Genomic DNA, 288,358 nt, shown 5'->3' with positions numbered 1-288,358 from the left:
TCTGGATGCTGCTCAATTCTCAGTTCTGGAGAGTCATTCCCTAACGATTCCAGGTTAAGAGATTGGGGTTGATGGAATAGCTGCTGTCCATACCACTAGATCTGCTGCCTGATGCATTTGCTGTGTTGCTTTGAGCTGCTGCCAACCAATGCCATCTAACTGCTATTTACCTCTCCCACAACATGGCCACAACATGGCCCTCCCATAGGAAACTTATTCCTTAAGACAAGGGTCTTTCCATTCCAAGTCTTCCCTTTCCCAGCTTCCCTTAGTCCCAGCTATGAAATGAGTTCAGAGTCCTTCACCAGGAATTGGTGGTTGCACACGTACAAAGATAGAGCGGGCCACCTGAGGTCTTCATGCTGATCTCTCTCTCTCTGTCTCTGTCTCTCTCTCTCTCTGTCTCTCTCTCTGTCTCTCTCTTTGTCTCTCTGTCTCTGTCTCTGTCTCTCTCTCCCTCCCTCCCTCCCTCCCTCCCTCTCTTTCTGAACACCAGGAGACTACTCTTTTAATAGCTCATACAGGCCCTGGCCGCAAGCACAGGTCAGAGCGGGAGCTTGGGTACTCACTTCTCAGGCTGCTTTATCTGCATGTGACTTTTTGGTAGAGTAGAGATATCCAGTTGCAGAGCCATGCTAATCTGAATGGCACTTTTATGCAAATTAGCAAAAGGTATCACCTCTGGGTGGGTGCAGCCTAAACTAGGCACATGGCTTGGAGAACAAAGAGAGAATCTTGACCCCACTTGCTCCCTTGACTAGATGCCCACATACAAGGAGCAGTTAGCACCGATTTAGGCAATGGCCCTGCCTGGATACACGGAAAACTAAATAGCAAGAGTGTGAGAATCCAAATATTGGGTGTAGGAAAAAGCAGGCTCCTGGGCACTGTTCCCATGCCATCTATCCAAGATCCTAGGAAAAAGCACCACTCTGGGGTTTCTGCTTCTGATCTTCCCTTCTTGAATCTCAAGTCCAGAAGAAGTTACCTTTCCTGATCTTCAATGCCCATTTTCCCAGGGAACCTCTTGATACCCTACATGTTCTCCCCCTCTGAGGGAGAGCTGAAACCCTGCCCACTGTGGCTGGCTATGTCCCCCAGGCCTTAAGGGAATAATGCACAAATCACAAGCAACTCTGCTTTTCAGAAATAGCCACTTGGAGGAAAATGGGGAGCTGTTCCTTAGAGGACTGTGAGAGGTGGACAGGGGCTCTCTATGCAGAGAAGACGCCCAGGACAGTCCCTTGTGGTACAGCAGCCCATGGGGGGCAGGTACGACATGGGTAAAACCAAAAGATAGTAGCAAGGAGTTAGTGGTGGGAGCCAAGGCAGCCCCGGGTTGCAAGGCACCTGAGGAGACAGGATGAGCACTTACAACTTTATCTTGTGGACAATCCAGAGCCATCCAAGATTTTTCTTTTTTGAGCAAGAGGAGCTAAGTTAGATCTTGGCACCAGGAAGATAACTCCAGCGGCTGTGCAGGATGGTGCAGAGGAGGGATGGCCAAACTGGAGCATGGAATGGCTGTGCTCAGTGGCTCAGAGCTAGTGGGCAATTAAGAGCAGCCAATTTGAGCGAGGATTCTTAAGAACCCCTTTTCTTCACTAAACTGAATATAATTCACGCAATCATTTCACAGACTTTCCCAGACCGTCTGTGAGTTCATGTGCGAGGAGGAAGGAGGGCAAGAGAACCAGCATGAGCTCCCCCCACCCCGCCTTCTCTCCACCCCTCAATCAGGATGTGTTTTGATAAGTGGGGGCTTGGGGACAGCATCAGGGTGACTAACTGCGCCTCCCCCGCCAATTAAAAATTTGAAAAAGCTGCTATGGAAGGAGCGAATATTAGTTTCCTGATTTATAAAGCCAAATGGATTAAGCTCATTCATTGCCTGAGGAAACAAAAAGGAAATCTTCAATACCTCTGTGCACATTGAGAACAGGAACAATACTGGTCTTTAGAAAGCAGAAACCTAATTTGGGGGAATCAATTACCTTCTGTGTCCCTGCCTCTATGGGCTCTCTCACTAGCTCTCTCAATAGAGATTTCCTGGGAGGTAAAATGTGGAGAAGTTGGTCAACCATAAGCACACCCACTGCACGGCCTCGAGAGACAGGAGGCTGGGAACTAGGCACTGGGTGGGTGGAAATGTAGGGTGGGCCTGGGTGTCAAGCATACGTGGAAATAGGGCGCTGGGAGCCTTGAAATCAAAGTGGAGAGTAGGGGCGCAGGGTTGGTACCAGGAGGGGTAGTGAGAGGGTAAAGAAGCAGGGCGGGAATCTAGGCTTGGCACCTGGCTGAGCTGGTGGGTACAGGGGAAGCAGAACCCAGTGCATGTGGGCACAGGTGATGGGGAGGGTGCATATTGTGGCCCATCCTGGCTCCAGCATCAACTGTCTCCTGACTCCCTGGTTTCTCTAAATCTGAGTGTGCACACAGAGGGCAAAGGCTGGGCAATAAAGACAAAATACAGGGGCTGGAGCTCCTGCTCTGATAGCCAGTGAGCCACATTCACACACCGCACAGATGCACTCTCCCCACCTCACACAGGTTCCTGCGCTGGGTGGGGTCCGCCCTGTCCACAGTCCCAGCCCCAGGGGACACCTCCGCGGCGGATGCACTCACACAGCGCCTCACAGCCACATGCAGGGAGTCCCACACTCAAAGCGGCAGGGGGCAGGGTCACAGGCCCCATCGCACACCTGGCGCCCTCTCCTCTCAAGCTCTCGGGTTAAACTCGCACAGTGGCCGGCCACCCCACGCAGCTCTCGCCATGGCACGCAGCCTCTGTCTCCCCCGCCCCTCACACGCACACACACACACTGGCACACACGCACACACAGAGTCCCTCACACGCACACACACACACTGGCACGCTGTCACACACGCACATACAGAGTCCCTCACACGCACACACTCTGGCTGTGCCTTTGTGTTTTGTCAGAATTAATGAGAAAAGTTCCCGTGCCCTGCGGGTAATTAGTGTCCTTGGAGTTAAATAAGCTAATGGCGGGCACCTCTGGCCCAAGCAATTATGTTTGTGTATTGAATAATTGATTCAAAGGGGGGGAAGGGCCGCTAATCAGATCTGAGCATAATGAATTGATTTAATTAACAGGGGAATCTGAGGGGCCCTGGGAAAGGCAGGCTGCACTCTGCGAGGCGAGCGCGGCCGGCTGGAAGCGGGAACCCGCGCGCTGCTGCTGCTCGGATCGGTTCCGGCTCCTGCCCGGCCTGGCCCGGCCCGGCCCTGCAGCGGCTCCGGGTGCCAGCCCACCTCCGCGACCCGCCCCGCCCCCGCCGCGTCCCGTTCGCCCCTCCCGCTGCCCGGTCCGCGGGGCGCTGCTCGGGGAGCCGGTCCGTCCGCCCGGGGCGCGGAGCCCTCGCTGGGCCGGAGGGAGCAGCGCCGGCGGGTGGCGCGGGAGTCGGAGCCGCGCGCCCCTCTGCGTCCTGGGCCGGCGCCCGGCCGGAGCGCCGGGGCACCATGGTGTTGGAGCAGGAGCACGGTAGGTGCCGGCTGCGCTGTGCGGATGTCTGGGACTCGTGGGCCAGGACGGCGGCGCGGGCTCAGGTGAGGCTCCTGCCCCGGCCGCTTCGGGCTGTTGGTGGCTGGCTCCCTGCAAGCCTCCAGGCTGCATGTGTGTGCGCGCGGGCTTGTGTGTATCGGGGACGCCTCGGGGTTCCTCCCGGATCAGGAAGTCTCTGCGGCCACTTGGAGGTCAGCAGCCACCTACACTTGGGCCAAGAACTTTCTCACTGGCTCTGTGGCGTCGCGGGCAACTGGAGCGCCTCTGAGACCCGAGCCCGTGGGCTTCCCTGGCGGTGCGGGTCTTTGCACCCGTCTAGGTGGCTGCCTGTCCCCCTTCTGCACCTTAATGCGGCAGGGACACCCCCCACCCCACCCCACCCCGCTGTCCCATGCAGATGCCCAGAGAACATGGGAGTAAGGATGCAGAACAGTCAGCGTGACTTTATGGCCGCAGGATGAATGATACTGCCCCGGCTCCTGCCGGGCTGGGACAGACACAAGCCTTGAGTTCACTCAGCCAGGGATGGGGAGCTGGTAGGTTGTATAGGGCAGGTAGGTGGCAGATTTACCTGGACGCCAAGTTCCCGTGCTCGAAGTTCTTCAGTTGCCAGGTTCCTGGTGATCATTTTGCATTAGTAATCTTGTATTCCTATTCTTTACCGCAAACACAGTAAACTTTGGTCCTCAAACTTTAAATCCACTCCAGATCCAACTAATACCTGTCCTGCTCTGTCTGCCTGAAGACCATTCCCAGGGGCTTTGACAGGCTTTAGTGTCTGGAGAGTGAAGTGATGGGACTGGGGGCTCAGAAATTTGGGGTTGGGAGGCAGTGGTTGGTCTTCAGGAAAAGAGTCTGGCTGGCCTTCCTTTCTAGTGTTCCTAATCCCTTGTCCCCCCTACCACCTCCCCTATGGTGATCAATGTCTTGAGTTCAGCCCTGAAAGTCCTGCTTGCATAGGAAGCATCTCAGTCTACAGGCAAGCTCAAGGCTTTCTTAGGCTGATGTGTGGAGGTGGATTGGCCTTCTTCAAAGGGTACAGTAGACTGGTTTTCTGGGTTGCAGATTTGGCATGGACTTCTAAAAGTCCTAACAATTTATGACTGTAGTTTCTCAGAAGGCCTGTCTGGGCTTTCTAAAACCTAAAAGAGGGAAAGTTTGTAACTGTGTACTTCACCACTCTGGTTGGTTGCAAATTCCTGTGCACCAGTTGCTTTTGTGTAGTAGGGGATGCGGCAGAGCAGAACATTTGAACTTGGCCAGCAGGCATTCTATCCTGGCTGCACTGCAAAGATGGTAGGTTCATTCTTTCCTGTGAATTGTGGTGGCCACACAGAAGAGGCTCTTGTCATCCTGAATACCTCTCTAAGTGTGGCCTCTGACTCGAGCCTACAACTCCATCTTGTAGACAGCTGCACCGTTTTAAGAGCAGGACCCTCAGGCTGAGGCATATCTGGCCACAGTGAAAAGTTCTGGAATACCTAGCTGCCCAGACCCTCAGGCACTGAGCCCTGCACCCCCAACCCCAACACCAGTGCAGGAATCCTGCTTAGGACTCTCCTGCCAGGCAGAAGGACATACTGCTGAGACCTGCCCAGAAATTTGTAAAGCATTCAGTAGCACCTCCTTTCTCCTCAAAATAACCTTGAGGGCTGATCAACTGGCTCCCCTCTGCTGTCCCCAGAGGCATTCCAAGGACATTTTGGAGCACTCTTGGCATGTAAAAGTGAGAGTACATGCTCATCACCTGTGGAATGTGTTGAGTAAAAACTGCCTTTTCAGCCCCAGGGTGTCTGGGGATTCCATCCTATTGTTGTGATGTGTCCCTGAGCCTGGACTGAGATGAACATGGGGGTAACAGTTACCTCTGAGCTAAGGAAGAGGCCCCCACTAAGTGAGGCTGAGGCTCATGTCTTCCTCCGTCAACTCTGCAGCTCCTTCTTAGCTGGCAGCTCAGGCCACCCGAGCCTTGGGCCACTCTCTGACCCTTCTCCATATCATCTTAGGAGCACCACATGGTCAGTTGGGGGCAGAGAAAGCCAGTTGTGGGCATGAAAGACCTTATACATAGCACTACTTTGCTGACATGCCTACTTCCTTCTGCATCCAGGCTGCTCAGCACCCCAGGTGTGGGGCACAGGGCTCCTGACTCCCCCAAAGGATATCAAACATGTGGCTGCTGACTGGGTACCTTGGGGGCTATGATGTTGGCATAGAGAGGCTCAGGTGCAACATACAAGAGAGTGCGCAAATGGCCCCAGCCAGCTGAGTCCTAGTTTCTGGGTCAGGCCTAGCTCCTGAAAATGAGAAGCAGCCTCTGAAGGTCATGGGTAAGGCTGCAGCCCTTATAGCAAATGCCTCCAAGTAGAACAGAGATTTCCATAGCAAGAAGCTGGTGTGGTCCTGTTCTACACCACCAGGCCCCCAGCACAGGCCAGGGTCAGGGGCTGGCACCAAATATGTTGGTAGCAGCAGTGTTAAAGCCTCACTTAGAGCTGGAGGGCACAGCTTTGGCTGCAGTGGCAGGGGAGAGATCAAGCTAGCAGTCCTGAGGGATACCGAGTCTGAGAAAAATGATATATTTAACATCAAATATACTCAAGGACTATTAGGATTAAGTATTCAAGATGAAGGGGAAAGCGAAACCCTCTGAGCTGTGGATGAAGCATCTCATTAGAAGCAGCTACTCTTCTGTTTCCTCAAAGCCTGACTTTCTTGCCTGGGAGGGAAGGAGATTGACTGCAGCCGTCCATTCTCCATCCCTGTCCAACCTGGGCCTCCCCCGAGTGTCAGAAGCAAGACCTAGCCTCTAAGTCTTCTTTATAACAGATAATCCTCCCCCATTTTCCAGAGAACCACAGTTTACAGAGCAAACTCACATGCATTATCTTATCTGATAATGAGACAGCAATCTTATAGAGAGGAAGAGTAGGATGGCCACTTGACACTTAACTGAGGTCAGAGAAAGTGACCTGCTCACCACCCTGGTCCATCTGCCATTATTAATTGGCAAACATGAGGTAGAATCCTGTCTGGTGACCCTTTGCCTCTCCATGCTCTTGTTTCCTTCTTGTCTGAGTCCGGTTCTCAGAAGTGACTGCCAGGACCAAGTTGCAGCATGTCTTTCTGGAACCCTCCATGAGCTGGAGAACAATTATTATTTCCAACCTTGAGCTCTGTACTGTCTGACTGGGGGCTCTTGGACTTTAAAGGTAGGTGGTTTTCCAGGAGTAGGTAGCCTGGGCACCAGCACCAGGGCTCTAGGGAGAAGCAGGGTCCAGGAGAAGAGATGGACAGTGCTGTCCTTCCTGACTTATGAGTTACAGTGCAAGAAGTCTCAACTTAGTAACAGCCGCAGGAATCTTGATTTTGTTCGCTGCTGTGTTCCTAGTGCCTGACAATGGTGCTTGGCACATAATACATGCTCAATAAATATTTGTGGAAGGAGAAAAGCTTTCAAGGCTGTGCTGCACTTGCTCAGAGAGAAGCTGAGGCAAGCTCCCTCTTTCCATGAATCAGAATGCTCTTGGGGATTTGCTGAGGTCAGAGGTGGTGCTGTAGGAATTCCAGGGGGAGGTTTTGTGCCCTGCAGAGGGTTAACTTTGCCAACAATCTGAAAAATACCCAGAAACCCTGGACAGGCCTTGCAGGAGGGAGGGAAGCGATCAAAGAAATATCGCCCTTATGCAGAAGCAGAAATCAAGGCCGAGGGGCTGGGAGTAACTGTCCCGGGTCATTCGCCATACTAATCACAGACCAGGGCCCTAGGACCCCAGCGGAGCCAGGTGCCGAACTGCGGCAGAAAGACCTCCAGGTGGCGCTGCGGAGCTGGGCAGCCGCGCGTCTCCACTCCCCATTAACCCGGGAGGGAGGGGGACCTCGGGAAATGTGTGCATTTATTCAGTAGCAGGAGTGCAAACCTCATACACTGAGGGAGAAAGGCAGCGGGAGGCGGCCGCCGAGATTCCCCCATCTCTTTGAATATAATTTTAGATTGAGATTCAGATTAAATCCGAGGGGAAAACACTTTATGAGGCTGAAAGCTGTGTCGTTGCCAGAGTCAGGGTTATGAGCTATCAAATGCAATTACATTAAGACAGATTATACTGGGCAAATTGAGCCATTTAGAAGGTGAGAATCAAAGAAACGGCTCTGATCCTCTCTTCCCTCTTGTCTCTCCCTCTCTCTCTCTCCCTCTCTCTCTCTAAATTGCAGTTCGTAGTTCCTTGCAATTCTGAGGCACAAAAGTAGGTGAGACTGCTTTTGTATCTGCGAAGTGCTTCACTCCTGAATGTAATTCTAGCTGAGTGCAATCTAGGTTAAGAGCCGGACAAGCGGGTAATTAGAGCCCGCTCGCTGCCTGCCCGAGGACCGACCGCCCCGCCAAGCGCGCCCCGAGTCGGCGCCCTTCTCCCGGCCGAGCCGAGCTGCGGCTGGACACGGAGCGCCCGAGATGATGGTGCTGGACAAGGAGGACGGTAGGTGGTGGCCGGGGTCCCGACGCCCCCACCCCTCGCCCCCCGGCCGCGGCGAGCAGGGAACACACTCGGGACGCTGGGCACACACGCCGGGCTCTGCGGGGGGTTACCGAGCTGCAGCGTGCAGCGGGACGGGTGGGATGAGCAGCTCCGGGCTCCAGCTGCGAGCCGGGCGCGGGCCGTGTGCTGCGCCGCGGGGCCGCGAGGAGGCTCGGCTGCCGGGATCTCCGCGCCGCGGGCGTTCGCGTGGAGCGTTGGGTCTGGCGGCTGCTTCTCTCCGTGCAGCCATCACCCTGAGCCGGCTGCGTAACCCAGAGGCGCCAAGCGCCAGACAAATCAGCGGCTTCGGGGAGAATTGGGCTCCAGAGCTTGGTGGGAGCGCGGGAGCACAGCGCAAAGCTGGGTGCCCCGTGCGCGACAGGGGCCCTGGGGACAGGGGAGAGGAGCTGCACATGAGCGTGACTCAAAAGACGCCTCCTGGGTTGGCCTACTATCTCTGGCTCCCTGAGCTCCTAGCTGAGAGTTTGGCCCAGAGAAAGAAAGTGTCCCACTGCCTGCCATCAGCGAGGTGGCAAGGACCTTCCTTGGCCAGGAGCCTTAGTGCACTCACAGAAGACCGTAAGGCCCAGAGGTCAGGACACAAGCCGTGACATCTGGAGGTCACTGGCAGGTGGCCCCACAAATCCTGGAGCCTACCTGGCTGGGAGAGCTTTGCAGACGTGTCACAAGTGTCCTAGACAGTTAGGAAGCCCAATCCCTTTTGGAATCAAATGTGTTTTGTGACCTAAGATAGTTCCCTTGTGACCAGAGAATGACCATTCCCTCGCAGTGGCCACGAATGTCCTTTAGGTAAGGTTTCCATTTTGTGGGTGCTATAAGAAAGCTGGACGTGATTGTTGATGCCCATGCTGAAAGGGTGGGTTCTCTGAGAGTCCATAGGTATCCCCCACTGTGACTGTCTCCTGCTGCCCATCAGCACAGTTCCTGACATGGTTGCTTGTGAAGATTTGAAGTTAAGTGACTTGATCAAGGTCACATAGGATGCTCTGCTGCTGCTGCTGGTACTGATGCCCCCGCCTACCTTTACCTTCTGAGGCATCAGCAGGAGGGGGTCTTTAAAGTGTAGGAGCCCCTTGGGGCTGGTAAGTTCTCCACATGCACGCAGGAAGAGAGGAAAGGGGACTGAATGCTTCTATGCTGGCTTTTCAGTGAACTTCTATTCATGGACCTTGCCCTGGAGCCCATGTGGCTATCAGAGGACTGGGCTGTTGCAGTTTTATATAGAATGAAAAGAGAAGACAGAGAGGGAGGAGAAACTTAATTTAGCTCCTTTTATCACTACCCTCATGTTACCAAGGGTCAGTCATGGCCATCTCTAGACTTCTTTTTCCCTCTTAGTAAAAAGGAAGGGCTTGTAGAAGCCAGTGCAAAGGGTCACCCTGTGGGGAACATGTGGAAATCAAGGTGCATCTTTTAAGTGCTGTTATTCGGTGTGCTTGGCTCCCTAGGCCTAAACCAGAAATCCCAAAGACCCAAGCTCTGTATGTGGGAGTCCTCAGGTCAAGGAGATGGCCTCATGCTAACAAGATGGCACCTCACCTCCAGCTGGGGTCTGGAGATGGATCTCTGTCCAGGTCCCCTGGACTCCCTCGGGCTCTGTGATAATGCTAAGCTGTTCAAATGAGCCCTGAGTGGGAATGGGTCTCTGAGCCTCCAATCTGCAGTGCACCTGAGTCATCTGGGTGTTATGTTCCTCCTGGTCCCTGCCACAGTTGTGGAAGAGAGCTCAGGATGCCCCTGGGCCCCCAACCTGAGCAGTCTAAATATGCTGCCTGCTACCACTGACACTACTAGGCTCCGGGGCCCGTAATAGTGTCACAAAGGCAGGTGCCTGGGGTTCTGAGCAGCCAGGAATTCTTGTCCTGACCAGCCTAGCGCTAACCTCCAAAAGCATCCTTTCTACACAGAAATCCAAGCTCCACTCTGTTAAGAGTTTGGCTTTCCCCAGTTCCAGAACCAGGAAGATGGCTGGTTCTTCAATGGAAGAGGAGAAAAAAAGCTCACCTGCTCCTCCACACTCACTGCTTCACTTCTTCCTGTACACTTATGCTCTTGAGCTGGGGGGCAGCATTAGGCCCCTGGGTCCTAGGAGTGTGCTCTCCAGAGGCTGCACACAGCACCCTTTGTCTGGCTGCAGCAGGGACTTGGGGCTCCTATTAGCCACCCCCAATGTCTTTTCTCCATCTGACAGCATCTTGTCGGGAAAGGCTAGGGCTCCTTTGGTTGAAGTCAGGCCTGCCAGCTGCCGAGGACCAAAGCTCTCGCTCTGCTGGGCTGCAGGGCTTTCATGTTGCACTTCTGAAAGATAATAAAATATCAATCGTTTTGCCGTAGCAACGGGTTTAAGAGACTTTCTGAAGTATTGAATCGTCAGAAAAAATTTTTTTTTTGCTTTTAAGCACAGTGCATTATTAATAAAGTAATCCATTAGGTCGAGCAGTGAAGGGTCACCACAGAGACAGAAAGATCTGTTTTGCAAACGGTTAAACTTCAGGTTTTAAGATTAATTGCTTTCATTTGGACGCTTGCTCTTGGCCTAGCTATCTCCACTTTACTGGAACTCAGGGTCCAGGCTTTCTAAATGCTGCTGGGTTTGTCTGTCAGTGAAAGGGAGCCAAGCTCTAACTTTCCCGGAGACACAGACCTTCTTCTCCTGGCACCTGAAACTTAGGCTGGCACCAGACTGTGGGCATTGGGAGAGACTTCCAGTCCCAGGGGAGCAAAGGGAGCAACTGCCCTGAATCTTAAGAATCAATGAGGCATGGTGTTGGTAAAGAATCCCTCGAGGAGGAACAGATAGAACAGTGTGGGAACTTGGGCCCCAAGCACCTGGGCAGGAGAGGACATGATACTGGCACGTTCCTGGTATGTGGTGGAGAAAGGCTAGGTTGGATATAACCTGCCTCTGGAAATGCCCAGCAGGACAGCTGCAATGGCCACAGGAAGCAGCCAGTAGATTGTAGAGCTAAACACCAGACATGATTCCTAGAGCATTTATAATAAGTAAAACATGCTTAAGGAGAATGGAGCTGGGCAAAGAAGGACCAGACAGCGGTCTTCAATTGTTAATGACCACTAGGAACACAGCCCCCACAGCTGACTTGATTCATCTGAGAGGCTGGCACTTGGCTAGCGCAGGTACTGAGCAGCTCCAACCCCTCCTAGGATATTTTATTATGCACTATATCACAGCAAGTCCTGGGGGCCTTGCCTGGCAGCGTAGCCCAGTCTTCTATGACTCTGGAACAGCAGGCCTCGATGCTGGGCCATGCCAGACCCTCCAGCCCATTGCCAGGAAGGCACAGCCTACCAGCAGGGTGGGAATCAGACCTAACACTCACCTGGTGCCTAGAAAGGGGTCGTCTCCATCTGCACCTCCCATGACCCACCTCCTCTTTGCTGGGAATGAGGCATCACAAATCTTGAACAGCAGGTACAGCTGGTTCCCCTTCCTGCCCAAACTCAAGCAGGCAGAGTCTGCAAAGATGGGTCTCCCCACCCCCTCCCAGAGTGCTGGGTAAAGAGGCAGGTGTTTCTCTCAGTTCCCTGCTCTTCCATTCATTTGCCCACACAGAGCACTGAGGGAGGAGGGGGACAGGGAAACAACATAAATTGGTCTGTCGTCCAGAATCCATGTCTCACTAATGTACCCAGATTAACTCAACTGTAAATTGTCTCCTTGGATGGTGGTGTCTTGCTAAAAGTTTCCCATATGATTCATGATTTGGATTGCTTTTAACAGCTATTGGCTAAGCAAGCCGGTGACTGTACAAGGTGATGCAATTGGCATTAGCGAGGGGAGGCACGGGAGCGTGTAATGCAGTCAATACTGCATTAACTACTGATGCCCAATTACAGGGAGCAGGAGAGAGCCTTTCAGGAGCATTAGGACTGGAGGAAGCTGAGATCACTGGCCGCTGCTCGCCTAAAAGCTTCACCCTTTGCATGCCAGGGCCCAGCGCTGGTGTGGCCTCTCACTTGGCCTCTGTGGCTGTGGGGCCTGCCTTTTGCTCTTGCTGTCTCTTTCTGGATGTGCCCCACAAAGATGCTTTTAGCCCAAGGAAATGTGTGTTTTGCTGGAACTGAGACCAACCTCTCATTTCTCCTGAGAATAGATTCCCTACCTACCCCCTGTGCAGAGCAGGTTAAAGTCCCACCCTCTTCCATGTAAGGAGCCTTTAAGAAGGCCCCATTTGTGAATGGTACCTCGACGAAGGCTATTCTGGGTCTCTCACCCACGGGACAGATGGTTGATTGCCAGTGAACATTGGCAGCTGAACCCTGTGGTCATGGATGAAGGAGACATGAGCTTTGGGCACAGCCTGGCTGGGCTGCCAGCTCCACACTGTCCAAGCTGGGAAATGGCTGTGGCTGGACAGGCTGGGCTGTCTTTGAGTAGGAGATAGAGATAGTGGTGGTGTAGCTCAGGGAAGCTGGGGTAGTAAACTGAGCTATAATGGGGTCCTGAGCAGACGCAGGCCCAGAGATTTAGGGGCTCTTTCTAGAGTTGAGCCCTATACAGGACAGAGGTGTCTCATGTGACAGGAAGGTCAAGTATGTTGTCTGAATTCATCTCCAGGACTGATGCCCTTCCAGAAAGCCCTGAATAGGGCCATTAAGAAGATTGGAGGGAGTACAAGAGGAGAAAAGGACATGGTGGGTGCTGCAGAGTACCAGGTATCATAAGATACCTGCTGCCACCAGTGTCATCATGCTTAGCTGTATAGTGTGCTTTGTCCACTGTAGCTTTGTGTTCCATGCTCACTCAGTGTGGTAATCACTTTGTCTTTATACCTTTGCCTCTACACTTCTTATCTTTACAGTGACCTCATCTAACTAGATTGCTATCAGCATTAGATGAGACACTGTCCATGTGCGCACTTGATCAGCCAGAAGCCTTGTGTATGAAGCAGCATTGCTCCCTGAACAGTTTCAGTATGATCTGACATAGTCCTGGACCCAGGCTAGTGCCTTCCTGTTCACTGAAGAGCCCTGGACCCTCATCCTCCTTTCCTTCATCCATGTAGCCCCTGGTCACTGTTGTCTGGGAGGCAGGCTGGCCTCGCTTCTCCACACTTCCCAGATCCCCAAGGTCAGGTAGCATCAAGGGAAAAAGCCTCCATGATATTCTTTGCAAGTCCCTCAACTTATAGGGGACAAAGGAAGGTAGGACAGTTGTCCAGAGTTATGTGGACTTAAATTCCAGAACTTCAGCATCTTTTAGGGTTCTGTGCCCACTGCTCTGCCTGACTCCAACACATTTGAGGGGGTCATGGGAGGAAACAGCTGGACTGCCACTGTGCAATTGGCTCTCCCAGTCATGGCCCAACTGGCCCACTAGCAAACCAGGGGGTGTAGTTCTGTTCCAGATGTAGTCTTCCTGGAAGTGCTGATGGGTACTAAGTTATCCTAGAACTCTTGGGCCACAGAAACCCCAGAGGTGCATATGCTTGTGTGACCTATGTGGAGTTGAAAAACATCGAGTCATGCAAGGTATCCTCCCACCCCCAGGCTCAGCTCCTCATGGTACTGCTAGTGAATTTTCCTGGCAGGTCCATACTCAGGATGAGACCACACATGGAGTCAACATGTACTGTCTTGCAAGAGCTGATTTCATGCATCTCTTCTCAACTCTTGAGTTCAGTGACATCACATTAATAGGTTGAAATCAGCCGTGGTGGATTGCATTCTTCTGGGGCTCTGGACCTATCCCTTTCGTTCTGCTACCACCATCCTTCCATCCCACCTACCATCTGTCTCCTGGTGCTCATTACAATCAGGCTGAGCCAGCCTCTGTCACCCTGGCAATTTGCCTGGGACTGACTGCCACCTCTACTATCACACTAAGCTATGCATGTCTAATATGTCCACATAATTTGTGTTGCATGCAGACCTGGCATTTGCCTCTCTACCTTTCCTCCTGTTGCCTCTCTCCCATGGCATGCCCTTTCCCCTCTATTTGGCTAGGCTAAGAGATACACCCATCTAGCAACAAGCTTGTCTGTGATTGGCTGCTATGTACCTATTTTGTATTCTATGGTAAAGATTCACAATGACTGATACAACCAGGGGCAGATTAAAAGCAGGTGATGTTAGAGCAGTGAGCGGGCTGGACCAGGTTGCAGGGCCAGATGCCTAGTGTGAACGCACAAGTCTAGGCATTAGGTCTTACCTCCCGCTCCTTCCTCTAAAGATCAACTGTGCCCTGCTGTTTATAGTTGCAGTAAGCTAGCGTGGTTCAGAAGACCCGAGTTCTCGTCCCAGATGAGTGCTGTGTGATTTCAGGTAACTTATTGTGCCTCTGTTTTTCTCACTGCTACAATGGGAGCAACATCTAACTGGCACCTACTGTGCATATATGCACTTGGTATCCTAGGAAGCCTCTTGCCTGTTTGTATTGACTTTGTTCTCTACACAATCACAGTCACTCTTTGGGTTCAGCCTCTTGGTCTGTAGCAGCTCTCATTCTACTGAACACTATGCAATGAAGCATTGTGCTATGCATATGTGTAAGTTATTGTTGCATCACCAGCCATCCCAAAACTCAGGGGCTCCAATCTATGTGTTTATTTAGCTCAGAAAATCTATGGGTCAGTGCTTTAAGCTGGGTTTAGCTGAGCAGTTTTTCTCAGAGCAAGCAGGTGGGCTCAATTGCACCTGGAGGATGGAGGATGGCTATTCAGTTGGACACTGGGGTGACAGCACTGTGTGTCCCTTATCATCTAGCAGCCTTATCTGGCTTGTTCCCATGGGAGAGAAGGGTCTAGAGAGAGTAGACGCACACTGCTTGAGGTCAAGGGTGGCATGGGCATGTTGTCACTCTGCTGCAGCCCATCAGCTAGCATGAATCACAAGCCCAGCCCATGATCAAGGGATGGAGTGACACATTCTACTCTTGAAGGAAAGAGATGAAAAGTCATTTCACAAGAGGTATGTATGATACTGGCAGGAGTGGAGATTGGGGCCATTTTTGTAATCAGTCCACCATGTATCTTGTCTGTGTGATCTCATTTAGCACCCAAAGCAACCTTAGGAAGAAGCTATTATTATTATCCTCATTTCTCAGATGAGAAAACTGTAGTGCAAAGAGCTTCAGTATTGGTCTCAGGCCCCACAGCTGGCCAGCGCCAGAACTGGGCAGTGGACCCAGGTGATGACTGCAGAGTAGTGTGCTCCTTCTCTGTGCTCTGCTGGCTCCCTTTTCTACCGATTAGACTTGGGACTGGAGAGGACACTGGGTGGGTGGGTGGGAGGAATCTTTAAAAGCACAGCTTGGGGTAGAAAGGAGCTTGCTGTGTGGGCAGTTTGTTGGTGGAGTTTTCCTCAAAGCTCTGTCCCATTCCTCCCAGATCTGTGAAGAGGGACCGTAATGACCACCCTCCTGTGCCTCTTGCAGCTTTTTCTCTCTGCCCCGCAAAGCCGTTGGACAGACTGGAAGGGGGTGAAGCTTGGTGGTTGGCAGAGCCAGCTTAAACCGGGCATATATGCAGATTCGGCGGGGTGAGGATCGATTCATTGGTTGCCTCTCACCTCAAAACAGGGTGGTAAGTGGGCTGGTGAGAGAGAGGCCTGTATACATTCATAAACCAGCTGATTGAAAAGCAATATTTCAGATAAATACAAGCCAGCGATCTATCAGTGGTTGTAATAAAACCCAGGCTTCAGGCTGTGATTTTATTTTGAAATAATAAGAATTGCTTGATTCTTTTTACTTGAGTTACCATGGTAATTCCGGCGTGGAGCAGTGTTATATTGATTTAGAAAGTGGACAGTAATATTTCTTTTGTGTTATTCTGTTTCTAGGCCTTGATTTCTAATTTCCACTTGGAGATTACTTTTATAAATTTCTTAAGTCCTTCCACTTTTTTCCCTCTCACAGTATAATTTTCCTCTCATACGCGGCTATGTTCTGAGCTTATTGGTTTGCTCTTATTTTAAATTAAACTTGCTGGTTTCAAATATTGAAATGACATCTTTGTCTGTGTCTGTACTTTGGTTTAGCAAAATATTACAGTCTGACGCTTTCTGCTTAATAATTTAAGGGAGGCATTCTGTCGGCCCTCACTGGGTGCTGATAACTTATGACTCAACCAACACAGGCCTTAAACTCCTGACATTTTAATATTGTGTGGTGGGAGCAGCCGCCCCTCTGCTTGGAGTCTCAGTGGAGAGAAATCCATGTGGTACCCCAGAAGGGGGTTTTAATAATGCAACTTTGCTGGTTGGCACCATGACTTCATAGAGATGGGGAGGGAGACTCACTTTTCCCAGACAAGTGGGAGCAGCGCTAGCCTGGGTGCCTGTGGCCCACAGCTGCTGCTCTGCTCCATCTCACCTTCCCTTTCCTCTGGGGCATTCAGAACCCCTAACCTTGGAGAGAGATTGCGACTTTTGAGAATGTTTGGGTGGGGCTGCCTGTGAGTGCCATAAGAATGTTTGAACTTGTTTTTCCCATTTGTAAAACCAGCGGGGCTCACATGGGCCTTGAGTCAGATAGACTGAGTTCAAATCCTGCCTTCGCTGCTTAGCAACTCTAGTGAGTAACCAGCAATAGTAATTCTGACCAGTGGTATGGTGAGAATGATGGCGGTTATCCTTGCCGAGATACTGACAGGCAGCACTTGGACAGGGTAGTGCAATTCCACTTTCTTCTTTGGGATTTTGATGAGAACAGGAAGGAAGTGATGTCACTGCTTGGACATCACTGCTGTTCCAGCCTGGGGATCCAGGGTAGAGGATGGTTCCTTGGAAAGGACCCAAGGCTGAAGCCGCAGAGGAAGAGGGTGTGTTTTACCTACTTTGTTAGCTACAAGCAGGGGCCTAGGAAGGGTGGGCTGGGAACAGGTTCCCCTTCCTTGCTTCTCTCTTCCAGCTCTCTGTAACAAGACCTGCACTTGGGAAAGCAGCTTGCAGCAGCCGGGCTGTGGGGCAGGGAGCTGCCAGCAGGGCCCCCACCATGGCCTGAGGACAGGTTCCTCAGTCCTGAGTGCGCAGGCCAGTGTACCCTACGTGTGTGGGCCAGTGTGCTGGTGTATTAGTTACTACTGGGTAACAGATTACTTCAGCACTTACCACAGTACACGTTATTCTGTCACTGCGGGGGAACAGGAACTGGGGACAGCTCTGCTGGGTCCTCTGAGTTTCTCATAGAGTGTAATTCAGGTGTCTGCCTGGGCTGCAGTTCTGTTTCTGGATTCATCTGGAGAAGGAGTGGCTTTTGAGCTCCCTCAGTTGGCTGCTATCAGGACTCAGTTTCTCATGGGCTGCTAGACTGGGGCCTCAATTCCTTGCAGGCTGCCCTGGCTTCCCTGTGGCATGGATTTCTCCAACATGGCAGCTTATTTCCTTAAAGCCATCAAGAGAGTGTCTGCTCATGAGAAGGAAGTCACAGTCTTAAAACCTAATCACAGCTGAGACACTTTTGCTCTATTTTCTTCCTTGGGAGCAGGTTGATAGGTCCAGCCCACCCTAGAGGAAATGAGTTGGCTAATGTAAAGGGCACGAATACCAGGAGCAGGAGATTTTTGGGATCTGCTTAGAAACTGACCAGCCATGAGAGGTCACCCAGGCTCTGGGTTACCAGTAGATTAGCTGCCCCTAAGGGTACTAAGTTACCAGCTCTGTTCAATTCCCAAGAGGATTGCTTCTTAAGGCCACAGATGTCACCAAGCCACAATTTTTAGAGGAATATGTTTTTCCCAGAGAAGGTAAAACACTTGCTTAGAATGGCCCCAGCAGGTTGGCATGTGACAGAGTTCAGCAGGATGAGGTCTGTGCCTGCCATAAGCCTTGAGAGTTGGAGGTAAAGACAATCCCAGGTCCTCATAACACTAATGGTGAGAGAGGATGACACTCTGTGTGTGTGTGTGTGTGTGTGTGTGTGTGTGTGTGTGTGTGTCTTTGATTCTTTTAGTAATAGATGGTAAATATGCCATGGCCAGTGACTATCCAGTGGGACCCATTTGCCCAGGGACCCCCTGTACTCTGCAGTGACCAGATTCTTGCAGGAAGTGGAGTCGGTTTGTCTTTGAGTCAGCCTTCCTGAGACTGTTAACTGAGGGTCTCCATTCCCCCAGGGTGTTGCTAGGCGAGGTGGGGACTGCTAATAGGTGAGGTCGCCTGAGCAGAGGCAGCTTCATAGGTCCTTGGAAGGGAACAGAGCTCCTGTGGATTGGAGATCCCTGGTAAGCTGTCCAGAGAACACAGGGCTGGGAGCCCGAGCTGCTGCATCCACATGCTGGCTCTGCCACCAGCTCCAAGTGTGTCCTTGGGCAGATTCCTTCCCTTCTCTATCTTGGTTTCTCCATTTATATTGCCGGAGTGGCTGGTGGCTTTGATACATGGTGCTGCTGCAGTGGAAAGGGCACCCATGGAAGATTCTTCTGCTGTCTTTGCTCTCCTGGGATCAGGAGACTCAGAGTTTCCAAGTGAGAGTGTTTTGCCCCTGGCCCTTCACTTGGTCTTGCCACATTTAAAACCAGGGGAAGTCCCTTTGTCCCTAACATTACTTGGTAGAGTCTGAACTAGGAGGCAGAGGGGTCCCCCAGAGTAGTCCCTAAGTTTTATGCTTAAGGGTGAAGTCATTGACCCAGGCTAAGAGCACAATAGTCATTTTTCTCCTTTTATGGCCAAGGAAACTGAGGCCCTCAATGGGGTATGATTCCTGCTCAGCTCAGTGTCTGTCTTTTAAAGATATTTTCTGAGTTGAAAAGTCTGGGGCCCAGCAGAGGCTGCTTGCAACTAACCTGGTGCCCTAGAGCTGTACCCTACCCCCCTGCATACCAATTGGATGCTGTCTCTTCCAGGCAGCTGTGTTCCCCCAGCCAGAAGCCATTTCTCATGTGTGAGTCCTCTTGTTGGTAGGGGTGGGGCCCTGGGAGGCAGTGGGCAGTGGGAAGGGCTCCCTGGGGCACCCATTTCCAACCTGGCACCTCACCCAAGTGCAGAGTACAGTGTTTTCGCCTGCCTTTTCCCCCCGAGGATGTTTTTACACTATGCTTTGATCCTCAGAGTGCTTTATCAGATCAGTGCAAAAATGTGCCTTATACATAGAATAGAATCTCATTAGTGCAATCAAGAATGCAAAAAAAAAATCCAGAAAAATTAAAATTGGTTGACATAATTAACACAAAGTAAAACTGGCAACAGCTAAGACTGCACCTGGTAAAATATGTTATTGACTAGAAATTGACAGCAGAATCAAATCTTTCTGACAAAATTTTGATCCACAGAAGTTGGCTCCAGAAACATCTTCTGGTAAAAATAATTACCACCAAAGAGATCTCAAAAGTGGCACAAGCTCTAATGTGTCAGATCTGATCTGAGCCAAAAACTAATCCTGAATCAAACAGTCACTTAAAAATTTAAAAGTAATTGATCCCAATAAAAATAATCCCAGTAAAATAAAAAGGGAGTACAGGAAGATATGACTAATTCTATGGAATAGAAAATTGATCTTAATAATGAAGCTTATTGCAACTATTTTCTTTTTTTCTTTTTCTTTTTTTTTTTGTCTTTTTTCCTTTTTATTGGTACCAGGGATCGAACTCATGACTGCCTGCTTACAAGGCAGGCGCTTATGCCGCTGAGCTAAATCCCCAGCCCCTACAACTATTTTCTTAATGCAGAATCTTCACATTGCTACAATTGTTAAAATAGACCCTAATAAAAGATGCTTAGCAAATATTTGTTGAATGATGAACAGTGATTGAGTTCACAGGTAAAGGATGTTAGAGTGGGCAGAGAGGGTCGAAAGGATTCCTTTGTTCTGGAGAGCATAGGTGACATTGCTGGGGTAGTCGGGGGCTTGGCAGCCACATAGCACAGAGCTGTGTGGGTCCTGGATAGCCAGGGGAGTTTGTGCTGAGATCGGAGGGAAGTCTATGAAAGTCCTTAGACAGAATCAAGACTCATGGTCAGAGCCACGTGTTATTGAGATCATTTGGGCAACTCTTTGGAGAATAATTTGGGACAGATAGAACCAGAAGCAGAGAAAGTGTGTGGTATCTGGGGGCCTTCCTCTTCAGCCTTGTAAGTGCCTACTCCTCATCATCTCCAGCTCAGACTGCTCCAGCTTCTTCCTGCATCCCATCAGTTGCCTTCCGAACTGGCAGTTTGGGCCTAAAGAGGAAAGGGTGGGGGAGGGGTCAGGGCTGGTCAGAGGGAGCCAGTTGAAGCCTTCCCCAAAGGAAGAGAACCCCAGGAGCAATGGCCTAGACCCTGGAAGATTTGGAATCCTTAGAATTCATTTAAAAATCCCATAAGGCCATGACTAATGACTACAGAAGTGGTTTGCTTTACAACTAGGAAGTTAAGAGACATGAGACTAATTTTGTTATCAAGGTGCATAAGCGTGGGTCTGTTAGACCCACATTTATCCTTTAGTCTATTTTAGACTATTGATGAATTATTTTAATTCCATGAGTGTTATTATATTAAACAATAAGTTGACAGGAAAGAAATCATAAAGATAAAGTACTGAATTTTTGATATTTATTGAGCATTTATAAAAAGCATCAACATTTTTAAAATTGTTTTTTTTTGGTGTACTGAGTCTAAAAAATGAACACAAATAAATTTTTATATTAACTACAATGAAACTACTAATAGCACTTTTAAAAAATGTTTAATTCAATTATCACACCTAATTCAGCCTGTACACATGACAACAGCATGTGGTAGCACACACAGGTCACTTACACTGACAGCACATGTGTTTTGCTTTCCTGGCCTTTTTGTAGGATGTGTTTGACATCTCAGTGGTCTTGCTGTTTGTCAGGTGGTCCTTATTGTATTGCACAGTGTGTAGTTAACAGGAACATAAAATATCAATAAAATATAGTATTAAATTCTTAATACATATTGTGCATGTAGAATAAGCATCAACATTTTCACATCAGTTGTGCACCTGCTTTCAAAACCTGAAGGATAACATCAGAAATAAATTCTTATATGAACTGCAATGAAAATACCAATAGAAATCTTCCACAAAAATAAGCTTTGCTTCAACTGTCACATCCAAGGCAGTCTTTACACATGACCGCTGCATGTTCCAAACACACATTTCACTTAACTGACAGCACATGTGCTTACTTTCCTATGTGGCAGTCTTGTCACCTCTCTTCTTGTTTTGTCAGGCACTTCCCACTACATTGTATGACATGCACTTAGCAGGAAAATAAGATATCAATAAAACATCAAATATCGCTTACATTGGTAGCACATATGTTTTGTTTTCCTGTACTTTCTTGTAGAGCGCGGTTGACATCTTTTTGTTTCTCCGTTGTTGTAGGAGGTCTTTGTGACGCTGGGCCTGCCTGTTTACCTGTCAGTTCACCAGTGTGCTCCACAATTTTTTTGCATAGTTTCCCAGGCAGAAACATTTTGTTTTTCCTCTGCCATAAATGATCTCTTATGAGCTTCTGTCCCAATCCTCTAAGAAAATTTCTCCATGGTATTTTGCACCTATTATTTTCTTTGTAAACTGACAAACTATTTATGACACATGTGTTTAGGATTGAGTAAAACATAAGCATTGGCCAATGCTTTGTGTTTCAAATGGCATCATAGTTGCTACATAACTCATCAACAACATCCGGTCCACCTTTGGTTTTGTTGTAGAAAGTTTTCATCTCAGGCTTCCACTTTGTCAAGATATCTCTATCAGTATTTTCGTCATGTTGAAATGTGGATGTCTGCAGTTTGTTTTTCTTTGCCATATAGGAGGACAATGTTACATCTTTCTGAAATCCAAAGATTGTACTATATGATTCTCTGTTTTGAAATTGCTACATTTCACTTGGAATTTCTGCTTTGTTTCTGCACGGCCAACTTGTGCTCTGTTAACAAATGTAACATCAGTTAGAAACTGGTAAACCAGTGGTCACATGTCACACTCCCGTTAGTTTGGGATATGGGAGCAACAAGTCTGTTCACAGTATCATTCATTTTATTACTAGAGAAATAAGGACCTGATGGCTGAATTACAGGATAAATGTCTAAATTGAAAGCATAATAAGTCTTTGCATCTACAAGGGCATAAATTTTTATGCCATATTTTGACCCATCACTTTTCTATAAGTCTTTTACATTCCTGTGGTCAGCATGAGAAATTACTGCTAAGTACAGCAGACCTATGAATGCTTTTATTTCAGCTAGTGAGGTGTCATAACAAATACATTTTTTAATATGGCTACTGGTACATACAGAACGTTTTACTTGCATTTCATCTTTTGTGTATTTCATAGCATCTTGTAGTATTTTGTTTGTTACAATTTCCAACCTTGAATGACAGTGCCAGAATTCTGTCCAGTAGGTTTCACCCCTGCCAAGGCCTTCACTATATTTTTGGAAACAGTTCTAACATTGGGTCCTTTCATTTGGTTGTGTGGCCATTTTGCATTTCATGTTAGTCAACTATGTACTAACACTGCTGTTTCTTGACCATCCAGGAGGTCTGCATTCCCTGTGTCTGTATCAGTCAGTTCTTGCTCCACTTCACTGTCACATGAACTTTGGCTCACATAGCCAATGTCAAAGGCATCATCACCATTATTGTCCACCATATCACACTTCTGTTATGAAAGCATGTGTTTACCATTATGGATCGTCCTCTGATGATTCACTTTTGACCTCCTCCAAAACTTTGAAGATCTGGTTTTTCATGTGTCATGGTACTGAATTGGACCATTTCAACCAGAAAACTCAAAAGAAAATATATTTTAATAAATCTTGGAGTGGCGTGGGTCTATTGGACCCTCTGTGATGCTCCGGTAAACGTATGCAAAACCAGTTAGCCACAGCTTTTTCCCACTCTTGGGCTTATGCATGCACCTTGCCATTCATAATCCCAGGTGGGTAAACACAAATTGCTTCCTGTATCCCTCAAGGAAAGGCACTCGGATGCACAGCTGTCTCCTATTATGTGAAAGTACAAACTTACAGTAGCAAAGGAAGAAATGGGTCTGCTGAGCCCAGGCTTACATGTAAAACGTGAGCGTACTGGTTCTAGTCCTACACTGCTGTCTCCTGTGAGATCGCAGACAAGTGTTATTCTACTATCCTCTGCTGTGTGACTCTGGGAAAACCACTTAACTGCTCTGGGTCTCAGATTCCTCCCACATAAATTAAGCTCAGAACCTCCACCTTATCCCCTAGTCAGGAAAATGAGAGACTGTCATTGTTTTCCTGCTGGTGGTGCTATACTCACCTGAGGGACTGTTGATAAGTGTGTGATTGCATAAAGTGAGCCCCTGTGACATCAGCCCCTGAAACTCATTACCCTTCAGAAGTTTGGTCCCTGGAAATTTGGAAGAGGAATATGGAGAAGCTAGGGTGTAGTGGCCCTAAAGGACAGCTTCCTATGACCATGCCATTGTGAGTCCACGGAAACCCACGGAACCAGCTTCCTGCCTAAAAAATGGGCATATGATGCTGCCAACCATTGCTGTTTTCAACCTACCTCTGGCCATTGCCCTGGTACTGGGCAGGTGGATGTACCCTGCCATGGTATGCTGCTGCTCTCCCTACTAGCTAGGCTCTTTCATGTTTTTTAGCCACCATGTTAGACTAGCCATAAAAGGGTACCATCCCTAGCTTGGGCACGATGCTGCTTCCCTCCAAAGGCATCCTGGTCACCTTCCTTTATGTCCTCATGCTCCAGTTATGAACTTGCACATCATGCCCCAGGCCACCCTCACAGTTGCTGAGAAAGGGCATCATTCCTCCCCTGGCCTCCATTCTGTCCATCCTTTTGTATGCTTGTGCGCCCAATATAGGCCAGGCTGCAGGTCCTGAAAGAACCTCTCTCCCAGGAAGGGCCCTCTGTAGATAGGGCAAAATCTCTGAACGATGCAGAGAGTTCAGCAGAGAGCTGGGAAGACAAATCATGGGTATGGTAGTGAGAGCAGAAGTGGGTCCTGTAGGGTCTGAGTTTCCTGGGGCGCAGGGCTGGAAGGATGGCCGGAGTCAGGCTTCGAGGCGTGGAGAGGAGCCCGAGGAAGGAGGAAGTGGGTACTGTGGAGCTCTTTCCTCCCTACAGGGCAGCCCGCAAGCGCTAGGCTTCTGTTCTCAAGGGAATATTTAATCATTGCTTGTTTTGTTACATAACAGCTTTATGGAGATATAATTTGCATACCACAAAATTAACTTTTTAAAAACGTAAAATCTAGTGGCTTTTAATACATTCACTGAGTTGTACAATCACCATCATTTTCTAATTTGAGAACAGTTCCATCACTTCAGAAAGAAACCCTGTACCCATTAGCAGTCACTTCCAATCCTCCCTCCCTGGAAACCACTAATCTACTTTCTGTCTCTATGGATTTGTCTATTCTGGGCATTTCATATAAATGGACTCACACAATATGTGATTTCTGTATCTTACATCTTTCCTAGCATAATGTTTTTAAAGTTCATCCATATTGTAGCATATGTCACTACTTCATTCCTTTTTATGATCAAATAATATTCTGTTGCATGTGTGTACTACATTTTATGTATCTGTTTGTTGATGGGTGTTTTGGTTATTTCTAGTTTTTTGTTGTTGTGAATGATGCTGCCAGATATTCATAGGTAAGTTTTTGTGTAAACCTGTGTTTTCCTTTCTCTTAGATATATACTTAGGAGTAGAATTGCTAGATCATGTGAAAACTCTTAGTTTAGGGGTATTTGGTTTTAAAGTCAAATTGACAATGCCAAGGAGAGAACTATCCTTGGCTGTCTGAGATTCTGGAAGGGAAATAGTTCATATCCTAGTCTTTGCAAGGTTCTCAAAGTTCCGTGGAACCTTGTGTAGGTTTGTTCCCCTGCTGTCTGCAGTTTTCCAGTCTGTGAAATGGGGTTGGTACTGCTTACCTCAGGGACTTCTTAAAAGTAACTACTTCTGTATTATGTTAAGGATCACAGAGTACTCAGCTCATGTTAGCTGCTTTCAGTCTTTGCTCCTGTGGGTTGTATGTTCTTGCTCTAGTTATCCTGAAGAGGAAGTTGAGGCTCAGAGAGGGTAAAGGACTTGACCAAGTTTACTTTGTTGATCAGTGTCAGAGCCTGAACTTGAATGAAGACATATAAGAATCCAAGACCCAAGCTAGCCCCTGCCTCAGATATGTCTGAGGGCAAGACAAAGCCTTGCCTAAGCCGCCACTATGTTCTCCCTACATCCCGGGCATGGAAATTCAGGGACCAGGCTTGGCTACATGAGAGCCCCAAGGACAAATGTGGTATGGAGGCAGAATCAAGGTCTCCACAAAAGTCTGCTTTTTTTTTTTTTTTTTTAAAGCTGTGGGTCTTTAAATAAGTTGCTTTACCTCTCTGAGTCTCAGTTTTCCCATCCATAAGACTGAAGCAGTAATTACATCACACAGCCCTGGAAAAGGTCTTTGGTGACATGTTGACAGGAAGTCCAGGCAGAGAGAAAGCTGTAGATGGGAGGTTACAGAACTTGCAAGGAGGGGTGAGAGGGCACGGGTACTGCAGACCATCATGGTTCGGTTTCTGCTGCTCAGAGCAGGCTTCTTAGGAGGACTCGCTCTCCAATGGCAGGAAGAGGAGCAGAAGATAAAGGTTCTAGGCCTTCCGAGTGTTTTCTAGCCTGAGGCTGCCCAAACCAGGAGTGGCTGGCAGGTCTCCAGCGATCTCTGTCCAGAGGAGAGTTGTGGACAGCCCCTGCTGATACCCAGAATCCTCACCCCTATCCGCCTGCAGCTGCCGAGAGGGGAGCTTGCATGACTGCCTCTGTTAGCCCGAGTGGCAATAAAACACTTTAAATTTATTGTGACATTTGGATTTAATTAAAAAGTACACACTTAGGGAAGTAGAACATAATGGGGAGAGAGGCAGGGTGGCTTTTCCCCTCCTTTCTTCCCCAAACTAATTAGCGTTGTATTTTAAATTGTTTATGTGCCACTAATCATCGTAATAAATCATTTATACTGAAAAAGACACACTCGGCTGTGCCTGCCGTGCGGGTTCCGCTCGCCGGGCTCTATCGTGAACAAATTGATCTGGAAGTGAATTTATTAACCACTGGGGAAGAAATCATTAGTGCTTTCTCTAAACATTCCCCAGGTACGCTTTATTGCCGCAGTTTATGCTGTAACTAAAAGGAGCATTACCAGGCCCATGTTGTAATTTCCTTGCAAAGTCTGCAGCCTGCACCAAAGGAAGGGAGAGGGCAGGACTAGGAATCTCAGCCTCCTCTCCTGTGGGCCTGGCATCCCAGCCTCATTTCCCCATCCAACTCTTTGCTGAAGGGGCTTCCTGCAAAGCCTCTGCAGGACCAGGGTCTTGGTGCTCCGTGCTGATGTCTCTTCTGCAGAATGCTTCACAGGTACTTGTAGTTCTATCTCAGTAGTTGGCCTAAAATTGGGTCCATGGCCTAAGGTTGACGTGTAGAGAACTGGAGGAAGGGGTTGCTGAGGGGTTACTGGGGTCAGAGAAGCTTGTACTAGATAGTTTCCCTACTCAGAGACTGATAAGACACCAGCTATGAGTTTATTGTTGGCTGAGAAGAACAGAATTGCTTCACAGGGACCCAGGCAGGAGCAGGGGTGCCCCACCTGGGCGACCTGGAGCATTCTCTGTTGGCCGAAGCCTCCAAAGCCTTGTCCTGCAGGCCTTCTCTAGAGGTTGGCTAGATTTGTCTGTTCTTCTCAGGTCCCCTGTTAGGCCAATTGCATGGTGCATCCCTGTGATCTCAAAGGGTAGGGCCCAGACCAGTACTGAGTACCCCAGACATTGCCTTAAAGGTGACAGACAGCACCACACAGTGGATAACACGGCCTGCAGCCACCCCTGCAGCCAGGCTGCCTCGCTGACCCACAGAGAGGCTTCAGGCCCTTCTCACTTCCCAGGGCTGCATTGCCAGGATGCTCACAGCAGGATGCCCCCCAGCTTTCAGAGGGGAAAATTCACTTTCCAGGGAGGATCCTTTCCCTAGGAGTCGATGGTTATGTAGGGAACCAATTTCTAACTGTCTAACTCCAAAGACCCCATGCTAAACAGCTCCAGCCACTGGTATCCTAGCCACATGGGTTTCACCTTCAGCTCCCCTCTAGGTCTGCAAAAGAGGCTGTAGAAGTTCCCAGGGCTCAGCAGAAAGCCCCAGAGCTGTGCTGTTCCAGAAGGAGCCCAAGAAGCTGCTTTCCCTGCTGTCCTGGGTGCAGAGTACAGAGTCTCCCCCACCTCCCCTCCCCTCACCCAGCTCGATGGCTAGCTGATGGGCTCTGGGTACTTTGAGAAGGAAGCAGTACCCGGCAACTGGACAGGCTGAGCCTGCTTGGAGGGTCCCCTCTTTGTGCCTAGAGAACACATTTAAAAGTTTGAATTCAAAATTGATTTTGAAGGGCTCTAATCTCCGATCCCCTGGTGCTCACGGTGTGTCTGCAGCTCCTGCCAGACTCTCGTTTTCTGGTTCATCGCGTTGGTGCTCACGTCCCTGATGCTGTGAAATTGAGACTGTCTGAGAGTCTGTATCCTCCTCCTCTTCTGTGGAGATTGCAGCCCCCTTGGGAGCCCTGTTTCATTAGATGGGTGATGTGGACCTTGCAGATGCCCACGGAGCAGCAGAGTTGCTCTCTGGGGGAACACAGCTTCCAGACGCTTCCCTGCTGGTACCCACAGCTGTGCAGAGCTAGGAAGCATTCTGTTAAGGGATCTGGGTGGTGGCTCCAAAGGCCCGGGATGGGATGGGGGCTGGGAGTTTCAGACAGTGAAAGGCTTGGGCCCTGAGTTTTTCAGTAGCAAACTCCACGGGTTGTTTCCTTCCACGGGTTGGTCCTCAGAGGCTCTGACTAGCTGGGAGGGAAGAGCACTCATATTCATAAGCCCCCAGGACCATGTGGCAGGAGTGGGAAGGCTAGCTACGCCCGAGCACATTGAGGCCCAGGCCAGAGCTGCAAAGGAAAAGACCGCGCTGCTGGTTTTACACTCTGCTCTGCCTGCCACTCCTGGAGGAGGGATGGAGTATTTATGTGTAAAGGATACGTGGAATATTTATATGTGAAGGATTTTCTCATGGGTCTGCAGGCACCAAAGAACAGGATTTTGCTGTTCCTTTATTGAAGGGGTAAAGGAAGGGTTTGTATTTGTAGGAACACTGCAACTTCTGGAGTTGGGTCCCTGGTGTATTCCTCTTAAAAATCTCAGCTATGGCAGATAGGACTTGGGCACTGCTGCAGTGGCATCTGTATTTTTTTGGTCAGAACTGCATAGCCACAGGTGTCTTGGGTTGTGTGGCACAGGAGCAGTGCCAAGCCTGATGAAGGCCCCATCTCTAGGGAGTCTGCCTGTGTCAATCAGCCCACGCTGGGTGGCAGACGCTTGCCAATAATATCTGGAAGGGATCCACTTGTTCTCTTCATTAAGTAAACTGATGTCTAAAATGTGACTACTGTGGGGCTCAACATCGAGGACACAATGGGAGACAAGACAAAGAGGGGCCCGAGAACAGGGAATTCTGATAGGAGAGAAACCAGTCATTTTCCCAGTAAACTCACTAAAGAAAAGCAAAATGATTACAAATCATGATTAAAAACTCAGAAGGAAATGACTGGGACAGAGATCAGGTCATTTAGAAAGTCAGAAAGTGATGAACTCTCTGATGAGGTGACAAGATACCAACTACTGAAGAAGCAGGAAGGTGTTTACATGTGTAAAGGCCCCAAGGTAGGAAGGATATCTGGAGTGTGGCTGGAGCTCAGTGTGGGAAAGGGAGACAGGAACGAGAGCACATGAGGGTACCATATGCAACATGAAGGGTAGGGGGGTGCTATATTTAGCCCACTGGAAGCTATGGAAGGCTTCCAAGTTGAGTAGTAATTTGCTCTGATTTGTTTAGAAAGATCCTATCCCAGTGACTTTTCTCTTGTTCCTGAGACAAAACACCCACCATCCAAAATTAAGGAAGGAAAGGTTTATTTAGCTCACAGTTTGTGGAGGTTTAAGTCCATAATCAGCTGGCTGCAAGACAGGGTGGCATAGCACCCAGGCAACACTTCAAGATGCCAGAAGACAGCAAAGCAACCAGAGCAAAAAGAGGGAAGAGCAAGCCTCTTTTCCTCCCTTATATTGTAAACAGGCCACCCCCACTCCAGGGCGGGTGCAGCACTCACAAAATCTTGTTCACCCTCTTGCACAGGCTGCAGATGTGCAAAGTAAGGATCCTGGCTCCTTGCTAAGTCTCTTTGTTAAATTCCTAAACTTCTCAAACTGACACAATGTACCACCCATAGCAGACCCTTCCCACTGCTGAGTGAAGAATGATTGTGGTCACCAGACACCAGGATGCTGATGGAAACTATGCCAATATTGTGGTGAAATATGGCAGGGGTTCTGGACGTGGAAAGAAGCAGGTGGGATAGGGAGTAGGAGGGGTGAGGATAACATCCAGTGTCCACAGGAGCATCTGGGTGGACAATAGTGCAGATACCACAGGGAAAAGTCACATGTAAGGACACACAGGCCAGGCTCCAGGAGTCTGCTTTTGAATCTGTCAATTTTGAGATGTAGCTGAGATTATAGGCATTCACAGAGAATTGGAAGAGGATGTCTGCTCCATTCATGGGAAGGCCGAACAGGCTGCAGTAACTACAGTTAACAGAAGCGTCTTTCAAGCAGTGAACTCCAGAGAGGCTGCGCAGCTGTTGAGGCCCAAGTGTCTAAGGTCCTCAGAAAGCTTTTGGAGGCCACTAAAGGAGATCCCACATGAACCTGGCCCAGTGTCCCCGCCTGTCATCAGGCCTACCTGCAAATTCTCAATGGAGTCCTTGCTAGGCTCTGAATGTTTATAGTCTGTGTCCTTTCATAATCTATATGTTATAGCCCAACCTTCACAGTGATAGTATTAGAAAATGGGACTCTTGGGAAATAATGAGGTCACAAAAGTGGGGTCTTGTGAGTGGAATTAGCCACCTTATAAATGGGATCCCAGAAGGCTCCTTCATCCCATTTGCCATGCAAGGTTATGCCCACAAGGCAGCTTCTGTGAACCAAGAAGCAGGCTGCCACCAGAGGTGGAATCTGCCAGGACCCTGATCTTGGAATTCCTGGCCTCTGGGCTATGGGAAATAAGTTTCTCTTGCTTATGAACTACCTTGGTTATAGTGTTCTGTAACAGAAGCCTGAATAGACCTAGAGAGTCCCCTGACACTATTGTCCCCCTTGGGTTGTAACAGGGCTCTGATTGCTCAGCCCTTCATCTCTGGGCATTCCAAGGCCACGGCAGGTGCAGGCATTAGGCACAGCATCCCCAAGGACAGGTTTGCCTCCATCAAGACTTGCTGCAGGAATTCCTCCTGCCTCCTACTCCTGCATAGGAAATGGTCCCTCTGGGAGCTCTGATCTGCTCAGCCTGAGCGAGTGCTGGCCTTGATGTTTCCCCCTGCAAGGGGGGTCTCAGTGCTGCTTCCTTTGTAGTAGGATCCAAATCAGATCCCAGTGAAAGTCTGCTTTCCCTGTCTCTTAGGAAAAAGATGATGGGATGCTATTTCTGGCCACAGGACAGAGCAAGAAGGGCGTTGGTGCTTTCTGAGGACCAACAGCAGTGTGGTCTGTGACTGGTTTGGCCATTCCCAGGCTCGCCCATCATGGCAAGTTGCATGATTTCCATGCCCTCAGGATCATCATGAAGGTGAATTAAGGAGTGAAACACTCTTGACCCATAGTAACACTCACAAGAGGGAGTGTGGTTTATTATCGTTCAGCTGAATGAGACAACAGTGGCTGCAGATGCCAGGGATGTAACTGCGAAATCCTTTCCTTAGACTGTCGCCATGGTGGGCCACAGAAACCAAGAAATCCTGGCATTTCAGAGGTCAGCATCTCTGGACTCACTTGCAGTATCTTACTCCCCGCCAGGACCCTCAGTTCCTCCATCCTTCATCCACACACAAGCCACTAACTGTTGATTGAGATCCACACCCTGCTATTGTGGCCCTGAACCTGGGGACACCAGCTCTCTTCCACCCACCCTGTGACTGCTTGGCCTTTCCCTAACACATGTGCCATCTCAGGGCTTCTTTGTCCATCTTAAGGCTGCAATGCAAACATCTGGACCCTGCTCCTGCTTGGCTTCCTGCCCTCTTCCTGAGCCTGTGCCCTCTTTGTACTTCGTTTCTGGCCAGTATCCCTTGCTTGCCCCACCCAGAAGCCCTTCCAAGATTCCATGGCAGACTCAGCTTGGGAGGAACTAACAGGTGCCAGGACACAGCTGATGGCCCCAGGTCATAAAAACAGCACTTGTTAAGGGCAGCCCTTCCTTCCAGTTCTAGCCCTAGCTGTTCTCCTGGCATCTTTGGGCATCCAGACTGCACAGGAGAACCAAGACCCCTGGCAGGAGGCCCTGGGCTGGCCATGGATATTAATGAGAACCATGAGGTCCAAGGGATGAAGTGTTCCAGTCTTTGTCTTACAGTCTTTGAACCTGTGACATTGATAAGGGCCTTAGCATTCCTGGGCCTGTTTTCTGGTCTATGAAATGGGAACAATCATTTAGTGATGCAGAGGATTCCCTAAACCCAGCACTGGCAGAGACTGCTGAGCAAATGGTGAGTTTTATGAGGAGATGCCAGAGTTCTGATTGAGGAGTCTCCATCTTAGTGTTTTATTCTTGAGATATAACATATGCAGTAAAATGCACATACCTTGAATATTCCAGTCAGTTAAATTTTGCACAGGTGTGTACTCATTTGTCTTAGTTACTTTTTACTCATTGCTGAGAAAAAATACCTGATGCAAAAAGTTAGGGAAGGAAAGGTTTATTTCTTACAGTTTTTGGAGGTTTCAGTCTATACTTAGTTGGCACTAAGGCAGGGTTGCATGGCGGGGCTGCCTTTCATGGCTGCAGCAAACAGCGAAGTGTGAACCTGCAAGAGAGAGACACACACATCATCTTTCCAGTGTTACATGGTGTGCTGGCTCCACCCCTAGACAGGTGTAGCACTCGTACTGCCAATCTGAGCACTTGACAATGAACCAATCACAAACACTAGATTTGGTCTAGTCCATAACTGCTTGAGGGTTGGGGACCACTGACATAAACTATAACATCATTTAAATATTAGGTCGTGGTATCAGATGTGTCCTGGATCTGCAGGCTCCCTCTTGCCTCTTCTTTTGTTAGTAGATCTATCTTTCCTCCTAGTGAGCTTAATTCTTATATCAGTTCAGCCTTGCCTGTTGGGAACTAATATAACTAGAATTATATATGTATAGTGTGTACCATTTGTGTGTCATGTCTTTTGTGCTGTCTGATTCATCTAGGTATAGGTTAGTAATCCACTCCTTTTCGTTGCTGCATGCTACTTCATTGTATAAATATACCATAATCTATCTGTTTTATTCTTAATAGGTTTTTATATTACTTTTTAGAATTGCTATGAAGAAAAGTTCTATGAACATTCTTGTGCATCTGTTTTAGAGGATATAAGTTCTCTTTTCTGGTAGGCATATATTTAGGAATAGAACCATTGGGCATAATATAATATCTATATAAGTTTTTATTGGCTGAATATTTTAAGCTATTATGTCAAACACTCTAATATGTATTTTTTGTCTGTTACCTAGATTAATCATCAGATAATCTTTTAAAAGTAGTCACTTCATTTAGTGGGGGAGTAAACTGAGGCAGCGGGGGGGGGAGTGATGGAGCCAGAATGCAAGCTGAGCCATGTGTTTGCAATACCCTGTCCCTCCTCTCAGATGAGCTTGAGGGGCAGAGCCCATGTCAAGGGCACCAGTCCTTCCTGAGAAAATTCCCCGTGAATGGGCGCACAGAGAGGGCGGTAATGAGCGTGTGCTAAGTATTTGTGGGTGTGCATTTCACTGGTTGTTCTTGTTGGCTTTTGATTCCAAATGAGTAGGAAATGCTGTTAGCTCAGGGCTCACCCACCACGTGGCAAGGCCCTGGGATAGGAGTCCAGTGAGACGAAAAATTGTGGAGATAAAACTGGTGTGAAATGGAGGCCTTCGCACAAGACTGGATGTGTCTGAAATGAAGTTACTCCTGAGAAAACGAGATTTAAAGAGATTCTACAGAATTAGATTACACTTTCAAATTTCCTTATTAAAGGGGATTGATGCCTAGGAGGGGTCACTGGCAGGCTCTGCTGGGATCCCACTCTGCCGTGGTCATGGGTCTGGATGGGCTGGGGCTGCGAAGGAGCCTGCAGATACCAGGGATCCAAACCCACCAGGTCCGCTGACAGCCCCAGCAGCTCAGTGGGTGTGAGGACCATGGGACCAAGCACTGGGCAGTCCAGTGCTTCACGGGACTCCACACAAGTGAACCTAAGATGCTTATGGTTTTCCATTTCCAGTCCTCCTGTTTGCAGGCTTTGTTCAAATCAAAGTTTGGTTTTGGGCTAGATCTACTTTTTAGAGCTGTAATCTTTGAACAAACAGTAAACATACTTGTGATATATGTGTGCGCGTCTGTGCCTGGATATATACAGTGGTACCTTGACCTCGGTACATGGATGCTTTTGTTTCTGAAAAGTTTGGTTTGCAAACAAAAGTATTTAGCAAAGTTTTGTTTTTGTCTGCAAGCTCTACATTGAGTGGCAAACACAACCATGGTCATCTTTTCCAAAATCATGGAAAAAATTAATTTCATGGACCGAAGTATCACTGTATTTATGTGAGAACACAAAACCCACACATGCATATGTATGTACTTTCATGGAACTTACTGAACTGTTTGCCGCTGCTGAGCTGAGCACACTGGGATAAAGCTGTTGTGGGGAGAGGAAAACTGACACGGTCCCTCCTATGTCTCTTGTATGCCCATGTGCTTGTGTGTACATGGATATCTGTGTCCTTTTCATGTGTATTCTGCAGCTCTGTGGCTGCATAGCTTCCAGCATCTCCTGATGTCTATAAAGTCTCATACTTGGCTTTCTTTGCACATCAGCATTGAGCCTTGCTCTACAGTAGATGAGTCAAGTGCTTAGACCTAGAAGACAGACCGCCAGGGTTCCAGTCCCAGCTCTGTCTCCTAGTAACTGTGACATAAGTTAGTTCCCTTTCTTGTGTATCAGTTTTCTTGTTATTAAAATGGGAATAATAATGGGATCTATCACACAAGGCGGTTATGAGCAAAGCCCTTCAAAGCTGAGCACGGGAAGGTACTCACTGATAACTTCCAGGTTTCAATTAATGTGCTACAGTTCTATAAGTGAACATACTTGCTTTTAGCAAGTATTTATACACCAAAAATAAGTTAGTGGTGTAGCAACCTTATGTCTGAAACCAAAGGTTCATATTTAGGGAATTTGAGTGAAAGGTACATAGGAATTCTTACTATTCTTGCAACTCTGCTGGAAGTTTGAAATTACGCTCTTATAAAAAGTTAAACAGATAGGGATGGCACCTGGGGTGAGCGTTCATTGTCCTGCACCCTGGTGCCAGACTCTGTGGCATGGCCTCTGGTTAATAGCTCTTTACGGTGCCACAATCGGGGTGGAGAGAGACTGGGTGGCCCCCATTTCTCAGATGCAAGTGAGAAGGGGAAGGGGTCTGCTGTAGTCTCCCAGCTGCCCAAGGTCTGAGCTCTTAGCCTCTTAGCCCTAGGAAAGGAGAAACCTGCTCCACTAGTGTGCGGGAAAGGATGGCGTTCCAGGGTTCTGCTGGGAGCATGTCCAGTGGAGCCAAGCAGGATACACTGTCATATGGGAAAGTCCCTAGATGGCTGGTGTCATCACCAATACTGGCCATGGTTGTCACTAGCAAAAGAAATGCAACGTATGGCCTGGAATGACCTGGAGCTGGGTGAAGTGAAAGACTGGCCTTTGGAGGAGCTTATTATGTAGGAGTGGGGTAGGGTGCCCCTAAGCAAATCAGGCCACTGTCCAAACTAGGGGCACCACTGGAAGAGTCTTCACCCTTTGGTGGAATAGCTCACCACTTACTGGGCCCCCTGGAAGAGTCCTCATGCTGGACTGAGGGGCAGCCTGGGCTGGGCTGGCTGGACAGGAGTTGCCAAGGCCTCCGGTCTGGCATGGCGGTCAGCTCTGGAGGTCCTGGCTGGAGGGGGAGCATAGGAGGGACAGGGTGACCTCTGGCAGTCCCTTCCTATCACCAGGACTGTCTGGCTTTGCCCCAGATTATAGAAGTGAGGGTCAGTGTCTGGCAGCTGATGAGTCAGACCAGGAGGCCTCTCTCTGCAGCCTGGCTGCCTCCTTCTGGAGCCTGGCCACTCCCCTGCCCCAGTGGAAGTACAGATTGGAGTTTGGCTTGTCTCCCTTAAACATCCCTACCCTACGCCCTGAGATTTTGGGGGATACACAGGCTAAGTGAACTGGTTATCTTGCTGGGCCCAGAGGGTGCACCTGAGTGCGTGGCTAGGTGCATGTGTCTGTGCAAATATCCTCCATTGTAAAATACCGGTGTTTTCATGGGTGAGTGGTAATTACTGGGTAATGCTTTAAAACCTTTTCTGAAGGAGTGCAAAGCTGTTTTTTTTTTCCTGAAGTCAGGAGTACATTAAAAGGATTACCATGTAGATTTGATTTTTAGATAACACTAAAATGGATCCCAAATGGACTTCAGCAAAGGGATGCTATCTCCTTAATGGAAAGTGCATGGCCCGAGGCTGAGCTCCCAGAGCCAGGGAGGGGAGTGGAGGGAGGAGGGTCTGCAGGGGGCAGGCTAGGAAGGCAGGGCAGGGACAGAGAGCCTGGATCCTCTGGGGATCAGTTGCCTCCATTTGGGGAGCAGGAGACTGTGGATACCCCTTAAAGCCCCTTTACCTCCCCAGAGTTGTTTGTGAGCCTCCTGGCCTGGCCCAATGCAGCAGACACTTTGTCCTGTTCCCTAAGGAAGGAAGATGCCCCTGTCCTGTTTGACCCTCAAAACTTATCAACCAGTCAGAAACAAGTTATTATTTTGATTTTCCTTGCTAGGTAAGTAAAGAAACAGGCCTAGGAAGACCAGTGCATTCACTGTGGACCACCTGGTTTAGAAGTGGCTGATTCAGAGACCAGTTTGAGTGCAGACCATGGGCACATTCTGGGGTAGGCTTGTCCCAGGATTTCTAGGTAGAGAAATCTCAAGGGTCCCTATTGCTTTGGCCATAGTGTTCTGTGTCTCAAGGGACATAGGACACTGGCAAAAGCTTTGCAAGAGCTTTATGGAGCCCTGTTCAGCACCCACAGAAGGGGTGGCCAGGACCTGTAAAAAGCCCATGTGTTGCAGGGCCCACTCTGGGCACATTCAGGGAGGAGGAATCAGGAATTCCTTGTGGGGTCCTGTAGGTGCCAGGTCTTGCTGGGAAGGGGTTGCCAGCCAGCTGCGCAGGCTCTGCAGCCAGGTGTGCCGGTGCTTGTGATTACATGAGTATAGATCCCAGGCAGGGCTTTGGGACCACAGGGAGGGAGCCAGGCCTGTTGCCAGCCCAGGGGAATTCTGGGGACACCATCTGTGGAGGGGCTGTGCCATTGCTATTTGTACACAGAGGTGTACTAGCTATGAGATCCGCCTCCACAGGCCCTGGGAGCAGTAGTCCAGCTCTGAGGGGCCCCGGCCTCCCCCAAATCCAGCTGTTGTAAACTCTTTCCTGTTTTTGTACACCTTGTACCTCCCTGTAGGCTAGGTCTTGGAAAATGCTTTACAGGCCATGAAGCTCTCGAGGGTCCTGCTCCAGGGGCTCCTTAAGAGTTCTGTGACCCAGCTGGGTCCTGCCAGAGGACACCCAGGCAGGCCTCAGGACAGCCCCTCCTGAGCCCCATCACTCTCTCAGACCAATTAACCTTTAGAGCTGCATTAAGGAAATTAGGCAGCAAACTTCCCAGCTAACGGACCCTGCGGGTACTGGACGTAAGAGGGAGACAGCTGACCCTCGTGCACTACAGCCTTCCATGCCACCTTCTGCCTGCCCTGCCAGGCCCTCCTCGGGCCTGGCTGCAGGCCTGGCTCCCTCCCTGCAGAGTGCACTGTCAAACTGGCCCAGGAGCCATCCCTTCTCCAACAGTCGTCTGAGGAGCAATTTTGTCTCAGAAAGAGCAAAAAAGAGGGGAAGAAGTCCTGGGGCCAATTTGGTTGGTAGCTTACTATAGCCCCAGGCCATCTGGGGCCTCAGTTTCCCCATTTGTGGAACAAGAGGATTTGACTACCAGAATTGAGGGACCTCTGGCCTGGCTTCTGTGGATTCTGAGACTGAGGCCTCGGGGTGGCTGTTTTACCCCTAAGCCTTAGGAAAGGCCACATCTGAAGATGGAAGGGGGAACAGGAAAAGTGGCTCAGGACCTCAGCCTCTGGGTGGGGAGCAGATAGGGCAGAGAGAGACTGGGAATGGGAGGGATAAAGGGGATGGGAGGTGAACTCTGCCCCTAGAGAGAGTTGTGGTCCTTTGGAGAGAACGGGGCCAGTAGGAAAGACACTAGGTCTCTTGGAAAGCTGGGGAGGTAGAGAGAGGTGGGCTCCATTGCCTGCTCTGTCCAGCTCTGCTTTGGGGAAGACACTACCCCAACCCCACTCACTACTTTCATGGGGGATTGGTTCTTCCACATGCCTGGTGAAGTCACAGCTGGGCACTGAGCCAAATCTTTAGCCTTTTAATTTATATTTAGGGAAAGGATCTTGCACTAAGTTGGCCAGGCTGGGATTGAACTTGCCACCTGCCTGCCTTAGTCTCCCAGAATGTGAGGAGTACAGATTTGCACTACTATGCCCACTCTTGCTTATTTCTTATATGTTGTATACGAGTGGGAGGAGCCGTGGCTCAGAGCTTTTTATCCTAGAAGGACAAACAGCTCCAGAAAACCTGAACCTCCTTTCCTGGGCAGGTAGAAGTTAGGCCCTGGCTGAAGCTTTCCTGAAAGGATCCTCTAACAGTCTGGCCTAGCTGCCCCTCTTTGTGTTCCAGGAGTGCCAGAGCTTCCCAATCCCTCCTCGGAGCCCCCTACTTTCTTCCTGACATGGTCATAGTTTGGCACATGTAGACTGAGAGACTTGGCCTGCCTGATTCAAAACAGTCACACACACATTGACCAATACACAGGAAGACTTGAGTTGGCCAGAAAGTTCTGGAAATTCTAGCAGACCTGGTCTTAGACCCACTGCTGAACACTCGCGCCATGACAGCTGTGTGCAGTGGGCTTTTGGTCTCCCTGTATCAGAACACACAAGAACCACTCAGCATGGCTGGGCCTGGGCTGTGTGTGTGCCCTAGAGCAGAGCAGAGCAGACTTGGGCAACCTGATGCTCCCTGCAGCCTCTGGAGTGATCTTTGCATGGCCAGGGAACAAGGTCTGCCATGCTGCCCAAAGGGTAGACTCTCAGGCCTGAAGAGGAAATTATTGTGATACAAAGCAGGAGGTGAGGACTCCTGGGAGCCCTAAGCATAGGACAGGCAGCAGAGATAGGTGAAGAACTCCTATTCACAGAAGACGGATACATCCAGAGGTCCAGAGCCCTAGTCTGGTCCTGTGTCCATCTGTCTGTCTGGCTACTTGCAGGTGTGCCGATGCTCTCCGTCCAACCCAAAGGGAAGCAGAAGGGCTGTGCAGGCTGTAACCGCAAGATCAAGGACCGCTACCTGCTAAAGGCCCTGGACAAGTACTGGCATGAGGACTGCCTCAAGTGTGCCTGCTGTGATTGCCGCCTGGGCGAGGTGGGCTCCACCCTCTACACCAAGGCCAACCTCATCCTCTGCCGGCGCGACTACCTGAGGTGGGTCCCCAGCCTCCCCAGCCCTGTCTGCTCCGAGAGCACCCCCACTTCCAGGCCCAGAGGCCTCTGGTCAGCTCTAGGCCTTACACCCCATGAGGCCACGCACTCTTCACTGTCCTGTTCCTGTTCCAAATGATGAAGGGCAGGGCCGGATTCCTTGGACTCAGGGTCCAGCGTGGCTCAGGTGGGCATTTCTGGATGAAATAATGTTTGCAAGGGCATCACCAGCCTGGCTCCAACCTGTGCCAGGTGTTTCTGAGCCACTTCTTCCTGGAATCTGGGAGGGGACCCCTCAGAGAGACTTTGAGGAGCAGGTGAGAAAACTCAGAGATATCTGGGCCCTTCTTCCCTGATAGTCTCCTGCCCACCTCTCTCTCACTGTTCAGTCCCTCTTTTTCTGAGTGATGCTTGGGGTTAGCTACCCTATTTGCCTTTGGAGCCTGACTGTGTAGCCACAGCCTTCGATAAAGACCTGTATTTGAATCACCTCGGAGCCTTTGACTTCTAACCTGCTTCCGCCTCAGTTTACTCTCCCTGTGAAGTGGTAAAGAGGATATTGCTTCCCTGCCTCATATTCTTCCACCCTCTCCCAGAACCTGGATCCCATCTCCTGGGGCTGCCTCCCCCAATTAACCCTCCCTTAGGCCATTTATGACATCAGCAAGGCTGGAAGGAGGCTGCAAAGCAGGGGCCTTGGCTGAGACCCAGCGCCTGCATTTGGCTCTGTCGCAAGCTGCTGGATGGTGGCCGCCTTGTGGGGAGGAAGGCCCATCATATTAATTAACAGGTCAGGACAAGGGCTTGTGCGGCTCCCTCTGCTCAAATCAGGGCAAGTTGGAAAGGGCGGGGTTACCAGTGGAAACTCCCTTACTTCCTGAAGAGCCTGAGATTTACCTGCCGGCACTTTTTCTTTTAATTCCTGCCTTTTCGAAAACTTTTAAGAAGTGATGCCATAAAACAGGAGCTATGAATTAGAGCTCCTGGCCAGGGCTGGAGGGGAGAAGCTGGAGCTAGGAGGGAGGCTTCAAAGGGTGCTCCTGAGGATTTCACCCCTTGAGGGCCTGTAATGTGCCTCCAGGTCTGGAAGTGTAGGGCATCCCCAGAGCAGCTAAATCTACTAGACCAGGGAGAGGCGGCAGCCCATCTGATGGTCCTCAGGACCACAGAGTGGAATAGGACTGTTAGAAGAGCACAAGCACCAATAACATTCCGGGCCCTCACAATTACTAGGGTCTGAAGGTTTTTTTCCTGCATTCTGGCAGAGGTGAGGATTGATCCTGGGGGTCAGGAAGGGCATTAGACTAGGTTAGGGGTGCAGCATCCTTGATCTTCTCAGCCTAGAGAGTGGTTATCTGGAGCTTCCCCTCTGCAGCAATGGCTTATTGGGCTTTGGGCAGGAAAGGCCCCCATTGGCAGGCAGAGGCTGGGGCCCAGCTTTTGTCTGCCTTTATCCCAGCAGCTCAGGCTGATGAATAATGGAGTCAGGCTCCTCTGCAGGCGCCCAAGCTTGAGGTGAATGATCAGGGATTAGAAGGGCCTCCCACTCACCGCTTGGTCCCTTGCCTCTCTTGTGGCTTGCCCCACCAGTGTGCAGAAAAGAAGCAAGGAGGAACAGGGTCAGCTCAGACCACTGGAGTACCCAGCCAAGGGCTGGCCTGCATGGGGAGGGTCTGGACTCCCTGACCTCAAGCCCTGCAGCCAGCAGCTGAGCGGAGAGGTACTTGCCTCAAAGAGACCATTGTGCCAGATGTCCTTGGGTCTTTCTCTGGGCATCAGTTCTGTTTGAGAAACGTCTTTGGACAAGATCATCTGGTCCAGTATCCCCATTTTACAGAAGGAGAAATGGAAGTGCAGAGAAAGAAAAAGGACTTAAGTGATACAGCATATTCATGGCAGAAAAATGCTTTCCTGAAACTAATTTTAAAGATAGGGAGGCTGCACCATGCAGTGGTATAGAGCACACACCCACCATTGGAGGAGCCAGGCCCAAGTCGATTACCTCTCCATGACTCATTCCTCTTATCTGGAAAATGAGAGATAATACAACTATCCACTCCAGGATTGTTGTTGAGGTCAAATGAGGTCATCTTTGCAAGTTCTAGACTAGTGCCTGACAGATGAGGAAACCCTCCTTTTTCCCCTTGAGGTGTTTGCCAAATGAACCATGATTAAGAGTTTACCATAGTTTCATAACTACTGCCATGAGAGGTATATTTGGGCCTCTGTTTGATAGCTGAGATAAACGAGGCTCAGAATAACTCAGTGATATGCCTGAGGACACACAGCCCATGACGTGTACACTACCTCTAAATCTTAGGCTTGTATGAAAGTCTGAAGCTTTTGATCAAGGCCTAGCCTAGTGTTCTGCCGTAGGCCTCAGGTGGTTGTGGGACCCCAGTGGTAACCTGGGAGGGGTTTTGGGGTGGGTAGTGTCGGCCAACACCTGACCTGCTATACAGCCTCCCTGGCCTGGGCAGAGCACCAATTTTCCTGAAGCCTGATCTCTTGGAAGGCTCTAGATGTTGCCTCTACTTCCTTTGCCCTTGCCCAGGCCTACCTGCTATGCCCACAGGGCTGGGGAATGGGGAACAGGCAAGGCCATCAGTGGAGACAGCTGCCCCACGCCCCAGTTCTCTTGAGTCCTCTGCTCCCTTCCTTCTCAGGCTCTTTGGCACCACAGGAAACTGTGCTGCCTGCAGCAAGCTGATCCCAGCCTTTGAGATGGTGATGAGGGCCCGGGACAATGTGTATCACCTCGACTGCTTCGCCTGCCAGCTCTGCAACCAGAGGTGAGTGCTGGACCTATGGCCAGCCTGACATACTCCCCAAACCCGAGCCTGAGCCCAGAAGAGCTAGGAATGCTGTAATGGCATGCACGCAAGTGTGGTTTCTATGTGTGTTCGTGGCTGTGTGCCTGTTGTGAGCATGCCTGTGCATTTGTGCTACTGTGTGCCTACATCTTGTAGTCAATTGTACACACCCCAATACTGGATGTACACATATGTTTGGGACATTTCTGTTGAATGTAATGATGGGGTATACATGAGTTTCCTGTGTATGGGTGGTATGAGTATACATGTGCCTTTATGTGTGTTTTTAAATGTTCTGGAACAGGTATGTACAGGTATGTACATGGATTTAATATTCACCATGTACATGTCTTTAATTGTCCATGTGCAAGTATGCATATACTGTGTGTACATGATGAGGTGAGTATGCCTATGAACACGTTTAAAACTTGTACAAGAAGGTAAGATATGCATGCCTTTTGTCCTGTGTATAACTGCATGCATGTGCAAGTGTGTACAACCTAGTGAGCAAGGGTTCTCAGATATACAAGGCGAAATCCTTTCAGGGAATAGCCACTCACTTCTGACCCCATTCCTGTGAATCTGGTTCTGACCCAGCCTCTTTTGTGATCTTTTGGACCCTCCTCATGGCCCCAGCTCCATGAAAGTTTACGTGACCTAAGAAACCAGACTCTTTCACCTCTGGCTAGGGCCTAACACCATAAAGAAAGCCTTCTTCTAGGAAGCCTCTGGCGCGGTAGAAACTCATACAAGTGTTCCCAGAGGTGCTGCCGGTCTGTGCTGGTCTGGTTGGGAACTTTGACCAGATCACAGAGAGCATGGTGAAGTTACAGAGCCACCTGGTGGCAAAACTGGGATCTGCTGGCACTGGGCCAGAGACCCTGGGGGCCCAGAAGGCCTCACCCTGGGGACATTAAAAGACTGGAATCCCCCAATACTTGTGGAGGGCTAGGGAGCCAAAGCACAGTCTTCTTTTGGTATCAGAAGAAATAGTGGATCAGGTCACTGCCCTGGAAGAATGTCCTAAGTAATGCACAGTTTCTCATGCCCTTTGCTAAACCACCTTCTTAAACTGCAGAAGGGATCAGAGGGATGGAAAAATTAACCATTTATTCCTCCTTCCTTTTCCATCTCCCTCTCTGCATTTCTTTTGTCTGTTTGTTTCTCTAGGACTCTCCTCAGCCCTTCTCCCCCTCTACCACAGATCTGAGGGTGGGAGGCTGTGGGCCAGCGACCCTGGGCTGCAGGGCCCTGCCAAGGGTGACTGACGAGGCCTGTTGTGGGACTCTGGCGATCCCTCTGGGAAGTTCAAGGAGCAAATTCACCAGCACACCCTTTCTTACATGCCACACCACTGAGCCAGGCTGGATCCTGCTCCCCACCAGGACTCCTCTTGCAGCTTCTCTTTCTTGCTTGGCTTTTCTAGATTTTGTGTGGGAGACAAATTCTTCCTGAAGAACAACATGATCTTGTGTCAGATGGACTATGAGGAGGGGCAGCTCAACGGCACCTTTGAATCCCAGGTTCAGTAACACCCGGCGCCCGGCCTCCAGGCCCATCCATCCTTCTGCCCGCCTGCCCACCCTCCTAGCAGGCCAGCCAGACCCTCTGCCGCCACCGGCTAGCCAGCTGGCTGTCCTGCCGAATCCGAACTTCTCCATCTTGGATGGGAGGACGGCCTTTCCTCTACTGCTGCCACCCCTCTGTGTGTGACCCCTCCTGGGGCCGGGCTGGGCCTGTACAGTCTGTCTTCTGTATATAAATGGGAACATTTATTTTATGAGAAATGTAATGCGATTTTATTACTGGCGTGGATTAAACTTATGAATGTTTCCGGGGATATTTCTCTGTGTGTTCGCATGACTGACATGGACCTGGGGGGGGGTCCCCTCTCCTCTGGCCCTTAGAGATGGGGCACAGAGCAGGAGTGATTCCTCAGCATGCACTGTCGCTGAGCAGGAGAGCATCAGGTTGGCATCAGGGAGAAGCTGGAAGGAAGGAAACAACTCAGTCCCCCATCCCCAGCTGCAATGGGGGTGTCTAACCTGAGAAAGCATGCACCTGGCCTTGAGCAGGCCCCTCAAAAGAGGATCAAGGAGAAGCCCTGTGTGTCTTTGATTCACCTCCTCCACCCAGTTCTGATCTATACCACAAAATAGGACCCCAAATCCTAAACCCCCTATCGTGGAAGTGTACTCCTGAGATGCCTCTGACTTTTAGGGTGACAGTGTGTGTATTCTTGGGCCAGATCTGGGATCCAGCCTTCTGTTCTTCTAGGTGAGTAAAAACAAATCTGTTTCCCTTCAGCTTAGTCCATAGAATCTAGAGACAGTCAGTCAGTCAATTGGCAAGCCTGAATCTATCTATATGGCAGGGCTGACCCAGAGAAAATCAGACACAAGACTTATCCTTGAGGAACTTCCTGTGAGCCTGGAGGCTAGAATCCAGCAAAGGAGAAAGCCAGAAAAATAAACCTTAGATCAGGACAGGATGCTGTGGGAACACCTGGCACAGGCCAGTTCCCCCCAGAAGACACAGGCCACTTGCAGTGATTATGGAGAGGTGGAGACAGACAAGCCAGTGGACACATGGTCAGACAGACACAGGTATGGGCAGGCAGAAGAGAGATAGGCCAGCAGGCATTCAGCCCAGACCTGAAAACAGCCAGACCAGCAGCAGACAGGCAGATGCAATGGCACTTTCCACCTATCTGCCGCAGGGATTCTGCCACAGTGCCAAGCACAGAGCCTGGAATTGAGACAGTAGTGAACCACTGAGCAGTAATAAAAAGAAGGACCCCAAGCTTGGACAGAGGAAAGGCTGGATAGACAGCCTCTGGCCATCAGGTCTCTCCTTCCTCTCACCCAGGGCCCATGTTCACCCTATCCACAGCCCAAAGCCCAGGTTGATGGAGCTGCATGACTGCCTCAAACTCTCTGTGTTCCTGGGCAAGGAACTGGCTGGGTTGGCCCATCACATCACCACGCCCCAGCCCAGGTCCTCCACTGTGAGGAGGGGGATAGCAGGGCTCTGAGCAGTGATGGAGGAGGCTACCTCTCCAAGCTGGGGTTTTGTGGTCAGTGGTCCAGTCCATGAGAAGGAATGGCAAAGGCATAGGATCTTAGGGTAAGAGTCTCAACTTTGGGGGGCAACTACTTTGTGTAGAGAAGCTGCATCCATGTATATGGAAGAGCAGAGAGGTAGCCAGACAGCCAGTTTGACTCAAGTGGGTGTTTCTGTGTGATGTGGGTTTTATATAGCTGTGGAACTGGGGAGTTTGCCCTGCATAATGATGTGAAGATTTGAATGAATTCAAGTGCATAGAGAGAAGCATGTGGAGCGGGAGTCTGTAATGAGGAAATTTTGTTGCTTGGAAAAAGCAAATCATTTTCCTAGATTATAGCAGAGCTCCCAGCATCAGATCTTCCCTGGGTCCTCAGTTGTAGGATGGCTGTGCCTATGCTAAGGGTCCCAACTCCTAACTTCAGAGTTTGCTGCAGATTAAGTTGTAACAAAGTTAATTACATGGTTATGAAGAGATAACAGAGCCACTCCAATGCAGTTTCTGGGCAATTACGATTGTTTCCAACAGAGTTACCATATTGCAGCCATGAAATAACATGTCATTTTGCAGTAATTATGTAATTAACTTGTCTCACCACTCTAGGTTGCACAACAATTAATTCACTCACAATGAGATAGACTCAAAATCAGGCGAACAGGGTTTGAAAGCTCCCCGGAGCAGAGATGGTCTTCTAGAAAGACCCCAGATCCAACTCTGCCCACTCTAGACTTCACTCCCCTGGAAGCTTCCCCGGATCAACATGGCATGAAACGCACCAAGATCAGATCACGGATCCAGTTATTGCTGCCTCACCACCTTTATCCAAGAAATGGGGGTGATCTGCTTCCCAGGTCAGCCATGAGGCTTAGATCTATACTGTCCACCCTATATATCATGAGGTCCTGAAGAGGAAATCCCTTGCCAGAAGGTCCTATATCAATCCACACTTTGAAGAAGAGGCCGCATAGGTTTTGCTTCAACATATGTGAAGCCTTAGGATGGTGGGATCGGGGAAGACAGCAGAGAGCAGGGCAATCAAGGCATGGCTGGAGTGACTCCTGGGGCTTGGGGATAGTGCACCAGGAAAGGACTCACATCCTCAATGGTGACATGGTATAAACCTGACCCTCCTCCTTAGCCATAGCTAGAAGAAACTTGGTTGAGTGCTGGACATTCATTGCCTCAGCCTGGTTTTTCCTGGGACTACAGTCCACCATAGATGACTGGTTACTCAGCTGCACACAAATCTCCTCTTCCCACAACTAGCCCACGTGGCCCCATCTTCTAGCCTGTCTTCTTTGATGACAAGGCAACAAAGATACCAGCACAGACTTTCTAGGCCCTGTCAAATATGATACCTGCTTGCGTGCCCTGTCCTTGGTCGGAAGCTGGATCACATAGTCTTAATTCCAGTTTGATTCCAGCCTTAATGCTGCAGTGAGGCCAATCAAGAAACATCACAGGGTCCTGTCTCCTTCTGGTCCTGGTCCTGGTCCCGGTCCCGGCCCCAGAAACCTTGCCTCACATCCCAAGACATGCTGCAGCTACAGACAGAATGCACATGGCATTCCTGCCTGGGGGATCTCATTTCTACAAAGAGAAGGTTGCTCTCTCTGTTATTGCACTCAGAGACCATTCGAGCTAAGTGTGACACAGTGATTCCTCGTACCACCTGTCTGTGAGGGTGGGCTCAAGTAAGAAGCTCTACTTTGCAACTATTTGTCACCGTTGGAGAAAATGCCAGTAAGAGAATGCCATTAGTCTGTTGGTCGATATTCAGCTATTTGCTGCCTCTAAAACTATAATTACCTGAAAATGAATGAGTAAAGATGAGCTGATATGGAGATGGGTTGGTTCATAAAAATACTTGATCAAGCTTGCTTTATCAAGAGAAAATAATCAGATCAAGCATCTGTGTGTGTGTGTGTGTGTGTGTGTGTGCGCGCGCGTGCACGCGCGCATGTGTGTAACCTAAGCAAACCTCATCTCTATACTTGGGGAAAGACTTTTATATTGCTAAGAGTATCCCAGATCTTTTCAGACTCATGGTACCTTCAAAGTAGATTACTCTTGAGTTCCTGCCTTTTGGTGTCACTTTTCTCACCCAATAGCAACCATCCTACCCGTGGGTTTGCTCTCAACTTAGCAGTATCTCTGTGCTCTGGCCACCTTGTTGATCTCCCCCAAATCCCAACATCTCCAACATTGACAAACTCTTCCATCCTTGCTGAGCCCAGTGCATGAATATTAAGTTTTAAGTCAAACTTTTCGCTTTGTAAAACCTCCTTTTGCCACTTATATTCCTCTCTTGGAACATGGGGCATATTTTGAAGACTCCCGGTCCTGGATTTGACCCTCCAGAGCCTCAGGGGAGACCCAGGAAGAGGAAGACAGCTGCTCCTTTAGGGGTTGCTAGACAGAGGAAGGGCTGGACAATGCCCTGGACATGTTCAAGGAGAAGAGAATGCTGCAACTTGGGGGAGATTTAAAGCCTCTTTCCAATGGGGTAGAGGTGAGAGGACCGGCTTATATTTAAATAGTTTGGACTCTTCCAAGTAGTTTTTATTCTGGCACCCACCTTTTCCTTCATGAGAGCCGATGGAAACTCTCAATGCTTCTGGGCTTCCCCCAAACACCAGTTTCTCTCTAGACCACAGGCTGAACACCTGCCCAAAGTCCCCAGTGGCTGCTGCCCAGGCTGATTATCAGCTTTCATATAATCCTAGGTCAAATACTCATGTCCCCAGACTTCCACTAACCCTGGGCTTTGCAGGACATGTGATCTTCACATAGACAGTCCAGCATTTTAGGGGTTCAAGTGCCCTTTGGATGCCTGTGGCACTTGAGTTGGGGTTAGCGTTTCCGCAGTTCCCAAGGTTTCTCTGAGATACAACCAGATTACCGAGATAAGCTAGTCCATAAGATCTAGCCTGTTGCTTATAGACTCTTACTTGCTGGGACTACTCTGTGAGCAGAGTTGGGGGCCCTGTTAAGGGACGGAGATTATCTATAGTTTTTGCAATTTTGTCTCCCAGAGCCTGGGGATCTGGGTTCCTCAGGCAGTCCTGGGCCACATCCCTTGTTCTAGTCTATCTCCCTGGTGTACTAGAGGAATAATGAGAATCTCCCCGTAGTAGGTCAAAGGCTTCTTAGATTTCCCCAGGCTTCCTGCCCATCATCCAGTGCAGATACAGGCTTGGGGTCAGGGATCAAAGCCAAAACACAGAAATGGAAAGAGGAGCAGAGAGAGAGATGAGAGAGGAAAGGAGATGGGGACAGAAACAGGGAGACAGAGGCAGGGAGGGAAGAGGGAGGGAGGGAGGAGAGAGAGAGAGAGAGAGAGAGAGAGAGAGAGAGAGAGAGAGAGAGAGAGAGAGAGAATACGAGAGTTGAGGAAGGATTGAAGGGTGACATGGAGCCAAGGGTGAGGATGGACATGGGAGAAAGGGCAGTGTGACGTGGTTAGGTGTGTGTGCCTAGGAGCCAGATTATGTGGGTTCAGATCACAGCTGTCCCACTGGTGGCTGTGTAGTCTCTCTCAGAGGACCCCTGTCTTTAAAGAGGGAGGGTGTCAACGTTGTCTACTTCATGGCTGCCCTGAGCATTAGAAGATGATCATGTGGATGGTACCCACAGTCACAGCTGGCTCATGAGCCCAGACACTTTGCTGCTCGGATGGCTCATGTTACAGAAGTGCTCCAGGGATCCAGGTCTGATGCCTGGACCCACTATGAGGGCAGCTCCTGGAGGAAGCCTGGCTCAGCGGTGGTGTCTGACCTCCCTAGCATAGCTCTTCTGGCACCTGAGTATACTCTGGAGAGGGCACTGCAACCCAGACCAGTGAGCAAAATCCAACCCAAGCCTAAAAACGTGGGCTTTCATAAATAAAAGCATTACTGGACTGCTTAAGCCTCTCTGCATCTCTGCTTCTATTTTACAGTTGAAGACACTGAGGCTCAGAGAGTTGTTATGGTAGGCCATAGAATCTGAATTTGAACTTAGGCCCATCTGACTTCAAATTCCACATGTGACTTCCATCGGTAGCTGTAGGTCAGTGGATCTGAGCTGGCTTGTGTGGTGGGTTCTGGGTGCTGTGCAGGAGAAGCAGTGTAAAAGTTTCTGCCCTAGTATAAATCACTGAATATTATGGCGGTGGTCTAACATGGCAGAAGGCCAAAGCAAAGGCAACACTTTCCCGATGACCACTTCCTCCTCTTTCCCCCTCAGCCCTGATTACAACTTCCTCTTTCCTTTCCCCTGTGGGAATAAAATGCCAATTTTATTGTTCCTCAGGCATCATCAATGCCCACCTCCAACTCCACCTCTGGCCAGAAATCATAAAACCTCCCGCCATGTTTGCCTCTGGTCAGATAGGAAGCCCAGCCCCACAAGTTGTGCTCGTCTCTCCACATCTTCTATAAAGACTTCCTTTTTCTTTCTTTTTGCCTCTCTATTGCACTGGAAAACCCTAAAACTCTGGACAAAGGCAGCTTGTCCAGTCTGTGGGCTAGAAGGTTATCAGTGATGGAGAAACTCATGGTCCACTAGCTGTTCAGTCCAGAAGCCAGTCCATAAAGCAATCAGCACACAGGAAGCTGGTGCCTGCTACATGCCAGGAGTGGGGCTGGGTACTGAGGATTAGAAACACACGTGAGTAATGCACATAGGGGCCCTTCCATTTATAGTCTAGTGAGGGAGGCAGACAATAAGCAAACAGATAGTAACAAGCTAAAGTGGAAGAGAGCCACTGAGAGAAATTCCATGAAGGTAGGGTGAGTAGGGATGGTCTTTGCTTGTCCACCATTACAGTCTGTCTTATCCAATGGCCTTGCTTTGGGGAAATTGAGACCCAGAGAGAATGTTGTGGCCAGAGCTGCACTGGAGTCAGCTAGGCTGGGACCTATTTCCTCAGCCCTCATCCTGGCCTAGGACTCTGCGTCCTGAATGAACCCTATGTCTTGCATTCCAGCTGAGGACACTGCTTGACCACACAGTGGGTAGAAGAGAAGGAAATGTCACTTGGCCCTCATAGCTATGCTGAGCTTCTCTCCTTTGTTTTCCAGGTTAATAAGAAATATTATTGCTTAAAATGCTAAGAAATTGGATTTAAGTTTTTGGCTCCTGTCACCAATCTTCCAGTCCCATAATGCCACCAACTGGGACACATTGGCCAGATCTATGGCTTCTGGGGATTCTGGTGTGATTATCCTGAACACTTGGAATTACTGCCCTGAATAGAAGATGCATCCAGAAAGCAGGTTACTCTGCAGACTGCATCGCTAGTTTTCCAGGGAAAAAAAAAAAAAAAAACCTAATTTGCTATAAAAGCAGGAATTTGCAAAGCCCAGAAGGCCCAGAGGACACTGGGAGATGGCAAAACCAGCCTGTTTTTCCTTTGAGCCTTTGCTCCATTCAACCTGGCTGGTTTGTTCTGATGGGGGAGGAGCATTTAACTGAAGCTCAGGCTCTGGGCTTCTGTGGCTCCTGGAGTCTGGAGTGACCAGAGACTGCTGAGTTTCTACCTGTGCCTCACAGGCGGAGTGAGGTGTGTGGGCTCCTGTCTGCTGTCGGTGACTTGCCCCATTAGGCGCCCCCTGGAGGAAGTGTGTGTTGCTGTCTCCTGTGCTCGCACATTCCTGGGCTTTTTGCTTGAAAGGTTGAGTTTCTAAAAGCCAGTTAAGGTGACAGAAAGACCTTATGCCTGGTCTGGGAACATGAGGCCACTTTTTCCCACAGTGTAGTGAAGCTGACTTTGCACAAACAGCTGGAGTGACCTTTAGTTCCATGGGACTCAGGAGAACTTAGATCCCTTCCCCAAGTCCTCATGAGCCGGCTGCCCCTCACCTGGGACACAACTGGCCTGAGGTCATCCTTCCCCTCTCCTGCATCTGCCTGCTCATTTAAGGCCTATTTGGAAGTTAATCCCAGGGTTCATTAAGTGACCCTCTCCTCCTGCCCCTCGGCTTTCATTAGAGACAAGAGAGCTAATTATCAGCCCCATCCGAGGCCCTACTATAGGTCATTTAGAGCTGATGCAGCCCTTGAAATGATTTAAAAGTCCCATTTTCCTGAATGAAATGGGCTACCCTTCCCTCGTCATTAAGACTAATTGCTAAACACTTCCCATCCATATAGAGCCCTGCTCTTGCCCTCTACCCAGCCCCATACCAGCAGGGAATCCCCTACACAATCTTCTTGGGTAGCAACAAAGGCTCTTACCCCTGTGGGCAAACATCCCAGTAAGACCAGGAAAGTTGAGCATGGAGAAATTGGATGGGATGAGCTCAAGTTGGAAGGTTGAATGGAGAGGTGTTGAAGTGGAGAGAAAGATCTGAATAATGGGCAGATACCTGTGCCCCTGGGACCTTCGTGCTTCAGACTTCCTACTCAAATCCAAGACCTGAACATGCTGTATACAGTGGAACATGGTGAAGGGCTACAGGGCTCCACGGAACTCTCCGTGGTTCTGTAGTTTCCTGGACAGCGCCCTATGACTCCAGAACAGATGCACAAAGTGGAAGAGTTGTTGGAAAGCACCCCCAGGCGTTATGGTGTGCCCCTACTCTGGAAAACAGGAGCTCACTACCCCAAAGGCACTTCAACTTTACAAAGGGAGGCCCTACCCAGGTGCTTCTGCCTCTGCAAAATGATGCTGACACTATCTCTTATTGTGACACTTGTCTTTTTTCCTTCTGTCCCCTGCAGAAGCGGAAAAACCTAGAATTAGAAAAGTGGAAAATGTACATCAAAATGTGCATTATTAATTTCAGCCTGATTATCACCACTTGCCTCATTGCTGAGACAGTACCTGGCTCTCTCAAGTAAAGGAGGGGAGCTTTATTTTGGCTTGTGTTTCAGACATTTCAGTCCTTGCATGATCTGCAGCATGTTGGAAAGGCCTGGGTGGAGGAAAGCTACTCACGTTGTGGTGGTCAGAATTCAGAGAGTGAAAGAAGAACTGGGAAGGGAAATGCACACAGTGACCCACCTCTCCTGACCAGGCCCCACCTCCTGACATCACAGTTAGCTCTAGGGCCCCAGAATTCAATCACCTTCCAAAAAACTCTTCTACTGAGTGCATGAGACTCTTGGGAGATATTTAGGTATAAACCACAATAAACCTAGATATATGCTTGTTTCATAACTTTTTTTTTTTTTTTTTACTTAGAGCCTCTTAAACTCCGGACTCCACTGGCTCTGTTTCACTTCAATATTTTTTGGCACCTGTGTTACATAATTTGTAAGGTACCTCCCCTTCCTACATTCTGGAAGCCCATCAGTCCCCTCCAAGAGACCTGCGGTATGAGCTGACCCTAAATATTTTTTCCCAGCTTTGGAAGCAGGATATACATGGCAATATTTACTTTGGTTTGATAACATTGTCACCAAGTTACTTAGTAAACTCCTGCTAGCTGAGCTCTGTTGAAGGATATATCAGGGGAGAGGTAACATGATTTGTTTCTTTTTGGAAACCTCAAGGCGTTCCCAAATTTCTGGGTCATGCAAGGATCAGACATTACCTTCCACTATTAGTTTTGTCTCTTATTAAACTCAATACCAACAGCACTTTGAAGACTGAGGTACTGTATTCTTACTCTTATTCCTCATCTCTAATAATTCTATGCATCTGATTTTGCTTTCTGATATTTGGAAGTGTTTGGGTAAGGAAAAAACTGCATGTGGAGAGGGGAGTACCAACTCCACATGAATGCACATTTTGAATTCCTGATCTAACGTGGGGAGATCCAGGTCCCCATTATTCCTGTTCTCCATTTCAACTCTAAACACATTCTACTTCCCAGTGTTGCCTCTTCTGTCTCAGGAAGTCAAGAGTAAAAACTTTTCTTGGTACCTGAAAGGATTTTATTTATATCTCTGGCTAGCCTTTCTGCAAGAAGCAGCTTAGTACTTGCCTCTTGTCAGGTATCTTAAGCCACATAGGTTATCCTCTCTTTAGAATTCACACAACGCAATTCCCATGTGTTTGCTGTCACTGTGTATTGCTTACATTATTGGTCTAAAGAGTATGTCTTTTACCCCAAAAGACAGGGGAGATGACTTCTATTATCTGCTGTGCACAGCTTACCTACATTATGGTGCATTTTATTTCCTCATCTGTAACATGGAAAAGTAGCCCTGAGAGTGGTCAAGTGATCAAGATAGAAAAAAGTGAGGCTTATTTTATATACCCACTATCTATCCATCCATCCCTCCATACCTCCTCCCATCCATCTTTCTACCCAGTGTCTAATGTGTCAAGAGAGATGCAAAAGATTTGCCTTCAAGAAATATCACAGAATGAGGGGAATCAGGAGCCAGACTGTTAAAAAATCATAATTCAGTGTGCTCTGTATCATGTCAGAGCTATGAAAAAAGACTCCAGAAAGGAGAGAAGATGACTGATAGCCCAGGAAAATAAAAAGTTTGAGGAAGGGGTACTTGCAGTATCAAATGTAGGAAGATGAACACATCATCAGGCACCGGGTAAAGGAACCAAGGTGGGACCGAGCAGGGGTTCCAGAGCTCAGTGCTCCTGGAACACAGAGCAAAGGGGCCTTGGAGGAGGGCAGCAAAGCTGCTGGTAGGAGCTCTCACGCCGGCTATGGGAGAGAGGCCTTTATCCTCCAGGCCACAGGGAAATGTCAAAGCTTTGTATGTGGAACAAGGACACGATCAGAGCTACATACTTTGAGAGATTGCTCTGGGGTGACATGAAGGGTGAATCAGAGGGAACAGATGTTCGGGCTGGGGACGAGGCAGGCATTGGGGGTGGGGACATGTGCAGCTTCTATTGCCCAAGTGAGAAGTGAGTTTTTCACGATTGTTCATTGTGAGCCCCTGCTGGAATTTTCGTTTTAAATACATGGAAAAGCATATGAGAGAACACTTGGGGATACAGAGGTCAAATGCTCTCATCCAACTGGAAGTTTCTAGGCCTGCTTTCTCTTTTTGGAAAGTTCAGCCTCTCACATCTCCTCCCAGAGCCTTTAATTCACTTGTTCTTAGGGCATCTTCAATCACAGAGAATAGAATGGCTAAAGGAAAGGTGTTTGCATTGGGCAAATAATTTATTATCAGATGAAATGAACTATAGTCATCTGCTCAGTACCTTCGCCTACCAGAGAGTGTGAGACTCATTGAGAAATAAATTGAGAATGATGCCAGGATCTTAAAAGCGGTTCAGATTGGGGCATTTTCTGTGAATGGAGAATCAAACTGCAGTAAAAACTGATAAGACCTCTCCTCCCCAAAGGAGGAAGAGGCCCAAAACTCAGAAAGTACAAGTTCGTTCTACCCCTATGAGGACAAACAATAATCAAAAGTAACAGGGCAAAACAAAAGCTCCCAACTGACAGCAGGCCCACAGCCCAGTAATGAGACCTGCCAACCAGCCAAAAGAAGACACATCTACCCGGCCCCCTTCCCTCCACCGAGCCCTCTTATGACCCATGAAAGATGCTTTTCTGCCCCACCAGCACCTTGCCCTGGTCCATTAGGTAAAGTGTCACTTCTGCTTCCTTTGGTTAAAATCCCTCATGTGGACCTCACAGTGTATGTGGTGTGGGGTTTGGCAGCTCTATCAAAAACAAGATCAGAAACAAATCAACTATTTAGTATAAAAGCTCCAGGTAATAATCACTGGAGAGAAATAAAAATCAGAGGAAAAAACCGGAGGAATATGTATTCTTCTGGTGAGAATGAGCTTTGTGGCAGAGATAAGTTTCTAGAGGGTAAATTCAAGAGGATCAAGGCATCTATGGCTAAGAGGTTTACTTATAGTCAAATCATGAATGTCTTCCTTTCACTCACAAGAACAAGAGATCATCTCTCAAGACATCCTTCCATGAAAATTTGGGTCTCTTTAAACCTTCAACGCACATATTATCAATCTAAGAAGGAAAGGATGTACCTAGAACTTTCTATTTGTCTGGGGTAAAAAGGTACACAAATTGTCCTCATCAGTCCATTCTGTGACTGGGGAAGAAGTCTTTTGTATTCCCATATGTATGAATAAGGAAACAGCTAATTCTGAATTCACTGGTAGACATCTAAGGACCACAAAGGAAACTAGTGTTAGAATCAAAATGACACCAAAGAAAACAAAATGGAGGGATAGAAAAATCTGTCTCTGATGGCATAATTAGAATACTGGTACCACATACTTGGGGCCTGCCCTACCTCAAAATGATTTTATTATTTAGGTCCCTTCAAGTCAAGGGGTTCCTATTACCTGATACCAAAGAATCTTTACTAATATACCCCATAAAAACTCGAGAGGTGAAGACTTATACTCCTTGTTGTGGTACAACTTTCTGACTGAAAAAGAAATCTCATGTCCTGGTCCTTCCAACTGCTTAGATTGACTCAGGATGCTTGGTTGTAGGATTCTGTAGATCTTCCCATCTACTGGAGTTGAGCATGGTGACACTGAGAGATAGGGACAGGGCTCTTGCCCTGCCTTTAGACATCACTGCTCAGAAAGAATTTCAGACCATGGACAGCTCCCCAAACCTAAGAGTCCCGATTTTCCTGAGAAGAGAATAGTATTAGCCAATCATGTTTTCAAAGTCATCTGAGATCCAGAGAGGAGAGTCTTGGGTTTCAGGTGAAGAGTGGTTGCTCTGTCTACACTGAGTACCTCATTCATCTCCAGGGACATTAGCGTTTTTACCCACCTTACCCTGTTGCTTGAGGAGAGGAGCTATGCAGGTAGTAGCTATGCAGGTAAGTCATGAGCATAGTGCCCCAAGAGACCAACTGGCAGGCAAAAGCAGGAAGCCTCCTCTCTCTGGGGTTGAGATATCAGCCCCAAAAGGCTCTCAAAAGCAGGCCCTGAAAGTCACATGTGTAGTTCAGCCTGCCCTAGCTCAGAGGCACGGTCTGGATGAAACTTCAGGAAGAAGCCATCACATCTGGTCATCCTCTACCTTGGACGTTTGAGAGGGACTCAGATGGCTCATGCTAGCCACCTTAATATATCCAGCCATGCCCACTGTAAACACCTTTCCTTGGAAATGTTCTCTGTCTTTTCCCTGAGACATTTTCCTGACTTCTTCATCTCTCTCTTCTTTTAAACCTGTCTCCTTTGACCCTTTCTCCCTTCTCCTTTCATCTCTTCCTGCTTCCCAGGCCCTTTATAGTTAAGAGATTTTCCTCAGTGAAGCTAAGTCTCTCGGATTAGATAGAAATCCTGGCTCAAGGCCTTTGCAGGTTCTAGCCTGAGTGGCCCATGAATGAACACAAGTCTTCTGAGATTTGACTGCTTGCAGGTTGTCTTACTTACAGGAGAGATGAGAACCTATCTCTGTGGCCAGGGGGCTCCTCCAAGTTTCCACCTGCCTGCCTGTACCCCAAAACTACCAAGGAGTGTGATCTGCCACATAGACAAGATGCTTTTCAAGTTTCATGTTTTATCTTCAAACTTCACATGCTTTTTATTAGAGTATAACACAAGCAAGTGCTCTCATCAAAATACAGCTAGATAGATTTATAAAATGAGCATTCTGTGTCACCAGCACCCAGACAAAGAAAAAGAATATTGCCAGCATTCAGATTTATTGGTTGACTTTTCGTCAGTGTGACAAATCCCAGAGAAAATCAATTTAAATTTAATTAGGGAAAGAAAGATTTATTTTGGCTCACGGTTTCAGAGGTTTCATTCCATGTGAAGCTGGCTCCAAGGGGCAAATACAGTGGAAGGGTATGGTAGGGGAAATCTGCTCACCTCTTGGCAGCCAGGAAGCACAGAGTGGAAAAGAACCAGAGAGGAAAGGACTAATACATCTCCAAGCTCACACACCATACAACTCCCTTCATCTAGACCCCACTTCTCCATTGCTTTTCAATAATGCCACCAAACATCAGCAAGAGATTAATCCACTGATGAAATCAGAATCTTCATGACTCTGTCATTTCAAAAGCCAATTAACAACCAAGAAGTCAATACAACAAGCATTGAGAGGGGGCATGCTATGTAACAACTATTACACCAGATTTCCTCATTCTCTTTCTAGGCCACTGAGGGCAAAGATTTTAGAGCTTTCAGAGCTTTCAATGATACAAATAGCCTCAAGTGACATCTGCACCATTGGTTTGCCACCACTGTTGTAGGTACTATGCCCCAAAAGAAACATCTTTCTTGCCAGTCCACTAATATGCTTTTCAAAATACAGGTTTTAAATTTGTTTTACTTGAACTATTGTTTGGAGAAGGCCAAGTAGCACTGACCAGCCAGCACAGCACACTGAGTTCTCAGGCAGTGGAGTGCAGGTCTTCTCTTTGCTTAATATTTCTAAAAACTTCACTAAGTGAGGCTGAGCATTATTATAATTACCACTTTTCCATTAAGGAATGGACTTTCAGAGAGATGTGACACATCCAAAGTCCCTGAACCTGTGAGCTATGAATCACTGATTTGAGAGTACCACCATGATTTCTGAAGTGGTAGCATTCCCAGGGGAATGCTGGGCAATGTGAGTTGTCTCAGCTGGTGAATGCATTCCTGATGAGAGCTTTAAGAACATCTAATTAGGGAAAAGTGGGGATGTGAAGTCTAAGTAATACTGAGTCCTGGAACTTAGTCAAGGGAATATTTAATACACAAGCTGCTTTAGTGACTCCAGGCAGCTGGACTGGGGAGATCAGGGCGTCATGGCTGTCCTCTCCAGAGAAGCAGGACCTCTGCACTAAGTAAGACCATTTGCTTCCCATATCCATGATCGAATAATCAAGGGGCCCTTCACTAGAGGCAGAGAATAGGCCACGATCTGGTCCCCTTAGAGTGGCAGAGAGACTTTGGGCAGGTCTTTCTCTGTCTCTGAGTCCTTACCTCTCTGTGAAATATGAAACTGGAGGAGATATCTCCAAAGGATCCTTACCGTGGATGATGGCCGTTCAAGAGGCCTGCAAGAGGTGCTCTGCCTGTGTTGGAGGGCCACAACTGTTTCACACTAATAGAAGAGCAGACTGTAGTCGCTTAGCTAGAAGCCTCCTTCCTTTACTAACGCCAGATGAGGATCCTAGTGTCAGCCCCATGGGGTCAGAGAAGGCATCTCTGACAGGTTCTGGAGATGCAGGAAAGCTATACCTTTAGTACCTTGGGAGGGATCAAACCAATTTTCTTTCTAAAGTACAGAGAACTGGAAAAGATAATCTTTCTTCACCCCCCAAAACAAAATCTAACCCATGGAGGGCAGGAATGTTGTGGAAAGGTGCAGTAGAAGGGTTGCTAAGACACTGATTGGCAACTCAGGCTGCATTAAATTGACAAGGTGACAGGGTGACTGCTGACCAAACCACCTTGAAGCTTTGGGCTTCATTGAGGAGGAAGATGATGACAGAAAAGATGTCAGGTGAGGCACTGCTACAGTAGCTGAGTGTATCCTTGGGACTGTGGTTCTCCACACTGTGGAGCTGAGTTCTCAAACGTTAGGGCTCTGGCATGTAGCAAAGTTGAGTTTAGTGTCTGGTGGGGGCCATCACTTTCCTCCGCGGCCTTGCATCTGTCACTTCATTTGCCAGTTCCTCAGAATCCTCTCTGCCACACAGGAACAGTAGAAAGACTAAATGAGACGATACACGAAAGGTATCTAGTACAGTGTGCGGTGCATAGTAGCTCCTTAGTTAATATAGGTTCTTTGGTGATGGTGATGGTGATGATTAGCTGAATGGCATTAGGGGGTGAGGGAGGCTACATGGTAGTTAGAGGGAGGAACATGAAGAGGATATATAGATGATTCTTCTCCATATTTAAACTGCCTCAGGGGTAGTGAGCTCCCCATTGCTAGAGGTGTTCAAACACAGATAGAATGACCTATTCCCAAACTCTAACAGCCACTATCATTTTTTAGTACCCCTTCCACAATCTTTCTTAGTTGACAGAAAATGATCTGTATTTACTGTGCACAGTATGATGTTTTCAGCTACATACACATTGTGGAAGGGCTAATGAACTTTTTCATTAGTTTCACACAGTTTGCAGTTGGAAGGGATGTCCATGATAGATTGTCAGTCTGTCTGCTGAGTTTCATTCCAGTTCAGAGGAAAGGAAAGGGGTAGATTCGGCGCTCCTAGCTAGTTCCTGCAGAGAACAACTCAAGAACTGTGTCCTGACTCATCTCCCTGCTCAGAAAACCTCTCAGAATGCTCTTTCTGAGCAAAGACAGTAGGGTAGGGACAGGAAGGGGCAGGAAGAGGTGGCTTAATAAAAAATCCCAATAAAGTTCTGTAGCCCCTGGTGGCCAGGAGCAGGTCCTGAGCACAAGCTTTCCTTGGACCCGCCCACAAGGGGGCCCTAACTAATATTCCTGGAGTCTCTGCCTGCTCCTGGCTTCATTATCCATGTGGAAGGGGCAAGAAAGGTCCAATGGGGCTCCCCGAGCTGTCTGACAATATTGCCAATTCGCCCCTGTCAGCCCCGCCCCAGCACAGATACCCGCCTATTCCAGACCCTCGGCAGAGAAGTGGGCTTGATTCAATCAGCCATTTGCCTGTGGGACCACCTGGGTCAACTTATTATGGCAGATGCCAGCTTCAGGGAGTCAGGCAATACTGGTGTGGAATTTAGAGCAAAGACTTATTAAAGAGAAGCAGAAAGGTGCTGGGTTTGGGATTCTTTCCCTGCAGAGCAGCCAGGCACAAGGTGGGCTCCAGCAGGGACAGGTGGGGTAAATTGGTACAGAGCAGTGGGGAGTGCTCCCTGCTGTCGCAGCTCCTCCTCTGCCAATTCAGAGCTGGCCTCCCTTCTCAGAGAGCTCTGGTGGGACAAGCTCAGGCCTTGTTCCCTGAACCCGCCCCTAATAGAAAGCACAATGCTTGAAGGAGTTAAGGCTGAAAAAAGCTAAGTCTGGCCAATTTGAAGACAGCCAGACAAAGGACTGGTGTGGGACCGCCTGGAGTGCCTCGGTCCTCAGCTGCCTACAAAAGGCAGGAAAAAGGAGTGCGGACTTTGCAGTTGAGCTTAAAAAACAAACCTGTGAAACAGAGACAGTCTACCCTGCTCCCCCTCCTCCAGCATTAGCAGGAGGGGCTGAAAACATTTGTTCAGAGAGAGGGTGGGGGGAGAAAACTCTAAGTGCTTCTGCTTCCTTTTTTTTGCCAAATCATGCAGAAGATGCTGGCAGCTGCAAAGATTCAATTATGCACAATGCGAAAAATCATTTACAAAAATAATGGCACTCCAAAAAAATGGCCTCTCCAGAAATGGCGTGGAACAATAAATCCGTTAATTAGCTAATTAATATTCAATTGGGGTCAGTGGGCTTAATAGAACCTTTCTTGGAGACCCAAGAAATTCTAAACTGCCGCAAGGCGCCTGCCCACTGCCATTATCTCGGGTGAGCAGGCCCTTATCGTGCTGCCAGCTGTCCCAGAACAATGCGGGTCCTTATCAGCTAGGGCAGCAGCCCTGGCCGCTCACTCTGGCTGCCTCCGCCCAGAGGAGCACACAGCCTCTTGGTAATTGATATACGGTGCAGCTTTGTTTGAGTCTGTTTGCTCTGCTGGTATTTAAGGCAGAGCGGCCCCCTGATTGATTGCCATTGGCCAAGTTTCTGCTGTCAATGACAACCTGTCAATGAGGAACCAGCCAATAGCAACAGCAACATTCTTCATGCCCCAGCCATCTGGGTCAGGCCAGAGGTCCCACATGTGGCCATACTTGCCATCAGTTTGGGTCTGGTTTTGTCATACTCCTAGAACAAGAGCCTAAGTCCTCATAGACTGAGGCATTTGGGTGAGCAGCCAGCTTCCCTTGCCTGGCATTGCTCTCTCAATTCAGTCTTTTTCTCAAGAAAATGAGAAATTGGACCACACCTATACTACTCGTTCTAGTCAGCTTTCCCTTGCCTAGGTATAGTATCCAAACCCCACAGTATAAATGGGAAAGGTTTAACTTGGCTCACTATCTCCAGGGGGTTTAGTCCGTGGCTGGCTGCCTCCAAAACGGAAATGGTGTGGCAGCAGGACATAGCAGAGGAAAGCTGTTCAGCCTGTGGTAGCCGGGAAGCAGAGAAGAAAGGAGGAACCAGGGGTACGAACCTAGCCTTTCGTGTTGGACCCTCAGTAATCTGCCTCTTTAAACCTCTTTGAACACATGAGACTTCGGGGAACATTTTAGGTCTAAACCATAACACTACTCTAAATGTAAGTCATGAACTTGCAGTGTCTGGGAGGCTCGTAGAAGAAATACCTCAGAATCTGAGCCTATGGGCACAGACCCAGAAGTCTGTGTTGTATCTAGCTCTTTGGAAGACCCCCACGTTGAAGTCTGAGAAACAATTGACATTGACAAGCTCAGTGTTCCCATCTCTGGCTGTGTCTTAGAATCATTTGTTGGGAGGGTGGTAAGGATTAATTAGACATTTCTGGGCCCTGCAGTAGTATAGAGTCATTTTTCCTGAACCACAGAGTGTTTGTCTTGAACACAGATGAGCACAAGTCTCTTTGGGAATGCTAAGATGGCCCACAAAGAGGTAGAGAAGCAGACTGCCATAGTTATGCTTGTGGAGCATCTAGTGTGGAACAAGGCTGCATATGACCAACAACGTAGGCAAGTTCTGGCTAGACAGGGCTCCACTCCCAGAAATTCACTGGGAGACACAATGCATCTTTCATAGAAATAATATTCTGCATTGGAAAGCGGAATCTCAAGCTGCTCCTCAGATACTGTGATACCAAAATTACAGTTGAGTCTCAGCAACTCTCCTTTGCAGGAAGGTTCATGAATCAGGAGAGGAGAAGGAAATAGAGAAAGTCAGAGAAGAAGGTAAAGGGGACTTACCTATTCTCTTTTCAGGGCTCAAAGCACAAAGTCAGCCATCAGCTGCTTTCCCAGTGGGCAGCTGTCCTATGTTCCTGGTATGCCCCATCTTCTCCCTTAACCTTGCTGTCCTGTTCTTGCACATTCCTAGGCCTTCCATCTCTGCGAGGTCTCAGAATCCAACAGCTCTGCCTTCTCCCTGCCTGTCCCCAGCCTAGACCCACATGCCCAGAGCCTCAGGCTCTAGGGGACCAGCTTGGACCTGTCTCAGCAGTGAATGAACAAGCACAATCGCAGAGGGAGAAGGGCTGAATGAGGGATCCGGACTTTGAGACAGCCTACAACAAGGCGGGTAGCCCACTGTGATTGCACATCACCTTCTCTCAGCTGCTTCTTGGGAGATCAAGAAGAAACGAAGAGGCCATGAGGCAATGGGGAAACACCATGTATAACTCAGTTCAGATTCAGTGCCCCTGATCCAAAACTGTGGGGTGGTCATGGGGCCATTCTCTTTCTAGAGCCAAGGCAGATCCAAGGAGGTCTTCAAATCAATGGGTGACGAGACCTAGATATGGGGGTGGGGGAACCTGGGGCTTGCGGGGGAAAGCTGGTCTAAGAAAAGGACAACTCTAAGCTTAGAAAGATGAGATGTCTTTTGCATGTGACACAGAGGGTTCTTGATCTCCAAAATGATTAGAATAAAATTATCAGTCCTGCCATCTACCACACGGAACAAGAAGGTGGGTCCAGTCCTTATTCCAGTAGGAGGGTCCAGAGTTGCTGAATTTCTTTCCCATCTCCTGGTCCCAACCCAAAGCTGGCTGGCCAATCTCATCAGCTCCTTTGTCTTTGGTGTGATCAGCAGGGTTGCTCCTCCTAGGTCATTTCCCTCTAAGAACAGAGCCCTTCAGTGCCTCAGCTCCTGCATGGAAGAACTAACAGGCACTTCTAGAGCTGCCCCTCCCACTGCAGGAGAAGCTTGACTACAGGCTCTGACTGGTGTGCCTGTCAGTAACCAGCAATCAGTGTGGGGAGGAGCACAGCTGATGCTCAGGGTCCAACCAAATGAACTTTTCACCTGTGCCCTGCCTGGGATTCTTGGTGTGTCATAAAGCTCTTAAAGAATGTTAAAGGGATGAATCCATCAGTCATCACTCAGCTAGGTTCAATGGTTGCCATTTAATGTGTTAAATTCTAGTGAGAAATATAACCTTCTGTTAAGTAAGCAAAGAATTGACTTGAGAAGGCATAGGTTAGCTCAAGGCCTAATCTGACCTATCAAGTAAGAAATTAGCTTTGAAGCTGTCTAAGCACCAAAACATTTCCTCCTCCCCTAATGTGCTATGTAAGTGACTTTAGCCCTCATAGGACATCTGGATTCCTCACCAAGAAAGCCTTCTCCTTTGGACAACTTTGGTTTGCCCTGTTTCACGGAATCTCGGAACTAGAAACCAAAAATTTCTTGGCCCTGGACTAGAGCTTTGACCCCAATTCCTTTGGGGGAAAATTGTGATCTCAGGTGATGGTTACTGCCCTGGACAAGCTGGTACAAGGGCAAGAGATAGCAGTCTTCTTTGCCTGGGTCAGATCTTCTCTGATTACATTTCAGGATGCTCCCACAGAGCTGTTGCTGAGACAGTGAGAGGCAGTGACAGAACATGACTATGGAGAGAGGCACCAGAGACAGACTTAAGAGAAAGACAGAGACCTCAAGAGGACTGGCTGGCTTGTGAGTGGGAGGGAGAGGTCCAATCATTGGATTACCTGGGACTGTTCTTTGGCTGCCATACAGACTTCCTATGCCAATGAGAACAGTTGCCAGGATGGGAGTGGTGGTAGGCTGGGTGGGACCCTGTAGGCTTTACTGAGTCCCTACCCTGCCCTTGAGTTTCTGACTTTTTCTTGCACACAAAATAGGCTCTTCCTTGAGCTTGGAGAGGACTGAGCTTACTCCCAATTCTTTTTTTACTCATCTTCAAGACACCAGACTATTGGAGCCTTCAGACTACACCAATATCCACCAGTTTTATGGATGAAGAAACAGAGGCGCAGGGTGCAATATTTGCCCAAATTCATACTGTACACTTGGAGTCAGGAGATGGGCCACAATAATCCAGGAACAGCTGCTCCTCTTTGACCTTTAGCTCTGGGGCTACTGCTCCCCCCACCCACTTCCCTCACTCAGCTGTCTCTGTTGCAAGGCACCCAGGTCCTAGCACAAGGGAAAATAAAGTTTCTGTTAACCTGAAAACAAGCCATAGGAGCAGAAGCCCCGAGTGCGCCTGCGGAGTTTGGAGCTCCTTCAACTTCAGGACTAATTGCAGAGAGGCAGTGGGCGGGCTCTTGGCAAGCGATTAGCTGTCCCACTGCATGAATAATTTGCATAGAAAATGCTTTATTTTGGCAATCTATTAAAGGGCCCACAGTGCTGTGGCTTATCTCAGTCTCACAGCAAGGGGAAGGCTTGGCTATCTCGTTAAGTTCTGTTGATGCATAACAATTTGAAATGGGCACAAGCTAGTATGACATTTAAAGATGCCTTCACTTAATTATATTACACAAACATGGGGTTGTTTATCCTTGGGAATAAAGTCTTTTTGAAGTCAAAGTTGGCATGTGCATAAAGGAGGGCATTTTAACTGATTTTTCAAGAGGGGGCTCCTCACTTCAAACTTGGGGGGTTGCATTTCCTTAGGGCCTTGTAACACAGAGGCTTCTATGGCTGAGATGCAGACTTTGAGATTGCTTCTTTAGCTCTTCTTTGGGGGTGGCCTACAGTTTGGCACTTAATACAGTATTGTGAATAAAAAAGCTTATTAGAGCAAGGAAAGAGACTGCTGTGTGACCTTGGTTGAGCCCTTCCCATTCTCTGAGCTCCACTGCCTTGTGTGCAACATGTGGGGTGGGGATTTCCCGTGCTAAGGCAATGTCTGGCATACCACAGAGTATTTTTGCCACTCGTCAATTGATTCCATAAATAAAAATACAGCCTCTGTGATAAGAATGGAAGGGAAATCAGGGACTGTTATGCTCTTTTTAAGGACTGGGCACAGGATGGAAGGGAGATGAGGAAAAATAACAAAGAGCTTACAACTATAGCAGGCGTTGGTACAGTTTTGTTCTGTCAACTCCAAAGAGTTGAAAACTTAAAAACCACAGTGCAGGTAGTCTTGCCTCACTTCCCTAAAAACTAAGAATTAGGTCTTGTTTGAAAGAACTGCAAAGAGATGCCTAGAGAAAAACCCCTGGATCCTTGAGAAGCCTGCCGTGTTCACAAGGTGCTCATGGAAAAACCAACTGATTGCTATGCTTACTAATGCTTCACCTCTGGGCTCAGGAGCAGAGGCCAGGGCTGCCGCAGGAGGAGCACTGGACCCCGGATGCAACAGACTGACTTCTGCCATGTGGAGCCTTCCATGTTTGCAGTGAGAGTGCTGTCTGCCTTGGTCATTCCACAGATGACAGCCCTAGTGAAAAGGAGGGCTTTTGCCCAGGGTCCTGGCTTCCAGACCCTGTGTTTTTCTGAATTCAAGCATTCTGGAAACTTATTCTCATCCTATTTCAGCCTATCTTCCCCGTAGGCCTGAAGACTACACTGTCCCCAACTCAGAGGCTGTTGTTAATATGTTCCTGCTTCTGCCTCTTCCTGACGTGTAAATATATACGCATGTATGCATGTTGCAGGGTATGTAATTAATAGATACATTATGTTATTAAGAACAGTGGTAACTTGCATTCATTATGATTTCTTATAAAGAAAACTTTCCATTAAAATAATTGGAAAAAATGAGTTGGTTTTAATAGTTAACTTTGTATTTGAATGATGGAAGAGCACTCTAGATACATCTTAAGAAATGCCAACTCTTAGATACAATTCAGCAACTTCATGGATGATCTCTACCTGTTGTCAGTCACCAACATCAATCTCCCCCAGTCTTGAGTAAAATTAATCCACTGGGTATTCCAATATATTAAAACCTTCATGTTGGTACTAGAAAGAGTTCATATCCAAATGTAGCACTAGATTGTCAAGGTGAGAACTATTAGGCTTGCATCATCTAAATAATAGAAGGCAAAGGTACTACCCACTGAATAGTTTGTTCTGTAGCAAGCACTGTGTATTTTAAAGACTTTGCAACCTTATGTTTAAGCCTTATGAGAGTGATTTTTTGTGGTTCAAAATGCTGAATGGTGGCAATTTCATATGGTTTAACCTAATGGTTTAACATTTACCATTGTTAATGCCATTTGCATGTCAAAAATTAGGAAAAGGAGGCACAGGGAAATTAAATATTTTACCCAAATTACAGAGTGAGTACAGCCAGGTGACATTATTTGAAGATTAAGAGCTCTGACTCCCTAGGCATTCATCCCTGATATTTTACCTTTTACCAAGATGTTCTGTAAGTGTATATGTTTCAGTGAATATGGCTAAGCTTGGTACATGTTATGTGTTCGGTTAATATTCATCAAATAAATTGGTGAGTAAAGAATAAATACAAGGATGATGGTAGCTCCAGTTTCAGAATAATATACAGGATAATGTTAGGCCATAGAACACTTGACCTATGATTCTTTAACTTCTCCTTGTGATCTGATCCATTATACCAGAGTCATTCCCAGAGCCACAAATGGGGCACATATATTTGGAGGAGGGGAGTATCATGGGGATAAATCCAGGAGTTACATTGCTGTCAAGGCAGTAGCCCCGGATGGGGAGTTATTTAGAGGAGCAGAGGAGGAGAGAGTGAGCAAAACCATTGTGCCTTGAGTTATGATTGTTAGGCTGAGAGAGGTAAAGTCTTCTGGGTCTGACTTTGTACACAGAACCCATTCAGTCTAGCTGAAAACAGATTAAAATATCCATTAACATCAGAGAGTTTTCATGGCACATCTATTACTTCTTGAACACTTGGAGTCTTTGTTCTCTGAAGTCTGTCCTCTGACTTCAGTAAAATCTGCCCTCTCATATCCACACACAGCTTCTAGTCCCTGTACCTTGTCTTCTATCAGTGGCCAGGGGACTGAGGTTAGGGACCTCCAGCTATATGTGTGTGTGTGTGTGTGTGTGTGTGTGTGTGTGTGTGTGTGACAGTGAGCACACCAGAAGGCATCAAGTGACCCCAACTATGTTATGAATAAATGAGTTAGACTTTAATTATGTATTTTTCATTTTTCGGTCAAACATAACTAAAAAATTAGAAGTGTGTAAAATGGCACATATTTATACAACAATTACAGCTGCCCTATTGAATTCCAGTAGCAAGATGATGCCTTATAAGGTGTACTTAGACCACTGGGGCTGTGCCAGTAACTACGGGACTTGTGGGACCCTGGCCACTTTCTCTGTATTTTCTTTCTTTTTTTCCTCCTGGCTCATGATATAAGTAGCTTTGCTCAGCCACATGTTCTTGTCATTGCCACACTGCACTCCTGCCAGAGGCCCAAATGAATAGGGTCACTTGATCGTGGGCAGGAACCTCCAAGATTGCAAGCTTAATAAGCCCTTTCTAAATTAATTACCTTGGGTATTTCATTATAGTGTTAGAAAACAGATGAACACAATTATCCCCAGGGGACCTGAAGCCCCAGAGGTAGGTGACCTTCCCAAGCCCTCTCAATAAGTCAGTGATGAAGGGACCAGGGCACTAGTGTTTAATTCCCAGTTTAGAACCCCTCCTATGAAAGCACACCATCTTCTGGGATGGAGTGCAGGGAGGAAAGAACTCTGGCTGTGCCATAATTGACCTTGTGTGGTGGCAAATGGCTAGCACTCATCTGGCCACCAAGATCTGCTCAGAGAGTCCAGACTTCATGACACCAGGACCAAAGCAACCTTATCTAGGTGGAAGAAAGCAATGAATAAATGAAGTTATTTTCCACATAATTCCATTGTGTCCAGAATTATTTATTATTCATTTAACAAATATTGAGTGGGGTCCACCTGTGTGCTAACAACTGTTTTGCTGAACTTCTGGACTTGGAAGACCTTCTGTCACAATCTCCAGCTTGACCTTGTGCCTTTCTCTCACTCTCACCACGGGTTTCACAACTCAGAAAGAGAAGGGAGAACCTTGGTACCATGGACAGCTCCGTGTGGGCGTAGAGGGCATAGGCAAGACCAAGAAAAAAGACCCTTCCCACCTCAGGTCTTCTCAGGCATATCTTCATTTCCTTTAGGAGAACCCAGGAAAACCTTATCTCAGTGTATCCATAAAGGAAATGGCTGGTCTCTGTTTCCCACGCACTTAAGTCAATGTATTAGCTCTTTGACATATGGCACTTCAGGGCCACACAAGACTACATGGATAGTCCAGGGAGGCTTAAAGAAATCACCTGGACCTACTCCTCCTTGTTCCTCATCTGTTTTTCCTGTAACATCAACTCTTGTCCCACAATCTGATCTCTGATCCTTCCATTCTCCTTTTGGACTTTGAGTTATTTTGGGTGTTTCTAATACCAGAACAGTAACTTACCCCAAAGTGGGATCCGATTCAGCTTTCCTTGTCTTGCTTTGGACAAGTTCTCCCACAATGCACGCAGACCTCCACATCAGCCATTCGGCTATGCATCCCTGCAGGCTAAACCTAAATACAAATGATGTGGGTGTAATTTTGAAGTGGCTTACCTAGGAGAAGAAGGAAAAGCTGGAGTTTGATGACTATTTAAAGTCAAAGCTAGCAGTCAGGAGAGGCTGCAATTTGTTATTGATAGAGAAAGCAATCAAAGGAGTTTCCCTATGAAGGTTTCTATTTCTTAGAGTTTTAAAAAAATAATGAGTGAAGTGGCAGGTAGTACAGGAGGTTAAAGAAGAACAAATCCTGAAATAGTTTCTCTGGAAAGCAGAAGACAGATGCAGGGACTGGCAGAGAGATGAGCAGGGGGTGTTGGGGGGCCTGGCAGAAAAGATATCATAATTAATACTATTATGGTTTGTGTATTTGGGGAATAGTCCCTAGCAACACTCATCTCCCAGTGTATAGAACAGGCAAGATGGATGCTTGGATTGATCTAAGATTAAGAACTTACTAATAATGGCAGTGGGAAAACAGAAGTCAATAGAGTAGGGTGTGTTGACAAGACAGTAGTAAATATAATAGATCAGTGGAAGGATAACGAGGAACTAGTGCCAGGAGAAGATTGAAAGACTTCCGGAAAAAGGAGGACTTGAGTTACAGCCAAGCACAATTAGGCTAAGAACAGTAGAAGCCGGCAAGGAAATATGAATGCTGAAATAAACATAAGGCTTTGATCACAGGAAATTCTAAGGTCTCATAGGTGAAGCAGTTTGGATAAGGACAAGGTCAAGTTAGTGCCTATAGGCAAATGTTGCTAAGTAGTACAAGGACAAGACGTAAGAGTCATATGGGGAGCAAGGACGTTGAGAAATTGGGGAGTCAGGTTATTGATTAACCCCTCCCTAGAGACACCAGAGCCTCGTGATCCTCTCCCCATGCCGACTAAAATTGTGTTCTAGATTTCAGGGAGGAATTGGAACTATACAAGCTCATGTTTGTGAGAGCAAAGACTTAGTGAATAAGATGCCCTGTGCTCCCTCTCCTCACCCAGTTGTGCCTACTTCTAAGAATATCAGATCTGAATAAAAAATTGCAAGAATCAATTCTATGTGTTTCTGCTCTCCAAAGTTCTCTTGAATTATTCATAGGTCCTCCATCTAGTTACCTCCTTCTTGGCTGCAATGGGACATCATGGCCACGTTGGTGGTGTGTGATAGATTGTAGAAATGACTGAAAGTTATTTTTTATTTTTCCTTTGACAATGTGACTTGGAATATATTCCATCAAAAGTCCCCACCCCCACTTTTTTGAGATATTCTTGTTATGCAACCCAGGCAGGCCTCAAACGGATGATCCTTCTGCCTCAATCTCTCTAGTGCTGGAATTACAGGCATGTGCCACCATGCCCAACAAAGAGTTTTTTCTTGTTTTTTTGAATCTGAGGTGGATATTGTGACTCAGCCAAGATAATATAGCAAAAGAGATATTGTGCAAATTCTAAGCCTACACCAAAAGAGATCTTACATGTTTCTTATTTACTTTGAACCTTGACAATCTGTGTATGCAAGTCCAGACTAGCTTGCTAATTAATGACAGATATATAGCCTAGATGCTTCTGCACCCCCAACTGACATCCTGCCAACTTCTAGTGTCAGAACGATGAGCCAGTGAGTGATCCTAGCCTGAATTATCCTGCTTCCAGCTGAAATTCATTGAAGAAGCTTATCCTAGATCAATCAAACCAGACTCAAATTAGCATGGCCACCTAGTCAGCCCATGCATTCATGAGAAATAATACATGGTTTTTATGTTAAGCCACAAATTTGGGGGAAAGTTGGTTTGTTATGCACCAAACCTAGCAGATACAAGGTGGAATGGAGGAGAGGTAAAAGATGCACTGTTCTAAATAATAAAATGATGTGTTAATCGATAGCTGCTGTATCACAGGGCTACTCCTCTTCAGCAAAAGTCACCCCTTTTTCCCTTTCTCTGGGTTGATGCAGCCTCACACAAAGCCACATAATTTGTCAAGGGGCTAAGGATAGGACATACATATGGCTTGCCCCTCTGTCAGATTCCTTTGTGTGGACCCAAATTGTCCAAATATAAGCAGCCTCCTTGTAAGCCATCAGAGAGTCTGATACTGTCCTTCTTAGGTAGCAAGTGTTATGCTGTACTATTTGCTAACACAGATAATTGGACAAAAACATGGAGATGAGCAGGAGATGGCAAATCACAATTTTGCCTTTGGAAATCTGGGTTATAAAACATGAAAAACATAAATTGTAGTGGAACTAGAAGATTTTTAAAAAAAGATATATCTAGAAAGGTTTTACAGTAGAGAATGGAGTCACGATTCCTGAAGGGCCAGGGAGGGTTATGGCAACTGAGAAGTCAAGAGTAAAAAGGAGCTAGAACCACAGAAAGCATATGGAGTGCAGTGAAAGAACATTGATAAGCGGTAGAGAAAAACCAAACAAGCAGGGCATGGCTCAGCTCAGTTAATGACTTGGCACTGCTGCAACAAGTGTGAGCACCTGCTGTTCGGCCCTGTGGTCACTATGGATTTGGAAGTAGCTTTCACACAGGCTCTTGGGATCCGGCCCCACTGCAGTCCTGTCCATGAGTTTCTGAAAGTTGATTTCATGCTTATGCCACTCCCTTACTTGGGTTTATCTTAACAGTGCTCTTGCCTTAAAGTAGCCTCTGAGGAAATAGCTTGTCCACCAAGACTCTAGGCCTCACAGATACAGAGGCAGACAAACACCATCACTGCCCTTCTCTACGTTCCCAATCTCCTTTGCAAGTCTTGTGAGGACAAGCCTAGGAGAAATAGCTGCCAGGTTCATCAGGATGTGGGGCTGCAGGACAAAGGGAAATGTGCCTTCAGGAAGCAGCTATAGTACCAACATCGTGACAGCATGCTCATCCCTGATCCTGCCTGTAATGCCTCTCTCCCTCCTACCAACCCTGGAAAACACTCTTCCAACATCCAGTGGATCCTCAAATTTGGGAAGCCACTATCACCTGTGAAGGTTTCTCTCCCACATTAAGAATGATTCTTTATGCTCTCAGTTAAGCTGTTTTTTAGGACCCTGTCATCCCAGAGCAGGAAGACCCTGTAGAGGTCAGCCTATTCCATTTGTAAATGGAAATCAGAGACTCAGAAAGGAAAGTTCTCCAAGCCATAATGGCTGGCCAAAGATAAGAGCAGGAAATGTGAGAATTGGGACCCTTATCTTCTGCCCCTTTCTTACTTAAAAATGTCTCAAACAAGTTAAGAGGGTCTATTAGGAGATTGTAGTCAGTAAACTATCTCATTGATTGATTGATTGACTTATTCATTTGTTTTTTTATTAGTATATATTTGCCAACACACTGATCACCTTCATCACGGGAAATTAGTATCTGTACATAATATGTCAATTCTTTTTTCCCTTTCTCCTCCCTCCCTTCAACTCTTCTTTCTCTTCCCACATGCAAAAGCTTTATCTCCATATTTTCCTTCCATTCTCTTTGCTCTTGGTGTACCTTTTGAGTTTCTCACACAAAAGAAACACTGTGATATTTAAACTTATGCTTCTGATTTATTTCACTTAAAATTATGTTCTCTAGGTGTATCTGTTTACCTAAAAGTGACTCAAGTTTATTCTTTATGGCAGAGTAGCATTCCATTGTGTGTAAATACTACATTTTCTTTATTAATTCAATTTTTGTTGGGCATATGGGCTGTTTCCAAGTTTTAGCTATTGTAAATTTTGCTAATATCAGCATGGGTATGTATATATCACTGTGGCATGATGCTTTTAACTCTTTCAGGAGTATACCTATGAGCGAAATGGCTGAGTCAAAAGGAGCTTGTAGTTTTAACTTTCTGAGGAATCTCCATACCTATTTCCACAGTGGTCGTACAAGTTTGCACTCTCACTGTTACAGTTTATGTCTAAATGTTCCCCCAAAGCCTTATGCAGCCATGGGAGGAGGGCTTTCCAGAGGTGGCTGAATCCAGAGTGTGCGATGCTGGGATTAAGGGTGTGTGATCAGTTCACTGATTGGTTTGGCATCACCCTGATCCCAACAGCCTGAGTCAAATATAAAACAGGCAGAAAGATTATATTAAATTTAGTTGCGTTTGCTGTCTTCCACCGCCATGAATGGTTGCCCTTCTGCCATGTACCACCTGCCTTGGAGCCAGCCAGTTATGGACTGAATCTCTGCAAACTGTGCACTAAATAAATCTTTTGGTTTTGGGTATTTTGTCTTAGCAATGATAAAAGCAGCTAAGACACTCACAAACAATGCAGAAGGATTCATTTTCCCCACAGCTTTGCCAGCATTTGTTATTGGTTGATTTCTTGGTGATAACCATTCTTTGTGGAGTAAGATGGTAGTTCAGTGTTGTTTTAATTTGCATTTCTTAAATGATAAGTAATGGTGAACATTTTTTCATATATTTATTTGATATTTGTACTTCTTCATTAGAGAAGTATCTGTTCATTTTAGATGTCCATTTTTTGATTGGATCTCTAAATCTGGGAATACATTCATTATTTTTTGAACCCTCTAGATGTATATCAAGCCCTGCACTTTACAAACTTTTACTCAACCAGCATTTCTTTAAATAACGTAATCCTTGACATTCTCTCTGGACTAACCTACCCAGGCCCAGCGCTGGGAGATGAGAGCTAATGACAGACCCAAAAGCCAGATACCACCAGATGCCAATGTGCTCAGAAGTTGTCTCAGTTACGTTCCTCATTGTTGAGTCAAAATACCTAACACCCAAAGTTAAGGGAGGAAAGATTTAGTTAGCTCACAGTTTGTACAGATTTTAATCCATAGCCTGCTGACTTCAAGGAAGTCAGCGGGACACTGCAGAGGAGAAACAGTTTGTGGCAAACCAGGAAGCACCAAGTAAAAAAAAAAAATCAAGTGACAAATGATGAACTTTTCTCTCTGCCTTACATCTTATCCAGGGTACCCAGTCTTAGGAGGGTAGCACTCATATCCTTAACCCTAGCATGGCCAATTCCAGTGTCACACACTTTCCAGCCATCTCTGAAAAGCCCCACATGAGAGTTCATGAGGCTTTAGGGGGACAGCTAGACACACGCCTTAACAGAGGCCCCTGGGTAATGAGCAATGTGAGACACCTGCCATGATCAGCCTCCTTTCTTTAGATTGCCCATATCAGCCAATCTAATAAGAAGAGTGGAGACTTTTATCTACTGGGGCTCATCCAATGCTTCCTCAACTTTCTGTGCTAAATATTATTAAAATTCTCGTGTTTTAAAAGGGGAAACTGGAGCTCATGAAAGAAATCATTTGCCCCATTACATAGGCAGTAACTAGCAGAGTGATAACTCGAAGTCATGTCTAACTTGACTGTCTTGGCTCTTTCTAGGACACTACTGAGGGACAAAAGATATTTGGAAGTTCTAGAGGAGTGGTTTATAGTAACCATGCAGAAGACAATGAGATGCTAAAGTATTTCTTTTTGAGTCAAGCTAACTGTGGTTTTAGTGGTCCACATGGTATTTCTCTCCAGATTCAGTATGTCTGAATCCCAGACTGGGAAAGGGACCAGGATAAGGTGAAAGGTCTACCTGTGGGAGCTCATGATTCAGGCTAGGTGGGGGCAACTTAGGGCTTAGGGGTGAGATAGTCCAGAAGAGCTGAGCTGTCTGATACTTTGGACCCTGTTTGTATATAGGTAATTTCACCTTGGGTTGGGAAGCAGCTCCTTGAGGCTGAACTTAGAGGATGGTGTGCATAGGCTCAGGTCCCACACAAGCCATCTCTGGTGTAGGACCCAGAACACAGAATGGAATGGACTACGGAGAGCTACCCAGAAGAAGCTCTAAACTAAGAGCTGAGGAAAATGTTACAGCCGCTTAGCTGACTAAACAGGAATGGGCTTCCTTGGTATAGAAGTGAGCTGAAGGCTGCAGCCAATTCTAATAACCCTTAAGACTCATGTGGAGCCTAAGCACTGGGCAAGCCAGAGTGGACTGAACACCTGAAAAGACGGAAGAAACTTGCCACTATTGGCCTCCATCTCTGTATTAGCTCCATTTATCAATTCATGGGAATGATGGGTGATCCTTTAGCAAGATAAATGACCCCTTATCTGATCTCCAAATGTTTGACAAGAAGGACAGTGGTTCTCTTGTTCTCTAATCTGCAAAATCCTTACAGGCAATCACAGGCACTGTCTTCCTGGATCCCATACACACACTGCCATCTGCTGGGAGGCTGAAGGAGCTATCTAGAGCTACACTAGGTATGAGTCCAAACTAGAATTCATATCCCTAATTCGTAGGAAAGCTCCTCTGTCCTGCTAGTCCCAGCCAGAAGGTACCAGGTCTCTCTTCCTATCTGCCTGCTTCCTCTGACTGTCCCACGTCTGCCTAGGTATAAATCCCCTCTCTTATTGGGTTCCTCTCTCCCAACTCTCCACCTTAGGTAGTTACTCCTGAGGGCAGATTGGATCCTAAGCCAAGAGGTGCAGCCACAGAGCAGGGGCTCACTATGGGATTGCTCAGAGCTGCAGCAGGAGGACTTTGGGGCACATGGGCCCTGGGGGCAGGAAGTGATGCCTGTACCCTTTGTCACATATGGATCAGGGGAAAAGGGTATGGGGCCCACCCTGTTGGAGGCCTGGAGAGAAGGTACGTGGATCTGCTGCCGACAGTCTGCCCAAGGACTGCAGACCCAGAGAAATAGGTCCATTCTAGAGCTTCCTGGAAGCCAGGAGGGAAAAAAGCAATGTGTACCTGCTTGTACCCTCTAGGAATAAGTCAGGGTAGCCAGAGCTACCTCACAGAGGATAAGATAGGGACAGGTTCTTTGAGATCCTCCATTAGAACCTCCCATTTTATGGATGACAAAAATGAGGCCAGAAATACTGGGCATCACACTTATTAGGGTGACTATGAATGCCCATTCCTGAAGGGTTGGGGGACATGAAGGTGAATTCCTTTACTTGCAGATGAGGAAACCTGGAAACTAACAGGAAGAGCCAGGCTGATCTGCCTGGGATGGCAACACTAGTGAGTTTTGTGCTGTGCACCACACTGGACAAGCATGACAAGAATTCCCTGCTGCAGAGCTGCGGAGGCTCTGGGATTGGGGAGCAGTGGGTATGCATGGAGGCGGCCCATCTTCTGGTGAGAAGGAATGCAGAGCAGCAGTCACCAGCTGCCCCATGGTGCTGGGATCTTCCCACCATTTCCCTTGCTGCTCAGAGCAGGGCTGAGGTGGGAGGCTTATTTATTTCCTTGCTTTTATTTACTCATCTTTTATTCATTACCAGCCTGTCAGTGTATATTGTTTACATTATAAATCATATGTATTCCCACACTTCCTCTTAAAGAAAAAACCCAAGAATACAGATTGTTCTGACGCTGTAAAAACGATAGTGGCAGCAGTGGCACTAAGTCTTTCATCTTCCTGTGGGTCTCCAGTGCACTGCAGAAAGCCCTGATTCTGCCAAACTGAAGGCTGAGACCACCTAGATCCCCAGCACCCATTCAATATGGTGTGTACATCTGAACTTCAATAGACACAAGAAGGAAGAGGAATGAGAGAGAGAGAGCAAGGCTCTGCAGGGAAACCCAAAGATGACCTTTCACCCACATTCTCTTCCTGACCAGTGCAGCTTCGGCTGGGCTGGAACACCAGCTGCCTAAAGTCATCTGAGCTGCATCCAAGCTAGTCTGTAGGAAAGGCTCAAAGGAGCAAGGAACCAGAAAGACAGACTGCAGCTGCTGAGACCATAGAACACTGGTGGTGAAACTTTTAGAGCATTCAATGAAATAAACAGCTCACTGTGCCATATATGTCATAAGTTCACCACTACTGCCATAAAAGAAGAATAGATTTGTGAAGGATAGCTGGACCCAAGAATTGATAACCTGGTGGGGCATAGTACTTGAACAGAAGTCATCCAGGAACAAATGCAGAAGACTCTGGATGGAACTGCCTGGCAGTCACCACTTGTATTGTATAGACTGCCTTCAGTGGAGTTCAAAGTTCTGGAATTCAGATCAGGATTTCAGCAGCTGCGGTAAGCAGATACAACCTATAACTGTGAGAATGAGCCAAGAGTTACACATATCTCTAAGGGAAGGAAAACCCAAAACATGAGAGGGAGAGAGAGAGGAGCGAGAGAGGAGAGAGAGAGAGAGAGGGAGAGAGAGAGAGGAGGGAGAGAGAGGGAGGGAGGGAGAGAGAGAGAGAGAGAGAGAGAGAGAGTAAGTAATTAGCACCACAGGCATATTTCAAGATCATGGTGGCCAACCACAATAAAGTTACCTCTTGTTCATGTTCTGTCGCTGTCCCAGTCGGTAGGGATGCAGGCTGGTGGAAGATCATCTACCTGGTATCTGTATCATCTAGAACACAAGGGCTACAAGACTATGGAAAGAAAGAAGAGATAGGAAACACATTATCTCTAAACTGTCTCAATACAGACCAAAGCATTCAACTCTTTCGCTCACAGTACACTGGCTAGACCCAGTCACATGGTTGAAACCAGGCTTCAAGGGATGCAGTGATACACAGGAGGACAGTGCATTTGCATCCAGTGAGCCTGGCCCAGCTGCACAGTAGGCATCAGACAAGAAGCAATTAAAGTAACTGATTTGCAAGAAACTCAGGGAAATATCCAAATTATCTTTAAACAAGTAGTGAGAAGAAATAATAAAAACAAATAAATTCACTAAGAACACTATTAATTGCCCAATTAATGGAAAGGCTAAAACAGTTAATATGAGGGAAAAAATTGGAAAGAAAAAAGTGCTCAGTTATCTTTCTTTTGCATAGTTGCATCGGTTTCATTAGAGAAACAAGCCTCCAAAGACTACTGAAAGTATAACAAATACAAAATAATTACCATTTCAAAAAATATTGAAAGCAAGGCTATCAAGGAGGCTTTCTACTACTTACTAGTTTGGCACCAATTTGTTTCTGCTTTTTTGTTTTGGTCAGATAGTATTGAGAAATTCAGTGAAAATGGCAAATATTTTAAGTTCATCTTGCACATCTCAAGATAATCTTCAATTAACCTTTTTCACAAGCTTCAAAGAGAATAGTAGAAAACTAGTTTTTCCTCAATAAAGCGTTGGTAGAATTATCTAACTGCCTGCATTTCATGTCATAAAGTGCCATAAATAAGGAACACAAAACTTATAATCACTTTTTATGAGTGCATTTATATAAAATCCAAATATATTCATAGGAAAATCGCCTTTATTCCAAAGCTTTATTTTTAAAGAGTCAACTTGACAACTTAGATAACAAATCAGAGTACATTCAAATTTAATATACCCTGCACTGAAACATGTTTTAGTCCCAAGACATATTTGAAAATATTGAGGGTACTGGGTATGGTGGCTCCTGTAATCCCAACACTCGTGAGGCTGAGGCAGGAGGATCACCATGAGTTTTGAGGCCAGCCTGGGGTGCATAAGCAAGTTCAGCCTGCACTACACAGCAAGACCTTGTCTGAAAAACAAAAATAAACAAAAAAAACCCTGAAGGAACCCTGCAGGGCCATAGTTTCTACAAAACACCATTAAGGAACCACTCAGTCACTTACAGCTTGATAAATTCCATCAGCGCCAAATATGAGAATGTGAGTGATCAGTCATTTGGTGTGAACCTGTTTCTATTTCATTGGCCCAATAGTGGTTTTCATTGCTATGTAGTATACATGCAAACTTATTTCCTTTCAGTGAGCTTTTTCAAACTGCTGTATCTGTAGAATCTAGATTATCATCTGTATTCATCCATTTATTGAATATTCATTGAAGCCTACTATGTGCCAGGCACCATTCTGGGCATGAAGGAGGTAAATATGAACAAAAGAAACAAAAGTCCCTAGCCTCATACAGCTTATATTCTAAACAGGCACCAGTGAAATAAGCTTCCAAAGCTCCAATAAGCTTTGGATGGTGTAGATAAGTGCAGTAGAAGAGGAGACCGGGGCATAGCAATGAGGCTGGGGCTGTTGGGCATGGTCTGGCAGTGGCTGAGACTTGCTAACCACAGATGCACAGTAGCAGCTTCCAAGCCTGGCACCTGATACCAATCTTCTCACATGAGATCAACCCGAGTCCTTTACCTAATACCAGTCTTTTAACACAAGATCAAGCAGGTTTCTGATGGGATGGTCTGGATCTAATGTCAGAAAAAAATATATAAAAGATGGCAGCCATTGGCTTTGCTGCCATTGTCCTTTTGTTCTTGTCCAGCTTGTGTGCAGGACCCATCTTCTCTTTTTCCCTCAGAATGTTTCCCCTTGACCACTTTTTTGCTTCTTTTTCTTCTTCTCTTTTGCTCTAAAATAAATGTTCAACTTTCACATTCAGCAATTGTTCCAACTAATTCACTAATTGTTCCAACTAATCCTTTGTGTGGGACAGTAAGATCCTGAAAAGCACTGCTGGTCACTACAATGACAGAAACAAGAGGATAAATCAGGGGAGGAGATTGGGTGCTGTATTTTTCATCAGTCGGTCAGGGAAGACTCTCTGAAAAAGGTGATATTTGAGTGAAGACTTGCAGAAGGGGAAAGCTGGAGTCATATTGGTATTTAGGGTCTGAGCATTCCAGGCAGAAAGCAAGGAGGTCAGCATAGCTGGACACAGAGACTGTAAGAGATGAGCCGAGAGAGGAAATGTTTAAGAACTTCAACCACTTGGGGACACCTAACCACATCAAAGCAGTATCTCGTCCCTGTCCCTGTCCCTGTCCCTTTCCATTTAAGGATATCTAATTTCTAGTGTGCTGGGGTCAGCCTCGTCTCAGTGCATTTTTAACTGGACACACTACAGCCTGCTCCTTCGCTGATGCCTGCTGCACCTTAGCCCCTCGCTGACCATTTTTAGTCACCTTAGCAGCCAGGCTTGGTATTATCACTCATTCAGTGCCACTGCCACTGCCGTAGCCTCATAAGAGGGGAATCAGGGAGCAGTTCCCTCCCTTATTCTTAAGGACCATGATACGACAGCGTAGATTTTTCTAAAGGCTTGCAGAAAACAAAAGGGGAAAACAGTGCAGGAGGAAAACTTGGCTGTCATCCTGCTGAAACCATAGCTCAGTAGCCATCTCCCTGCACGAGGAGCTCTTTCCCCACTAGAAGGCCCAGATCCACCATAAATCACAGGCCTTAAGTGTTGCCCCTTTCCAGTCCCCAAGCTATCAAACTTCTGTCTCTGAGTCATCAGAGGGGGAACTCTAAATTTTATTTTATTTTATTTTTATTTTTTTAATTTTATCTAAATTTTATTTTTAAAATTTATTTAATTAATGAATTAGTGGTAATGGGGATTGAACCCAGGTCCTTTGCATTCAACTACCCCACCCCCATGTTTTTCTAAAAGGTATTTTTTTGTTGTTTTTATTTTGAACAAAGCCTTGCTAAGTTACTAAACTGCCTACATTAGGGCAAGATTGTGCTCTTCCTACCTTCCAGGGTGCTGGGATTATAGGCATGTGCCACCTTACCCAACCAGTCCTAAATTTTACAATGTGAAAACCTCTCGTTAAAGAAAAATGCTACTTTTATTTATTCCGAAAATCCCTTTCATCCTCATTGTCTCGGCCCCCATTCAATCTAAATGTGCCAGTGGGCCTGGCCTGTGCATAACCAGAAGCTTTACAGAAACATTTCTCCTCTGCCAAGACAAGTCTTCCACCAACCCTAGAGCACAGCATCTGCTGGCAACTTTTCTCAAAATGTCAACACTGGTGCTTGATGCCATGAAAAACTATGATGTATTATGGAAAGCACAAACCAGGGCTTCCTTCTTCACTGTACACTGGGCTCCCTGGACTGGGAACTGCTGACCAAGCAGCAAGTGTGCATTCAGCCAAGCAGGGCCTCTTTAACATGCTTTAATTTCTTTTCAAATTGGAAGGATCAATGAATTTTAAATCAAATATGCCTAAGTATATTATTGACGTTCATCTTTATACTCACTGTTTAGTATTCTCATGGCTAGGGCAAAATACCTGACAACTGAGAGGTTTAATTTAGCTCCCAGTTTCAGGGGTTTTCATCTCTGATCAGCTGGCTTCAAGGCAGAAGCATCATGGCAGAAGAGCCTGGCAGAGCAGAGCTGCTCACTTCATGGTGGTTGGGAAGCATAGTACAAAGGAAAAGCAGAGACAAAGGAATCAGAAACCAAACATAGTCCCCAAGGTCACATCCCATGGTCCACTTTCTCCAAATTGCCCCTGCCTCTTACTAGCCTTGTAAGCTATAAGTTCATTAATGAGTGAGCCCACCAATGAAATTAGGGCCCTTACAATCCAATCACCTCTCCAACAGTCTCTTAACCAAGTCAAGTTGACAGTCAAGATTATCTGGTTAATGGCAAGTAAAATACATCAGACATACAACTTTAAATATTGCATTGTTTCTCTTATATAAGAAACTCAAATTATGAATTAAGAGCAAAACAAAAGATAACTTCCAATAGGAAGTAGGTAAATAGTGCTTTCTCAAATAAGAAGGGAATCCAAAGATGAGGGGAAGAGGAAAAGGATGAAAAAAGGGATCAAAATGTGTTATGTACATGTATGCATTATGTATTGCAAATATGTACTAATACATTAAACAGAAAAAAATTAACTAGTACATTAATGAAGGCATAAAATATAATTTAATTTTTTATGGAAGATGAAGCCCATGAAGGCAAAAGTGCCTAAAGACAAGGACAGCCCTAGTGAGGTCCTAAAGTTAGCCAGAGCCTGCCACGACTCAAACAAAACTGGGTCATTCATGCTGAGTAATTTGTCTGTAGATCTTTGTGACAAAGTTAGAGTAAAGCTAACATGACATGCAGTGTAGAATTTCCCATTTTAATGATGAATAAGATCATAGAGTTATGGTAATTACATAAATATCTCTAAGTGGGGGAGTAGGTGGACATTCACCAAATCAAGTTATGAAAAAGACAAAAAGGAGGGCTGGAGATTTAGTTCAGTGGCATAAGTGCCTGCCTGGCAAGCTCAAGGTCGTGAGCTCGATCCCAAGTACAAAAAGAAAGAAAGAAAGAAAGAAAGAAAGAAAGAAAGAAAGAAGGTGTTAGGTAGAATTATACTGATTTGTTCTGTGGCTGTTTTCTAGGCTCTAGGTCTTTGATTCACAAATCCTTCTGGAAGTAAATCAGTCATTTAATAATAATAATAATATTCACTTAATAATAGTACTAATTTTTCGGTGGAGGTAGACAGTGCACAAAATACTTTGGATGGAAACTCAGTTCTCAAGAATCATGATGCTTTTGGGTGCAAGAGATAAACATCTAACTCAAGCAAGATAACAATTACCAAAAATCAAAAGGGAAGAATATATTAGTTCACGTGACTAGGAAGGACTCAGAGCACCTTAGAGAAGCAGGATGAGCAGGAGCGAAGAGTGTACTGGGGGTGGAATCAGAACTCAACACCACTACACTCACTCTCCATTCAGTTCACGAACACTGGTATCACCCTCTCCATCCTTAGACAAGCCTACTCCATCTGGTGGAGAAAACAGTTGTCTGGAAATCCCAATTTTGCATTGGCAGGTAGAGCAGAGTCATGCAGTCTCTCTCCAAAGTAGACTTAGACAAGAGGTCGAGTGGCCCTGCTTTGTGTGGAAGGTAAGGCCAAACAGTGAGAAAAGTCAGCTGAGGAAATGGAGGAAGCAAAACAGAAACAAAACAAAACTGTGTGAAGCAGTGCACTATTGGAGGGGCCACTGAATCTCAGTCTTGCTGGTATGCCTGGGAAAGGATGTGTGGATCAGCCCTCAGAATTGTTCCCTGAAGAATGAGTTTCTGAGAATATATCTGCTAACTCCCCGCCTATATTGTTTGAGAGTTGGTGTGGATAATAACTTGACTCACTTCCCAAGCCAGAGACATGCTATATGTTAATGATTCCCACTGTGTTCAGAAACTGTGTGCAGGTAACTTCATGGAATTGGGGGACTGCAAAATATGGGTGGAGCGTCTATACCATACACTATGGCTACATCTGATCCCAGAGCTATAGTTCCCAAAGCAGCATGGAGCTGGGGCTGCTTCCTAGAAAGAGGGGCAGCTTCATCTATTAGAGTAGAGAAAGTTCACCTAGTCCTTCCTTCTACTCTTCCTAGTAACTAAAATCTATCTCCATCTCTTCAGAATTATAAGGAAAACAAAGACTGGCCATATTTGCCCAGTAACAAGGGTACCGGCAGACACAAACCTTGGTTCTCCAGTTATCACTAACTTGATCCCCCTGCAGAAAGAAAATAGTCATTATCAAAAAACCAATTGTCATTATGCCTCTTTAGAAAAATTTTCATTAAAGATAAAGCAAATTTTAATTAGATTAAGTATCCAATTACTGTAATTACATTTTTAAAAAATTCACATCATGAAGATGACCCCTTTTAAAAGGGTTACAGGAATAATTAGTGTATTCATATTAACCAAAATGTACTGGATAATATTTATACCCAGAAGACAAAGTACATTACACACATTTCACCTTTTGGGAAAGCTTGCAAATGTTTTGGCAGTGGCATGAATATTTATAGGCAAGAGTGTGCTTTAGCAAGATTATGTGAGGAAGCATTTAAATGCTCACCAATTTTTACCCAGGGGTAAAGTATATAGAAAATGTAGTGCAGAGATTATGGATATGCAAAGTGTGACTGAAGCAGGGAATTTCTATCAGTTTGCTCAATTAATTGGTGCCAAAGACTGTTTCTCCTTCTTCAAGGCAGAAAGATTCAACCTATCAAACTGTGATCTCCCGGCTCTGAATTCTCCAGAGACAGAGATCTGCAAGGAGAGCAGTAAAGTTTTCTCACCTTGCCCATTCACCGGCAGGAAGCCTTGATCTTCACACTCCTAACTTTTTGTTCATGCATCCCCTATGTATGAAGAGGTTTAGGAAGAAGAATCTGGGTTTCTAGAGGCCTCCTCCTGCAAAAGTTTTTATCCAAAACTACTTTCTCTTTGCTAGTTCCCAGTTTCTTCCTTCAGACCTGTTTCTGAGCTGTAACTACTGCTACTGCTTCCGCCTCACACATGATTACCTTCCAGGGTCTATCACTTTTACAGCTTCAGTGGGAGGAAGGCTGCATCATTTCCCTTTCACAGATGAGGATGCTGTGGCTCTGGAGCTTGCAGTGCCTCCCACGTCACACAATGGGCTTTCTAAGGAAACTCTACTGCCACCAACCCCCGAACTGCATGACTCTGCTCTACCTGCCAAGAAGCTGTACTGTGGCTGCCGCAAGGCCAGCGGCATCCCACTTCTGCTGCTACTGACACCCATCCAAATGGGCACGCAGTCACTTCCCCCTCCACATTCAGGTGTGATTATGCCTGATTGGGGACGGTTACGTGTCTGCATTCCACTGACCAGAGAAGCCAGAAAATATGCTTTGTTGGATCCTATGTTAATAATGTGTGATTCTCAATGTGAATAACATCAAGAAAGGGTATTTAAATGATTTTGAACATCCACATTTAAATGATTTTTCAGGGCATTTAAATGACTTTGAACATCCACATTTAAATGATTTTGAACATTCATTGCATCCCCCTATCCCAGACCAAAATTCTACCCATCTTTTAAAGTGCAGGTCGAACACATCTTCTTTAGTACCATTATTTCCTGTATTCCTTCCTTTTCCTCTTCATTCTAGACTTTGGAAAAACAGGGCTTGCTATCCTGTCCTTCATGTTCTGGGTTCTTGGTCCCATTTGCCTGATAAGCACTCCCAATCTCATGCCTGTATTAAGGTCTGTGACTCTATACAATACTGCTGTCACTATTCCTTATAGAATCTGCTTTAAAATTGACTTTAGAGCTAGCATCAAGATTCCTTGAATCTCCTTTGAGATGGAAAAGCCCCAGTCACAGGAGAAATTAAATTTTTGGAAATTGCCACAGTCTCTGTAGTTGGGGTTTTCCAGAGAAACAGAACCAACTGGATGTGGATGTGTAAACACTCACCTATCTACATCTATCTATCTATCTATCTATCTATCTATCTATCTATCTATCTATAATTAGATGCTGGCAAGTCTAAACTCTGCAGCAGGCTAAAAGCATAGAAAAAATTGATGATGTAGTAGTACAAATCAAAAGTTAAGAATTTCTTTCTGCTCAGGAAAATTAGTATTTTACTCTATTCAGGCCCTCAACTGATTGGACAAGGGCCACTCCTATTATGAAGTTTAATCTGCTTTACTAAAATTTTAGATTTAAATGTTAACTCATTTGGAAATAATATCACAGAAACATTCAGAATAATATATGATTGTATATCTGGGCACCACAGCCTGGATAACTTGACCCATAAAAGTGACCATCATGATCACTTACGGGCCAAATTTAGTAGATAATGTAGCATCACGTATGGTAGGCAAAATCAGTTATTTTTTTAAAAAAATGAGGTCCTTTGGACCCCTCAAGGAAACGCTATTGATTCCTAGAGATGTTGATTCCTGTTGCTTAAAGCAGTTACAGAACTAGCATATGTTTGTGAAATGAGAACCTTGTGCTTTAATTGTGAATCAGTTTTGTGCTCAATATGCCAAGGAAGAAGATGCTATCCTATCCTCATGGAATGGAATCTAGGTGAAAATCTCCAACAAACTCATGAGAAGCAGTATGCACAGCAATCCGTCAAAGAAAGAGTCAGTATATATTGGAGTTTGGGAGCCTGTTTGTGAGGGTGTTGGCCAGAACTATGTATAAGAAGGGATGTACAGAGATAAGGGACTTTTGGAGTTGTGGCAAAGGTTTCTTCATCACAAGCCTAAAGGCAACAGAGACAAGCAACTGAAACGTGAGTCAAAGTAAAACTTTTCTCTTTATAAATTTATTGTCTCAGACATTTTGTCACAGTGACACAAAGGTCTCCGCTGTTCCCCCACTTCTGTCTTCAATCTCTCATGATGTACCTGTCTTCCAGGGAGACTTTACACAACTGTCAATTTAATCCAGATTTAGTCCATAATTATTTATAATTAAATACTCTAGAATTATATTCTCCTCAACCCCCTTCTCAGCCTACAAGAATTCAACAAGTGCCCTGATGTTAAGGAAGTTTTGACATTAGGATTGATTCATGGGCACATCTTCCAGTTCACAAAGATAAATGTTCTAAGGCATTTCCTTGCAGGCTGTCAGACAAGGCTACAAGCAAGAGACACATTTATTAAACTCAGAAAATAAAAGGGCTAGGTGCTGTGTTGAAGACTGTCTCTCCATTATTGCCCCCCAAAAATGGCAGACATGCAGGAAAAATGTAAGGCGGTCGAGAGAATCCTGGTTTAAAAATTGGAGGAACAGATTTCAATTGTGGTACAGCCACTAATGATCAGGGTGATCCACAGCAAGTCCCTCTTCCTTTGTAATTAACTCAGTTTTTTGTTTGGTCTAGTAACAAGAGAGCTGAGATAATGCTCTTTAGGGTCCTCTAACATCCCCGCTTCTCAGTCTTGTAGAATGGGGGGCTTCCAGTCTAAGGGATGCTTAGGGGGATGCCAGCTCCTTCCCTGAATGTACTGGCTGGAAAATGCTGTTGGTCTTCAGGGGAAGCAAGAGTAATCCCTGTTGTCTTTATGCTCCAAAGAGAGGCCTTTTGCCAAGCTGGAGTGATTTCTGAATAACTTTTGCCCATTTCCAAACCTGTACCATACTAAAAGAAATCCTTTTCCGCTGCACTCTTTCTCAAACAATGGCCTGAAAACATTCTTTTCCAACAAGACTGAAACAGTCAGAAAAAAAACTTCCTTGATTTACCATCTCTACACTATTTCTTAAATATGGACCTAAACTCACTCCTGTTTCCTTTCTTCTAAACTGACCCTGGATTTTTAATGTCTTGCCCTCATGTCTGCTCCGGATCTGGGCTTCACTTTGACACCAGCCTCTCTTGGTCATATATTTTCCATCCTTTTTTTTTTTTTTTGATGCTTTCCTTCTTAGGGTATAAACATATTTGTCTCTTCCTTTAGGGAAAAAACAATATTCCCTCAACCCTTAGACTCCCTCCAGTTGTCACTATATCTTTAATCATTTCTTCTTTCATGCAAAATTTACACAAAGTGGCTTGTGCTTGCTCTCTCTACTTCCTTGTTATTTGCTCATTGTTCAGCCTATAGCTGTCACAATTCTGATCTCGGTTTTCTAGCACTTTATTTGAAAAACTAAGCCCTTACTTGGAGGATTAAATCTGAGTTTTTAGAGAGGTTATGAATTACTGTACACTCCTGGATCCAGGACAACATGAGTCACCAAAGGGAGCAGCCAAGCCCAGCACCCAGGCTGTCCAAGAGCCCTGTCCACTAAGGATGTCCCCGTCTCTCCCAGCCTCACACTCCACCTGGCTGCAACAATGAATAAGGTCCTAGCTAAACATTCCATGTTTTCATCTTTTTTCTAGGCCACCTCCAGGAATAATACGATCATTAGCCCTTCTTACCTAGCCCATCATCTGAAGTTCATCTATTTTAGGGCATCTATTTTCACAAGGTCAAGCCTCTCTACTGCAGCACATATTTTATTCTGACTTCATCTTTTACTCTTCTCTGACTTCTCAAACTTTCCACTATACTTTGCCTTCTGGAGTCAATGTATGTCACCAGAAATCTTACATCATCTACTTCTTAGAAGTTTTTTCTTAATTATTATTCTAACAAACACGAGGCTATTCCCTCAGGCTCTGTTTCCTTTGCAGTTTTCCCTAAGTAAAAGTTATTTTTTCCTCCCATGATTCAAGACCTGGAGTGGAATAGTTGCACAGTTTATTCATCTTTTGATGCTTCCAAATTGCTTCCTTGCTCACCTCACCGAAAAGTAAAAATCAAACTCCAAAAAACCCAAAAACAAACCAAAACCCCCTCACCACTCTTTAGAAGATTGTCACTAACTGTTCATTTTATCTGTACCGCCTTACAACATCCCTGTAACTCTTCATTCATTCAAGATCACTGTCTTTACTTTCATTAGGTCCCTGTCCTCACATGTGGGAACTTCAACATAATATTGGAACCTAGACTACCACTGTGGTCTTCTACCACTTTACATAAGCACTTTTACTAATGTCATCTTCTCCCACACTTCATGTATGAGTTGATGACTTCCACATCTTTTTCTAGCCCCAATCTCTCTTGTGAACTTCAGATGCATATATATAGCTGGATATTTCTATATGGATGTTTCATGAAACTTCATTCTCTAAAACTGAATACACCATCTTCTCATCTATACTGCTATATAGAATTAAAGTCCACTCTGTCACCCAGGCCAACAATTTGGAAGTCATACCTGATTCCTTTGCACTTATGAGAGGTCATCTCCCATCAATCATCTCCTCCCTAACCTGCACTTGTTTTCCATGAGTCTACAGTTTCTTTGATTCATCCTCTCCAGAGAATAAAACTGACAAAGAGAGCAAGCTCTAGAGTAAGCATGGGTTCAAATAATGGTTTCCAATTACTTTGCAATTGATGGCAAATTTCTTAGGCTTTTTGAACCTTACTTTTCTCTTCCATAAAATGGGAATGTAATACTGCTTCATGAAGTTGTTGGGAAAATCAGTTGAAGCATGATACATAAAATGCCTGGATCAGAGTAAGTACTCCGAAACTTAGTGATGCTGATGATATCAATGATAATCATGCCCAATAATGGCAATAGGGATAACTTGGGAAAGAGATTTGAAGGACCTCACCTGCTTCTTAACTTGACTTTCAGCTAGTCCTTCGTTATTCAACCCCACTCTACATCCCTGAGTTTAAAGGAAACTAATATCTCCAATTCCTAAGACTTCATAGGTTCTTAGGCATGCATAAGTTTGCTTCTTATAGGCTTTCTTTTTGTAGTCACCCAACTTTTTATGCTCTACACTTGTATTGTTCAATATGGCAGTCAACAAACTACAAATGGCTACTGAGTCATTGACTGACTTGGTGCAACAGATTTTGCAGTGATATTTGGATGTATTGTTTGACATAAAGATATTATTTAAATCAACTTCATGTGATTATTTTTACTTCTAAAAATATAGCTACGAAATATTACAAATGTGGTTGGTATTGTGCTCAATTGGACGATGTTGCTATGCATCTTAATACAAATCTGACATTTTTCATCTGCCGTTACGTTTCCTACTTTCCGCTTTAGTCTTGTAGTCTACACATTTTATTTCTTTATTTTCAGCTTTGGGGGGGGGAATAAAGCTAAGCGCCTTCGGTGAGTGGTGGTGGACAGCGGGAACCAAGGTGGGTAACTGACAGGTGTTTGGGCGGCAGGATGCACAGCACTCGGTGGGAGAGGGAGCGAGCCAGAGGAGGAGTCTGTAAGGGGAGCGCGAGTCACGACCCGGGTCGCCCCTCGGAGCAGATCTTCGCTCAGCCGCGCAGGTAGCGGCCGGGATTGCAGCGCGCCTTGTCCCTCGCGCGACCCCGTCCTCGCAACCTGGTTCGTGGGGTCGCGAGCGAGCGAGCGCCTGCGCCGCGGTTCCGGTTCCGGGTCCGGGAGCTCTGGGGTTGGGCCCGGCACCTGCGGCGAGGCGCCGTGCTGAGCAGCCATGGCGTACTCCACCGTGCAGCGGGTGGCCCTGGCCTCGGGGCTCGTCCTGGCTGTGTCGCTGCTGCTCCCGAAAGCCTTCCTGTCCCGCGGGAAGCAGCCGCCGCCGCCGCCGGCGCCCGAAGGTGAGGAGGCCGGGACCGGGGCTCGGGGCTGCCGCGGGGTCGGGCCTTCGCCAGGCCGCTGGACGGGGCGGGCGAGGCGGTGTCTGCGCGGGTCCCGGCGGCGGAGCGGCCACCCAGCGCAGCCGTGCGTGTCCCTCCGCCGGGCTCCCGCAGGATTTGCTAGGGACGCGCTCACGCGTGGGCTGTCTCGCAGCCCGCTTGCTAGCCGCTGCTTCCAACTTTCCCTCAAAACACTCAGTCTCGTTCCTATCCGTTCATCTGAGTCAAAACTTTTTAGAGTTTCTGGCTTTTTTTTTTTTTTTTTTTGTCCTGTTTTGTATGAAATAAACTCAACTGGAATTGGTATTATCTTAACTCGCTATGCAGTTTGAGCTCGTCGTTGGGCACTCACTGCTTCAGGGTGTGTGTGTGTGTGTGTGTGTGTGTGCGCGCGCGCGCGCGCGCGCGCTTATGCATGAGCACCTTTCAAAATGTTACTTGAAGACTTTAGTAACCTAAGTTTCAGTTCTTGAGGTAAAGATGAACAAAACACTACATTCCCCCTGCTTATATTTATCTGTGAATCTTTTGCAATTGACGTAATTGTGGTATTTAAAAGTCCATCCTTTCCACTGCATTCAGGGTTGCTTGTTAACAGAATTATGGTCAAAGTATGGCTACTGAAGGCAGGGAAAAGGGACAATTCTCTATAGGCCACAAAGTTCTACCGGTCACTTTTTACTGTAAATTATGCCCATAACATCTTTGAGACATGATTTTAGTCTCCAAACTGTTCAACCTGTTGATTCCTGGACAGCTCCATTTGAACTGCAGTTGTTTTTTCTCTTGTGTATATTAGCTGTAGTTGGAGCCTCCTAGGTTATAAATATTGTAAATGCAAACTATCAAGCTCTAGTGGTAGTGGGCAGATTGGAATTGATAAAACTTATTCCTGTAGGACTGTTTGGAGGAGATTTCTTCAGTAGAATTTGATTAACTTTATGCTTGTAAGATGGAAAGAGACTTCTAAAATATCTTTTCATATTTGATTTATTTCCTTTTTTCTGTCTGTCTCTTATTGCACAATCCAAAATATTTTTGCTCACTATCTAATAACATTATTTGCCTTGAAGAAGAGTAAATTCACGATGATCCTGAGCAGTGAAGATTCCCCTAAAAGTTTTTTTTTTTGTTTTTAACTGATTTGAAGTCTCATTATGATGAATTATCATGAAGTAGTACTATTGAATAGGAATGGGAGAGAATCTTGTGAAAGTTGTAGAGGGTACAGAGTGGAAATTAGACATGGCTCCTCTTGAGAACCCAAGTGCTAGTACTGTAGTAAGTGTTCTCAACTTAGGATAGTGGCACTTTTCTCTGTTCTTGGAGTGCTCTTCCCTTAGCCGCCTTCTCTTTCAAGTTTCTGCTCACATTTAACCTCCTTACTTTCCCTGCAACCACAACTAAAATAACTTTTCCCTATTGTTCTGGTTCTCTCATGGTTTATTTTCTTTGTTACTAAGTGTGTGTGTGTGGGGGGGGGTAATAAATGGAGTAAACTTTTCTTAGCTATTTACTTCTGTGTGTGCATGTGTGTGTGTCTCCACTTTCCAGAATGAAAGCTTCACAAGAGCAGAGACTTTGTCTTCCCTGTTTTACTGCTAGTATCTGGCATATAGCGGGCAGTCAACAAATACGCATAAATGAACAGATTTGAGATTATGAAGCTACTAGTATTGTCAGTTTTCTTTTACTATTACAAGTCCTGAAATGGTATACATTAGGCAAGGAACTAATTTGAATAGTTTAGTCCAATAACCGAAGTTTGCTAATTGAAATTCTTACCTTAGCACACTGACATTTTTAAAAGCCATGAATCCTAACCATTTTGTGGTGATGTAAACTCTGATAAAAGTTGTAAATTTTCTCTCGAGAAAAATTCCATACCATGTATACATATAACTCAAAATCTGAATATCAATTTAGAGAAATTACAAGATTCAGAAATCCCTGCTTTAAAGAAAGTAACAGCTCCATTGAAAATTATTATTATTATTATTATTTGTGGTACTGGAGATTGAACTGACAACCTTGTGCTTGCCAGGCAGGCGCTTATGCTGCTGAGCTAAATCCCCAATCGCATTGAAAATCCTTAAAATTTATGTTATTACACTTCCATTTTGCCTACTGGGGTATGTTAAGCATAGTCCCCTTTCCACATGACAACTTTTCAGATAGTCTTAACAAGTAATTATGTTGTATGCTGTCATGTTTGTAGTATACACAGTGTATAGACTGTGCATCCCAAGAAAAATGAACCAAATGGCTGCCTTAAGGATCCCACAGTATAGTAGAAGAAAATAGACATGTCACAGATAAGTGCAAAGGATTGTCAGTTGTAGGTATTTAGGTCTATATGGGAACAGTGGAGTCACATACATGTAGTGGTCAGTTTTATCAGTACACCAAAGCCCTCATAAAGGAGGAGGAATGTCTGTTTTGTTTCATAATAGTTTTCTTGGAATCTAATTCTCAAACTATACAGTTTGCCTGTTTAAAGTGTGTAAGTCAGTGGTTTGCAGCCATCATCACAATCAGTTTTGGAATGTTTAAAGGATAAAGATACTCTACCTTTTAGTCAGTATCTTCCCAACTTCTCAGTTCCCAGCCTTAGAAAGCCACAAAGCTACCTTCTGTCTTCGTAAATTTGCCTTGATCTTTTGTGATTGGTTTCTTTAACCATAGTGAGTCCTGTGCTCATCCATGCTGTAGCATATATCAGGACTTCATTCTTTTTATGGCCAAATAACTGCTATTAATGTTTGTTTACATATTTTTTTTCATTTTTATCGGTACCAGGGATTGAACTCACAACTGCCTGCTTGCAAGGCAGGCGCTTATGCCACTGAGCTAAATCCGCAGCCCCTTGTTTACATATTTATGTGGGTTTATATTGTCATCCTTCTTGGCTGTGTTCATTTGGAAAATGTGAGCATTTCAGGGTGACTGAGACTAAGAGGAAGGTTTCTAGATTATATGATTATTATGTGCTTAGCTTTTAGGGAACTGCTGTTTATTTTCCAGAGCAATTTTCCCATTTTACATTCCCACAAAGAGTATATGAAGTTTTGTTTCTCAACATCTTGCCAACTGTAGGAACCCAGATTGACCTGTCTACAACTGTCTTGAATTATAACTACTATGATTGTCCCTGAGTCACCACGATACCCTCTCCTTCATAGTTTCCAGACATACTATAAATAAACAAAATCATTAGAGTGGTGTCTGAAACGCTCTAAACACCTGACACCATCAGTATCAGGAATATGCCTAGTGTGTTTGATACTATCTTGAGATAAACCAAATACATTCCAGCTTGGTTGAAGTCACTTTTACCCAGATCATGGGGACTTACTGGTCTTGTTACTGCCCTTGACAACACTTCTGTCTATAAGTTCCAAATAAATAGTTACCTGTTTAGTTTTGGCTCTGTCTGCCTCTTCTTCCATCTCATGGAAACTTGCAGCTGGTTTTCTTATACTCTGACCAGGTTTTTCTCCCAAAACTTATGTTATTGGTCTTTTTTTTGTGATAACCATCCTAATGAGTATGAAGTTGTGTGCCATTATCACTTTATTTGTATTTCCCTGATGACCGATAACATAAAGCATCTTTGTGTGTACTAGATACAATCAAAATATATGGTGAATGTTTGAATTAGAAAAGCTTAAGACATATTGCCATTGAGACCCTCAAAATACCCACCCTTGCTTTGACTGTTTATTGTTTTATGAATTCTTTGTGTCTATGTATTCTAGATACTAGTCTATTGTTTTTGATATACAGTAATTGAAGTTTTTCTCTTCAGTGGCTTGTCTTTGAAGAAGAAACTTTAAAATTTTGATGAATTTTCATGTGTCCATCTTTTTCTTTTGTTGCTGCTGCTTTGAATGTTGTATGTAAGACAAATACATCATCGTATCCAAGATCATGAAGAGTTATGGCTGTGTTTTTAAGTTTCATAGTTTATGCTCCTGCATTTAAGTTTTTGAGCCTTTTTATGTTCAGATGCACTGTTAAGTCTTATGCAGTCATGGATGCAGCTGGGTCTGGTGTTCATGATTGGTTCATTGTCTGGCATTGGAATTGGTGTTGTGAGTACTGCACCTGCCCAGGGGTGGCACTAGCATGCAGTGTAAAGGTGGGAAGGAGATGTGCTCTGCCCTCTTTTGCTCTGTTTGCTCTTGCTAGTTGTAGTGGCTATGAATGGCTGCCCCTCAGCCATGCCATCCTGCCTTGGAGCCAGCTGAGTAAGGACTAAAACCTCCAAAACTGTAAAAAATAAACCTTCCCTTGCTTCATTTTGGGTGTCAGATATTTTATCTCAACAAGAGAAATGTACCTAAGACAAGTCTTTTAATTTTTGTATATGATGTGAAGTAAGGGTTTATGATGAATGTACTCATACAATTGTCCTAGTACCATTTATTTTTTTTTTGAATAGGCTCTTCTTGAAAAGGCTCTTCTTCTTTTTTAATATTCTATTTACTTTAGTTTTTATTATTTTTAATTCAATACTTTAAAAATACACCATTGCAAACATCATTCCAAAATTGTTTCCTGCATATATTGAATTTTTTAAAGAAAAAAATAACAAAATTTCAAAACATGGTAGATGGTGAAAATAGTTAATACATGGCATATTGTTAACTTTAAATTAGCTACTCAGAGTACAAGACATCTGCATTTAATTGTCCAAACAATATTAACACAAACCTTTCTTTTCATTGAAGTAAGAAAAATTAGTGATATAACTACCATATATATATATATATATATATATATATATATAAAATTTATTTCAGTTTCTCATACTAGGGTGACAATGTGATTTTTATACATGCAAGCCTAATTTATTTCACTTACGAGTATAGTCTAGTTGCATCTGTTTACCTATAAACACCTTGTTTATCCTTCTTTATGACTGAGTAATGATCCATTGTATAAAAAATCACATCTTTTTTTATCCATTCTTCAGTTGATGGGCATTTAGGTTGTTCCCAGGATCTAGCTATTACAAATTGTGCTGCTACAAACATGGGTATGCATATATTGCTGTGGTATGATGTTTTTAATACTTTTGGGAAAATACTCAGAAGAGGAATAGCTGGGTCAAATGGAACCTCCAATAATTTTTTTTTTACCTCCAATCATTTTTTGAGAAACTCCCACTGATTTCCAGAGTGCACTAGTCTATACTCCCACCAACATTGGCAAAAGGTTCCTTTTCCCCCACAGCCTCTCCAGCATTTGTTATTGGTTGATTTCTTGATAATAGCCATTCTTTCTGGGGTGAGGTGGAATCTCAGTGTTGTTTTATTTGCATCTCTCAAATGATCAGTGTTGTTGAACATTTTTTCATATGTTTATTTGCTGTTGGAATTTATCTAAGAAGTATGTATTCATCGCAGATGCTCACTTTTAGATTTGATGTTTACATTTTGGCAGCCTGATTTTTTTTTTTTTTAGTTCTTTATGTGTTCTTGATAGCAGTCCTTTGAGGATGAGCTGGCAAAATGTTTTTACCCACATTGTGGGTTGTCTTACCATTCTGTTGGTGGTTTCTCTTGCTGTGCTAAATCATTTTAGTAAGATGAGATCCTCGTTGTCGATTCTTTGTGATATTTCCTGCATAATCAGGGTTTTATTCATGAAGTCTTTACCTAGACCAATGTCTTCAAGTGTTTACCTATTCTGTCTTCCAGCAGATTCAGTGTTTCTGTTTTAAAATTTAAATCTTTGATACATTCCAAATTTAGTTTAGTACACAGCGAAAGATGTGGGTCCAGTTTTAATCTTTGGTATGTGCAGAGCCAGTTTTTCCAGCACCATTTATTAAGGAGGCTATCTTTCTTTCAGTGAATGTATTTGGCACTTTATCAAAGATAAAATAGCTAAATTTGTCTTGAGTTGTTTCTGCACCTTCTAATTTGTTCCATTGATCTTCAGATCTGTTTTTTGTTTGTTTGTTTGTTTGTTTGTTTGTTTTTGACAGTACCATCCTGTTTTTATCACAGTAGCTTTATAGTACAGTAGTATAATTTCAAGTCAGGGATTGTGATGCCACCTGTCTTGCTTTTGTTGCCCAGAATTGCCTTTGTTATTCTAGATCTCTTCTGGCTCTAGATGAATTTTAGGATTGTTTTCTCTAATTCTGTGAGATATTCTATTGGAATTTTGATTGGAATTGCACTAAATCTGTACATCAGTTTGGAAATATGGCCACTTTCACTGTCTTGGTTTTTCCTACCGAAGAGCATGGGATATCTTCCATTTTCTAATATCCTCATCAATCTCCTTTTTCAGAATACTGTAGTTTTCAGTGTGGAGGTCTTTTACATCTTTCATTAGATTGATTCCTAGGTGTTTCTTTTTTTGGATGCTATTGTGAAAGGTGTTATTTCCATGATTTCTCTTTTAGTGAAGTTTGTTATTCATGTATAGGACTATTGATTTTTGAGTGTTTACTATATAATCAGCTGTTACTGAATTTGCTTATTAAATCTAGCAGGTTTTTAGTAGAGTTTTTGGTATCTTCTATGTAGAGTAACATGTCATCTGCAAATAACAATAATTTAACTTCTTTTCATATCTTTTTATTCATTTTATTTCTTTCTGTTATCTAATTGTTCTTGCTAAAGGTTCTAGGATTGTGTTGAATAAGAGTGGAGACAGTGGACATCCTTGCCTTGTTCCTGATTTTTAGAGAGAAACTTTTCTGTTTTTGTCCACTTAGTATGCTGTTAGTTGTTGGTTTGTCATAGATGGCTTTTATCAAATTCAGATGAAGACCAATATTCCAATTTTCTGTTGGATTTTTATCATTTTTATCAGTCATGGTGCTGGACTTTGTCAAAAGCTTTTTTTGGGGGGGGAGTCTTTTAAGATGATTGTACAATTTGTGTCCTTGCCTCTGTTAATATGTATTACATTTATTGATTTGCATATGCTGAATCATCCCTGGGATGAATCCCATTTGGTCGTGATGTATAATCTTTTTTTTTTTCATTTTAAAGAGAATAAAACCAAACAAAATGAAACAATGAAACCAATCAAAACAAAACAATGAGAGTGATACAGGACTTCAAAACAAGATAATAGGAAATCAACAGTGACTACCATAATGCCTCTTGTTATCTTCAAAATAGCTGCCCATACCATCAGACATAATAAAATCAAACAAAACAGACAGAATAAAACCAATCAAAACAAAACAATGAAAGCAATAGAGAACTTCAAAGCAAGATAATAGGAAATCAGCAATGGCTACCATAGTATATCTTGTTATCTTCAAAATAGCTGCCTGTTATGATTTGTATCTGGGTGACCTGCCAAAGCCTTATGTAGTTGTGGAGGTGGCTGAATCTAGCTAGCGTTTGTGATTGCTTTGTTGTTTAGCACTGGGATTGGCAGTGTGAGTGGTGCACCAGCCCAGGGGCTGGTGCTGGCATACAGTATAAGGGAGGGAAAGAGATGTGCTTTCCTTTTGCTCTTATCTTTTGTGGCTGCCATGAATGGTTTGCCCTTCTGCCACACTGCCCTGCCTTGGAGCTAGTGGAGTGTGGACTAAAACCTCCACAAACTGTGAGCTAAATAAACCTTTCCATCCTTCATTTTGAGTGTCAGGTATTTTGTCCCAGCAGTGAGAGAAAAATAATTAAGACACTGTCCATACCATCAGACATAATAGAATCTAAAAAAACAAAAACAGAATGGAACCACCAAACAAAACAATGAAAATGATACAGGACTTTAAAACAAGATAATAGGAAATTAACAGTGGCTACCACCTTCCCTTTTTAGATGTTTCCTCCTCTTTTACTTTCACAATATCTAATAAACATTTTGGATCCCACTACTTCAGTTTTTTTTATACAAGGTAGACAACATGATATTCACCCGTGAGTCCGAACCATTTCACCCATGAGCATGATCTCAAGTTGTGTCCATTTACCTATAAGAGCCTTGAGGTTATCTTTCTTTATAGCTGAGTAGCATTTTGTTGGCAGCCACAAGAGAACTCTACATTTCCAGGGAGAAGAGTTGCAACAGAATAAAAAATAAAGATAGAAGCAGAATTCAGGAGTCAGTTGGAGGCTTTCTTCTGGATAGAGGGAAGAGCCGGATCATAAACCTCAGTGTGTTTATTTATACATTTGTATCACACTCCTTTGCTTAACTAGAATGCTTATGCCCTGTGTTTGGGGGTTGGGACACCTGTTCACCGGCCAGCACTCCATGCCCTCAGGGTGCCCCTTGGGGGCACTCCTGTTCAGGCACTTGTGCTTTTGGCTCCACATGTGTGAATGATCAGTAGCTCAGTAACTGTTAATTAGGGGCTTCCTGGTAAAGAATGAGACTGGGATTTTTCCCAAGCAGCTTCTCCTTTATTCACCAAAGAGAACGTTAATCGGTAATTCTCCAAGCCCAAAAGGTCCCCTTAGTTGTCTTAGCAAATTTCAGAATACCCATTTTGATATTATTATTTTTTTGTCTTTTTCGTTTTTATCGGTACTAGGGATTGAACTCACGACTGCCTGCTTGCAAGACAGGCGCTTATGCCGCTGAGCTAAATCCCCAGCCCCAATTTTGATATTATTTTGACCAGCTTGTAATGCATACTTTAAAATCTACAACCCAAATTAAATTATGAAAAAAATGTTCCAAAAATATAAAAGAGAAGGAAAAAAATTATTGAGCTCAGAGTTAAAAAAAAAACAACTGTTTCCAGATGTGACAGACAAACACACAACTTTATAAGTTGATAGACAAACAGATACACAAGAAATCTGACAGTCAAAATGTCTTATGAAATTAAAGTGCACTCAAATATATTTTTAACTGAGTTAAATTGTAAATTCACTTATAATTTTAGGAATTTATAACTATGAATAGACTTCAGATTTTGTTGTAAGTCAATTAGCAGAGATCTCTTAAGCTTTTACCTCTAGTTAATATCTATTTTTGTACATTTTTCTTAAGAATATCACTATCTTTCTGCCATGTCTCTCTCTTTCACGTTGCTCTTAGTTCAGTTGTATCAGTACACTTTATCACCTTACTCAGACCTTGATTCCTATTTTTGTAATCTCCTGGGTATCCTGGGTGAGTTCTTCTAATTCAGGCCCAGCCCCAGCCTTGTCTGTCCATTGTGGCATGGTCTCTAAACCATCACTGTCATCAGCTTTTGAACGATGAAGTCAATTTCTTTTCCAGATCTGGGTTCATGATACAACCAGACAGCATGCTCTGGCACCCAGATGCGCTGTTAAGCATGTTTTGGGAAAACACAAGCATACCCTCCTCCCCAAGTGAGCAGTGGACTAGGTCCCTTCCATTGTTCAGTATGAAGATCTTTCTTTTAGAAGGGAAAACAAAAGGTATGAGGGAAGCAGATTTAATTAATTTATCCGAAAGATAATGGCAATCATGGTAACACCAGGGAAGTTCGCTACTGCAGTTTTCCAAGAGGATGAGAAATGCCATAACTACTATTGTTGAACCCAGTATATATCAGAGGACCCAAAACTCTTGGATTTCCTTTCCTTATTTGTAAATTTCCTAATTTTTTGTTAGAGAAAGAATGACTAATTGAGTGATATAAGAGTTTAGTGTGACCCAAGCAGTGCTTTGAATAGAGTGAATCATAACCTTAATTTCTCTGGTATAGCCAGCATCAGTGACACCAGGCATCACCTGGAGACTTTTTAAAATGAACCTGCTTCAGGTTATCATGAGACCCACTGATGCAGGAGGCAATGATCCTTAGATTCCTGTAGGAATAGCTTGAGGTCCCATTTCAGGACTTAGTACAAATCTGGACAAGGGACGAAGGTCCCAGCCTTTTGTCACTCTCCAGAGGTCAGAAGTGTACTTGGCTTTGGAGGATTAAGGTTGGGGAGGAATTAGGGGAAGCGCTTTCATTGTTTGGCAGGACTGGAGTGAGCCCCGCTGGAAGCTTCACAAAATCGGTCCACATTAGTTTTAGATTTGCACTTGTTTGCCCAATGATACCCTCATCTATATCTTCACACATGCTAGGTTTTGTTAGAGGAACTGGTAATGGTTGCGCTGTCTTCACAGGTGCAGTAAAGCAGTTTTGGGCAAAATGCCCTCAGCCTCCACAACTGAAACAAATAACCTTGTTTGTAGGCTGTGGGTGAATAATCCAAGTAATAGCTGCTGCTAAGGCAGCCCCTTGCCCATATGAGGGGCCAGTGTCGGCACAAATTTGAATCATCTCAGCTACTATGATCTGTTTTTATGAGTCCTTCAAGCTTCTTGACATCACTTATTTGTATTCTCAACTTCTAACTGCTGAACCATCAACTTTTGGCCTCTGTGTCATTTATAATTTTCCCACTAGCCTGAACACACATGTTGCAAAATCCTGAAAAGGTCTATCAGGTCCCTGATGAATGGAAGTAAGATCAAGGGATGTCTTACCCTTTGAGGGGAGTTCCTACCAAGCCTTTGTGGCAGCTGTTTTATTCTGCTCTTAGACTTGCAATTAAAAATTAGGTTGATTTGTGGCAGTAAAGGCACTCTCTCATATCAACATATCCTTTGCAGTGACTTCCTTTAGCACTTAACTATAAGGAAGAGAGACAAAATGGCTGTTCTTAGTGTGAAAATAAATTTTCACTCTGTAGTGCAGCTAAACTTCTCCAAGTTGAAAAGGTGGAAATCTCAGCTTGTGGACTGCTAAATTTATGGGCATTATAAATAGAATTTACTACAAGACATTCCTCCGTGTGGATGGCTCTTTCCAGGCTTCTACCACTCCTTCCCCATCTAACTGAACAAAATCACAGACTACACTCTATTGCGGGGAAGACTGTTCCACCATCTCCCTATCATTTAGAGCCTGGCTTTAAAGTAATGCTCGGAGCCGACTGCTTTGTGGTTGACTGATCAGAAAAACATTTTCTAAAATAAATTCACAAAAATAAATACAGAAATCAAAAATACAACAAACATTTCTATAAACAGTTACATACATCATTTCTATGAGCATGCTCTTTGAGAACTGTTTGCCCCATGTTTAATGGTAGGGTTTTTTTGTTGTTGTTGTTTTGGATTTTTGATACTGGGGATTGAACTCATAACCTTGCACTTGCCAGGCAGGTGCTTATGCTGCTAAGCTAAATTCTCAACCCCATGTTTAAAACTTGCTCAATTCAATACAATTTCTTTCTCTCTAAGCTCTAATCTAGTGAGCATGCTTCTCTCTCTCTCTGGCCCTAGTGAACCTACTTTTCTCTCTCTGGCCCCAGTGGACCTGTTTCTTTCTCTGGCTGGCCCCTCTCTCTCTCCAAGTGTAGCACCTGATTAACTCACTATCGGTGCAGTTTCTCTCTTTTTGCACACTCTTGGAAAGTGTCCCCTTGCTTGCTACTTCTTACCCTCATCCGTGTTTGGATGCCATATGTTAGTTGGAAGAATGGTGAGAGTATAAAAAAAATATAGATAGAAACAGAAAGCTGGGGTCAAGTGGAGCCCAACCTCCGAATGGGGAGGAAGAGAGTGATCAACCACTGCAATGTAATTTGTCATACCCCAACGCTTTGCTTAACTAGCTTGCTTAAGCCCTGTGTTCTGGGAACTGAAACACCTGTTCACCTCTAGCACTCTAGCCCTCAAGGGCGTTTTTCAGATGCTCTGTGCCTTGGGACACTACTGTTCCAGCACTTGTGCTTTTGGCTCCTACCTGTGTGAACAGTCAGCTTTGGGAGCTCAGCTGCTCCCAACAGCTTTCCAGTGTATAAAAATATAAAAATGTATCTTTCTTATCTATTCTGCAGTTAAAGGGCAGGCTACCCCTTATTTTTTCTGTGTCCTTGTTGCACGGAGCATTGTCTTCTCCAGCCTTCAGTCCATGAATTTCCTTTCGAGTCAAATGTGTTTCTTGTATACAGCATATTGATGGGTCCTGTCTCCTGACTCACTCTGCCTGTGTTTCTTTTTATTGGTGAATTGAGGCCATCTACTCTAATGGTTATGACTGACATGCACTGGCTCATCTGTGGCACACCAGCTTCCATCTACTGGCACCTCGACTTTTCCCCTCCATTCAAGTTACCTACCCTGTTTGGTGACCCCTCCTCTGCTGCTGTTCCTGAAACAGTGGTCATCTTTCTTACTAGAATGTCTTTTAGCACTCTTTGTAGGGTTGGTTTGGTGGTTATGAATTCCTTCAGTTGTTCTTTGTCATGGAAGTATCTTATTTCTCCATTAATTTTGAAATATAGTTTTTCAAGATACATAAATCTGGGTTGGAAAATGTTTTCTTTGAGGCCTTGATACACTTCACTGTAAGCTCTTCTTGAATGGATGGTTTGTATTGAGAAGTCTGCTGTGATTCTGATAGTTTTCCTTTTATAGGTGATGTGTTTCGTTTCTCTAACAGCCTTTAGTATTCTGTTCTTGTGTTGAATTTCTGGGATCTTGGCTTGAAATTCCCTTTGTCTGCAAATAGTGTAGCTAACCCTGCTTTTTTCTGGGTTTCTGACTCATGGAGTATTGTTTTCCATCCTTTGACTTTTAGTTTATGAATTCTTTTTTGAATTAAATGTGTTTCTTGTTTGAAGCATATTATTGGGTCTTGCTTGTTGATCCATTCTGCTAGTCTGTGTTTTTTGATTGGTGAGTTGAGACCATTAACATTGAAACTTATAATTGATTTTTATACACTTATACTTATCCTTGTCATGTTATTTTCCCTCTCCCTCTTTTTTTTTCTTCTCCCTCTGTTTATTTTCCTTGCCTGGTGGGTTTCTTCTTTTGGGGTTCATGGAATTGTAGTCCTCATTATCTTTCTCTGTAATGTCCTTTAAAACATTCTGGAGTACTCATTTGGTAATTATAAATTTCCTCAGATGTTCTTTGTCAGGAAAGTATCTTATTTCTCCATCAGTTTTGACAGGTAGTTTTGTGAGATACATCAGTCTGGGTTGAAGGTTTTTTTCCTTTAGAACTTGAAATACTTCACTCAGAGCTCTCCTTTACTTGAGAGTTTGTGCTGAGAAGTTAGCTGTCTCGTAGGCTTTTCTTTGTAGGTGATTTGCTTTTTTTCTGTATCAGCTCTTAAAATCCTATTCCTGGAATCTTGACTCTGATATGCCTGGCTGTAGATGATGATGATGATGGTGATGGTGGTGGTGATGATTGGTCATGGAAAATTGGAGCTCTGTAGGCCTCACTTATCTGTATGTGAAATTATTTTTCTCTTCCAGGGAAGATTTCTGCAATGACATGTGTGGACAACTTTTTAGTATCACTTGTCTTACTGCCTTTTTTGTTGGTTCCAATCAATCTTAATTTATTTTTTGTCTCATCTAGCAGCTGCTGGATTGATTTCTCATGGTCCTTTGCTATCTTTGAGAAATCTTGCTTTTCATGGTTGCTAATTACAAGCCTGTCTTGTAGTTTTGAGATCCTATCCTCACATTGGCTTAATCTGCTGCAAATACTTTCACTGGACCTTTTTTCCCCTGGATATCTGCTTGAATCTGCTTTATGGATTCCATTTCTTTCCTATGCTGAAATTACGTGTCTGTCTTTCTTTCTTTCTTTCTGTCTGCATTTGCTCTAGCATCACTAAGTATGGTCTTTATTTTGGGTACCATCTCTGTAGTTATCTGAGATATTATTTCTGATTTCATTTTTTCCAAATCCTCATTAAATTACTTTACTGTTAAAATATACAGAAAGGCCTAGTGGTAGGCTTTGGGATTATCTCACCTCGTTGTCCCCTGAATTTGCCTTTGATAAACTGGATGTTTGGGGTTGCATTTTGTTTAAATGTCTTCTCCTTTTCTTTCTTTTATTTATAATTTAATTCCTGGGGTAATGCTTGTGAATTGCCTATGATTGGTTGCTTTATTGCTAGTGTTTAAGACCCTTAGGTGATAACTACTTCCCTGAGGTGTCTTCCAGGTATAGCTAGTTTTTGGGTTTTGAGTCTGTTACCAGATCCTACCTCTTCAATTTGCTGGAGATGAGAAGTTGCTGCCTGTTTGGTCCAGACTTTGGTTCTCTGGCACTGTACCAGTATTTTCTATGATCCTTAGTCAATCTCAGTCTTGGAATACCAAGAAGAATAGCTGTTTAGAACAATTTTGTCACTTTTGGGTAAGGTGGTGCCATCATCAATAAAAGTAACATTAGTCACAGCCTAGAGTATAATGAGCTGGTTTAACCACTAGTTTTGCCACCTTTAACCGTCTGAACTAGATTTCTGGTTATATAAAACAGACCAGAAAATTATATGCAGCATATAAGTCCTTAATATATCAGTTTCACCCTCAGAAGTTAAAATTTAAAAGGGGTTAGAGAAAAATAAGTAGAAGAGGAAAAGATCAGAAGTAAGGCTGGAGGACAAAGAGCAATCATGCTAAGTTTGGGAAACTGGTGCAGAAGACTGAAGGGAAGAGAGAAAAAGAAGAACAGAACAGAATAACCACCACAAAGAAGCTAGAAACCAGGGTCATACTCATATAAAAGTAAGATCAAACAATAAGGAGAAAAGAACAAAGACAAAACCACGACCACAGCAACAAAAAACAGATGAGAGAAAGAGAAACAAAGTCCACTTGCAGGTTTGTCTCTGCTGTCCCTGTGAGACACCATGTGGAGAGAGAGTCCCGATCTGTGCGATCTATCCCAGTAAGCCAGCAGGAGCTTTTTGGTGAGAGAGTGGCTAATCTCAGAGAGTGTACACCTTCTAGCCAAGACCAGACTCGTCCAGCCTGCAGCTATCAGCGCACCTTCCTTGTGCTTCAACCCAGCTGGGAGCTGCTAGATGGAGCTGGCAGCAGCTCTGAGTACTGAGCTCAATCCGTCCATCACCAAGATGGCTACCAGCCCGTTGCTGTCTCACACCAGACTGAGCCCTCAGCACTCACTGCCAGCTGGTGCAGTCCTTCATGGTCACTGTTCCCTCCACTGGCGTGTCTCTCCACTGAGGCTTCTGGGGTTGCCGCTGCTGCCACATGTCTACAGGCATGAACTGCTCCTCTTGTGCAGTGAGTCCCATCTCAGGGAGAAAGTGTCACTGGCTACCTCCTCCTTCACTCAAGTTTCTGTCTTCACTCTCTATGTGGACTCCCTACTTTCCTCCTCTTTGTCTTCCTCACATTGTTATATTCCTTGTCTGGACAGCAACACTCAGAGAGACTCTTTCTCTCTGCTGCTTACTGCTTTGCCATCTGAGATCTAACTCTAAGGCTATTTTTTTCTATTTACTGGTTTTAGAACCTTTGTCAAAAGTTAGTTGGCTGTGTGACATTTTATATCTAGATTCTCAATTCTATTCCATTAATCTATATAGTTATTGTGTCATTTTGTTCCTATTGTAAATTCAGTTGTTAGATTTTATTTTTAAATTATTCTTTGCTAACTGACAGAAGCATTAAGTAGTAATTATATATTAATAACTATAATTGTATGTCGGTATTTTATTCTACCATCTTGCTGAACTTACTAGCTTTTTAATCATGATCCTGTTGTCAGCAAATAGAGACAGTTTTGTTTGTTTCTTTACGATCCATATGCCTTTACTTTTTCTTATTTACCTGTTATGGCTAGATCCTCCAGTGCAGTGTTGAATCAATGTGGTAAGAGAAAGTATCTTGGCTTGTGTGTGATGTTAAGAGACAAGCTTTCATTCTAGTAAGCTTAATGTTACAGGAAGTGCTAGCTGATCTTTATGTAACTGTTTTTTTGTTTTGTTTTTGTCTTTTTCCTTTTTATTGGTACCAGGGATCGAACTCACGACTGCCTGCTGCTTGCAAGGCAAGCGCTTATGCCGCTGAGCTAAACCTCCAGCCCCAGTGTAGTTGTTTTTATTAGGTGTGTTTTTAGTTTGAATGGGACACAGTATTTTGCTGAATGCTTTTTTCTTTGTGTTAAGATGATCATATGTCTTTATCTTTTGTTGATACTGCATATTACATTCTATTGATAGTGACATATGAGTTTCCAATACAATATTTTTAACCAATTTAATTGATTGGGTTATAGATGTTAAGCCAATTTAGCAATCTTTGGCTAAATCAAGGCGATAATTCTAAAGTGAGTGTGTGTGCCTGTGTGTGCTTTAACCATCTAAATGAAGAAGGAAGACCTTTCAGGTAGAGGAAACACAAGAGGAAGCAAACAAAGCAAGGCCTTGAAATAGCTATAGGATTTGAGAGCAGAGACCCGAGAAACTGACCGAGGCCAAATTGTTAAATTTTTGGATTTTATCCTAAAGGCCGAGGAGGCCACTGTATGTAAATAGGAGAGATTCAATTCAGTCTTAGAAAGGGCATCTTGGCAGTAGTGTGGTGGCTTCTTGTGTATTTCTTCAGGGAAAAGCTGATTGTAACAGTCCAGGTGTGACATCATGAGCATCTCTTTCTCGATTCTCTCGGCCTCATCAGTTTAGACTCATTCAATTCAAGAAAATTCAGTTTGAATTGTCTTAAGACAGAAATGGGTTTTCTGGTCTTGCATAAATGAAAAGATTGTGTCAAAATTGGCTTCCAGTGTGTTTTGATCCAGAGATTCACAGTCTCAGGGCTTCGGCTTCACTTTCTGTCTTTTTCACTTCTGGGTTCCTTCTCAAGTTGGCACTATTCTCTGGCTGCTTTCTCAGGGTAGCAGCAATGTTTACAACAGTTCAAAATGTTAGCTCCCCACGTTCTGTTGTTCACCCAAAGAGGATCTCTTTCATTTAAGCCCTCCTCCTTTCTCATCCCTACTCCACTCTCACCATGTCCCTTTGTTTTAATGGCTTGAATTAAGTTACTCATGGTTCTGTGGGATAGAAAAGGTGTGCCTGTAACTCACTGTGGAGTTGTGAGTCGTTCCCATGGGAGAAAATGAGTTTTGGAGCATGGAGTGTTATCAGTATTGGCTTGGAGAGAATAATTTATAACAAAAATAAAAAGTGAGGGAGGCAAAAGCATTGTGACTTATTTTCAGCCTTAGGTGCATCCATAGGTGGTGATGTCTTTTAGTAAAATAGGAAAGAAGGAAAAGTGGATTAAAGAAGAAAGACCATGAATGAGTTCAGAAATATGAAGACTAGTATTAGGTGCCTGTCTTATAAACATTTCCAGGTCCTTCATCTAGTGCTTATATACATAGTTGCAAGTATCAACTAAAGGCTAAAAAGTTGTGCTTTTATTGGAAGGGGCTTTTAGAACTGCACATAACAGCAAATATAAGACAGCAGGGGCTAGGGATACAGCTCAGCAGCAAAGCACCCAAGCACCTGCCTGGCAAGCACAAAGTTGTGAATCTGATGTCCAGTACAAAAAAATAAAAAAAAAAAAAAAAGGAAGAAAGAAAAGAAAAGAAAAAAAAAAAAGACAGCTCATGAAGTAACCATCTATTGTTCCTCCCCATGCTCCTTTTAAAAAAATCTGCATTTAATGCTTCCTAAGGAATGTTTTAGATTTTTAGTATTTTATTTGCTCATTTTACAGTAGTATATTAGAATTCTAAGTGTTGCGTTTTTAATAGAAACTGCTGTCCTGAGGCACCTCGGCCTGTGCCCAGCCGTGCCTAGCCATCGGCGTGCAGAGGAGGAGCTGGGTGGAGCCGGAGTGCCTGCAGAAGCCCCTTCCTTTGTCTGGAGGAGTGAATATTTCTGCAAGCAGGGAGGGATCCCAGGTTCCTGAGGCACCTCGGCCTGTGGTGAGTGGCCAGCACAGTCTGCCCAAATCTCAGACTGTTCCGGACCCCCCAGGCTTCTGGGTGCAGTGAAGTGGAGCAGTGGGTTAGACGCCACTACTGCCGCCTCCCCATCCCGGCTACACCTGGAGGTCTGTGGAGCTCACCGGGTGGGCGGGCCTACACTACCCCCCCCCCCCCAGCCCAGCCGCGCCTAGCCATCTGCCTGCAGAGGAGGAGCTGGGCGGATCCGGAGTGCCCGCAGAAGGCCCTTCCTTTGTCTGGAGGACTGTGGATATCTCTGCAAGCAGGGAGGGATCACAGGCTCCTGAGGCACTGCGGCCTGTGGTGAGTACCCTAACCCGGCTGCGATTCAAGAGCTGTGGATCTACCAAGGGGCAGGTGGGCGCACAGTGTCCCTGAGGCCCAGCTTGTCTGGAACCACAGAGTTCTGAACAAGCAGAGGAGGGCCATTGGTTCTGCAGGCCCAATGGCCTGGGGTAGAGTGGTGCCAGAGTCTCAGTAGCTGCAAACATAGAAGGGGATTTTCAACAGATCCTGAGGAGGCTTTCAAATAACACTTGAAACACAGAAATATAGGAAAATGACAAAACGAAAGACCAAATTACAACCTCAAACCTCCAGCCCATCTCAGGAAACCCTAGGAGGAATGTATTTAGAAGAAAATATATCCCATCCTCCTCATATATCAGACACAATAGCTACTGAAGTTGACAAGCAACTCCAGGAAGCTTTAAAGAAATTCAAACTCGAAATAATATCCCAGATAAAAGAAGAAATGATAAAAGAAATGAAAGAGATTCTAAATATATCTAAAGAAAACACAGATAAAAAATTGGAGGAACTAAACAAAAAGATAGAATCCCTAGATGAGCAATATAAGAAACAAACAGAATACATAATGCAGATGCACAGAGATATACAGGAAATAAAAAACTCCACTGAAAGTTGTAAAAACCACCTTAATGAAAGTGAAGATAGAATTTCAGACCTTGAAGACAGGATTGCAGCTAGTGAACAGGAAAGGAAAGATCTTTTAAAAATAACAAGGAATCAGGAAACAACAATTCAACAACTGCAAGATGATGCAAAGAAGACTAACATAAGAATGATAGGGATTAATGAAAAAGAAGGAGACAACATAAAGGATATCAAGAGGATATTTAGAGAAGCAATAGCTGAAAACTTCCCAAGCATGAGATCAGAAACTGACATCAGGATCAGTGAAGCATATAGAACTCCAAATAGTCATAACCAAAATAAAACTACACCCAGACATATAATAATCACCATCCCAGAAATCCAACACAAGAATAGATTATTAAAAGCTGTCAGAGAGAAAAGACAGATCACTTATAAAGGAAAACCTATCAGAATCACAGCAGACTTCTCATCACAAACAATAAAGTCAAGAAGAGCATGGAGTGAAGTATTCCAGATCCTAAAGCAAAATGATTTCCAACCTAGACTGATATATCCTGCAAAACTATCATTTAAAATAGATGGTGAAATACGATACTTCCATGACAAAGAACAGCTGAAGAACTTCATGAACACCAAACCAACCCTGCAAAAAATATTGAAAGACAGTTTAGATACACAAAGAAAAAACCACTAAGCAAAGCAAATAATTAAACAGAACAGAAAGATAAAGATGCAACAGCAGAGAGATAAGATTCCTACAATTAACCAACATTTAACAGTAATAACCATTAATGTAAATGGTCTCAATGCACCAACCAAAAGAAACAGACTAGCAGAATGGATCAAGAAACAAAATCCAACCATATGCTGTTTACAGGAAACCCATCTAACCCAGAAGGATACTCACAGACTGAAAGTCAAAGGATGGAAAACAATTCTTCATGCAGCAGGAATCCAAAAAAAGGCAGGAGTAGCCATTCTGTTTGCAGACAACGTGAACTTTAAACCAACAATGACCATAAAGGATAAAGAAGGTCACTACATATTCGTAAGGGGAAAACTCCAAGAGGAAGAGATAACTATCTTAAATATATACACACCAAACTCCAGAGCGCCCAGTTATATAAAACAATTATTAACAGAAATGAAAACTCAAATTATCAGTAACACAATTGTAACAGGAGACCTTAATACACCATTGACACCAAGGGACAGATCGACCAAACAGAAAATGAGTAAAGAAATAACAGAACTGAATCATACTTGTGAACAAATGGGTTTGATAGACATATACAGAATGTTCCACCCAACAACATCAGAATACACATTCTTCTCAGCAGTACATGGATCATTTTCTAAAATAGACCATATATTAGCTCACAGAACATATTTAAACAAGTGCAAAAGAGCTGAAATCATCCCTTGCATGTTATCGGATCACAGCGCTCTGAAATTAGAAATTAACAATAAAAGATACTGCAAAAATCCCACAAACACATGGAAACTGAATAACACACTCTTGAGTAATCAGTGGGTCACAGAAGAAATTAAAGAAGAAATCAAACAATACCTAAAAGAAAATGAAAATGCAGATACAACTTACCGGAATCTGTGGGATGCAATGAAAGCCGTCCTGAGAGGAAAATTTATTGCACTGAGTTCCCACATCAGGAAAACAGAACGAATACAAATAAATAACTTGATGCTACACCTCAAACAGCTAGAAAAAGAAGAGCAAGTCAAGCCCAAAGCCAAAAGAAGAGTAGAAATTATAAAAATCAGAGCAGAAATCAATGCAATAGAGACTAAGAAAACAATCCAAAGGATCAACAAATCAAAGAGTTCGTTCTTTGAAAGAATAAATAAAATCGATAAGCCCCTAGCCAACCTTATTAAAAAAAGGGAAGAAAAAGCTCAAATTCATGCAATAAGAAATGAAAAAGGAGAAGTCACTACAGACCCAATAGAAATACAGAAGATCATCAACACCTATTTCGAAAACCTCTACTCTCAAAAGTTTGATAACACAGAAGAAATAGACAGATTCTTAGAAGCATATGAAGTGCCAAAGCTAGATCAAGAGGATGTAAAATTGTTGAATAACCCAATCTCGGTTACTGAAATTGAAAATGTAATTAAGTCCTTACCCACCAAGAAGAGCCCAGGCCCTGATGGATTCACTGCAGAATTCTACAAGAAATGCAAAGAAGACCTAATGCCGACACTCCTCAAACTATTCAATGAAATTGAAAGGGAAGCAATCCTTCCTAAGTCATTCTTGGAAGCAAATATCACTCTAGTACCAAAACCTGAGAAAGACCCAACTAAAAAAGAGAACTATAGACCAATCTCCCTAATGAACACAGATGCAAAAATCCTCAATAAAATATTGGCAAATAGGATCCAGCAAATCATCAAGAAGATTATGCACCATGACCAAGTGGGATTCATCCCAGGAATGCAAGGATGGTTCAACATACGCAAATCAATAAATGTAATCCACCATATCAATAAAGCCAAAAATAAGAATCACATGATCATTTCTATTGATGCAGAAAAAGCCTTCGATATGGTCCAACATTTATTCATGATAAAAACTCTACAGAAAATTGGAATAGATGGTCTTTACCTCAATATAATAAAGGCCATTTATGACAAACCAACAGCCAGCATCATACTAAATGGCCAAAAATTGAAAGCCTTTACTTTAAAATCAGGCACAAGACAAGGATGTCCTTTATCACCACTCCTATTTAATATAGTACTGGAAGTACTAGCCAGAGCAATTAGGCAAGAGAGAGAAATAAAAGGGGTAAAGATAGGAAAAGAAGAAGTTAAGTTGTCATTATTTGCAGATGACATGATACTCTACATAGAAGACCCCCTAAGCTCCATTGAAAGACTCTTAGATACAATAAATAAATTCAGTAATGTGGCTGGATACAAAATCAATACTCAGAAATCAATAGCATTCCTATACACAAACAACAAAATCACAGAGAGGGAAATAAGGGAAACTGGACTATTCACATTAGCAAGCAAAAAAATGAAATATTTAGGAATTACTCTTACGAAAGAAGTGAAAGACTTATACAGTGAAAACTATAATACACTGAAAAAGGAAATTGAAGATGATCTCAGAAAATGGAAAGACATCCCTTGCTCATGGATAGGAAGAACAAACATTGTGAAGATGGCCATTCTCCCAAAACTCTTATACAGATTCAATGCAATCCCAATAGAAATACCATCAACATACCTTATAGATCTAGAGAAATCACTCCTAAATTTCATCTGGAACCAGAAGAGACCTAGAATCGCAAAAGCAATTCTAAGCAGCAAAGACAAAGCAGGAGGCATCACAATCCCTGACTTGAAATTATACTACAAAGCAACAGTAGTAAAATCAACATGGTATTGGAATCAAAACAGAGCTGAAGATCAATGGAACAGATTAGAAGATACAACCACAACTGCAAACACACTCAACCACCTTATCTTTGATAAAGGAGCCAAGCAGGTTCACTGGAAGAACGACAGTCTCTTTAATAAATGGTGCTGGAAAAACTGGCTCTCCATTTGCCGAAAACTAAAGCTAGACCCATGTCTATCACCATGTACTAAATTAAAATCTAAATGGGTCAAAGATCTGAATATTAAAACAGAAACGCTAAATCTATTGGAAGACAAATTGGGTAGAAACCTTGGAGACATAGGAGTAGGTAGAGAATTCATGAACAGGATTCAAACCGCACGGGAAATACTTCCCAGAATCAATAACTGGGACCACTTCTTATTAAAAAGTTTCTGCATGTCAAAAGAAATCTCCAGCATAGTGAAAAGAAAACCCACAAACTGGGAAAAGATTTTAGTGAACTCTCTCTCAGACAAGGGACTCTTGTCTGAAACATATAAAGAATTAAAAAAACTCAGACCTCCAAAATTCAAAGATCCAATCCAAAAATGGGCATCTGAGATGAATACGCAATTCTCAGATGAAGAAATGCAAGTGGCAAATAAATACATGAAAAAATGCTCATCATCATTGGTCATTAGAGAAATGCAAATTAAAACCACACTGAGATACCATCTCACTCCTGAAAGAATGGCCAGGATCAAGAAAACCAACAACAACAAATGCTGGAGAGGCTGTGGGGAAAAAGGAACTCTCCTGCACTGTTGGTGGGAGTGTAGACTGGTACAGCCTTTGTGGAGGTCTGTCTGGAGGTTTCTCAAAAAGTTGGGACTGGAAATCCCATTTATTCCAGCTATTCCACTTCTAGGCATATTCCCAGAAGAACTGAAAGCATCATACCACAGGGATATATGTGCACCTATGTTTATAGCAGCACAATTTGTAATCGCCAGATCTTGGAAACAACCCAAGTGTCCATCAACTGAGGAATGGATACAAAAGTTGTGGTATTTCTATACAATGGAGTATTATTCAGCTATAAAGAAGGATCGCATTGAGATATTTATCAATAAATGGGCGCAGCTTGAGACCATACTCATAAGTGAAATAAATCAATCTCGCATGTATGAATACCGAATAGTTTCCCTAATGTAAGTAATGATTCAAATTTATAAAAATATGTGACAATCATGATTCCCCATTATGTGGCCTTCAAGCCTTATAAAATTTTCACTTATTAATTAGAAAGGCTTTATTCTGGGCTTCTCGATATGGAAATATTTGAAGCTATAGTATATGAAGTTTTATCCAAATATTTTAAGGAAAAAGACAGACACTATGGTAACTACTATTCTTTAAAAAAATTATTTAGCTATTTCTTATGTTTATTTTAATTAAGGGAAAAATTTAAAAAATTAGGATATATAATAGTAACTCTTTTCGATCTCCTATTAAATTGTTTTGAAGTCCTGTAATACTCCCAAGATCTTGTTTTGACTGATTAGACTCTGTTCCATTCTGTGCGATAGTAGCAAGTCGGAGGGTATAGGCAACTAATTTGAAGGCAATAAGATTCACAAAGATGCCCATTATGGTTTGACTATTGTCTCCTTTGGAAGTCCTGTAATGTTCACAATGCCTAAGTTTTATTGGTCTTGTTCTCCACTGTTTTGTCCAACTTTATAATATCTAATGAGATAGACAATTCCTTTTAAGGAAACAAGAGACAACGTTGATAACCATTGTTAATAACCTTGTACTCTGTTCTACACCATGTGCTATGTGTATGCTTGGTTTTGACTTACAGCTTTGTTTTGCCATATTTGACTTTATTCTCTCCCCCCCCCAAAAAAAAGTAATAAGAACTAAGGAGTAATAAAATCCAAAATGTGTAAATTTTGTTGTAAAAAAGAGAGGGAGGAAAAAAAAAGAGCTCTAACGGATATAACAGCAAGTGTGTTTAGGGGTGTTAAATAGCTGACTATATTAATGTTTTTGGATCATTGAACACAGCTGTTTGAAGTCTCTCTGTTTGAATGTCTACTTTGTATTCTTTGATACTGTGATTTGAGCAACTATTTCCAAGATGATAATATGTAATCTATTAACAGGTGATTTCTTACTGTTATGTTTTTTTTTTTGTAGTTCTGTATTATGTGTAACCTTACACTGCTTTGTTTTGTTTTGTGTTTTTCTCTTTTTCCTCTTAAATAAAAAAAAAAAAAAGAAACTGCTTATCTATGTTTTGTCCATTTTGTGCTGTCCAGCTGATATTTTTTGAAGCAAATATAGGGCTTCATAGGTTTCTGTTGTATATCTGTTTAAATTTGGCCCAGAATTCTAGTTTGTTAGAATTGTTTTATAGCATTTGTTGTTCTGTTCAGTGTCTTTGTTTACTATTACTCTCACCTCTTATGTCATTCTTTATTTGAAACAAAAACTTCATATTAAATGGCATTTTCAAACATAAAAGCAGAAAAACAGTAAAATGAATTCATATCACCTTGTTTTACTCTTATGATCAATGTGTCTTTCTAATAGATCATTCAGATTTTTGAAAATGTTTCAGTTACTTGAAATTGCTTTTTGAATCACATTAATCTGTTCCTTTTACAAGTGAAAGGTAAAGACATATTCACTAGAAAGGTCAACTTAACTGGTTATTTCTGGATCATGAAATTATGAGTCGTTACTATTTTTTACATGTTTCTATACTTCAATTTTTCATAGGTATAGATTTCTTTTATAATAAAAAATACATACTATCTCTTCCTTCCCACATCTATGGCATTCCTAATATGGAGGATCTTTTTTAGAATCTATTGAAGAGCTACAACTACTCAGTTCTGTATAGTTTGGAGATGCCCCCACCTCTGTTTCTACTGAATTTATCACTCCTTGGAACTTACTCTGTTCCTGTAGGATTGTTGGTTGTTTTCTATTTATTCCAGAATTCGTCCCTATTGATATAAAATATGAAAGCAAAACAAAAATGAAGAAGTTTTGCTCTCTCAGGATTACATTTTATTGAGATAGGTTGGCTTTTTGCTTACTACAAATTCCCCTTTTGCTGTTACTGGCATTTTTGTAAATCCTTATTTTGAACTTTGGTGTCTTGGTGTAACTTTTCCCAGTGTTGCCACTCCTTTTTGTTAATTGCTTCAGGGTGTGTGTGTGTGTGTGTGTGTGTGTCTGTGTACATGTTCATCTTTTCCTGTCTTTTTTTAACTGAGAGCCTTGTGCATGCTAGAAAAGCACTCTACCACTGAGCTACAGCTACCATTCTCTTTATTTTTATTTTGAAACACGGTCTCGTTAAGTTACTGAGGCTACCCTGGAACTTGTATCCTCCAGCTTCAGTCTCTGGAGGAGCTGAGATTGCAGGCACCACACCTGGCCTTTTCTGTCCTCTTATAAGGATATCTGTACATCTTTTTTTCTCCTGTCTTTTATGTGCACTTGAGAATTTTTGAAATGACTAATCAAAAATGGGTTATAAGAGCTTTCTCCTTAGAGTTATATACCATGGAGTGGGTATGTCTGTCTTCAAATTCCTCAACTCTGTTTCCCTAAACCTGTACCATACAGCTCCTACTTCGTTGCTACAAACTAAGATGGCATGGTGTGATTTTCCTGAAGTCCTTTTATTTCACCAACTAACCCCTTCTTCGGTCATATTAGAAGTTCCTTGGCTCACCTTCTATACCTGTCATCACAGGCGTAAAAATATGAACACACTAGGTTAATAACTTGTCACTTCTCCACTTTTAGCTGAATAAGACTTCAAATAGGTGCCAGAGTAATTGAGTCTTATAAGATGACAGTATGCTGCTTTTACTTTATAGTTGGTTTCATGAGATGCTGTCCACCACCTGCACTGGACTGGGAGCCTTTGCCCATTGTCACATGTGTAAGTAAATGTCCTGCTGACACTGTTTGTCTGTGTTTTCCACTGAGTACTTCACATTGAATTCTTACAGAGTTCCTTACCTGCCCCGTCCCATTGGCCTTTTTCTCCTGAATTAGCTGAGATGTTTTAACCATTTTTTCCTCAAGTGAGTCCTTCTTCACTGAGTCTTAATATCTCAGAGCTATGAAGATACATACACATTTGCATATATGTATGCATGTATGACATATGCATAAATAATTCTCTGTTATTTGACATTAGCTCCTTTTATGTGTTGATATATATTTACCTGAGAACAAATATTTTATTTTGGTTCCTTGATCTTTCTTTCTTCAGAAACATCAGATGCATATTCTGAAGGCATGTCCAAAAGAGAGAGATTAGGAAATTATTTTAGTTTTAGAGGGTCACTTTCCTGTTTATATTTATGAAAATGAACAGAAAATAATGCAGTCAATTTGAGAACAGAGACTTTGTGTAAATTAGGTATTTTGTTAGGTTAAGAAACATGGGTTGGTGCACACCTGTAGTCTTAGCAGTTGGGAAGCCGAAGCAGGAGGATCGTTGCAAGTTCAAAACCAGCCTGGGCTACAAAGTGAGCTCAAGGCCAGTCTAAACTGCACAATGAAACCCTGACTGAAAGAGAAAGAAAAAAGAAAAAATGTATGGGTAAATGACTGTGGAGCACTTTGATCAGTTATCCTTATTGGCAATTTCACAACTAGAAATTGCAAAATGGAAAACCGGCAGGATAATGAAGTTTTTTAAAAAACTATTTTTAGCACTACACGTGACTGGGCTAGCTCTTGAGGTCAGCAGACAATACAATTCTTCCAGACCAGTTCAAAGAGTGAAGCATGCAAGACCCAGAGCATACCCCATGGCGAAACCAAACATAATTAAAACACTGGACCTTTATTGAAGAACTTTGTAGTTTGTTTTGTCCTCCAGCTAGAGACCACCAGGAGCACACTGGTAGTTGAACAAATTTGGTTTATTGCTTGTTATAGCAAGAAAGCATGCACACCATTGGGAATCATAAGGAATCTCAGTAAAGCAGTTTGGGAAAATGCATAGAATTTGGTCTCGTTCGGTGATTTTGAAAGTTTGAAGCATTCTTACAGATTGGATATCAGGAAATGGGCTAAATTCTATGATTGGGTATCTTAAGAGAGTTTGTCATAAGTGAGGGCAGAATAAAGAAAGGATAGTGCTAGAGCTGTATTTGACAGAGAAGCAGCATCACTCACACTATCCAGCACTGGATTTTGTCTTTTGTTTTGTTATATGCTATTTTGCGGCTTGGATAATTTTCATATTTCATCTGTATTCAGTCCAGTTATAAGGTGATCTTATTTTGTCATGATCCATCATGGACACAAGAATGGCCTTCTCTGCTGTTGTTCTGAAATTGCTAGAGAGCACCAAGACCTAGAAGTGCATGCCAAGCTACCTCGTGACAAGTACCAGCAGTTAGTTTTAGTGCCAGGACAGCCCTTGGATCTCAGAGGCTCCTTTTCTTGATTTCAGATATGGTTTATAGGTTTCAGTCAGCACCAAATAGAAAGGGTACTTAGTAGATGTTACCTGTTTCTGTTTCCTAGTCCATTCAAGTAAAGGCTATAAAACATGCAAATAGAACTTTGGACTAAGGTCAAATGGAGTAAGTGCAATTAGAGAGGTTCAAGAAGTATGTCTTAAGGGCACGAAGTGTCATGAGGATATGCTTCTAATGGTGGGGGCAATATTTGCCCTTGAAGGACAGGTTGGATTTAGATATGTGGAGTTGGAGAGAAAAGCAAGCCTGCTGAATATGAGTACATGCTTAGGTTTAGGATTGAGACAGCACAAGCAAGCTTAGAGCACAGTGAAGAGTTTAGTTCGAGTTAGTGGTATGAGATGAGAAAGCAGTGTAAAAAGTTACTTTGGAGTTAGATTATGGGGTCCATTTATTAGGAATAGAGCCTGGAGGGGAAGCCATAATTTATGAAATATCTACAGTGTGTTCTAGGTGCCTTGTATATATGAACTGATTTAATTTATAGTTTTTGTAACAACTCTGAAAAATAATCTACCCTGTCTTAGTTATTTTTTGTTGGTCACTGAAAAAAAAATACCTGATGCCCAAAGTTGGGAATGAAAGATGTATTTTTTTACAGTTTTTGGAGGTTTTAGTCTATACTTAGTTGGCTCCAAGGCAGGGTGGCATGGTGGGACCGCAATTTATGGTGGCTGCAAACAGCAAGCAGAAACCCACAAGAGAAAGAAACTCACCTTTTTCCTGCCATTACATTGTATGTTGGCTCCACCCCTAGGTGTGTGTAGCACTGACATCAATCTAAGAGCTAGACAATGAACCAGTCACAAATACACAGTGCAAACACATGAGGCCTGGGAGCCACCGACATAAACCATGACATACCCATTTTACTGATGTTGAAAGCACAACCAGGACTATAACGAATAGCTAACTAAAAAGATGGCATTCATTCTACTTTCCTCTGCTGCCCCCATCCTTCTGTATCACAAGATGAATGACTGGTGAAAACCATGAAAAATCTTTGATCAAAGAAGTGACAAGGTCAGTTAGAATTGTGCTTTGGAAAGATTACTCTGGTAATAAAACAGTGCTAGATGTGCACAGAGTGTATGAACCAGGCCCTATGTAAGCAACTTAAGATACATTATCTCCTTTAGTAATACAGTGCATTGGCCAAGTTGTTTGGGAGGAGGCTGATAGAAAATGAAAAAAAGATGTGGTTAAGTTAGCAGAAAACATCAAACCAGTAGACAGCAAATTAAGTTACTTAGAAGGTGAGTGTGAGGAGATAGGACCCTTGGAGGAGAGTGGTGAGGAGGCAGCAGGCAGAGCTGTTGTCGTGGCCTCCACTGTAAGTAATGCTGGGTTAAGTATGCCCCGTACGGCTTCTCAGTGTTTAGGGAGAAGCTTCTATATATTAAGAAACTGGCCCATTAAGACCTTTTCTGAACTGTGGTAATCAGAAATATAAACATCTCCAGTTCTTTATTGATTTATTTGCTCCATTAAGACATTTCTTGAACTGCAGTAATCAGAAATATAAACACATCCAGTTCTTTATTGATTTATTTGGTCTAGGAATGAAATGCTACAGATGGCTTAATGTTGCTTTCAGAAAGCTCTTTTGTTAATTGTGCCAGAGTGCTTTTGTTTTTAGCAAGGGGTGGTTATTAACAAAGGAAAGTAGAGCATTACTTTGTAAAGTTCAGTCAGTTTTTGGTCAAGCTTAAATGGTGTGCTAAATAAAATATTAATAAGAAAACCTCAGTATTGGTATAGCTGTCAATAAACAGGATTTAGTCAAGTTCCATTTTATATACTATTTAAATACATATAGAGGTAGTCACATAGATACTTCTACATTGGAAATTGTGCAGATTTTAATGTTCTTGTGTCTTTACTTTTTATCCCTTTTTAAAAAAGCCAATCTTAGAAAAACTAGCAAATCCTGTCCATAATATAGATGTAAGTAAACTATTATAAGGAGTAATTGAAGATAATTTAAATGTACATCAACTAGATGACGAGTAAATAAATTGTGAGATGATCATATAATGAGATATACTATGTAACACTTTAAATGAATGAATAAACTGCGTTATCAGCAGGGATAGATACATTTCTGGGCCAAAGTATTGATCCTCAGGGAAACAAAAAGGTAAGAAACAGAAGTTACAGAAGCATGAGTACAGCATGATACCATGATATGAAGTTTTTAAAATACTGTGGTAGACCATACATAACAAAATTTACTATTTAAGTATTTTTAGGTATACAGGTCAGTGAGTCTGTTCTTATTATTGTAAACCATCACACTCTTTATTCATAATCAAAAGTTTCAAAATGGCAAAGACAATGTTGTATATTGTTCATGTTAAAGTCCACAAGCACGTACTCTAATGTAGTCATGTGCTGTATGAGGACATTTCAGTCACTGACCATATATGTACAGTGGTTGCCTCATAAGATTATATCGCATAGTGATACTACAGCTATTTTACTTTGGGAAGGTGCACTGTATGATATTCACATGATAGCAAAATTGTCTACCAGTACATTTTCTCACAATGTATTCTCATCCTAAATGACACAGAACTGTAATGAGTGCCAGAGTCAGAGTTACGTCTATCTGTGAGTGTAGGTAGTAATATATAAGACTTCAGTGAAATCTGGGTGGTAAGCAATGCAGGTGCTGATATATTATCTTGTATATGCTTGTATAACTGACATATTTTATAGTTTATAATTTTGCTTTAAAATAATTTTAAGGAGACAGTTCCAAATGTTGTATTATTGATTTTTTTTTCTTTTTTTGGTCTTTTTCCTTTTTATCGGTACCGGGGATTGAACTCACGACTGCCTGCTTGCAAGGCAGGTGCTCATGCCGCTGAGCTAAATTCCCAGCCCCTTATTATTGATTTTTAAAATATTCCAGGCTGTTTAGTTCTAAGAAAAATGATAGTACCAAGATCTAATAGGTGAGTTTACTCCCTGTTGATGCTAGTTAATTTTATGGAGAAATCTGTTCCATTTTCTGACCCCAGCCTACAGTTTTAAATATACTTTTGGTTATAGATTGTAGAGGGTGTAGTTCTCAAGCTTGAAGGTCTAACAGAATGAATCTACAAAGAAACAAAACACAAGACAAAAACAGGTTTTTGGAAGCGGAGAATTTTTCATTTTTATGTTAAAGAGACTAGACATAAAAAGACAGTTACACTAATTGAAGTGAGAGATAAAAGAGTGTGGGGGAAAACTCAGAACTGAAACTATGCATTTTGAAAATTATAATGGCATCTTAGTTACTTCTTGTTGCTGAGATAAAATACCCAACATCTGAAGTTAAAGGAGTAAAGGTTTATTTGGATTCACAATTTGTAGAAGTTTCAGTCCATATAGCTGGCTGTGAGACAGGGTGGTGTTCAGAAGGGCATCATAGAATAAAAGCAGTCCATGAGGTGCCAAGCAGAAGGCAGTGGACAGGAAGTAGCAAGCAAGGTTCCTTTTCCCTTTCGTCCCATCCAGGCAATCAGCCTTTTAGATGGTACCACCCACACTTAGCGTGGGCTTTCCCATCATCTACACTCAGAACTACGCTAAACCAATCAGATAATTTAGTATCATGCACCCTTAATCCCAGTATTGCACACCTTGGATCCAGCTAGCTTCACAAAGCTCCACATGAGGTTTTTGGAGTGGGAAGCATCTAGAAACAAACCATAAAAAAATGGATACTTGCAGAATAAATGAGTTTGTGAAAGGAAAAGAATAAAAAGAGGTTGAGATGAAATCTTGGAGGGGGTGGAAGTTAAAGAAGAGCCAAGTTTAATGACTAGTCACTGGGAAAAGAGCTCAGAAGAATGATGTGTTGTAGAGATTAAGGCAGGAAAACTTGACAAAGATTTATTCAGATTAACTCAGTATTTATTGAATGACCATTATGTGACTGTTGAGAGTCGCTTTGTTGTGTTGCAGAGCAGTCCTGAAGTTCTGACTTGATGGTTAAGACAGTTACCATGTTTCTGTGACCATACTCTTTTATCTGTGCAGTCTTTAAAGACTGGAACTTTGTTTTCTTTTCATTCCTTATTTTACTTTTAGTTTCTGGACAGAATGCTTGGCACATTATTAAGTATAAACATGTGAACTCTTATACCAACTATAAAATGCTCCAAATTCTAGGATATAAAATTTATTTTTGCCATCTTGTATATATGTTCTGTTGCTCTTAAATCTCCTGCCTTTGAACATAATATTCTCTACCTTTCAATACTTCTTTGATGTTACATAATAACTTCCTTTCAATTCTAGAGATTTAAAAACATCAGTAACCTCTTTTTTCATCAGTTCTAATATAGGTATTCTTCTTGCTTCATGATTTGGTCAGTTTTGCTTTTTGAAATATTATTCTGTATTTTTCTTCTTATTTCCATGGACCTCTCAAAAACCTAGTTATAAAGAAAATGGTTCTAACAGAGCTATGCAGAGGCTCCAGAGGGAACATCGAGTTTCCTATCTGGTGGTGTTATAGCTGATGTGGCTTGTTCCTCCAAAGGTTCCTGTGTTACAAATTTGGCCCACAGTGTGAGTATGGTAGGGGGTACCGAGGCCTACTGGGAGGTCCTTATGTCATTGAGACCACTGTCCTTGGAAAAGATTAAGATACTTCTCAAAAAACAGGTGGTACCAAATGCAAAGCAGTAAGCAGCAGAGAGAGAGAGTCTCTCTGAGTGTTGCTGTCCAGACAAGGAATATAACAATGTGAGGAAGACAAAGAGGAGGAAAGTAGGGAGTCCACATAGAGAGTGAAGACAGAAACTTGAGTGAAGGAGGAGGTAGCCAGTGACACCTTCTCCCTGAGACGGGGACTCACTGCACAAGAGGAGAAGTTCACGCCTGTAGACACGTGGCAGCAGCGGCAACCCCAGAACCCTCAGTGGAGAGACACGCCAGTGGAGGGAACAGTGGCCATGAAGGACTGCACCAGCTGGCAGTGAGTGCTGAGGGCTCAGTCTGGCGTGAGACAGCAATGGGCTGGTAGCCATCTTGGTGATGGACGGATTGAGCTCAGTACTCAGAGCTGCTGCCGGCTCCATCTAGCAGCTCCCAGCTGGGTTGAAGCACAAGGAAGGTGCGCTGATAGCTGCAGGCTGGATGAGTCTGGTCTTGGCTAGAAGGTGTACACTCTCTGAGATTAGCCACTATCTCACCAAAAAGCTACTGCTGGCTTACTGGGATAGATCGCACAGATCGGGACTCTGTCTCCACATGGTGTCTCACAGGGACAGCAGAGACAAACCTGCAAGTGGACTTTGTTTTTCTTTCTCTCATTTGTTTTTTGTTGTTGTGGTCGTGGTTTTGTCTTTGTTCTTTTCTCCTTATTGTTTGATCTTACTTTTATATGAGTATGAACCTGGTTTCTAGCTTCTTTGTGGTGGTTCTTCTGTTCTGTTCTTCTTTTTCTCTCTTCCCTTCAGTCTTCTGCATCAGTTTCCCAAACTTAGCATGATTGCTCTTTGTCCTCCAGCCTTACTTCTGACCTTTTCCTCTTCTACTTACTTGTTTTCCTCTAACCCCTAGTGTAAAATTGATATATTAAGGACTTATATGCTGCATATAATTTTCTGGTCTCTTTTAGATTTTGTTATATAACCACAAATCTTGTTCAGACAGTTAAAGGTGGCAAACTAATGGTTAAACTAGTTTGTCATGCTCTAGGCTGTGACTGATGTTCCTGTTATTGATGATGGCACCATCTTACCCAAAAGTGACAAAACTGTTCTAAATTGCTATACTTCTTGGTATTCCAAGACTGAGATTGACTAAGGGTCGTAGAAAATACTGTGGCACAGTGCCAGAGAACCAAGGTCTGGACCAAACAGGCAGCAACTTCTCATGTCCAGCAAATTGAAGAGGTAGGATCTGGCAACAGACTCAAAACCCAAAAGACACCACAGGGAAGTAGTCATTTCCTGTGAGTTCTAAATACTCACAATAAAGTAACCCACCATAGGCAATTTACAACCATCACCCTCAGAACTAAAAAAGAAAAAAAAAGAAAAGAAAAAAGAATGGGAAAGATTAAGATAGTTCTCATGGGACTCCTGATTAGTTCTCAAAAGAGGGTTGTTATAAAGATCAAACCTGGCTAATCCTCACCCTATTTGCCTTCCAGTTTCACTCTTTGCTGTAACTCCTCCCTCCATAATATAATCTGTCACGATATGGCACAGTCAGAAAGGGTCTTTGCCAGACCCAACTTCTGTCATTTGGACTTTCATCCTCAAAAAATATCACTTGAGGAAATTTCTTTATGAAGAATCCAGCCTCCAATATTTCATTTTAATAACAGAAAGTAATAAGTGGCTAGATTTAATGACCTAAAAAAAACCCCAGCTCTGTTAATGTAACTCATATTATGCATTTCACCTCTTTAAAGTGTACAGTGAATTTTTATATATTTGCAAAGTTATACAGTCATGACCAGTCAATTTGAGAGCATTTTTATCACCCCCCAAAAATCCCTGTACTCATTAGAAGTCATTCTTCACAATAATAAAGTAGAAAAATTATAACAGTATCCGGTAATAAAGCTGATAGCATCACTATTCTTGTGTTTTGAGGCCATTATTAACTAAAATAAAGATCACTTGAATGTGAGTCCTGCACTGTCACCACAGTTACTCAGATCACCGAGAGGACCGTCAAGTGAGTAATGTGTGGGTAGCTTGTACATTATGGATATTATGGTACAGGGATGATTCAGATCCTGGGCAGGATAGAGTGAGTGGCATGAGATGTGATCATACTACCCAAGATGGTGTGCATTTTAAAATTATAAATTGTTTATTTCTCGTGTATTCCATTTAATGTTTTTAGGCCATTGTTGATGGTGGTTAACTGAAACGGTGGAAAGTAAACCATGAGTACTGTACTTGAGTTTCTGTTATTCTCTAAACAAATGGAAAAAATGATGTCCATTTCTTTTCAATGGGGTACTTAAACCAGTGACTCCTATGAGTCTTTAATCAATTTTTTCTTCTAGGCTTTTCAGTTTAATTCTCTTAACTGTATTTTAAGGTTTTAATTCTGCCCTCTGACTTTTATGATAATGGCTTATTTTTATCAGATTATTTTTGTCCTCTTTGTTTTGGACATAGGTATACATATATTCATTCAGTTTTTTGATATTGGTAACAGTTCATTCAGTTTGAGTTAGCTTTGTCATTTGGATAGTAACAGAATTGTTTCTCAAACCTAATTGGGCTCTAATAAAAGTTTTCTCTATATTTCACCAGCACCTGAAAAGTATGTATTCGATCTTCTGTAATAATAAGTCCTCCTCGTTTCTTCAATTATCTTCTCTTAATATCTTCAGTTCTTCATGCTGATGCTGATTCCCTCACCAGCTAGCTTTATATTCTGTTCAATGTTAAATGCTGCTGCTAATTACACGGGAACAGCCCCTTGGACCTATCTTTTTCTTTTTATAGGCACCTTGGGCACAGGCATCCCAGAACTAAATTACTATAATGGCTTTTCTGACGTTTTTTCCAGACCCTAGTTTCTCTGTTAGGCCTTGTACTCTACTAGTAGATCAGTCCCCCTGGCTACCTTTCTCATGAAGTCCGTTTCCTGATCCAGGATCTGTGGTATTAAACTCAAACAGCACGCAGATTAGCTTCTTCTCTTCTTCCCTTCTGTCTCCCTGTTTCTTGTTGCTTATCTAGATAGAGTCAAACTAATTTAGAAGTTGAACCTATTTAGTAATTCCTTTGTTATCCATTTCTTTGTCATGAACACTAAACTTCTCTCTTGGTCTGCCTTTGCTTCTCTGCTGGTCTGGAATCTCCCATTCCTAGCAATTACTGACCGCACTTGAGTCTTCTTTTTAAACTATATTTGCATCCTTTTAATATTTAAATATTTGGTTTGTCTACTAACTGAGTTCATGGTAATTGTCCTTTTTTTGTCTTTATCTTGGACATACATACTGCTTTTTACAAGCACTGTTCTATTGGGAATTATTATTTATATTTAGCTTATGGTGCTTTTCCTTCTCTATGAAGGACAGCCTTAGGTATCTTGCATATCTTCCTGACTGAGAGATCTGAAAAGTTTTGGGGAAATGTATAATGTTTAGCACCATCATTCTTCAATTTTTAAAATGCAAAATCATGTCCTTAAGTCAACTGTGTTTTAAGATTTTGTTTTTGCTTTATGCCAAGTTTTAAAGACAGTGCTCTAAGTACATTAAAATGAAATTTGGCAACTATTACTATAAATATTAAATCTAGTTTATTGAGCATTAGCCACCAGATATGTCAGATTCTCTCAAGAGAAGGATTAGCTTCCTGGATGCTGGCTAGTCATTTTTTAAAAGTATATAATAGCCTTAAAGCCAATGCTTACCACCTGATAAATTAAGATCCTTGACAATATAAAAGAGGCTGGCATGCAGAATAAAGGATAGTGATTTGATAGTTTCCCTTTTTTCCAAAGCTGTGCTTTTGTTGCTGAACCACTCTTAAAAAAGTTTTCTTCCTGTCATTTCCATGTCTTCCCAAATATTAGGAGGGAAAGGAGGATTATTGGGGCAGAGCTTGGATGAGAAAGGACGTAAGGCAGAAAGTAGCTTACAAGCCCTTCCAAGAAAAGATCCTACCTGTCTTACTTCCCTGCCTACTTCTTTCTTACATGAGAGAAGAGAAATGGCTTAAAGATAGCCCTCAACTCATAGCACTTTAAACTTCATCAGTGAAAGGTTTTTTCATGTTCATTTTATTTTTAGCCATTTATCCTCATTTCACATCCCCATTTTCTTTCTGGCTCATATACACTCCTTAATAATGACTTTATAGCTATATATTTGCTAGAAAGAGTTATATGTGTGTTTATATTACATCGTGATGTTGACAATTTTGGTTTTTGGTTTTTTGAGACGGTCTTGCTATGCAATGCAGGCTGACCTTGAACATGCTATATTGCCCAGGCTGACCTCAAACTCGTGGGAATCCTCCTTCCTCAGTCTCCTGAGTGCTGAGATTACAGGTGTGCACCACCATGTGTTTGACAATTTTTACAGATGAATTTATTTTTCCTTAGAAACATCTAAAGTGGGGTTTCTAAAAGCTACTTAGAATTCTATATTTTTACTTACTCCATTTTGATTTGCTGTTCTTCTAATTGTGGAAATCAAAGATTTCATGGTCCATGCTATAACATCATAACAAACATTCTCACATGCCTATAGTGTGAATATGCATACTACATAAATCCTTATTTGAGAATTTCTCAAGGATTTTTCCACAAAAGATGGACCACTGGATCATAGGCCCTATAATTAATGTTGCTATGCACAGACAAATCATTTAGCAGAATGTCTGTTTGTTTATATTCCTACCCACCATGCATGGGAATTTTTGCTTCTTCATATTTTTGCCAGACTTCACTATTATGCACCATTCTCATTTTGGCCTACTTAGGATATAAAGTGCCATCTCAGTATTTGTTTCAGTTGCAATTTAACCATCTTTTTATGTATTGTTAGCCCCTTAGGCTTCCCTTTCTGTAAATCTATTCATATCTTTTGCCTACTTTTCTGTTGGGCTTCCTATGATGCTCATGTTCAATTGGAGACTCTCCTTGCACATATTAATCCCTTGTCAATTTTAAATGTTGTAAAATCTCTTCCTTGCTTTTGTTCCTCTTAATTCTGTTCATGTAGTTCTTTATTAAATAGTAATCCCTAATATTGTTGAAGTTAAATCCAATATGGTACTGGGAATCAACCTTAGAACCTTGCCCTTGCTGGGTAGGCACTGTGCTGCTGAGCTTTACTCCAGCCCCAAATCCAATACTTTACTGTTTTATGGTTTGTATTTTCAGTCTTTTTTTTTTTAAAGTCTTTACTCTCTAGTGCTTTTTGCTCTGTAGTGTTGCCACCCAATGGCTTTTCATACATATTTGTTTACATATCCTTGAGAAGATACGTCTTTCTTTTCTTACCTGTGGCTCTCAGGAGGCTTATGGTGTTAAATTTTGGCTGCTTTTGATGAAGAGGAAGAAATGTAAGAAATCTAAACTTTGTGTTTCTTCTCACAAGACCGGGCCCCTCTGACCATGTTTATCCTATGTGACTTGAGACCGTTCAGTTATAGTGGATGGGAAAGGGGCACTTACCAAGCCAAGCTGGATACTCAGTGCTCCTCCAAGGAATTTAAATTAGGTCCAGTCTTAACTGGCTTCTTGAAGGACATGGAAGTTGAGATGTTTTGGGGTGACCATATTCCACTATGTGCACAAAGCAGCCAGAGAAATGGCCCAAAGAAGGAGTGTGAAGATGTGCACAGAGGAGCACAGAAAAGTCTCATGACTCCAGGGAGAGGGAGAGAGTTCGAGCTAGAATGTGAAAGTAGCTGTCCTTATTTCCGGTTTCTGGTTTTGCTCTCTCCTGGGCCACATAATGTTCCTTATCTGTATAACACAGGGGTGGCTGACTGCTGTAACAGAGGACTCTGAAGTAGTAAATGGCCCTAGCACAGTAGAAGCTTATTTCTTACTCATACAAGCAGATCCAGATGGCTATGAGTTAGCAAGGTGGTGGCAGTGGGGGGGCTCCTTACCACGTGGTTATTCAGGAATCCAGGTTGGTGGAGGCTCTGCCATTTTCAGTGTATGGTTTCCAGGGTCTCCCTGGGTGTCATCATCCATCGTACAGAAAAGAAACAATATAGAGTTGGATACCTGGGTGGCTTTGTAGGCCAGGCTTAAACTACTATAGTCACTCATGTTCCTTTGGCTGGATCCCCGTCACAAGGTCGTATTTAGCTCTGTGGGAAGCTAAAAAATGTATTCTAGCTATGGCCACAAAAGGAAGAGAGAAAGGGTTTGGTGAATAACTAGATATTACCACAAGATATTTAGCCACCCATATCCTCTTAGTCCAGTCCCTCTTTTTTCATAAACTTGTTTCATGTGGTTGTATTAATTATACCTTGATGCAGGAGGTGTTTTCATAGTAGCCATACTTTAAATGTGGAATAAGAAAAAGACAAACTCATTTATTTTCTCAGGAAAATTGGGGCGATTACCTCCTATAATGCATCATCAACCAGTGCCCTCAGATGGCCAAACTCCTGGGGGTCGTTTCCAGAGATCTCACCTCGCAGAGGCATTTGCAAAAGCCAAAGGATCAGGTGGAGGCCCTGGAGGAAGTAGTGGAAGAGGCCTGATGGGGCAAATTATTCCAATCTATGGCTTTGGGATTTTTTTATACATATTATACATTCTATTTAAGGTAAGTGGAATCATCTTAATCATGTCATATCAGTGAAAATCTGATATCATTGTAATAAAATCTTTTGTCTGCATTAAAATCCATCAGAGTTCAAAAAGCTCTTTCAAATCAATCATCGTCTTAAACCTTGCCTTTTTTCTTGTGAGGAACTTAGAATAGCTATGCTCTCACTTTTACAGATGAGAAATCTTAGCTCAGAGTTTAAGTTGCTCCAGAATTTACAACTAAAAAGACAGCACCAGGACTTGAATCTAGATCTTTTAATTTCTAATTCAATGAGCATCATAATTCAAAGCCAGAAAATAGGGAGCAACTTTGCAAGTTGAAAAGACAAAAATATATTCTTAGAAGAGCATTGAGATTGGCACAGTGATTTCCAAGTAGCCACTGTGAAACCAAATAATGATGGTACCCAAACCACTTTGTTTTATTTTCCCCACAGAAATGTGAGGTGCTATTTTTTAATATCTTCACTAATAATGCCCCTGGACTCTTAATTCCTAATCCAATGAATAATATAATTCATATCTGAAAGGAAGAAAGTGATAGTGTTTTTGCAAGCAGAAGAGGCAGGCATAAAGATATTCTAGTTCTGGGGAGATAAAGTGTGGGTCTTTTAAAAGCAGACCCCCAGTTAAGTTCTGTCTCCCCACAGGATTTTGTAGGCCACTGGCCTGGGCACTATTTCTGCTCCTAACTAGAATAAGGTTACATTTTTGGTTTTTTGTTTGTTTGTTTTGTTTTTGAGTTCCTTGAGTCCTTAAGAATCACCTTGAATAGTTGTACCTTCCCTTGTGGATGAGCTTGGGCAAGACAGATGACCTTGAGGGATTGTTTTTCCTTGCATCTTGATAATTTTTATTTGGCTACCTTCTTGAATCTTTCGCTAGCTTTTTTCCCCCTAAGTGTTTCTCTAATGTTGCTATTTGATTTGATTTCTGAGTTAATTTTGTCTTCCATCCTTTTTTTTATTTAATATGAGGGTTTCCATGACTTTGAGGTTCTGAGCTGCTGTTGATATGCTGTACCTCCTTCAATTCTCAGCTTTCAAAGGGGAAAACTGCAGAGGATCGGAAATGCTCTACCACTGCACCTGGAAACACCCACAGGAAAATTAGTAAGTGCCCCTTCACAGATTCACAAATGTCACTGAGCTGTAACACAACCAAGGGATAATTTGTGGGTATGTCTTAAAAACATTTCTCCAAAATTGCTCTAAGTTAATTTGACACTCTTTTTATCTTAGCTCTGGGAGTTTTCAGAAGTTTCTGTATTGGCCTTGAGCTTTTAAGGGAAGGATGCTACAAAAAATATAAAACCTACAGTTCTACTTTTTATATATTGGCTAATTTATATTTTACATTTGGAATCATTTCCAGACTTCAAAATATTGGTAGAAAATATCTTTATTTTGTAGAGAGGAAAACTGAGGCACAAAAATCGTATCTTTGCCAAAATCAATTATTATCTGTAGGGAAAGAGTTTAACATTTTGGACTTTTGAAACTCAATCATCAAATATTTATTGCCCAACTAGAATATCCTGTGCCCTCCCTTTGGGGAGATGAAATGTATATGGCATGGCTCTTTCCTCTTGAAATTTCTAGAGTGAATTAATGTCAGGAAAAATAACCTGTAAAAAGTTACTACCTAGAAAGAAGGCATTTGTCAAAAGCATTTTGAGAAATCATATCTGTCTGAGTAGCTGCAATGGAAAGCCTGTCAGAAGACTTGAGTAAGACACAGACAACTGTGAGGTCCAGAGCTTGTGGAGGTAAAGGGTATTCACATATGACAACTGTGGAAAAGAAGTCTTGAAGAGGTTAAGGTCAGACTGTTACCTTATAATTAAGCCTCATCAGATGTTTTTAAAGGAAATTTATCAGCAAAATGAAATGAGACTGAGCCGTGGAAGCACCTGCTCTCAGCCGTAACAGCTCTTTAAATTTACTGTTGGTTCTCTGTGGCCTTAGATAGCTCAGTCATATAATGCATCCTTTTTGGAAATAGTTAAAGGCCTCTTGAAGAAGGCTGCTATGTTCATAAATGAGATATTGATGGTAAGTACATCAGTAATTTGAAAAAATTTGTGGACTCGGAAGATTGGCAAATTGTGTATCTTATAATGCATTGTGACAGAAAAAAGGAAACAAAGTCTGTGACAGAAAGTAATTAATGAATTTCTAATAGCAGCTATTTTGTAATAATGATAATAACATTGATAGAAGGTTTGATGCTTTAATTTTGAATCATGTAGAAAATAAAAATAACCTAAGCAGTAAGTAGTATAGTTTTCTAGACATTTTATGGATGTTAGCTGCATGCATGAGAGTTGTTTTAGAGGCATTAAATGGCCTTGGATACATTGTATTTTATAATGATCTTCTCAATGTATTTGAGTAGAAAATAGGTATGAAATAGGAAAACTATATCATGTACATAAACAGCATTTTATTTTCCTGTTTCCTTACAGTTCATTTCACATAGCGATTAAGTGATTTTTTTTTTTCTGTTCTATGTCTAGGGTCCTACTGTTAGTTTCAGTAGATACTTGTGTTTGTTACCAACATTGGGTGAGAAAACTTCATCTGACAGAAGGATTACACCTTAACTGCCTGCTCATTATCCCAGTTAACCAGCATAGAAAACTATGGGTGGAAGTCTCAGCCTTAGTGCAAGACTTTTTCCATTTAAGAATTACAACATTTATTAACTTTCAGTTATATTCTCATATTTTAGGTGCAGTTAAAAATAGTGCTCATTTCAGGACCTTAAACTGTTTTCTGAAGCACTATGCCTTATAGGTTTGGCACTGTATCTCAGGCATCACTTGGAGCACAAAGAGTATGTTCGTTTTCTGCATTTCTTCCTGTGTGACTATGTAGGCGTGTTTTTAACTCCTGGTATTTTCTTAAGTTTGTCCTGCTATATTTATATGTGTAAGATGCAGGGATTTGTTTATTACTCACTGTGTATCCTGTAGATCTTGGTTCCCAGACATCTGTACCCTTTTTACCTGAAAGATCATTGGTCTCCTCTCTTAAGTTTCAGAATCAGTCTGGATCATCATAGAACGTCACAATTGGCTATAATTCATGAAAGGTGTAGGGAACTGTGTGTGATGGCTCTTTGATGCTTGATTTTCAGCCAATTTTGAGCTTGCTCAACTGCAAGAAAAACTGAAAGAGACAGAGGAAGCCATGGAAAAATTAATCAACAGAGTGGGACCTAATGGTGAGAGGTAGGTTTTTCATATAACAAGGCTCAAAGATTATTCCCATTTAGAGAATCAGTTCAAATTTTGCTCTTCTTTGATATGTAAAATGCTTTTTTATCTTATATGATTTTCATCTTATTTGCCATTTACATATTCTTTATCAGTATTTTCTTTTTCATGCTATCATCCAGCCTGTTTGAATATAGTGTGATATGAATTATTCTGAGAGTAAATAAATTCTACAGTGTGAAATATCCAAGTTTTAAGGAGGAGTATTTTCTATCTGCAAAAAAATGTGTAGTTTTAGGTAAAACCAGATTATTGAATGGTTGGGGCCAACAAGTAAGAGAAGAAAACAAGTACAAACATACCAAGCACTTGTGTTTTGTGTTAACTGCCTGCCAGCACAGAAGTAGACAAGGCGGTGACAAGAGCCAAAGTAGCCTTTAGGATCTGCCATGAGGAAGCCACATTCCTCTTACTATGATGCTGGTCAAAGGTGTGAAAAGTAGTTGCAGGAGGTGATGGAAGTAGCAACTACTAAGAAATGGTGGATGTAGGAGAGGTAAGGAGCAAAATCTAAGTAAGAGATGGAGAGAAAGGTTTCAATTTCAGACAGGTCTTTTGACAAGTGTAGAATAAAAACTGGATGAGTAGTAAAATCTCACCCATGAAGATGTATTGAAAGGTTTCCCCTGCAGTTTCATTGGCATATCACAGAATTTCTGCTCCAGGAAACTGCTTTTTCACCTCGGCCTCTTCTGTTATCCTTGATGGTACTAATGCTCCCTATCCCTTCTACTGCTCACTGATCCCAGCTTGCTTGTCTGTCTTTAGCTGGGTAGAAGATAAGTGGGTATCCTCAGATTGCAGCCTTCTGGCCTGACATTTCCCTGTAGTGTCACCAGTGCTGTTGAAATGATGTTTGGAGGATGAACCTTGGCTATCTAGGCCTAGGAGCCTTGACTTTGTGGTCTAAAAGCAGACTTACTACCTGGAATATTCCCTAAAGTGGGATATATACATAAATATATCTGTATGATTGCATAATAATAGTTGATATTTGAGTGCTTGTTAAGGATTATGCTCTTAGCTGACGTGTGTGTGTGTGTGTGTGTGTGTGTGTGTGTGTGTGTGTGTATCACAGATGATTTCTACCCATATTATCTGTGAATGACTAATTATACTTCATTTATATTTATACTTTTCTGGCCTTTTCTTCCCTTACCATATGCCTACCACTCACTGTCTTGGTGGAGAACTGCCCAGGTTTTTCTAAGACCCTCATGCTCTAAAAAAACATCTGTAACCTGACCTAGGCAAGTTCGAGGCCATACCCAAGGGTTTTGAAAACCACAGATGAATATCTGTAGCTCTTCATTTAAAAGATCCAACTCCTGTGTTTTGGGGTAAAAACCACATGAAAATGTTTTCTTACTATTGCTCATTGTTACTCAGACTCCCTTAGCTCAGCGCAAGTGATTTACCCAACTCATGCATCCCATCTATTACCCATGCAGGAAATGCAGTGTTGTAATCCCTAACTACTAACTGTCCTCTTTGGGCCAAGATTACTTCTCTGTGTTGTATGTGCAGAGATAGAGTTGTCCCTGATCTACAACCACAGTAATTATACTGTCTTATTTCTGAAGGTATTTCTTGTAAGATGCTGAGCTAGGTATGGTGGCAAACTTTGTAATCCTAACTATTTAGGAGGCTGAAGTGCAAGGATTATGTTTGAGGCCAGCCTGGGCAACTTAGTGATTCAGTGAGACACTGCCTCAACATAAAAATTTTAATAAAAGGGAATGTCAACGCAAAAGCTCTGGTTTCAACCCCTAGTATTGCTGGATTAAGGAATGAGGAATAAAAATGGTCTAGGGATGTAGCTGGTCGTAGAGTATTTGCCTAGCATATATGAGACCCTGAGTTCTATCCCCTAGACTATATTCACAAAAAAAAGATGCTGAGCTATAGATTGCTTAGAACATATAGATTCCTTAGAACATAGCAATGATATGTAAAAATTTTACATAGTCCTCAAGAACTGAGAGATATCTTTTCTCCATGAAAAAGACCATGACTCCTATCTCTTCCCAAGTCTTATTTTCCAGTCCATAAGATATGACTTTCTTTTCGACACTTCTCAGTCTAACACCTTTTATCCTTACAGGTAGGCCCTATGGAACTTCCATACTTAAAATGATAAGGGTTTAATTAACCCATGTTTCTACATTGCTTTCCTTTTTACACTGAGTTTATATCCTTTTAGTTCAGTTTCTGTTGCATTTATTCTTTCACAAGGCTGTGCCTATATGATGATTATATATGATGATAAGACTCAAGGGCTGGGGATTTAGCTTAGTGGCATAAACACCTGCCTGGCAAGCTTGAAGTCATAAGTTTGATCCGTGGTCCAAAAAGTAAAAACCAAAAAAACTCAAATACTTCACTATTTTTTCCATGTGATAAAGATTGTTTTATTTTCTCAGATGTCTGGGGATCCGAAAGAGGATGTGAGACAAGGAGGACATGTTTATTTATAGCCTCATAGATCCTTGTATACAAGGTCTTTGTTCTATCCCTAACTCCAAGAGGCTGGCTTGAAATTATGTAATTCTTAGTATCTTACACCTATTTGTGTAAGGATAGAAACATGGAAAAGGTTTTTCATGTTGTCTAATAACCCTTTTTATACACATGAACTTGTGTTATAAGTCTGTGCACATTTAATGAAACCTCTTACAAGGATAGTATTGTGCCCTGTTGTGTCTTAACACACCACTCGGGGACACAGTCTAAGTAAAGGATCTCGAAGTAAGAAGTGAGGTGCCCTAATTTCTGTACTAATGACAGTGAAAATTTCCTTCCTGGAGTAGCATGTCCATTTGGTGGTATTTGCTTGGTAGAAGGATGGCATGGCCTGAGGGAAGCATTGAGGTCGTCACCTCCGATAGCAAAAAGTCCCAGCAGGCAAGCTGAGTATGTGTGTGGGGCTTGCTGCTAGATTTATGACATGAGTTTCTGGAATGTAAATTCTTTGAAGACAGACAGTATGTTTTGTTCAGGTAGTAGGTACTAAGTAAATATTTGTTAAGTAAAAATACTCACTTTTGACATATGGGTATGTTCAAAATATACTGTAGATGTTTAAATTTGTAAAAGTTTATTGTGAAGTGAATCAAGATTTTAAAGCAGCCATGACTGTGCCACTAAAGACTCACAAAAGAACTGCTTTCTAAAAGTGGTAAAAATGACAGGATAAGTGTGCCTGGAGAAAGGGGGAATATTTTGAGGGAGATTAGTGACCGTGTATCTTTTTCTGTAATAAAGCTTAAAAATTTTAAATATTCACTGTAGTTTTCAATCACATTCTGTAAATTTTGTATGTTATTTTCATGGTAGAAGAGTAACTCATGGCCATTCCCTGTTGAGATCCTTTCTTCAGCTCCTGAGCTCTATATTCAGAGCCTTTTTGGACATATTTCATAGATGCATGCTCGGGCCTTATAAAACAATAAATGCTGTTGAACAGATACATGCCCAGAGTGGAATTTATTGTGCACCCTAAGCTGAAGCTATTCTGCCTTTAATATGCCTGTTGCAGTAAAGTGTTCCATCATGTATTAGTTGCCAAAGCAGAAATGAGACATCATCCCTGACCTACCTTTTCTTTCATTTCCTGTATCTCATCTGTCACCAGGTCTTGCTATTTGCACCTAATTAATAAGCTAATTTGTACAAAAGTTTCTAAACTCCACAGAGGGCAGAGATCATCCTTTTCAGTTCCAGAACCTAGCACAGGCCATAGTACGCTCTGAAAATGTATACATTGAAATGGAACAAAGAATGAATGAGTGAATGATTTTGTCTTTGTCTCTACAGGTCAAAACTATCTCATGTGGTTTCTTTTTCTCTAATCTTGCTTCCCTTCAGTTTCTGCTTCCCACATAGATGAATTATGACTTTTGTTTTAATCCTTCAGTAGATATCCCCCACTTTTTATTTTTAAATAGTACCAGGGATTGACCCCAGGGTAAGCACTGTACCATTAAGCTAGAATTCTCAGACCATTTTTAAAATTTTGAGACAGATTCTCCCAGACTGGATTTAAACTTGTTTTCCTCCTGCCTCAGCCTTAGACTCCTAAGTAGCTGTGACTACAGGTGTGTGCCACTATACTTGGCCAGTAGATCCCTTTTGGTCATGAAAAGTGCAGACTCTTTCACAGGCCTCATAGTCTTGAGTGCCCTGGCCTTTCATACCTATATTGCTTTATCTGTCTTCATTATATTCACACACACTCACTCTGTCTGTCTCTGTGCCTGTGCACTTCTGCTTCTAGGACTTCACATATCCTTTTTCTTTTGCCTGAAATGTCATCTCTTGCTCCCATCACACACATTTTTACTCTTGCTTGTCTAACAGGTTTCAACACAGGCATCATTTTCTCCAGGAGCCCACAGAACACGGCTAGGTGTGCCTCATGTTCTCCACACCACCTGGCTTGCTGGGTATTACATGTGTTATGCCTTCTGTAATGCCCTGTAACCTTCTTGAAGGTACACAACTTTCAGTGTTAAAATTTGCCTTCCTTGTGCTGGCATACTGACAGTGTCAGCACAACCGGAAGGGATGAATAAGGTAAATTTAGAGAGATTACAGGAAGCAGCTTCAGCAGTAGTAAGTACTTATTTGCAGCCTCTTTGTTTGCTTCACGCAGTTCTGGTGTAGTTCTCAATGTCGGCCATTATTTTCCCGTCAGTGGCAGATAGTGTACTCAAGGACCATGTATTATTAGGTACTGTGATGGATTACCACATCCTAATGGTTTAAAACATCACAGATTTATGATTTTATAGTTCTGTAGGTTAGGAATGCTATACTAAGTGAAAAACTGAAGTCTTGGCAGGAGTGTGTTCCTTGTTCAAGGTACTATGTCGTAATCTGTTCATCATGTCAGCTTCTAGAAGCTGCCAGTATTCCTTTTGGCTCATGGCCTTCTTCCTCTGTTTTCAAAGTAAACAATTGTTGGTTAAGACCCTGTCACGTTGTATTACTCTGACCTCTTGACCTCCCTTTGAGTTTTAAGAACTGTCATGATTATATTGTGCCTCTCTGATAATCCAGGGTAATCATTCTGTTATTTTATTAGCAGATTAGCAGTCTTTAGTCTGCTTCCATGTAAGGCAGCACTTTCATAGATTCCAGGGATTAGCACCCAGACATCTTCAGGGACTTTGCTTTCCACAGATGATCTTATGGAAAAGGAAATTTGAATAAGCCTTATTAGCAGGGTGAGTGATGCACAGCTTTCACCTTAGCCCAGAGGAAGCTGAGGTAGGAGGATTGGAAGTTTGCATCTCACCTGGCCAACTTAGTAAAGGGTCTCAAAAAAATAAGAAGTGGAGATTCAGCTCAATGGCAGAGTGCCCCTGGTTTCAGTTCCCAGTACCACATACACACACCCTTAAGGTAAAGAGAGTTTTGTCAATCAGAGTTTAAAAAAAAAAAAAGAATGTTTCAGAGGGAAAGGTCAGCACAAGCAGCCATCAAGGGAGTCTAGTCCAGGTTCAGAATGGCAGATGGTACAAGCAGTGCTAAGTAACTTCGGAGATGAACACAGGGATGGGAAAAATGGGTAAAGAGGTAGATAATGGGTGGCAAATTAGAAAGTAACCTGAAGCCACGCCAAAGGTTCTGTATGGTAGTCTAAGAAGTTTGGAACTTATTTTCTTTACAGTGAGGTATCTCTGAAGGATTTTGAGTAGAAAGGTCATGGTTTGTTGTGTTTAGAAAAGTCACTCATCATAACGCATACAGTTACCTGGTAGAAGGTTATCCTAACAAAAGGTAATAAATAGGCCAGTGATATAAGAAAAGAGGGAACAAATCAAGAGAGTTTTATGGAGAAACAAATAGCAAGCTTGCCAGGATTCCTTTTTGCAAACAGCCAATTCTGGTAAAAATTTAGAGAGACTTAGTGTTGTTCTGTCTCAAAAAATGATAATAAGGGGCTGGGGATTTAGCTCAGCGGCATAAGCGCCTGCCTTGCAAGCAGACAGTCGTGAGTTCAGTCCCCGGTACCGATTAAAAGGAAAAAGACAAAAAAAAATGATAATAAATAAGACAGAGTTTATCAGAAGAGTATGAGGCAACTCACAATACCAAAGGAATAGCTGAACATCGAGGGCAACTGTGGAGATTTAAGGAGCAGGAAGAAACAGGCAGTATCTCCAAGAACTAGGGATGGATGGAGGTCAACTTCCTAGAGAAAGTAGAGTTGGTCCGACATGTGTCTTTGATCTGTCATTGAATCAACACTGAACCCAAGAGGATGGAATAGGATGATTAGGCAGTGGCCAGCCTTGAAGAAAAGGATAGGGGATAAATGGCTTTACCCTAATCTTTGTACTATAATTGGAGAAAAGATACGGTTCCCAAAAGAACTCCTGACCAGATAAGATCAGTGAAAGAGCCAGGCATCGTGGTGCACATCTCTTATCTTAGCCCTTGGGAGGCTGAGGCAGAAAGATTGCCACAATTTAAAGGCTAGCCTGGGCAACACAGTGAGTTCAAGGACAGCCTGAACTACATAGGGAGACATGTCTCAAAAAAAATCAGTGAAAGAAAAGAAAGACATAAAGACACATTGTAGATTTATAGAATTTATTAGAATTTAAGAAAATTAAAAGAACACTTGTGCAGAGGGACAGTGCTAATAGCACCATGATTGTTAAGAGTGGAGAAATAAGAGTTCTAGGACTGACCCTTGTAGAAAACCATGTTTTAGGAAGCAGGAGAAGGAAAGCAAATCAGGAATAGACTTCAGGGAGCTGGCTAAAGAAGAGGGAGGAACACAAATGTTTGAGTAACTAAAGTTTCAAGGAGAATGCTGGTCCACAGTATAGAAAAGCCAAGAAGAATGAATTGGGAGAAAAGATCCTTGGACTTAAGAATAAAGCAGTCATTGGTGATTTTGCTGATTTAAAAATTTTGTTTACTTAGAAGCATTCAGAATGTCAACAAAACAACTGCAACTTTTTTTTGTAGAGTGGTATTTGATAGAACAAAATTACTCCATATAAACTATGTCAGAGGCAACTAAAGATGAAAAACTACCATCCCCTATATAACTAATTTGTGCTGTACACCAACAAAAACCTGTAAATTTCCATACCAATTTTCAACCCCTACAGTGTAACAGGCAAGGGTAGTAGCCACTGAAAATACCAACAGGACAGGGCAGTCTACAGACGCATTTGGCAGTGTGTTAACAGTTCAAAAGAAAACACTGCATAGTTTAAAAACAAATCTTATAGTCCTGCATTTCAGTTGTTTCTTTAAAACATGTGAGTTGTGTTCATGGGCATTAAATACTTTATAGATTAAATACTTTATAGCTGCATTGGAACCAACTTACTCATCACCATCATTGTCTTCTTCATCTTTTTCTTATTTTCTTCTGCCTTGATGATGCACTTTTTTGCTGCATCAGGTTTTCCATTAGCTTGGTAGGCAGCCATATCCTTTTTGTACTTTTCCTTCAGCTGGCAGCCCACTTCTCCTAAAGCTATTTGTCACCTGCTGCAGTATTAGTCCACATTTTTCCTAGTTTGTTTGTGATTTCTATCACCAACGGAGAGGCCAGGAGGTTCTTCTTTGATTTTGGGATAATTCTCAACAGAACAAGAAGCTGAAGGAGGCCTCTGGGGCACAAATGGATCCTTCAACTTCTTTTCTGTTTCTCCTTCAGGAGGGATATAGGTTTTCATTTCTCTTTCATAATGGACCTTGTCTGCCTTTGCCATAGTTTTAAATTTTTCCTTTCGTAAAGCAGACATGGTCTCTGAGAAGTTAATGGATGCATCTGGATGAGCATGCTTATGCTGCTCTCAGCAAGTTTGGACAAAGAATGCATATGATGACATTTTGCCCCTCAGGTTCTTTGGGTCTCCTTTGACCATGTTTACTTGTTTTTCTCAGCAAGGCTCAGAGTTGCCCAATACCCGTCTGGCTCTCAGCTTGCCCCAACACTGTCTCTATCCATTGATGGTTTTTGTAAGTTTTGGTAAAATGATGAGATGGGACCCAGATTTCAGCGAGTTGGAAGAAAAGAGAGGTGAGAAAACAGGAACCAGTCATACTTACACATGATTATTGAGCATTTACGATTACCATAACACTGTGTCTATATTGTTTGAAACATACTAGCACTACTCTCCAAGAATATCAGATTGAGACAATGCAATTGCCTGGGTTACTTTTCTCTTGTTGCTGAGACAAAATACCCAACACCCAAAATTAAGGAAGGAGAGGTTTATTTAGCTCAGTTTGTGGAAGTATTAGTCCATAATCAAGCTGGCACCAAGATAAGGTGGCATGGTACAGGGGCAGTACTTTAAGGCAGCAGTAGACAGCAAAGCAACAAGAGTAAAGAGTGGGGGAGAGCAAGCCTCTTTTCCTCCCTTATATTGTATATAGGCCACCCTCACTTTCAGGGTGGGGGTGTAGTGCTCACAAAATCTCTGTGCCTTGCTTTTGTACAGGATAAGGATGTTTAGGAAGTAAGAACCCTGGCTCCCTGCTGAGTCCCTTAAACTTCTAAATTTCTCAAGTTGACATAGTGTATCAGCCAGAACAGGAACCCATGAAATTACGCATTCCAGTAAATTCACAAGCTGTCCTAAGGTAGACAGTGGTTAATTGCCTAATACATTTAATGAACAGTATGAGCACACTTGATCAGAGTGAAATGAGGATGCTTTAGTGTGGATTTTTTTTCTGTTCTTGATTCTCAGAGCCTAGTTACTTTTTCTTGTTGTTAAGCTCTTCTACCTTTCTTGAGTTTAGAAACAGAGAATCAAGACTGATTCAGTAAGCATCAAAATGCTCTGTGAATAGTCCAGAAAGTAGCCTGTGAATTCTTGAGTCAGAGCTTTGTGATAAACCAGTAGAATTTTCTGGTCCCCCCATGAATTCTCCTACAAAGTACATGATTTTAATGGTAGGAGTTAGGGGTTATGTGGATATGGGATAGTTGCGGTGAGTACAGATTCTTGTAGTAATGGAAAATATAGAACTGCAAGAGGCTCTGTAAGTGTAAGTTTCCAGCTGAAAATGGAACAGTTAGGCCTGTTCTGTTCAAGGCTTTGAAGCTATTTGATGTTGGAGAAATGGAGCTTATAGTGTTTTTCCTACTGCTTAGGCGGAAATGTCATACCTTATTCTTTTCAGTTACCGCCTTAAAGTTGGAAGGGAAACACTTTTTTTCTGTATTAGTAATTAAGACTAATATTTGTTAGGCTACCTGTAAAAAGAGAACACCAGCCCAGAAGTGGCTGGTGAAAGGGACAGAGGACATTTCACCAGGATGGTACACAATGATCATTTCTCCTTAATGTTATACTAACTTGAAATGCTTTTGGTTTTGAGGAGAGAATAAGTAGCCTCCCTTAAATCCTGCCACTAGAAAGAACTGCTCTCATACCGGATAGCTCTCTGACTTCTCAGCAGAGCTTTGTCTTTCACTGTGATACACTTCTTTTCTCTGAGAGAAACTTTGTCCTTTAACCTCATGTTATTTTTGTAGATATTTGCCCAGAGCTACATGACTAAGTTGGGACTCAAATGAGGTTTTCTAAGTGGTGGGACTTGAGCACTGTGCTTCAGGAACGTCACAAGGGCAGGAAGTGTAGCTAAGTGGTAGAGCACTTGCTTGGCTTTTGTGAGGTTTAATCCCTGGTACCAGGGGGAAGGGGGGGGATTGTTCAGAGTGCTATCAGAAATCGGGAGAATCGTTTTTCTTATGTGCGGTGGTTAAGTAGCACTATGAATACATGTATAATTTCTTTTTCGTACACTTTAGTTTCTCTAATTTTTCTGATCTAGGCAATTAAATTTTCAGAATTATCTAGTTCTGAAATTTTAGAATATGTCCTTATTTCTGCACTACTAGATTAAGTCGATGATTCTAGTAGCATATTTTTCCCTCATTGAAGCTAATGACCTAGAACATTTTTCTTCAAAGAACTTGCTTCAAAAGGAGAAAAGCTGTTTAGAGTAAATGGAGTAAATATGAGAGTAACTGAAATTCTTAGGATATCAGAGTATCAGGCCAGTAAGGTATAGTGAAGGTATTGAACTAAAAGTGGAGACTTCTGAGGTCTTGTCACAGTATTGATATTAACTCGTTGTAAAGCCTTGATCTGTTCTGGGCCTTAGCTTCCCCACTGATAAAGTCAAAACACTGAATAACGTATCTGATTTCCCACTATATAGTTCCAGGGCCAATTCCTAGAACGGTTATCCCCTGCTCTTACACTGCCTATTTTATGATTCAAATAGATCATAGTGATGTTTCTGTCCATTGCCTAGGAGTATTTACTGCTAAATTGGCTGGATTGTCTGATATTTCTAAGCAGAGCACAGACTGTGACTTCTGACCAAGAAAAACAGTTGCTGCATCAGCTCCGAGAAATCACCAGGGTCATGAAAGAAGGAAAGTTCATTGACAGATCCACTCCTGAGAAAGAAGCTGAGGAAGCCCCTTACATGGAGGATTGGGAAGGTAAACAGTGACTTCTCATTTTTTCGTAAGTTGTCAAGCCAGGAAAGAGATCCTCAACCCTTTTAAAAATCAGTTTTGTTACTGAGGTATAATACATGTACAAATATATGTAACAATTTCTACCAATTTTAAGTATACAGTCGGATGAGTTTTGACACATGTGTATAATTATATCATCAAACCACAATCTTAGCATAGGATATTTCTGTCACCCTAGAAAATCCCCCTTTTCCTGCCTCTGGCAACAACTGAACTACTTTCTGTTGCTATGGTTTGCTTTTTGTATACAAATGGATCATACTCCATATGCTCTTTGATTTCTGTCTTCTTTGATTTAACATAATGGTTTTAGGGTCATGTGTGTTACTGAGTGATGAGCAGTTGCTTTTTGTTGTTGTTGCTGAGTAGTATCCTGTACATGGGATGTGCCACACTTTGTTTATATATTCTCCAGTTGAGGAGCACTTTGGTTGTTTCTAGCTTTGAACTATTATGAACCAAGCACTGTGAAGTTTTGTATACAAGGCTTGATTTGGACATATATTGGTATCTTTTGGGTATATGATTTGGAGTCAAATTTCTAGAGTTTATGGTAAGTTTATGTTTAACTTCTTTAGAAACTGTTGGCTTAGTTTCCAAAATGGGTCTAATTGTAGCTACTCCAGATTCTTGCTAACATGATATTGTCAGTCTTTCTAATTTTAGCCATTCTAGTGAATATATAGTAGTATTTCAATTGTGACTTTAATTTGTATTTTCCCCAGTCACTAATGATGTTGAGTCCTTTTTTATGTGTTTACTTGTCATCTGTCATCTCTTCAGGTTGTCATTTTTTAAAATATTGGGTTATGCTCTTACTGAGTTTCAGGAATTCTTTATATATCCTGAGTACAAGTAAGTTCTTTATCAATTATGTATTTTACAAGGGTTTTCTCCTAATTTGTGGCTTTCCTTTTTATTTTCTTGGTAGCATATTTCAAAGATTAATTTTTAATTTTGATGGAATCTAATTTATGCTTTTTCACTTATAATTTATTTTTTATATTGTAGTTAAGTCTTTTCCACCCCAAGATTTGCCTAACTTTTGTTTTCTTTTAGAAATGTTATTGCTTCAGCTCTTATATTTAAGCTTGTCATATATTTTGAGTTAATTTTTGTAGATAATATGAGGTATCAGGCTTATGTTATTCATATGTATTTTTTGCATTATCAATACCCAGTTGTTCCAGTTCTTTTTGATATACTAACCTACTTTGGCATATTGGTTGAAAGTCAGTTAAGCAATGTACCTATTCTGGACTCTATTCTACTCATTGATCTATATGTTCTTACACTGATTAGGACATTGTATTACTATGTCTTTATAGTAACTCTTAAAATCAGGTAGTGCAGGTTCATTTTTTTTCAAAGTCATTTTGGCTGTGGTTTTTCACATTTGCATATAAATTTATAATCAGAGTTTCACATTTTTAATGTAAATTTATAATTAAAGTGTTAAGGGTTTTTTTTTTTTTTTTTTTTTTTTTGTACAGGAATCAAGACTTAGGAGCTTGTGCTTGCCAGGCAGGCACTTATACCACTGAGCTATATCCTCAGCCTCTAGGGATTTTTTTAAAAAATGAAAAAACCTGATGGGATTTTGATTGGCATTACATTGAATTTTTAGATCAATATGTTGGAATTGGTATTGTAATAGTGTTGAATCTTCCAATGCATAAACCTGTTATATCTCTTCATTTATTTAAATCTTTAAAAATTGCTCTCAGTAATGCTTTGAAGCTGTTAGTATGTTTGTCTGTCTTTCCAATATATAGGTCTTGTACATATTCTATACAGTTATCCCTAGGTAGTTCATATATCTTCTATTATGACAAATGGTGTTTTAAAATTTTTAATTGCTTATTGCCCTTAGAACAATAGAAATATAGTTGATTTTCATATTTTGACTTTGTGTCCTTTGACTGTTTAATACACTTAGTAGTAGCTTTTTTAAAAAATAAATTTCTTAGGATTAGATTCATTAGAATTTTCTATATAGACGATCAACTCACCTATGAATAAAGGCAGTTATACTTCTTCCTTTTGTACCAGCGTGCTTTTTATTTGCTTGCTTTATTGCACAGTGCTGGGGGAGTGAGACATCCTTAGTTTCTTAATATCGGGAGAAAACACACCTTCTCCATAGATTTGTTTGTTTGTTTCAAGTAGAGGAAGCTATCTTCTGGTAGAATTATGACTAAAACAAATGTTGAATTTTCATGAATTAAAAAAAATCATCTGAGATGATCATATTTTTTGTTTTAACTAGTTAGGGCGATGAATTACATTGTGTGTGTGTGTGTGTACACCTAAGGCCTTGCATATGCTCTGGTAGCTGAGTTACATCCCCAGCCCCTTTAATGTTTAATATTAAAAGACCTTTCCATTCTTGTAAAAAAGAAAAGCCTACTTTGTCATGAGAATATGACTAGATTCAGTATATATAGGCTCCAGTATGCATATGGCTAGATCATTTGGCAAAGGATCTGTTGATGAGGGCTATTGGTGATTTTCTTTTCCTGTACTGTGTTTGGTCTTTATTTAAAGCTAATGCTGGCCTCATAAATACACTAGGATGTATTCTAGTATGCATCTAAAGTCTGTGCAGAATTGTTCCATTTTATTAATTGTTGCTGTTAATTGCTTACTGTGCCTAATTCATAAATTAAACTTCTTAGTAGATATCTATACATTGGAAAAACCAGTATACATATAGAGTTTGGTACTATCTGCAGTTTGGGCATCTATCATCTTGGACATATCCTCCCATTGATTGGTGGAGAAGGCACTATCTTGCATTATACCATTTCTTTTACCATATTTTTCTGCTCTAGAATTGTATTTTTAAGTATATAATTTCAGTCTCTGTTAAATGCTTCTTTTGGTCATTTATTGTTTTCCTAACTTTATTGAATTGTTTGTACAGTATTTGTTTGCTACACCTCATTAAAAATGGATATAGCTAGGGATTGCATAATGACATTTTGGTTAATGACAGATCACACATACAAATACAGAAGTAGTTCACAAGTATAATGGAGCTGAAAACAAATTCCTATTGCCTAGTTACATCATAATTATCATAATTTCATAGCACATGTGTAATTTGCTTGTAAAAATGCACATATAAATCTTCTGTATTATTATAGAACTGTAGCATACAATTATGTATAAGCTATAATAAAGATGTTATTGGTTTAATGTATTTACTTTTTATTTTTAAAGTGTACTTTCACTCTTACAAAGATTTACTGTGAAACACTATGCCCTGTTATGCTGGCACTAGACTTGTGCATCTCATGTTTACCCCACCTCTTCATTGTATCAAGAGACAGTAGTTGACGACTTTTCCTATTCTAGGCTTGTATAAGTTCAGTGTATAATATTTGCACAGTGACGGAATTTCCAAATAACACACTGCTCATACTATATCTCTGTTCTCTTAAGAGGCTGTTTTAAATTCTTTGCTTGTTTGTCTGGTGGTAACGTGTTTCCCTGACTGGTCTTGATTCTTATATTTGGGTGTTGGTGTCGCACATTTGGAGAAGAAAGGACTTGTTCCAATCTTTGTGTACTGGCTTATCTGTAATGTCTGGGTCAGTGCTTGGAGCTTGAGTCTTCAGCGATAGGCCTAAAAGCTTGATCCATGAGGGCAGACCTGGGTCCTGGGTCTATAGGAGCCATCCTAGATCTTGGGTCCACAGAGGCAATCCTGGAATCGGATGCTGTGGAGGCTAACCCAGCACTAAGGTTGTGTTTGGACCTTTGGTGTACCGCAGTGTGGGACCTATCTTGTCCCTCAGGGAGGCCTGGAGCTTGTGTCTCCAGGTGCCAGCTTGCTCTCAAGGGTTCCATCCAGTGCTGGGGCATACCTGAAACCTGTATCTGGTTTTACCAACTGATTTTGGGCTGGTCTGGAATCACAGGGCATGGCCCGGTGCTGGCAGGCCTGGCCCCTGTACAGGTTGGTCTGGAGGTTAAGTTTGCCAGGAATAGACATGATAGCTTGAACTGTTGGGCTACCCTGGGGCCTGGTACTCGAGTGGGCCTGAAGCCTGGGGAAATGGGAGCTAGGCTGGTGTTTGGGATGGGGTAGAATCTGGGGCCATTGGGCTGGGCCTGGAGTATGAGTCTTTTTAACCTTCCCTTTTAAACCAAAGACAGTCATGGAAATCTAGTAGTAAGCTTTGTTTCTGGTATATGGTGAAGGCAAAAAAATGCCAGCAACAGAATTCAGTGGCTGAGACATAACTAGCAAACAGATTTCTCCAGCCCCTATCTTTGACCAGAGATGATAGCTGTCTTAGCCCATTTTCTGTTGCTCTAACTGAACATGATGGGTTGACTAATAAAAGGAGATTTATTTAAGAAGCCCACAGTTCTGAAAGTCCAAGAGTATCATCATCTGCTTGTCATCCGGTGATGGCTTCTTGCTAGGTCATAAGATGCTGGAGAGCATCACACAGCACACAGAGCAAGTGTACTTACTTGATTTTTCTTCCTCTTCATCATGGGAGCCCTACCTTCATGACCTCACCTAATCTTAACTACCATCCAAAGACCTTACTTCCAAATACTACTAATGTATGGTTGGGGGATCAAGTTTCAGCATGAGTTTTGGAGAATCAAACACCAGAGGAAAGCAGTGGTTAAACTCCACTTTACTGGAGTTCTGTCCACAGTAAGTTATTTGTGAGAATAAAGACCACCTTCCCAAAATTCTTAGACTACTGTCAGTGCTGCAAAGGGCATGATAAAATAGACAGTTTTTACATCACTGGTAGAACAGAAATTTTATACCAGTCTTCTGTAATTTGGTAGAGTATAAAAAATGCTTTTAAAATGTCCATTCTTTTTGGTCCAGTTTTTTTATATATTGAAGTCTGTCTTAAAGAATTAGAGAAGTAGACATGGATTTATATTCAGAACTCTTAGCTGGTATGTTCATTATAAAAGGGGAAAGTTGGAAAGAATTTGTCTGAATGTCTTGTGTAAGGTAAACCATGTCAATTGTATAGTTTTGCAGCCAAGTTTTGAATGCCTAATGATACAGAGAAATGCTTATGGTACAATGTTGAATGAAAAATCAAAGTACATTTCATATGCAATATGACCCTTTATTGAAAAAGAGAAAAAAAGCTTGTATATGGTAACAAGGCCAAAAGTAAATATGGCAGATTATTATCAGTGGTGGATTCTGGTGGATTTTTATGAGCTTTTTAAAAGCTCTCCATATTTTTTTTCAATTTTTCTACAATGAATTTAAAAAAACCCACAATAAACATTGTCAAAATGTGTCTGCATACTCTATGCTGTACCCAAAAAGACTGCTATTTTTCACAACTGGTGGGCAAAAAGTGGTTTACGTTAAGGTTGAATTTGCCAATTATCATAATGTGCAAATGGATTTAGAATTTTGCAGCTTTTCACATTGTGTAGTGAGCAGAGCTGCCACTGCCAGCACTGGCATATGAGCTCCAGCACGGCCCATCTGCTGCTCAAGCTCGTTTGGCTGACACAGATTTATTTCATTTCATTCCTTAATTTGGCAACATTTTCCCTTTTCTCATTATCATAGCTGGGATGCAGAACTGTGTTACTCATTTTGTTTACCAGTTTGTTGTTTTCTTTTGTTCCATTTTGTAAAGATGAAGAAGCCAACAATGGTAATTCTGTCTTTTGAAAATGCAGTGCTTGTCCTTTGGGATCTTGGGCATGTCTTGCTAAAGGGCTCTCTGTTTCTGACACTTACAAGCCATATGAATTGTTTTAAGAAGTAAAAAGCTTCTTGGTGTATTTTTCAAAGGGCTTAACGTTTTTTTTCCCACCTCCTACCCCAGAAGATTTGGAAGTGCTTCCAAATAGAAATTATAAACATTAGCCTTAAGCTAAGCTCTCTCCATCTGGTATTTGGTGCATTTTTAAAACTGAAGGCTCTTGTTACTTGTTTAATCTTCATCAGAAATTCGTGAGGTAAGACTTAACTTCCCCAAGTACCTTATACTTAAGAAGGGATTTTCCTCTGAATTGGTTTGTATTCCAAGGAGTACTGGGAGTCAGATTTTTTCAAGTGAAACTTTAGAACTATTAGAACTATCTTAGAGATTTCTTGAATGGGTTTGGTAGGATAGATAGATGGCTGTTGCCTGAGAATCCTCTTTGAGCTTGACATTTTATTTTTTTCAGGAGACATTCTTTTAAGACTTTGTGCTATTTCTCTTTCTAGGTTACCCTGAAGAGACTTACCCAATTTATGACCTTTCAGACTGTATCAAACATAGGCAAGAAACAATTCTGGTGGATTACCCTGATCCTAAAGAGCCCTCTGCTGAAGAAATAGCTGAAAGGATGGGAGTGCTGGAAGAAGAATCGGACCATTTGGGCTGGGAATGTCTGCCCACTGACCCTAGACCCCAAGAAGATAATTCTGTTACCTCGTGTGACCCAAAGCCAGAAACATGTTCCTGCTGTTTTCATGAAGAAGATGATCCTGTTGTCCTGGCAGAGAATGCTGGATTCAGTGCAGATAACTACAGCAATGAACAAGAGGAAACCACCAAAGAAGACCAGACCCAAGGCTTTAGAAGCGAAGAATCTGGCATCAGCACTGATAAAACATGGATAGGCGGCATGCTGAGGAAGCGTAACCTCCAGGGGTTAGAATGAACATGGCCAGTGTGATGAGGTATCCATTACTCTAGTCCCAAGGTGACCTTTTTCTCCTTTCTGATTTCATCCTTGGCCCTGTGCCCTGTACTTCCTTCTGTGTTCAAATATCAAAGCTATTGGGCCACTACCAGGGATATCACGTATCCTTCCTGGTGCTCATACACCTGTCACCTTGTAAAACATAGACATTACTGTGAATACAAGATAGCTTCACTCTCTCTTCCTGTCTTTCCCCCACCAAGAGGTTGATACATTGAGTAATTATATTTGGTCTGTCATAATCACAGATGGGACCACTCAGGTAAAGGTCTGATCTTCCTCCAAGGAGTAACAGATGGTTTACCTGTGAGCTAACATCACCTTACAGAGGATGAGGATTTAAGGCTGCAAGAGTGAAAATTTCAGACTCTAAAGTAACTTATTCTTTGAGGCTTGAAAAGGTTAGTTAGCTTCCTGGGGAGAAAATTGTTTGTGGGAATGATAGGTGCAGAGCAGGGCTAAGACCTGCTGGCTGAGCTGAAGCCTCTTTCTCTTGGTTAAGGTCTTTTTAGAAGCACTGATGAGGTGCAGATGTCCTCTTTTTTCCAGTGTAGTGAAAGACTCCCGCACACCTGAGGATGAGTCTACAGGGCTATCTGGAGATTGCTTTGCTCTGATAGCACCTGCATCTGTAGCTTCCTTTATCTTTGTTTTGCTTAACAGAACTGCCAAACCCGAAGCACCTGTGTACCTTGGGTCTTCAGTAGCCAGAGGAAGCTTTAAATAGACACTTCCATCCCTGCTCTGGAGGGCCATAGTTTGGAGAGGTGGAAGACGATGCCTTCTGATCCTGCTGTGAGGAGCTCAAGCCAAGTAGCCTGCAGTAGGGGAGAGAAGCTGTACACATGATAACTTAACTAGAAGTTGTTTGTAAATGTTGTGCTCTTTGGGAAATTTGTTCTCACAACCATATGAACTGAAGCAGAAATGATGGCTGAGCTTAGATACAAAATGGCACCACAATAGGTAATTATTGCTGTTTATTGCAGAGACAAACACTCGTGCCTGAGGAAAAGAGACCACATGTTCTATATTTTAGTATTTGGGCCTTTTGAGAAAGTTGGGAAAAATTAGGAAGTAAATTGGAACTGGGAGGATTTTGACCAAGCTAAAGCCCTTTGTATGCTATCATTTTTCATGTTTTCATGGGACAAGGTGGCATTTACAAAGTCTAACGTAAAGGATGAGCAGATTCACAGTTTACATGTTAAGAGCTGAGAGTTTAAAGAGGGTATGTTTCTAAGGACATTCCGTCATAAAATGGGGAAGACTCAAAAATTAAGAAATTACATAAAGGTAGATGTAGCTTTTAGATTCCACTATACAGAGTATGTGATGCCAGGAACGTAGCTAAAACTATACATATAAGTATATAAACTGTTGTCAGAAGGTGTTAAGGAAATCTTTCAGCTACTAAGAGGTGTTACTTGTTAATTGAAGTAAAGGGAAAAGTCATTGAGTCTGTAGAAAGCATATGCATTGCATCTATTTCTGGGGAACATTTGATTCATATTTTAAAGACTGCAGCTTAAAATGTACTGAATACAATACAGACGTAATGTTAACACTAAAAATGAAAAATGATATAAGTAATCTTTACTGTTTTGATAATTTTTTTACACGTGATTTCCTTTCATTCATCAGGAAGGGTTAAATTTATGAAGAGATCCTGGGTCTCTGGTTCAGATTTCTTTTTTTGCTTAGATATGATTCCCTTATTAGTGGTGAGTTCTCCTTTCCTTCCATTCATTCATTCATTCATTCATTCATCAGACAACAGCTCAGTGCTGGGTACTGGCAACAAGCTCAATTCCTACCTTTCAAAAACTCAAATTAATATGGGAGTCTGACATAAAATGAACTATGAACTACACAAAGGCTTTAGATTATGAATTCTGCAGGCGGAGAAAAACAGGTCATGTTCTTTCAGCATACTTCAGCTGTTAGCTCAACTCTTTAGGCAGTCTGAACCTTGATTTCACGTCTACATAAAGTTCAAATCTCAGGGACCTCAGCATTCAATGAAATAAGCTGTGCATCTTAACATCATTGCTTCTAACTCATGTTGTTAAGGGTAACTTTTACTGTATAATGATTTTTTTACTGTATAATGATTTATGCTGTAACTGAGGTATGGACTGAAAATTACAGGAGCATAAAAATTTTCACAAAAATATTTCCAAAAAATTTCACAGAGCAGGACCTTGTGGCAAGCCAAGAACATCTTAAAATGGACAAAGAGGACCTTTTTGTCAGGAAATAGTGTTGGCAAAAGTAGTGAAGTGTGAAAATTTATAAATGTTCAAGTGGTTTGATGAACATACAAAATTTTTACACAGTTCCTGCTGAAAATATGAAGCCCTTATGATGGCTCTTGCTGCCCTAAAGCTTGGTTGGTTTATGTATCAAGAATATATTTTATGCATTTATAGATAAGAGATTTTAATGCACGTTTTCTATAGGGTTTAGACAGTCTTTTTTTTTTTTTTTTTAATTTTCTAGAATTATTTCATCCTTCAGAAATAACAGTTTTAAGTGTAAATGCAGTCCAGGGTGACCAGAATCATACGGACTGGGTTTTGTTGCTCTGGTCTTCATTTCTCAGAACTCGAGGCTATGAGCCTGAGCAGTCCCCTAGCACTAGTGACTTCTCTAGGCACTGTGCCAGGACACACAGGTTACTTACCGCTGGGGCAGATGGCTGGTCTAAGGAGCAGCTGCAACACCTGGGACCTTGCTTGATAGAGCAGGTGGGTGACCAGCCAGGTCACAACAGGGGCACAAAGAAAGCATCTTACAAGCTCCAGAAGCTGGGTCTGCGGAGGTAGACTGAGGAGTGAAAAGGTATTTCACTTCTGGAAATAGTGGCCTGAGAGAACCACATTTCTTGCACCTCCTGTGAGTAAGGTAATCACTTAATTTTTGGTCCAAACTAAGACACTTTGGAAAAGGATCTTTAATAACTATGCCAAGATACTGGATATAAACAAGGACTAATCTGAACGTATAAGCTGTGGCCATTTAAGATTTTTCTTCAACCTGATAACTAAAAAAAGAAAAAATTCCTTCCTTTTTAGACTATCCTGCATATATTTTTTCCCACTGGGCAACAGAAGATAGGCCATAGTTCAGGCAGGAAACACCCTTGGTCATACCAAATTCTCAAATCTGGCCAGGTATGATGGTACATACCTGTAATCTTGGCTACTAAGGAGACTGTGACAGGAGGATTGCAAGTATGAGGCCAGTCTGGGAAGCTTAGCAAGATCCTGTGAACTAACAATATAGTCAGCTACTTGCATGCACAAGACCTTTAGTTCCGTCTCAGTACCACATTAAAACAAAACAAAAGCTCTCTGGAGGAATAAAGAAATCCACTTATCATACTGAAAAATTTTCTCTTCTGCCTAGATTATTTGTATTCAAAAATGAGAATTTAGTTTGTCATTTATTCAGCAGTATTATAAAAAACCTGAATGACACATCCGTGACTTTGCCGTGATCGTTAGACTTTTCTGAGATGTACTTCTTGCCATTTTTATACAAAGACCGACCAGTATCTACTTTTGAGTTATTCCTTAACTGCTCTGAGTACCAGTTTCCTTACTTATGAAATTAGGAATAAACTCATAGGACTGTTAGAATTAAACGATGTACTCTTTATAAATGTATATCCCTGGATGAAGCACATCATTGGCTTCGTCACTGTCCTCTAGTCCTGTGCTGCTGGGCTATTGCACTTGACATCGTCTAAGGCTAAGCTGTCAGACATGGCCAGGTCCATTCTGTAGTCACTGGTGGCCTTCAGATGTAATCTCTCCTTGCTCGGGATCACACTATTAGGTTTTTTGCACCTTGTTTGCAGCCAGATCTGCAGCGTCTTGTCTTCTTGGCTTCAAATGTGCTACAAGGCTAAAAAAAGGTTCCCATGCATGTAAGCGTTGTTTACATGGTCAGGGCTACAGGAGTCAAGTGGCTGGGTCCATGTTATATTTGTTTGTTGGTACTTTTTCAGCCCAAAACCCTGTTATGTTCTATGCTGTTTTGTTGTGGTGGTGGTTTGTTTTGTTTTGTCTTTTTGAGACAGGGTCTCTGTAGTTTAGGCTGCCCTTAAACTCACTTTGTAGCCCAGGCTGGCCTCAAATTTACATTGATCCTCCTGCTTTAGCCTCCTAAATGCTGGGATTATAGGCCTGCACCACCACACCTAGTCCCTGTTTTATTCTTAAAGGCTAAGCCCACTGAGATCCCTCAATTGGGACTGCTGAGCCTAAAGAGAACAGCTCTAATTTAAATATCTTTAAACACCACCATTTTCTCAGGGGATACCAGCCTGGGTGTGGCTTTGGTGGTCCTTACATTTGAAAGGCACAGCCAGAGGGCAGGCAGTGTTGACCTACATCACTAGTTTTAAACAAGTTGGGATCTCTCTGTTACTAATACCTACCTAACCATTTGAGGATCCTAGGAATGAACTGGGTAGAAAAGTGTTTAGGAAAGATATACGGTTTTCTCCTTTTATGGAGGGAAAAAAAAGGACACAGTACTGTTGAAACAATTCAAGTTTAATTTGTTGATACATGTCTGTACTTAGACAAACACTAAATTCTACAACATACATAATGTCAAGATGGGAAAATACCAAGTTTGTCATTGCACATACCAATAAATAAATACATACATTTGCTTCAGAATACCAAAATGTTTATTCAAAAAGTCACTTAATAAAAGCACAGTTTTGCAAGTTTGTCTAAAACTCCAGATAATTTTGAACAAAAATAAAATGTCTGACCACTCCAAAACTGGAAAAGACAATCTTGTGCAAATAGACATACACATTCTAGGCATTATGAAAACTGGCTAAATATGTGTTCCCAGCAAGAAAAGTGTTACCCATCCTGACCAAGTCCCCTCTGTCACCAAATGCAGGAATGAAAAGGCCAGATTTAGGCTTCCCCTTGTAAGCCATGCTGAACTGTTACATAGAAAACTGGACCTCAGCCTCATTTCCAGCTCTGCCTGGCCTTGATGGGAGAGAGTGGGATTGGAGAACAGAGGAGGAGAGGGGTGCATTGTCTTTCTTAAGAAAGAAAGAAGGCACAGTGATGAGCTTAAAAATGTAGTGATGAAAGCAAGAATTAACTTTCATTCACCGATTCCTACACCAAGCTTTGACAGCCCCTCTTCATTTTAGTTATTTCAGACCTAGGTATGCTCAGAATCACATATCTACTAAGTGCAGTACTTTGTGCAAGACAACTTGCCTCTCCACCTGATTAGAAAATGCAAAACCCAAATCTGTCCCAGTGCTTCTGCCTCTCTTGCATATCTTGAGATGACCGAAAATTGCTAACTAAAGGTTCAAAGGACAAGTGGTCCTAAGTTCAAAAACTGGAGGTACAAAGGACATGTGGCCGTAAGTTCAAACAAAAGCTTATCCCTTGGCCTCTTCAGGGGCTGCAACAGGCTGCAAACCAGGATCCAGAGCAGTCAGGCCCATCTCACAGGATTAGGCACCACCAGAAAGCATACTTATCCAGCTCTGGTGGCCACCTGCAATCCTGAGGTCCCACAAGAATGTTGCTGCCGGGGCAAGGAGTTACAAGCAGGAGATACCAGGTTTACCACAGAAAGGAACACTAGTACATCCATCCAGAAAATGGGATTTGTGCTTGCACAACAGAGCTATGGCCATTACTATCCTAATCTCTCCACTGCAGGCCCCAGCTGAGCAAAGCATGGCTCCTTTTCTTTCCAGTCACCTCTATTGCTTGTAAAGTTCAGGACTACTTCTAAATAAATGGTGTTTATTTACCATATAGCCAATGTCCTGTTTCCAGAAAGGAAAACCTGCATTTACAGTCTTGTAATCCTACTAGTTCACTGAAAGAGATGGTCTCTGAAGTTTTCCTATCCTGTCATTCATGTACTCCATTGGTCTAGGCTTTACCTGCTTCCCCTGAACTAGTGTCAAGATTTTTAAGGCACCATCACTAGAATATATTCAGATTCATCTAAAGGCATGCGTGTAACACACCAGTTTCTTCAGGTGATGCCAAGTGGGAACTGAAAGAAATTTCTTGGGTAGTCTCCTCCTACTCAGAACCTTGGGAGAAAGAGCTGCTAATTTACCAAATAGCCTTCCAGTTGAAAGAGCAGGAAATGAAGGGACCAAATCCACAGGTGCTCCTAACTACCTTCTTATTCCTTTCCTGTTCATCCTCAGAAATACAATCACAAGAAACTTCAGTTGATTGTTTATGGGTTGACCTTTCCCCCAGAAACACAGACAGACACACACACACACACACACTCACACACATACACACATGGACACAGAGCACCTTGGAGCCAGAAGGAAGGAAAAGCTAGACTTGGAAAGGAGTTAAGGAAGCCAGCTTCACCACTCTGCAGGGAACTGTTTTGGGTCAGAGGTGTAGAGTTTGGGGCATAGAGCCAGGAGCAATTGCAAGGGAGCTGCCTAACGTCCAGGTACCCAAATCCTAAGGGATTGCTTAGCTGTCATCAACTCACTGCAAGACCATCTGGGCAGAAGATGTGAAGGGCAAGAAGTCTTAATGTAGGAGAGCCTAAATCCAGGTAGTTTTCAGGCCCTGGCAGCTTTGTGAGTCCATGAACCTATGGCCATAGGGCCAGTGGTCAAGAAAAGGCAGCATCACCAGGAGTGGAGTCTAAGAGCTGACCTTGTGAGGCTGGTCTTAAGTAGGTGACTCAGCTGTCCTTGCTTGTCACTCATTGTCCAAAAGAGAGTTTTGTGCTGAAGGTACCCTTCTCACACTGCAGCTAGACGGCTCAGCCATGTTTCCTGACCCTATCAAAATAGCCAGCCAACTTTCCTGTATTAAAGCAGAGCGCCGAGGGCAGGAGTTTCCCATTGTGCTTCTGATTTTTCTACTCTGCCACTTCTCTCACTAGAGGGGCTTCTCTCACCAGAATCCAGAGTCGGCTTGTTCTGCCTTAAAATCACAGACCCAGACAAACAGCTGACCAGACTTTTAGAGACCATGTTGTCTCCATCATCTCTACTGTCAGCAGGTCTCCTCTTTTTTTAAAGTCAGGGAAGGAAGGACCACAGGATTACAGAAAGGATGGCACCACAGTGTTTCATCTGGAAAAGAGCCAGTCCCAGCACACGAAGTCCTTGTGCCCTCTAGAAACTAGACCATGTTAACAAGCGCATACTGGAGGCGCCTCTCTCAACAACTCAGGAATGGAAGATGCCACTAGAGCAGGGGTCTTGCTTTAAGCACCCAAGATAGGGAGATCTTGACTAGAAAGAAAAGAGACCATACTGCTTTCACTTAAGTCAAAATAAACCTGTTCACCAGTAGTGCCTCATTGACTTGTTTAAAGCATGTTTCATGTTAAAAAATATTTCTATGTAGCCTTTCAAGCTGACAATCCTAAGGCAAGGTCTAAATGCTATTTGCTGCCCGTAGGTTTTTGACTTCCACCTGGTAAAGAAGCCTCTACCAGGGTAAATGACAAACAAGCAGGAGCTTCAAGTTCCCACACCTGCAAGGCAGATGGTGACATCGAGAAGGAGCAGTGGCAGTGGAGGGAGCAATCAGGCCAGCACTGAAACAGGTGGGCTGCATGTCACCTGGACAGATGGGTGCACAGCCGCCTTGCTGAGGTCTGCCTCCGGTGTGCAGCCCTCATGGTTGGGCCAGACACAGCAATCCTTGTCAGACTGACGTACAAAAGAAACGCTGCTTCCAACAAGGAACTGTCCAATTCCCTACTGAAATGGTTTCAATCTTATACATCAACTCTGATGTTTTTACGTCTCTGGAATCTAGGTAAATTGCATGCAGAATGGGCCCCAGAAGGCCAAAGAGTAGGAGATACTAGTTTCTTGGTGGGTAGGGAGACAAAAAAAAAAAAAAAAAAAAAGTCAAGGGAACTTGAGGTTCTGAACTCTGCCATTAACAGACTGGGTAACCCAAGGCAAGTTCTATTCAGTGAAAGTGATATTGGTCCCTAAGGGTTCTACCACCTCTGATCTCTTGTGGTTCTAAAATACTCTGTGCTGTCCTCACCCTGTCCCATACCCTCAGAAGAACCACCACAGAAAGCAGCCCTCACCAATTACAATTTGGCCAAGAGCAGTGGGAGCTAAAAGACTGAAGAGCTCACAGGCTAAGTCTCCCCCAAAAGGAGAGTCTTCTTGGAGCATGCCATGGCTTGCAAATGGCACCCTGCCAGCAAGGGCTAATGACTTCAAACTCATCTGCTTACCAGGAGTTGTACTGCACTTCTCAGCAGAGGGCTGCTGGGCCAGTAGGAAGGGCTCCAGGACAACCCTGTTCCAGGAAGCCTAGTGATGCACCTCCTGCAGGCCCTAAGATACTTCGCTAAGATATTTGGCCATGAGAGCTGGGTTCCCAGTACCTCTAAGCACAGAGTAAGTTTGGAGAAGTACGTCAGCTAAACTCTAGGCAACCAGCTGATCCCCACAGCCACAGTCAGACCCTTGCCATCCCAGCAAGGTCCTGCCACTTATCTGCCCCCACCACTGTAACTTCCCTTGGGCCTGTCTGAGGCCTTCTGAAGTTGAAGGGGCCAGGCTAGGCCATCAGGTCCTTTGCTACATAAAGTTGGTGTGCTCTGTATGCATATTCATACTCTCTTCCTCTCTCTCTCTGTGTCCCTCTCCCTGTGCCCCAACCTGTGGGGGCACCTGTTCTCTTCTGACTCTTGGGATGAGTGAATGGCTGGGCCTTTGCAGCCCTGCTTGTGCTTCCTCTTCCTCTATACCTCTTCAGATCTTCCCAGCCAAGGAGGCCACCCAGCTTGGCATCCATGACTACAGCAGGGTACTAATCCAAGAGTGGGGGTGCGTGATGGTCTTGGGCCACAGAAGGAAGTACTCTTGTCCCTTCACACTCACCCACTAGTCCCTTGCCTCAGCATCAGAGGCAGAGGAGTCAGTTCTTGGCTGGCTTGGCCAGGTAGCCTGCTGAAGGCCAGAGCTTCATCTAGCAGAAGGCCTATGAACAGAGGGTAGGCAGGGCTGTCTCCACAGGCAGGCAGGCAGGCAAGCTCCACTCCAGGCTGGACAACCCCAAAGGGCGGGAGGAGACCTCTATTCACAGGCCAGTTTGCTGTCAAAGCTGGACAGTGCAATGGCAAAGGCCTGCAGTGCACACAGCGGGTAGTTGTAATCCATGGTGAACACATCCTCTGCTACCCGGCCAAACTGCATGACGATGTAGTCCGCTGGGGCCAGGCACAAGCATGGACAAAGAGAAATAAAAAGGGCAGAAATTGTGGAAAGAAGAAGGGCAAACAGACACCCATGCCACAAGAAGAAAGCAAAAGTAAGCAGAAATGCCAAGGAAATTCCAAACAGAATAAAGCCAAGGCCCAAATGGCAGGACAGAGGCAGCAGATGGCAAAGGAGAGAGATGCATACAAACACCAGGAGACAGGAGAAAAGAGGTCCGTTTAAAGGCTGTTCCGTGCCCGAGACTGCTGAACATACAGAATCTAGGACCAGGGCTCTTAAGACAGCTCTCCCTGGGCCTCCTGGTCATTGAAATTAGGGAAGGTTTTACATCTCATCTAAGTCACATAAAGGCCACCCACACACACAGTAAGCCACAGAGGCCACATCCTTACACTCTGGCTGGTACGGACCACTTGGGTGAGCTCAGCCCTAAACTAAGGGCCCAAGGTATCACACTACAGTATAAGGAAAGGCAGAAGCACTCACGGTCATTGCCATGGATGATCTGGAAGTTCTTCACGGAGGCCTGTGTGACACGCCCATGGAAGTTAAGTACGTAGGACTGTGTGTCGTCATTCCAGACAGGGGTCTTGTTTTGCAGCTCAATGATACTCTCCGTGTTCTTATTCTGCCACCGGGCTAGCAGTGTCTCATGTTCCTGGGAGGGCAGCCTCGCCTGAGCCAGGCCTAAGCCTGCGCATCATGACCACCCCGAAGAGGGATCTTTCCCAGGAATGAGGTTTGTCTGACCTCAGGGCTTTTCAAAATGTGTACTACACATGTACACACAGGCTGGAGTTCTGCCCTTGGAAGCTCATAGAGAGATGGGGAAGGATGGGAAAGGGGTGCAGACTCACGTTTCGAGGACGGATAGAGACTCTCTCATGAACCATGTTCATGCCAGGGACGATCACACTCATCTTCCGAGGCCCCTTGAAGCCCAAGACGTTTGTCTCCTAGGAGAGAGAACTCAGCATCAGCCGCCAGAAGATGGTACTTAACCTCCTAGAGAGCCCGGGGAGGGGAAATAAAGATGAGGAGTTAGTTTGTACCATCTCCACTCAAAAGTCTAAAAGACTTAGCTGTCCAGAGATGAGCTCCTAGATCTCTGCTCTCTCCCAACTAGCTCTTCTTACAGTCCAATTTGCTTCAGTTTAAAGAAACTCAATTCTCCCATTTGCTCAGTTTAGTCATACTTGACTCCTCTTTTTCTCACATTCCACTTCTAACACGACGACTTCTGTGGCTCTACCTTCGCATCACCCTAGAAATCGTCTCACCACGCTCACCAGCCATGACCTGGAATCCTGGTTTCTGTCCTTGGCCCCAGCCTGTCCTCATCATCTGTTCTCAACGTTTTCCTCCTCTGCTCAGAGCCCTCCAGTGGCTGCCACCTGAAGTTCGTACTCGTTTCTGTTTCTTCTTTTACATGATCTGACCCCAGTTCCCCAGTTCCTCCCTCCTGACTTTAGCCTGGTTGTGACCCAGGGACCTGTACCTGGGCCAGCTTTCACTTCCTGCTGATCTTCATTCAAGAGTTACCTCCCTGCCACACTTCCTAAAATATACAGTGGTGCCTCAGTTTACAAATTTAGTTTGATTTATGATTTGGGGGGCGATGGCTGCATTTGTGTTTGTGTGGGAAGATGGCCATGGTCCTGTTTGTCACCTGATGCAGAGTTTGTGAATGGAAGCAAAATTCTGCCAAATGTTTTATCTGCAAACCAAACAGAAGCATCCCTGAACTGAGGTGTTACTGTACCTTGATGTTTCCTGTTGTTTTCAATTTTTTCATCTTAGAATTTATTGGGAACTTATTTAACTTTCACACGGCTGTACAGCTTGCCTTTTATACCAGGGTTTTAAGTCCCTTCAGGGTATAAATATATCTGTTTATCAAACTCTGGTATGTAGTTACGCTTAGTAAATACTTGAGAAAAGATTCAGGCTGCTCTCCGAAACTGACCAGCAGATGGCACCATAGCATCATTCAAAATAGCTGTGGCGTGGGAGCAGCCTCCAACTCCAGATTGATGGGACATTTATCCCTTGTTTTAAAAAATTAACAGATCAGAGAGACAGAAATCCCCTGTATTTATATTCCAATTTGGTTGGTGTGATATTAGCAAGTAACCCAACCACGGAGCTTCAGCTTATCTATAAAGAAAATAGGATCTACCTGTTAGGTTGAGCATTTGTGAGAACCATACGAAGGGGCCTGTGAGCTGTGAGGGACCTGGCGTTCCAGAGGGGTGATCTTAGGATGGATAGGCCAGAACCAGGTCCCCTACCTCCTCCTGCCCAGGAAACTCCCAGGTTGGTCTCTATAGAGCTAGGAATGGTTCCCAGAACCACCCAAATAGATGGCCTGATGAAGTCCGAGCCGTGAAGACAGGAGGGCAGGACCAGGGCCGCTGTCCCAGGTAGAGACTGCCCTGCAGAGGACAGCCCCTCTCCACCTAGCCGAGACTACTTACCAAATAGATGGGCTGGCACATCAGGTGGCAACTCCTGGATTTCATGTCTAACTTAAGAGACAGGGGCCCAGGAATCCCAGACTTACATAGCACACGGCTGCCAGCTCCTGACGCAGGGTCCCACTTTCCAAAGTAGAAGACGATGCCTTCTGAGGGTTGACTCCATTGTCATAAACAGTGAACTTGGTGCCCATCAGGTTGGACCTGAAGGAAAGGAGCAATCAGTGTAGGGTCACGTGCCTTCTGCCTCAGGACAGAGACAGCTCACAGTCTGTCCTGAGAAGCCTGCAAAGCATTCTGGACTGGGCAAGCGGCAGACCTAGGGGCGCACTGCTCACTGCAGTGTACTTCATAGGCAGAAGGCTTGGACTTTCTCTGAGGTGATTCTCATTCCAATAAAAAAACTCAGGGAGCCATGTGAGGATTCTGCCCTCACATATGCTGCCCTCCAGGAGGTGCGCAAACAGAATAGCATGTAGGAAGCGAAGAGGGGCATGGATGGGTGCCCACTTTAGCTGTTCACTCTTTTCATTTATGACACAAAATCTGGCACTGTGCACCTCAGCAAACTCTATCTCCCCTGTTTGGTTTTGTTAATAGCCTGCCCACACCTCTGTCTCCTTGGATAGCCGAGATTCCTTTCCGTCCAGGGCTTATTCTCGGCCCTGGCCCTTGAAGCCCATCCCTAGTGGCCTGCATCATCAGTGAATCCTGGGTCTGTACCATCGCTCATGCTTGGGAGCAGCTTAGTCCAAGTCTGGCTGTAAGCTGGGCACAGACTGGGCCTGTAGTTGAATCTGATAGAGGATCCTGGCAGGAGATCCAAGCCTGGTCTAGATCTTCAGGACAGGAGCTGCCTTCTACAGAGATCCTGCCCTGCCCTTCCCTCCCATCGGCCTTCTTGGGGGAGTGCTGGTACCGCAGTTTCCCGATATAGCTGTCCCCTCCCCTAGACAGGTCCGTTGGGTCCACAGAGATGAGGTAATTGGAGGTTTTACTCTTCTTTCTCTTCCTTCCCGCCAGGAGGAACACCTTGGGGGTGGAGCAAGGTCACGTTTTAGGTCCAGGTTGATCCACACCCATTCACCAACACAAATGCCACTAATACCAATGACTCCCATGCTTCAACTCCCAAATGCACACATGCACACATGCATACATATGCTGGCAAACACAACACAGGACTGCAATGAGCAGGCACACTAGTATCATTTCTCTCTCAGGAACTGAAGGGTCAGTGTTGGATCCAAAGATTCCAGTCACATTCTGGTCCCTAGGCCAGTGATGACAAGCCTTTCCAAGCTTTCAATAACAAACAGTTTGCTGCAGCACAGGCGTGCCATAGGCTCACCACCCTGCTCTAAATCCTTGAGCCTGACTAGGTGAAAACACACACAGAAAGCAGCCTCACCTTCTTCCCATCCTCACGGTCCAAGTGCAGGAAATAGGTGGGGTACATGCCCCGATCCATCCCCTTCTTGTCCCGTGTGATTCGGCATTTGATGGTGATACCCTGGGGAGCTGGCCTGAGTGCAAATTCCTCAAGATCCTGGACCTCGACATCCACTGGTGGTTCTGGGGCTGCTGGGGTGGGGCCTGAGGCTGCCTCCTACCAGGAGGAAAAGTAAGAGCCTGAGCCCTATAAACCTTAAGGGTCAACCCTGGTGGTTTAGGATGTTAATCTGCCTTCTGCTGTGGGGGTGAGAGGACAGGGCAGGATCCTGGGATGTGGACTGCCCCATGCTGCTCTGGGATCGGATGCTATCTTCTCAGCCCTTCCCTCTCCTCAGCAGTCCTAGGCAGTGGAGGACAGGAATAGGATTATGTTCTCTCAAAGTGTCATCCTGCTCAATTCCAGCCCCACCCCCCAAACTCGCCAGCCCCCTGATCTGGCTGAAGAGATTAAGAGCCAGAGAAGCTGACAAGCACCTGAGTCCCACCTATTACCCTCACACCACCAGTTGCCATGCAACCTCCTGCTGTGGGCTAAGGCTCCTCACTCACCCTGGTGGACTTCCTGCTAGTGGCAGAGCTGGGCCGGGTGTTGCTGTTTAGCTGGGAGGAGCTGGAACTGTTCTCATCCTCATCCTCCTCTTCCTCATCAAAGCTCATGCTACTGGAGATGCCTGGAGCGAGCAGAGGAAGAGATGAGCAGGGAGGATCTACAACCCTCCCGCAATGTGTGGTCACATGCAGACAAACGTGCAGACACTGACTCACTTGCACCTGACACAGGCAGACACACAGCCACTTGTATGCACGTTCATGTTCACATACACACTTCCATGCATCCAGATACACACAAGCAACATGTTCTCTCAGGTGCACACATGAGCCGGGGCTGAGCGCAGTCCTCTGAGCACCCCCCCACCCAGTTTCAGCTCAGTCCCTGCATCTGCCCAGTCCTCACTGGTGACCACAATGCCTTCCTGTCAAGGTTTGCTGAGCTGAACCTGCACGGAGAACCTTATTTTCTACCGTTAACAAGCCATGACTCCACCAGAGAGAGGGCCTCACACCCAGTTCTGTGAGCAGGGCCCAGTGACTTGTTTCCCCAGCCTGCTCTGAGCCTGCATCTCTGCTGTCCTCCACTGTCTCCCCTTCCTGGAGCGCCACCCATTCTTGAGCTGTCTCCATGGCTTCTCCAGGAAGCTACCCTGGAGTAGATTCTCAGTGTGTGGCACTGCCAGGCTTCTCCCCTCTGCCACCTTCTACCAAAGGGTCCCTGGGGGAGGGCTCTTGCTGATGAGTCTGTCTGGCAGCAGCTTTCTCGGGAGGACTTGCTGTATCTCTGGCAGCCTGGCCCTGTTCCCCCTCATTCATCAGACAAATGAGTAGCTTTTTCTAAGAAGCAAAGGGGAAAGGAAATCTGCCCCCAAATCTGGGCCTCTTGGGGAAAGGCAGAGCTGGGCTATGGGCTAAGTGCCCCAGTTTATATTTCTTTCCCTTAACTTGACCTTTTCTGGGTCCCTGCCCAAGCCTCCCATTTATCTCTAAGTGTGCCCTCCCCCACAGCCAGGGAGGGTCTGCACCAGACACAGGAAGGCCAGGCTCTATCAGAAAAGTCTGCCTAAGGAACCTGGGATTGAGCTTTGGTCCCAGCTGGGCCCCCGTGGGGCTCACCCTTCCTCTGCATCGTGGCACGGAGGTCCTGCCCGCTGGGCTGTGCGCCCCCACCGGCTGCTGTCTCCCCTGTGTCTGTGTCCTGGTCGTGGTCCGACTGACCCACAGTCAGAATCTGCACTGGGCCTTGGGCCTCAGACTTGTCTTCTGCCAGTGCTGCCGGCCCGCCGGTGCCTGCAGGCCAGATACCCCTGAGTCACATCCAAGAGGGACAGGAGGTTCTCAGATGTCCGTGAAGAGGGTGAGGGATGAGTGGGAGAAAGACCCTCTACAAAACTTCATTTGCAAAACTGATTTTTAAAAACACTATTGACTGCTGTCAGCCTGTCAGTGATCAGTAAGCTGTGAAGGGATACCTATGGGCTGGGACTCATCTGCTCTTCCCCCAAATTAATTGTGAAGGGTTGATTTGAAATACCCTGCGTTCTTAAGACAGACAGCAGCCATCTACAAAACCAACTGCACAGGGGAAAACAAGAGAGAGAACAAGGATCTATCTGACCATAGCTGAGGTCAACAATCATTCATGGACATGGCCAGCTATGAGTTATTTTTAGTGCTGGACCCTCTCTCTCAGTCTCTCAGTCTCTCAGTCTCTCTCTCTCTCTGTCTCTCTTTCTCTCTCTCTCTCTCTCTCTCTCTCTCTCTCTCTCTCTCTCTCTCACACACACACACACACACACACACACACACGAACACACACACACTAACACGCACATCATCAAAGACATGGGGAGACCTCTGGAAGAAACACTGTGGATCTTCATCCCACATCAAATTCCCTGTGCAGTTGCTACCGCTCTACTGGGAGAAGCAAGGCTCAGCCCACACAGGTGGCAGCCACTCTACCTGGCTGAGCTAGGGCCTGTGTGCTATGAGCACCAGAAGCTCATGGACCTTGATACATCACTGTTCAACTACGACACAGTGGCTTGGAAATCACAGCCCATCAACAAGGCTTCAGGAAACAGGATATCTAGCCCAGACAGGACTTGATCCCTAGGGATCTTTGCTCTAGAAAGGAGCAGAGAGAACAGACCCATGACCCAGAGGGTGGGGCTGGGCCTGCAGCAGGGAGTCTAAGGAAGCCTACATGAGGAGGAAGTGTGGAGAATGCACAAGAGGATGGCTGCTGGGAGGCAGGAATCCCCTATCAAAGGAGTGTCCTGGCCAGAGGCCAGAATGGCGGGAGCTAAGGCTAGGCAGGGAAGGACATAAGGGTGGCCATACTCATGGGCAGCCCAGACACCCCAAGAGTCAGACAAGGCCCGTAGGCTAGCTGATAGGGGCCTGAATACCAGTTCAGTTAGCAAGATAGGCATCCCCAACCCCACAGTGGGGACTAGGCCTCCTCAGGGGGCAGCGTGTGAGAAGGCAAGCTAACCTTTGTGCTTCCCCTTCTTCTCCTTCCTAGAGGCCCCACTCTGGCCCCCTGATGCGGCTGCTGCCGTGGTCCTCTTGGCTGCGGCTGGTGCTGTTGGGCGGGCGGCTCCCAGCTGCACACTGGCCAGTGAGTTGGCCTCTTGAACTGCTCAGGAGAGAACCCAAAACAGGAAAATGGGCACTGGGTGAGGCCAGACTGCACCCCAGGGTCCCCAGCACAGTACTTCCCACCACTTCCCGCCACCTGTATCCCCAGCACATGTCCCTGTGTACCTCCTGAACCCCCTAATCCCCACTAGGCAAAGGTCCAGGGCAGGCTCTGCTGGGAGGCGGTGCCTCAGCTCCATGTGACAGAGTCAACACCAGGCCAAAGCCATGGTCAGCCATCAACCAATGCTCTGGGCTAGCAAACTGTTCTGAGTCCACGCAGGGGCAGGGCATGTCTGTGAGAATGTGGGTCACAGGAATGGAGGAGGAGGAGGACACAAAGACTGCACCTTCTTGAAGAGATCATGGCCAGGGTAAGCTCAGGGAGCCTGCATGGCCCTCGGGCATCGAGACTTGGAAGCACACAGAGGAAAGTCTCCAGGGTACATAGGGCCACACACATCCTTAGGAAAGACTCAGAAAGGTTGCAGCCGGAGGGCTCCACATTTGCCACATGGCATGACCCCAACCTGCTCACAAACATTGAAGGGCTTCTGATTGCTGTCATGGTAGAGACCAATACTCTGTCTGTTTGGCTTCTCCATCTTCCTTCCCCTGACAGAACCACACCACTGCCAGACCATCCAGAATTCCAGCCACACCGGCTCTTTCAGACCCTGTACGCACTGTACCCCGCCTTGCCACAGGGCCCTATCCTGGCTGTTCCCACTGCACATGCCATCATTCCCTGTTGTATAACTCTCACTCATCCTGCTGCTTCCAGGTGCAGGAAGCCATCCTGAGCTCTTTAGGCAGGCAGGTGCCCTGTCTGTGCCTCACGGAGTCTGTGACCATCTATCTCTAACAGCCTCCCTACCTGGACCATAAGGTCCATCAAAGCAGAGACCACACCTGTCTGTGTTCACCAGGGACCAATAGCTCCTTATCCAGAGTCTGACACAAGTGGGTCTTCAATACATCACAGGGAATGGACACATGTGTGCCATGAACGAGCACAGCAGCAGGTCAAAAACTTTCCTGGGATGAAGCCTTAGCTCCACCTTCCTCTTGGAATATCCCTGTATTTAACACCAAGAGCCAGCAGAGGGCACAGGAGAAGGCAGCTAAGGCCATGGGAGTGGTGGGGAAAGTCTCAGAAACTCCAGGTCCCAGGTCAGCATGGGGTGAGCAGCCTCCCCAGGGTTTTGTCAATTACTGGGAGACAGACAAAGACTGGGTCCCCAGAGAAGCGGCATGCACCTCACAAAGGTCAAATGTCCCTTGTGGGGAAGGACCTGGAGGCCAGCCTTGCTTTGGAGTCTCAGCAGGGAAGAGCAATCAGCTGAGTTTGCAGTTCCTTCAATTTTCAAAGCCTTAAGACAGATTTTTCCCTTACTTTATAGTGTAGAAAACAGATCCAGAGAGGATAAGTGACTTGTTCATAGTCCTAACAGAACAACTAAAGCAGAGTGGCAGGACCAGGAACTGTCTACTGCTGCAGCAGCTCACACTTTCAGAGGTGCTCTTTCTCTCTCAGCACAGCACAGCCTTCTCAGCACAGGCTCAGGCCCACAGCCAGTGCTCAAGCAACCAAACACCTCCACATAGTGACTCTTCAAGGTGTAGGCCTCCCATGCTGAGTGGCAGGGCCGCAAGTCCTGGAGACCAGGCTCCCACCCCAAAGGCATGTGCCAGCTTAGGCAGAGCTGGGGCACAGAGGGCACAGGACCAAGGACAGTGGTTGCCTTCCCTTCAGTGCCCCAGCCTTGGCATGGCTCCCCCAGAGGAGTGGAGAAAAGGCTGCCATGAAGAAGCTGCTACAGCAGCTAGGCTGAGGTCCCTGACCTCCTCCTGAAGGGCCTATCAAGTGGACTACAAATGTGTGAGCAAGGCCCATAGTGCCAATCTGAGGTACACAAGGAGGGATGATCTTGAAGAAGCTCTTGTCAGGGAGAGGAAGTGTAACATGATGGAAAGACCACTTGGGAGGCTGCTGAAACCCTCTAAGCCCACGCTTTATCAACCACGTGGCCAGTGAGTCAATGTGAGGAAGCAGGAACAATACAGGCAAAGCACCAAGTACATACTTCGCCCTGGCAAGGTCCAAAGACAGCCTTTTTATCAGAAATAAGGTGGGCTTCCTCAGAGAATCTGTGTGCACACAGAGGGCACCATGCTTACACAACATGCAAGCTACAATTTAGGCAGTAGGTGAAGGAGACCAAATTGCTGCCTCTAAAGCACAGACCAGGGTGTGGGTACATCAGGGGCTTGTCACAAGAACCTGAGACAGTGCAGGTCTGGGGGACAATGTCAGCAGTTCGATGTGGCTGGAGGATCCAGGTCAGAAGGAAGCCACAGAGGGAAGAAAGCACCAAAGCTGGTTCCCACCTACAAAAAACAGCTGAGAGCAACCTTCTCAGAGTTCCTATTGCATTTCATGGAAGAGCCTCCCGCATGATCAGCATCAGTCCAGCAGAGGGCAGTGGTGACTGCTTCACTCAAGCTTACAGACCAACCTGGCCTGGGGCCCTGACCCTAATCCAGGTAGGAGGGAGAGTCCTGTGCCCAGGGAAGTGAAGGGGCCATTCCCTCCCCAGGAGAAGTGGTGGAGAAGACAGATCTGCTAAGAACTGAGTGTGTGAGGACAGCAGTCGGAAGCTACAGGTCACTAGAGCTCTGAAAGAGTCCGGAGACAGGGGCAGGAATCTGTGGGTCATAAGATGGAGGACACAGAGGGCTCAGGGAAGGAGAAAGCAGGCAGGTGTCCCAGAAGATGCTGGCTGGTGTGGGTCAGGCTGCTGGCATGGATTCCTCTCAGGAGACAAGGCTGCTGGAGAGCAGATTCTTCTACTCCTAGGCGTTCCTCCTGCTCTCTGTTCCAATGCTCCACGTTAGAACCTTGGACCTTTGAACTCCCAAATTCATAGTTTTAGGCTTTGGCTTTAACAGCTTAATCAGAAGGTGAGAGCCTGAGCACTCCGCCTACCCACTCCAATGTCCACTCAGGCTGGACGACACACTCACCCAGACAAACCCTGACAGGACAAGACCCCACCTGCCCAGGTCAGCAGGAAATCCCTGGCGGGTCCCCAACAGCACAGTAGAGTGCGCAGCAACTCTGCAGGGGTCTCCCAGGCTGGCAGCCACGGGAAGGAGGCAGGGTGTACCTTGGTAGCTGGTGCTGCCACTGCTGCTGAGGTAGGACTCCACCAGAGGGGCCTGCTCCTCTGACTGCCGGGCCCGCCGGCTCCGGGGCCGCCCGTCGGCATTGGCCTGTACCATCAGGGGCTCCTGGCGCTTCTTCTTCTGCTTCTGTTCCAGCAGGGCCCGCTAAAGAGGCACAGAGGAGGGTGGGCTCTCAGGGCTGCAGAGATCACTCTGCTCCCTGCACCGGGTGGCAGCGGTGGCACTGGGATCTGGGGTCTGAAGCCCTCCCTGGGTCAAGGCATCCCAAGATTTAGGGTCCAGGGAGGAGTGATAAAACTCAGCCCAGGTGGCTGCCTTGGCAGGATCATAGCACAGACATCTAGCCCTCCAACTGCAGTCATGGCAGCTGCCCGCCTGACTGAAGCCCCATGCAGCGGGCAGGGTTAACAATGGCTGGTAAAGAAGAGAGCCCACCTCTCTTCTCCATTGTGAAAGGTCACTGGGCAAGAGGGACGGCCCTTTCCCCGTGTCCTCGGGGACCCCAGCCCAGACTGTCCCTTCAGCCAGCCCCAGCCTCACTCACCTGCCGGTCAAGCTTCTGCTGCCTCAGGTTGTTGCCCTCATCATCTAAGACACTGCAGAGGGAGAGAGTGGTACTCAGGGCGCATCCACAAGAGGGCAGGATACAGCCTGGAACCTGCCATACCCGTGGGTCTTTTACCTCCCTCCCATCACCACTCCCCGGTCTTGTGAACCCACGTGGTGGAGGAAGGAAAGACGGAGGCTGCCATCTAGGAACCTGTACAAGACAAAAGTCTTGAGCTGTATTTCTGCAACACTGGGATTTTGTTTCCTGCTAGTACCCACTGCCACAAGGACTTCATAGGCAGACTGGCCCCTTAAGAACAGAACGAGACACCCCTATTCCCAAACCTCTGAACTGGATCAGGCTTAAATGAGATTTGGAAGAACCTATAGAGAGGCATCAGCCACAAGCCAGGCTCAAGGTCTGTTTCTCAACCCAGGGCCTGCTTCACCAGATTTCCTCTTCTCCTCTCCGCCCTATGTGGAAGAGGCTGGGTCCTTTGGGGGCAGACCCTGTTCCCTTCCCAAACTCCTGGCTCCCTAGTATGCAGAGTGGAGGTGTGATGCCATTGGCCTCCCTTTCTCCCTTAAAGAGGGCAGTGGATCCCCTTCATGTGGGAAAATGAAGCTAAGAAACCAAACAGTGCCAGAGAAGGACTGGGGCTGGACGAGATGTCCACAACGTAGACACAACAGATCAGTGCACAGCACAGCAATCAGCCACCAAACTCTTCCTGGACCACAGACGTGGTACAAGCAGCACGGGGTATAGCAAATTGTTGAAACAGCCTCATCTCTCCCAGGCTGCACTGTCTCCAAGGAAGAGCATGCATAGGGCGATAGTAACTCAAACCACTTAGCTTTCTTGCTAGCTCAAGACACCCCGGGGTCAAATTTAATTAAAAAAAAAAAAAACAAACAAGATCTGAACAGCTGAATGGGATGGGGATGGAACCTGCAAACCTGAGCACTAGGAGCCCCAGGCAGCTCTGGCACAAGCATATTGAATCCAGCTCCTATACCAGACCCAAATGTGGGTACCTGTTCAGCCAGACCCAAGCACATCAGGATTGTATGGAGCTATAAGGAGTGTGTTGCTATATCTCATGTGTATGTGCATATGCACGCACCCACTTATGTAAAAATTGGGCATTCTTGCACGAAGGTGGATACAGTCTGTGTAGAAGGCAAAAGATAAGGATGAAACATCTTTTTAACTGGCTGCTGTCTCCTCACTTACATCTGGGGTGGCCTTTCCTGGTGTCCGTGGCTGCTCTGCACTTTTGAAGAGCCTCGAGTGTGCTGTGAGGCTGTGCACAAAATTGCCTCATTCACCACACCCTCAGCTGCCAGCAGATCATAGGAGAAAACGCCATTCGCCAGACATGCCTCTAGGCCCAAGTCTTCTTCAAACAGCCTGCTTGCCTAAGAGGACACGGCCAGGACCTGAGGACCAAACCACTCCCTAAATATTTGAGCTGGCTGATACATTATGGAAAGCTCATCCCACAGAGGGCAGAGGGAAAAGCTGAGGGCCCACAATGAACAAGACTCCTGTGAGTCCTGCCAGCTGTGGGAAGCTTGCAGCTCTCCACCGTCTATACCTCACGTCAGCGGCATGGCTGAGTGACCCAAAAGCAGAGTGTGCACAGACTGCTGTGGTTTAGAGCTGACACATCCCCCAAGTCTCCTATGTTTAGAAGGTGCTTGGAGGGGCACATACTTGCTATCGAGGGCATGCCTGGTTAAAGGTGGGTCACTGAGATGGGAGCTGAGAGAGTGTTCCTGTCCCCAGCTCCTTCCTTCCTCTCTGCTGGCCTGGTGCCAGGACATGAGCCTGCAGCTGCCTAGTATCAGTAGCACAACTGGGACTGACAACTACCCCTCTATCCACCTGAATTTGGGCAACAATCCAGGCCCAGTCCTCCTTCCACTGTCCTAAGAGTAGCAGAAATAAAAATAACACAGACCCAGGAAATCTTCATAAAGCTTTATTCCAGAGCACATGAACAGTATATGACCTTCAGTGAGCTTTTCTCCCGCTCAAACCTCCTTAAATCTTTACACATAAGGACTATATCTCCTGCATGTGATTAAAACAGTGAACTCTGGGAGATCGTGCATGCTGGGAGCCCCTGACATGATTCAGCACCCTGTCAATCATGTCTGTCACTTATCCAGAGTCCACTGAGAGGTACCTGGGGTCAGGGACACATCTTTTAAAATTTGAAAGCCTGATTCTTCATCTTTTTTTCCCCCTATTTTCTTGCTTTCCCAGCACAACTATTTTTGCTACTTTTTTTATTTCTCTTGGCATGGACTTGCCCTGAGCACACCTTCCCATTATTTTCAATATATATAGCTGCTTTTTCTTTTACCATTGGGTGTACACTTGTAATTATTTGCTCACTATATACAAGAATCTAGAATCTATTTCTTGGACATACCATGCAGTATCATTTCCACCATACTATTTTTACCTGGAAGCCAGCATACTATGGAACAAACCCACTGAAACTGTGAGCCAAAATAAAACTCTCCTCCATTAAGATGAAAGTATCAGGTATTTTGTTCCAGTGACCAGAAAGACATCTCAGAGGTACCTACCACCTCACTCACCACCCAGGGTGAGTTCCAGTACCCAGAAGGAAGGGAGTGTGCATGGCAAGGGTAGCAGATGCCAGATGCGGCATGTGCCTGGCTGAGAAGACCATCTAGGAGAGCGTACAATAAATCCACCAACACCAGGAGGCTCAGAGAGTGGGTGTGACACATGGGTAAAACTGGGTTCCTGGAAAAGCACAGGTTTCTAGGGAAACTGCAAGGGCACCAGGCAGACCACAGCCATCTGGAAGTGACGAGCTTGTACTAGGACAGTGTTCCTGGCTAAGGACAATGCATCCAAGCACACAACATCTCTCCTGAGTGAATAACAAAGAATCCCCAGCACACAGCAGCATGTGGTGGAGAACAATGACAACAATGATGGTTGTCCCCAGGGAGAGAGCAGAACTGGAGCTCCTCTCTCGTGCTCAGCAGGCCCAGCTCTGACCCCATCCAGCTGGCCCCGCCTCCTCATCCCCACTGTAGCACCATTCCTGGGGTGTGTGTCTTTCTCACCAACACCTCCCAGTCTTTCTGATGGGTACCGTTCTAGATTATACTACACAATAACCATGCAAGCAAACAGTAATGGCTTTTTAATGACTCTGGTGCCAATTATGGAATCACTGCCAAACCCAGGCTGCCAGCTGCAGCCCCGCCAAGACTCAGACAGACAGGATTCTGATGGATGGGTCTTCTAGCTGACCCTGGCAGCTCCTTCATTATGGTCACCTCCTGCTGGGGGCCAGACCAAGGAGACCTGGTACAGCACCTGCCACTGGCTCTGGCCTGCAGTTTCCACCAATCTACCTGTTCTGCCCAGGGCTAACAAGGTCACAACTTTACCTCTCAGGGAATCAACCCTTCTGCTTCCACTTGCTCCCACAGACGCCTAGGAAGTAAAACCATCACTGACACCAAGGGATCAAAGCATGGGGAGGAAATTACTTTTCCTGTAAACCAGAAAATCCACACATCACCACCAAGTTTAAGAAGATTGTTTCCATCCTTTTCTTTTCACACTACACCTTCAAAGCTCCAGCTAACCCACTAGAACTAACTAGAAGCCTGGGGGCCAGGACAACCCAGGGACAGACTCAACTATCTGGATACTCTCCATACCCATTTTTCTCTCTCTTCTTGTCCTCATTCTTCCGTCCAGAAAGAATTATAAAACTTACCCCTGCTGGACCCAGGAATCGGATAAGTAGCTGTCAGGGGAGGCCAGGCCACCCAGAGTGACTGGCTGCAACTCTGCCTTATGCCAGACTCCAGCAAGTCCGCATCTGTGGCTCCCCATTGCCTAGCAACTGCATGGCATGTAGTGGGAATGGGGCAGCTCCAGAAAGGAGAGGACCATGCTGCTCACAGGAGTTCCAGTCTCCAGGGCTGGGGCCAGCTGCATTCCAGCTGGTGGTTCACAGTTGCACAGGTGCACAGAAACCTCACTCTGGAGGTTAGCTGGCCCTGCTGTGGTAATTCAGAAGTGCACAGGCACATGCCCCAGAATCAACCTACTTGAAGCTCTCTTTTTAAAAGCAAGTGCTAAATGTGATGCTAGTGCTTAGTCATGCAAATGAAAATCAAGAGCCATGGCTGGCTAATTGAGGAGTTATTAGCAATGGCCAGAAATGAAGCGATGGGCCCATACCGCAGGGTACCTGTGAGGCTAAACCTAGCAGCAGAATGAAATAGTTGAGATTCCTGCTCAATCAGTAATCAGTCATACTGCTTCCCCGAAAGCAAAGGGCCAAGAGAAAAAGGAACCCAGAGCCATGCTTAGGTGCAGCCCACAGAAAAACTTTCTACAGTCACAGCCAGCTGGTGGAAGCATTTGGCAGGGATGTCACAGGGAGCACTCACCCAGAGTGCACTCTAGGCTCAGAGTCTCCTTCTATGACTTAGAGCTATGCCTTGCAATCAGGGGTTCAGGAAGCCTCACTACAGCGGGAGGGCCCTCATGTGTGCTGAGAGCCCAGATGCAGGACTAGGAAAGCCGGGGAAGCCCTAAAGCAGTGATGGTGAACCTTTTGGAACTTTTAGTGATACAAACAGCCCATCAAAGGTTCACCACCACTGCCCTAAAGGTTGCCCAAGAATAACTACTTTGATTCATAGGAGTGAGCATCTCATCTGTACTGGGAGATGCTGGAGACACAGCCAAGAACCATATAAGGTCCATGCTCTCAAGAAGTTCATGACTTAGTGAGGGAAACAACAGCCACTGGCCTCAGAGAACGCAGACAAGGGCACTGAGGATGGCTGGTCATCACTTGTACTCAGCATGGTCCTACAACACACCTGGGCCCAAAGTCCCTCCTGCTGCTCAGACTCAACCCCCACAACCACAGCTTTAAAAAGGTCATAAAGTTGTACATCATGGATATTTAATATTCCTCAGGAATACTGGCAGAAATGATAATTGTTGGTGATAACAGAAAAAAATAGGCAGAACACTATTACAACTGTTTGACTTTATAAACAAAATGGCTCCCTTTTAAATCAGAATGCGAGAGTAATGCACAATCATTACAAACTCAGGCAAAATTACTCATAAGAAGATTATCACCACCTATCACTGCTTTGAAGAAAATGAACTGGGCCCAGGGGATGCAAGACACGACTATCACAGAAGGAGAGAAATGCTGTTAGCAGAGCTAACAAGTCAGCTGACCCCTCTTCAAGGCAAACACCGCATCCCAATTCTGATGCTCTGTGAAGTTAGGGAAACCTTGTGCCAGTGAAAGTACGTGCACATATGCTGCCCCAAACCCCTAGGATGCACATTAAATGTCTTGTCTGTGTTTTGCTCCAGTTATTTCTGTGACTATAGGCTTGCCTGCAACCAGCAACCCAGTTATTACAAGAGGCAGTTTGTACCTGCTTCTCTCAGGTCAGGTGTCACATTTTGGAAGTATGCTCCCTCCGCCCAACCTTTCGTAGGTTCAGTACACACCCAGAAAGACGCAGCAGGAAAGAAGGGTCCTGGCAACTTCTGACAACAGTCCACCCTAGCTGGAACCCACCCTTCCTAGTTGAGAACAAGAAGACAGAGTGATAGAGGAGTACAAAAAGCAAGTAGGGCAGGGCCACAAAGGTGCCCACCTGCTCCTCCAGGCTACACTTCCAGAGGGGCAGGATTCTGTGCTCCTGGCTGAATGTGGCACGGAGAAGAGGTGTGGAGAGTTGGGCCTGGGCTGGATCAGACACTAATCGCTTCTTGCAGGACACCAGTGTCCTGCAGGACAGTCATTTCCCAGAAAAGACCCTACCTCACTAGGATATCCTTTCTCAGGAATGGGCTTAAGCCTAGGACCCCAGCACTCACTTGACAAGCTGCTTTAGTCCATGGGGGCCATGTCCTAGGCTGGCCAAGCCTGTAGTCTGCTAGATCCTTAAATGTAACATCACCCCCAGAGCCATAAGTATGACCCCTCCCATCTTCCTCAGCCTCAGCCACCACCCTGTATCTGAAGCCCCTTCATACAGGTATTTCCCTGGAGTTTGCTCAGTTCACAGGTATGGCCCAGGCACCTCTGATGAGCCTAGAAAGGATACGTGATATTTCTGGGAGCCACACTATCTTCTAGAAGACAAGCCAAGAAATTCCAGGATGCTTCAGAAACTACTTGTGCAACTAACCTGGATGTCCTGTCTAGGGTACATGGCCTTGAGTCAGCACAGCCCTAGTCCCCAGTTCCCAGTGGGAATAGCTCTCTGATCTATTTAAGACCAGTGTGAATGTGTATGTCTGCAGGAGATCCTGTGTGTGACACATATACACACATACGTGTACGAGTGTGTGGGGGGGGCTCAAAATAACTTAGGATCCTGAAGTTCCTATAAAAATTAGGAGCCACAAGAATTCAAGACAAACCCTGAAATTTCCAGGCTAATGACAGCTTCCTGTTTGCAGAAAGATGTGCTCTTAACGATCCATGAGCAGTTTCAGCTGGTTTTATTTGGGATGCTGTCTGGACAGACTCATGGACAAGCTCTATGAAAACTTTCAGTTAGTGACTGGGATTGGGCTCCTTCCCCGGAGCAGACAGTGTTGTTACAGGATAGGTCTGCCAGGCTAAGTCCTGCCACCCACAGGCATATGCACCTGGGTCATCAATAAAAAGTCCTTAGCAGTCCAGCACCCTTTTTACCCACATGCCTCTCCAGGAGGCCTAGAGACAGCCCTGTAGCCTATAGCAACCAAAGAGCCAATGGGTGGCCGAGGATCTGGCGCTGCCATGGCAATGAGCTCCGTCCTTAATAGAGATTGGAGTAGAATGGTTGTCCGGGAAAGCCTGTACCTGTGTGAGGCCCACAGCCCACCCAGCCTTCTGCCATACAACTGGAAAAGCCCGCCAGCGTTGGATCGGACCACTGTATCTGGGAACAGAGGAAGGTGGGCTTCCCTGAGTGTGTCTGAGTTACTGAGTACTTTTGAACACAAGAGAGCAGTTCTATGTATTGTGCATCCAGGTAGAGACCTGGTAGGAAGCTGATTACCGAGTCTGAAAGATAGTCAGTAGTACTTGCGAGTGTCTAGTAGGTATCAATAACTTCCAGAGGCAGGATGTGTATGTGCACACATACTGTATGTAGGCATGTACCTGCGTAAGCAGAAGAACTGATGTATTTCCATAGCTGAGATCTGTGCTCCTCTCGCTAACCGCACCAGACGGCGCCCACCCTCGGCGAATACCTACACACAGTATAGATGCACCTGTGTAAGCCGAAGATTTGATGTCTATAGAAATATATGAGTGCTTGTGTATATGAATGGCCATGTGGTCTGGGTTCAGAATGAGCTGTCCTCAAGAATCCACGCTCTGAGAATGTGAACTGGCCAGCAGGGGCATCTTTGGCCCAACGCGAGGACATGCTGTGGGTGCAAGTGTGCAGATGTATGGCTGTGCGTGCGCAAGCTATAAAGGCGAACGGCTCGGGTGCTAGGCCTAGGAGGGGCAATTTGCGCCCCTCCTGTAGGCAGCCATAAAGCCGTTGCCAGCAATCCAGGCAGACATGGAGGTGGAGCTGGTTTGGGGTCCCAAAGTTGGGGTAGGAAAGACCAGCGTTTCCAACTCACTCCCCCAGTGTCGGAAAAGATGGGGAGGGTAGAGGTGCCCTCCCACCAGCCGGCCCTAACTCCCGAGTTTGGGGTCTGTGGTGACCCGCCCAGGCTCACAGAGGTGGGGGTGGGGTCTGCCCGCGCCCCTAGAGGGGATGGCGGGCCGGCGCCGTACCTGTAGGGAATCCAGTCGGAATGCGGTCTGGAAGTCATGTCTCCCGAGGGTGGGGTGGCGGCTGCGGCTCCGGAGGTCAGGGCCGGTGGGGGCCGGCGCGAGGGCCCTGCTCAGCTCCTGGGCCGCCCCGGGCCGCATCCTCCCGGGCCGGGGCGCTGGGCCCCGCCGAGGCCCGAGCTAACGCCAGGGTCCCAGCCTGAGCGGCCGCCTGCGCGGCGCGGTGGGCGGGCGAAGCGGCGGGAGCGCGCGGGGCGGCCGCGGGCGGGAGCGCGCGCCAGAGCGGGAGAGGCCGCCGCCCCGCCCAGCCCGGCGCCCCCTTTGCAGCCCGAGCCCGAGCCCTGCGCGGCAGCCGCGACCACCCGCCTCCACGGCCCCGCCTCGCGGAGACCCCGCCCTCCCCGGGAAGGGCGGGGACCCGCGAACCGCGCCAGCCGGCGCCCACCCTGAGCGAATAAGGCGCTGCCACTCAGAGCGGGTCCCCGAGCTTCAGGGCCTTGGTTTCTCCCGTGGTGGAGCAGGGATTGTTCCGATACTACCCATCTCTGCTGAGCAAAGGGAAATCGCTGCCCAGATTGAGCGGGGCGGGGGCGGGGCAGGGCCGGGGGCTCGGGCGGTGCAAGAACAGGTGCATGGGAGCTCCAGGCATCGGCCCACCGGCAGGTTTCACATGTCTGCTGTGGCTTTAGTAAAGGAAATTCTCATTGGGGTCCTTCTTATCTTGGGCTCAGCAGTCCAGTTGGGGAGGGGTCACAATTGCAGTCTATTGCATTTCCGGCCCTTTTTAAATTTTAGTGTCTAATCGGCATAACAGCCTGAGAAACAACTGTATCGTCCATATTCCCAGAGAATGAAGTCTCTAGGATGCTCCCGTCTAGAGACACGAAGCTAGGAAGTGAAGGATCTGAAACAGAATTAGGACCTCTGTCCTCCAAAGGCCCTTTCCAGGAGTCATGAGAGGCAAAAACAATTCCACAAGCATCGTCCTAATGTCCACAGGCTGACAAGGTCCTGGCTGTGACCAGGACCCATTCTAACGCCAGCAGGGCAGCTCAGAGAAGGGTGGAGGAGGGTGCACAACAGGGCTGGGGAAGCATCCCTGGGCTTGGATGGGAGAGGGCTCTGCTGAGGAGGAGCACAGTCCCCACACAGCACATGGATGTCCTCATGCGCACCCTGGAATCAGCAGCACCACACAGCACGAGTGGGCGAGAGACTGGGGCAATGGCCAGCAAAGGCTGAGGGAGGACCCTTCACCTCCACCCCAGGATTCTCCCAGTTTCTCAGCCTTGCTTTATCTGGCCCATTAAATATAAAACGCAATATTCAAGATATTTGGAGCTTTGGCTGGATGTCAGGAGCTGGGGTCATGTTAGGTGCTGTCTGCATACTGTAATTATTTTACTCTTCACAACACTTAAGAGGTAGGCAGTGTTATACCCATTTTACAGCAAAGGAAACAGAGGCCAAGAAAAATCTTGGATCTTGCACAAAGTCTTACAGCTGGTCCATGGTGAAGTTAGTATTCACCCATAAATATCTGGATCCACAGACGTTATCCTCAGCTCCTTCCTGCCTATCACAGTGCATGTAGTACCCACATGCAGGCTCCTTTCAAGTTTCTGGAGCACAAGGCAGGTCTGAACCATCTCTATCTGGCACAGCATCAATGCTATCTCAATGCTGTTATCTCTGATTATCAGACTCTAAGAGCGATCACTGTTGCTGGAGACAAAGAACAGACGAGTCACTTGGGAGTATTTACAGTGCAGAAAACAGGGCTGTTTTCACCTATCGGCCTCACAGAAAAGGCTGGGCCTTGCCTTGGAGGCCATGAGCAGCAGCAAAGCCCCTTCCCTGGGGCTCTCTGTCCTTGAAGATAGAACCCTGACCAAAGCAAAACGCTGGGGGCTTTGAGCCTAGGAGGCCCTCCCCTCTAGGCCACCAGCAACTATCTCTTCAGAGATGATTACAGACCAGATGACTTTCCCTTCAAAAACCTGAGGCTGTTTCTCTCCCTTTATTCTCAAATTATCTGACACCTTAAAGCAGTCAGAATTAAGTTGGAAGGTCTCAGGAGCCTGGAGTAATTGAATCTATTAAATAGATACTTTAGGTTCTGTCCTAAGGGAGCAAAATCTGGAGGCAGATTGAGGTGCACAAATAAGGCAGTTCTTCATGCCCCTTCCTACAGAGGCTGCATGTGTTCACCCAGGACATGGGGAAGCCAAGGGTCTGTGTGACAGTGCACAAATATGTGTGTATGTGAGGTCTATGAGTGCGTGCACACAGTGGGTGGGGGAGCCAGGGAGCCCATGTGACAGTGTGTGGGACACACTGTGTGTGGGAGAGGTGGTCCTGTAGCTGGAACAGGTCTACACAAGAACATTGCTGGATCTGTGTTAATGCATGTGGTACACAGAGAAGATGTCGGTGCTGTAAGGGCTTATGAGTATTCACACTCAACTCAGAGCTTGTAAGAAATTTTTCCATCCACAAGCATCCCTGGTTGACATCTGATGTTTATGCCCTTGAGTTCATCACGAAGTCACTCCAGGAAGGCACATGAAGAATGTTGAACTGGGCCATGGAAAAATTTGGTTTTTATACAACTCCGCTATATATTCTTGAGGAAGGGCCTAAAAATTTTTCTAACACAACCCCAGGAACAAGGTCATCTCTTGTTTCCACACAGCAATCCCAACATGCCTTCCACCTGTCCAAATCCTATAAGAATGAAATATCTGCCATGAATTTAAATTCTCCTCATTGTATTTCAGGCATTTTCAAACACAGTGATGGTTTATGATGGGGAGAAAAGCAAAGCTCTACATCTGAACTGGAGTTCAGGGCCAGCCTCTTGGCAGAACCAGCTCACCCAGGGAAGGAGGTTGGCATTGTGGAACTTATCCCTTCCATTTGGAGTCGTACATTTTCTGTTACTTAATGTAATAGTTTTACTGAGTGAAGGCCACCTCTTGTGCACTTTGGAGGCAAAGAGATGTGAATAATAAATAAATACCCATTCTGACTAGGCCTTGCTTCGTGGCTTGGCATCCCTGACCTTGAAGTCAGAGGAAGGCAATTCAAATCAACCAAACATCTTCTTTACTCAAAGGCTGAGACAGGTCTGCCGTGGCTTTGGCAGGGATCAGGTACAAGGCTGCCACCAGGGAGCTTTCAGTCTGGCTATAGAGGTGGGAGAGATAATGAGTGTATGAGTATCAAGGTGTTGGTGTTACAGTCCAGGTGTACAGAGTGCTGGAGTTTGGGGTATAGAGGAGGGACAGTCAGTGGTATTGGGAAAAGGAAGGTCTAGTTACTGCAGGTTTTTCTGAAAATGGAAAAGAAGGACCATCGAGCTGGGCCTTGAAGGATAAAAATGATTCTGATAGGCTGGTAAAGGAAGGGGAAATTTCACTATCAGCAAGATACTATAATTGGCTAGGCACATGCTCACTTCAGTGAGCATGATATGGGCAAAGTCATGGAGACAAGAGAGTACTTCATTAATGCATTTAAAAACCAAGGCATGAACCAGCAGGGTGGCTTGAGGGTGAGTGATTTGTGGGCTAGCGATGGCCTCTATCTAGCTCAGGTAGGGTCACATATGTCACCCAGCACACCAGGTTAAGAAGTTTGGATTTTATCCTATAAATAATGCAGAGTCACTACAGGATAGAGTAAATAGCCCACGTGTAATCTCCCGGGAGCAAAAGCGAAGACAGGAGGAAAACAGAGCTAGCAAGACTGCAAACTACTAGATGGCTACTAGGAAAGTCCAGGACAACAGAAGCAGTCCCATGCCTTTTTAAAACTGTTGGGCGGAGCTCATGAGAAGATGGCAGTGTAAGTGTGAGTGGCCTGATGGCACCCTCTGAAGCTCCCATTTAAATAACTACAGAGTACACAAAGACCATTGTTCCACTGTCAGTGATTAAAGTGAGATAAACAGTTGTGTGGGTATCTTTCATTAAATGCAGGGTAACCATGAGTAGAATTAAAAACAGTATGTCTACCTTCCAAATCACGGCTGAAGATAATATCAAATAATCTATACACATGCATACAAATACAGAGGTCTGATAACATAAAACTCATAGAGCATTAAAACAAGGTAGTAGGAATAAAACCAAATACAGTAGTTCTGAAATGAACATAAACAGCCACTGAGCTTGGATCGTACATCACACACCATGAGTGTGTGCTCTATCGGGCACTCCTCCATCTATTTCAAAGGCAAATTTGGTGACAGGACAATGAAATGGAACTCTTCCAGCCCAGGTTCCAGCTGAAACCCTGAGCTAAGAGATACCACGTTCTGAAGTTAAGTGGAATACACGAAGCAGGACCTGGAAAAGCCTGGGTCTATGCCATTTGTTGACACTCATCTTTAGTACATATAGAATACGAGAGAGACTGAAAACAGGGGTTGTTGGGGCTGAGGAGGAATTTTAAGGAGTCCTTGGTGTCAACTGATTCCTAATCATTGAGATGAGTGAAGGGAGCTATTGCCTTCATTTCATGGTCACAGAGTGAAGCCTTGCAGAGTACCCCTAGGGGATCCTATTCCTGGCTCTGATGGCCATGGGCCTCAGGAGATGGGCATATGACTCATACCTGACAAGTCCAAAGAGCAGGCAGCAGCTGGCCGCCTTGATGGCACAGGGCGTGCTGCTGCTTCTGGATCAGCTCGTGTGCGAGGTCTGGAGGGCAAAGGAACTACTCACGGGAGTAGCTGCTGAGAACCAGTGTGGGTCCTAGCATGACAGCCAGATGTGACTGGCTAAGAGGGCTCCCTCATGGGAGGAGGTGACACCAGAAGAGGAGGGAAGTGCGGGTCTTCCAGGGCCCAAGAAAGGTACCAAAGGATGAGCATCAAGTAAAACAAGGCAACTCAGGAAGAGAGCACAGCAACGGTGCTCTCCAGGTGTGGTCTCCAGGACCCCACAGAAGCACCCCAGTGAGAGAGAAGGACAGAGAATGTGCAGTAGCTTATCAGACCACAGTCACTGAAGAACTGGCTTGCTGCTCCTCTCATCACCCTACACTGTGGACACTGAAAAGCACTGGTCATTTACAAGCTGGACCCTCTCTGCACAGGCCTGACAGCATGCATCAAGCAAAAAGAATTGGTGTAACTCTGCAGTTCCAAATACAGTTTCTTTAAATTCTAATGAATAAGAAAGTTAAATTACTTAATTACAGGAAGATGTTTTGGCATCTGAAAATGGCCAGGAAAGTCCCGGGATCTACCCTAAAATATCATCTAACTTTACGGACAGAAACAGCCCCATAGAATAAATTTAAAGAGACTATGGAAACCAAAATAAAGCTCACTTTATTCTGGCATCTCATGAGTCATGCCTACTCAGTTACACAAGACTCCTCTCATTTAATCCTCACCACAATGCTACAAGCTAGGTACTATTAATATTATCCCCATTTTACAGATGAAGATACAAAGGGGTACACATCTTCTTCTTAGTCATGCAGAAAACAAGTGATAGAGTTCAAATTCAAACTCAGGCAGCAGAGGATTCTAAAGCTGATAGGCTTAACTACCACCCCCTAGAGAAAACCACAGAAGAGCCTTATCTCTTAACTCATTAGTTCATATTCCAGAAATCTGGGCAAAGGAAACATACAATAAAGTCAAAAGTTAATGCATAAAGATATTCATCAAAGTTTCTTCCTAACAGGGGAAGGCAGCAAGGGTGGCGACAAAATATCTATCATCTGGGACTTGATTAAGTAAAGTAAGACCATGTTCAGAGGATGGGCCACTAGGCATATTTCATACAGAGTTTTAAAAACAGAGGAATGGGTTTATGAACCAGGATAAACTATTGTAGGAAAGTATAACATCCTATTTTTAAAAAGATCCACAAATTGGTACTATGTGAATGGTCTCAAAAAAAAGGAGCCTAGTTGTAATCAACACAGTCCAGTGTTATCAGCTCTGCCCCCCAGGGGACCACATTCTCCATTCCCAATGGTTCCTCCTCCCAGAAGCTTGGGGCTCCTTTTAACTCTAGCATTGGACAACTGCAGCCTCCTAATTATGTCTCAACAGCACAGCCCACATGCCGCCCTCTTGCCCTATAGACATTATACTGATCAATGTGCAATGAGTTTAGTAAATAAAAATTGTAAAGCCATGCAGGTTGAAATAGTCAGTACAATATAGTAAAATGATATCCAGTGGCAATCATATTCTAATGTATGAGTAAGGTGGTTAAGGTGGCTATATTCTAATGCATGTATGTGTAAGAAAGATCTGCAATTCTTAGCTCAGTTATTTATTTTGCAGGTAGCAGGGAAGCCAGAAGATGCTGAATCTTATACCTGTGCTTCACCCAGTCTACCCTGCTCCATTGTGAGGTATTTGTAGAATGTTTCCTGGACAAGGAGGCAGAAACATAGTGATGTGCCGCCCCAACACACACGTACACACACACCCTGCCATGCCTGGCTCTCCCAGGAGCAGGGGCTGTTGATTTAAATAGGAAGAGGACTTCACAGGTTGAAGCCCAGACCCCTGTGCTCAGCCTCCAGAAGGGTTTGTTTTACTGGCATTATTGGATTTACAGATAAGCAAAAAGGAATTAAGCTGATCAGGAAGAGAGGAGCTCTCATTTGTTCATAATGCAGGATTTATCTAGAAGGGCCCTGTCCTTTGTCAAACAGAGAGCTGCTTCCTTTATATCCTCTAGGCAAAGGACATTATATATTTTGTAACCTTCCAGAAAAGCCTGTATGTGTTTTTGACCTGGTTTTCCCCATCATCTAAGGAAACCAAGATTATTTAAAATGTGAAATGCATTTTAAAGAATCCTCCTCTAAATCTGCAGGTATGCCAAGCTATGCCCAATTTCTCTAGCTGGAGAAATCAGTCTGAAATGTAATTTAAACTACTTACAAAATTTACTATCCTAAAACACACTTTGTGCTCCATGGCTTGTCCTTGAGGGTGTGCTGATTCATATACATCAGACTCTAAAGTCAGCAGGTCGCTGAAAATGAAGGGACCTGAAAGGTAGAGCTACTGGATTGGAGTCAAGCTGTGCTACCTCCCTGTCTCGGTTTTCCTACCTCTGAAATGGGGATATAAGGCCCAAGACTTACAGATACAGAAGGCAGAGAAGAAAGAAGGCCAGTCCCAGCTTCCAGTCCTGGCTCTCACTTTGACCTTGAGTAAGTCCTCCCTCTGTTTCTTAAGGAAATCAGGACAATTTCTAAGGTTCCTTCCAGCACTACCTTTCTCAGGTATTTTGACTTTTACTAGCAGGAATGTTAGGAGATGGAAGATGATTGAACTGTGAAATAAAGACAGAATTGTTGTATTTTATAGAAGAAACACACAATCGTGAATACAGGCCAGACTTAGGAGAGGAGAATTGTTGTTCTCTCTGTTCTGCTGACTCTGGGGGACCAGGAACCACTCTTCTAAGTTAACCGCAGTTTTGTCACGTGTTAGATGGAGGGAACGCATGCCTTGCCTACTGTGCCCGGTCATGAGACTGAGCCAAGAAGGAACACAAGCTTGTGAATGATGTCAAAGGCCCAAAGCACCACAAAGATGCGACAACACTTGGTCATTAGATCTCCTACTCATTGGGCCCTCGTGGACAGCCAGCACCATGCTAAGCACTGGCTTGTATTCCTTCACTGATTGCTCTCAGGAACTCGGAGGAATTATTATAGCAAAAGAAGCAGGAACACTGGGAGGTCACAGCACAAATACTTATTCAGCCTCAGCTAAAGCCTGGGCCATGGGGCCACTGGCCATGGAGATGAGGATGAAGACAGGTAGTCCCAGCTGGTGCTGCCCTGCCTGTGCTCTAGGAAGGAGGTGGACATGGAGCCTCTCCCTGGGCATCTCTGAGCTCTGGCACTGGGAGGAGATGATGTGTAGCCCCTCTTCTAGAGCTCCTCAGGTGAGCTCATTCGGGGCTAGCGGGCCAGTTCTCACCAAGGCTTGTCCAGCTTTGTCAGATCTTTCCTTGGTTCCGGTCTTCACTGCGCCCCACCTGTCCTCTGAGTCTGTCTACTCTGCAGTTACCACCTACCTGCAGCAGCAGAGCCTGCCCCTTCCTAGTCCTGCTGCCTTGAGGCTGGAATGCAGTGATTGCTGGGGGCGGGCAGGGGCTCAGCTTAGCAGCACACAAGACCCCAGATTCTGACCTGGACATCTCATCTCAATGGCCCACGTCCCAGCCTTCACACTCCTCAGGACTTCTGGGGTCTCCCTGGAGAAGGGTGAGCTGGATTGGGTCTCAGAATGGACTTCAGAGGTCTCTATCACTCATGAACAGTGCCCTTGGAGGTGCCCTGTGTTTTTATAGCTCAGGTCACATCCACGTTCCAACTCTTCTCTATGTCTCTACTATATTGTGTCCCAGTACCAAATACATCTATTTTTCTGACTTAACTCAGTCTATCCTTTTTTTCATTGGGAATTGAATCCAGGGCCTTCACAATGAGCTACAGCCTCAGTTTCCCCTTCCTCTTTTTAAATTTGAGAGGGTCTTGTTAAGTTACTTAGTTGCTCAGATTGCAGTCCTCCTGCCTTAACCTCCCAGACTGCTTGCATTATAAGCATGTACCTCCATGCCCAGCTTCAACTTATTCACAACTATGTCTCACCCCTACCATCTTGGCTCTAAAAGACTTAGAGATCCTCCTTTGACCTCTTGCAGATGACTAGACATTTGCTGATGTTGTCACATGATCTGAAGACATCATTATTGTCTCCTATGCCAGGAAAACTGAGTTCTAGGACTGAGTCCCTGGCCTCCATTGACCAAAGACAAGACCTTTCCCCTGTTTTCTTAGCCTAATAAGTCAATCTATGAGATAAAAGGCATTCAAATAGAAGAAAAGGTCAGATGGCCAGAGACTCACCCCTAACACTGCCACCCACCCAGAAGACAGGTAAGAGACACAGGATGCACTTGGCAATTGGGCCTGAATTCCCTTCCTCCCGCCCCATGGAAAGAAGCACTTATGAATAACACAATGGAAAGTGAACACAAGGGTTCTAGCCAATGAATATGTGGAAAAGGTGCTATCTTTATGTCTTCCTGAGCCATAGCCTGTCACCAGGTCTTATTAATGTTAAATCCTGCTCACCAACTCTAATGCCACCACTTTTGTCCATGAGGCATCAGAACAGGCTCTGAGCCAGAACTGCTGGTTTCAAACCAGGCGTGGCCATGGGCTTCTTTGGTGTGTCCTGGAGATTTACTAGTTAACAGACAGAAACCACTTGAAACAGACTGTGAGCTAGCTGTTGTTACATAATGATCAGCACCCTCTTTCCTTCCAGGCCCCCTGCAGTCTGTTCTCACATGGTAGACAGAGAGATCTTTTCAGAATGCAAATCTACCCTTGCACCTGCTGCTTAAAATCATTCCCTGACTTCCCTTGCTCACACTCCAAAGATTTACAAAGTGCCTACAAAGCTGATCAAGCTTCTCTTCTCCAGCCATACCGGCTTGCTTTCAGATAAGCCAAATTCTCTTCTGGATCTGGAGTTGACATCCCATCCCCACCCTCCCAGGTCCAACCCTAGAGCTGAGCACAGGCTGAGGTTTGGTAAAAGTGCCACACAAATAGAAAATCATCAGTAACATTTTTATATAAAATGATAGTTTACAAAACAAAAATGAGAGTTGGCGCCATGCACAGGCTGCGGGGAGGACAACCAGATGCCAGCCCCTTCCTGTAAATTGGCACCATTTGTGGGCTGCAGGGAGGAAAAGAAGAAGCCAGCCACTTCCTCTGAGTCAGTGCCATTCACAGACTGGGAGACAAGAACTGAGGTCTGCCCCGCCCCGACCTGTGAGTGACTGACTGATCCCGAGAAACACAGGCTGAGATGATAGTTATTGAAGTAAAATACAACTTAATGCTTGTACTGTTTAATGTTTCATTGACTGTGCAGGCCTAAAGCTGATAATCTGATCATCTATTTAAAGGGTAACAGTATGCTGTATAGCATCTATGAGGGATCGCCTTCTAAAGGTGGTAGTCATTGTTAATTCTCTATTATCTTGTTTTAAAGTCCTGTATTGTTTTCATTTTTTGGTTTGGTTTTATTCTGTTTTGTCTTGTGTGATTTTGTTATATATCTGATGGCATAGGCAGCTATTTCAAAGATAACAAGTTATATTACGGTAGCTATTTTGGATTTACTATTACTTGTTTGGAAGTCCTGTATGTGTTCATTGTTTTGTTTTTAACGGTTCTATTCTGTTCTGTTTTGTTTGATTCTCCTATGTCTGATGGTATGGACAGCTGTTTTGAAGACAACAGGCATTATGGTAGCCATTGTTGATTTCCTATTATCTTGTTTTGAAGTCCTGTATCACTTACACTGTTTTGTTTTGATTAGTTTTTTTCTGTTTTATTTTTCTATGCTTTATTCTCTTTAAAATAAAAAAATTTTAAAAATAAAAAATGAAAGGCATCTCATTTAAATGGCAAAACTGCATATGAAAAGTTTTAAAATAACACTAACTTGAGATACATATAAAGAAAATTATCAAATGTGATTGAGATTTACATAAAGAACTCAAATAAATGGAGAGGCCTTTACATGATAAGAAAACTGCTTTTGTAATTTTTCCTAAAGGAGACTGTTATGTTCAAAGAAAAATTCCAACAATTCTGAAACTTGATAAGGAACAGGGATTTCTTTAGCACCTTTTTGGTGATGATGAAAGGAAAGGAAGGCAAATTTCTGACAGTTTGTGAACATGGGCTATATGGTAAGGAAGCCAAGGTGGCTGCCGGGTGTGGATCACCAATAGTGGCAACATCCCTACTGGAGGAGCATGCCTACCATCTGGGCATCCTGCCTACGGCCCAGAATGGCAGCTTCCTAAATTTTGATAAAGAAGTTAGATTAGTGTTATAACCAGGTGTCCACTTAGTACCTCAACTGCATTCTTTTAGAGGTAAGTAGGCTGAAGAGGGGTAAGTTGTTGTTCTTGAATTGATAACTTTAGGAAAGTCAGTAGTAAGGTAGACTCCTTAGCAAAGCAAAAAAAAAAAAAAAAAAAAAGAAAGAAAGAAAAGGAGAAAAGGGTAAGAAATGGACTCTAGGAAGCTTGGACTTCTGGAAATGGCATTGCCTAAGGGAAAGGTAGTGCCTGGGAGTTTGGAAGCCTATGGGTCTGTTGTCCTCATGAGGTTTCCCAACCTAAGCAGGAAGCCTAAGAGAGCTGCTACTCTCAGGCAAAGCCACAGTGACCAACACAGCCATACCCATCCTACAGTGCACATCTACACTGATTGGCGTCACATTCCCTTGCCTGGGATAGCAAAATAGGGAGCAGTGGGGAGAAAAGGGAGAGGTCAGGGGGTTGATGCCATCTTTCCTTTTCTTTCTGCTTCGCACAATCAAGGGTCTCTTTTCCATGATTTGAACCATGAGTTAAGAGTGTTTGCCCAGGAATACAGCAGCCGGGGATAAAACAGTTTCCCTGTCAATAGCCCAGGTAAAGCTTACCTTGGAAAAAAAAAAAAAGCCAAAACAAAATGAAAGAATACAGGTAGGAAAGGCACATAAAATCCTGATAATGACGATTAATGAGAAGAGGACCAGTCCACTAAATATTAAAACAGAATGCCACAAGTCAGGCGCGTTGGTGCACACCTGTAACCCAGCACTCTGGGAAGCTGAGACCGAAAGATCGGCAGTTCCAGTGCAGCCTTGGGCATTTATCAGACCCTGTATGGAAAAAAAAATTACAGATACATACATATACACTGTATGTGAAAAGAGGGGTGCTGGAGATGTAACTCAAGGCAAAGTTCTTGGGTTCAATTCCTAGTACTACATACACACTAATAATGATGATGATGATGATGATCATATATAAAAAATAAAAATAAAATATAAAACTATAGCAGCTAAAGCAGTTTAGACATGGATCTTATATGAAACTTCAATAAAATAAATAAATCAACCCAGAAATATACTCTCGCTTAAGAATTTGTCTATAATGACCGATGTGAAGACAGTGTATCTGATACAGAGGACAAGATAATGGAGTATGATACAGAGCTTAAAGAAGCCAAACAGAGAATAAGAGAACAAAGACAGCTGCTGAATGACAACAAAAACAAGCTAATCTAAGCTAACTAGTTACAGAAAAGTTTGAAGATTACATAGATAGATTCAACAGGCTTACAGAAATTATCAAAGAAAACTTCCCATGTATAAGAAAATATTTTAAAAGTACAAGTAAGTGATGCTGATAGGACACCAAACAATTAAGATGAAAGGAATTTGTCATTGTATATTCTCATGAAACTTGCAGATACCCAGCAAAAAACCCCAAAACAAAAACAAAAACAAAAAAAAAACTAGAATTTTAAAGGCATCGAGCGAAAAACATAAAAATCACATATAAAGGTAAACTAATTAAAAACACAGCAGACTTCTCAGGTGCAAACCCTGAAGGCCAGAAGAACTCAGAGCAAAGTATTTAAAGCTCTGACAGCAAATAACTTCCAACCCAGATTAACCTGCCCAGCAGAGATATCCTTCAAAAGAGATGGAGTAATAAGGTATTTCCATGAAAATGTCTAGCTGAGAAGATACACGATGGCTAAACCAGTTCCAGAGAAAATACTCAGAAATATTTTCAACAGAAATATAGGATTAGACAAACTAAAAACAGAGGAAACTAGTGAGAGGTTAGTGGATAAGCAACAACAAAACCATCAGAAAAAGTAAAATAAATGATAAAAAAATCCAACAGATACAGGAAACAATGATAATAAATAACCAACAGATTTCAGTCATAGCTCTCAATGTTAACAGCCTCAACTCTCCAATCAAAAGACACAGACTGGCAAACTATCAAAAAACAGAATCCAACAATGTTGCATTCAAAAACTCACCTAATCCAAAAAACATGTTCATGGACAAATTTATAAAGTATGGAAAACAACATTTCATGCACCAGGACTTACAAAAACAAATAGGAGTAGGAATTCTAATATTAGACATGATAAGCTTCAAGTTTAAACAGATTAAAAGAGACAAAGCAGGTCACTACATACTAACTAAAGCAATCAGCAGGAAGAGATAATATTGATAAACATACATGTGCTGAATATTGGAGCATCTACATTCATAAAAAAACAGCTGAAATTAATAGATCACATAAACAATAGCACAATCATAGTTGGAGGATTTAACTCCACACTTTTGCAAATAAATCAACCCAACAAAAAACAAAGAGATTTCAGAGCTGAATCACACCCTTCAGCATATGGATTTAACTGACATATAGAGAGAGTATTCCACTCATCTACAACAGTGTATGCATTCTGTTTAGCAGCACACAGTACTTTTTCCAAAACAGATCACATAGTAGTCCACAAAGCCTGCTTACGTAAATACAAAAGAATTGAAATTATTCCATGCACACTATCTGACCACTATGCAACGAAAATAGGAATCAATGACAGAAGAAAATCTGAAAATGGCAAAAACTTGCAGAAAATTAACAACATACTCCTAAACAACCAAAAGGTCACAGAAAAAATTTGAAGCTTTCTGAAAGTGAATGACAATGACTACAAGTCAGTGAAACCTTTGGGATAATTTGGAAAGAGGTTCAAGAGGAAAATTCATTGCAATCAATGCTCACATTAAGAAAATAGAGCAAGCCCAAATAACCTTATGAGAAATCTTAAGATACCTGAGAAACAACAACAAACCATCCCCAAACTGAAGAGGAAAATCATAAAGATGAGAGTAGAAATTAATGAAATTGAGACTTAAAAGTTTGTAAAACAAATCAGTGAAGCAAAGATCTGGTTCTTTGAAAGAATAAGTAAAATAGACAATTCACTAAGAGAAAGAAAAGACTCACATCAATACAATTAGAACTGACAAAGGTGAAATTGCAACTGACATTGTACAGATATCCAGAAGATAATTAGTAACTACTTTGAAAAATTATATTCCAACAAGTTAATAAATATTGAAGAAATGGAAAGATTTCTAGACACATATAAACTACCAAAACTAATCCAAGAAAACATAAGTACACTTAGCAACTCAAGCAAGAAAATCAACTCAGTAATTAAGAATCTACCGACCAAAAAGAAAAGCCCAGGACCGATGGATACGTGGCTGAATTCTACAAAACCTCTAAGGATGTTATATCACCAACACTCCTCAAGCTGTTCAGAGAAATTGAAATAGATGGAGTACTCCCAAATTCATTTATGAAAGCCACTTTCACCCTGACTCCCAAGTTGGATAAAGACCCAATTAAAAGAGAACTACAGACCAATCTTTTTAGGGAACATAGATGACAACATCCTCAACAAGATATTAGTAAACAGAATACAGCATATTATCAAAAAGCTGACACACCATGATCAAGTAGGTTTCATCCCAGAGATGCAAGGTTGGTTCACCATGAGTAAGACTATAAATGTAATACATCACACAAACAGGAGCAAGTTCAAAAACCCCATGATGATATCAACAGATACAGAAAAGGCTTTCAACAAGACCCAACACCCTTTCATGATAAAAACCCTGAGAAAACTGTTATAGATGAACCATATTTGAACATGATAAGGCTATGACAAACCAATAGCCAGCATCATACTAAATCAGAAAAAACTAGAAGCGTTTCCACCTAAAATCACAAACAAGACAAGGATGTCCATTATCACCTCTGTTATTAAACATAGTACTGGAAACATTAGCCAGAGCAATTAGACAAGACAGAAAAATAAAAGGGATACATACAGGGTAGGAAGAACTCAAATTACCACTATTTTCAGATGACATAGTATTCTACATGAAACCCAAAGAACTCTACCAAAGAGCTCTTTAAAACTAATAACCAACTTCAGCAAAGTAGCAGGATACAAGATCAACACACAAAAATCATAATCTTTTGTGTATACCAACAATGAATGGGATGAGAAGGAAATTACGAAAACAATACCATTCCCAGTTGCTTCAAGAAAAGAAAAGAAATACTTAGGAATTAACCTAAGCAAAGAAGTGAAAGACCACTATAAATAAAACTACAGTGCTTTGAAAAATGAGACTGAAGAGGACATCAGAAAATGGGAAGATGTCCCTTGGTCCTGGTTAGGCAGAATCTATATTGTCAAAATGGCCATACTTCCAAAACTGTTACACAAATTCAACGCAGTCCCAATCAAAATAGCAAGAGCATACTTTACAGATCTAGAGAAAACAATCCTAAAATGTGTATGCAACCAGAAGAGACCCAGAATAGCAAAAGTAACTCTGGAAAGTAAGAGCAAAGCAGATGGCCTAGCAATAGCAGATTTCAAACTACACTTCAAAGCAACAGTGATGAAGATGGCATAATACTGGGACACAAATAGACACACGGTCCAACGGGACAGGATTCAGGGTACAGAAAGCTCCCTTGACAGGTTCAACATTTGATTTTTGACAATGGGTCAACAAGCATATTCTGGAGAAAAGACAGCCTATTAACCAAGTGGTACTGGGAAAACTGTTTATCCGTTTGTAGAAGAATGAAACTAGACCCTTATCTCTTACCATATTCTAAATTAAAATCAAACTGGAAAGATCTAAACATTAAAAACAAATATTAAACCTCTGGAAGACAAAATAGGTGAAATGCTTGAAGACATAGGAAAAGGAAAGCATTTTCTAAACAGAACTTCAATTGTACAGGAAATTGCAAGAATCAACAAATGGGATTACGTCAAGCTAAAGACCTTTTGTATAGCAAAAGATTCAAGAGACAGTAGAGTGAAGAGACAATTCTCAGAGCAGGAAAACAATTTTACCACTACTCATCAGACACTGGGCCATTATCTGGAGTATACAAAGAACTCAAAAAAACTAAACCACCTAAAATTAAAGACTCAGTCAAGAAATGGGCTAGAGAAATGAACACATACCACATAGAAGAAGAAATATCAATGGCAAATAATTATATGAAAAAATGTTCACTATCTCTGGCCATTAGAGAAACCCAAATTAAAACAACACTAAGATTCCATCTTACTCTTTAAAGAATGGCTATCATTAGGAAATCAAACAATAACAAATGCTGGTGTGGCTGTGACAGAAAAGGAACTGTCCTACATTGTTGGTGGGAATGCAAACTAGAACAACCATTATGGAACTCAGTATGGAGATTTATCAGAAAATTAAAACTAGAAATTCCATACAACCCAGCTATCCCTCTGCTAGATATCTTCCTCCAGACAGCTAAAGTCAACATGCCCCCGCAATACTAGTATACCAATGTTTATAGCAGCAGAGTTCATAATACCTAAATCTTGGAAGCAGCCTGTGTACCCATCAATAGATGACTGAGTAAACAAAATGCGATATATAATGGAATATACAATGACATGTAGTGACATATAATGGATATATAATGGAATATGTAATATATAATAACACTTGGTTGTAAAGAAGGACAGATTTGAGGCATATGTAAAAAATGAATATTTGTATCGCTCTTTTGAGTGAGGCAAAGGACAAATAAAGAAAATGATTTTTTTAAATGGATAGAAAGGGACAAAGGTTCAGATCTCATCCAATGGGGAAAGGGTTCAAGGGAATAAGGGGCAGAGGGGATGGAGGCATAAAGACATGCCAAGGACCAAGACCTAATAACCCAAATCAGTGTAAACATTATACTCCATAACTTGTGCTAAAAGAAATATTATCAACAAGTATGAAAATGGTGATTGGGGAATCAGAGGAGGAATGTGGAGGGGAAAAGAAGGGAAAGAGAATTTTAAAAAACAAGGTGTAATATGTACATGTAATTATTCCCCAAAATGATTGTAAACTGTATGGATTAGACACATGTACTAACAAAATAAAGCAGAAAATATTTTTTAAAAATTTGTAAAAAATTAAATGTTAATTGAAAAAAAAAATACTAAGAATACTAAAGAAAATGGGATTGTAAAATTGTCATGCCAAAAGTATAAAAGACGTGTTAAGTGGTTATCTGGAGAAGAATACAGAAGCATTCAGAGCCGTAAGACTCGTGGTTGATTTTCTGTCTGAGTAACTGGTGTTACTGCAGTAGATGGATTATGTAGGGAAAGAGCAAAGAAAAGATAGAATGGTTCAGTGGAGCAGAAAGTACCCTGGGCTGGAAGCCAGAAATCTGAATTCTGGCCACAACTTCTCCCTGATGAGCAATCTTGGGCTAGTCCTCCCGCCTTTCTGGACCTCTGCCCAGTGTTTTGAAGATAAAAGATGAATGCAGATGACCTCTAGTGGCCCTTCTAGCTCAGCCTCAGTTCAGGAATTATTCTCCACGTCTGGTTTTTATAGCAGGAAAAGATGGGCACACAGAAAGAACTTGGACCTTTCCTGCCCCAAGTGGCCAAAGGACCTTGTAAGCTGGCTCTGTTCAGTATGCAGGCTCCTGCTGCCCTCGGCCCTGTCATTACCAGGATTCACAGATAAATGAGGTGTGACAAGATTGTGATGATCAAGGTTAGTGGAGGATGCTGAAGAAGGCAGACACAACAAATGATAATGTCAGGTGACATCAACTCAGTCCAGCCAGGGCTAAGGTACCATGAGAGCACAGGGGAAAGAGGAAAGCAGGCTGATGACACAGAGGGCTCTGTAGCAGAGGTGGTATTCGAGGCTGGTGATTTAAGGTCACAGCATTTAATTAAGGTAAGCAGGACAAGAGAGCTACAGAAGGCAGAAACGTGTTGGGGTGGATGGCATTGCTGTCCTGTGGGAGAGGAAATGCTTAGGAGAAAGGGAACTTGGCGAGGTTATTTGAGGACAGGGAAGTCAGTCTGAGACAAGGCGATGCTGTGTATTTGGTCTTGAATCTATTAACAGTGGGAAATCAAAGAAGGGTGATAGCAGTGGGGAATTGGCATGGTCTCGGGTTGGGAGGGAGATGATCACTGGTGGTCCTAGGAGCAGGGTCATCGTGAAGTGAGAGGGAAGCAGAAATACTCATGAGTGGGCTCTTCAACAGTCCGGCCAGCATGGGCTGGATATGGCAGAAAAAGTGCTAAGGTCAATGTGCAGGAAGCTGTGGACTCAGGCAGCAGCCACAGGGGCAGACAAGCACAGCCCTGGGAGACAGCTCCCGAGGCCAGATGGCCTGGCTCTGCCATCAGCAAGTCTCATTTTAGGCTGCTTCTTATCCACAAACTATTTCCTATGTAGATGTCAAGGGATCACAGGACTAAGTGAAAGCCTTTAGGCACAGGTAAGTAAGTGTTCCACAAGTGGTGCTGAAGAGGAGGGCAGAGCAGCTGCACACTGGAAGGAGAGAAAGTTGGATAGGAACTCCTCAGGCAGCCCGATGGGAGGAGCAACTCAAGACCTTGTGAGTTCCAGTTTGGATGTGCCAAGTGCAATGCACTAAATGTCTGTATCGCCCCTATCATCACTGAATTCCTATTTTCAAACCCAAACTCCTAATATGGTATTAAGAAGTGGAGCCTTTGGAGGGTGATGAGGAATTTCAGGAATGGGATTAGTGCCCTTGCAAAAAGGGATCCCACAGAGTTTTCTTGCTCTTTTTTTTTTTTGCCATTTGTGGATTTAAAGAGAAATAGATCATCTACAACTTGGAAGAGGGTTCTTATCAGACTCTGTCCATGCTCCCACCTTGATCTTAGACTTCCAGCCTCCAGAACCATGAGAAATGAGTCTGGTGTTTATAAATCACACAGTGCCTCATACTTGGTCATAGCAGCCTGAACAGACTACAACTAAGTTTGCGCCTGCAGGATGCCACACTCAGGGTGAGTGGAAAAGTCTGACTGGAGCTTAGTGGAAGGGTGAGTCAAGGGAGAGATTCAGAGAGTGCTGAGCCTGGAGGAGGCTAAGGATGAGGGTAGGAGACTGCCTCAGGACAGTGCAGCAGTGGATGACAGAGGCAGCCAACAACAAGGAGTCCTGTGGCTGCAGCAGGGTCGTTACTGCTGTGCTCCCTATTGTGCTTAGGACATTGCCTAAGACAAAGTAAAAGCTCAGTTAGTATCTGCTGAGTGAAGACATAAAAGTGATTCATCTCATTATCCATTCAGAATATTAGAAACAAAATGGCAATGGCAACCAACATTTATTACATGCTTATCATATGCCAAATGCCATGCTAAAAACCACACATATAGGACTATTTTATTCTTGTGGCAGCCCTATAATGAAGACGCTATCATTCCCATTTTACAGGTCAGGAAAAAGGTTTCAAAAGGCAGAATGACTTGCTGACTTCACATGGCTTAGTGAGAGGAGCCGGGCCCATACCCAGGCTTGAGGTCTCTCTGGAAGAGCTCCACTGATGCTGAACACACAAGAATGGAACCTGGGGCACAGCTGGGCAACAATTCCCTCATTAGTTATTACATCATGATGGGGGAGGGAACTGGAGTTTGGAGATGGAGAGGCAAACCTAATGGTTAGTGTCAGACTTGTGGGGTGAAGCCAGACTCTGGAAGGACTGCAGCAGATCAGGAAGGGTAGAGAAGCCGGTGGGAGTGAAAGGTACAGAGTGGAGCTCAGAGATGAAGCCAGAGTGCAGTCCCCTCTTTACTTGGTGATGGCCGTGTGTGTGTGTGTGTGTGTGTGTGTGTGTGTGTGTGTGTGTGTGTATGTGTGCGCGCGCGCACCTGTGCGTTTGGAGGAGATAGTGGGCTGTACTAGTTATTCTGAGGATCCAGACAGGTCCAGACAGATCCAGGGTCATCCAGAGTGATGGGGACTGGAGGAGATCAGCAGAATGTAGGCACTGCACAGTTGGCAGGAGCCAAGCTCATGCAGGTAGCTTCACACACATTCTAAGTGCTTTCCTAAGTTGGGACCAAGTCCTCAAACACCAGAAGTCATTACACATATCTTAGGCGCAAGCTCTGTAGCCCAGGTTTGCAGATCTGAGTCTGCACAATGCCAGACACACAAGGGGATTCTGCAGGAGAATCCAGTGGTCACACAGGCTTACCCCAGGTCACAGATTGGCCTGGACTACAGCTTTAAAGTGATGGTGCCCCAAGCAGGTGCTGAGCTCATGCAGGTGGCTTCAGGAGGCTTCCAGAGAAAGCCAGAAACAGCTGCAGCCTGTCTTTCCCTGGACTGTGTGGCCCCTCTGCATGGCTCTTCTGTCCCCCAAAGAGGACAAAGCCCATCATGTGGTCCCCAAGCACAGTACCTAATTAGGTCTAGGATCAGGCCCAGGGTACAAGCAGGACCAGCACTCTGTGTACTGCAGAAGCAGCCTATGGCCCTTCCTCATCCCTCCCAACCCATGCTAGGTCCTTCTGGCTTTCATTGTCTCTGTGCTGCCTGATTTTGTTCACATTCTGTCAAGGGAGAGGCTGTTCTTTCATATGCTGAGTGGCACTTCACATGCAGTGTGTGAGTAGACCAGCTGGCACTTGCTACTCCCAGAGCACACTACGGGTGCCCCGTCTGTCTGTGACGGTTCTCTCCAGAGCTCCACAGTCCCAGGGGCCTGCAGAACAGCCCTATTGGGCCTTCTCCTTCCCAGCTAACTCTAGGATGACATGATTAGCTGCAGACTGGACCAATCTAAGCACTGGTAACTATGCACATGTCTGTTTCCATGTCTGTTGGGCCCTGGGGTCACCCAAGAGAAGCCCTTCTCAGAGATATGATTCTGAGGGCATCAAAAGTATTCATAACCACAGAACCCATACTGTCACACATGTGTCAACCTCCTATTATGTGCAAGAGTTGTGCTTGGTACTCTTTATGTATTATCACTAGTTTGCATACCACTCTGGAATGGGACATTAATTTTTCAGAAAAGAAAATCAACACTCAAAAACTTGCCAGGCTTTAACCCACCCACCAGGCTAAATTTACCTGTACCCCAGATGAGATTAACCTGGAAGCTCAGATTCAATTCCAGCTGTGCTCAGTGGCCTACCAGAATATCCACTGCCCCATCTTCCATCCCACTTCAAAGTCTTTACCCCCCATGGCTCTCTTGGCATATGCAGGAGAGCCTACTTGAGGCCTCTCTCAAGGCCTACTTGAGCTGCAGACACATTCAATCCTACTCTGCATACTAGGAGCTCAAAAGGAAGAAAAGGGGCATGAACTGAACAGTAACTATCTGTGCTTAGCACTTTCACATGTTATTGTCTCATTTAATTTTCTAAACTACACTATAAGGTGGTATGAACACCCCCATTTTACAGAACAAAAAGCTGGAACTCAAGAGTTGTTAGAAGTCTCACCATAAGGAGCAGTATCAGCATCAGACCAGTCTGTCTGAATCTAAGGCTTATACTTATGCACCAAATGCCTTCTCAATTCCATGCAGTAGGCATTTGGGGGTTCAGGTCACCCGTCATGGGCCTACTGTCCCTTGCCACCAGCTCCAGTCCCACTTAAGCCTCAGCTCCATGAGTGGCATGCTGAGAATGAGAAGAAAAGGAGATTTTCTTCCTGTCTAAGGTGTGGAGGATCTTTGTGAGCCCAAGCACTGCAGCAACACACACACCTCACCCTAATCCTGATGTCTGTGGGCCTGGCTTGCCCTCTGCAGCCAGCAGACCTGTCCAAGTCCACAGCAACATGCACTCTATAAATACAGTTCCATGCCCAGCTTCTGGCGATCCTTCTCTAAGAGGTTGGGCCCTGTTGTTGGTATAGACACTGACTCTGTGTCCTCCCTTTCTCCCAAGGACCTGCCTCAATGTGGACAAGTGCCTGGCACTGGCCTCCAAGACTCTCCTTGGTCACATAACTCAACTTAATTGCTTCCATTCTACACAGTAGAATATTTTTGAATACCTGTATCCACTCTCAAGTTTGCTGTGTTTTTTGATACCATGATTTAAGCTGCTGACCTCCACACTTTGCTAGTTTGTCCCTCCCTGACTTTTCCTTGATCATCTGGTCTTTCTGTTCTGAGATCCTGAGAGGACCCATAACCTCCCTGCAACAGCCTGGCATCCAGATTCCATCAGTGGGTTTTGTGTCCCTGAACCTCACTGTCTCTGTCTAATGTCACGGGTGAGCCTCTTCTCTCATCACCTGCAGGCCACCTTCCTGGACTCTTACTTAGATCGACGTTCTCTAACACCTTTTTAACCATGACTCTCCATGCTTAGACCTCAGGTGACACACAAGGGCTCAGACAACCAACCTTACCTACGCTGGTCTTCCTGGCCACTCTATAACACTCTATGCACTCTATAACATCCTAGAGTCACTCCAAATACCATTAAGATCAACATGTTTATTCCCACAATGCAGCAGGAAGCACAACCTGGGAATCTATGCATTCAGAACACCACAGCTCAGTAGGTGGCTGTATAGAACCCAGTGGAGCTCAGGCATAGTTTGTCAAACTGGGGACATGCACAGGGTCATGAGTCTCCCCTCTCTACTTCATCTCAGTCCCCTACCCAGGACAAGCAATGCTGTTTTAAATCTACATTTATCTCTTGGCCTCAGAACATTTGAAACAGTGCCCCTAGTGTACCTGCGTTCCTACTGTTGAGAGCCTGAGGACAGAGTAAATCTAGAAACTCAGTGCTACTGATTTTGGCCCTGGTTCAGCTTTGACTGAGACTCAGAGCCAATCCCACTATAATCTATGTAAGTCAAATGACCTCCATAATCTTCTCAAGTTCCTTCAGAGAATGTCCAACAATACACACAGAAACAACTTGATGGCACCACTCCTGACTACTATGGCAAAATGAGGGGGGAAAAATCAAACAATAAAAAACAAAGAAAAAAGATGAACCTTGACATTGGCAGGCTGTGGGGACAGCCATACATAATTGGTGTCACGGTAAATGGATTTAATATTTCTGGAGAACTATCTAGTAATATATGACAAGAACTATAAAATTGTTCATACCCTTTGACCTAGTGATACCACTTGGGGAATGCTTCCCAGTAAAATACTAAGAAAGTAATTTGTACAGAGATATTCATAGCCATGATATTTATAATAGCAAGACGTTGGAAAGAACCCAAAGGCTCAGCACTCGGGAAATGACTAAGCAAACTGGGTCAAGTGAACACCTCGGGATGCTCTCTAGCCAGGAGGCGTGGATCTGTGCAGTCCTGGGAGACATGAACCTGCGGCCCCCAGAATAAACCCACCCAGACCACCTCCAACACCAGCATTCACTCTGGAAATGGACAGCCAGTGACTTGACTGCATTGCCCTCATGGTAATTCAGTAAGCTTGTTTTGAGGGCTCTAAAGGTCATTTATCTTTTTCTAAAGGTCATTTTGAATTAACTAGGTTCTTTTTTAAAAAAGGAAATATTTAAAATGCTGGAAAGAAATGCCACTGAAGAGATTTCCTAATGATCTTTGAGCAAGCTCATCTCCTGGAGTCCTCTTGAAAAACCATCTCCTGTTCCTGCAAGAGGAATCAGGCTCATCCACGTGGCTGACCAGGGACAGGAAGGATGGGCGCGCACCCAAGTTCCCCAGAAAGTCAAGAGTCACAGTCTCAGTGGGCCAGACACTGTGCCTGCTGCAGCAACACCTCGTGCATGACATTCAGGGTGTCTCCTCCCTCAGAGGTCTACCCTGTGCACCGTTCTTTCTCATCAAGACCTTAGGAAGACATTTTTAGAAAGGCATTTGGATCTCTTCCTGATACAAGAGACCAGGTGAGGACATCTTCTAAAGCCAAAGTATGAATGTCCAATGCTGGCACAGCAGGGAGATAACTGGGCTTCCACATATGCAAGTAAGACTGGCCCATGGTCACCACCCACTAAAGTAACCGGGGCAGCTTCAAAGTATAGATTTCTGGACACTATCCGTACTCTATGGGGGTGGAGCTTGGGAGTATGTGCTTTTCTAAAACACTCCCAGTGGTTCTCATGACACAAACCACCATTCTAGAGCCTTGTTGCCTATGAAGGAATTCATGGGCCATCCTTCTGGGCTGCTGAGTTCAGAGGGCTCTCATTTGGGGCAGAAAGCCAGCTTGCAGTCAGCAGTCATGGCACAGACGATGCAAAAACATGCACTGTTTCATGGGGAACCTCAGCTTACAGCCTAGCATAGTGCTGGCAAACCTACAGTATGCATGCCACTGGGGGCTCTTTGTATCACTGAAAGTTGTAAAGGGTTCAACGTCATTGGCCTAGAATATCAGGGAGAAGGCCCTCTACAGGCTTCAGAGAGCAACCTGGACTTCCCAGAGGCCAAGAGTCACCCACTGCTCTGCCTCAGCCCAAGCATTGGCTTCTTCCTGGGACCAGGGCCACCCATGATCTGCAGGTTCCCCACTGCCTGCTGCAGGGTCTCCCCATGCTGCAGGTGGCTCCTGGTCCACACCCGCAGTCCCACGCAGGGCAGTGGGGGCCTGTGGCTCCACCTTCCCAGGCCATACTTACGGAGTCATTTTATAAAGTTGCATCCTCCGCTCAAACAGCGACCCTCCCCAGGCCCAGGGCCACAACCCTGTCACGGGTGTGGCCTGGGCATATTCGGTGTCACTGCCCCCTGTCTCCAGGACTCTCTTCAGCTTCACATTGGTGCTTGATTCCCCCGGCCTGTTGTCAGGAAACACCGAGAGTCGTCACCTTGCCCCCATCCAAACTCGCTGCAGCCTCTGAAGTTCTGGAAATGAGAGCCTAGAGGAGGGGGAATGGGGAAAGACCACAGGGAGGGAGTCTTTGCCTGGGGGTTTTGAATAACCTTCTGAGCGTTATTGGAGGAGGTCACTTCTGAGAGTTTGAGGGATTATGGAGCTTCCCAAAAGCCCTGTCTCTCAGCCTGGGGTCCTAGAGCCCAGAGTGGCCTACTGTGAGGACAGGCATCCCTTGACACATAGGGCAGGGCAACACAACCTTCCCAGCAATGGCTGCATCCAATGATGGACATGTGCTGGGGCACAGGTCCAACACCATGCCCCATGAGCTGGTTTCACCCTCTTTCCTTACCATAGGATGCTACAGCAAGGTGCGGGGGTGGGGGGTGGGGGGTGCCCCTCCCTAACTTGGAGGCCCAGCCTGAGGGAAGGGAGCAGGCACTGCTCCATTAGAAGGTCATGGATGTCTCTCATCCTGGGACCTCTTCATCATCCTCTTTCCCCACACAACATGCACAGTGGTTCCACCCTGCCTGGCCTCAGCTCACTGAGACTGCATACTGCCAGGGAGGCTTGAAGGAAGCTCTTCAGGATTGGAGAGCAGCTAGGGCACCATCTGTCTAGTCCTCCCACATACAGACAGCGTCATCACCAATGCCAAGCCTGAGGAAGAACTAAGTATTTCATGTCCTATTAGAAAATTCTTGCTCCATCTTTGTAGAGACAAGAGAGAACATCGAGGGACAGGGAGGTGACCTGTCGCTTCATAGGCAGCCTCACCCTGTGCTTGCCTTGGGCTAAGTGGAGACACACAGGGCTGAGGTTGGTGGCCTACCAACCAGGTAGAGAGGACAAAGTAAGCTCCATCCACTGCTGAAATCACCCATGACCAGGCGGAGACAAGACTTACATAAGGGGGACATAACCATGACTTTGGGCCCAGAAGGTCATGTGGTATCTGTAATGAGGATATCTGCTTTCTCTATCAGCATCTATACTGACAAGGATTCATTCACCCAAACATGGACAGCAGTCTTCGGGTTACTCTGGCCCAGTGCTTTTCATTTGAAGCACATCCTTTCATGGAGAACAACAGAAAACACTAAAGCAAGAAGCTCAAGATGAAGTTAGAGTTCCACAGCCTCATCCTTCCTCTACAACAGTGCTTCCTTGGAGAGATTTCTAGATGACACGGGGCTCCAAATGTCTTTTGAAAATCACTGGTCTTGTCCAACCTTATTTTCAGAAGCTGAGGCTCAGAGTGGAATGTGATTGGCCAAAGGTCACATGGCAAGTTGGTGGCAGAGCCAGGACTGGCTCCATGACTCCTAACCACTGTGGTCCTAGCTGATGGCAGCCAATCATGCCCAAACTCTCCTGGAAGGTCTCCCCCAACAATGCCACCTTCCCTAGCTTCCTGCTTCTGCAATAACCTCCTTGTCTCCCCAGATCAGTGTTTTCCCAAGCATTCCCCAAGTGTCCCCTGGTTACTGTCCCCTAGCATATGTAGATTCTCAAGAACCACTCTGCCTGGACCTCCCTAAAGAAGATCTCTGCATTTCAAATATATCCTGGGAGTGCTACGCATGAAATGGTGAGAAGCACCATCCATCAGGCTGATGCCTCTTGTCCTGGCCTCCCTCCTGACTTGACTGGTGCCTCCACTCCTGGGTAGTGAGCTCCCTAGAGGCGGTGACCACATTTTCTCCATATCTTTGGCCTCGACTGCCTTTCACAATGAGAGGCTTAATTTTAAGTGATGAAGGAATGGGACCCCCATGTAAGCCCTGCTGCTCCTTTTTAGGAGGAGGTCACAGCCCAGCTAGGGACAAGCCATAGAAGCTTTTCCTGGTATCTCTGCAGGTGTCCTCTCCCCCACAGCCTTTGTACAGAAAAGAGACATGTCAGGGTTGTGGGCAATATAGGTCCTACTGGGTGCGGAAGGCTAGCTTTAAACAGTGACAATTAGCTCTCAAAAAATGTTCATGTGGGAGCCGGGGATTTAGCTCAGCGGCATAAGCGCCTGCCTTGTAAGCCCGTGGTCCTGAGTTTGATCTCTGGTACTGGTAAAAACACACATACACACACACACACACACACACACACACACACACACACACAAAAGTTTGTATGCATAAACGTATGTTTTCTATAAATTTTACTGACCTAAAGGAAGGACGGAGAGCACACAATTTATAAATGTTGATAAAATATCAAATATGCTTTATGTGTAAATTTACTAATTAGCCAACTGTCCCATAAATCTATGAGCTTTTTTTTTTTTTTTGTACCGGGGATCAAACTCATGACCTTGCGCTTGCCCAGCAAACACTTGTGCCACTGAGCTAAATGCTTGGCCTGAGTTCTTTGATTTCTGTTTAACACTTTATCTATACTTGCAATGACAAGTGAGTATGGTTCTGATTTAAATGTTGGTCGCGTGACTTCGCTGAACTGATGGTTTTGGCTACTGGCAAAGTATTTCTTCAGTATTTTGTTCTATTTAAACTGTAGCAACTACCAGTGCTAGGATGCTTTAAAACTTAATCTGCACTAGTAACATTTGTTTCCGTCAGTTTTGAAAAGTCTGGATAAGCAACAAAACAATGAAGCCAGCCTTAATTTGTAGCACTTGCTAACTTCCCTGCAGACTCTGCGACTGAGGTGGCTGGGCACAGGGTGGTAGGAAAGTATAGCAGTGCACAGGGCAGCAACCCCAGGCAGAGGCTCTGCAAAGGAGGAAGAGCGAGGAAAAGAAGTAACCAGTGGTGCATTTTCAGCAAGCATTACTAGTTTCTTTTTAACTCATTTAAGTGTTAAATTTATATTGTTTAAATTTCTTAGTAACTGTTATGTTTAATGGCTGGTTACAAACATGTTCCTCTATTGTGCAGTTAAAGCTCATGAGCCTGTGTGAGCCAGTTCCATTATAGTAACCCTGAGGAATTAGTGCAAATGACCATCCTGAACCCACCTAGTCACAGGGTGGGGGGATCTCCTGCTCCGGGCCTCTATTGCTATGCAGTGAGCTGCTAGAGACAGCACACTGTGCCTATATGGAGCTATCACCCAGAATCCCATGAATATGTGCAACGAATATGAGTCAATTAAAAAACAAAAAGTAAAACAGCCTCTGCTCTGTGGTGACCTAAGCAGCTTGTTTCCAGCCTCAGCTTCCTCAACTTTGTGGGATGCCCACCAACACGTGAGGTGTAGGGAGGACGGACCCACTTACCCCCACACACTCTGCATACTCATATTCTAGTTCTTTTCTGTCATCTCCCACATGCACATTATCTCTGCCACACCACATACTTGGTTTGGGTTCACAGAAATACCTCAGCCTTCCAAACCTCATCACACACAATAAAGTGCCATCCCTCAGATACCTTAGAGAGATGCAGACATACAGAGTTCTGTCTCTCAGGCAGCCTCAGCTGTTCCCCACATACCCAAAGATCTACACCACATATTCATTCCCACTCACATACTTTATACACTGAATCCATCACATATCACCCCCATAACAGGACGCCTCACCTTGACTCCCACTCTCCTAGCACTCTAGACCCACAACATACACTCCTTCACACCAGCACACACACCAGCATGCATATTCCATCACCTGCCCACATCTCTGCCCCACGCTCACACATGTCAGGCACTCACACAGATCACCCATATCCCAAAGCTCACACTCTTAGGCTGTGTGGTATCAACCCCATGTTTACAACAGGAACCCCCTACCAGCCCTCTGACCTTGCTCAGGCTATGGTGGATGTCGAACTCTGTCTCCTTGGCTCATGGGAAGCATGGGAGGGGCTGGGAAGGGGCTGTTGGGAAAGTGGCCGGGGAGTTCTACTTGATGCCCTCAGAGTTTGAGAGAGTGGTCCTTTTCTTATATCTTCTCAAACTGAGGCACACTCTATCCTTGACTGTCCCAATCCTAAGTTCCACTAAAGGTCAAATCCTTAACCTAACAATACCATGTACTCTGCCACTGTCCCTGCCTGCCCCCAACCCCTGCCCACTGGCAGTAGAGATGAGTCCTTGGGTAAGGGTCTGTCTCTGTTCCTATCACCTCAGTGTCTGTGTGGCTTGGATGAAGGTCTCTTTTCTGGGCCATGCCTATCATCTAAGCAGTAAGAGGCCAGTATGCAGTAGATATCAGCTAGATTCTGAGCCCATGAGGGGCAGAAGCCAGCATGTCTGCTGAGATGCTCCCAGTTCAACAACAACATCAGACTGTGTCCCAGTGGACACAGGAAAACCATCTCAATGACACATTACCCCTGGTTACAGTGCCACTCTGCAATAGTCCAGAATTCCCAGGCAACTACAGTCAATTTCCCTAGCTGATGAGTTACAGCAAGCTCTTTCCCTCTCTGTCTAGCCCAGGAACTTTTCAGTGGACACAAGCTGGGCATCTGTGCCTGAGCTCCAGACCCCACTTGGCCAAGACTCACTTTTTTACCTGATGCAAGATGCAACTCTTCAACCACAGCATTCCTGTGAGCTCAGACACAAAATCTCTAGGCCAAGCCAGCCTCTCTTCAGAGGATTTCCAAAACAGAACTATGATTGCCAAGAGGATCTTGCCTCTCTCCCCACACTACAGCTTGTTTAAGCTGCTTCTTCTTTACCCACTGTCTCTTTGAGAGCTTGTGTAAAATGACATTGAATGAGCCACAAAAGTACCAAAGATCTGCCCAACAAATCTGCCATTCTCTTAGCCAGATGTGTACTGGCAGTGACATTCATACAGGTACATACACCCATGCACATGCATGAACACAGGTACAGTACACACTGGAGCACGTACACAATGTTCACATAAATGGGAATCCACATAGCTGCAGAGACATGCATACTGATAGACACGGAAGGACCCATATGCACATACATATGCCAGGACACACATTTACGTACAGACACAGATATGTCAGGACATACATAATGGTGGGACACATGTGAACACGCAGGTGAGGAAAAGACTACCAACTCAATATATGTATCCAAATTTGTGGGTTCAAGATTGGGTAGACAGTCAGTCCCTACCACTGCTCCCTACCCACCACACATGCACACAAACACACCCTGCCACTGCACATTCCCAAGCAGGGCTATGCAGAATGTCCTAAGAGTCAAACCCTTGCGAAAGGGCTGTACTTACAGATACAAAACAAACTGCATGCATCTAAACATGACTATATTACTCTATTTCCAGACTAATAAATTTTAAACCCTCCTATGAAAATAAAAATCTCTTATTTTAAAAAGTATAAAAAGTTGATTAGGTAAATAACTAAGAAAGAAATTGAAAATCTTAAACATTTCCAGACAACAAAAGTGCTACATTAACCATTCAGTTTAAAATGTAATTTTAAAAAATCTATGCACAAAAGCAAACAGACAACATAGTTAGAAAAGTTCACAAGAAATGTCTTAAACATACCTGAAAATAAGGAAATAATCTGATAAAACTGTAAATCTTTACCTATGCAAACACCCCTGACAAAATGAGACATATCTTTTGTTCCTATACAATAGTATAATTTTGTCATATATACATAAACATACATTGTCATAAGCATATACAAATATATAAGTTTGATGTCATTCTAATCACAACTGCAGTAGGATTTTTTTCAACTGGACAAATTTATTCCAAAATTCATCTAGAAAAATCAGGCAACTTTCCAAGAGAGCCAAGAAAATTATGTAAAAAGAAGAACAAGGGAACACTTGCCATGCAAGCTATCAAACTGTACTGTGAATCTGCAATAATCTTTAACTACAAAAATAATCTGTATGCAAAATTATGGTACTGGTAGGACAATGACCAGACATACCAAAGCAACAGAGAAACAAACCAACCTAGATATAGGAAGTTGATTCATGATAAAAATGGCCTTTCATAAAACATTGGAATGTTGGATAATTCAGCAAATGGCTTAGAAATCAACTTGCTAGCCATTAGGAGAAAAAAATAGATTCCTATTTTATATTCACAAATAGAAACAACAGGTGATTAAAGGTTGCCAAAAAAGAAAACAAGAAAGGACAAGTAGAAAATGTAAAAGAATATCCTTATAATTATTTTTAGAGACTAGGGGAGTTTATCTAATTCTGTTCCTAAATCTAGAAGCCACCTTTTATTAGACAAAAATCACAATATTTATTAGATAAGAATCTCGTAGGCAAAAGACACTGTAATTGGATAAATTCGAAATTGGCCAACATGCAGTGAGAGAGGCATTTCATATATGCTTATATTGCCAGGCAGAGTTGACAGCCTTTCCAGAAGGAAATATGATAAATTGAATCTATAAAGTAACTTCAATATGTTCATTCTTTGTAAGCCATTAATTTCACTTCTCTCTAGCTACTTTAAGAAAGAAATCATAGGACTGGGGATTTGGCTCAGTGGCACAAGCACCTGCTTGGCAAGCATGAGGTCGTGAGTTTAATTCCCCAATATCAAAAAAAAAAGAAAGAAATCATAAAAGCCTGTAGATTTACATACTAAGACATTCATCAGCAAGAATTTACAAGTTATGGAAATAACTGAAATAATTTGAATAGATCCATATGAATTTCAATAAATCCATATAGCTATTACACAGCCACTTAAGTAGTATTTGTCCAAGAAGATTATGGGGAAATTTACATGAAAAATGTAGATGACTAAACAATGTACACAGCTTCAGTAGGATTTATGCACCCACAAATGTCTATAATTGCCACTTGCAAACAAACTCATACCACTTAGTTTTTGCAGATTACACCTAAGATTTTTTAAAGTAGCACCCTAAAGAGAATTTAAACCTATTTTTAATTTAACAGTTATCCTCAATAAGAAACAACACAAAACCCTATTTTTAGAATCTATTCTGCAATACTCACACTCTACCCCCAGACTCCACTCCCACAGTGCCCAGTGGGACCACAGTAACACTGCCTCTGGATGTCTGCCACAGAAGACTTCCGTTCTCACCCTGACCTTTTCCGTCGTCACAGTGGTCTTTAATGGGAGAATATCTGTGCAACGTCTCATAAAACTGTATCCCAGTGAAAACACAAATACTGCTGGTAGAACAAGGATAAATGAAGTCACTGGAGAAGGCATAGGGGAAAAACTGAGATAAAAGGACAGCAGAATATACATTTCCCTTAAGGTCATTTAATTAGACTCAAGTTATTTTCAAGATGACAAAATTCTCTGAAGAGAAAAATAAAATAGTTCTTTTAATAAGATCACTTTTAGTTTATGATAATGACTTTTTGGACTTTTTCTTTTTCTTTTCTTTTCAATGAGCTAAGACTACAAGGATTGGACACATGAGATTTTTTAAAATATATGAAAGACAAGATGATGAACTTCATTATTTGCTAGGGAAATGCAAAGTAAAACCACAATACTATGTATTATAACTTACCAAAATGGTTAAAATAAAAGCAACAAGAAGAGAACCAAATTTTAGTGGGGATCTGTAGTAACCAGGATATAATTCTGCTGATGATTATGCATTAGCAAAACCATTCTGGAAAAATAGTTTGGCAACCTCCACTGCAGCTAAACGGAAGTCTCGTTGATTCCATTCCTATCATAAACCACACAGAAATGCATCCGTGGGTGCCCTTACAGATGTGTGAGAATGTTCATAGCAAAACGAGTTATAATTGCTAAAAACACTAAACTTCCCAAAGGCCCATCGACAGTAGACAGAATACACAAATTGTACTACAGCTACAGAATTCAACACTATAGAACAACAATAAATGAACTACTGTCCAACGACATGCCCAGCGTAGATGAGTCTTACAAACACAGTTTTGAGCAAAACAAGTCAGATTCAGGGTAGATAATAAATTATACCACTAGATAATAAACTCTTCCACTTATATGAGTGTCAAACAGGCAAAATTAATCTATGATGTCAGGGGTCAGGATAGCTATCATGAGAGGGCATACTTTCCAGAAAGGGGATGAAGGGAACTTGCAAGTCATTGCCAATGTTCTGATTCTTGGTAAAAGAGATGCGATCACAAACTGCTTTCATCTGAGAAAACTCATTGTAAGTTGCATACTTTTAATTTTGCATTTTAATGTACACTATATATTCTGTAATAAAGTTTTAAATAGAAATTAGTCAAACTGTCATGAGGCGTTACCTCTGGGTATTGAGTTTATGGCAGTCTTATTTCTCTTCCTTACTTTATGTGTTTCCAATTTACAGTTAATTAATGTGTTTCTAAAAGAATGTAATGCTATTTGAACACACACACACATACACCCTGCACGGTGCATGATGCTACAATGGTTCCTGAAGGTGTGAAGTTGGCCTGAGCAAGTGGGCCCCACTTGTTTTCCTGAGAACTCTCTATTGTCTCTTTCCTGGATTGAAACAGTAGTATTCAAATCTATTTGGGTATCAGAATCATCTTCAGGGTTTTTAAAAATTTCACTCCCAGTAATTCAGATTTAGTTGGTCTTCGATGGGTTCCAATAGGGAGCCCTTCAAGATCGAAAATACCAGTTCAGACTATAGGGTCCAATCTGCTGAAGTATTAGCTCTCAATCCTGTACAAGGGCTAGGAAAATCTGCCTGGGGCACTGGATGTCCCCTTTGAATGGGCCTGGGAAATAAAGACTAAGGCCTAGGGTCTGGGAGCTTCCTAGGACAACACAACATCCCCTCTCCCACTTCAGTGAGACCACCAGAGAGAGCAGATGGTAAAGCTCTTTAGAGCACAAATGTGGAGTCAAATAGACTTGAGCTCAAATCCTGCTCTGTGATAAGAACTATGAACTTGAGGCTATTTTCCTGACTTTAGCTATACCAAATGAATTCAGAAGGAGTCTAACATCTAGTTCATAATATTAGATAAAACAATGTGTTAAATCATTTAATATCGATCCTAGCATGAAGTAGTATCACAATGATACTATATGTAACTATTATCACAGTTCATTAATATTTCATATTGCAAGGATTATATAACATTACATATATATATGTATATATAATATATATATAGAAAGAGAAATTAGATGACAGCCAGAGGATTCAACAATGAAAAAGACAAACATGGTGATGCTCTCATGGAGTCTATAATCAAATGATGGTATATAAATAATTTCAACTGTATTATAGTAACTTTTTTGATTTTATATTAACTTGATTTGAAGCCCTGTATTGCCCCCACCATCTTGTTTTGACTGATTTTACTCTGTTCTGTTCTGTCGGTATAGTATTAAGTTTGAGGGTATAGGCAACTACTTTGAACACAGTAAGATTCACTATGATGCCAGTTCTGGTTGGACTATTATCTTCCTTTGAAGTCCTATAATGTTTCCAATGTTTAGGTTTTATTGGTCTTTTTCTGTACTGTTTTGTGCAATTTTATTAAACCTAATGATATAGGCATTCTCTTTAAGGTAGCAAGAGGCATTATGGTAACCACTGTTGATTATCTTGTATTCTGTTTTTACATCATGTGGTTTGTCCATCCTTTGTTTTGACCGACTGCTTTGTTTTGTCATATTTGGTTGTATTCTCTTCCCCAAAAAAGTAATAAGAACTATGGGAGTAATAAAACCCAAATGTGTAAATGTTACTGTAAAAAAGAGAGGAAAAGAAAGTGCTCTGAAGGACACAACTCCAAGTGTGTTTAGGTGTGTAAGATAGATGACCATATTACTGAGTTTTTGTTGGATCATTGAACACAACTGTTTGCAGTCTCGCTGTTTGAATGTCCACTTTGTGTGCTTTAATCCTGTAACTTGAACAACTATTTCTAAGATGACAATATGTAATCTATTAACTAGTGATTTCTTACTGTTTTTTGAAATTCTGTATTACTTGTACCCTTATACTGTTTGTTTTTTTTTCCTTTAAAAATTTTTTTTTAAATTTAAGAAAAACCACCAACAGAGTGAAGAGAAAACCTACAACATGGGAGAAAATGTGTGTCAGTTTTCCTCTGGCAAAGCATTGCTATCAAGAGCATATAAAGAACTCAAAAAAATCAGTCCTCCCAGATTTAAAGACCCAATCCAAAAAAATGGGCATCTGAGAGGAATATATATTTCTCAGATGAAATACAAACAGCAAATAAATACATGAAAAAATGCTTAACATCAGTGGTCATTCAAATGTTTCAAATTAAAACAACACTGAGATTCTACCTAAACCCAGAAAGAATGGCTACTATCAAGAAATGAAGGAATAACAAATTTTGGAGGGCTGTGGAGGAAAAGGAACCGTTCTCCACTGTTGGTGGGAATGCAGACTGGTGCAACCACTGTGGAAATCAGTGTGGAAATTCCTCAGAAAACTAGGATTAGAAGTTCCATTCGACTCAGCTATTCCCCCTTCTGGATATCTTCCCAAAAGAATTAAAAACATCATACCACAGTGATATATGTGCACTCATGTCTATAGCAGCACAAATTGTAATTAGCCATACCTTTGAAATAATCTAAATGCCCGTAGACTGAGGAATGGATAAAAAAGATGTGGTATTTTTTCTACAGTGGAGTACTACTCAGCCATAAATAATGACAGACTGGTTACTTTTATAGGTAAATGGATGCAACTTGAGAACATACTCATTAATGAAATAAATAAGACATATAAATACTGTATTTCATTAGTATGAGAAGCTGAAAGAAACAACATGTTTATATGTATATGTATATAAAAGAAATAGCTAAGATAGTTATACTACTGATTTCTCTGAGTTCACCAAAGAGAAAGATTTGTGCTGGTATTGTTCAGACAATTGAATGCAGATGTCTTATGCTCTTGGTGAATGATTTGGGGATAACAGTGCGCAATGTATGTACCATGGTTCCTTGATTGACATATTTGAAATTTTTTGTAGGGTTTTTTTTCTCCTTTTTTTTCTTTTTACCCTTGAAATAAAATGGATTTGGAAAAAAATATGTAAAATAAAGAACAGAAAAACCAAAAAATAATAATAATAATTTTCAGCTGGATAATCAAATGGTACTTATCCTAGTAGAAATATATTTCACAGTGGCACATCCCCAATTATGAAAATCCTTCATCATATCCTAAAGTCTCTTTTCAATAAGAATTTTCTGAAAGATAGTAGGCTTCTTGGTGCAGTTTCAGACTGACATGCAGGAGATGGCTGTATTGAGAAACCAAAGTCAAGCCATCCCAAGGATCTTCCCTGGGTGTCAGTTCCATGCGTGCCTGAAACACAAGGTGCAAATCAGCAACAGAAAGGCACACGTGCCCATACTGCCTGTGCAGAAGAGCAGAGAAGCAGTGCAAGTGCCTGCTCTTATGCTCACTATTGCTCAGCTCTAGGAGGAACACCCTGCTGCCCTGAGCCTTTCTACTATGGGCCTGATGGTCACAGGGACACCCATGCAACTGACCCAAGGGCAACTAACCTCAGATCTTGTTTCTACCAGTAATCCTTCTATATTTTAACTTTGACCCATTCAGTTCACTTATATTGAGTACCCACTCTGTGCATGGCCTTCCACTAAGGATAACAGAACCAAGCAGAAACATGGAAAATTCATACATAATCCATTGTCAAAGTAAATCCTGTGACTGATTGAGGATACCTACGTAAGATTCCTGGAAGAAGTGATATCAAGTCATGAAGGATAGTGGGCACTCTGCCAGGAAATACAGGGAAGGGTACTGCGAGTGGAAGGAGCCACAGGTAAATCCCAGAAATGAGAAAGAGCCCATGAGGTTGGGGGTCAGGTGCAGGTGGGAGTGGGGAGAGGTGGCACATGACAACACACCAGCAGCAGATAGTGAAGAGCCTTTGTCTCCACAAAGAATGGTGATCTCTACAAGAGAGCTCAGGTGAAGCCACTGAGAAATGTTAAGAGGGGATGATATGATCTTATCTATGCTCTGGAAAAATAACTGACTTCAGTGTGACCAGTGGGTTGGAGTAAGAAAGGACTAGAGGCAAAGAGGTAGTTTGTAGGCATCTATAGAGTAACTCAGACTAAGATGGTGAAGGCCTAAAGTTATCTGGTGGCTGAAGATATACACAGAAAAGGAAGCCAAAGGGCAGGTGCAGATTTGAGAATAACCCTGCACTGGTAAGACCTATGATAACTTCAAGTAGTTAGTGGCAGAACTGAATTGAGTTGTAGAACACTTAGTTCAAGTAGAGAGCTGTTGAGCTGGTTTGTTGATATAGAAAAAAACACCCACATATTTGACATTAGAAGTATTGGAAGTATAAAAACAATGTAAGTAGAAACATACCTAAAAATTATATAGATGATAAAATTAAAAGATAAGCTGTCCAAGAACTATTATAAATTTTTCTAGTTAGCTGGGCATGGTGGCACAAGCCCATAATCCCAGTACTTGGGAGGCTGATCCAGGAGGATTGCTACAAGTTTGAAGTCAGGCTGGGCTACACAGCAAGACCCTGTCTCAAAAAAAATTTACTGCAGGTAAAGAAAGTGGAGGAAATCATGAATATAAAGAAGAAAGAAATGACAGATATAAGTAAAGTCCCAGTCAAACTTCTAGAGCTGGAAAAGCTCCTATACCAAAAATTATACTGCAAAGAAAATATTACTGAATTCAAAGCTATAGATAGAAATATTTCAAAATGAAACACATAGGGAAAAATACCAAAAAAATTCCAAAGTATCAGCAAATTTTAAAATAGTAGCATGCAATCTAGTAACTGCAGTTTCAGAAAAAAAAAAATGAAGAGAGAAAGCAAAAAATTTTGAGGAAACAAGACCTTAATCTTTTCATAGATGAAAACTCACAAACTCACAGTTCTAAAAAACTGCAAAAAGACTTCAAAGAAACATGAAGAAAATGACACTATGGCATCTTACAATCAAACTGTTGAAAAGCAGCAGTAAAGAAAAAATCTTCAAAGTCGACAGAAAAGCAGGAACACTGTGGATATTACAGAGAAGAACAAAGAAAAGAATGGCTATATATTTCTCACCCAAAACAACACAAACCAGAAGAATGTGTGGAAGGAAAAAAACTGTTAATTTTAGTTCAATATATTACAAAATATGTTTTAAAAATGAAGGCAAAATAAATACCATTTCATACAAAGAAACTTAATTAGTACTATAAGTGTTAGAGTAAATTCTGAATAAAAAAGTGATAACTTCAACATATATAAAAAACAATGATAAATTATAACTATAAAGATATCTGTAAAATTTTATTTCTCAATAAAAAAAATTCAGGGGCTGGGGGTATAATTCAGCCACACAGCACCTGCCTGACAAGTGCAAGGTCCTGAGTTTGATTCCCTGTAACACACACACACAAAAAAAAACCTACCAAGAACCTTCAGAATTGTACTCTTCTCCAACTGGGATTTATTACAAGAAAGTAAAGCTGACTTATCCTCCAAATATCAATTAACAGGACACATAATATTGAATAAAGGACAAAAACCACATAACCATCTCCATAGATGCAGAAAAATCATTTGAAAAATTTCAAATTCAACACTTTTTCATAATAAGAAGAAAAACACTCATCAAACAAGGAACAGAAGAGGATTTTCATCAACCTGAGGAGGAAAATCAATGAAAGCCCAAAAGTAACATCATATTAAAGGTGAAAGACCAAATGAATGTCTTCCTAAGATCAAGGCAAATCTACTTACTGTTATATTGAAGATTCTAGCTAAGATGCTTAAGCAACAAAATGAATTAAAAGGCACCCAGATCAGAAAGGAAAAAGTAAAATTATTTCCATTTTTAGATGACACAATTTTGTTTTAAGAAAATTTGAGGTATCCACTAAAAAACTATTAAAACTAACAAACAAAGTTTGCACAATACAAGATCAACACACAAAATCAGCAAAACTCTTACACATTTTTCAGTGAACAATTTGAAAATGAAATTAAGAATATAAATCAATTTATAAGAATATCCAAAAGAATAAAATACTGAGGAATAATTTTTTAAAAGATGCCCAACATTTCACACTGAAAATTACAAAATTCTTTCAAAAAAAGTAAAGAAGTTCCAAATACATAAAGAAGCATGCTGTATATATGGATCAGATACTAAATACTGTTAAGACAGTAACACTTCCCAAATTGATACAGAGATTGACTGCAATCCCCATCAAAAAACCAGCTGGCTTTTTTGCAGAATCGACAAGCTGATCCTAAATTCACTTAGGAAAACTCAAGGGACCCAGAATAGCCAAAACAACTTTGAAAAGGAACAAAGTGAAAGAACTTACATTTCCTGATTTAAAAACTTACTACAAAGCTCTAGCAATCAAGGCAGGATGGTGTCATTGTAAGGATAGATACATAGATCAATGCAACTGAATTGAGAGCCTAAAATAAACTCACATTTATAGTCAATTTCCAATAAAATGACAAAATTATTCAATGGGGAATAGAAGAGTGTTTTCAGCAAATACTGCTGGAACAACAGAATACCTACATGTGAAAGAATGAGCTGGGAGCATGCTATAACTAGGGTGTTGGATGTCCCCCAAAGGTCTAGGTGTTAAAGGCTTGGTTCCCATGTTAGTGCTATTAGGAGATGCTGGGGATCCTTAGAGATCCTTAGAAAATAATGTCTTGTTGGAGGTTAGTGGGTATACTGCCAAAGGAGATTGTGTGATTCTGGTTTCCTTTACGCCCTCCCTTTTGCTTCCTGGCTCAAGAGGTAAGCAGTTTGCTTCATCAAATACTAATCACCACTGCTATGTGTCACACTCATTCAGAGGCCCAAAGTAAAAGGTCCACCAAATCTTGCACTAGAACCTCCAAAATATGAGAAAAAACAAAACTTTTCTGTTTACAAGTAAACTATTTCTGGTATTTCATCATAGAGATGAAGACATACATCCCTACCTCACCTCAATACAAAAATAAACTCAAGTAGAAAAATAAAAATAAAAAATAAACTCAAAATGAACCAAAGACCTAGTTAAATGTAAGAGCTGAAACAGTGTAAGTCTTAAGAGAAAACACAGGGATAAACTTTTGCAGTCTAGATTGGGCAATGACTTCTTCTATATGACACCAAAATCACAAGCAGCAAAAGAAAAAATAGACAGGTTAAACTTCATAAAAATTTCAAACTTTTGTGCTGCAAAGGACACCATCAAGAAAGTGAAGACACATGAACGCAATCATTAGATACTGCAAATATGTACCAATAAAAATCAAAAACAAGACAAGAAAGTGAAGACAATCCTCATATGGACTAAGTATTTAAAATAATATATTCGATAAAAGTCTTATATCTAAAAATATATAAAAATGCCTGCAACTGTATAAAAAGGCAAATGACCCAATTAAAAATGGACAAAGGATTGGAACAGATATTATTCTAAAGAAGACATACAAATGACTGATAAGCACACCCTTAGTCACTGGGGAAATTTAAGTCAAAACCCTGATGAAAACCACTTGTCACTAGGTGCCTGTAATTCAAACTACATACAAATAATAACAAAACAGGCAAGGAATAGAGACAATGGAGTCCTCATACCCTAGTCTTGGGAATATAAAAATAGTACAGACACATTGGAAAACAGTCTGGCAATTCCTCAAAAAGTTGAACACACCCTAGGCATAGACCCAAGAGAAATGAGAACATATGTCCACACAAAAACTTGCACACAAATATTCATAGTGGCATTATTTATAATAGCAAAAAGTAGAAACACCCAAATGTTCGACAATGAATGTATGTATGGATAAACAAAATGTGACATATCCACATGACAGAATAGGCATCGGCAACATAAAAAAATAAAATATGGATGTACTCTACAATATGGATGTATCCCAAAACCATTTTACTAAGGAAAGAAACAGTCACGAGACAGCACCACGTATTATGTGATTCCATTTATATGAAATGTCCAAAAGGCAACTCTATCAAGACAGAAAGCAGATTAGCCTTCCCTAAGGCCGAGGTAGGGGCTGGAGGGTGGCTGACAGGAAAAAGGGGAAATTGCTCAAGTGGATGGTATTTGAGGGAGGAGGCAAGTAATGCAAAAGTTCAAAAATTGACTGTAATGATGGTCAGCCAACTTCTGACTACAGAACTGAATACCACAGATAGATGAACAGGTATGGTATAGCAACTCTACCTCAATGGAAGTACTATTGTTGAAAAGATAATTGTTTAAAGCAAAAATTATAAAAATATACTGCTGAGTCTATGACATAGGTAGAAGCAAAATGGATGACAGTAAAAGCACCAAGTGGGAATGAAATTCCTGTTGTAAAGTGTTATGACACTTGCAATGATTTTCTTTGAAAGTAGACTGTGTGAATTGAAGAAACACATAGTAAACCACTAAAAACACAAACACCGAGAACCATAAAAAGTTACAGCTACTAAAAAAAAGATAAAATGATGAAAAAATAACAAATCCGAGGGCTGGAGTATAAATCAGTGGTAAGGCACTTGCCTACTATATACAAGACTCAATCCCTAGCACAACAGAACAAAACAAAATGGACTCTAATCCCAAAGAAGGCAAGAGGAAAAAAGATACAGAGAACACATGGGGCAAATAAAGTACATTTAGTAAGATGACGGATTTAAACTCAACCACACTGATAATATGGAAAGTATAAACACTGATCACTCCAAATGACAGCCAAATTTGTCAAAATGGACAGTAATGACACAATTATGTTGTCTAAAAAAAATCGGTTCAATGATAAAGTCAGTGAGATTAAACATGAAAGAATGGGAAGAGATACGCCATGCAAACACTAACCAACAGAAAGCCAGAGCGACTGTATGAATATTTGACCAAACAGACCTCAAGAATATTACAGGACTCAAGAAGGACACTTCTTCTGGGAGGCTGAGGCAGGAGGATTCCAAGATCCATCCCAGCATTGGTAATTTAGTGACTTAGTGAGACTCAGGCTCGAAATGAAAAAGCTGAAAAGGGCTGTGGATGTAGCACAATGATAAAGCCCGGGGTTCAAATCTCAGTACTACAAAAAAGACACAAGAAAAGGGCATTTTATACTATGAAAAGGTAAACACTTTGAGGACATATACCAGCCTTAAATAGTCATAAACCTAAGAGCGAAACGTCAATGCATGGAAAGGAAAAATGGAATTGAAAAATAAGGAACTGAGGAGAAAGGGGTACGGAGCAGCTCTGAAATAGAATTGCAAGCTGTGATCACCAACACTGGATCACTGGAAATCAGCGTAAGAGAGAAAAGAGCACAAGAAGAAATCCTCACGAAGAAGACTGAATGGTACCCAGCAAGCAAGGACAGTGGACCAACGGCCTAGGGAGACTGGGCAGCAGAGAGTTCTCCCCTCTGTCAAACGCTGCCCAGGAAAAACAGGAAATGAAGGCTTCCACTGATCTATAATCCGTGCACCCTTTGTGAGCTGCATGGGCAATGAATCGAGGGCAGAGGTCCAGCTGGAGAGGACGGAGGTCTCACAGGAGGTGAGGCAGTGGAGATGGCGGACGCTGCCTCTGAGTTCAATTGTTGGAGAAGGGCAGAGCGAGGGGAAATTGTGAGGTCGGGGTATTTTGGGTTGTTTCTAAACTAGGCTACGGTAGAGTGGAGGTGTGCAGATCCACAAGAAGAAAGGATAAACAAAGCAGGGGGCATCTAGAGGCCAAGGAGAGGTGAACAGATCCCGGGGAAGAGGTCACCTGTCTTTCGGTGCGATGGGTGCCAGAGGATTGGATGCGGGTAACCTTGGAGCCCAGGGCAGAGATTGTGGAAATTTTCTGCTAATGAGTTTTCTTTTCTTTGCAGGGTAAGAGTCAAGGCTGACTGCTGAGAGTACATGGGGGAGCCTGGTGTGGGAAAGCAGAGGGTTCTAACATGAGAGCTTCGAAATCCACGTGGGGGCACCGGAGTGGCCTAGGCAGCAGGTCTGCCGGGCACTGCTGGGGCTGAGCTGAGGCGGTGGCTATCTATACAGTCTGGTGTCAGTTCACAAAGGGAGAGGAACCCACGCCTCTAGAGAAGGCGGGCAGCTAACAAGTTCTAAGTTTGTGGTTGGTCAGATGGCAAAAGCAACAAGCTACAGGGTCCACACAGTAAAGGAGCAAGAGCTGAGTCAGAGCAAGGAGAAAAACTAGGAATTCAGAGCCTGAAGGTCTCTGCGATCTGATGCAGTGTCAGCGACGTGGATAAAACCCATAAAGAGACACAAAGAAATTAAGATTTCAAAAGTGGAACAGTTTCAGATAATGACAAGATGCCAGTAATGAATGGGTGGATAAAATGGAGGTGATGTTCAACAAATTGCAGACAAGAAAAAATTCAGAGATTGGGATATGGAGGCACTGTCCTTATGGCAGAGAAGTTCCCATTATGGTAGTAAAATCTAGGAGGACGCACCATGACCCAAGAGCCAAGGTTCTCTTGCTCTCCCAAATCCATAAGGGCTGGGCCATTGGTCATGTGACTTTGCCATCAGTCATGACTGCTCCCAACCCACCAAGATGTGCCCTCAACCCTGAGGTTGCTCCCTGGTTCCTTATTCCCCTGAGTGTCCTACAGGGCTGCTCACCACAGGTGAAATCTCATGCTTGTTGGCACCCTCTTGAATTATGCAATTTTGCCTGCAGTAAAGGACACAGGAAGAGCCTTTCAACTAGGAAGAGACTGAGTAGTGCTGCGGACTCCTGGTATAGAGAGGCACCAAATCCCAGAGACCCAGTATGGCCAGGAATCCCTGCTAGCTAGCCATCAGCTATAGATATATAGTGACACTATGCCCAGGGCCTTCATTTACTTAAGGCAAGGTCATACATAGCCAAAGGACCACTGCCTCCCAGGAAGCCCCTTGTCTCCTACACAGCGAGGTAGGCAGTGATGTCTTCTGTGGGTAGAAAGAACACTGAGCTGGTGGCCTAGGTTCTAGGGCTCTAATTCTGACTCTCCATGAACTTGCATTGTGACCTTGCTCTGAAGCCTTGGTTGTACCTTAAATAAAGGGCTGGTTGTGGAATCTCATAGACATTTGCAGTCTTGACAGACAAAGTGGAAAAGACTCACCAACTCATGTCATTCAAAACATACCAGCTACAGAGCTGGTGTCTTCCAGCCTCATTACAGTCACCACAGCAGAGACACCCCTCTGGGGTATCTCCTAGCTCCCCTCTCCAACCTCTTCCTCCATGTCCGAACCAGGTTCAACTGATATACTCCCCACACCACTCTCTTCCTGGGACTTTCCTTAGGCTACAAAGTCAACTTGGTCTGAGGCTGTGTGAAGAAAAGGAGAGGCATGGGAGGTTCCTGTCATGAGGCTACACCTGAGACCCCCAGCTCTCCATAGAGCTTCTCTTTTATGGAACAATTATCACAAATCTCATCAGTGTCTCAGGACCAATATCCATGATGGAGCAAATCAGAGTCTCGGAAGCCCTCTACTTCTCTGGTCCTTTGGAAGAGCAGGCAGAATCCCCAGAATCCCCAGATCCCCAGAATCCCCAGGGTACTACTCTGCAGCTACTCTGCAGCTAGGGAGGGCCTTCCATCATCTTGCCTCATCAGTAGCCAGGGCTGAGCAGCTCCCTTCACAGGGTAGCTATTTCTTATCATCCTCTTGGACTAAGAAATACATCTTAGGGACTACAAATAAGATCTTGGTCAGGAGCCCTGCGCAAGGGCTGCTCCTGACTGCAGAAGACAGGCTTGGGGATTACAGCCTGGGTCAGGGCATATCCAGGTCTAGGTAGATGGGCAGTGGGGGCGGGAGGCTGTAGTACCCTTCAGTGATTCTGGGAGATATGTGGAAGATATCTGCTGCCTGGGGAAATCTGGCTGAATTCCAGGACATGGATGCAAAGAGCACAGGCCTTTGAGTCTCCCATTAGCACCATTTGGCTAGAATCAGGCCAAAAGAACCACAGGAATCTAAGCAACAAACCAAGCCCACAGCAGCCACAGTAAGTGCAGACTTTGTCTAGCAGTGACACCCTTCCCTAATCCCATGCTGCACAAACATACCAGCACAAATGGGGTCCACATCTCACACACACACACATACACACACACACACACACACACACACACACACACACACACACACATACCCCCAACCTAAATGGGATCCTCAGCTACCAAGCTGCCTTTCCCCTCCCCAGCCCTCCCCGCAAGTCTCATGTGGATGACCTTCCCCAGGGCAACACTCCCTCCTCTCCAGCCAGCTCACCCAGCGATCTCCCTTCCTTCCTTCCAGTACTTCCTTCTGCTGGATCTCCTAGGAGGAAAAGAAGGCATGACTCTCCATACCTTTGCTGCCTCACCTCCTCATCCCCACCTGTTGCGCAGCCAGGCCGAGGTCACTCGGGGCCTTCAGTGCTTCCATCTTAGCCATCTCAGGAGGTGAGCTAAGCTATGAAGCAGGCAAAGGGACTTTTCCAGGATGCCACCCTGAGGGGGCCTGCACAGCATGCAGGTGCAGGCAGAAGGAGGGCACAGTGGCTGGGGCTATAGGAATGGATCATGAGGTGGGAGGGGCAAGCAGAGGAGGAGCCCACTGGCAGAGGCAGAGGGCAGGATTACAGTGGATGATCCCCTTGAGATCTGGACAGATCCTAAGGGGTAGTAAGGCATCCCCATCACCTGTCTAAACCCAAGAAGGTGAAGGAGGCTGGGGGACCCCATGTGGTGAGAAGGCAGCAGCAACAGGAAGAAGTGGAAGTCATGCAACGGGATGGGGTGAGGCCAGTGAGGGTGATAGATGGAGGTGACATGGGGACGGGGTCCATGGGCCAAAGCAGGGGTATTGAGTGCTTACCGATCTCTTCGGTGGCCCCGTTTCAAGGGCCCAGGTTTCCTGTGCTGCTTTGAATGCTGAGATCCCATGGGCCAGGGAGTGCCTCCTGGGAACAAAATCCCTGTCTGGGCAAAGAGTACAAACCCAGAAAGAAAGCAAAGGTGTCCTGGTCCCATGGTGCCCATAGGATGGAGTGAGTTTGGGGGATGATCCTACTTCAGGCTGCTCACAAAGACCTGGAGCCTGGTGAAATTCCTTGCAGTCAGCTCAGGATAGAAACCAGCACAGGCCCACTTGGGTGTTTCCCTTCATCACCATGGTAACAGTCAGATTAACAACTGCCATCACTGATTAACTGAGACATGGAAAACCTTCTGCTGGTCTCATCTGCCTCCCAAAACCTTCAAGATCAGATCAAATCCTCACAGTCTCAGTGGCCATACCACACAGGGACACCCAATTGCTGGTTTCTATGGCAACACAGAGACCATATGTCTCTGCTTCTGTATGTTACTATAGCAACTCAGGCAGAGACAAGTGCACTGAGGACAAAGGCCCTATCTGGAGAAACCACAGCCAGGGGACACCACAACTGCTGCCCTGTCTGTGCCCAGCCTGTGCCAGGATGCACACGCCTGCCTTTCAGAGGCCTGTGGGGGACTGAAGGTGCACTTGTCCACGTCCTCAGCCTCTTGTCTTCTAACACCATCTAAAGTGTCCCGGGGTCATCTCAGACCCTCCCAGAGCTTCACCTCCTTCAGCCTTTACATTGAGAATATCCAGCCCTCCCCTTGGGCTAACACCTCTCTCTCCTTGCTTCCTGGAACAGTAGCCTGGAATCCATGCAGCACCTCACCCTGGAACATGCAGTTATGGACTTCCTATGAGTCCGACCATTCATTCTACTTCGGGAATAGCACCAGTCAGCTCCCTGAGCTTCCTGCTTTGCCCTGTCCACTTTCCTCTGCCAATCCAGACAATCAAGGAACATTTCTCATGTTCTCTAGTGAGGATTTCTCAGCTTCATCCAAGTCTTTTGCCTGCCACTAGCTTGCTCCTCTCACATCTTCCACTGGCATCACAGTGAGCTTTCCGGATGCAAATCTGATGATGCCCTCCCTTGCCCTACTTAGCTCCTCCAGAGGCTCTCCACCACTTCAGAGCACACTCTAAGCTGCTTAACCCTGCTAAGGCTCCTGCCAGCCTCGAGCCCTATCCATGAGGCTGTCTCTCCCTTCCCTGCCTCCAGCACACTTCTGCTTGGCCATCCTCTGCCAGGCTCTTGGAAATTACACCCACAATTTACAAGAGAACTTAAAGCAATGATTCATTGAAAGCCTTTGGGATCCAGTTTCAAATTTTGAAGGGACAAGTGATATTTAGATTTTAAAAAAACTGGGTCTTACTGACCCCTTCCTGACTGGATCCTGGAAACCTAGGTCCAAGTCTATCAAGAAGACAAACGACATTTTATGGAGAGACAAATGGCTGGGGGAGGAGAATGTAAAAGTGAGCCCTTTCTGTCTCCTCTCATGGTCTCCAAAATAGAGAAGAATCACAAGCTGTCAACTGAAACAGCAACTGCCTACCCTGTACCCCAAGTATTACAGATGAGACAATGAGGCTCAAAGGAGGAAGGGTCAGAGCCCAGCCGGCCAGGTCTCCAGTTACTCCATGCACATGAACAGTCTGGGTGCGAGGCCTACTTGTGCTTGTGCCTGGAATTGGGGACCTCATTCCTCCATCTCTCCTAAACTCTTTCCAACGCCAGTCCTGATGCAGGCAGTGACCCACACTCGGAATCAGTGGGCCTCTCAAATAGATGCTCAGCCAGCATTTCTTCCGATCCTCACTGGTCCCCTCCTGGCCAAACTCCCAGGTTTATGCATTGGTTCACAATGTTAAACCAGAAACAAAGGGGAATTTAGCACCTTAAGTGAAGCCAGTTTCTTCCAAGGAAGCTGCTCTGTGGGTTCAGTACTGAGGTTTCTGCCTAGAACGGGAAGATCTGGGAAGGTCAATCAAAAAGACAACAAATCCTCTCAGGGCTGGGCCAATTGCATCTCTCGGGACACTTCCCTGGGACAGGAAGCTCTTGTGAAGCCAAGCCAAGGGGCAGGTGGTTTTGAAACCTCCTCCTGCCCACTTCTCACATCAGAGAGCTTGGTCTTCTCAGAGTGGTTTCTATTCTTTGCAGTTGGCAAGTTCTTCTTCACTTCCAGCCCAAACTGACCTCCTTTTGGTTTGGCGCTGTCCTCTGAGGCCCCATAGAACAGGACCTCTCAGGCTGTCACTGCACTTTGCATCTGCTCCTTCAATGGGGAGCATACCTCTTTAAGGAGCTGCTATTACTGTTCACAGAAGAGGGAGCTGATGCTCAGGAGAGACAGTGACCAGCTCCTATTGTTGGAGGGACAGGATGACCTACTGCTGCTAGACTGGGTGACCAGCTATCTCTTTGGTGCAGTGGAAGTTCAGAAGGGTATACAACAAGTAGGACAGAGGTATTTCTGATGCTAGTCACTTGAGACCCTTGGCCCACAGGGTGAGAGGCTCCTTAACACTATAAGACATTGCCTCGAGTCCTGGACAGGATCTGGCATCCCGGCACTCTTCACCCTGACCTTTGTGAAACCCATGGTTATCCTTTACACAGGGGGAGTGCAGTCATGGGACAGTGGGGCAGCATGCTTCCTGGGGTCACAGTGCTTTGCTGCAGACTTGCTCAGCACTGCAGGAGTCCTGTCATGAAGGAGACCTACCCTCTGCAGAATGCTGATTAGCCAGCATCCATGACTACTTCAGAATTTCAGTTCTTGGTCACAACCAGGCCCTTACAGACTTCCTCAGCCACACAATGTCCCCTCTCTGGGAGGAATTCAGGCAAACGTAATTTTCTCCACCCCCACCCCCTTGGATATATCCATCCATGCTTCAGCTTCCTTTCAGATTAGTGTGCTGGAGGTGTGGTCAGAATGCCTGCACTGCCCTGGCTGGACATGATTATAGCTGTGGAGCAAGACCAGCATGTCCTGTCCTCCGGTCACCACCATAGTTGCTATGGGGACCGACTAGCTCTCTTTGAGTCATCTGAAGGCTGAAGCAGGGTCTGGAGGGATGGAGTAGGGGCTGGGGACCCAAGGACAGCCATGGCTGTATCCCCTGGTTCCCCTGCCACACTGGGTCCCTACTCAGAAAGACACTGAGCCACTCTGCCCAAGGCAGTAGTAGACAGGAGCACTAAAGGGGGCAGAGGTGAGGTGCCAGCAGCAGTGCCAGAGCTGGGTGGGCATGAGAAATAAAATGCTTGAACTGTACATGATAAATGAAAGGTCAAAATTTTAAACAAAGACAGGATATGATGGGATTGGAATCAGAGTGAGACAAGTAAAGCCAAAACCCAAGTCTAGGCTGCATCCTGTATTCATCAATATTTTGGTTTTATTTGCTATAGATATTTTTGCACTCATCTTGATCATACTGAGCTTTTGGTAGTCCCTTAAATTTTGCACTGGAGGTAAATTTTTCTTTTGCCTCAACCTTCTCGGGGCACTGGAAAGCAGTCAGGAGGCTGAAACAAGTCATGTGACAAGGAACCAGGAACTGGTTCCGATATGTCAGCTGCAGGGATTCCTCTCGGCTCCGAGAGAAACACACTGAGATCTCACATGACTGCAACATGAAGACTGCTGTTGGGAAGCACAGGTGCTTAGCAGTCACATGGGCCCCTACACACAGGGTGACAGTGATTCATGAGGTGGCTTCCATCTCCTGTCCTCCTTTGACTGGCTGCTGAGGGAAGGGAGGGGAGGGATAGATAGAAGAGAGGAGGGAAGAGGAGGGGAGAGGGTGGGTAGGGAAGAGGCTGGCAGTCTTGCATGATTTGGGAACAGGTATAGCAGAGTAGCTGTAATTGCCTGAAACTGAAAGGCTGTTGATAAATGTTACTAATAGTCAACCTTCAGATTTGACACCCGGCTCAGCCTAGGATTACTGTTTTGAATGGAAATTGAACCCAAACCAGTAATTACCCTGGGGAGTGATGCCAGTCTTACTCTGGAACTTATTCGAGGCAGGAAAATAGCACCTGCATGTCAGTACAGGCTCACAGGGGCAGGGGGAGATTCAGCAAAGGATACCTTCCAGGGCTCACACTCAAGACCCCACGCTGGCCTGGCCTCTGCCAATGCAATGGGACAGTGGGCAAGACGCCTCACACCACTCCTAGGACCTGCTGTGGACCAGGGACCCCACCTGTCATCTACAGTCTCTAGGTAGAGTCCAAATGCAGCTTCACTCCTCCCACAGCCTTTCCCTCCGTGGGCCTCCTTCACATTGTCCCTAGCTGTCAAAAGTAGCTGCCTGTCCCCTCTCCAACCACAAGGGTGGCTCTCCAAGTTGTGTCTAGGACCCACAGACAGTTAACACGGTTATCTGTTAGGCTGGGAGCCTGAGCTGGGGCCAGGCGAGGGGGAAGCCTTAATAGTCCTGAGAGCCCCTCCCTCTTGTCTCTGGGCCCTGTTTGCTCCTGGTTCCAGGAAAGGGCCAGTTAAGCCTGTAATTCTCTGGAAACAAGCAGCAGTCTCTCTGGTACTTCCTGTATCTACCCTGTGCTGTGAGAAAGCTGGCATCCCCAGAACTAGGGAACAGACAGCCCCAGCCTTCAGGAAGGCCTGTGGGGTATTACCAGTGGACAGCAAATTGAGACTTCGAGTAGTTCCTGATAGTGTTGTCCAAACGCCCCGGGATAGTCTAGAAGTGTCCAGGAGCTGCCTCGGTGCAAACAAAGCTGACCAGGCCTTTGGGATCAGAGCATGTGACCACAGCCTTCAGTCTACAAGTGGACCTGTGAATGGTGTCAAGGGTCAGAAACGCTGAGCATGAAGGATCGACACCTCGAGTGCGCCACCTAGTGACAGCACAGCAGAGATGCATTCAAGTCTTCAGGCTGAGTAGGTTTCCTCTGCTCCTGGCCTGCCAACACACGGAGCCTTGAACTCAGATGTGCAAAGAGGGACCAACAAAAAGGGGACCTTGCATTGTCTGAAAAATCCTGGGCTTGGAGAAAATGGGGTACAATGGTGCCAGGGTCTAGAAGCAGCAGAGCGTGGGTCACCGAGGAGTTGGCCAGGGAGGAGTTGCCCTTGAGGGTATAAGGTGCCCTCAAATAAGCCACCCACTCTGCAGTGTCTCTCTTCTACTCTACTGAAGCCTCAGCTATGACCTGCTCCTGGCCTGTCCACAAGCAGAATGACAGGTTGGCCATGCCCAGAACTGGCCTGCTTAGCCTCACAGATACCGAGTTAGATGCGTGGGTCCGGGAGAAGTTGTGCTCACCATCAACCAGAAGGGATCAGGCAAGGTCCTCCCTCAGTCCTCAGCTATCCTTTTGGGTTCAGGAATGTTTGTTTCCCAGTCATTCTGTGCTCTTGCCAGAGGGGAGAGTGGTCACCAGGTGTGAGAAGAGTGGTCCTTAAAGTAACGTGGAGAGTGGCTGGCATGGGTGTGTCAGCTGTGTGGGAGGGAGGCGGAGACAGGTCCGGCTGCAGGGTAAGCAGAAGAGCCCTGGGCAACAGCTTCCAGGGCCCACAGATCTCTCCTGAGAGTGCCAGAGAGTAATCATTTCAGGCTGGGAATATCCTCAACTCTGAGTCAGAGTGAAAGGAGCCACAGACAATATTTAAACGAATAAACTATTTACAAAGACAGGCTGCCGTCTCACTGGGCATGGTTCACTGATCGTACAAACAAACACTGCCCACCAGTGTGGCTGCCCACTCTGGCCCACTGAAGCTACCGCCTGGTAACAGCTTCACCCCATCCTGGGGCAGACAACAAATACCAGGTGCTTTGGGACAAGAGCTCACTTCACTGCTGCCCCTTAAGGCAAGTCTGGGGGTAGGGTTGGGGTTTGCAAAGTCAGGAGCCTAAGGAGCAGGGGCTGGGGTAGGAAAGGTCAGAGTGGCCAGAAGCTTGGCCCCTCTCGGCTGGAGCTCAGGGTGCCCTCCTGGCTCTTCCCCCAGCACTCAGGAGGGGGACACTCACCGGCAGTGGGAGGCTCTGTGCAGTCCGGGTGGGGGCTGCTCGCCCTCCTTCTCCCAGAGGGGTTCACTCTGGCCAGCTGCCACAGCTCCAGCTCCTCCTCAAGAGGGAAACCCCCAGAGCCAGATAGGGGATGGCACTGAAGTGCCCCAAGGACAAGCCGCCAGTCAGATGACACCTCGGGGAAGGTGAGGTGACCCAAGTAGGGAGGAGATGTAACCTGGCACCAGAAGCCAGGGGCCGAGGAGAGGCCAGGCAGGAACAGACCCCGGCCCAGTCAGGCAGGGACCTAGTGGCCCCTACCCCAACCCAGGACACACCTTGGGGCCTGCACCAGCCTCCCCATCCCAGCCCCTCTCCCTCCACAGGTGGCACTGCAGCAAGAAGACTGAGAGCCGCTGGCTCAGCCTGGGTCCGTGGGCTCTCCAGTTACACTAAAAGTGAGACCAAGGAAGATGGTATCAGGCCCAGCACACACAGTGCGGGCTCATCCAACATTGATGTGGCCCCGGATTGCCCCAAAGCCCCTTGTAGCTGAGTAGTCGACCCAGGGTCCCCACTTTCAGCTTCTCTGGGATGTTCCTGGAAAGTAGAAAAGGGTCCTTTGCTTCCAGCTCACTGCGCAAGGTCACACAAGGACTGCTCAGCCCAGTGATCTGAGAAGACCCCTCTGGCATAAGGGGGCTGGTACAGGATGGGGGTGGTTTGCTTAGTCAGCCACACAAACTCCCAGGACGAGGCTGCTGCTCAAGCAGGCTCCTAGGCCTCATATGTTCAGCCTGGGACTCAGAGAAGGTAGAGTGTGCCTTCCTTCCCTCACTTCCCAATCCCTCCACTCCACACAAAGACAGGAAGCTGGTAAGCCGCCCCCCACCATCAATTCTATGTGCTTCTGCGGTGATGCGCACTATGGTACACATCTACATGGCCACTCTGGCCATCGAGCTCTCACCCCTCCTCCCTGAAGGTGCACACATTCATCAGTATGCCACATTGTGCACTCACTTTTTTTTTCTTTTAAATTTTATTTAAGGAGAAAAAAGAAAAAAAAAAAACAAAAAAAGGGTACAAGTTATACAGAATTTCAGAAAAAATAAACAGTAGGAAATCACTAGTTAATAGATTACATATTGTCATCTTAGAAATAATTGTTCAAGTTACAAAATTAAAGCATATAGAGTGGACATTCAAACAGTGAGACTGCAAATAGTTCTGTTCAATGATCCAACTAAAACTTAGTAATATGATCATCTCTCTTACACACACATGCTGTTGTATACTTTAGAGCACTTTCTTTTCCTCTCTTTTGTACAATGACAATTACACATTTTGGGTTTTATTACTCCCACTGTTCTTATTACTTTTTTTTGAAGAGAGTAAAACCAAATGTGACATAACAGAGTCAGTCAAATCAAAAGGATGGACATAATGTAAAAACAAAATACAAGATGATCAACAATGGTTACCATAATGCCTCTTGCTATCTTACAAAGAATTGCCTATATCACCAGTTATAATAAAATTGAACAAAACAGTAAAGAACAAAACCGATAAAACCAAAACATTGGAGACATTAGAGGACTTCAAAAGAAGATAATAGTCAACCAGAATGGACAATCATAACGAATCTTATTGTCTTCATAGTTGTTGCCTATACTTTATAGTAACCCACTTTGATTTCCTATTAACTTGATTTGAAACCCTGTATTGCTCTCACCATCTTGTTTTGACTGATTTTCCTCTATTCTGTATTGCTTGATAGTACCAAGTTTGAAAGTATGTATACTCACTTTGAATAGGCACACAGGTGCACACTCCCTAGATCTTTGTCCCAGGCAGCCTGAACCTCACTGCCCCTGCGCTCTGACTACTGCTGCTGGAAGAGGGAAACCACCCGGTGTCAGTCTGCAGAAGGAGGAAGGAGGGGTGGTGCCAGGCCGCAGGGGCCCCTGGGTAAACCGTGATGGTCCTGACAAATGTGGAGTTGAACTACAGTGCCAGACCGAGTGGGGAGACACAGTCATGTTGGAAATAACTCCTTGTGAAGAGAGACTCGGGTCACTGTTTCCCTGGAGCTCTCCCTGACTCTGTGGACTCCTTAGACACTGGGACTTTATCTCCTGACCTGAGCTCTGTGCCACTCATTCTGACTCTAGCTTCCCATCTACTGCACAGTTCCCCACTGTTACTACCTACAGAACAGCACGAACAGGTTATTCCCTAAGGCCTACTGACTTCACAGAAAACTGAACACACACCCCTAGAGTTTTCTTTATTCATCTCTGGGTCTAAAGACCAAAACACCCGCCCAAAACTGCAGAAGGAGGGTGACTGGGAGCACCCATCTGAGCCCCAATAGCTAAATACTGTACCTTATGGACAGTCCACATTGCTCAGGATGGAGCAAAAGGAGACAGACCCCTCCCTCACACTGACTGCCCTTTCAAAATGGATCCCCACTGACCCCTGCACTGCCACTTTCCATCTGCCCCGCCCAGTCCAGTGGTCTGATGGATGCTAAAAATTCATCCGAAGAGAAGCAGGAACCCAGCAATGCCTCTGGCCACCTGCCTCAAGGGGCCTCACCAGCACTGCCACTGCCAAGGCCAGGACCTCCTGTCTCCACCTACCCTGTTTTTATTCATCCACCATGGACTTCCACTCACAAAACACTCACTGAAGCCGCAGGCTGCACACAACTCCAGAAGTAGAACAGTGCTTATTCAAGCAGTCCAGCCCCTTCAACTTCAGAAGAAACAGGCACCCAGAACCAACATTGTGCCAGAGCCAGAATGGGAATTAGCAGGGGAGTCAGGATCAAATCTTGGCCCAGCCATTTTCGCAAACATCTTCTTGCTTCATAAAATCAAGTGTACAGCAAATATGTCTCACTGCCTTATCTCCAAGTAGGCTTGGGATCCTAAGTGACGCCGTGCTTCTCCTGGCTGTCCCTAGCCCTGTTCTGTTGCTTCATGGTCCGCTCCGGGTTCCCTGCTGACTGTAACCATCAGCAGCGGGGACTGGGGTTAGCTGGGGGTCACTGTTGGTCCCTCTGTAGTGCTCTCTTCACAGCTGTGGATAAGCTTAAGCCTTAAGAGGGTGTATGTGTGTGTGTGGTCTGTTCTGATGAACGTAATCATTACATTCTACAAACATGAACTAAAAATAAAGAAGTAAGGGTGTGTACCCTCACTTATACCTTTGTTCTCCTCACCCCTCATGAAGGAGCTGAACTTTATCATCCATGCCTCAGGCAATGTTAAGGTCCCCAGCCCAAGTCCCTACCTCACCCTGCTTCTCATCCGTGGCCTAGAAACTCTACAAGTGTGCCCTTCTCACCCAATTAGTCCCCTTTGGTGACCACTTGCTCTTCATTAGCCATGCATCCTCAAGGCCTGGAGTGCTGCCTTCCATACAGTTCTCATCCCTCTCCGCCTCCTCTTCTTGGTCCTTCCCCTCATAGAATACCTGGGGCAGGGCCTGCCTGGGTTACTGTGTCTCTCACTGTACCCAAGAACTGTTTAACATTCATATTCAACTGAATGGGAAAGTCTCCATACTTTGCATGTCCCTTGTCATAGCTAACAGTACTGGGCACTGTCCTAAATACCCTGCATTAAGCCTTCCATAAGATAACTCATCTAATTCTCACAGCCACCCTTAGAGGTCCTAACAGCTTTATCTCCATTTTAAAGCTGAGATGACGGAGGTCCACAGGAGATACCAGGTCCACAGGAGATACCAAGGTCCCACAAAGACTGTGAGAATGATTGAGTACCTGAAAGCAAAAGCCAGAACCACTGTTGAAACAGCTGAGTTTTCACCCTCACTGTGGCCTGCACCCAAGCCCTATTCCTCACAAAATAGTGTAGCTTTGCTGGTGCCAAGACTGGTTCAAGAATCCAATTTTTGAAAAGAGAAGGACATATTTTGTTAGTTTTTATTTATTATATTACTCTCCCTTGACCTTTTTAGAAAGTAGTTAAGTAAGCCTTAGTATGAAAGGGCTATTTTTACAACAAAAATTCAACTGTTTCCCCAACTTGACAGAAACCAATCTGGGCACCTCTATGACCTGTTTGGGACCCAAATGGACAAAGAAAATCACACAAAGATATATCGTAGAAGATACCAGTGTGGTTCCCTTGTCACAAGTAAACTCCAGGCCAATCAAACCATGAGCTTCACTTCACTTCACTTTACTTAATCCCACAGTGGCTGTGCGGTCTAAGGATTAGGTTAGCTTCACTGAAAAGGTACACAAACTACAGTGAAGCCACTCCCATTTTATAACCAGGGAAACTAGAACTAAAGGAGAAGTAACTATGTACTTGATATACTTTTAAACTGTTGCACCTCTGGTTTTTTTTTTTTTTCTTACAAGTAGAAGATACGTTTTTATAATCAATCAAGTAATAGGAATTTCCTCTTACTGTGCATATTTACACAGATAGTAAGGGAGGAGCTGTTTGGCGAACCCTGCTCTAATACCTCGGTTTGTGCTCTCGATGGTTCTGTGCCATCTCAGTGGTCCCGTTTCTTGGGAGTCCCAGCCTTCCTATGCACCGTGCACCATGTCCTACTCCCCTGCACCGCTCTCTTATTCTCAAGTTACTACAGAGCTACAGTAACCAGAACAAAACAGAGAAGAGAGATAGTGACATAAGAATAAGCATATAGATGAACTAAAGACAACTGAGAGTCCAGAAATGAACATAGCCATCAATGACTTTTAACAAAGGGGCCAAGTCTATTTACTGGGAGAAATACCAATGTCTTCAACACATGATGTGAGGAGTACTGGACTTCTACATACAAAAGGTAAAGTTGGACTCCCACCTCATACTGTATACAAACATTAGCTAAAAATAGAAGAAAAACAGTAGAAAATGGGTAAATCTTTATGACTTTGGGTTTGGTAATGGATAAGTAACAAAAGAAAAAAAAGATAAGTTGGACTAACCAAAACTAAAAACTGATGTTCTTCAAATGTTCTTACCAAGAAACTGATAAGACAACTTACAGAATGGGAGAAAATACTTGCAAATCATATGTTATATGAGTTCAATATGCAGAATAAATAATTACAACTCAACATGTAATAAATAACCTGATTTTAAAATGCTCAAAGGACTTGAGCAGACTTTTTCCAAGTCATACAAATGACCAGTAAGCCATGAAAAGATGCTCAACACCATTAATCATTAGCGAAATGCAAATTAAGCACAGTGGAATCCTACTTCACACATCTTAGAATGACACTGCAGAAATAACATGCAGAAATTAACTGATACTTGTGAGGATGTGAAGAAATGATTATCAATGTACATTGCTGGTAGGAAACAATTTGTGGTTCCTCAAAAAAGCTAAAGTTAGAATATGATCCAACAATTACATTCCCAGGTATACATAGAAAAGAACAGAAAACAGAGACTTGAATATTGTATGGCAATATTCATTACAGCATTTTCTCAATAGCTAAAAGATGGACACAACTGAAGTGTCTATCAACAAGTGAATGAAGAAACAAAGTGTGGCGTGTGTGTATAGATGTGGATGTGTGTGCAAGCCCATGCACATATGAGATATTATTCCATCCAAAAAGGAACAAAGTTTTCATACTTGCAACAACATGGATGAATCTTGAAAACTTCATGCTGAGTAAAAGAAGGAAGACACAAGAGAAAAACTAATGTTCTACTCCACTCATATGAAATGTCTAGAACAGACAAATTCATAGATACAGAAAAGCATATTAAGATTATCAGGAGCTGGGAAGAAGAGTGACTGAGTTTTCCTTATCATGTTCCTGCTGCTGTCCTGAAGCACTGGTGGTATATATGTGACTGTCCCACCCACAGCTATTGGCACAAGTAGTACAGTCATTCACGGGCCAGTAATGCATGCGCCACCAGTGGTTCAAGTCATCCAAAAGTCAGACATACAAAGTATGGCCCCATCGTGAACGTGTTAATAGGTAGGAGCTTCTCCTGTTCAGGATTATGAAAAGATTTTGGAACTAGTGAGTGGTTACATAACATTACAAATATATCTGATGCCACTGAATTGTATACTTAGAAACCATTGAAACTGCTCACTCAATGTTATATTTTGCCACAATTAATATACCCTGGGTGTACTGCTTTACAATAGCAACAAACAACTGGAATTTTTAAAATATTATTTATAAAATCACTAAGAAATATACAATGCTAGCCGGGTGTGGTGGTGCATGTCTACCATCCTAGCACTTTGGGAGGTAAGGCAAGAAGATCACAAGTTCAAGCCCAGCCTAGGCAATTTAGTGACCTAGCCGGACCCTGTCTCCAAATTAAAAGTTTAAAAAGTACTGGGGAGGCAACTTAGCACAAAAGCCCTGGGCTCAATCTCTAATAATTCCAAAAGAAAGGGAAAGAGGAGAAACAAAGGAAAAGAGCACAGACAATAAACTTAAAAATAAGGTCAACTTATGTTTTTGTGTGTGTGTGAGGTTCTCACAATTTGCCCAGATTGGCCTCAAACTCCTCAGCTCAAATGATCCTCCTGATTCAGCCTCCCGAGTAGCTGGGATGATAGTTCGTACCACCATGACCAGCCTTGATTTTCAAAAAGTTTTAAAAAGAAAAAGGATACTTCCTTTCTTTTCCAAATAGTGACGGAACAATTGGATTTTTTTAAAAAATGAAACTACTGCATACAAAAAGTTAGCTCAAAGTACAGCACAGGTCTAAATTTAAAATATAAAAAAATTACTTGGAGGGAAAATTTGTCACTTAGGCAAATGATTTCTTAGATATGACACTAAACATACAGTCCATAAAACAACTCATTGATAAACTGGATTTCATCAGAAGTGAAAGCATGTGTCCTTGAAAATACATAAGAGAATGATAAGCAACAGATGGGGGAAATTTATTACAAGTTATGCATCTGATAAAGGACATGTATCCAAAATTTACAAAGAACCCTCAAAACTTAATAAGATAAACACTGCCGAATTTGAAAATTGAAAAGATATTTTAATAAACATTTCTCCCCAAAAAAAGACATAAAGATGACACATTCACATGAAAAAAAGCTCAACATCGTCAGTCATCGGGAAAACACAAAATAAAACCAAAACAATATGCTATTATATGCCTATTAGAATGGCTAATGCTAAAAGACTGATCAGCTTGTCCCAAGGATGTAGAGGAACTGGAACTCTCCTGTGCTGCTCATGAGAATGTTCCGTGGTGTACTCACTTTTGAAAAGTTACGTAGTTTCTTAAAAAGTTAACTGCAGACCTACCACATGTACCAGACACTCCAGTGTTAAATATTTGCCCAAGCGAAATAAAAATGTATGTTCATACATAGGCTTAACCCTGAATATCCAAAACAGCTTTTACTTGAAGTAGCCCAAACTGAGAATATATCCATGTAACAAAACATCATTTGGCAATAAAAAGAAATGATCTATTGCATTATGAAACAGAGAAGAATATGAAAATTATGCTGTCTGAAATAAATGATTAGCATTTATATAGATGGTTTACATTTATATAAAATTCTAGGAAATGCTAACAAATCAGTCAGTGGTTCTCTGAGGATGGGGCATGAGACACAGGAAATGGAGGAAGAGTAAGAAATATTACAAAGAGGCACAAGGACACACTGGCCTTCCTGGTGCTCGCAAACACACTAGGACATTCTACTTCAGGACCATTTTTACCTGCTGTTCTTCTCCCACTGAACATTCTTTCCAATTAACCACGATTTATTCCCTTTATTTTTTTCACATCTCTGCTAAAGCATCATCTCATCAGAAAGTTCTTAGACCACACTACATGACACATAATTCACTGCCATCACTATTTGTGTGCAGCATGACTCTGTCTTTGTACTCTGCTTTATTTTCTTCTGCATTTATTATACAAGCCACTTAGCACTGAATATATATATATACATATATATATATATATATATATGAAACTTACCTGTGCCTATCTCTTCCACTAGACAGAAAGAACTATGAGGAGACCCGGGTTTTGGCTTTGTTTTGTTCATTTCTCTGTCTCCAGTGTGGAAAATAGTGTCTGATATTTAGAAAGTGCTAAAAAATTACATATTAAATGAATGGCCCACTTTAAGAGACAGATGCCATTTCTTCATTTTTGTAGGTGGGGGTAAAGTCACATAACCATACTTAGTCACATTTTGAGCTCAAAATCAAAGTTCTGAACAGTTATGCTACTTTATTTCTGTGTCTGAAAGGCCAAACTGGTAAGCAGCCAGATGATTATAAAATAGGGCAGCAAAAGTGATTGCCTGTGGGAACAGAAATCAATTCATTCCTCTGGAGGACAATCTGACAATAGCCAAAAATTGAAATTGGAACCTCTCTTAAAAGAATTTGTTCGAATGAAATAATCAGACATGAGGGAAGCATGGTCTATATACACGGATATGTATCACAGAACTGTTTATAATAACAAAAAACTGAAAATGACCAAAAAAAAGTCCCCACAAGAGAATGACATAGGTGGAATAATGGAAGTGATGTGGAATCAGAAAGTGACAGCAAATCACGCCCAACGTGACTAACATCCTAAAGAGTGGAGGCGAAGCCATTTGGTTGCAGTCTGAAGGTGTGGATAAAAGTCACATACAGAGGGACCTTTCCAGTGATGAAGGTTTGGAGGAGTGACAGTAGCCACAGAGAAGTGAAAAAGATTGAGAGATGGTGTAGGTGACCTAGTTGAAGATGAAGACTGTGAAAGGGGTTGGTAATCTGTATAGCTGTGTCATTATGCACTAGTTTACCGGTAAAACCCCTGATCTGTGCAGGCTAGTGTTGTGGTGGGCATATGTAAGGGAACAGAAAGTTCTGGGTGAATGACCCTAGTAATCTACCGGATGGTCCAAGCTGGTAAGAGTTGGAGACGCCAAGAAAAGGGTGATAGACCCAGAGAAGTACCGAGATAAGGGCACCCTTGGGCATACAGCAGCAATGCGTAAGGGATGGGATGTTATTGTGCATGAGATCAAAAGTGAAGCAATTCCAGATATACCATCTAGGAATTTATCCTGTGAATAACTGGAGAGAAGTCTAGAATGGAAAGGTCCAGAAATTGTAAGTGAAGAGTGTTAACTTGGTCATCATACTGACATTGAAGATTTTCACCAAAATGACTGGAGCTTGAATGAAGACAATGGTTTACTGAGTACCAAGCTGCTGAAAACCAATGGACTTGCTGATACCTCTTTTGTGCCAGTCATTTATATACAGTGTTTCATGTTACCTTCATAAGAATCAGTGGCATAGCAAGAACAGATTAAAAGACAGGCTTGGAGCGTTCACAAGTGATGTCAAAGTTGTGAGTTAATTTGACTGGAAGGAAACTGAACAAGGACACAGCGTTGTCAGTGAAGGGTCTGACTTTGAATATGTTGAGTTAATAGTGTTGGTGGAATATCTTGATAGAGCACTTAGAGGTGTAGAGCTAAGGCTTAGTAAAAGGTCTGGGTTGAAGATAACTGATTTCTCTGTTAAAAGCATGAAAGTGATAACTGAGACCATGCAGGAGACAACATGGGCAGCTCTCCTGGAATGCAGAACAACTGTTTCAGTGTCAGTTAATCTGAGCCCCATCTCTACATACTGACATGTACAGAGCTGCTTATGCTATTTCCTTCTCCCTTCAACTGGCTCTAACCGATGCAGACAAGGCTGGCTGAGATACTGATACATAATCCTTGAAGCCAGCCAACAGCTTCCTGCTTCTTTGCATTGTGTTCCCTATAAATGGTTGAGCACAGTGGAATAGCAGAGCCATATAGCTCAAGGAATGTCAGCTGGGTTCCAGCCTGTAGAAAAGAGGCTATGACTTCCTAGCTCACAAATGTTTACATATAAAAAACTGAAGCAACAGCCTCCTAAATCATTCAAATGCTACCTCAGTCTAGTTATACAGATTGGCCTTTTTGAATACTCTTCTCCCTGCATACTGCAGGGGTGCTTTCTCTCCACCTGGCCAGTTCAGCTCACATTACTCATGTAATTCCCGTCAGTCTTACCGTCACTCATCCTCAAGCCATTCCCTTCTTCACGAGATAATAAATGCTGGGTGATGCCTTGGATCAAGGCCTTTGCTCTGTGAATCCTCACCTGGACCAGACTCAGGACCCCCTGGTTCCCCATAAATATGAATATGTCATAGTGTCTTTATTCTTACCATGGGTTGCACTGGAGGTGGTAGATTGATATTAATTTGCTAAGATTCCAATAATATTTCATGGGATCATAAATATAACTTTCTGGACTGCAAGGAGGATAGAAAAAGGGATTATAATATTTGGATTACAAGATTTTAAGGGATTACAACACACAGTATTCTGGTTACAGTTAAGACCAGCGTGTAGCCTGAGATGGATTATAATGAAAGAAAGGAGATCTTTGGTATGTGTTCACATCTGGACACTGGATCACGAGGAGTCAGCAATTTAAAATACATCAGCAGCATATAATGGTATACTGTAAAGTTGTCCTACATTGTTTACAGTCTGACCCTTCAAGAGGTTTACTTCTCCACCTCTTAAATATAGGCTGGCATTGTGACTTACTTTGATTAATGCAGCATGCCACTTGGATCCTGTACAAAATTCAAACGTATACCTCAAGTGGCCCTGTACTTTGTGCTGTCTCAATGGGAACCCTTCTGTAACCATATGAACACATCTGAGTGAGCTTATTGGAAGATGAGAAAATACACGGAAAAAGACTCCCACAGTTTGAGACTTCCTACCTGAAGGGCCAGCTAAGAAAGCAAGCTCACCCAGGAAACCTAAGCCTAAACTAGACCTTGAGATCGATCCAGGACAAGCTGAGGATCCACAGAATCTGGAGCCAATTAAAACAGTTGTTGTTCTCAGCTATGATGTTTAGGAGTGTTTCTGTTACACAGCATAGATAACTGATATACATATGGTCCCAGAACCAAAAGCAAAAATAACCTAAGTAAACACACTGCAGAGAGGCCCACCAGGATGGGAACTTGGAAGAAGAGTGATTTCCCAGTTCAAAGATGTGGTATGAGAAGGAGCTAAATAATAAGCTTGAAAGGTGAGTTTTCACTATTTTACAATGGTTACCTAGAGGGCTGGAAGGAGGGGGGAAAAGAATTACAGAATTTCACTTTTGATATCTCTGTACCCCAACCATGTGTTGCTTGTATAATACTTTTAAAAGCTTTATTGAGGACGGTGCACTTTTTCTAATAATTCAATATTGATGTTTTAAAAACCAAGCAGTTCGAGGATGGAAGTGAGAAGAGCTAAAAAGCTGAACCAGCTGTGTCACACCTGGGATGTCTTACAGAATACTGAGTACAGGGTCCCATCAGTGGCTAACCTGACTCATTTAGTTTGGACAAGGGCCCAGGAAGCTGTTTTTTTTCATATAGCTCCACAGATGTTGAGGTTGTCAGGGAAGACTAGAGTTCTGAAAACACACGGCAGGAAATATCTTTATTTCTGGGGCTAAAAAGAAGAGCTTCTAAAAACTAGAGTTCCCAGTTATCATCTTCAATACGTGTTAGTGAAACAGCAGGAGGCATGCCTTCCTACATGATTACCAAGTTCAAACCCTTTCTGCTGCCTCATTTCATATTCAAATTTTCCTATTTTACAGGTGAAAAATTGAGACTCAAAAAGGGGAAGTACTTTGTCCACGGTTAGTTAGGTAGAGTTAGGATTTAAATCCAGGTCACCTAATCCCAGTCTTTCTGGTTTTGTTTTTATGGGAGAAAAAAAGTCTGGCTGCAATACAGAATCAGCTCAATTTTAAATTTTTTTTCTCATATATGTATTAGGCCTTTCAGGTGCACTATCACTTATTTTCACTAGACTGAGCTCATCTGGGATGGAAAGGAATTACGTCTTTATACCCTTATCTCTAGGACCCAGTACATAGTTTGCTGAGTAAGTATGTGAATGAATCATCTGTGATCTGACCATAAGTTTGCAGATACCTCATTTTAAAGTTAATATTCCAATTCTTTTAGAATTCTTGCCTATAGAGAACGCTACATTTCAAAAGGGCAAGTTCACCGTGACTGACAGGCGGTGGACAACAGATTGCAAGGGTTACACATTGATAAAGGATTGATAACAACAGGGAATCTGCCAATTCAGACGGTATTTTTCCCTAGAGGAGGCAGTGAACGCAAAGTGAGGATGTGGACCCATCTCCAGGAGGAAGATGGCGTGCACTTGGACAGGTCGACGAAGACCCGTGGAGACCAAGGTAAAGATGCAAGCAACAGATGGGATCCATGGGAGGCAGGACCTAGGGAGGCTGGAGAGGGGTCTTAGGGGAATTAGCCCGGGGAAGGAGGGACATCTGTTTCTCCGAACCTAGGAAAACAAAGGTTTTCACAGAAGCAGCAGAGTGTTTTGTTTTGTTGCAGCAGCAGTACTGGGGACTGAATCTTCGGCCTTCTTCTCCTTGCTACATCCCTCAACCAACCTTTTATTTAAATCTGGAGATAGCATCTTGTAAACTACTGCACTGCCCAGGCTGGGCTCGGACCTTGCGATCCTCTTGCAGTCCCTCTCAGAGTGCTGGGATTACTAATGTGGCCAACCACGCCCAGCTAGAATTTTTCCAAGGGAGACAGAGCAGCGTAAAACTGCATTTTGGGAAGGTGAGAGCAGTTCAGTTGATAAAGTTTCTCTTCCAGCCTTCACGATATGTGGCCATAGATCAAAAATTTAACCTCCAGAAATCCGGCGACCGACAGGGAGTTTTGAACTTTTCTTTTTGAACTACTGTGTACTATCAGCCCGACCGATTTTATTTGAAATACAGAAGTGATATTTAACATACTAAAAAAGGTAGAGCCAATGTGATCTCAGAATAAATCTACCACTTCATCACCAACTCATTCCACTGTCCGTATTTTTCTCATTTCGCCAGGGAGGATGACTCCATCCTAAAGGACCAGTGCGTGGGGAGCGCGTCTGCAAAACGCCCACGCGGGCAGCAGCTTCCTGGCCACTCGGCCCGGCGCCTACAACACCCCCCCCGCCCCGCCGCCGGCTCGGGTGCCCAGACAGCCGCTGTACTCTATCTGCAGTTCGCCCCTGACCAGGTCGAGGGCAGCGAGTCGGGGACACTCAGCCTGCAGCCACCCTCCGTCCACTCCGCCGTCCATTCTGCCCAGCCAGCAGGGTGCAGATCCCTGGGACCAAGGCAACGTGGGGCGCAGTCTAGGGGCTGGAGTGCGGAGCCCGTCCAGCCCGCAGCCCTGCCACGCCTTTTCGTGCGCTTCCAGCGCCCAGGACGCCCGGGGTGGGGTGGGGGATGGGGCTGAGGGTGGGGGCCGAGGGGTGAGGGCAGGGGGCGGGGCCGCAGCTGGGGGCTCGGTGCCCGCGAGCCCTCCTCCATCCGCTCTGCCCGGGACTTGTGAGGACGCCCTCGCCCGAGCTCTGGCCCGCGCACCGGAGGCCCCGCGTACCCCGCGCCCGCTGGCCCGAGCCCACCTGGGGGTCCGGCACCCACGCCCGCCCCGAGGCCCGGGCTCGGCACGCGTGCAGGCGTCCGCGGCACCCACTCGGGCCACCTGGCGGCCCGGCGCAGCGTCCCTGCGCGCCCTACCTGTCGTAGCTCCAGCGGCTGTAGGACAGGGTCCGGTGGCTGCTGACTCCCTCCATCGCCGCCTCCGGACTCGGCGCCCGCTCCGAGGGCTGCGCGGCTGCGCCTGGCTGGGCGATTCCCCGCCGGCGGCGGGTCCGGGCGCGGGCGCGGGCGGAGGACTGTACCATTCGCCCCCCGGGGGTGCCCCCCACCGGCGGTGCCAATGGCGAGGGCGCGCGGGCTGCGGGGACCCGAGCCCGTGGGGCCCCCTCCCCTGCGCGTGGGTCCCGCGGGGGCGCGGCTGCGGCAACCAGACTGCTTATTTATTTATTTCCGATGTGTGCCCCGCGTCGTCATGGCAACCGCTCCATCTTTTCCGGCGTCACTAGGGCACCGCTGCTTTCAAACCTTCCCGGGTCAGGGACTGCTGAGAGGCTGTTCTATCTGCTTGCGTGGGCATCCCGGATACGGTGTCCTTACTCAGGGCTTTTCTGTACAAATGTCCCCTCCTTTTTGGCGTAAGTCTTCAACGTCCTTTAGCTCTCACCTTCCACCTACAGATTCCCCCTCTTTGGGGAACGCGAATATCTGTCCCCCTCATTTCCTAGATTCAGGCTTCTCCGCCCCTGCTTCCCCAACGTGGAAGTCCTTCCTTGGCCGCCTTTCTTTCCTCACTTCAAACTGCTTCTCCTTGCCAGGAACAGAAAGCTTTTTTCCCTCTTCCCAAACTGTATTCTTTTGGTACTCTAGCGTAGTATGGCCCTCTTGAGTTCTGAAAACGAAGTTCTATAAACACTCCCATTTCTAAGTCATCTCATTCAATTTATGTGTCTTTGTGCTTTCCCTTCATTACTAAAAATCCTTTGGGAAACATCCATTGTCTTAGTTCAGTCAGGAGAGAAGATGGGGACCCAAGGAAGAAGGCTAAGGAGCATGGTCCTCTGGCTGAGGCAGATGGGATAAGTAGAGGCAGCCGGGTCACTTTGGTCTGCCAGGCTCCTCTTGCCCTTCCCCCACGTTGGGCTGCTGGCTGCAGGGATTTACAAGTATAATCTTCTTGCCTTTCTTGCTGAGGTCACACAAACCTAAGAAGGACCTTTCAGTGCAGCTGTTATGGGACGCTTGTGCTAACTTCTGGTGGGGGCCAGAGTCCTGGAGGAGGTGCCTAAGTTCCCTGGACTGGAGGGCAGGGAGGTAGGCTTCAGGTTGTTGGTGTTTGGATCCTGCCAGCTCCTGTGAACCTAGAGTTAACTCTGTGTGTTAAGAGGCTGCAACTGGCAGTGTGCCTGTTGAATCCAGTCTTCAACAAGTCTGTCCTAAACAATGCTTTTCCATTGAGTAAACTGGTGACACTTAATCAGGAGACTTAAAAGATAATCAATCTAGTTTTCTATCTTCTCTTGAATACTCAGAAATCTGGCATCTGTGGGGCTATCCTGCCTTCAGCCTGGATGACACAGAGCAGTTCTTCATTCAGGAATCAGGCTTCATGTTTTCCTAGGAGTCTCCAGCCTCACCCGGCCAGCTTTTCTCATGGGGTTATGAGATCCCTGTTGCGTTTGAGTTTGCCATCTATGGGCATCACAGTCCTTTCTGAGACCCCTTAAGTTTCGCAGAGATGCCCAAGCCATATTTGACAAGGGCCATTGTGTTAATCTTGATGGTCAACTTGATTGGAGGAAGAATCACTTAGGAAACTAGTAAAGGACACTTTGGGGTGTGTCTGTAAGTGTGTTACCAGAGATGACACAGTGTGGGACAGCAAATGATGAGGGACACCCACCGGATTGTGCATGGCATCGTCCATTATGGTGGGGTTCTGGATGGAACCAAAGCAGGAGGAACCAAAGCACAGCCTCCCCTTCCCAGTTCCAGTCTTTGCTTCCTGGGTTCCACAAGGCTAGCAGCTTTGCTCCACTATGCCCTCTGCCCCACTGGGATGTTCTACCTGACCTCAGGGTCACAGTGTTGTCACTCTGTGATGCCTTATTTTGTTGTTGAGGGAGGGGTGAAGAGCGAGCTTCTCTCCCTAGGAGTTTGTGAGGTCTCCTGCAGAAACTACAGAGCAAAAGCCACTGCTTCTGACCCGTATAAGATAAGGCCCAAGGAAGTCCTTTTTCTAAAGGACTATTGGAAATGTTACAGGTCCAGAAAAGGAATACTCTCAAACAGAAAGATTCTCCTTCATGTGGCAGCATGACTGTCCTCCAGATCATGGTAGCTCAGCACCCAGAAGGCACGGAGGCCTCCTGAGAGTGACATCAGGCCTTGCAGCCTGCCCCAGGTGAGGCTTCTGGAGTTGATAGTGAGACACACAGATTCGACAGAAACCAGCTATTTGGCACAGTATTAGAGTTCTGTGGCTATAAGAACCAATAGCAGGTATACCAATCTCACTTCCAAAAGCTGATTCTTCTAGGAGTAGAAACCAGATTAAGGCCAAGTGTCCTGAGCATTAGCTGAAAGCCTTGGGGAGCCTAATACCCTAGACATTGCTAGGCAGATGAAAGAGCCAAACAAAACAAAACAAAACAAAGCAAAACACCAGGGAAAAGACCCCTACCGGTGCCCTAGGTATGTGTTAACATCCTGCAGAAAGGGGACATAATGGCAAGGATTTTTTTATATTTCTTTTGTGATGGGGTCTTGCTTGGTAGTCTGGGTCAAACTTGAAATTACTGTGTGGCTCAGGCTGGCTCAAACTCATAATCCTCCTGCCTTAGCCTCCTGTGTACTAGGATTATGGATATGTACCACCAATCCTGGCATTGCATGTGGCAGTTTTAAAGCTTGTCTTCAGACTCTCAGATATTCCCCTCATTGATCTATATCATCTCTCCCCAAACTACAGATTTCAAGTCAAGTAGTAAAAAGTCTTTAGTATTCCCTTGTTCACTGGAACCCTGAGCCACCACGATGTAAGTCTGATTACTGTGAAAATGCCATGCTGCAAGGAAGCCTAAACTATAAAGACAGGTCACATGCAGCTACCACATTTGACAGTGCCAGATAAACTCAGCTTTGGAGTCACCACAAACACTAGGAATAACAAATGGAGCCATCACATGAAATAACTAAATGCAGGATTCAGCACCCTATACCACTCCAGGCTGTTTTCAGATTTCTCTTCGTACTGTGTTCTGAAAGCTGGACTTTTCTGAGAGTTTATTTCCTAGGCATACTGACACCTGCATGCCCACGGTCAAGAAGTAGAAATGTCCATTTCGGTTCTGAGAGACTGGCTTTGTCTCCAGGTTGCACTTTGACATATTGATGGCTCATTCCCACTCCCACACTCAGGGGGGTGGCTTCACTGTTCCACGTCCAACTGTATGACTACAGTGTAATCTCAACCAGTAATCCCCACTACAGACTGAATATTTGTGTTCTCCCAAGACTGATATATTGAAATTTAGCTCCTAAAGTTATTTGAGCAATGACTAGGTCATGAAGCCTAAGAAAGTTCCCTAGCCCTTTCCTTCAAGTGAGAACACAATCAATGACAGGTATCTGTAAGCCAGGAAGTACGCCCTTAACAGAGTCTGAATCTGCCCAGTGCCTTGCTTTTGATTATTCCAGTTTTAGGAACTACAAGGATAAAATTCTAGTGTTTGCAAGGCATTCATTTATGGTATTTTTGTTATAGTAACTCCACTCCTGTCTACTCCAAACACACAGTAGTTTGCTCATACAGAACACTTTTCTAAATCCTCAAGTTTTTTTTTTTTTTTTTCAAGTGAAGAGATATGGGAATAGGGATCTGAGGGGTCCACATAGACTTACAGATATTCTTTTTGAACATCTCTAACTCTGAGGCAGGAGCAGGCCTGTGTATCTCCCCAGAAAAGAAGCTCCACCCTTGATAGCTCCGGTTCTCACTGAGTGGGGGTGAGGGATACCTGGTATGGGCTATTCTGAAACCTCAGCAAGAGGCCAGGCAGGGCTGGCAGCTGAGTGGGCCAAGGAAGAGTCACGGTTCAAACATTAGTTCTCAAGTGGAGCTGGAAGCTCTTAAGATTCTTGGTAGAAACAATGATTCTGAGAGCCATGAGTTTTAAGAGCAATTGTAGAGTTGGAATTATTCATGCGGTGAAAAGATTTATTGAGTATCAGGAATTAAGGTTGTATATTTTTAAAAGGTAAGTAAAAATATTTGCTTTTTTGTCACTGTTCTTTTTTTATTGTTTTTTCCCTACTATAGAGAAATAGAGATCAGAGACAGAAACTATATAGTTGGTGTTAGCTTTATTGAAAGTTCAAGTCAAGGAATGCTATTTCTGGCATCTCTGAAGTTAAGATTAGTGAAGACATGATCAGATGTGGGATATCATCATTTTTAGCTTGTGTATACAACATATATGAGTAGAAATGTTTGGATTTATATTAATATTGGAACATTCACTTACACATGTAGGCAACCATTCTAGGTATAACTTGGAAGGAGAAATCATTTCACATGTTCTATTAAAATTTTACAGTATGTTTTTGTAATTGCATGTCTTATAGTCAGTTAGTCTTTGCTGGGATAAATATCCAATATCAGCAGTGTAGGAGAAGTTTATTTTGACTCAGGATTATAGCCCTTGGTTTCAGGGCAAATATATAGCATGACAGAGGGGCATAGCAAAGATGCCCATGTCATGGTGTGGCTAGGAAGCAGAAAACTGAGGACAGACCAAGGAGGGAGAGACATCCTTTCAGGCTATGCCCCAAATGTCCCCCTCTAACCAGACCCTCAACTTTTTTGTTGTTTGTTTGTTTGTACCAGGGATCGAACTTATGACCAGGTAGGTAGGCATTTAGGTACTAAGCTATATCCTTGGCCCCAGACACCAACTCTTTTTTTTTTTTTTTTTTGTCTTTTTCATTTTTATCGGTACCGGGGATCGAACTCACGACCGCCTGATTGCAAGGCAGGTGCTTATGCCGCTGAGCTAAACCCCCAGCCCCAGACACCAACTCTTAAGAGCAGGTCAGTTAGAGCACCACTGTGACTAATTACCTTCTAAAACTCCACCTCTGAACACATGAGGCTTTAGGAGGCACAGATCTGAACCATAAATTGCATGACTACATGTTGAAATAGCTCTGATGACTGCAAGAGCTCCTAATCTATTAGAACTTCTCAAAAAATTAAATCTGAAAATGAATGAAGCATTAATTCAAATAGTAAGAGAGCTACCTAGATAACTGTAGAGAGAACTTTACATTTCTCCTGAGCCACAAATACTTAAAGTTCAGAGTAACAAAGAGCTGGAACAATAGAAATGCCAGCAAAGTCTGTGGGGATTCTATTGTTTCTAGGATGGTACCAGAGGTAGAAGGATAAACAAAGGCTAGTGGTCCTGAAAGCAAGGCCCTTAGTTTCATTTCCTTAGTTTGGGGTAAGATAATGTCAATAAAAGTGCTGGACTCCTCATGAAGGAGGTATAAGGGCTGGGAGGACTGGTAGACCCAAGTGAGCTTTGTACGTTTGAGTAAAAAGGATGGAAAATACATGGGCCAGGCAATCAGAGAAGTCATGGTGGGATGAAACAGCGTGTCATAAGTGACAACTGAGATGAGCTAGTTCTTAGCAAGAGGACGATTGTGGCTCTGATACTTCCCCTAGGTGTCAGCATGATGATATAGAAATCTCTGGCTTTGGAGTTTAGGAAAAGAAAGGAATGGTGAGTGTCAGGAGTCTCCAGAGTCTTCCTAAGTTGATGATTCACCAGAGGACTCACAGGGCTCAGCGTATAGTTGTATTCATTCTGTGACTTATTACAGTGAAAAGATTCTATGTCAGTGTCTCCAAAACTAGTGTTGGACTCCAAGATTTTCTAGAAGGACTTAGGACCCAGAAAAGGCGCTTATACTCATGGTTAGGACGTTACAGTGAAAAGATACACTCTAAAGTCCCAAAGGGAAAAGGCTGAAGGGAGAAGCCAGGAGAAACCACGCACAAGCATCCAGCTGACTCCTTCCAGTGGAGTTACGTGGGGGCTCAATCCTTGAGGCAACAACACATGAGAAGTGATGTCAATCAGGGAGCCTCACTTAAGCCGTGGTGTCCAAGGTTTTAAATGAAAGGTCAGTTGAGTGGACAGGCAATGTCTACATGATTAACCTCAGCCGTCACAATGACTTGCTACTGCCTCTGCCCCCATCAAAAACAAGAGATCATTATAATACATTGTATTAGGATAAACTTACCTGGTTATCCTGGCACAGCATATCCCAAGGCCACAACTGTACAAAACCACTTTTATCAAGCAGAATATTCCAAGTGCCCAGAAAACCCAGCAGCTGGACCTCTTCTCCAGAGGACTGTTGGAGCCACTTTGTTCCCCTACATAGAGAACTACCTAGAATGTCTTCCACCTTGGATAGCCCTTGACTAATACCTCACAGGTGCAGGACCAAAAAAGTACAGCTTTGGGTGTAACAACATTGAAGCGTGGTGTAACCTGTCCTCCAGGTGTCCCTGCAGGAGAAGGTCAGGCCTAATGTCTGCGGAACTTTGCCTGAGATCACTCCCTTGGTTGAATTCCTTCTATTTCTTGCCTTCCACACTTCTTTACTTTTTTCCCCAGCAGCAGCATTTCGGTGGTGTTCTGGAGCTGACTAGTACCTAGGGTTGATTGTTAACAACTCTTTCAAATTCCATTTTCAGACAGAACATGGGGTGAGCTTTCAACTGGTCACGGGGGAAGAGTATTCATAAAAACTGGCAAGTGTTTTAAATCAAGGTTTATTCATTTTCTTACAGAGAGCCAGTTGTCCATCACACCTCTGGGACACTTCTTTAAATTTCATATATATATAAAATTTCATATGTACATAACTTCACATATATGCATGTGTATGTATTCATTTCAGAGTCAGCTTCTGGAGAACTCAATCTAGGAAAAGAAATACCTTGAGAGTTTACTGAGGGTCAGGAGAGCCAGGGAATTATGTTGGAAATAATTTTACTGTGTGGGATCGCAGAACACATGACCTATTTAACCACTAAATGTGCACTGAAGCAAACAAAGCATCTTTAGCAGGTTCAAGAGGCAGTGTCAACTGTCCTGACTCTGTGGCTTCCTGACCCAGCAGTCCAGAAGGGCCAAGGATGTGTGTCAGATGAGATCACTATGTGGAGTCTCTAGAAAGCTGTACTGACTTCAGTTTGGGAGGAAGGCCATGTTTCTGCAGCAAAGTATTCTTGAAAAAGGACCTCATGGTAGGCTGCTGTACTGCAGCAGGGCTTGGATACCAGACACTGCAGTTTTAAGAAACCACAGGGACTAAACAGCACCTGGTAATCTGGAACACCAGTCACATGTTCACCCGTCCACTAACTGAGTGATTTGTGTTTAGCAGCTCATCAGTCACAAGCTAACAATTCACTGCACGATGACAATGGTACATTTGGGGTTGGATCCATACACAAGCTATAAGTAAACTACTTCATGGCTGTGCCCATGTTGTGTCAGTCTGCTTCCTCAGTCACATTTATGGCTTCACGTATATGCAAGAGTTCCTACTAGCACTGGCATAGACACAACAACAACAAATCTGAAACAGGTTTATAGATGGGTTGTACTGATAAAGTAACATGGGCTAAAAATGAGTTGTAACTGGACTGTACACCCAGTTGTGACTCCCTTTGTTGGGGAAAGCCCTTAAGGCAAATGGTTAGGGCCATCTTCCCAGTGGATATTAACTTGGTCATCAATTTTGCAAGTAGGGAGACATGGTCTGAGCTAAGACTACATATGTACAATGCTTCTGGGCAGTGGAGAGTAACCTGATTGGTTGGCCAAAGGCCCAGGTGAAGCAAGACTGGAATACTGGAAAAGGAAGGTGAGGGAAGAGGCATGTGGCAAGACTAATGAGACTGGTACTAGATAATGTAGCTCCTTGTGGCTCACATCCTTGCCCATCAGAAAGCATCGGCTATGGAGAAGGCATTCAATAACCAGATATTCTCAATGACTTCTCTGTTGGATATCAGTCAGTTTTATTCTCAGCTGAGTAAGTACTTGGACCCGTACATGAAGTGGGAATGTGGTAGAGATGAAGGCTCTGCATAAGCCAGACAACAAGATTTCCTCTCACCGTGGTTGATTTACCTACTGCACTGCTGCTGAATGCTCAAGATGCACAAGCAGGGTCTGGGTCGTTATAGAGCCATTCCTTGAGGAGACTGCACTGACACTTGGTGATAAGTTGCATCAGATTGCATCAGACTCCTTCCACTGTAGAAGGATGCAGCAGTTTGTCCTTACTAAAACTGGTATTTTTTCTGAATGTGGGATATTGCTTGCTATCTTCCATGTTTGTAGTGTTTCACCAATGGTTTGTAGATCTGCGCAATGAAGTTATAGCTCAGGAGCCTATTTTATGGTCAATGGATCCTGGCAATGGTCTTCTAAAATATTGGGTCTTCTCGTATACCTCGTTAACTGGTAGAAAGTGGGAGCTGACTTGAGGTGACAGCCTGTGGATTATTGGATCACTGTCATCCAGGATGTAGTATATGCACTAAATGTTAACTAATGAATGGGTGCTATGGCCCCTGGAGTTAGAATACACAAAGCAACCAAGGGGTAGAAGTAGGGACTGTCTTCTTTCATTATCACCTCAACCAGCTCTTTGTAGAAATTATGCTTCCCATTTCTGAATTGACTCTGTTGGATTAGAGATCCTTCTTCTCAAGGCAAGTTTCCCACTGAGTCTCCTGCTGGGTCACTCTGAACTCCTTTACAGGTAGACCATCAGGTTAAAGAAAAGAGTTACCATATGGAAGGGCACAATCAACCTTTTTGTCCAAAAGCACTAAAGCTGCTGTTGCCTAATGGAGTACGGAGGATTAATTTGCAAATTTGGTGCTTTCAGGCCCAATGATAACAGTGAATAGGCAATCATAGCCAACAAAGGAGGATAATGATGAGACAATTGAGAGGTCAGACCTTCCAAATGAACAAAACAGAGCAGGTTTAGAATTGTCCAGGGACAAGAGAAATCTAGAATGGGGTGAAGGGGGAGGAGATGATGAATATTATACCTGAGGACCTGCTGCTGTGAGCAGTTATATTTTATTCCAGTGACCACTTTTTGTTGAAAGTATTTTTCCCAGTTCTGGGGAGTGAACTGAGGGTTTTTGCACTGAGCTACATCCTCAGTTTCCCAGAGTGTACAGATTACAGGAAAGCACTAGTACACCGGGTTTGAAAAGCTGTTATTGTTTGGTCACTCATTTTCTAACTTTCTAGAAGATCAGTGCCCTAAAATACAGCCACAGGGTGAATTCCTTGTGGGCAGGAGCAGACCAGAGCAATTTGAGGGTTTGCAGACACTTGTGATGCCTTCCTCACTTCTGAACAGTGTGGTGATCTGTCATAGGCTTACTGCTTACCTCTCAGCTGCAGCCACCACCAGAAAGTGGAAGGGAGTTAACCTAAGAAAATGATTCAGCCAGGGATGAAGCTGGCTGAATGCTTCAGGCTTTCTATCCTTCAATAGGAGATTTTCGAGGTATAATTCACATAGCTCCTTGCAGGTTCCTCAGTGAGACTGAGTCCCATGGCAGGAATAACCAGTTTGATATTCTAGTTTGTATTAAGTTCCTCCTGCTCTTCCCTCCATTCTTTTGCTTTTCAGATCATATTATGGGTTGCTCATGCCTTACAGATGTGATCATGTAAAGACAGGCTCATTAAAGCAGATCCTAATTCAGTGTGACTAGTGACCTTATAAGAGGGACAGTCAGCTACACACACAGCAGAGGACCATGTGAAGGTGCAGAGGTTGAACTGCTGTGGTGGTACCTTGGGGAATTACCTGAGGATCCAGGAAACTGAAAGAGGCAAGGAAGGATCTTTCTTCAGAGGAACATCTTGATTTCAGATTTCCAGTTTCCATAACTGTGAGAAAGTAAATTGCAGTTGTTTTAAGCCACCAAATTTGTGGTATTTTTTATGGTAACCCTTGGACTTGAATACAAATTACCTCGTGTATAAATCCCACCCCCCCTTTGCCACATGTGCTTTCAGGGGACCCAAACTAAGTATGTTCCCTATCCAGCTGAATTTTTATAGCCGAATTATTTCATATTGAAATTGTTACATTTAAATCCAGGACTTTCATTGTCAGTTAACCCTTCCCTCAATTGATCCCTTGTATTCTCAATCAAGTAAGCAATTTTACGAAGGCTGGTGGACATGATCCTGGCTTGTATCTCACTTCTCCAATCTGTAGAATTTGGTAAGTTTCCCCAAGTTCCAGTACATCATGGAAAGGCCCTGTTCTTTGAACAGGCCAAGGACCAAACGCTAGCTCTGTACTGCCCTTTTCCAGAATGGAAAGCCCCAGAAACCTCATTTTGGCAGTCAGGGCCTGGGTGGCAGCAGCCTCGTGACTTCTCTACAGAGGGGCTCTAGGTTACAATCTGATTGGAAGGGAGTGGCCCCTGTTAGGAAAAAGGACAGGAAGAGAGGTAGGCACTCCACAGGACAGGTTTATTGCTGCAGAGCAAACCTGAGTGGGACGCTCTGGCACTAGAGCCCAGGCCAGCTGCTGTGAACAGGCTGTGGGGTCTATGTAGGGTTGTGGGTAAGGGGAGTCAGTGAGAGGCACTATGCCCCCAAGGCACAGGTGGTCAGCACTGCCCAAGGACAGGCCTGGGCTAGGGAAAGCGCAGGGCGATGTGCGGTTGCATCAGCAGAGGGGTTGAGTTTCCAGGTGCAGCTGCATGGGAGACAGGGAGTTTTAGAGGGATCTCTGGCCAGGATGGCAGGGATCAGATTCCTTTAGGCTCTAGAGATTTAATCTAAATTGTTTCCAAACTAAAAGTTTGAAACAGATTGTGTGTTTATTTGGAGTGAATTTTGGGTGGGGCTAGAGGAAGATTCTTGGTGGTGTCACACTGTGGTTCAGCAGTGGCCAAGGGAAGCATCTCGAGAAGCTCTGCATTCATTTTGCAAGATTCTGGCATTTCAAAAGCCAAAGGTACATTTTCTGGGCAGGCCCTGCTCTGGTACTAAACCTGGGATGAGAACTGGTAACCAGAGGCATCAAAATAAGATAATGGTGCCCTCTAGTGGTTTTAAGTGGGGAAGCCTCAACTCACAGCAATTAACCTTTATGGAAATGGTGGCCCATTATCATGGACAGAAGGACCAATACCATGGGACAGAGACCATTATAAAATTGATAGACATCATCCTGGGACAGAAACACAAGCACAGAGCTAGTATACTCCCTATACTACACCAGTGAGACCCAAGATACCAACTCAAGACTGACAGAAGAATCAGACTAACCACCACGGGACAAACATTAATTCACCGCCTAGGCCACCACCAGGGACAGCTGCTTTCCCTCGTTGGAGACATCACTGAGGAAAAGGGGGACAATTAAAATTCTGTTGCCCCTGTATGAACTTGCATTACTTGTGCATGAATTCCTAGAGTCTTCAGTGAGAGGCAAGTCTGTTCCAGCAACTGAATTACTAACAACTTGGGTCCTGTTTGAACACTCCTAAAAAGGCTGACAATGACTAATATGTGAGAGAAATGCTAATTTCTTATTCAAACATGCTCCAAACCTGATGTCATAGTTATAGGCTGTGCCAAGTAAAATGCAGTGAGAACTGATTCCTTGGTACTCCAAGGAGCACTAAATGAGGTTGTTGGTAGTGAGTCTGGCTGTTGTTGGCAGTTCAGTAGGTGTTGAAGAGAAATGGTCTCCCCATTTGGATGGGTGCAGTAGAACCAGGGAATTCCCATCCCCTGCAGAACCCTTCTGTCCTGCTCTCCTGCATGAGGGCGTAAATGATTCAGCTTGCCTGCTCAGTCCTTCTTGGCCAGGCCAAGAATCCAGTAAGACCCAGTATGTGCTTCCCCTAAGGGCCTGCAGGTCTTGTCAGCCACTTTTTCCACAAGATTTATAGCTTTCTGGTCCTTGCTAGGAACTCCTCTGTACCAGCTTTCCAGGATTCTCTGGGCCTGTGAGGTACAAAGCTCTAAAATAAGTCTTTCTTGGGAGCTTAGCAGCCCATTGGCTCAGCACTGGGGTTAGGAAAAGGGAGCTGACCATGGATTTCTATGTCCTAGAATCCTTTTTGCTGTCCAGAATTTAGTGTGACTTAATAGGGTTCTGGCTTGGGCTAATGGAGGAAGGAAAGGCTTATGGCTCAGGCTCATAGAGGGCAAAGTGGGATAGCTTCCCATTTCTTCACGTCATAGTGTAGGAATCCTGCAGAAAGTTGGCAAGCAGAAGCTTTGGGAATAGACTCCTTCAGATGCAGAGGTTAACTGGCACTGTGTGGGTTTCCCAGATGAAAAACTCTGACACAAACAAATGATTAAAGATTATCTTAAAGAATTAGGAGCTCACCCATTCACATTTGTGCACAAGTGCTCACCATGGTATTACATAGATCAGCACACAATCAAAATTGCTCACACACCTAATGTTAAAAAAGTTTAAATGATAGTTCATCTATACAATAGAAATTTATGAACTGCAAGTTTTTAAACATTTACTGAACAATGATTGTTCTACGATGTTTAGTTAAAAAAAACACAGAATTGAAAAAAATTAATTAAAAACAACAAACCCAAAAACAAAAACAAAAACAAAAAAACCAAGGCTAGGCTGAGGGTGTAGCTCACTGTACGCCTATACTAAACATACATGAAGCCTGGGGTTAAACCTCCAGTGTATTTTTGGTTTGTTTTGGAAAAAGATTTGTCTGGATGTGTTAATAATAATGATCATTGAAAGATCAAGTTGAAATATTTCTATTTTCTTTTCTGATTTTTTTGTATTTTTTTATCCTTGAAAATAAGCACATTACTCTTACAACAAAATTACCACTTGTTCAAAAAAGAGGCCACGATTGGTGAGATGATTGGTTCTCCCTCCCTAGCCCTAACAGAGAGCATACTAAGGTCCTCATAAGATCATATATGTCCCTTATTCCTTCAGAGGCAGCAAGAATTTGAGACTGTTTTACTACCCTGAAAAGTACCCAGCGGGATGCTGCCAACTTCAGACACTGACCCAATCATGTACTTCCCTAGCAGACCTGAGACAGCAGCAGGAATAGGGTGGACCCCTTCCCTGTACCTGTAGACAGCAGGAAGATGGGCACACTGTGTGTCCTCCACCTGACCCAAACAGGTGCAGCGACCTGAGAGATCCCTTTTGGGCCGTTAGAGGGTGCTATGGATTAAGAACGGGTGGTCACTATGGTAACTACTATTAAGTCGGGTTATTTGGTGGTGAAGCACTAGGTTGCTGAAAGTGTCATGCTTTAACCTGTATTGTTATGTTGTTATGCCCCCTTTTATCTCATCCTCTCCCTTATTCATTAAAAAATTATTTAATTAAAAAAAATCAACCAATAAAAAATGCTGCTGGGCCTGTAGGGAAAAAGAAACCCTTTACAACTGTTGGTTAGAGAGTAGACTAGTACAAACACTGTGGAAATCAGTGTGGAGATTCCTCAAAAAATTAGGATTAGAGGTCCCATTCAACCCAGATATTCCCCTTCTGTGTATCTTCCCAGAAGGATTGAAAAACATCACACCACAGTGACATATGTGCAACCATCAGGTTCAAAATATACAATAGTCACTGTGAAATGGGAGGAAACTGTTCAATAAAAAGAAGAAACTAAGATAGGGGAAAAGAAAAAAAATGCAAGTTAGTTATACATTAGTGTCACTTAGTTCACTGAATAGGAAAGGTTGTGCTAATACCGATTGAAGAAATTTTTATGCCCATATTTTGTACTTGAGTGACTAAAGATAATGATGTGTAATTTATCAACAATTGTTACTTTTTTATTATTTTGTTGTGAAAATTTGTTTTACCTTTTCTTCTTAATATTAACAAATAAAGTAAAAAAAAAAAAAAAGAACTGGTGGTCAGCTTAACGCCAGCTGGATTACATCAGCATGGCACTGAGTGTAGATGCTCCACCGAGGAAAGTTGCCAGCATAAATAGATAGGTGGTGAAGGAGAAGCTATGTATTACTGCTTTGAGGCATTGTGGGTTCTCCTACGAGTTGCTGTTTGAGCTGTTGGTTCTCCTGGAGAAGCTCTGGTCCTCACATTGAGCATTGCTTCCTGGCTCCAGAGGGGAAGACATGTGCTGCTTAGTCTGCAGGATGAACTTGTCATGCTGGCTTGCTGGCATGTACTCGACTGTGCTTATCGTCGTGGCCTCCATATCACTGAGGATGGCTGTGGTGCCTTTCAGGACAGCCCTGGTCTTTGTTATGAATGAGACTTCTCATCTCCAGCGTAGAACCCTCATCCCACCAGCACAGCTCCTTCACCCTGCTGGCATGGACTCTCTAGCTTCCACCGCTGACCTTTGGGCCTTCCCGGCACGGATCTGTAAAAGAGACCATGTGAGTCCTTCTTGTGGGCTCTGGACCTCCAGCTGGACTCATGGGAGGCATTGTCATGAGCTCTGGGTTTTCATCTGGACTCATGTGAGATATTGCTGAGGGATTCAGGCCTTGACTAAATATTCTGTTTTTGGTGTTGCGGATAGATTTCCTGCATTTTCTTGTGTTAACTCTCAGTGACCACTATAAAAATATTATAAACTCTATGTCCTGATTCTGGTTGTTCTCCGCACAGCCCCTGACTACAACAGAGGGAGAAGAGGGGCTTTGCCTGTTTCCTCCTACCATCAGTGCTGGACAGACACCATTCAAAATTGCCTGCTACCTAGCTTCAAGCTATCATTGAGTGCATATTTATTCATCCAGGGCTGTGTAATAGCTGGAAAGTAAGAGCTCAAATGAGAGCTAAATAAATGTTTCCAGCATGTCAGAGATGCTTTCAGGGATGCACTGCCACCCCAGATCAGTGTGCTCTTCAGGTCAGGTGGCTCTGAGAGTCAAAGTTAGTAGAGGGCCAGTTTGTGCATAGGATCCACATTTCTGTGGATCCCTGGGGGGGATGATGTGATCCTTTGGGGTTGATGTGTCCCCTTCTGGAGTAATGCAGTCAAGATGTTCACAAGGTCAAAGTTCTGTGGGATCATTGTATCAGGCCACTCCCTGGATAAAGATCCCATTAAGGTAACAATGCTTGTGATCTAGTACAAATTAGAGTCCGCTGAGAAAAATGCCAGAACATTTCATTCATGCCTGTGAAGCTAATGTTCTTCGTCAGAGCAACAGTTGGAATGAAGTTCATGGACTCTAGGCAACTTGTACTGAGCAGCTTCTGTGGGGGAGAGAGAGAGAGATCATGGGTGGTGAGCTTATGGAGCTGGATGGTTGGCTCAGTTGTGGGACTGGTTGAAAGGACCAATTAATATAGGTGGCTCAGGTCAAGGGAATAAAAAGGTATGACTTGGGCAATTAAGTGGATTAGTAGTTTCAGAATTCTGTCAGGGAAATGGCGTTACTGTTTAATATGAAGGCTCCCCCAAAGGCTTACGAATTGAAGGTTTGATCACCAAAGTAGCAATGTTGAGGTGACACCCAGGATGGTGACTGGATTGTGAAAGCACTGACCTCATCAATGGATTCATCCATGGGCCAAGTTCATAGGTGAATGGGCTGTTGGGGTATGGGGCCCAGTGGAAGGAAGGAGGTCACTGGGTGTTCCTTTGAAGGTATATTCTGTCCCTAACTCCTTCCTCTTTCTGGCTCATCTGCTGTGTCCTGGCTGTCATGGGGTGAGCAGATTTCTTCCACCATGATATTTCCAGTTAACCATGGATTGAATCTATGAAATTGTGAGCCAAAACCAACCCTTCCTCCACTAAGATCTGTATGTCAAATATTTTGTCCCAGCAATAGAATGCTGGGCAGTACAACTGGCTAGGGAGTTTTTTGGGATAGAGAGAGATGTGGAGTAAAACTGAGCAGATGTGAGCAGAAAATTAGTGTGACTGTGTGGACACACAGGTTGGGATACCTTAGCTATACGCACTGGACACCTGTCCGTTTTCTGACTGTGGAAATTTCCTCTCAGTCCTAACTTTCTAATTGTTCCCAAATGGTCACTGCTTCCACTTTCTAGTCAGCGTGGAGGGGGAATAGGTACAGCACACACTAGGCAGGGCAGGTGGCAGTGTCTCTCTCACCTGTGCTTGGCTCTTGTTTCTTGAGTCTGTGCTTCCACTCCCCCATTTCCTGAGCTTCTTTATGCTCACTTGGGTCACTTTATCTTTCTGGTGGCCAATGGCATGATCATCCTGACCTTCTCTTTAGAAACGTTTGGCAGTTCTCTTAAGGCATCCTGGTGTTGCTGTGCTTCCTGGGCACCCTTCAAGCTCTATTCCAGCGTCTCCTGTCACCTTCCCCAGCGACTCCTCTTGAACTCCTCCAGCAGTTTATGGTCTCAATTCCAGAATTTGGGCTGCCCACCGCTTGAACCAGTCCAGTGTACAGAGATGGTAGGGGTCCCATTCCTTCTGTTCTGCATTTCTCAGAAAAAGGTCAGGTGCTCTGAGCAGCACCTACAGTATGAAGGGGGGGAGGGGCTTGGATTCTCCACTGTGGCCCTGAAATGCTACTCTGGTGGTTGGGGAATAGCTGAGGCAGGACAGAGATGTGGAGGAGGAAAGGGGTAGCAGGTCTACCCTATGGGATGTAGCCCTGGGCCCTTGGAAACAGAGAAGCCCTGGCTGACCCTCGAGTTCATTTCTCAGCCATTCTATATACAAATGGAAACATACAGGCTAGCTTAATTTTCTGAGCACATAGTAAACTAGCATTCACATCTTTAAAGACTAATCCTCTAATTTTTAAAATAAATTGGTTATAGAAAGTTACAGAAAATAATTTAAGGAATATCTACGTACCTACTACACAGATAGGAAAGGTTTACTATTGTGTCATATTTAATTCCTATTGCCCTGCTCTTTAAAAAATTATATAGTTAAAACCACTTGTGAATAATTTTCCAACAGTGTTCCCTTTTCCTCCTTCCTTGAATTTATCATTCTTTTGCATTTGTACTATTTATTATGTAAATATAATTTATTTATTTTGGTGCTGGGGATTAAACTCATGGCCTTGCACTTTCCAGGCAGGCACTTAAGCCGTTGAGCTAAACCCCTGGCCTCTCAGACAGCATTTTCTCCAGCCTTTTCTCAAGTGTATCTTGAATTATCCGTATTAATACATAAAGAACAGTCTCATTTTTCTTAACTTTATAGTACTGTGTTTTACAAACACACCACAAAACTGCTCAAAGTTTTCTGGTAATATTCATTTGGATTAATTAAAATCTGTATGTAGTTATAACCAAAAATTACTTATATACTTACATATTATAGTCACGCTAATTTGAGTGTATATAATTAAGATTAGAATTCCTGGGCCAATGGCACATTTATATATTAACAAATACAAATTCAAAATATCCCACAGACATGGGTACATGCCTATCAACAATACCTGTATAATGCTTCCCCTTTCTCTGGCCTTCACAGGTTTGTATCAGCAAATCTGATACAAACGGCTAGTTACTTTAACTTATATTTTTAATCAGCGAGCATCTTTTCATGTAGTGCTTCTTTGTGTATGCGTATAACTGTTTATATACTTTGCACATGTATTGGATTATTGGCTGTTAAAGTGGCTTATAGTTCTATGATGGATGTTTCTAGAATGGTTTTTATTTTCTTATACAAATAGAAGCAGCTTGTTCAGATCAAAAAAGAATATCATTTTTTATTAGAATTATGACAGATATGCAACTTTGGGAGAATTGGCAGCATTCAAAATAATCCAAGAACACTAAATGCCTTTTTAATGTTTCTTTTTGAGACAGGGTCTATGTAGTTCAGGCTGGCCTTGAACGTATTTTGTAGCCCAGGCTGACCTTGAACTCACAGTAATCCTCTTGCCTCAGCCTTCCCAGAGCTGGGATTACAGGCATGTGCTACCATGACTGGCTTTTTTTGTTTCCCTTAGCATTTGAAAGTTTTCTTCCATCCTATCAATGGCGTAACAGTAATTTTTAAAAGTTCCTCCTATTTTCCATTTATTTTTGGTATCTCTATTTAAACACAATGGTTATTAACTCCCAAGCAAAGCTAATGATAAATACTACGTCATCTTAGCTGATGCTGATTCTTTATTTGTATTCGTGAGCTACCACCCAACCCTACACTAGCTCATTATGAGTAATTTACATTTACTCTATTTCCCTGGCTTCATTCACACTTCAAGATAAACCATGAATTTTTAGTTGTGTTAGCTTTATTACCATGACAAAATACCTGAGATGGCCAATTTAAAATGATGACAGGTTTATTTTGGGTCATGACTCACGCCATGCTTTACTTGGGCTGGTGGCAGCAAGGTGAGTACAGCAGGATGGTAGCAAGTGGTGGCGGAGGCCTGTTCACCTCATGGCAGCCAAGAAGCAGAGGAAGAGACACCAGGATATCAACATCCCCTTCAAGGGCAAGCTCCCGATAGTCTCAGTTTTTTTTGTTTTCACTCTCATGAAAAGTATTGTTTTCATGGTTTACACTGGGCTGTTTTCCCATTTTTGTGTTGGCTTTACTACTTAAAATGGTTCCTAAGTGTGCCTGTGCAAGAATGCTCTAACGTGCCTTCTGGAGCAAAGACCCAGGCTGGATGACCTCACGCAAGCCTGAGTACAAGCCTCAGTAATGGCGCTGCTGGCAGGCCGTAGGCACCTGTTAACGAGAAACTATGTATACTAAGTAAGGTCTTTAAAAAAGTATCATGGTGGCTTTATTCCTAACTGCTACAGAGAATTTATACCTATTTTTTTCTTTTTTGCAGTGCTGAAGACCAATCCAGGGCTTTGCACGTATCTGCCAAGTGCTATACCACTGAGCTAACCTCTCAATCCTTAAATACTAACTTATGTGGTTATTACAAATACTAATCAACTGTATATATACATATAGCTAAGCAGTTTAGTTTCACTTTTTTTTTTCTGTTTTGAGTACCATCATGTGCACTGTTTTCTGAGACTTCATCCAATTGTAGTATTAAAATTCACTTTTACCGTTACAGCTGCAAGGACAACTTGTGTTCTTGTTCTAAGTGGTTCTGTAATCAGCACAAGGCTAGGGTTTGTTCATCCTTGACAGTCAATCTTTTTCCCTCTCCAGCTACTTTAAAATACTTTCACATTTACTGCAGTTACTGATGGATTTAGCTTAACTGTTTTACCATCTTATTTTGCTTCATGTACCTTTTCCATGTTCATTTCTCTAATTTTTGGTTCTTTTTTCTTATTCCACATTTCATTACCTCTCACAGAAAATATACCACGTGTATTTTTTGTAATTAATTCTGAAATTTTAACATGCATTTCAGGACTACAGTTGATATTAATTGTGTACACAGAAAATATAAAAACACAGTAACATTTTGGTTAACTCTTCCCATCCTGTGTTCTATTTTTAATCTCTCAATTTGGTATAATCATTATTTTGCAGATAACGTGTACATTTCCCTGTAAGAAAATATCATTATTATTGATACAACTCATAGTACAATAAAGTTACAGTTCAAAACCAGACACAAGATCCAGGGCTGTGTTCATGTTGCTCATTTTTGAACTGTGTTTTACCTTATCACTTATGTGTTCTATATATGAGGCATTATTCTCTGCAAGTGTAAAGCTGACACTTATTAATTCACTGACTCCTCAGGATACCCTAGTGGGCTATGTATTAAGATCCACTTGTGACTCCTAAGTTTCTCTAGTTATTTATCTTAGAATCAGAATGAGGACCCAGGCCATCCTGATTCCTAGTTGCCTCCACTTTACCTTTCACTCCACTATGTACTAAACTGCTCACTCCTTGAGTAATGATTTCTCTTATTTTAGGACATCCCACAGTGCCCATGCACAATTCCAGCATTATCCACTCAAATGAAAATTTGAAGTCACCTAGGCAACTATGGAAACCTACAAGGTCTCTGGGTGCCTCGATGTGTTTAGACTCAGCCATTTAAAGACCACAACATAGCCCAAGGTTGCTCTTGAGTCATGGACAATATCTGAGCATTTTCAGAGGTTTTGGAGAAATTATTTTAAACTTTTACTCACAGGTTCTAATACTGTCTCCCTAAAGCAAAATGGCAAATAGCTTTACCCTACTATTCCATGTACTCTTTTGTAAAGTCAAATCAACAATCCAATTCTCAATTATTTTCCCCTATGGATTTTCATTTCCTGGGCAAACCAGGCAACGCACAACAGTGCCATTACTGGACACTTTTCTAGTTATTCTTCACCATGGAGAAATCTGTCTTTCTACTGCCAGAGACTTGAAGGTCTCAAGAATGAGTGTCTATGTCCATCCTCTTCTTTTTTCTCTCCTCTCACTTAAGACCCCATTTCCAGGCCTTCAACACTGTGCATGAGGCAACAATGTTGTTGCTGGCTTTGCAATCTCGTACACCGACAAGAATAAAAACATTGTGGAGGTCTAAGTTGTATGATCACAGGCACAGAGGAAGGAGAAAGTGCCACTCTACAACTGATACGCTGAGTAGGCTGCCTGGTGTGGGTCTGGGTGAGGCTAACGTGGCCTGGGTTGCAGGCGCATCTACTGATAATAAGTCCTGTTCAATACATAAAGAGCTTCCACTTTAACAGTGCCCAATCTGTAGTTTCTGTGTGAGCTCCAGAAGTCCTCTCCTTTCCACCCAGGAATAAACTCGCATTAAATAGAATTCATTTACAAAAGGTAAACTATGTTTATTTAGAGTCACAAGCAGCTTACTTACTTTGTGACTTGAGTCACTTACTTGCGACCCAAGACCACAAACCATCTCTCCTCCACTTCATGCTGGCCCTACAGTTGAGTCTCAAGACTGGTAGAAGCGCCAGCTGGAACCCACTCACAGGTTTACAAGTTTCTCATTGAGGGCGATCTGTGACTGTGTGAGGTTGGCCAAGTAGGTCACCATTAGCAGGTCCTGGAAGACAAAGGATAAACAGTGAGAGGCTGGATGGAAGGGAAGTAGAAAAGCTGGTCTTGGCCAGCTCTATTTAACTGTGGATGTGAGAGACTAGTTCCAGATAAATGATAGCTGGGAGAGACTGAGGAGCTGAAGGTAGAAGACAGAAAGGAAATGCTTGAGGACACTTTCCCATCTTTACTGATGCACTAATAGTCCCAGGGTGTGTTAGCTGGGATCCATGGATGAATACAGGGAATCTGACTATACAGATAGGGAAAATAAATTATGTTCATCACTTCTCAATTTTAGCATTTCTTTGTGTACTGCATCTAAACAAGTCACAGCAGGATCACAGTACCTGAGAAATAGAATCAAGGGAGAAAGGATCCTCAAACATGTGTACTACGTATTCCTTTCTCCCAAACTGAACTGCCAAATGGACAAAGGTAAAGCCTCGCTTCCTCTATTGTCCCTGACATCTAACTTTCTTCCCAATTTTGAGCTGAAGTGGAGGAGGAAGGCTCCTGAGCCCAAAAACAGTACTCACATTGATGTTGCTATTGAGCATGGTCTCAAAATCCTCAGGAACTATCTTGGGCACTTGGTTAACCAGGCTCATCAAGAAGCGGCCCACAGTATTGTCAGCTGACACTTTTCCAGACTGAATACCAAAACAAAGATCCAGTAAGGCATAATCTCACCACCATGCTGTGCTGTACTATCATTTCATCAGCACACCCCTACGATGGCCCCTCCTTTGTTTCCTTTCCCCTGCTCACCAGCACGTCCTCTGCATACTGCAACACTGTGCTGAGGGCATCCTGGATGCGAGCTGATGCTCCCCCAACTTGCTGCAGGTCACTCGAGAGACCGATCACCCGGTTGGGACTAAAACAGGTCTTCATGATCAGGTCAACTGTGAGATAAAGGGTATTCGTGTCAGCAAGACAATGGTAACTCTTCCTCCCATCCCTTCAGGACTCAGCTTCCACAAACTTGCTGCTCTGTTTCTGACTTTTCTTCTTCCTAACAGAGCTCGATCCCTCTACCTAGTATGACTGAACATCCTCCACTGACAGCCCCTCCACTGAACAGCCCTAAACCTTCTAAGAAGGTAGAGGAAGTTTGCTCACCTCCAATGCGTTCAGTGTCGTAATACGCGTATTTCACTGTCAGCGGTGTGAACATCACTCCCATGGTCCTCCCTGGAACTCCCATTAAAGTGCTGGGGAGGTAGAAGTCAGAGTAAACACAAAGCCTTGGTCTCACAGGAGTAAAACGCACTTTCTTGATCCTATTATACACACCAAACTCTTGGTCCCCATACTCTGGCTCTGGCCTGGTCCCTTTAGAGGATTACCACACACACAGTGCAAAACAACGCCAGATTTTGTGAAGCTGGCTGCTGAGAAAGTCACCCCCGTGGAAAGCAAAGATAAAAAATGGATCTTTTCTAGGACTGAGTTTTTCATTAGTACTGAAAAAGCAAAAAATTCCTGCTCACCAAGACTAGACTGGGTGCAGTGGATAACCTTACTAGAAATGTTGTTTTTACTATGTCAACTATATTTTCAACTGGATTTTGAAAAATCTTATTATATAGCTATAATGGCGAAGAACTCAGGGAACAGCTAGAGTTTAGCAGAACATTCATTGTATAATAGTCAACTGACCACATTATTATCAGCCACTGAAACATCAAAGTTAAGTAGCAAAAGATATACACTAAATGCCTTTACTCTCAACGGAGGAATCTTTCCAATTCCCACAGCAGCCTCTTTTTTGGCTGTTAGAGCCTTTCCTAACAACCCTCATCCACTGGCATTTTAACTGCCCACAAGTCAGTGTACCAGTAATTAATGCTATTGTCACCAAAACATTACTCAATCTTGGGTTAATAGCTACATTCAAAATAAGGATAGTGCTGAGTGCTGAGCGTATCAATGGCCTATAAACCCCAGCACTCTGGAGGCTGAGGCAGATAAATGCAAATTCAAGGCCAGCCTGATACACAGTGACACCTGTCTTACCCTGCCCCCCAACATGGTGATCTTTTAATCTGTAAATACTGCCTTAGGTTCTAGAACTTTACTAACGGGTAACTAAGAAAAGCAGTGAACTTGGTGAAGGATCATGATAAAGGTGTGTAGGAAGAGTTTGCTCAAGAAAAGATGACATGAAAGAAGCATGAGAACTTGTTCATATGTCTGTTTAAAACTGGTGAAGAGCAACGAGTACCTGGAGTACAACTGGGATCAGGGAGTGGAAAGTATCAGCACAGATTCTGTTTCAGAGTGAAGCCTTTCTAATGACAACTCTTGAGAGGAATGTGCTTCCTGAAGAGGCAAGGAGTTACACACTGAAAAGGGGGAGGGACAGCGTGTCACCTAGGCATGGCAGCCCTATTTCTGTGCCCTGTGGGCCAGTACTCTGTGGTTACCTGACGTAGGCCTTGATGCTCATACGGCCGTTCTGGAGACTCGTGTCCACAGTAAGGTGAATGGGGTTGGGGGCCTCCCGGCTGTAGTACTCGTGGATCAGTACAGAGTGCTCTGTGATGTCGTGGCCTGTGGCATACCTGGAAAGTAGAATGTAATTGTGGGCTTATGTGTACATGTGACATCAACGGCAAGCACAATGGTACCATGGGTGTCTGGCTGACTCGAATGACACTAAAAAAGACTCACAGTAAAAGTGCTAATTCAAGATAAGTACTTTGACTTTAACGGATCAGAACTGCCAGGCAAACACACTTAATCCACAGCTCTCTGAAGGCATACCATTTCAATACTGTCTCTAGAAGGGAGAAGACAAGCTCTGGTCTAATGGCAAAAGATCTTACAGTGACTGAGATACAGTCCCACCCCTTCCCAACTTACCAGCCCAGGATGAGCTCATTTGGAGAGACTTTTTTGTGTAATTCATACATGTTCTTAGCAAATTCCATGTCAACAGCCACCTATGAGGGAAGGCAGGATAGGAAGCTAAGAAGCCAGAAGTCTCACAGAAACACTGGATAAAAAAGACAGAGGCCACTCCCAACAGTCAGAAAAGGCCTGGAAGTATACATGAGTACGAACTTCCCTGGCTGTAGGAGCGTTAGTTATAAGCATAACGTACTGTGCAGTGTCTGACAAATGGCTTGCTATAAAGCACACAGGCAGCTCAAACTCCTACTCACCTCATCTTCTGATTCATTGTGTGGCACTGAAAAACAATTGGTGACCTCCACTGAGTGCTTGTCAACGGTTCCTGTGAAGGAGAAAGAATCGTCTATGTGTCATTTAATCCTGGGACTCCTACTGCCACTGACTACTTCTGGAATGTTTTTAGGAGATCCCCTCAAAGTCAGTAAACACCAAATCAACTCATTCGCTCCAACCTGAACATCAATGGAACCAGGATTCTCCAGAGAACTAGAACCCTGGAGTGATCTCTACAGTCTCTCTCCATCATCAAACAGAATGCACTCCTCCTTCACAAAGTCTCTTTTGCCTGTTACTTTTTACTACTAGCCACTTTCACACCTTCAGCCCATGACCTATTTTTTAGCCTCTAGAGTCTCTCCCTGTAACTTAATCTACACAGCTACCTGGAAGATTTTACCAACAGTAAATCTCACATGCTAAACACATTTTAGGAGGAGGAAACCATACCTTCTGTTAGCATAGGCAAAACCCTATCATCAGGCAGAAAACCTCTGTCTGTGAATCTTTGCTATCAACATGTCAATCTCTATCACTTCTAGTTGATACCTTTACTACCAACTACTACATGAGTTTCTTGGCCTCATCAAACCACTAATCCTCTGCCTTCTCCATTCCTTCTATCCTTCTGGTGCTCCTCACCCCAGTGTGCATGTGCTTCCTACTCCTCGAGGGTCCACAGTGCTGCCTAAAGCGCTACAGTCTGTCCAATTTCAATTCACTGCACGCCTGCTCCCTGAGCTGAAACTGTCTCTAAATCCAGGGAATATATATTACTTCTTTCTATTCTGTGTTCGCTATTTTGACTCCTCAGGTTTTTAGAGTTCTGTCTTGGTCCTATTTTTCACCCTATGTTCCTTTTCCCAGATCTAGTGTTTTTGTTACTAAACACTTGCATGCCCAATTATTTATGGCTGCTTTTTTGCTAGAAAGGCAAGAGTTGAGCAGTTATGAAAGAGCTGAGGCACACAAACTTAAAGTATTTACTGTCTGGTCCTTTACAGAAGCTTGCCAATTCCTGCTTCAGGTGATCTCATCAACCTTTACGGTTTCACTTATTTTCTATGTTCCAACAGTATAATCCCTATATTGGCACACTTGTACTCCACACTTTCATGTTCCTTGTTCAGTTTTCTACTTGACAACTTTTTTACCTGACCAGCACATGCTTAATATGCACCTCAGAAGAAACACTTAGCAGACTGAATGAAGTCAACCTCTACATCCCCTTTCTTTTTCCACATCTAAGTACTGGGAGTCATCCTTGGGCTTTCTTCTAATCTTTGCTTGTGATCACATCAAGCCCCATCAAGTCCTCCACTACTCTCTGTTCTCATTTCTCAAGTTCATCCCTATTACTGTAACACCCACCACCTGGTAGCTAGGCATAGCTCACACCTGTCATTAACTACTCTCTATAAAGCAATCACGGAAACCTTTAATTCCTAGGCTTGACTGAGATGCCTGTTGCTCTAGCATCTTCCTCAAACAGCTCCAAACTTGTTTAGACTGATACTTTGTCTTGTCATATGTCCTGTAATCCTCTTGGCACTTTGCATACTTGGAATTATCTAACATCTCTATGGTTCAAGTTGCTAGTTCATCTGCCACATTTCCCCTCACTCTTATATTCCTGTAATGCTCACTTCTTCAGACTGTGGACTTACCAGGCTCTTTCACACTCACAGTTCTTTAATGCCCAGCTTAAATGTCTTCTTGCCTATGAGGCTTTCTTTCTCTGACCTTCTGAAAGTTACATCTTCTGTATTTGCACCTTACTTTGATATTGTTCTATTACAGCACTTATATCCTATTTGCACATAAATATATATTTATATTTTGAATTTCAAGTTACAGTAGAATTCATTTGATCAAATTGTGGTTTCTAATAGTTTTATGGCTCATAAAAGATACTCAATGAAATGGGTTTCACAAATTAATGTTTAACTGAGAAATTGTAAGTTCCTAGCAAGCAGGGTCTGTGCTTCATTATTCTGTAAACAATGCTGTGTAACCCCGAGCACTGCATAATGATTCCGTTTGGAAGAGATCTGAGGACCTAGATTACAGTTGGCCTGACAATAGTTACTGAAATAACTGGGACATGAAATAAAAAATTCTGGGTGGAAAATTATTTCTTTAGTTATACAGTTCCAGTGAATTTGGAAAGTTTGACAGCACAGTCCCCGTAGCTGTCAAGCTTCAAGTCAATGACATAAAAATCTTTTGTTACAGAAACAACAGAGGAATTACGGAATGTTATACTGAAGAGGTTAAGAACAGACCAAAAGCAGGGGTATGGCATGGAAGACTGATGCTTAATATTTTTCTAGGAACTTACATGATGTGCGAAAACTTAAAATTAGGGATGACAGCATTTGTAGTAGGGGATACAAAGGTTCACTTTGAGAAAAGACATGGCGATGTTTAGAACACAATGAATCAATTTAAGTTTCTGTTAAGTGTTATGCCATCAAAGGTAAAGAGAACTGCGTGTTCTACGGGTAGGCCTGATAGTAGATGCCAACCAAAAGCTGTACCTGATGCTTTCTGTAATAATTTGGAACTCAGAAAAACTCTCTTAAAGCAGCCCCTAAAGGAACTAGACTAAAATAATTGAGTTTTGGTTGATATTTGGTGGCATCTGTCTATGTATCTTACTCTCTTGGCAATACACACCGTCAAGTACATTATGTGAAGGCCTATTACAAGTTCAAGAGCAATAAAGAGAAATGATAATGCATATAGAGTGCACCTACAAAGGTGTTTAATGTTTAAAACTTGTCACTAAGGCAAAGTAGAAATAAACTTAAGGGAAAATTGGCTCTAGAGAAAAGAACTTATCTACAATACCTCGTTAGTGCTTTTCAGCTTTACAAACTATTTTAACGTATCTATTTTTCAAATCTGGAATATAGGCAAAAAAAAATTCTTTTTCAACCTTAAGTACCGTATAGATTAACAATCAGAAAACAACTGCTTTCCTAATGGAAAATGGAGAGAAGGCACGGGGGGAACAGGGTTTATTTATTACACTAGGAAGTAACAGAAGAGCCTGAGGAACAGATCATGCTCAGAAGGCTTGGAAAAGTACAATATCATAAATCCTAGCAGCCTCCACTCCAATCAGGCTACTGGGGCAGGGAAAGTGGAGTCAATCGGGTGGCAGGAGAGGAGACGGGACACCTGCCGTGATACAAAGCTTCTGAGAGGTGGAAAAAAAGAAGTCTATGTTCTCCGATCACTCACCCAGCAAGGTTCCGATAACTCGGGCGGCACCCTCGTTGCGTCGCTCATAGCTGTCCACTATGGAGGCCAAAATGACGGGGTGCAGCCTGACCACGCGGCCGCCGGGGAAGGGCCCGGGGAGAGCCGGCCCCGACAGAGCGGGCGCCGCGGTCTGCGCCGGAGCTGGTGCCGAGGCCGGGGTCTGGCCAGGAGCCGCGGGGGTGGCCGCCGCTGCCGCTGGGTCTGAGGACGAGGCCGGCGCCGGGGTCGCTGCCGGCGCTGGCGCTGGCGTCGGCGAAGGAGTCTGGGCTGGGGCGACAGCCGGGTCCGGAGCTGGGGCCGCAGAGGCGGGAGGAGCACTCGTGGGCGCCGCCGGCGTAGCCATCTTGACGCGAAAGAGGAAGCCTGGACCGGAAGGGGGAGTCACTCGTTGACTGGAGCTTGACAGGCTCAAAGTACGCCTTGGTGCCTATTGGTTAGTAGTGATGCTTCTCGGACACTAAATTTCCGGCTGTTTGTAAATTTTTTTCCCGGAGTTTGTGCTCTTTGCTTTGGGTCCGAGGTATACCGACTAAGATGCCGATTGATGGTTCCGAGTAAATTTGGGGCCGCCTTAGAAAAGGAACAACTAAATGCAGTCCACATAGCTGTCTCTAGGTGGAGCTAGAGAGCAACGCAATTCCTGTTTTACACCTACGTGGGATAAAGATTAAGTTCCTTTTAAAAGAGTTTTGTTCTTGACAGCATCACCACGTGTCATTATGGAGGTTTATTCATCTAACCTAACGTGTGACAGACGCTCTTTTAAGCTCTAGGCAGCTATCGGTGAATGAAATGGGCAGAAATTTACATTCTAGAGGGGAGAGAAAAATAATATTGTATTAGGAGACGCTATGATTGACATACAGTAGTTATCAATGTTGTGCCATGAAAAAGGAAGAATTCACAGAGGATAAGGGGGACTTGGAAGTGGGAGATCAGAGCAGGTCACAATGAGAATATGATGTTTGAGTGCGACTCAGAGGATTCAAGGTAGGTAACCATTATTTAGTTATTTGGGGGAAAGAGTCCTTACAGAGGAGCACCAACTAGAGCAGAGGCCTTAGATCAGAAGCAGGCCGGGTGAATCTCAGGAATATATTTGGTGTCTGGAGTGTTGAGCTCAAAGGAGGCTAGCAGGATGGATCCTCTAAAACCACCTGTGTTTTAAGGGATTGGCTTTTGTAATTAGGGAAGCCGAGCAGCCAGCAAGCCGGTGACCCAGGAAAACTGGTGGGATTAGTTCAGTCAGATCCTAGCAGAGTCAGTGCTTTAGTTTGGGCGAGGAGGCTAGGGAAGAAGCTAAGCAGGAGGAGGTTCCTTTTATTGGTAGCAGCGTTTTATGTCGCTCTGTACCTTTTTATCTCATTTCTGGTCTCTGTCTCTCTCCTTCCTGTTTTGGAACTCAGTTGCAGTCCTTATCAGTTCCACTCCAGCCAGCCAGGGTTAACAGAAACGGAGGTCTCAGTACTCTCTCACTTCCAGCTCTCACTTTACTACTTCAGGGTAATTGAGAAAGAATCTCTGGCCCAGTGATCTCAGGACCTGAAGCCTTCGCAATAAGTGACCTCTCTGCTATCTGTCACACTGAGTTACGTCTTATATTTCTATTTTTCCAACTGGGATCCTTGGTCTTGCTTTCTGGCTGTCTTGTTTCTTGCTCTTGCCTGAGTGTAGCTGTCTATGAAAAGACCAATTCCTACTCCTGCCTCTTCTCTTGAGCCCTGGCTGAGCACTAGACATAAGGTAGCTTTGGTAAAGGAGGAAAGAAAGGTACACAAGACTGGAAGTAGTCACTTCATGGCTTCTCCATTATTCACCCACCTGCTGCTTTCTCACTTTGTTGTTCATATCTCATAAAATACAGGGCCCTCCGGACATGACCATACTCATCTTCCTACCCTAAACCCACATACCTACCTTTCTCTGTCAAAAAGCCTCCCTTGCACTCCTCGGGTATAGATGGAAGATGCTCCCTTCATCTCTCAGTCAACACCAATCTTTTTGTCTTTGTTTTTAATTCTATTCCAAGGCTTGTTCTCAATTCCTTCCAGTGGTTCTTCCTTCTTTCCCTTGCATTTCTACCCTGACCTCTCCATTAGATGATTTTTTGTCAGTATTTAAACATATTCCTGTCTTTGCTACCTAACAACCAAGAAAAATTGATCTTGACCCTATAATTCCTACATTATCTTTATAATTCCTTTTGTTGCTAAGCATCCTGAAAGATTCATCTACACATATTTACTTCTTTACCTCCTATCATTTCTTGACTGAATTTTTAACTTGTAAAATATATCCTTGTATTTTAAAAGGAAATTAGTATTAAAAAGTTTGTACCTGTAAACTGTAGTCATTACTTTTCCCTGAGGCAACTATCTCTGGTTTTTAAATGTTTCTTTTTACATCTTTGTATTGCTAAATAGTGTGTGCATGTCAATACTTTTTAACTTACAGTTTTAGGCATTATTTATTGATTTCTATTGCATTCTACAAAAATATTTTCAATGTGGTTATATTATAAATTATAGTTAGATCACTATTCAGTGATTGCATTGTTATTTCTACAAAAACTTACATTTGAGTATTGTGATTTACTATCAAGTTTCCTGTCTGATTTTTTGCTTCTTCAAAGATAGTTCCTGGACTGGGAGTGTAGCTCAGTGGCACAGCGCCTGCATGGCAAGCGCAAGGTGGCGAGTTTGTTTCCTGGTACAAACAAACAAACTTCTTTCCAAAAATACTCTTCCTGACTTTACTTTCATTTATCTAACTTTCTGGGCACTCACTACTGCTCTCCTTACTTCTGGTAGTCTCTCCCTGGGCCGTATTAGAAGACCAGTAGCAATAGATAATCTACCAACCCTTTGTTATTTTTGTCTTGGAGACATTTTTGCTGGTAAAACATGTTCTCCTTCCAACTGTCGATAGCAGCTGATCAGCTGACATATTTGGATTCCTATTTCTTGAAGCTTATCTCTTTTCCATTTTTCATTTTGGTGAATCGTGTTGTCCAGTTGTTTCTGTAAGCTAAAAAAAATGGTCCAGTGGCTGGTGTCAAATTGTAAAAGAGGGAAACATTTAAGGTAGGGGCGTGGAGTACATGCCAGGCTCTTTCTCTTGGTGGCAGAATAGTTCACACAGTCAGCCCCTCCCTTGTTTCTTATCTTTAATATTTGAAGGAATGAGGTCATAGTTTCTCCTGGGGGAAAATCACTCATGCCACTGACAGTTCCAGTGTGAGTGTTTCTGCTTCCCAGAGCCTTACCAAGATCCTTCTGCTGTTCTATCCCCACATGGAAGCCAGTTGGGCATCAGAGGGTAGGTAGTTGAGTGATTGCCAACACTACCAGACAGAAATGAACTAGTGGTTGGCTTGGGATAGAAAGATAAAAACTTGACCTGCAGAACTATCTGACCAGGAAAGGGAGCTGTTTCGTCTCTCTCTAATATCTTGCTTGTTGGGGTTCCATTGCTGTTCCTGGCTGCGGAAAGCACCTAACCTGGAAACTTCTTGGCACATTCTGTTTTGTCTTCTCATCTCTCCTGAGTTAGCTTTGCAAACATCAGAGCTCTGCAGAGGAACTCTGAGTTTTGTGCAGCTTAAGCACTACAGGAACTTACTCCTGCTTCCTCAAATTGGCCTATGACCTGCAGCCAAAGTCCCTTTATGCTTCCCTGTTCTCACATTTTCTATCTCCTATTGATATGTAGTCAGATCAGTGATATGTGAATCTCAAAATTTTCTGTCCTGAATGTTCTTTGCAAGATTCTTAGACATTGTACTACTGAGATGGATTTTCTATTGGCCTTAAAGAATTGGTATAATTTCATATTTTGTAAGCTTTATATTAACTGTTGCCTCTCTTCTTTTGGTGACTGTTACCCTGCCAACATTTTAGTTCCACGTGTTTAAACACAATTGAAAATCTTGCTCCCCTTTTCCTTCTACTTTAGTTTGCATAAATATTTCAAGTTTATAGTAGCAATTAGTTTAACTTCTTGGCTTTTGAGTATGTCTCCCATCTCTATCTTTTGCGTTCTGTCTCTATTTCCATCTATCAGGTTTAAATCTTCTCTCTTTTCTTGGTGGCCTGTGTCTGGAAAACTCTAAAAGCGTCTTTCTCTGTGACTATCAAATTTCACTTTTAGAAAAATGTCTAGGTAAGTGTTTTAGTTTGTGTCTAGACGTCCCTCTAAAGCCTCATGCAATCTCGAGGGGCAGACTTTTCCGAGGTGGTTGAATCTAGAGTTTGTGATTGATTCATGATTCAATGCTAGGATTAAAGGAGTGAGTGCTACACCACCCTAAGGTGGGCAGTCTGTATATAATATAAGGGACCAAAAGGGTCTTGTCCCCCTCTCTTGTTGCTTTGGCTGTCTTCTAAACACCATGAACTGTTGCACCTCTGCCATACGCCACCTACTTTGGAGCCAGCTGATTATAGATTGAAACCTCTACAAACTGTGAGCTAAATTAACTCCTTTCCCTTAACTTGTTGAGTATTTTGTTTTAACAACAAGAGAAGTAACTGAGACAGGAAGTTTCTGTGATGATTGAAAAAGATAATATATAAATATCACTTTGTACAAATTAAGCACTCAAAGTACCTGTTTTTTAAAATCATTATTTGAATTGGAAGACCTTCAATTTTGGACTAAATTCGTGAAGCTGATGTGTGAGTGTCAATGCACTGATGGGTAGAGATTTCTTACTTCCTTTCCATATTTTGGCAATCTGAGCAAACATACACTACCTGTGAATATCCACCTGTGCAAAAAAACTTAAAAACCTTAAAAATATTTTTTTCCTAACTAATTAGTCTTAAGAGCCATATAAAGGTTAATCAAGAATTATGTGAGAAGGAAAAGAGAGAGAAATAGAAAGATTAGGAAAAAGAGAAAAAGAGAGGGAGAGGGAGAAAGAAAAAAGACAAAAGAGGAGAGAGAGACAGAGTGAGAGAGACTGAGAGACAGAGTGAGACAGACTGAGAGAGAGAGAGAGAGAGAGAGAGAGAGAGAGAGAGAGATAGCCACATAGCTTACTGCCTGTTCATCAATACAGTTTTACATATAAACTGATAAAGAGACAGACAATTTTCCTAATGTTACCTGGTGTTTGCTTGCTTTTCATGGAATTTTACTTAGATACTTTTCTGCTTTCTTTCTTTCTTTCTTTTTTTTTTTTTTTTTCCGTTTGTCGGTACCGGGGATTGAACTCACAACCGCCTGCTTGCAAGGCAGGTGCTTATGCTGCTGAGCTAAATACCCAGCCCCTCTGCTTTCTTTCTTTCTTTTTTTTTTCTTGGAGACAAAAAGTCCCAGGCTGGTCTTTTTCTCCCCCCCCTCCCCAGGCTGGTCTTGAACTCGTAATAATACTCCTGCTTCAGGCTCTTGAATGCTGGGATTACAGATGTGTGCCACATGTAATCTTATTCCTTTATGGTCTCTGCTCCACAGCTTGCTGGACACCCAGAAAGCAGGATGAGTGAAGTGTCTGCAGGCTGCTTTTCCCTCACTATCAATCATCTTCTCTCCATATTTTCTCTAGGTCACTGGTCTGAACTGGACCTTCATCTCTCACTACCATGGCCTCGGTCCTGCTTCACAATCCCAGAAAGACATTGATCTGGGCCTGGTGTGATCTCAAGAAGAGTGATTTTAAACTACTAAAGTTCCACCTAGTGAGACCCTTGCTGTGGGCCAGGCCCATATGGCCTGAGGGGAGCTGGAGGACTGAGTTGGGTAAATGTGGCCTCAAGACTGATCTTAACCTATGGAGCACAGGAAGCTGTAAGAGTGGTGCTGGGTCTCTTAAAGGTGATGAACTTGTTGGAACTCATGGACCAATTCAGCCACATTTGTTGGAATGGTGAATGTGGAGGAGGAGGAGGAGCAGGTCAGGATGGCACCAAAATCCATGTCCTCACATCCAATACTGTTGGGAGCCGCAGCCCCGAGCCCGGTTGCCTCACTTGGCGGACGTGAGGCCTGTAGTAAAGAGTAAAGCCTGAGGTAGATTACCCCTCCCATCGAGCACGTTAGTTTCCTGCTTACCGCGTAAGCAACCCGCTCAACAATATAGTCTGCCTGGCAACTGATGATGTTAGCCAATCAGCTTGCCTTGCTTACTTTAACATGATTGGACACTGTATCCGTATATATACTGGTGCCACCCCTGGGGGGGAAAAAAAGCCCGGAAGTAAAAGCCCAGAAGGAGCCGCGGGGAGCGGACCAGAGGAGGCTTCGGCTGGGAGCGATCCCAGGGCAGGCTGTACGGAGAAGGAAAATAAAAGAAAAGGTTGTCCACTGCCAAACTTTGTCGTGTGTCCTTCCTGCCGGCCGGGAGCGGACATCGACATTTGGTGGCCCGTACGGGGACTGATCACCCCCGAGACGTGACAGCGGACAACGCTCCAGTACAGAGCTGCGAGACAGGTGAGTTGGGGATAAGCCTGGGCTCTGGGTGGCGCGCACCTACAGGGCTTTTAGACTCCCCTCAGGCTCACGCGTAAGTGGCGGATTCCTTGGGCCTCACGCGGTGAGTAACATATTAAAAGATGGGAAACATGCTAGGTAGCAACACTAAGAGCGAGGGTGGTTGTGGAAAAAGCTCTCAAGAGCTTACAAAAGTACACAGGGTATTTGAGCAGGCCCAGTCGGGGAGCTCCCGAGAGGGGCCCGTCAAGGGGAACAAAGATGCTAAGGAGAAGGACGGGGCTCTAGCCTCGGAGTCGTCTGACTCCGAGGACGAGGGAAAGTTGAATGGCAAGGAGGCCAAAGAGACCAGCTGTCAGGAGCCTAAGTCGCTCGATAAGGAGTCGCAGGGTTCTTTCCCAGTAATTCAGGGTACCACAGAGCCATTTGTTGACTTTGTGGCCCGAATGCAAGATGCTGCCGATAAGATATTTTCTGATCCGGGAGTGGCTCGACCGCTGGTAAGGCAGCTGATTTTTGAGCAATGTACAAAGGAGTGCAAGGCAGCGATAGCTCCTCATAAGAACAAGGACCTCAACGCCTGGATTAGGATATATAGAGAGATAGGGGGGCCGCTCTCCAACTCGGGAGTGGCTGCTCTCCTGGCTGCGGCTGTACAGCAGAGGGGACCTCGCGGGTCAGAAGGGGAATGTAAGGCTAAAGGGTGTTTTGCCTGCGGGGAGCTAGGACACATTAAACGTCATTGCCCAAACAATACAGATGCTAGGCCTCGCCCTAGGAATGAAGAACCATATGTTTGTGGGCGATGCAAGAGGGGATCACACAAAGCTGAGGAGTGTAGGTCGGTCTTTGATGCTCAGGGCAACCGTATTTGTGGACGAGATGCTAGAGGGCCAAAAAACGGCCAGAGGGGGCCCCCTTCACAGGCGGGCCCCCGCCCCAGAGACAGGACAGCTCAGGATGGCAGCCTTCAACAAGGGCCACCCCTGGGTCAGCAGGTGTGGACCTCAGTGTCGTCTCCAGACTTATATTAGTGCCTGATATGGGTGTTCAAGTGGTTGAAACCACCTTTAAGGGACCGTTACCCGAAAATTCCGTGGGTCTGGTGATCGGGAGATCCTCCACGGCCCTTCGGGGTCTCATAGTAGTCCCGGGGGTCATAGACTCAGACTACACAGGACACATTAAAATTATGGTTCAATCTCTTGTGGGTACTATGGTAATCAATAAAGGAGACAAGATAGCGCAGCTCTTGCTGCTCCCCAGTCTCCACAAGAGATTCCCCTCAAAGCAGAAAATTAGAGAAAGTCAAGGTTTCGGTTCCTCAGGGGAAGTCTTCGAGGGACTCCATATAATACTTGATAAAAGGCCCATGCTCTCACTTAAGGTCAATGGCAAGAATATAACAGGGCTCCTAGACACAGGAGCTGACCGTTCCATTATCTCTAGAAAGGATTGGCCCTCCAACTGGCCCACCAACACTGCAGATAACACGCTGCAGGGCCTGGGGATGGTGTCAGCTCCTCAGGTTAGTGCTTCAACCCTGTTCTGGTGCGATGAAGAGGGTCATCAGGGCCATTTCCAACCATTTGTGTTGCAGTTGCCAGTGTCTCTATGGGGAAGGGACATCCTCACTCAGATGGATGTCACGCTTACGTCAAACTGCTCCCCCCAGGCTAAGGATATACTCAGGAACCAGGGATATACCCCCGACAAAGGCTTGGGCAATGCCCTACAGGGTCGAACATCCCCAATACCAGTAGAGAACAAAAAAGGTAGGCAAGGGCTGGGTTTTTCTTAGGGGCCGCTGAAGAAGCTCTCCTACCCACTTCGATCAAAATCACCTGGAGGTCAAATGATCCGGTTTGGGTACCTCAGTGGCCCCTGCCTAAGGAGAAGCTATTAGCCTTGTCAGAAATAGTCAGTACACAACTTAGATTAGGACACATTAAGCCGTCAACCTCCCCATGGAACACCCCCATTTTTATAATTAAGAAAAAGTCTGGCAAATGGAGGCTGCTCCATGATCTAAGGGCGGTCAACGCGCAGATGCAGTCCCTGGGGGCGGTCCAGAGGGGGCTGCCAGCTCTCTCAGCCATCCCTCAGTCCTGGCCAGTTTATGTTATAGATCTTAGAGACTGTTTCTTCTCAATCCCCCTGCATCCAGAGGACACTCATAGGTTCGCCTTTACTTTACCCACCATTAACCAAGAAAGCCCTGATCTCAGATACGAGTGGATAACGCTGCCCCAAGGTATGGCCAACAGTCCCACTATGTGTCAGATTTACCTTGATTCCCTACTGGCCCCCCTACGGAAATCCTTTCCCAAGATAAGATGTGTGCATTACATGGACGACCTTTTGCTCAGCGGCAGGGACCCAGACATGCTAAATAATATGCTCGGCCAGTTGGTCGAGGCCCTGAGACAAGCTAATCTGCATGTTGCCCCCGACAAGATTCAGGGAGGAGAAATGGTGACCTACTTAGGCGCGAAACTCTCCCCTATGCTAGTCTCTCCACAGAAGGTCACCATTAGGACGGATGGCGTTAGGACCCTAAATGACATGCAAAAGCTATTGGGAGACATTAATTGGATTAGGCCATATTTACATATACCAAATTCAGATCTCAAACCCCTGTTCGACCTTCTGAAGGGAGACCCAGATATAGCCTCCCACAGGAGGCTCACTCCTGAGGCAAGAGCTGCCTTACAGAGAGTGAAAAAAGCCTTAGGTGGGGCTACCTTACACAGAATTGAACCAGGGCGACCCTTTGATGTCTGTTTGCTACAGACTAGTCCACAGCCCACAGCGGTGATTTGGCAGAAAGGACCATTACTGTGGATACACCCTAAGGTCTCACCTGCAAAAGTCATAGAGCATTACCCGGAGGCAGTCGCTTCATTGGCCCTTGAAGCACATGATAGAGCTGTCCAACATTTTGGCTCAGGACCACAAGCCATCCGAGTACCCTATACCGCCAGCCAGATCAAGACCCTGGCTGCCTGCATAGATACATGGGCCATTCTGAGATGTGTTTTCCATGGGGATATAAACAATCAATACCCTAAAGACCCTATCTTGTCATTTGTCACTCAGCACCCTATAATTTTTCCAAAGGTTACTGCCTCTGAGCCATTAGTCCCAGCAACTACAATATACACAGATGGCTCCAAGACGGGGATAGGCGCCTATGTGATCCTAGGCAAGCCCCCGGTTACCATACAATTTGAACCTGATCAGCCTCAGGTGGTGGAACTGCAGATCGTTAAAATGATTCTTGAACGGTTCTCAGAAGCCATTAATATTGTCTCCGATTCTAGGTATGTGGTCAATGCTATGCAAGTGCTTGAGACTGCCGGTTTAATTAGATCCACTTCCACAGTGGCTGGGCTGTTCCTGTCTATCCAGACATTGCTTCAAAACAGACACCATAAGGTCTTCACCACCCACATAAGAGCACATACATCCCTGCCGGGGCCCATGACACAGGGGAATACAGCTGCTGATACTGCCACTCGCCCGTTATGGATTTTTACCTTACTAACACCAATCGAGCGAGCCCGTGCCTTCCATGATAAGTTTCATGTCAATGCCAGGACACTAGCAAACCATTTCCATGTTTCCAGAACAGATGCACGAGATATCGTGCGACTATGTGGCTCCTGTGCCACATACAAACCTGCCATACCGATGGGAGTAAACCCTCGAGGTTTGATCCCTGGTGATGTTTGGCAGATGGACATCACACATATACAGGAGTTTGGGACTCTTAAATATGTTCATGTTTCCACAGACACCTGTTCTCACGTCATATTCGCAACAACAGAAACAGGTAAAAAAAGTGTCTAATGCGATCAATCATTGCCTGGCGGCTTGGGCCGCATGGGGCAAACCAAAAATATTAAAAACTGATAATGGACCAGCCTATATAGGCAAAGCCTTCAATGAGTTCTGCAAAATGATGGAGGTTCAATTAAAACATGGTATCCCATACAATCCCCAAGGTCAAGAAATCATTGAGAGGGCTCATAGAAGCCTCAAAGAAATTTTACAAAAACAAAAAGGGGGAGTAGGCCAAGGCCTGGCCCCAAAGGCACGATTATCCATGGCACTATTCACACACAATTTTTTAAATTTAAATAATGATAATTGCTCCCCAGCCGTGGAGCACTGCAACCCTTCCCCCAACCATAAAGGGTGGGTGAAGTGGAAAGATGTCCTGACAGGACAATGGATGGGCCCGGATCCAGTGGTCAGCTGGAACCGAGGCGCGGTTTGTGTTTTCCCACAGGAATCGGGACGAGAACCACTGTGGGTACCGGAGAGACTGACACGGGCGACAAAGCCCTCGACTGAAGATCAGACCTGCCCTACCGGAGATCCATCACAGACCAACCAACAAGATGAATAGAAATAGCGGTAGCCCGAAATGGACAAGAAGATCCTCAGACATATACATGGCTCGCTCGCCTAGCCTACGACCGAGTCTAGGGGTGGTGAGCTTCCCACACTCCTCCTCTAAAAAATTATGACATAGCTGGGTAGGAGAGTCAATGACGGGTAAGAGCGTACTCCCCCGGTGCGACTCAACCTAAGCCAGGCCCTACCCCATCCTGCACGTAAGCCGCTGGACTGTTAGATGCTGCCCAGGTCTAAATTTCTCTCCGAGGGGATTTCTTTACGGAGAGGAAATGAGTGCAAGCTTGTGTGCATCCAGGTTCCGTCCAGTTTGTGCCTGGCCCTAGAAAAAGGACGAGGGCCTCAGGGCCTTGGCAGACCATGGGACGGCCGACCAGGGTCTAAGCCAAGGACCTACGGTGGGCCTACGCATAGGGCATAAGCCTCTGCACCCAGTCCAGGAAGGGCTACGATGCGCACATTCATAAAAAATAAAAAAGGGGGAGATGTTGGGAGCCGCAGCCCCGAGCCCGGTCGCCTCACTTGGCGGACGTGAGGCCTGTAGTAAAGAGTAAAGCCTGAGGTAGATTACCCCTCCCATCGAGCACGTTAGTTTCCTGCTTACCGCGTAAGCAACCCGCTCAACAATATAGTCTGCCTGGCAACTGATGATGTTAGCCAATCAGCTTGCCTTGCTTACTTTAACATGATTGGACACTGTATCCGTATATATACTGGTGCCACCCCTGGGGGGGAAAAAAAAGCCCGGAAGTAAAAGCCCAGAAGGAGCCGCGGGGAGCGGACCAGAGGAGGCTTCGGCTGGGAGCGATCCCAGGGCAGGCTGTACGGAGAAGGAAAATAAAAGAAAAGGTTGTCCACTGCCAAACTTTGTCGTGTGTCCTTCCTGCCGGCCGGGAGCGGACATCGACACAATACAATTTCACAGGATCGAGCAAGGTTCTATATGGAAAGTAGCCACACTCCTCTCCCAAGGAAGCAAGCAGTGCTCCTCCCGCACACAAGGAAGAAGTCCCACCAGGGAGCAGTGGTGCCCTCATTCATGTGAGCAAACAGGCCTGGTGGAGAGGCATCCTCTGACCCGAGAGATAATCACCCAACCATCAATTGGAACTGGCTTTACATTTTTGCTTCCCCATAGTAGGGCACAGAAAAGCAAGGACCAACGTGATCTGGATGAGGAAATTGTCTGGGGAGAGAAGGGAGCAACGAGACTCCACAATTGTGGATATTAAGTCTTACAGCCCACTTCAAACCCCATCCTGCAGCTTCATTCAGTGGAAACCAGAGGGCTGATCACATTCCCATGGGAATAAGGACAGGTCTTAGCTTGCATGGTAACATGGTCTGGGAGCAACAACAAGAGCAGTGTCTGGTGCGGAGAGGGCTCCTCAAAAGCCAATAAGGTGGGGGCTGGGGATTTAGCTCAGTGGCATAAGCGCCTGCCTTGCAAGCAGGTAGTCTTGAGTTCAATCCTCGGTACCGATAAAAAGGAAAAAGACAAAAAAAAAAAAAAAAAGCCAATAAGGCCCTAAAGCAAGGCCTAGAAAATTGTGATTGGCTGGATCCCAAGACTGCAGAGTTTTTTATTTTTATTTAAAGGAGAAAAAAAAAAAACTGTATAAGGGTACAAGTAATACATAATTTCAAAAAAAAAGTAAGAAATCAATAGTTAATAGATTACATATTGTCATCTTAGAAATAGTTGTTCAAAATTACAGGATTAAAAGCATACAAAGTGGACATTCAAACAGTGAGACTGCAAACAGTTGTGTTCAGTGATCCAACTATAACTTAGTTATATGGTCATTTATCTTACACACCTAAACACACTTGCAGTTGTATCATTTAGAGCACTTTTTCCCTCTCTTTTTTACAACAACATTTACACATTTTGGGTTTTATTACTCCCATAGTTCTTACTACTTTTTTGGGGAAGAGAATAAAACCAAATATGATAAAGCAGTCAGTCAAAACAAAGGATAGACATAGTACATGATGTAAAAACAGAATACAAGGTAATCAACAGTGGTTACCATAATGCCTCTTGCTACCTTAAAAAGAATTGTCTATATCATTAGGTATAATAAAATTGAACAAAACAGTACAGAACAAGACCAATAAAACTTAAACGTTGGAGACATTACAGGACTTTAAAAGAAGATAATGGTCAAACCAGAATGAGTATCATGGTGAATCTTATTGCGTTCAAAGTCGTTGCCTATACCCTCAAACTTGATACTATCAAACAGAACAGAACAGTAAAATCAGTCAAAACAAGATGGTGGGAGCAATACAGGGCTTCAAATCAAGTTAATAGGAAATCAAAAAAGTTATTATAATATATCCAGCTAATTTTTTTCATTTTTTCCCATAATTAAAAAATAATAATAAAAAAATTTTTTTAAAAAAGGGGAGATTGAGATAAAATAGGACATAACAGCATAACAATACAGGTCAAAGCATAACAATTTCAGTAACCTAGTGCCTCACCACAAGATAACCCGACTTAATAGTAGTTACCATAGTCTCTTTCCTTGAAATATTGAGTATAACTTCGTATACTACGGCTTCAAACATATCAAGGCAGTAAGAAACCATTCAAGAGGATGAAAGTATTACAGGGTATTTAGAACCAGCTAGCCGAAACAAACAATGGTTTGTATATTGTCTCTTTGCCTATAAAAATTTTTGTTTATACTATCACGTATAATAAAATCCAGTTAAGATACAACATGATAAAACCAATGGAGACAGAAGCACAACAGTTCGGTGGGACTTCAAAACAAGATGATATTAAATCAGCACTAGCTATTATGATGTCTTGTTTTCTTCAAAATAGCTATTCATATCATCACAGGCAATAATATCAAACAGCCCAGAATGAAGCCATTCCAATTAATGAGTGAAAACTTTATAAGGCTTCAAAGCGACATAATGGGGAATCATGATTACCAAATACTTTTATATACTTGAATCATTTCTTACAATATGGAGACTATTCGGTATTCATACATGTGACTTTGATTTATTTCATTTACGAGTATGGTCTCAAGCTGTGTCCATTTATTTATAAACATCTCAATGTCATCCTTCTTTATAGCTGAGTAGTACTCCATTGTATAAAAATACCACAACTTTTTTATCCATTCCTCAGCTGATGGACACTTAGGTTGTTTCCAAGATGTGGCAATTACAAATTGTGCTGCTATACACATGGGTGAACATATATCACTGTGGTATGATGCTTTCAGTTCTTCTGGGAATATGCCTAGAAGTGAGACAGCTGGAACAAACGGGACTTCCAATCCCAGATTTTTGAAAAATCTCCAGACTGACCCTTACAATGGTTGCACCAGTCTACACTCCCAACGACAGTGCAGGAGAGTTTGTTTTTCTCCATAGCCTCTCCAGCATATGTTTTTGATGGTTTTCTTGATCCTGGCCATTCTTTCAGGAGTGAGATGGAATCTCAATATGATTTTAATTTGCATTTCTCTAATGACTAATGATGATGAACATTTTATCATGTATCTATTTGCCATTTGTATTTCTTCATCTGAGAAGTGTGTATTCATCTCAGATGCCCATTTTGGTTTAGATCTTTGAATTTTGGGGTCTGATTTTTAAAAATTCTTTCTATGTTTTAGACAGAAGTCCTTTGTCTGAGGGAGAGTTCACTAAGGCTTTTTTCCCAGTTTGTGGGTTTTCTTTTCACTATGCTGGAGATATCTTTTGATGTGCAGAAACTTTTTAATAAGAGGTGGTCCAAGTTATTGATTCTGGGAAATATTTCCCGTGTTGTTTGAGTCCTGTTCATGAATTCTCTACCAACCCCTGTGTCTTCAAGATTTCTGCCCAATTTGTCTTCCAATAGATTTAGTGTTTCTGTTTTAATATTCAGACCTTTGATCCATTTAGATTTTAATTTAGTACATGGTGATAGGCATGGGTCTAGTTTTAGTTTTTGGCATATGGAGAGCCAGTTTTTCCAACACCATTTATTACAGAGAGTATTGTTCTTCCAGTGAACTTGTTTGGTCCCTTTATCAAAGATAAGGTGGTTGAGTGTGTTTGTAGTTGTGGTTTTATCTTCTAATCTATTCCATTGATCTTTGGCTCTATTTTGATTCCAGTACCATGTTGATTTTACTATGGTTGCTTTGTAGTATAGCTTCAAGTCAGGGATTGTGATACCTCCTGCCTTACCTTTGCTGCTTAGAACTGTCTTTACTATTCTAGGTCTCTTCTCGCTCCAGATGAATTTTAGGAGTGATTTCTCGAAATGTATGAGGTATGTTGAGGGTATTTTTATTGGGATTGCATTGAATCTGTATAACAGTTTTGGGAGAATGGCCATTTTCACAGTATTTGTTCTTCCTATCCATGAGCAAGGGATGTCTTTCCATTTTCTGAGATTGTCTTCAATTTCTTTCTGCAGTATATTATAATTTTCTCTGTATAGGTCTTTCACTTCTTTCATAAGAGCAATTCCTAAATATTTCATTTTTTTGGTTGCTAGTGTGAAGGGTGTGGCTTCTCTTATTTCTCTTTCAGTGACTTTGTTGTTAGTGTACAGGAATGCTATTGATTTTTGAGTTTTGATTTTGTATCCAGCTACACTACTGAATTTATTTATTATATCTAAGAGTCTTAAAATGGAGTTTTGAGGGTCTTCTATGTAGAGTATCATGTCATCTGCAAACAATGATAATTTAACTTCTTCTTTTCCTATCTTTACCTTTTTAATTTCTCTCTCTTGTCTAATTGCTCTGGCTAGTATTTCCAGTACTATATTGAATAGGAGTGGTGATAAAGGACATCCTTGTCTAGAGCCTGATTTTAAAGTAAAGGCCTTCAATTTTTGGCCATTTAGTATGATACTGGCTCTTGGTTTGTCATAGATGGCCTTTATTATATTGAGGTAAAGACCATCTATTCCAATTTTATGTAAAGTTCTTATCATGAATAAATGTTGGACCTTATCAAAAGCTTTTTCTGTATCTATAGAAGTGATCATGTGATTCTTACTTTTGGCTTTATTGATATCGTGGATTACATTTATTGATTTATGTATGTTGAACCATCCCTGCAGGCCTGTGATGAATCCCACTTGGTCATGGTGTATAATCTTCTTGATGATTTGCTGTATCCTGTTTGCCAATATTTTATTGAGAATTTTTGAATCTGTATTAATTAGGGATATTGGTCTATAGTTCTCTTTTTTAGTTGGGTCTTTCTCAGGTTTTGGTACTAGAGTAATATTTGCTTCCAGGAATGACTTAGGCAGGATTGCTTCCCTTTCAATTTCATTGAAGGGTTTGAGGAGTGTCGGCATTAGGTCTTCTTTGTATTTCTTGTAGAATTCTGCAGTGCATCCGTCTGGGCCTGGGCTCTTCTTTGTAGGTAAGGACTTAATTACATTTTCAATTTCATTAATAGAAATTGGGTTATTCAGCAGCTTTACATCTTCTTGACGTAGCTTTGGTACTTCCCATGTTTCTAGGAATCTATTTCTTCTTTGTTATCATACCTTTGAGAGTAGAGGTTTTCAAAATAGGTGTTGATGATCTGTAATTCTATAGAGTCTGTAATGATTTCACCTTTTTCATTCCTTTTTGCATAAACTTGAGCTTTTTCTTCCCTTTTTTAAAATAAGGTTGACTAGGCGCTTGTCAATTTTATTTATTCTTTCAAAGAACCAACTCTTTGATTCGTTGATTTTTTTGGATTGTTGTTTTAGTCTCTATTACATTTATTTCTGCTCTGATTCTTATAATTTCTTCTCTTCTTTTGGCTTTGGGCTTGACTTGCTCTTCTTTTTCTAGTTGTTTGAGGTGTAGCATCAGGTTATTTATTTGTATTCATTCTGTTTTCCTGATGTGAGAACTCAGTGCAATAAATTTTCCTCTGAAGATGGCTTTCATTGCCTCCCAAAGATTCTGGTAAGTTGTATTTGTATTTTCATTTGCTTGTAGGTAGGTATTGTTTAATTTCCCTTGTGACCCACTGATTACTCAAGAGTGTGTTATTCAATTTCCATGTGTTTGTGGGAATTTTGCAGTATCTTTTATCATTAATTTCTAATTTCAAAGTGCTATTATCTGATAACATGCAAGAGATAATTTCAACTCTTGCATTTTTAAAAATATGCTCTGTGAGCTAATATATGGTCTGTTTTAGAGAATGACCCATGTTGGATGGAACGCTCTGTATGTATATATCTATTAAGTCCATTTGTTCACATGTGTGATTCAGTTGTTATTTCTTTGCTGATTTTCTGTCTAGTTGAACTGTCCCTTGGTGTCAATGGTGTGTTAAGTTCTCCTGTTACAATTGTGTTACTGATAATTTGAATTTTCATTCCTGTTAATACTTGTTTTATATAACTGGGTGCTCTGGAATTTGGTGCATATATATTTAAGATAGTTATCTCTGCCTCTTGAAATTTTCCCCTAACAAGTGTGTAGTGATCTTCTTTGTCTCTTTTGATCATTATTGGTTTAAAGTTCAACATTGTCTGCAAACAGAATGGCTATTCCTGCTTTTTTTGGGTTCCTGTTGCATGAAGTATTGTTTCCCATCTTTTGACTTTTAGTCTATGAGTATCCTTTTGGGTTAGATGGGTTTCTTATAGACAGCATATGGTTGGATTTTGTTTCTTGATCCATTCTGCCAGTCTATTTCTTTTAATTGGTGCATGGAGACCATTTACATTAATGGTTATAACTGTTACATGCTGGTTTATTGTTGACATGTTATCTTTTCTGCTGTTGCATCTTTATCTTTCTGTTCTGTTTAACTATCTGCTTTGCTTAGTGTTTTTTTCCTAAGTGTATCTAAACTGTCTTTCAATATTTTTTGCAGGGTTGGCGTGGCGATCATGAAGTTCTTCAGCTGTTCTTTGTCATGGAAGTATCTTATTTCTCCATCAATTTTGAAGGACAGTTTTTCAGAGTTCATCAGTCTAGGTTGGAAATCATTTTGCTTTAGGATCTGGAATACTTCACTCCATGCTCTTCTTGACTTTATTGTTTGTGCTGAGAAGTCTGCTGTGATTCTGATAGGTTTTCCTTTATAAGTGATCTGTCTTTTCTCTCTGACATCTTTTAATAATCTATTCTTATGTTGAATTTCTGGGATTGTGATTAATATATGTGGGTGTAGTTTTATCTTTTTATGACTATATAGAGTTCTATATGCTTCACTGATCCTGATGTCGGTTTCCGATCTCATGTTTGGGAAATTTTCAGCTATTACTTCTCTAAATATCCTCTTGACATCCTTTATTTTGTTCCCTTCTTTTTCATTAATCCCTATCAATCTTTTGTTGGCTTTTTGTGTCATCTTGCAGTTGTTGAATTTTTATTTCTTGATTATTTGTTATTTTTAAAAGATCTTTCCTGTTCACTAGCTGCAATCTTGTCTTCAAGGTCTGAAATTCTATCTTCACTTTCATTGAGGCGGTGTTTACAACTTTCAGTGGAATTTTTGATTTCCTGTATATCTCTGTGCATCTGCCTTATGTATTCTGTTTATTTCTTATATTGCTCACCTAGATATTCTATCTTTTTGTTTAGTTTCTCCAATTTTTTAACTGTGTTTTCTTTAGATATATTCCGCCTCTCTTTCATGTCTTTTATCATTTCTTTTTTTTACCTGGGAGATTATTTCCAGTTTGAATTCCTTTAAAGCTTCCCAGAGTTGCTTGTTTATTTCAGTTGCTATTATGTCTGATATTTGAGGTATATGGCATATATTTTCTTCTCTATACATCACTCCTAAGGTTTCTTTGGGTGGGCTGGAGTTTGAGATTGTAATTTGGTCTTTCGTTTTGTCATTTTCCTATATTTCTGTGTTTCAAGTGTTTCAAGTGTTATTCTAAGGCTTCTTCAGGGTCTGTTGGAAATCCTCTTTTATGCCCTCAGTTCCTGGGACTCTGGCACTCCTTTCCTGGACTGATAGAGGGTCACTGGGGGTGCAGCAGGCCTGTTCAAGCTCAGCCTCTGGAACTGATGGCACCTGCCTACTTGCTTAGCACTCCATGGTCTTCCAAGCACAGCGGGGAAAGGGGAGGCTGATGCCTGCTTCTGGGACCTGCCAAGCTGCCCAATGCACCTGGAAGCTGTGAGGTTCCCTGGCCAGGCCTGAGAGAGGGTCCCAAACTAGCTGGACTTGGGGGAAAGTGCGCGGGGTGCTTAAGCCAGGCCACCGGGACTCTGGAACCGGTGGTACCTGCCTGCTTGCTTAGCACTCCATAGTCCTCCAAGCACAGCGGGAAAGGGGAGACCAATGCAGGCATCCCAGACCCTCCCCACCCCGAGCTGTTCCAGTGCACCCTGAAGCTAGGAGGGTCCCAAACCAGCTGGAAGACTGCAGATTTTGAAAAGAATTCATTCATTTAGTAACACAGGAGTTTTTTCTTTAGCTCAATTTTTTTTTCTATTTTGTATTTTTTAATACTTTCCTTCATCAATTTTTTGATATTTGGGTTTTTTAAGTTAGGGATATATAGCTCAGTAGCACAGTGCCTGGCTGGAAACCTGGAGTTCCTGAGTTCAATTCCTGGTCAAAAAAATCTTAGATGATGTTTGGGCTCCCCACCTTCTTCTCTTTTAATTTCTTTTCCCTCCTATTCTCTTTTTCACATTTACTTTTTTCTCTTCCTTCTTATGTTTTATTTCCCATTTTTGTTCTGTTTTATTTTTTCTTTTTCAATCCTGCTGCAGCAGAACACTATCACTATGAATTTCCTTTACTCCCCATTAGGAGCCCTAGCTTGCTTTTCTCTACTCCTCATAGTCCATTGATTAGTTTTTCAAATTTTGCCTTTTTCATTCTCTGGTTTCCCAAGTCCTCTAAATAAATTTAGTACAGCTACAAAGCATTGTGAGTCTCTATATAGCTAATTAACTTGATGTTATTGCTGTTGAATACTGTTTTATTTTTAGTGAGGATAAAGTTATTTCATTTAGTAGATATTTGCTATATGTAAGTATCTATTTACTATTGGTAGATGACTGTAGGTCAGTATAATTATAGATCTCTTTCCCATGGTTATGATTTGTAATTTATTTGTCCTTAAGGTTTGTTAATATTGTTTGTATTTGAGGCTATAATTGATCTGATGTTACTTCTGTAGTCAAAGTGATAGGGATGTTGCTATTAAGTGATAGAGATGTTGCTT

At 43.9% G+C, this 288,358-nt stretch overlaps 4 protein-coding genes and 1 pseudogene across 19 annotated transcripts; 2 read left to right on the top strand and 3 right to left on the bottom strand.

Moving 5' to 3' along the window:
• The first annotated feature begins 3,353 nt into the window (after nt 1–3,353).
• Nucleotides 3,354–43,378, top strand: Lmo1 (LIM domain only 1). Of its 3 annotated transcripts, none has more exons than XM_063256694.1 (5): nt 3,358–3,506; nt 7,743–8,005; nt 38,515–38,728; nt 41,392–41,517; nt 42,965–43,378. In XM_063256694.1, exons 2-5 carry the CDS (start codon nt 7,981–7,983, stop codon nt 43,068–43,070), a joined length of 471 nt encoding a protein of 156 aa, XP_063112764.1. In that variant the 5' UTR covers nt 3,358–3,506; nt 7,743–7,980; the 3' UTR covers nt 43,071–43,378. The 3 variants fall into 3 exon arrangements, with proteins under 3 accessions (XP_063112767.1, XP_063112764.1, XP_063112765.1); XM_063256695.1 differs by lacking the exon at nt 3,358–3,506 and adding an exon at nt 3,552–3,571; XM_063256697.1 differs by lacking the exon at nt 7,743–8,005 and having other exon boundaries at nt 3,354–3,506.
• A 45,016-nt stretch (nt 43,379–88,394) lies between these two features.
• On the top strand, nt 88,395–149,534 carry Ric3 (RIC3 acetylcholine receptor chaperone). Of its 6 annotated transcripts, none has more exons than XM_063256683.1 (7): nt 88,395–88,599; nt 127,185–127,408; nt 128,453–128,525; nt 130,555–130,648; nt 141,046–141,194; nt 147,460–147,918; nt 148,605–149,534. In XM_063256683.1, exons 1-6 carry the CDS (start codon nt 88,476–88,478, stop codon nt 147,897–147,899), a joined length of 1,104 nt encoding a protein of 367 aa, XP_063112753.1. In that variant the 5' UTR covers nt 88,395–88,475; the 3' UTR covers nt 147,900–147,918; nt 148,605–149,534. The 6 variants fall into 6 exon arrangements, with proteins under 6 accessions (XP_063112753.1, XP_023417472.1, XP_005000247.1 ...); XM_063256685.1 differs by adding an exon at nt 114,505–114,569 and having other exon boundaries at nt 88,432–88,599; nt 147,460–149,534; XM_023561704.2 differs by having other exon boundaries at nt 147,460–149,534.
• On the bottom strand, nt 138,044–138,591 carry LOC134477715 (putative high mobility group protein B1-like 1; annotated as a pseudogene).
• A 2,954-nt stretch (nt 149,535–152,488) lies between the features above and the next one.
• On the bottom strand, nt 152,489–241,218 carry Tub (TUB bipartite transcription factor). 9 transcript variants are annotated; one of them, XM_063256690.1, is made up of 14 exons: nt 240,948–241,004; nt 221,288–221,372; nt 220,700–220,747; nt 168,058–168,109; nt 167,495–167,657; nt 164,179–164,322; nt 162,795–162,968; nt 161,676–161,797; nt 161,083–161,280; nt 160,591–160,703; nt 159,758–159,875; nt 158,052–158,150; nt 157,681–157,852; nt 152,489–157,184 (listed from the first exon to the last, which is right to left on the bottom strand). In XM_063256690.1, exons 2-14 carry the CDS (start codon nt 221,353–221,355, stop codon nt 157,051–157,053), a joined length of 1,605 nt encoding a protein of 534 aa, XP_063112760.1. In that variant the 5' UTR covers nt 221,356–221,372; nt 240,948–241,004; the 3' UTR covers nt 152,489–157,050. The 9 variants fall into 9 exon arrangements, with proteins under 9 accessions (XP_063112760.1, XP_063112763.1, XP_063112757.1 ...); XM_063256693.1 differs by lacking the exon at nt 240,948–241,004 and adding an exon at nt 225,954–226,050; XM_063256687.1 differs by lacking the exon at nt 240,948–241,004 and having other exon boundaries at nt 221,288–221,608.
• Nucleotides 241,219–261,610: 20,392 nt separating this feature from the next.
• Eif3f (eukaryotic translation initiation factor 3 subunit F) lies at nt 261,611–268,690 on the bottom strand. The gene is made up of 8 exons (XM_063256680.1): nt 268,297–268,690; nt 265,023–265,093; nt 264,721–264,800; nt 264,282–264,419; nt 262,975–263,066; nt 262,621–262,757; nt 262,389–262,502; nt 261,611–261,856 (listed from the first exon to the last, which is right to left on the bottom strand). Exons 1-8 carry the CDS (start codon nt 268,658–268,660, stop codon nt 261,779–261,781), a joined length of 1,074 nt encoding a protein of 357 aa, XP_063112750.1. The 5' UTR covers nt 268,661–268,690; the 3' UTR covers nt 261,611–261,778.
• Between the last annotated feature and the right edge of the window lie 19,668 nt (nt 268,691–288,358).

Source organism: Cavia porcellus, unplaced genomic scaffold (genome assembly GCF_034190915.1).
Source record: "Cavia porcellus strain 051 isolate PalLab524CR breed Dunkin Hartley unplaced genomic scaffold, mCavPor4.1 scaffold_9, whole genome shotgun sequence".
In the NCBI taxonomy this organism is placed as follows: domain Eukaryota; kingdom Metazoa; phylum Chordata; class Mammalia; order Rodentia; family Caviidae; genus Cavia; species Cavia porcellus.
Note: the sequence above shows the minus strand (reverse complement) of the source record. Positions and strands in the feature narration are given on the sequence as shown.

Excerpts from the sequence above, each read along its gene's own strand:
- Lmo1 (XM_063256694.1), top strand. The coding sequence starts at position 7,981 with ATGATGGTGCTGGACAAGGAGGACG. Across the intron at positions 8,006-38,514 it reads GGTGCTGGACAAGGAGGACG|GTGTGCCGATGCTCTCCGTC; the intron begins GTAGGTGGTGGC and ends GGCTACTTGCAG. Across the intron at positions 41,518-42,964 it reads TGCCAGCTCTGCAACCAGAG|ATTTTGTGTGGGAGACAAAT; the intron begins GTGAGTGCTGGA and ends TGGCTTTTCTAG.
- Ric3 (XM_063256682.1), top strand. The coding sequence starts at position 107,975 with ATGCAACAGCAGAGAGATAAGATTCCTACAATTAACCAACATTTAACA.
- Tub (XM_063256686.1), bottom strand. The coding sequence starts at position 176,041 with ATGCGGCCCGGGGCGGCCCAGGAGCTGAGCAGGGCCCTCGCGCCGGCC. Across the intron at positions 158,151-159,757 it reads AGCTGGCAGCCGTGTGCTAT|GAGACAAACGTCTTGGGCTT; the intron begins GTAAGTCTGGGA and ends TCTCTCTCCTAG. Across the intron at positions 157,853-158,051 it reads TCTCTATCCGTCCTCGAAAC|GAACATGAGACACTGCTAGC; the intron begins GTGAGTCTGCAC and ends CTGCCCTCCCAG.
- Eif3f (XM_063256680.1), bottom strand. The coding sequence starts at position 268,660 with ATGGCTACGCCGGCGGCGCCCACGAGTGCTCCTCCCGCCTCTGCGGCC. Across the intron at positions 265,094-268,296 it reads AGTTATCGGAACCTTGCTGG|GAACCGTTGACAAGCACTCA; the intron begins GTGAGTGATCGG and ends TCTCCTTCACAG. Across the intron at positions 264,801-265,022 it reads ACAATGAATCAGAAGATGAG|GTGGCTGTTGACATGGAATT; the intron begins GTGAGTAGGAGT and ends CTTCCCTCATAG.